Below are 270,833 nucleotides of genomic sequence, written 5' to 3'. Positions count from 1 at the left end.
GCCCAGCTGGAATGCAGAGATCGCCGCTCGGCTACGGCGCACAGGACGATCCGCCCGCCCGCCGCGACTGTGCATGGGCCCCGGGCCCCGGGGCCGCCGCTGAGCCGCGCGGCCTCCCCGCCGTCCCCGTCGTCCCCACCGCGCCCGCCGCGCCTGCCTCGCCGCCTAGTCCGCCGCGCAGCCCACCTCGCAGCCCCGAGCCGGGGCGCTATGGTCTTAGCCCGGCCGGCCGTGGGGAGCGCCAGGGGACCGACGAGTCGCGCATCCGGCGGCCCATGAATGCCTTCATGGTGTGGGCGAAGGACGAGCGCAAGCGGCTGGCGCAGCAGAACCCAGACCTGCACAACGCGGTGCTAAGCAAGATGCTGGGTGAGTGGCCGCGAGGCAGGGGCGGGAGCTGGGGATGAGGGGTGGGGGGGGGGGGGGAGGGCGGGGTCCCGGGGGACCTCACGCCGGGGCGCGCGCTGGGCTTGGCTGTCAGCTTCTCCCGACGGCACCCAGCTGACCCGCGCCCGCGGTCCGCAGGCAAGGCGTGGAAGGAGCTGAGTCCGGCAGAGAAGCGGCCCTTCGTGGAGGAGGCGGAGCGGCTGCGCGTGCAGCACCTGCGCGACCACCCCAACTACAAGTACCGGCCGCGCCGCAAAAAGCAGGCGCGCAAGGCCCGGCGGCTGGAGCCCGGCCTCCTCCTCCCAGGCTTGGCGCCACCGCCGCCGCCGCCGCCTCCCGAGCCCTTTCCCGCGGCTACGGGCCCGGCCCGGGTCTTCCGCGAGCTGCCGCCGTTGGGCGCCGAGTTCGACGGTCTGGGGCTGCCCACACCGGAGCGCTCGCCGCTGGACGGCCTGGAACCCGGAGAGGCCGCCTTCTTCCCTCCGCCCGCGGCGCCCGAGGACTGCTCTCTGCGGGCCTTCCGTGCGCCCTACGGCCCAGCCGAGCTGCCCAGGAACCCAGGTGGCTGTTTCGGGGCGCCGCCAGCCGAGGCGCTTAGGACAGCGCCCGGCCCCGCCGCGCCGCTTTGCGGCCTCTACTACAGCGCCCCGGGCGCGCCGGGCCCGGGCCCGGGCCCCTACCCCGGCCCTCTGTCGCCGCCACCCGAAGCCCCGCCCCTGGAGAGCGTCGAGCCGCTGGGACCTGCTGCCGACCTGTGGGCCGACGTGGACCTGACCGAGTTCGACCAGTACCTCAACTGCAGCCGGACTCGCCCCGACGCCGCCGGGCTCCCGTACCACGTGGCGCTGGCCAAGCTGGCCCCACGCACCATGACCTGCCCCGAGGAGAGCAGCTTGATCGCCGCGCTGTCCGATGCCAGCTCTGCTGTCTACTACAGCGCCTGCATCTCGGGATAGGTCGCCCGGGGCACTGTGCGATGGCTCTGTCTCTCGCAGGCGGAGTTGCCGCTACTTGTCACAGCCCCGCAGGAACCCGCGACGCTGGGCCTTGGCCGGGTCGAGGGCACCGCGACGGGAGGGTCCCCACGTACTGGGGCTTGGCCGGGAAGCTCAGGCCTAGGACGTGTGGGCTGACCCTGCCGGGGCTAAGCTTAATCCTTTTCTTGCAGTGTATTTTCTAGAACTAGGCTGTATTTTTACTTTGCCTTTTTTATATTCATAAAACAATATATTTAAGTTTTAATTAAACTTTTTCTCCCAAGGGGTTTCAGTGATGCAAAGCACCAATGTAGCAAGGGCTTTTAAAATAACATTTGTTTGCTGTAAAGGAGGAGCCAGGAGCTGGGTCCCCCTGGACCAGGCGAGGCCACAATAAAGCACCTCACCTTTCCTCCGAACTCTAGTGTCTGTGGTTGTTGCAGTGGGGATGGGGGGGAGCTGTTGGGGGATCCATCCTTCCAGGACACTACCCCAGGCAGCTGGTGGGAGGCAAGAGGTGTGGGCACTCCTCACCCTCCCATCCCCCATTCCCTGCCACTCTCTATTTTAACTCAAGCCTAATAAGGGTCAGACTACACCCAGAAATCCCCCCACACTCTCACCCAGGTTTAACCATCCTCATCTCATCTTTAGAACTTTCTTCAAGCCCAGTGACTGCCCAAGACAGCACCTCTTTCTGAAGGAGGCTGGTGGGGTTGACGCCTGTCTGCAGACCTGACATCCTGGGACCCCAGTCCATCATTCTCACTCAACCCGGTGTCCCAAGAGGCGGTAGCACCATGACCAATCCCTGCGGGCCCCTAGGGTGACCTGTGTAGGCTCTCCAGTGACACAGGGCCAATGACCAGAGCAGGGGGCTCAGGCTTCCCATCTCAAGCTTCCCGCATTGGAATCCATCACTCTAGCCCTGTGCCCCGTCTCTGAAGGACCTGATGCCCTTTCTGCACAGCCTCCTTGGTTCCCCCAGCGCTGGGGAGCCCATGAGTTCAGGGAAAGTTTGCAACAATCATCTTGGGAGATTCTTCCCTGGAACAGGGTCCCAACACTGGTCCTCCACACACCCACACTCTTCTCAAGGCCACACAGGTCTTCCAAGAGGTCTTCCAAGAGCAGGGATCATGTGTCCCCCTGGCCTGTCCTCCCCCAGTAGCATATGGGGCTGATCTCTGGCAACCCTGCCTGACATGGCACATGCACCCTGGGACACAGGCATCTCGCGATGATGTGGGCTGCTCCGTGGCTGCCATGAGCCTGAACCTGACTACACGTGAGCAAGTTTGCACATGCTCTGAGCATGGCAATGATGCTGTGACGGTGTGACCATGTGATTCAACGTGACCTTCCATGATGACTGTGTGTGACACCCAGTGTGTCTGAGACTCTGTGTGCACATGTGTCTCCCTGTCAGCTTGGGTGTCGGTGCACAGGGGTCCACTGCCTGAGTGTGTCTGAAGGGGTGAACAGGCGGTGGGCTGTTCTTATTGGTGTCCTGCCTCTAAGGAATCACCTCTCTAAACTGGTATGAGCCTCACACCTCAGTGGGTGGAATGGGGGAGCGGCACCTGGGCCCCCTTCACCCCCATCCCCACCGCATTGTGAGCAGGGCCCAGAGACCTCCAAAACAAAGAGACAGAGAAACACAAACTGAAGAGATGGATGTGGACGTAGAGAGAGGAGTCCTGGGCAGGTCCAGGCACAGACAGAAATGGCCTCCAGGACACCAAGGACAGCGCTGGTACACAGGAAGAAAGCAGGGAATGAGGCCCAAAGGGACACGGGTGGTCCAGTCCAGCTGCATTCGTCATGGCCGGGGGCGGGGGATGGGGGGGAGCTCTGAGACACCAATGCCAAGTCCCGGGCTCAGGCACAAAGGCCATGTCACCCATTAGTGTGCACACTCAGCTCCCATGGCCTCCGACTCCCACTTGGGGTGGGCCTGGGGGACAGATGACCCATCCACTGGAGCCCCGGGTCAGCTGGGCCAAGGTGTGCCCCCTATCATGGGGGTAATCTCTGTAGGAGGCATACCCATAGTAGCCAGAGTCTAGTAGCTTCTGCCCCCTGCCCCACCCCCAAGGCAGACCCTCCCATATCTTCACCCCACTCCCTGGCCAGGACACGGCGAAGGGAGTGCCAGCCCAGCTTCTCCTATCACTGAGAGACCCCTGCCTGGGCACAGGCATCACCTCACCTGTGCCCCCATCCCAGAGACACCCATGGACACACAGAGAGGCTGACTGTCTCTCCTGTACAGGGAGCAGTTTTCTAGCATTCTCCTCACCTCACCCTTGGGGTAGGTGTGGGGATGGGGGCCCCAGGGTGCCCAAGTGGGAGCGGCCAAGGAACTTGCCCCCCAGAAGCCCCTCCCTCACTCCAGGGTAGGAGGAGCGGGGTCTCAATTTGGGCCAAGTCCTTGGAGTCGGGGCTGGGGGAATTCAGGAGCAGAATCAGGACTGCGAACACACACACACACACACACACAGATGGCAGCTGTTTTCAGAGAGCAGTCAAGTGAGCACCACGCAAGACCCAGGGCAGACCGGCCTCCTAGGGCCTAGAGACCCAGGCCTCCTAGGCAGGACCACAGCCTCAGGGCCTGGGTGGTTCCAGCCTTGGATCAGGCTTCCCACCCCTCCCCCTCTTGGCCCCACCCACCTGCTTCCCCTAGGGTCAGGAGAAGGGAAGTCCCCACCCCCAGCTCCCGCTGAGTCAGGCTGGCCAGGAACAGACCCAGGCGACCTAGCTCCTGGCGGGAAGTTCTAGCAGCCTGGCCTGGCTAAGTCACAGCTCTCACGCCCAGGACCCAGCCTAGCACTGGGGTGACCTAAGCCGAGGTGTGGAACCCTGCCCCCAAGCTGCCCAGAGGAGGAGGGATTATGCCTGAGAGCAGGTACAATGCACCCCCTCTCCCCAGTAGACATGGTCATCACCACCTCCACAACCTCAGTAACATCCCCGACACAACCAGACACACACCATGCCAGCATTAGGGCTGCTCCCAACAAGGCTAGGCTGGGCAGGTGAAGATGGACTTAACTCTTTACTTGATGGACAAACACCCTAGACAGCCCAGTCACTCAGTTGACAGCCTACAACACCTATGTTGTTGTTTAGTTGCTAAGTCCTGTTCGACTCTTTTGTGACTTCATGGGCTGTAGCCTTCCAGGTTTCTCTGTCCATAGGATTTCCCAGGCAAGAATACTGGAGTGGGTTGCCATGTCCTCCTCCAGGGGATCTTGCCGACCCAGAGATGGAACCTTGGTGGCCTGCATTGGCAGGCAGATTCTTTACCACGAGGTGTTTTCAGTAAAGTAACATAAATGTATCTCTAATGACCAAATCTGAACAAGCAGATTAAGTATCTTAATCTGCACAGCAGGCAGACTGTTTACCGTCTGAGCCACTAGGGAAGCCCAATACGCTGGAGCAGCTATCCCCAAAGGAGGGGATCCAGAGCAGCTGACCTCCCATCCCAACAGGTCCTCAAAACCAAGACTTGGTCCTCTACTCGCCCGCCCACTGCCACTGTTGCCCCAGGTTGGGGATAGGCCCTAATGAGCAGGCTCCAGTCCAGTCCACAGAGGGTTTGGGCCAAGTATGTGGGGGTTCCTGATCCAGGACTGGGGAGGAGGAGGGATGGGAACACCGATGTTCCTCCTCTTTTGTGTTTCAGAGCACAGCCCACTCTGCTTCCTCCCACCCCCTCTACCTCTGCACAAGCACCCAGCCTCCCAGGGAAGTCCAGCAAGGCTCCCCACCCTCTGCCTTATCTCCCAAGATCCCATCACCGCCACCCACCCCCCCACGTCCAGTCCGACCAGCACAACTCCGCCCCACCCCCTAGGACCCCTCCCTTCGCTTGTCCCCTCCCCCACGACCCCGCCCTGTCCCCCCATGACTCCACCCCTTGCTCATAAACCCGCCCCTCCCCCACACAACTCCCCTAGTCCCACAACTCCGCCCATCCCCACGACCCCGCCCCGTCTCCCACGCCCCTGCCCGCCCGCGCGAGAAAACAGGAAGGGGCCCGCGGCGGCGGCGCTGGGAGGAAGCGCAGGAAGCGGCGACGGGTGCGGCGCTTATCTCGGGCCGCAGCCGGACCCCTGGCCTCACGCCCCGCGCAGGCTGGGCAGGGGGCGCGGGGGCAGCTGGAGGAGAGGCCTGCTCACCTGGTGGGGGCCCTGGCTGCCTCACCTCCCAGCCACAATTGGCACAACCGGGCCATGGAGAGATGCGACAGGACTTCACTGAACCAGGCTGTGCCTCTCCAGCCCGGTGGGTGGCCCAGGGGCCAGCGTCCAACCCCAGGGCGCCCCACCTCCCCCACAGCGCACAGTACCCTCCGCCCCCAGGCCCTGACCTCCCCATTTCCCCCCAAACAAGACTCGTTTTGCCCAGCAGGTGCGAGCTCTCTGTTGGTTCTTCCGGGCTTTAACTTGGGGATGGGGGGATGGTTGTTGTTTGTTTCTGTTTACAAAGCTAGGTCTTTTCCTGGAGAGGGGGCAGGATAGGGACTGTCCCGGGGCGCCCCCCCACCAGGGTCCCGCGGGCCACTGGCAGGGACAATGGGCGCCAACACCTGGCACTCCTCCCCCATGAGTATGTGCTTTGCTTCCTGGAGTGGGGGCCTCCTGTGCTTCCGCATCAACCATGGCTGCCACAGCCCTCGGTGCACACCTGCAGGCGAGGACCCCACACTCAGGCTCATAGGCAAGGGCCGAGGGCCCTCAGGTCTGGTGCAGGTGTTTCCTCCCTGGCTTTGGTAGCCCCCAGTGCCAGATGCAGGGTCTGACCGACTCACGTCCTGCCTTGAGTCCTGGCTCCGTGAACGTGGGAGGTGCCTGTGTTCAGAGTCTGGCATGGCAGGCACTTGTCTCTCCCACCACCTCCTGGTGCTCAGCTGGGCTGGGGTGGTGGCCAGTTGGGGAGGGGACATGGGGGAGGTGCTGCTGGGGCCCGTGAGTGGGCCTCAGGCAGGGTAAAGCACTCTGCGGTTCTCAGAAGAGCCAGTGCTTTGGGTTGGCACTGACCCCAGCCCTATGGTCTGCTGGCAGCCTGGGAAGGGGCAGAGTTGGGAGGTAGGGAGAGAGTGGGGCCCATGGGCGGGGCAGGGGAACACACAAGTGGCACAGTTGGGATTAACTTCTTGGTTTTCTGAATCCAGAGACTAGTTTGCCTGTCGTCCGTGTTCCAGATGTTCTTTCAAAGGCTCCCAGTCTGGGGAGGCTGTGGGACTCGGACTACCCTTCAAAGCCTGTCTGGGCCCTCCTTGCAGCACTGTGCATGGGGGGTCTAGCTCCCTGGCCAGTGCCCTGCAGCCCCATCTGCCACCCTGCACAGCCCCTCCCTCTGGGCCCCAGCCTCCACCCCGGGGCAAGCTACTGAGAAGGCACGCATGTAGGGCAAGGCACCACAGGGTGCAGGCCCAAACCCCACCAGGTGTGTGCTCCAGAAAAGTGCAAGAACCAGGCTCAGGCCATATGCCTGGGGCCTTGGCAGGGAAGGCAGGGCACTGGGGCCTGGCAGATGCCTTGTGTCCACGAAAGGTGGGGCCCATCCACTGCACAAACCACCTATACTCTGCCTTTGGTGGCCCTATGACCCATGGCCCTGACCTCACCATTGAGTCTCCTGTCTCTCTGCTGGTCGCTCACTACCGGGGCAACTCTGATATGAGCCCCCAGGGAGAAACCGCAGGTCCTGGCTGCAGGAACCCTGTCTGCCCCTGTGGTTGTGGCCCACGACCCAGATGGAGACTGTGGCCCTGTAACTGAGGCCTCTACCCCTCCTCCCAGCTCCCCTGAAATGGGTTTGCTGGAACCTGCCTCAGGCATGGGTGGATGGAAGGGCTGCCCATTACCCACCCACCATGGCAGCAGCCACGACTGCCCAGGAGGCCACACCAAAGTGGTGTTAGGAGGAGTGCTCTCCCCACAGGCCCTGGGGCTTGGGCAGAGAGCCAGGTGCCCTTGAGGAAGCGGGGGGCATGGGGGAGGGGGGAGCCTCTGTGGAGAGCCTGTCCCCTTCCTGTCCCTGCACCCAGACCCTCGGACTCTCTTACTGATCTTCTCCAGGCCTGACTCCCCCAAGCATTGTGCTCCAACCAAAGTGGGCCTTTCCCCTCCTACCTGGATACCTGGCCACAGCCCCAGGCTTACATAGCAGGAGCCAGCCATGTGACTGCTCCCCTCAGCTGCTGCTCCATCAGCATTCCCCAACTTCAAGATGAGGACTCACCCAGGGACTCAGGTCAGCACTCTGGGGTTGCCTAGACCTTACCCCATTCACATCCAAGTCTCTCCTTCAGCCTTACCTTAACTGCACAGGCCCCCCTCACACCCAGAGCGTGCTCTCATGGCCTGGTAGCCGTTAGGTGAATGAATGCACCCCGAAGTCCCCACACATGGGTGTCCCTCTGCTTGGGACTTGGCTCTCATCCCAGCTCTCACACTTCCTGGCTGAGATTTGGGGCAAGTCCTGAAACCTATTCCTTCAGTTTCCTAGTTATGAACCGTGGACAGTAGTTGTTGCTGCTCTGTTGAGACTGAGCGTGTTTACACCCACACACTGGGGGCGATCAGGGGCAGCTGTGCCCTACTGATGGCACCAAGACCTGTCTGTATCTCTCCTGCTTGCCTCTGTTCTGTCAGGGTGCCCCCGGACAAGGGTGCTTCAGTACCTACTGGGCCTGTCCACCTGATGACAGGTGTGCCTGCCAAGCATCCGCCTTGGCCAGGTGCTCTGCCTGCCCTGCTCCCCCCTTCTCCACAGGCTGTGATCTGGGAGGGGCCACAGACCTCCAGTCCTAGAGATCGGACCCCCACCCGTCCAGGCAAGCATAGGGTCCCAGAGCGCAAGACGGTGGGTCCCTGGCTGGTCTGTCCAGTCCCACAGAGGGGCTGCTGCCACACTTCCCAGGCTGCAGGAAATGGCCTGGTCCAGCTTGCAGCCAGGGCCACAGCTCGCTTCCCTTCAGGCCCGTTTCCTTTATCCGGTTGTTTTGCTCTGAATTCACAAAGCTCAGCCTTCCCCTCCCCTCCATTTCCACCCTTCCCCCATCCTAAGTGGAGCAGGACGGATACGCTGCTACATTTTAGGGCCAGCAGGAGTCTCCCACCCCCATCCCCTCTATTTCCCCCTCCACATTCCCGCCCCCTCCCCGCCCCCGCCGCATGCAGCGCCGAGGGGGAGTCCCATCCCATGGCGCCCCCTGCTGGTCGAGCCTGGGAACACCACCCCACGGCTCTGCCTTGCTCCACGAGTGTCGGCGGCCTCAGCGTCCCCTCCCCACCGAGGTGCGGACCGGGGCGGCCGGGCCCCACAGGTGGCAGGCGAAGAGAGGTAGAACCGGGCCGCAGCACCAGCTCAGTTTATTGGGGCCTTGCTTGGAGCAGAGGGCGGGCCCCTTCCGGGACCAGCTCGCCAGGCGGGCACTGCCTCCAATCCCAGGCCCTGGGAAGAGTGCGGGCCGCGGCGAGGGAGGGGCTCTTTCTCAGCCCCGCACGCTCGGGGTGCTAGGAACCCCAGGAGCCGTCGGTGGCCGCGGCGCGCAGCGCAAACAGCTTCTCCCAGCAGGTGGCGACGGCGTCCAGGGCGCGCAGCAGGAGCCGCCTCCGGCCGCCCGGACGCCGGGAAGGGCGCGTCTCCGGCCGCCAGCTCCGCTGTCGGGGACGCGTCGGTCAGGGCGTGGGCACGGTTCCCACCCTCCCCTCCCCGCTAGCTCGTGTTGGGTCCCTGGGAAGGGAGGCCGCGGCCGTGGGAGCGGGCGGGGACGCGCACCTGGCGCAGCTTCCGGCAGTGGCGTCGCATCACCGCCTCAGTGCGCACCGCCACAGTCCACGCCGCCTTCTCCAGAGCCCCACGGCGGCCCCCAGCCACCGCCCCACGTAGGGTCCGACCCAGGGCCACGATGGACAGTAGGATACTGTGCTCCTGGGGAGGGAGGAGACGAGGCACTGGGGGAGGAGCCCGGTGGGGCAAGGGCTGGAGGGCTTGGGTGGGAGTGTCTCCATACCTTCTGGGCACCACATGAGACTCCCACCCGGCCCCGCCGTCGGGAGACCGCGTCTCCAGTCAGGTTTTTCTGAATGAAATGGTGTCTGAAGCCTGGTCCAGCCCCTTCGACCCTTGGTCTGGTCCACCTCACCGCGGCCTGCAGGTCCTCGAAGATAACCGCGCGGTAGTGGTGAAGCACGTCGGGGACGCTGCAGGCACCGATCCCGGCCCAGCCCGGAGCAGCCCCCAACAGCACCAGCAGGAGCGCCCAGAGCGCGGGCTTGGGAGGCCCCTGGAAGGGATACCGGCTCTAGGGAGGGGCTGACCCTCCGACAGCGCTTCGGGTAATGTGCTTCCCCCCGCCGCCCCCCAAACAGGGGACTCGCTGAGCTGGTATAAAACAGAGATATTGCCATGGCCCTCAACAAATGCTCTAGGCACCACTGCTCTGGCAGTTCTGGGTCAAGATAAGCATTAGCACCCGCAGCCCTGCTCTGCATGCCCAAGTACCAAGACTGGAGGGCAGGGCTGAGCTAGGTCTGGGTACAGCAACAAGTACCCCCCATATAGCCTTGCTCCTGGCCATGCCCTGACCCATGCCCATCAGAGCTGGGCTCTCCTCTGCTGGGGACCCAACCCCTGGCACTCTGCTCACCTCCAGATGCCCCACGGGAGACGGCAGGATCTGCCCCCCTCTATCGCTGGGCAGCTCCCCCCCATCAATGGCTTGCTACCAGCTCTGAGAACCATGGGCCCCTCTGCACCCCCAGCCCAACCAGGACAGGGGTGAGGGCTCAGAGTTCAAGGCCACACCCCTTCGGAAGGGGAAGGCTTGGGGAAAGCCGGAGGTGAAGGAAGGAAGGGGACCATGTTCCACCCCACCAGGCCTCCCGTCCCCTAGAATAGGGAACTGGCTCTCCTGGATAAGAAGCCACCACCACCACCCTCCACGGCCAGAAGCCCAAACATCAGAGAGAAAGCTGCTTGTTGAAAGGCTCCCAGCCCCCAGGCTGGAGTCACACAGCGGCTGGAAATTAATCATGCGAACCCAGCGAGACTTGGGACTCAGACAGAACTTGACTGTGAGACTTGGGACTCAGACACAGAACTTGACTCTGCTTCCCAGCCCAGTAGGAGAACCTGACCACACAGGGCTGGAGCTGGAGTCCACGGGAGCTCTGCCTGAGACACCAGGCAGTGCTGGCTGGGGGAGCACATGCAATTATTAGCTGTGGCCCCTTCTCCAAAACTACCCCCTCCCCAGACAAGCTTCACATAATGGCCAACTCAGAGTCGCCCCTCTGCCTGTTGAGGGTCAGAGATCATAGTGAGAACAAGAGCCACTGGTGCTGGAGGGATGTCCAAGTAGGGTAGGTTGGTTGCCCAGGGGGTCTTGGGAAGGTCTGTTGGCCCTTGAGCAGGGCCCAAGGCTGAGGCCGTTCAGCCCCCGAGGACAGGGTGGCCCCGGCACAGGAGGGCAACTCCCCCTCCCTCTGTAGCTGCCAGGAAGGACAGGCAGGAGCACCCAGGCCAGGCGGCGGTGACGGGAACCAAGGGGGATTTCCCGGTGGGGGCACTGAGGGACAGCAGCCCAAGACAGCTCCCACCCCGGCGGCCCACAGCTGCTCACCATGGGCCTCTCAGGATCAGGCTCTCCCTCACTCCCGCCAGGGGACCTCGGACATGATCCTGGGGTCCTCAGGTGGGGAGTGCGGCTGCCACTCCAGGTCCAGTTCCGAACCCGGCCAACAGAGCTCCCCTGGACGCAGGCGGAGGCAGGCGGACAAGGCTTTTGAAGTTGGCTCCTCCGAGCAGAGGAGGGAGGGAGCAGGAGGGAGGCCCAGGATCCCAGCCTTCCCCCTCCCTCTCCCCACCCCCTATCCAATCACTTCTTCAATTAACCTGACCCTGAAGCCCAGCCCTAGAGGGCTGTCTTCCCATCCAGTGGATCTTGGATTAAGCCATCGACCGGGGAGATCTCCTCCGCCAAGGCAGGGGCAGGGTGCTAGGTGGGCACGGAGCAGGGTGGGGCCCAGCTGGCAGGGAAGGGGAGCCAGGAGAGGCAGGGGCCTGGCAGCACCCTCCTCCAGGACCTTCCTTGGTGGTCAGCAGGTGCTGTCTCTTCCAGGAACCTGAACACCAGCAGGACCAGGTGAGCAGAACTTCACCCGCCCAGCCCCCAGCTCCTCCACCCTGACGTCCGGGGGTCCTGCCCCAGCAGGTCCCAGGAAGGGGACTTCCCAGCACCTCGCTGGCCCAGCGCTCAGCCGAGATGCCTCCTGCTGCTCATCCCTCCTGGGTCAAAGGGGTCTTTCCCTGGGGAAGCTCATGGCCACTCGCCCAAACCACCTTGCAGGAAGCTGGACCATAGCACCCTGCCGGGCAGCCTGTGGACACCATCCTGCCCTGCCCCCAGGAGTGCTTCAGAACAAGGGGAGCCGAGGAACTCAGCCTTGAGCTGGAACTGAAACATGTCAGTGGAAGAAAAGCTATGTTTTCCCCAGGGAGAAAAGCAGTTTCACCACCACCCCAAGGCGTTGAGAAAACGACCCCCAGGCAAATGAGAAAGACATTTGCACATGCTATCAGATGCTCTGGAACCCTCCAGCCCAGCAGGAGGTCTCACCTGACCTGAAGTCAAAGGAAGTGTCCAGGAGAAGCCACACCCAACTGAGAGCTCCAGCTGCCTGTGGGCACAGCCTGGGCCTCAGTTTCCACATCTGTGGAGGGACAGGCTGGGTTTCAAGCTCTTAGAAGGGCAACGGGCAGGACCCCTCCCACTTCCTCCAAAAATGACCGAAGGAAACTCCAGAGGCTCAGTGAAGACACCCAGGAACCTCCCCACGGCTGTCCAGACTGGCCTCACAGAGGACAGGAAGGATTTCCAGTCTCAGACCACCCTGAGGCACCAGCACTTCCTGAGCCCACACAGGGACAGTCTGATCCTGCCCCGGGCTGGACCCAGCAAGGTCTGTCCTCTACAGGCAGACGCCCGCGCCCTAGGTGTTCACAGGGAGGGCGTGCCCCACACCCTCGGCAGCCACAGGTCAGTGACTAACTCCAACACGAGGCAGAGAAGCCCCTCTGGGATCACTTCTTACAAGAATGTGTGGGAACAACGGCCAGCCACCCTTCTTGTCCCTACAGGTGACAATCTGCCCACTGCCTCTGGACCACCCTTGACCTCCAGCTAGATGCCTCCACCCATAGCCAACACACCCCCTTCCCAGAGAGCTGGCTAATTTCCAACTGGACACAAACCCAGGGATCCAGAGCCCAAGGAAACCTCCTGTCCTCACATGGTGGAAGCATATTCAAGTCTCCAGGTAACCAGTGCATTTTCCGTCCAGAGAAAGAATGGGTCCAAAAGCTTTAGGGTAAAAATCACTAACTACAAATTAGCAAAAATTAACTCCCCTGCCAATGGGAGTGACCCTCTCACATGCCGAGGGCCTTTTCACCGTCCTGTGGTAGAACCTCAGGGGCCAGGCCCAACAGCACTCAGTAAAGTCACCCTCCTGGGGTGCACACAGCCTGCTGCTGGGGGACAGGAGGCACAGACCCCCTTGGGGCGGGAGAAGACCTGCACATGCAGGGGCACTGGGGTCACCTGGCCAGCTGGGCCCTTACTGTTCCCACACACAGCTTTTACCCAGAACACAAGTTCCTGCCTCCATCTCCAAAAAGCCTTGGAGAGTTGCCCAGCTCTGCTGGCACTTCCTCTGTGGGGCATAGGCTCTTATGAGGCCTGGAGAGCTAGCCCTATCCAGTGTGGGGGCCAGACTGGGATGGTCAAAGCACATGAGGGTAGGATTTGGAGAAAACCCGCTGCCACGAACCCCACGACTACTAGAAAACCTTTAATCAACAACCAGGACGGCCACCACCCCCACCCTAACCCCACCCCTGCGCAGGACACTCAGAAGGTGTTCTTGATGCACGCCGCCACCAGCACCAGTATCTCCCCGATCTTCCGTTGCCAGTTGGTGATGTCCTTGGACGTGGCGCACCACAGCTCCCCGTGCCGGGGCTCGGCGTTCTCGCAGCGCCTCCTCACCTCCTCCCGCTGCTCCTGGGTGGGAACCGCAGATGCTTGAACCAACCCACTCCCACTGCGCTCTACCAGGCCTCACACCAGTGCCTGCACCCGCCCCCCCAAAGAGGACCCACCTTCCACATCGGGCGGGGCGGGGTAGACCCCAAAGGCGCTGGGCTCTGGGAAGTCTCTGTCCAGCAGGACAGGACGGCTGTGACACAAAGACAACCCTCAGGCCTCCAGCTCCAGCCCTGTTTCTGCCACAGCCCTGAGTCCCCATCACAACCAACTTGTTAAAAGATGCCCCCGAGCATCTAAATTTCAGGCTGAGAGACTCCAAGGCTACAGCCAGAAAGCAGCCATGGAAGCTGTGTCAGCCGCCAGCACTTCGTTCAGGACTGGTGGGGTGGGGGTCATGGGCAGCAGGCGCCTCACCTCTGTGCCGTGCTGCAGCTCAAACTTGTAAAAGAAGGCCCAGGCATCCCCCAGATCTGAATCGATCTTCACAGTGCGGTGGAACCACTCCCGGGCCTTGGTGATCTTCCGCTCGCTCCAGAATAGCCTATTGAGAAGCAGCAGTGGGGGACCAAGTGGCCACAGATCAGTGCTGGTGGTGCTCTGGGGCCACGGGAGCCACGCTGGGGGCAACCCTGGCCTGCTCAGGTCACACAGCTCGCTCCATGGTGGGCTAGACCTCGAGCCTGGTGACCCGCTGCAGTGGCACAGAGTCAGGCACAGGGACTGCTGGTCTTGTCCTCTCCCTGGAGAGCTCAGGCTCCATTGGGGTGCCAAGGGATGAGGCCTAGCCACCCAGAAACCCCTCCAGGTCACTACCTGAAACCCTCCTTCCTTCAAATGTCCACCCAAGGCATTTCTCAGAAAACCACCCACAGAGCAAGAAATTATTATCTTCCTCTGAGTAAAACATAGGAGATGAAAGTAACCAATGGGACAAAAAATTCAATCAAGGCTGTGATTAGGGAAAGAGAAGTTTCTGCCTGCTCCTCCTTTTCACCTTCTGGAACATTCTGTCCTACCAGGCATCTCCAGAAGGAGCTGAAGCCCACACTGAAAACCTGGTCTAAAAGCAGACACAGACCCCTTGAAACTAGGCCCAGGAGAAGATCCACAGCATCAGAAACCGAGTCAGGGTCCTGGGAGCCTTCCCCACGTGCCGGAGAGGGCATGACGGGCACTCTGACAGCCAGCTCCACCAGCTCCGCAGTCAAGTTCCAGAGCAGATGTGCACTAGGCACCTCCAGGCAGCTGCCTTGGCTGGTCTCAGCTACAAAAGGGAGTAATTTCATGCCTGATAGCTTGATTGTTTTTTAAGCCTTGTGGTATTCTTAATTGCTCAGTGTCAGATAAACTGTGATTTAAAGAGCACAAACCCAGATAGCAGCACACAGAGCACCAGCCTGGGAACAGCAAGGAGGGACCTGTTTACTTTACAAAGCCTTTTACGAGGTTTTATGGCAGCCCTATCGGAGTGGAGCAGGAGGTGGAAGCACAGGCGAGAGGGAAGGAGCCCCGGGGACCCAGGTGGGGCCTCAGAAGTTCGTGGGAAGCCCCACACGCAGCGCCCTCAGCCCCACAGCAGCCAGGGAGGAGGTGCTGGTGGGCACTGAGGAAGCAGCTGGGCCAGCAAGAGCACACAGGAGCCTCTGGCCCCACATACCCCCTGCCCTAGGCAGAGCCCTGACAAGCTCTCCACCCCAAGCCCAGTCACTTCCCAGCCTGACCACACCCAACCACAACCAGGTTCCACTCCTCTCAGGCCACTGTCCTCCTTTGAGAAGGGAACAGAGAAGGTTCAGGAGGTTCTGAAGGCCCTCCACGCCTCCCCAGGGAGCCACGGGCCCAGCACCCTGCACAAGCTGACCATGGGGGGTCGCCTGCTCACCTCCTCTTGTCCTTGAGGCCAGCACCCTGAAGGACAGGTGGCCTCCACATCCCCAGGCACACCAAGAGCCTGACCAATGGGCCCTAGATTGTTCCCAGGGTTACACAGGTCAAACAGTCTGGCTTTTGGCACTAACACAATGGAAACAACTGTCTTGCTTACAGCTGTAACCTAAATTCCGTGTGACCAGTGTCAGCAGGCCTGTGTCTGTCCTGCAACCCAAGACCCATGTTGGAATAAACTGAAAAGTGCAAGAGACAGAGAGCACAGAAACCTGAGAAAGAACCAGGACAAGGGAAGGAGGGTCAGGGGCCCAGAAGAGGCCACCCACCCAGGGGTCATGACCAGGGAAGACTGCCTCGTTCTGGGGACCTGGAGACCCCAGCAAGAGGACTGGCACTGCCACCAGGACCCCTACTCACTTGGCCACAGCCAGGAGCACGTGGGGGTCATGCTCACACTTCTTCAGGGCGTCCACACTCTTGGTCTTCCGCTGGGGCCTCGCCTCCAGGAAGATGGCTTCAGACCACAGGACCCCTGAAATCCAGACATGCAGATGCCCATCTCAGCCATCACACACAGGGAGGCCTTTGAAGACTCAGGATATCCCCATGTGTGCCTCCCGCATGGCCGGGCCGCCTATGCCGCCCCATACTCCATACCCCCCAACCCCCACCCTGCGGCCTGCCCAGAGCCACAGGGCCCCACTGGCAAGGCCATGACATCATCCGGGGGGCGAGGAGGCTGGAAGTCCCAACAGCCTCCAAGGTTTCACACTCACTGACTAACTTCACAGCTGAGAATTCACTGTAACAAAGTAACAAAAAGTGCTACCAAGGATTTATGCAGAAAGATAACCTGGGATTGATACCAGCCTAGAGATCGGCCTGAGGCCATATATCTGACATAAACCCAGAAAATTCTACGATGCCACTAAAAACTGTTCATTGTTAAGGATTCAGTGATAATGAAAAATCCTCACAGAATTTTCAACTGTAAAAAAAAGGGGACAAAACAAAATACACAGTATGACTTGATTTTGTGCAATAATACAAATTATAACAATACAAAAAAGCTAAAATCAGTGATTTCCAAGTACTGGACTCACAGCAATTTTCATCTTCTCTTTTTTTACTCCAAATTTATTTATACTGCACATGCACTAATTTACAGACTTGGGGTAAAATAGTAAAAAATTAACTCCTAAAAGAAAAAGAAATGGTAACATCTCAGAACATGCAGTCCAACTGCCCACACTGAAACTTGAGTTCAATCATCTAAATGACCAAGCATAACGGAGGAATTTTTGTGGCTGAATCTGACACGGCTGCCCGCAGCCTGGGATGGGTGCTCACCAGAGTTGGGGCACTCCTGCAGGGCCTTGGCCATGAGCGTGCTGGCGATGTTCTTCAGCCCCGCACGGTACTCCAGCCGCACAGACTCCAGCCTGTGGAGAGGAACCCAGGCAGGGTAAAGCACTGTCCACTGGCAGCCTGACGAAGCAGAAGGTCCTGAGGAGCCTCAGTAGCTGGAGTTGTCTGTGCTGCCCAGCAGCTCATCCACCAGAGAAGGGAAAAGTGGGTGATCTCCACCCTCAAGCCTATGGGCGGCCATAAACCTGGACTCTGAGGTCATCCAGGTGTGAGTGAAGATGGGCAGGACAAAGACAGGCCTGTTGGGGCACCTCACGGCACTGACACCCTGAAGCCCCACACCTGGAGTCTGTGTGCACAGCCTCCTATGGACAGAATGCCATGTTTATCTGGCAAACTCCTATTCATCCCTCAAGGTCCCTCCCAGACATTACCTCTTCCGTAGAGTCCGCTCTCTTGGCACCATCCACCCCAAGGCCCCCTCGTTAGCTCTTGGTTCCCGGGCACCCTCAATCCCACCACAAGCCACACTGTGTCCAACCATCTTCAGGCTCCTGTGAACACTCTCACAGCTGGAACAGGACTCCTCACAGACTGCACCTTCCCACGGAGCCTGAGCTGAAAGTGCTGCACCGTGGACTTGGTGTGAGCGAGGTCGGCTCCTGGGGGCACGGGAACTCACCACAGGCCAGGGTTCTTTGGGTTCTTCAGGCGAGACTTCTCCAGAATGGCCCGAGCTCGGGTCAGCTGCCCAACCTTCTCCTCCAGCCGGGAAAGCAAAAGCCACAGGGGGGTGGAGTGGGGACATTTCTTCAACTGCAGCCACAGACACAAGAGAGAAGACTCAGCGGGCGTCTGTGACACTGTGTCGGCACCTCAAGCTGAGTCAGGGCTACGTGTGCCCTCAGAGACCCAGCCACTTCACACCCAGGTCTGTCACTATGCACACGGCTGTATTGTACACACGTGTATGGGGCGTTTTCGTGAGCACGCTGTGCCATACGCATATGCACAGGGGTGTGGACTCAGGAGCCTATGCCTTACATGGGCCGTAGTCCGTACTCTGCTGAGTATAGCAGTTACAGCCTGGCAGGGGCAGAAGGCTGGGTGAGGGAACAGACTGGCCCCGAGCCCAGCACAGGTCCCCTGAGCCTGGGCCCAAGCAGGTTGCAACAACTCCTATCTGAGGTGAGGTGCCCCGTGTGGGGTGGAGGCTCACCCCTTGGTTGTAGGCTTCCCGGGCTTTCTCCACGAGCTCTTCCTGCTCCTCAATCTGCCCCTTCATCATCCAGAGCTTGGGGAAGTCCTCATAGTGCTTCAGGGCCTCCTCGCACAGCTCCTGGGCAGCCACAAGGTTCCCCAGCACCCACTCCAGCTTCACGGACTTCATGAAGACCTGGGGAGCAGACAGCCTCAGCCTGGCTCGGGCATTTGCCTCACTGAGAGCTCATCACGAACGCTGCCCCGTGTCTTTGGGACAAACTGCGGCTACGTACATTGGTGCATTTTAAAGCCAAGAGTGAACAAATGAGCTCTGAGCACATGACCTTGGGGGTTGCTAACAGTGGGCAGGGGGCTCCGCTTACCCGGGCAGTGGGCGCGCTGCTCCGCGCCTTGGCCAGCAGCCGGCGTGCCCGCTCGTACTCGTTGTTCTCAGACTCCAGCTTCACGGCCGCCAGCCAGATCTCCTCACTGTTGGGGTTGGCCTGCAGAGGAACAGCAGCATCAGCCATGAGTGGGGCAAGGGCTCCCCTGGTTGGAGGCAACTAGTCCAGGCACTGGGCCGTGCCGTGCCGTGCTCTGCAGCAGGACAGTCTGATGCAGGCATGTCCTGGACTAATCGGCAACAGAGCCTCAGGACGTGGACTTCCTCACGAACAAGCTGGCCTGCCTCACTGGCACAGATGTGTGGCAGCTGCAGCGCTCAGGCCGTGCTGCCAGTCACCACCCTCTGCCTGCTGCAAAAGTTCACTCATGTCCCACCTACATGGATCCACCCACCCAATCCTGCTGGCTCCCAAACCTGGGGATGAGGAGCTGGCCGCCCAGTGTGTCAGTGTGGGAAGGACAGAAGGATGCCCAGGTTATCGCAGACTATACAGGAAGGGTTCCCAGGGTCGGGACTAGGCCACGTACAACCCAGAGTCCAGCAGACATATGGGCAGTGCCCTCTAGTCTCCTGAAAGCACAGTCACCTGCTGGCCACACTCAGCCTAACCAGGTCCCCAACCTGAGAAGCAGCCCCACGGAGACAGGTAAGGAGAGGAGAGCGCAGGACACAGGCAGCACTGCCAGGTGGTGGTGGGAAGGGCCAGAACCACTCGGAGAGCAGCGGCATCCTCCACCCAGGGCCCCCAGACAGACACGAGAGCAGAGGGAAACCCAGGCCAGCCCCCTCCACATATTCACTCAGGCAGGGACAGGCGTCACTATGCCAGCCTAGATGAAAACCACAGAGTGACATCGTCTTTCCAGTTAACAGAAAAGCATGCTGGAAACCACTGACTGAACCTTGCTGTCAAAAACTATTAGGATGTTCCATGTGACAATAAAAATCAGAGAAAAACGCCGAGTTCCCGGCACCAACCACGATGCCACCCTCCACAAACACAGCTCCACCCACTGACAGCCTGGGCGGCAACGGGCAGCCCACGTGGGACCCAGTGCAGATGCCTGTGCTCAAGTACAGGGGCAGGACTTCCTCCCGCAGCACCAGACACCCTCACACTCACATAGGAGGGGACACGTGCGGGGACACGGCTCTCCACTGGCTGTCCCATCCTTCCTGTCTCCCTGAGTCTATGTTGTGGAACCTTGAGCCCAGGGTCACACTGAATGGCAGCAAACGAGAGGTAGGTATCCATCACCCGGGCCGTTTTTCCTGCTCTCAGACCCCCTCAGGGCCTCAGCTGCCCCCAGAGCACCCAAACTCCCTGGGTCGGACCATAATCAGCGTCTCAGGTCAGCTCCTGTCAATAACGCAGGAAGGGCTCGGGGGAGGCAGGCACAGAACCCTGGAGCTTTTGGGCCACAGCCCACCCCTCACCCACCTGGAAGGCCAGAGCCAGGATACTCCTCGCCGCAGGCACGTCCCCAGCCAGCCACTTGGACTTGGCGCCCATGAGCCATAGCACCTCTGCTTTGGGGCAGTGGGCCACGGCCCGCTGCAGCAAGGCCTCCAGTGACTCCCTGCAAGACAGAGGGACGGTCACCACAAGCACACGGGCCACTCGCAGCCAGGCCACGAGCGCTGAAAAGACAGTTACTGCTTCAAAGTTCGATGCTGTGAATGATTTACCAGACTTTTACAATGGGGAGAGTGTGGGGAAATCTTTTCTCTCCATAAAGGCTCTAAAATCAACTACTGAGGAGGGTGCTACAAAGCCACGCATTGTTCAAACAGCAGAGTCTGATGGAGCTTCTCAAGGGAGCCTTTTATAGCCGGGTGTCCCAGAGGCGCGATAACTTCGCAGTCTGGGAGCCGGGGGCCTTTTCATCTCTAACCACAGATCCGCCAATAAAGATTACAACCTGTACCTACTCTTTGGCATCCAGAGAAACTGTCTTATTTCTGGAAGGAAGTTATTTTAGGTCACTATCAAGCAAGAAGCCCGGGTTTCAGGTATGAAGCCCCAACCCTGTGTGGCCCACCACCCTGGCACACCCCCGGCACAGATGTTCTCCTCAGGTCTCTGCAAGATTGAGTGAGCACGCGGAGTTGCTCTGTGTGGTAAGAAGCCTGACACCAGCACAAGAAAGCTCGGCTTCCTAAGCCCACCACAGGCACCAGACCCGGGGGATGGGAACTGCCCCTGAACCCAGGGACGAAGACATGCGGCCAAGGCCCTGCTCTGGACAGGACAGTTGGGGGAACTTGCACAGTCATTTCAAAATGTGCCCAAAGGAGTTAACTGCAAGACACAGAGCAACTACTGGGGGTGGTGTGTGGGTGGGGGCGGGGGGACAGGAACATCAGGAGGCAAGACTCCTGAGAAGCCTGAGACTGAGACAACGGCAAAGCAACAGAGGCCTCATGCTTCCAGCTGCAGCCCAGGTGGGACCAGCAAGGCCCAAACACAGAGGGTGCAGCAGAGGCTCCAGGCAGAGGCTGCCCACCTAACTGCTGACTGAATTGCAACATCTAATTCAATCAGCACTTATAGCCAATAAAGCAGACACAAAAGGTTTTTTCAATTAAAGAGAACAATTAAATAAAATTGTCACGGACCTCCTCAGAGCACAAAAACCAGCCCAAACCCAAATCCAGCACAGCTGAAATGAAAAACAGTCCTGCCTGGGCCCAGATGCCGCACCGCCCACACTGCTGAAGCCAGAGCCCCACAGACGGGGGCCTCCGGGCCCCAGCCCTGGCCCAGGAAGCCCTAGGACCCCAGTGCTCCCAGCTCACTGCAGGCAGATGGGCCCTTCAGTGCCTTGGCTCCTCAACTGTACAGCAGCAGGAATGCTATCGCAGAAGATGCCAGAAAGATAGCTTGGCTGAATGGCCCAACTGCCACAGGAGAGTCCACCCTCGTTGCAGAGGCCTGACCTCCAACGAGGCTCTCACCCACCCAAGGGGATAAGAGGCCTCAGCGCAGAGCAGGGTGGCAGGCCTGCCACATACCTGGTGCCGTGGTTCTTCTCGAAGTATGCGGCCCGCAGCCACACGCTCTTCTTGCTAGGGAAGACCTGCAGGGCGTAGGCGTAGATAGCTCGGGCACACTCCAGGGCATTGTGGGCCACACACTAGATGGAGAGAGAGGGGAGAGGAGTGAGGGGGCTGGGGACAGGAGTGAGGGGGCTGGGTGCCACCAACCCAGGAGGGGTACCCACCCCATGACTCCTGACCCAGGCCCTGGAAGCCCGTTACAAAGACTCTGTGGCTTCCGTGGTACAGTCGCTAGGACTCCAGGGGGTTGGTGGGCTGGCCTGCCCCTGGGGTAATACTGAGCACCAAGGGCTTCTGCTCCTCCTGCAGGCCACACAGCGCTGAGGACAGGCCTGCTCCAACCCGAAGACACAACAGAGAAACAGGAGAAAGTCTGAGAGGGCTTGAGGGTTCTGCTCCCCAGTCTGACATCTGCAGGGTGACACCCACTGAGGTCCCCATGTTGTCAAGAGAGATGAGGTAAGTACAGAGGGGCATGGAGTTCAAGCCCACACTTAGAATTAAAAGGGCTCAATGACCAGAAGGAGCTGGGTTCTGCTGCCCCTTTGGCGATCTACTCCCAGGGTGGAGATTGCAAGAGACTGTTAGGTCATCCTTCACAATCTTCTGTCTTAATGTCACATAACAAAAAGCCTTTAAACCACGACAGTTGACATTAGAGCATCGTTAGTGCTCACAAGGCACCCAGCTTACAAATGAGATGCCAAGTGAGCTGCAGACAGACAGCAGCCACGGCCTGTGTCCAAGGACCAGAGGACGAGGTGAGCGCCCAAGTGGACAAGGGAGAAAGGAAAGCTCTACCGGCAGGAGTCCAACTAAGCATCTCTCATCAAATGCAGGTGCCATGATATTTAGAAAACCAGCACTTGACACATCCTACAGTAGTAACTGACTCAGGCCAAAAGGAGCACTAACCAACGCGCAAACAAGAGGGCCGAGTTTGCTGAGAAATGGCACGTTTATGTAGTCTCAGGGTCTCCCCACAGAACATGAGTTACAAAGGTCCGCAGCAGCCTCCTGTGCAGGAAGCTGGCAGACACCCCTGAGCTACTCAAAGCTGAGTGTGCCCCCACCCACCCAGCAGGACAGAGTCCCGCAAAGAGGAGAACTCGCTGTGAGGACACAGTGTGGAGACCAAACCAAGGGGTCTGTGCCCTCAAGAAAGCCAGAATCATGAACAATGATGATGGATCAAAGGTCCCTCCCCCACCCAGACTCAGGGCCACGGACCCTGCACATGTGACCCTGGGCAGTTTCTCCACCAAAACCCAAAAGGCATTCAGTGAGCCCCTCGGTGAGATCTGAATAAGGCCCCAGATTACATCCTGGTCCTAATCAACGCTGATCTCCTGAGTCTGATAGCTGTGCTGTGGTTGCACAAGAGAAGGTTCCTTTTAAAGAAACACACACTGAAGTATTTAGTGGAAAAGGCTCACCACATGTGTGATGTGGTCTCAAACACTTTGGGGAAAATAAAGGCCACGTGTGAGCAAGCATGTGCACATGTGGAGAAGAAAAAGGCGTGTAGTGAAATTGGTAAATGTGGGGGCATCTAGGTGAAGGGCATAAAAGAATAAAAGAATTCTCCACACAGTTTTGCAACTTTTCTGTAAGTCTAAAATTATTTTAAAATAAAAGGCTATTAAAAAGAGAGGACCACATTTAAGGTATTAAAAGCTTTAAATATGTTTATCGATCTTGAGCCCATAATCTCATCTCTGGACACCACCACTCAAGGGAGTCTCCTCAAAGTGCATGCTTCACATGCAGGTATTTTCTGAAATGCAGGTTATAGCAGAGATGGGGGTAGGGGACATCCAGAGGTCAGGGGTGAAGAGCTGGGAAAGCATGGGAACTGGGCCAGGTCAGGGTTGTGAGCGCTCACACCCCACCTGTGCAGCAGACCCCAGTTAATAGAGAACTATGCTCCTTACAGTTGTGACTGTATTTAAAAATCAGCAGATCAGAAAGATTTCCAAACCACACCCCGTTCCCCACAACGCACACTCCCACTAGCCACACTCACGCTGTCAGCATCTTCCATCCACGTGTGCTTCCGGTCTTCCTCCTCAATGCCAATCCCGATAACAGCACGCATAACTGCCTGGCAGGTGGCCACACTCCCGGCCTTGTCACACTCCTCAGCATCCTGAAAGAGGACACAGAACTGAACTCACTGCCCAGAGCTGCAGAGGCCTGGCAGACAGACGCTAGGCCCGAGGGAGAGGGCTGCAGGAACGGGCCTTGAGGGTGCCGGAACCCTCAGGGCCCCCGACGCTGCCACTCACTGTGAAACATCATTTCCTGCCTCACAGCAGGTAAGTGCTCCATACCCCCAACCTATCCATTTAACAAATATCACAGAAGCACCTAATGTGTACCAAGTGCTAGAGCAGGCAACCTGGTGGCCACAGGAAAGTTCCAAAGCAGTGGGACTAACATTTCATACTGTCACACATGTTCGTACTGTCAGCCTGGCTTCAGATTCAAAATGGACAAAAGGAAGAGCTGCTCTAACCCAAGAGACAGACCTGCTGGGGGTATGGAGCCCAGCACAAGGAAAGCAAGACAGCCTGGGGAGAGATCAGCCACCAAGGCGCTCCGGCAGGCAGGGGGCAGGGTGTTCAGCAGAAAAGCACTGGACTTCAGAAGAACAATCCTCGGAACGAGCAGAGAGGACAGCCATGGTTCAGAGATGAGACACCAAGTGTCCTGAGCCTCCTGCGTGGCGGACAGGCAGGGCCAGCAAGGCAAAGAGCAGGGCTCGCTCACAAACATCAGACCACAACAGGGAGACACAGGCAGAGATGGGACAGATGCAGGGATGACCTCTATCGAGGGCAACTTCAAGCTCTCTGTCAAAACAAAACTCACAGAGGCTCACCCAGCAAAGTGTTTTAAGGAATATATTCCCATTCATGCCAAATGATGGGTGCACCAGGACACCATTTGCAATGGCTAACAGAGTAAGAAGCACCCTGCTACTGCCGTCACCGAGAGACCCTAGGCTGGCGGGACAGGCTGAGTCAGGCTTCCCTTTTCCTGGCTGTGAAGGGAAAAGCATCCCAGGCAGAGCAGAGCCAAGGCCAAAGGCTCAGGAGGTGGCCCAGGCCGGCCCTCCACTGGGGGCAGAGCACAGAGCACCTGGCACAAGGGAGGAGAGCTGCCCAGGGAGACGGCCCGGGCAGCCAGTCTGCACAGCGTCCCCCAGTCTCCACTGAGCATAAACCAGCACAGGAGGGAGGGAAAGAACTGTCCAAAAGGATGAGCAGGAGCATTCCTCAGAACACAGGTGTGTCCAGGACAGCACCTGTTCCCACGAGCCAAAGTGGAGACCCCCAGGAGACACAGGACCCTGAGCAGAAACCTGGAGAGGCCACCTCTACAGAGGGCTGAGTTCCAACCTGCCCCACTGACTGCGGTTGGTCCCACCCAGCAAGTGTGAGGCAAGACCCACAGCGTCAGAACACCTTCAGTAACAGAACCAAGCTCCAACACCAGAGCCCAGAACGTTCACAGAGGCACAAAAGCACCCGGCACCCAACAAGGGAAAATGCGACAAATGAAAGGTTATCAGGGAAAGACAATCCATAATGAGGGGAGAACATCTACCAAAATCAACTCCGACAGGCCCAGACAAGGACACTAGAACAACTATTATAACCATGATCCACAGCTGGCAAATTGCTGTGTGGCAACATGAAACAGGTCAAAGAAGGGTTTTAAAACAGCCAAAATTCCTGTCAGTGAAAAAGGCAAGATCTGAGATGAAAAATGTCCTCAATCACAGCAGATGAGACATTACAGAAGAAAAGATTAGTGAAACGTGAGGACAAAGCAACAGAAGTCATACAAGATGAATCAGAGCATCAGTGAGCGGATGAGCTCACATCACACCCACAGGAAAGACCAGACGTCTCTCAGAACCAGAGCGGGCTCTCACCATCGCTCTTCAGCATGTCCTGAGGCCCTAACCAGGTCAATCAAACAGGAATAAAGGCATCCAGGGACTTCTTTGGTGGTCCAATGGTTAAGAATCTGCTTTCCAATACAGGGGACACAGGTTTAATCCCTAGTGGAGGAACTAAGATCCCACATGCCATGTGGCAACTACTGAGCCCATGCACCACAATTAGACAGGAGCCCCATGCACTGCAATGGAAGATCCTGTGTGCCGCAACTAAGGCCCAACATAGCCAAAAAAAATATATATATACACACATATATATATTTTAAAATGCATCCAGATTGGAAAGATAGTAAACCTGTATCTGCACACAACATGATTCAATATACAGAAAATCCTAAAGAATCACTGAAAGTATTACAATAAATGATTTTGCAGGACATAAGATCAATATTTAAAAATCAACTGTACTCCTATATACTAACAACAACCTGAAGATGAAATTAAGAAAAATATCCATTTATGACAGCATGAAAAATAGTAAAACACTTTAGAATACATAAAGTAAGTGCAATAGTAGTATGCTAAAACATTATCGAAAAAAATTTTAGGGGCTTCCCTTGTGGTCCAGTGGTTAAGACTCCACCTTGCAATGCAGGGTACATGAGTTCGACCCCTGGTTCAGGAGGATCCCACGTGCCACAGAGCAACTAAGCCCGTGCACCACTGCTGAGCCTGTGCTCAAGAACCCAAGTTGCAACTACTGAAGCCCTGAGCCCTGGAGCCCGTGCTGTGCAATAAGAGAAGCCACCGCAGTGAGAAGCCCGCACACCATAAAGAAGAGCCCCTGCTCACCACAACTAGAGAAAGCCCACGTGCAGCAGCAAAGACCCAGAAGAGCAGCCCCCGCTCACCACAACTACAGAACGCCCATGCGCAGCAGCAAAGACCCAGCAGAGCACCCCAAACTAAAGAAATCTTTTTTTTTCAGAAAAAGTTTAAAAAGAACTAAGTGAATGGAAAGACATCCTACGGATTGGAAGAGTTACTACTATTAGGCAGGCAATAGTCCCCAAACTGATCTACAGATTCTATGCAGTGTCTGTCAACATCCCCTCTGGCTATTTTGCAGGATCTGACAAGTTGATCCTAAAGTTCATATGAAAACACAAGAACCAAGCACAGCCAAAACAATCTATAAAGAACAAAGCAGGAGGACTCACTTCCTGATTTGAAAGCTTTCTACAAAGCCACAGTATGCAGAACACAGTGGTGCTGGCACAACACAGACGCACAGCCCAGTAAGGACAGACTTGGAAGTGAGCTCCCACACACAGGACCATGGTTCTCTACAGCACTGGGCTGTGGGGGAGGCTCAGCGCGAGGAGACCCAGCGGAGCCAGATGATGGGCCTGCACTTATAAAAGCATGAAGCTCAACTTTTAATGCAAATGGATCACAGACCTAAATGTAAACACAAAAAATAAAAATCTTAGAAAAAGAGGAGCTAACCCTCATAACCTCACGTTACAGAAAGTTTGATATGACACCTAAAGCAGAAGTAACAAAATAATGAATCTGACTGTATTAAGATTAAAAACACTTGTGCTACAAGCAACACATTCAAAGTGAAAAAACAATCCACAGAATGGTTGCAAATATTTGTAAATCACGCAATCTGATAACGGATTATATACTTGTACCTAGTATGTAAAAAATTCTTGCAACTCAGTAACAGATAATAAACAATTAAAAGATAACCCAATATACAATACTAAAACTCACTGAATTGTACACTTTAAATGGGGAAATTTTACAGAATGTTAATTATAGCTTAATAAACTGTTAAAAATAAAACAAAAATGATTGTAAAAATGAATAGCTCTTCATGAGCTCCAAGACAGCTCAAGTAGCCTAATGTGCAGGTAATTATACCTGAAAGAGGTTGAGCAGAAGAAACAGGGGACACAAATTTTCCAAATTTGATACAATTTGGAAATCCACAGATCTAAGACACTGAACTCCAAACACAAGAAACATGAAGAAAACCACAAAGCAAATTACAATCAAACTGCTCAAGACCAATGATATAAAAAAATTCTTAAAAGCATTTCTAAATCTTTTAAGTTAGAAACATTTTTTTTAATTAAAATTTTTTAAAAAGAGACGTATGTACAGAAGAGCAAAGACAACAGCAGGTGTCTCACTGGAAACAAGGCCAGCAAGAACAGTGTCTTTAAAAAACACTGAGAGGAAAGACTGCCAACCTAGAGCTCCACACAGAGGGGAAACATGTGATGAAGTTTCCTTCATCAGATGAAGTAAACAAAGATGAAGTAAAGACCCTTTACAGACATTTAAAGGCTGGAAGAACTGAACACCAGCAGGCCTGCTTGTAAAAAATGGTCACAAAGTCCGTTAGGCAGAAGAAAGAAGATACCAGCTGGAAACTGGATCCACATGAAGGTATGAGAATGTCAAAATGGGAATGATACGGTTAGACGGCACTGAACAAATATAAATATTAATAAAGGGGCTGAATCCAGACGATGAGACTTCAGGGGTATACATGAGGCCTTGCACCCAAAATTTTAAAATATGCCCACCACAGGAAGGGCAGAAAACAGTACTGCTGCAGGGGCCCAGGAGCAGGACGCAGCATCCCGACACCCTCTCCTTGGGGGAGGGAGGTGCCCTCAGGCAGGGGCCCAGGAGCAGGACACAGCATCCTGACACCCTCTCCTTGGGGGAGGGAGGTGCCCTCAGGCAGGGGCCCAGGAGCAGGACGCAGCATCCCGACACCCTCTCCTTGGGGGAGGGAGGTGCCCTCAGGCAGGGGCCCAGGAGCAGGACGCAGCATCCGGACACCCTCTCCTTGGGGGGAGGGAGGTGACCTCAGCGATGACACCCGGAGCAGCAGAGGGGCCACTGGGAGGAGGGTAAGTAGAAAAGTGGCAGCAGGGGCATGAGAGGGAGGGGGCAGGGTCTGGGCCCTCTTCCGAAGCTGAGAGGCAATGGTGAAGCACAGGGGCTGGCCATAGGGCTCCTGCTAACAGAGCGAGGTGGATGCAGGTAAAGAGGCACTGTTCCTAGCTGCCCGTGCAATGGCTCATGCAGCGGGAGGAGTAGGCAGGAGAGTGCACCTGGCCTGGTGGCTGGGTTAGAACACCTTCAGAGACCTGGCTGGCCACAGTTGAGAAAAGTGACAGATGCACTAAAGCTCATTCTCTCTTAAACCATATTCTCTTCTGGAAAAGTGGGGCTAACCGCACTGTCAAAATGCTAAAGTCTCCCCTGAGCTGCTCAGGCTTTCACACCACAGAAGCCACAAGGCGATGACAAGAGAGGCCACCCAATGCCTGCTTTGCCTGCCAGCATGAGGACACATCTCTCAGGTGCCACCCCAAAGTCCTGGCCCACCAAGGGACTCCAACGAGCAGGAGGGCATCCGTGCTTAAAGCGGACACCACAGCACCTGCTGACCTCACCTGGATCCACTGCTCACGGTTAATCTCCACGCCATTGGCGCGCAGGGAGGTGATGGCGCGGTCAATGATCTTCTCCACCATCTGCGTGTTCCCGTTGGCCTCCTCCAGTTTGGCGGCCGTGATCCAGATGTGGCGGTCTGTAGGGATGTTCTCCCGGGCCTTGTTTAAGACCTTGCGGGCATTCTCGTAGGTCTCCAGCCTTGCCAGGGCGAGCCAGAGCTGCACAGAGAGACCTGCCAAGTCAGGGGCACCCTCCACGGGATGCAGCCCGAGCTCTCAAGGACCATGTAAACAGGGCCCAGGATCATGTGCAGCAGCACTTCCCGCGCATCCGAAAGCTGTTTGGTTACACTTCTGACTGACTTAGTGGCTAGGTGACAGGCCCTCAGTCCCACAATCCAATCACTGGTTAAAGGTACACAGTATTAGGACAGAAGGTGAACAGGACAGGACTGTCACCTCACAAACTGAAAGGGCTCGGGTGTTCAGCTGCCTGGAGTTCTCACACCCCAGCTTTTGATTCTCAACATTTCATCACCAAAAATGTGTATGAGCTCTATTTATTTTTATGTAAATAAATTAAGATTAATTTTGTTTGGAGAATTTCACAACACACATAAGATAATTAAAGACAGGCTGGACATCATAGACCCACGACCAAAAGTCACTTCAGAGAATGCTATGAACCAGAAATTTAAAACTCAAGAAATCCAAGTGGCTCTGAGGCAGAGCCACCCCCAGCTGGGAAAACAAGCACCCCCCTCTCCACCACTTCACCCTCAGGTCCCACTGACGAACCTGGAGCTGAACCAGAAGGACTGCTCCCTGCAGGAGAGTGCTCAGCACAGAGCTTGCCCTGGTGAGCTCAAGGCTTAGGCCCCCTCGGGGTGGGAGACTCACCTCCACGCTGGTGGGGCAGCACTCCACAGCTCGGCTGAGCATGATTCTAGCGTCTTCTGGCTCTTCCAGCTCCACAGCCGCCTTCCACAAGCGAACTGAGTTTGGAACATGCTCAAGGGCTGGGAAAGGTCGAACAAGAAACCAGGTCACAGAAAAAGGGACGTGAAAGCAGGACACTGTGTCACAGAGGATGCGGCTGCCAGCACGGCCAGATGGTCTCTGCCCGGGGGACAGGCCTGGACTTCACATGGGTCCCTTGGGTCTAGACAGACACCAGAGAGACCAGTACAGATGCCCCGAATCAGCAAGCAAGGTGGCAGAGAGGGCTGTGCATCATCTCACGCCTGTTCACACTTGAAGATCAGCATCAGAAGACGAGGCACCTGCCACCCAGGAAGGGCCAGCCTTGCAGGCCACGTGTGAGCCATGGGGAAAAAACATGCCAACAACTCTGGGGTCCACACCTGCCCAGGTCGGCAGAGTAAGGGTCCTCCCTGCACTCCAAGGGACGCGAGAGCAAAGAACCACGTGCTGCACCCCAGGGTGCAGTGGGGAAGGGGCGGTGAGCAGGAGAGGCCAAGACATCCTGCAGCCCAGAAACTTTCAAATCTCTGTTTAACAAGCACAGCCCTTCCTTCAGATGCAATTTACCAAAAAGGCCAAAACACTAGACAGCTGAACACAAAGCCCCACAGCAAGGCACTGGGGAGGATGAGGCAAGGCCTCTGGCAGCTCCTGGCAGGAGTGACGGTGACTAAGAGCCGATGAAGGCAGGAAGCCAGAACAGCACCCAAAGGAACTCTTCTTTCTAGAAAACACATGGGCCAAGCTCGTGGGAAACAAGACACTAGATTCCATGATGTAGCATCAGTGCACCCACAGTCTCTTATGTTCCTCCTCCAGTGGAAGCAGCTCCCCTTCCTTACAGGCCTATAAACGGGGCACCCCTTCTTTTCCCCGCTGCAGGCCCTGCAAACGGGTGCCCCTTCTTTCCCACAGCTAAACCAGATGGCAGTGGCTCCAGGTAGCCACACAGCCCCCTGGCTCCTGAGCAGGAAGCAGTACATGCCCAGACGCTCTAGACAACTGGGCTGGAGGAGGGGAGACACCCCAGGACCCCCAGGGCCTACCCCAAGTCAGTTTCAAAGGTTCCCAAGGTCCAGGGCTCACAGGCACCTCCCCACTATGACAAAAAGCAAGCTGCCACTCCAGAACCACCTGCCATGGAAGACAACACCCCAGGCTGGGGCCCAGGCCTCTGCAAAGATCACAGCGCCACCACAGCCTGCAAAAAAGGTGCGGCCAAGGGCTCAGTCCCTGGGCTTCCAAGGCCTGACCACACCCGTCACTCAGTCCAGCACTGGCTGGTGCCAGATGAGGGACCCTCTCAGGAGGCCACATGTGGTGACAGAGGTGCTTCTCACTCTGCCAGGACCCAGGGGCCAGGAGGGCTTCTGACAGGCAAGCAGCCCCAGGCTACATGTCACTGTGCCTGGGGGAGCCTGGTCCCTGTCCCCACGCATTGGAACTCGACCATCCAGAGGTCTTGTCCCAAGGGACAATGTCTCCACCAAGATTTGTGGCCACGGTTCTCATGCAACGGAGGCTGAGGCTGACCCAGCTCTCAGGCCTCCAGGTATTGCTGGACCAGCCTAGCTGGCAACATGAGCCCTGACCCCTATGGTGAGACCAAGCTACCACCATGTAGGGAGGGGAGACTGAAACCACAGCCCCGGGCATCCTGAGGCCTGGCAGTGCCGTCCCACTTCCCAGAGTGACAGTCACCAGGAAGCAGCCCAAGAAAGCAAGACTACCAAGGGGACAGCCCCTCAGCAGTGATGTCAGAGGAGGAGGCCTCCCACCTCGCCTGCCCCTTTTGCAAGGTCACACTGCATTCCAGTGGACCGGGGGTCATTAATTTCACCCAGTGATGGGCATAACACCCAGGGCTGTCCCCACTTCTCAGGAAAGACTGGGAACTCCTCCACTGGCACTTTATCAATAGCCCACAGGACTGGAGCTAAAGCAGACTACCACTGAGCAGTCCAGCTCTCACCCGGGTGCTGCCCAGAGACTAGCCACCATGCTGGGTCAAGGTCATCACCAGAAGCTGTGGCCTGCCAGAGAGGAAGGGCCGGCCTGGGCAGGAGTGGAGCAGTCTGAATTAGAGAGCCTGCAGGCCCAGCAAGGGAAATGTGCTGCCGCCCCTGTGCTCACTTGCAAGCTAAGAGTGCACTGTCTGGGGACAAAACCACTTCACACTCCAGGCCTGCATAACCAGCATAGAAACACGGAGCTGACACCTTCATCGTGAGTGCAGCCCACGGGAAGTAGCTGCAGCTGGGCCCACATGTGTCCTCATGTATGACAACACACAGTTTGAGGTCAAGCACCCGCCCCATGCCACTCAGTCACCTAAGGTCTCAGGCCCCAAAGCAGCACACGAAGCTCAAATTCTCCCAACACGGGACCAGGACGCCGGCTGCACTAGCTGAAACCCAGAGCTCACGCAGACACTGAGGGCCAGCACACAGTCCGCCCCAGTCACTGACGGAAGGAACTGTCCTCAGTCTCCACACATCAGATCCTTCCCACAGCAGCGTCAGGGTTCCCTGGAGCTAAAGCAGGCATCTCCAGCTGTGCCCCCGGCACCTGGAGAAAGAGCACTGTTTGTGGGAACACTCTGATGACGGGTCAAGTCAGGACCATGCCTGCAGAGCAGGGCAGAGGCCAGCTGAGGGTTCCATGCTCTCCCCACTTTGGGGAAGCCTGAGGGAAAGGAGAGCAGGGGGGCCCACTGCCCTCGAGACCCCAGACAGCCTGGAAACCAATCACTCGACACCCCCTGGCGGCCCCCTTCCAGGCCTAGTTCCCTCTCCAAATCTGAAGCCAACTGGACGTGAACCCAGGTAATCTGGGGGTGAACAGGGAGGGGTCACAAAGCCATCCTGACCATCCATCACGCTGTGGCAGGGGAAATTCAGGAGCGCATTCCTGAACAAATAGTGCTAATTACCCAGAGTTTACTGTGTTTGTCATTAGAGAACTATTTTCCTGGCTGAAAAGGGATGAGCTGATTTTTATAAACCAAGACAGGTGCTAACTTTCCACCCCAGCCTCATTTTAAGAGCAACAGGGCTGCAATCAAGAAACCAGACCCAAGAGAGGACAACACACTGGAGTATACACATACTCACGCACATTCAGGGTCACACACAAGGTGGCCACCACCTGGCCCCTATCAAACACAGAGTACAGCGTCAGAAGCTGCAGTCCACAACCCCAGTGCCTCCGACGGCTCATGCCAACACACACCTCAGACCACCCACTACAAGCCACCCTCAACTCCATAAAACACACCTATTTTACCCATGTTACAATTCAGGGGGAGCCAGCCATCAGCATAGGCTTACTCCAGGTCAGGCCTCTGACTAGCAGGTGCTGAATCTGGAATGAGCGTCACCAGCAGCACCTCCCCTCAGCTCCAGTCAAGGAGCAACACTGTTCTTTGCTCACTTCTGCAATAACAAAAGACAAACTACCCATAGAAGCTCCGTCTTGGCAGTGATTCCCGGGTGGATTCAGTTTTCCTGATGCGCAAACCGTTCAGTGACATGAGCCAATAGCACATAAACCAACATGCTGCCCTGCAGGAGCGTCACAAGATGGGAAGGAGCTAATTAACGTGCTTCTGTAGTGTGACCACCCAGGCAGTAAAGACTCAGAACCAAGTGGCACCTCCTCCCCGCTGGGGGCAAGAGACAGTACAGCCAGCACCCATGAAGCCGCTTCAAGCAGCTTCCTCACTTGGCACAGCGGGCCCACAGTGTGGCCCACCGGGGACACAGAGCAACTGCCCCCACGCAAGGTCATGTAGCAGGAAGAGGCAGGTGTGAGGTCCCAGCCCAAGCACTGGAACCAGAAGTTTCCCCGAAGACTGTCCAAGGGCAGGACCAACATAGCCCGAAATAAAGCCTGAAAAACATCCACCACTCTGGAACCCTTCCAGCACAGCCTGAGCAGAGCAGTGGCGAGGCAGCTCCCTTGGCCAGCACCAGGGCAGGGAGGCAGCACCCCTTCACCTTCGGGGATGCAGCTCGGCAGCACCACTCCTGCCAGGCCCCTAAGGGAAGCTCACCTTTACGAAGAACCCGCTTTTTGGCGCGGATGTCTGTTTCCAACTCTGCTGCTCTGATGTAAATTCTAACGGACTGTGGGAGGTGACGGACAGCTTGGGCTACCACGGCCTTGGCTGTGTCCCCAGGCTGCAACCTGGCTGCCTCCAGCCATACATCCTCACTCTGTGGGACAGAAGAGCAAGTTGGTGAGGTATGTCAGGCTGGCCGGGTGGTAGGCACCCCTGAAGGGCACACACGAGTCTCAGAAACAGGAGGGGCTGCGTTCATCAGACCCATAGGCACGCCTGCCCCAGAGACCCCCTGAAACCCCTACACGTGGGAATGTGACTACAGCACATCTGTGCATGGGAAAGACACATCACCACACTGTGAGGCGAGGACAGCCAGCCCTCTGGGTGAGATGTCACCCCACGGACAAGGTAGGGACACACAGGCAGGCGGTCATGCAACTGCTGGGGAGTTTCGGATCAACGCTCATGTCTGGGGGAAGAATTCACAGGATGCCTCTCACTGTCAGGGTGCCCCAGCCTTCACAGTCAGCCTGTAGTCCTGAGGGTCTCAGGACTTTCTAGAGCTGATCATCACGGCCCCTGTGAGGCCCACCTCCTGGTTCTGACATCAGGAAGGGGGAAGGGCTGACCAGTCTTGCTATCTATCATTAAGGTCATCTGTTGAACAAGTGGCAGTCAAGTTTTCACTCCAAGTGAAAATTACCAGGAAAAGCCCTTTCCTGCTTTTTCCCCCTCCTCCCCCATCCCCATCCCACTGCCTGGAGCTTCGACACCAAAAGGGGGCAAAGAATCCCCTCTAAGTCCAGCTCACTTCCACATCGTCTGGCACAGCCTAGATGCCAAGGCCCCTCAAGGGTGTGGTGCAACCTCAGGGAGGGTCCCTACCTTGGGGCACATCTCCGTTCCCTTCATGATGAGGTTCCGAGCCACTTGCAGCTTGCCAGTGACTTCTTCCAGGCGGGCTGATGCAATCCAGGCTGGCGGGTGGTGAGGGTTTGTCTCCCGAACAGACTTGAGGAGCAATCTTGCCTTCTTGATGTCACTGTGCAGGCAAGAAAGCACAGGGTCAGACTGCCACGTGCTGCGTATGGGCCTGGCCAGAGGAGGCACCCCCATGGACACAACATCCAACTGTCATATCAGATGTCCCTGGTGACAGAACCAAGTGAGAACTTGGTCGGCACCCTCCCAAGCCTACTGCACCTCCATGCACACAGGCACTGAGCAGCAGGACTAGGTCAGAAGCATGGGAGACAATTAGCAAACTGCTCACTAGTTTGGCATACACATAGATTTTGATTGTTACCTGTAACAAATTTAACATCCACATACTTTGAATGGAAAATCAATCAATCCCACTCTTTCTTAGAATAGCCACATTTTGGCTGCATATTTTTCAAATAAAATCCAATACGTTCCCAGGAACCTGAGCCTACCCAGCCATCAGCTCTCCAGGGTACTCACTTGATGTCCCCTCCATGGGTCGGAATCATGGAATTCAAATCCGTCAGATAGCCTTTGGGGTCGACCACAGTCTGCCCACTCACTGAGTCAGACACCTACAAGACAGGCCGAGCCCAGTTGGTTGGACAGAGCCAGGAATGCCTAGAACGAAGTCCTTGGAGGGTCCCTAAACCCCTTCCCATAATCCCAACTATCAGTGGACACAGAAACTTTTAAAGAAAGAAAACAACTTACTCAAACGATAGTTTTTAATAATAATGAGCAAATTTCACCTATACAGAACAAAAACTTACATTAAAAAAAGGAAACCATAAAGTCCCAGGGGGAAAACCCAACTGAACATGAGGCCATCCAAGAATAAGTGAAACCCAGGAGTCAAGAGTTCTTTACATTTTCACACAGCAATTCACTGTAGTATTCTCTCAAGTTGTGAGTCACAAGGGACTTTCCTGGTGGTCCAGTGGCTAAGACTCCACACTGCCAATGCAGGGGCCCAGGTTCAATCCCTGGTCAGACAACTAGATCCCACAGGCTGCAACTAAGACCTGGCACAGCCAAAAAATTAATTAATTAATTGTTTTTAAAAGCTGTGAGTCTTAAAGTTGCCATGACAACCACACACACACACACACACACACACACACACACACACACACGAGCCTGGGTAAAAAATTATCAAAATTACAGCAAGACAAGAAAAGGATGAAAGGAAAAGTGATACGAAAGAAAAAATAAAACTCCCTTTGTTTGCAGATAACTTAAGCAATGAGAAGGAAAAAATCAAACTCCCTTCATTTGCAGGTAATGGATTATCTCTGTAGAATATCCAAAAGAATCAACAAAAACCTCCCAGAATTAACAGGGAGCCACAGCAGGGCTGCAGAACACAAGGTTAATACCTATCACTATCCCACACACCAGCAGGGAACACTCGGAATCTAAAAGTAAAAATAACAATACTTAGAGGAGCACCCAAAACTGTGAAACCCAGTGCACCCTTACCACAGGTTTGAACTACATGGGTCCACTTACACTTGGATTCTCCCCCTCAGCACGTACCAGAGTGCTATGCAGTTTGTAGCTAGCTGAACCCACTGCCGCGGGACCACCCAAATGGACAGTCCTTGAGTGCACACAGGCCAATGCCCCTAAACCCCACAAAGTTCAGGGTCAATCGTACCTAGACAATTAATCTAACAAATACATACAAGATCTATAAGAAGAAAACTACAAAATCTTAATGAATGAAATCAAACACTAAATCAATGGAGAGTTTTCGTGCTCACGTCAGAAAGCTTAGTGCTGTCACGCAATGTCAGTTCTTCCCACCTTGATCTGGAGATTCAACATGTCCCCAGTCGAAATCCCCACAAGTTACCTGCGACACTGACAAGCTGATTCTAAAGTTTACATGGAGAGGAGGTAATAGATCCAGAGCAGCCAATGCAACATCAAAGCAGAAGAACAAACCTGGAGAATACAACCCAACTTAGAGACTTATTATAAAGATACAGTAATGACGACAGTGTGGAAACGGGGAAAAAAGACAAATTGGTCAACAGAACAGAGAAGCTAGAAATAGTTCCACACAAGTTCAGCCAACAATGTCCAACAAAGGAGCAAAGGCAACACAATGTAGAAAGAATCTTTGTTGACAAATGGTATGAAATAAGTGGACACCCACATGCAAAACATGAACTGAAGGGCTTTCCTTGTGGCTCAGTGGTAAACAATCAGCCCCAACGCAGAAGACCCGGGTTTGATCCCTGATCTGGGAAGATTCCACATGCTTCCACTAAGCCTGCACACCACAACTACTGAACCTATGCTCTAGAGCCCAGGAGCTGCAGCTACTGAGCCAATGTGTCACAAGTGCTGAAGCCTGAGCATCCTAAAGCTTGTGCTTGACAAGAGAAGCCACTGCAATGAAAAGCCTGTACATCACAACTAGAGAAAAGCCTGAGTAGCAACGAAGACAGAGCACAGCCAAAAATTAATTAATTAAAAAACAAAACATAAATTGAGACAGATTTTTACACTCTTTACAAAAGTTAACTCAAAAGGAATCACAGAATTTCACTGGTGGTCCTGATTCTGGTTAAGAGGTTAAGACTCTGCACTTCCAATGTAGGGGACACAGGTTTGATCCCTGGTCAGGGGACTAAGACCTGATATGCCACATGAGGCAGCCAAAAAAATTTTTTTAATTTAATTAAAAAATAAATTAAAAATTAGTATGGTATATGCAGTTTAAGTTTTTAAAAAAGGAGGGGGAATTACAGACTTAAGTAAGATGCAAAACTATAAAACTCGTAGACAATAACATAGGAGAAAATGGACATGACCTGAAGTTTAGCAATGACCTTTTTAGATACCACATAAAGGCACAATTCATGACGGGAAGAACTGATAAGCTGGACTTCATCAGAATTAAAAATTTCTGTCTGTGAAAGACTCTGTAAAGAGAATGAAGACAGGCCACAGCCAGGAGAAAACATTTAGAGGGGACATATCGGATAAAGAATTGTTATCTAAAATACAAAGAAAACTCTTAAAACTCAACAGAACAAACCACCCAGGGAACTTCCTGGCAGTCCAGTGGTCAGGTCTTAGTGCTTTCACTGTCAAAGGCCCAGGTTCAATCTCTGGAGGGGGAAACAAGATCCTGTAAGCCACACAGCACAGCCAAAAAAACAAGTTCTTGAAAAAAATGGGCCAATGACTTGAACAGACATCTCTCCAAAAAAGAGACACAAATGACCAACAAGCACATGAAAAGATGTTCAACATCATGAATCAGGGAAATGCCAGTGAAAACCACAATAAGTTACCACCTCACACCCATGAGGACAGCTACCAGGAAAATGTCAGAAAATAACCAGTGTTGTCAAGGATGCAGAGAAACTGGAGCCCTTGCACAGTGGTGGCCTGCTGGAAAACGGTATGGAGGTTCTTCAAAAAAGTAAACCGAGAATTAATACATGATCCAGAAACCCCACTTCCGAGTTTATACTGAAAGGAAGTAAAACAGGGACCTGAACGGTACCAGGGCTCACAGCAGCAGCTGTCACAGCTGCCAAAAGGCAGACGTGCCATGACAGATGAAGAGTAAACAAAATGTGGTTTATACATACATACAATGGAGTACCATTCAGCTTTTTTTTTTACTATTTATTTTTTGTTTATTTACTTGGCTGCACCAGGTCTTAGCTGTGGCACCCGGGATCCTCAGTCTTCATTATGGCAGGCAGGATCTTTAATTGCGGCATGTGGGATCTAGTTGCCTGACTACGGATGGAACCTGGGCCCCCTGCGTTGACAGCTCAGAGTCTTAGCTACTGGACCACCAAGGCAGTCCCTCACTCAGCTTTAAAAAGCAAGAAAATCCTGACACCTGCTACAACATGAATGAGCCTTGAGGACACAAATGAAGCTAAGTGAAATAAACCAATCACTAAAAGTCAATCACTATATGAACCTATTCACGAGGTTCCAGAGTAATCACCTCAGACAGAACGTAGGATGTGGGCCAGGGGATGGCGGGTGAGAGGCTCAGTTTGGGAAGACGAGAAAGTTCTGAGATGATGGTGGTGATGGGGCACAATATGGATGTACTCAATGCCCCTGAGGGCATTTAAAATTGGTTAAAACTGGAACTTCCCTGGCAGTACAGTGGATAAGAATCTGCCTGTCAATGCAGAGGAGATGGGTTAGACCCCTGGTTCAGGAAGATTCCACACGCCGTGGAGTAACTACACCTGTGCACCTGAACCTGTGCTTTGTAACAAGAGAAGCCACTGCAATGACGCCTGAGCCCCGCAATGAAGAGTAGTCCCCGCTTGCTGCAACTAGAGAAAACCCGCGCACAGCAACTAAGACCCAACACAACCAAAAAAATTTTAACGATTGCAACTATAAATTTTATCTTAAAAAAATACTTTAGCACAAAAAATTACAATAAAGGCTTCTTTAAAAAAAAAATCCCATATTTTACACACAACAATAAACAACAAACTAGATCCATGGAACATAAATGACACTCAGTTTCACCACGAACAAGTATGCAGAGTAAGTGGAGGCTCTTGAGGGGACAGGCTTTGCCCCTCAGACAGGCAAAGACAGAGGTCAGCTCCTCCATGTTGCTGAGTGTGAGATATCCTGACTTTGAGACACACTTTGGCACCTAAATGGAAATATGCCAATCTAACAATGCCACTTTAAAAATACTATTTTTAAAACGTTTAAAAAATGTTCACCTAAATCTGCAAAGACAGAAGCACGAGGACCTCATCAAAACATAGTCTGTGATCACAAAAATGTAGAAACCACCCAAAGGATCTATCAGTCAAAGACTAAACCATGATACTCATAGTGAACTACTTTCCAGTCTATAAACAGGTATTTAGCAATACAAAAATGTGCAATTTTTTGGATCAGTAAGCTGTTTTTCTCCTATAGAATATTTGCTCACTATAAAAACTCAAGTATAGCAAAAGCTCAATTTAAATTTAAAAATTTCACACTGCATCAACAGGAATGGCTGAGGAGTTCACTCTGCTGTTTTTATGTTTCTCAGTATGTGTGAGTCTTTTCTGTAAAAACGTTAAACACAAAGTGTTCCCAGTGGTGTGGGTGTGCAGACCCATCTGTGTGGGTTCACTCTCTTCAACACACACACTACTCTGGGTCTGGTTTTCATGAGCATGACAACTCCTTCCTCATTTGCAGATTGTTTTGACTTTATGGTGCTTTCTGTCGTGGACAAGTTTTTAATCTGTACATAGTTAAATGTGAAAGCACTGTCCTTCACTGTTTCTGACAATAATGTCATAAGGTGAAAGGGTCTTTATCCAGCCAAGGTTTTCTGGAGCCAGGAGCCAAGCACACACCCCATAAGGACACAACCACTCACTCAGGTGTGGGAGGGACACCCACGTTCAATTTTCACATAAAGAGGGAAGGGCATTAAGTGACATCAACACTGAGCACGTGGCTTGTCGTGAGTGCATGTCTGGGCTGCTCCTCAGGCAGCCCCGTTACCTGCCACAGACCACAGGCCCCGAGGGAACAGGAGAAGCACACCAGGTGGCCCTCTGCTGCTGGCGCCGAGTGCAACACACCTGGACCCACCCCAGACGACCAGCCTGGGGCAGAATCCTACCACTCTGTGTAACTGGACACATTACAGGTCTGTTTAACACATGACAAAGCACTTCAAAAGGTGAACTTTTCACAAATGTATGTAACTTTAATAAGCAAAAACAAAATTATTTAATATAATCTATAGGAAAATAACGCATGACACAAGCTCTTACCTGGCTCAGCCGCATGTCCATCAGAGTGTTCCTGGCTTGGCCAATCTTCCTCATGTCCAGCTCACCTGTGCCAGGTGTCATCAACCCAGGTGTCATCCCACCCGGGTATGGAGTGTTCAGTCCGCCTGGATAGGGTGTGTTTAGGCCTCCAAATTGCTGAGGGAGAAAGGACAAAAGGCTGGCCTGCATTTTCATGCATTTCATTCTCATCTCTCCAGAGTCTTTCCACTGGAGCCTGACATCTGAACTGTCAGACGGACTCCAGCCCCTGCCCCTCCCACCCACTGCTCCCACCACTGGTGTGTGTGACCACACGGAAGGAGCCCTGTCCACTGTCTCTGTGGAGGCTCACAGTTTGCCGGGGATCCACCGAAGTGTGGTTCTCTCCAGTCTGTAAATGTTTGGCGAAGAAACTGTCGGGAACTGGGGTCAGCTTCTCATAGCGGGGATTCCGCTGGCGTTTGTTTCTGGCGTCGCCAACCTCAGGGATGCTTAGCCACTCTTCTTCTGTGACTTCTGCCAGTTTCCTCTGGAAACACCAGGCCCCCCAAAACATTAATTTCATAGGCACCAGAAAAACTACTTTCTCCCTGACCCCTATCACCCAAACATGGTGCCTGAAGGAAGGGCTCTGATGCAGACATATTTCTCTACTTCACTTAGAAAAATCAATCTGTTGGATCTGCTCTGCTTCACTCAGATGTAAGTTGTTCTGTCAAAGCCCAGAGGACAGGCTCAGAAAACCTGACATCTAAATGACACCGCTACAAAGTTACAAGACAATCAGCCCCTCTGTCCCAGCTGCTCTGGTGAGGAGCTTTCTGCATGCAGGGCCCTTCTCCCACCCTCTGAACAAAACACAGAGCAGAGCTTCATCACTGAGTCCCACAGGCTCTGTTCTCTGCTGGGAAGGGCGTGAGGAACAGCAGGTCACCCGTCTCCTCACTTTGAGATCTGAGAACTGTTGCTGAATTTTGGGACGCTCCATACGATATTTCTCAATTTCTTCTTTCTCCCTTTGCTCCCTAGAAATAAAATGCGTGTACACATTAGAAATCCGGGATGTCCATTCTGAAACAAATCACTTTATTATCCTTCCTAATTAAATCACCAACAAGAGTAATTTCACACACTAAGCAGCTAAATCAAATCTATTTTAAGGCAACAATGGACACATGCACAATAACTCAATTTGCTACCTGATAAAAACTAAAGAGTTATCTTATTACAATAAACACTTGCATCTGACACAAGTATGTGCTGTGCTTAGTCGCTCAGTCATGTCCAACTCTTTGTGACCCCATGGGCTATAGCCCGCCAGCCTCCTTTGTCCGTGGGGATTCTCCAAGCAAGAATACTGGAGTGGGTTGCCATGCCCTCCTTCGTGACACAAGTATATTTACTGCTTTAAAATTCTATAAAGTCTCAAAGGTAGGGCCATCTTACAATACTTATCTCAGGAGGAAAGATGAACCACAGTCCTAGCTGCCCATCCAAATGGGTTCCTGGTGACTCAGGCCAGGCTGATGTGAACCCAGAGAGCAGTGGGCAACGACAACAAAGAGTCAACCAAGTGGGCTAAACCAGAGGGACGCCAGTCCAGTGGTAATGACTTCACAACACTGAAATTCACACTTTCCTCCATAAGGTTAGATAGGAATCTGAACGTACACTGACGAATGACGTGCTTGGAAAGACAGAAACCTCTCCGTGGACCAGAGACAGTCCATCATCACAGCTCGTGGTTTTATGGCCATCGACATTCCATGTGATTTGAACCAAACCTTGGGCTCCAACTTCTAATCCACCAGAAACACTGACAGGGCAACAAAAGGCACCCTAAGGAACTGGGCAGTCATTCAGTAAAGGGGTGGGGTGGGGTGTGTGTGCCTAGGGGACGTGCCCAAGAAGTGGTTCTGACTATCCTGATTGGGAAAGGCAGTACGATGATAACCAGCTATCAGGTTAACAAAGATGGACCCCTCAGTGCCAGGACAAACTGACCTGAAAGGACCCAGCAAAGCCCACCTGCAGAAGCAGGCCAAGCAAATGCACAAACTGAACAGTGCAGGCTATGTGGCCTAAAGTTACTTAATACAACTTTCTGAATGTATACATGTCACTCAAGTTTTCTTAAATGAACGAATTCCAGAAGACTGCAATCAAGTCTTCTTTAACACACAAAACCACTTAATTACAATACATATAAACTCAGGCACATTAAAGAATGTGCTTTTAAAAAAACTCCCTTGGTGCTCACTTCAGCAGCACATACACTAAAATTGGAACAATACAGAGAAGACTAGCATGGCCCCTGCATAAGGATGGGGCTTCCCAGGGGGCGCAGTAGTCAAGAATCTGCCTGCCAACGCAGGAGATACGAGAGACACGAGTTTCATCCTGGGGTTGAGAAGATCCCCTGGAAGAGAAATTGGCAACTCACTCTAGTATTCTTGCCTGGAAAATTCCTGGACAGAGGAGCATGGCAAGCTACAGTCCATGGGATCGCAAAGAGTCAGACACGACTGAGCACACACGTATGCATTCATGCGTGTGCTATCATGACACACAAATTCGCGAAGTGCTCCATATTTTTGTATTGTCGTATGGCAGAAACCAACACAACATTGTAAACCAATTTTCCTCCAATTAAAATATAAATAAAAAAATAATGATACTCTTGATTAAAAAAACTTCTCTGAAAAACAGAAGTTCACGCCTCTAATAAGACCTCCAAAAAATTAAAAATTCTACATATGAGAAGTAAGAGAACTCTATGTTTAATGAGCAGTAGAAATAAAAAAGTAAACAAAATGTTACCTGTCACCTTCCAGGCTTATGAATAAACATTACCCTTTTACCTAAACTTAAACCTCCCTGTCCTAATATTCCACAGTGAGAATGCATTCTTTATGTAGTAAAAAATATAAAAAATTTATAAAGCAATAAAACTTATTTTAATAAGCAATAAAACTTATTATAGTCCTGTTTACTTCGCATAAATTTCCCCAGTAAAGGACAAGGAACCAGAAAGCTGCCACTGAGGTAACATCAAGGACAGACATGCCAGCCCAAGATCAGTGTTACACACCCACCTGAGCTACCAGAGGGAAAACAGGAGGGCCCCGTGGTGGGGCAGGGAGAGGGTGGGTCTTACCTAAGCCTGCCTGAGCCTCTTGCCCTCCAGCTCACTGCAGTCTGTCCCTACCAGCCCAGTCCAACAACAACATGAGCTACAAGACTCTCCACACACAGCTGCCTGCCCACAAGGATTTCGATGGTCATTTGCTATCTTCGGTGAATCTCCAAATTACTTAATATACACTCATCAATATCACTACACCCATTTCAAAGATGGTAAACCCAATACACAGTCAGAATAATCCCCCCAATTCTGTGGATTTCCAGAAAGTCAAACAAGGAGTTCCTAAGCTCTCCACTCTAGTCCCTAGGCCCTGAGGCTACTGGGAAACAGTTACAGACCGAGCCCCAGGCAACCTCAAAGCTGAGCAGACAGACGTCCTATTCTTGCAACTTTTCTCCAAGTCTGAAATAAATCAAAGCTTTTTTCAGACTTCCGCAGCAGTTCAGTGGTTAGGACTCCACACTTCCGCTGCAGGGGTCACAGGTTCAATCCTGTTGGGGAACGAAGATCCCACATGCTACAGAGTGCACCTAAAAACAAACACATTCCCCCCCCACCCCAAGTTAGATAAACACAGAGTGAAGACTGATAATCTGTCTTACCTTCTCTCCTTCCTTCTTTCATCCATCCTTTTATCCAGGGCTGCATAGATAGCATCTGCTTCCTCATCGTCTTTTTCATAGGGCCCACTTGAGAAGAGACTCCCAGCATAGCCGTTAAACTGAGAACCAAACAAGATTCTTAGAGGAGCGGCTTCTCCTCCAATACAACCCCCACTGGCAGCAACAGAACACATCTAGCTGCAAAATGCGAGCTCAACAAGTTTTTTTCAAGCAGTTAAACTTAAATTGAAGGATAACAAAATAGCTGATGAGTACTCTTCAAAATTGTCAAGGGCATGTAACAGAGTCTATCTACACCAATCAGAGGAGACTAAGAGACACAAGATACAGAGTGGGATCCTGGATCGGGTCCCAGGCAGGAGTAGGACACAGGTGGAAAAACCAGGGGAACTGAAGTAAGATCTATAGGTTAATAGTGCTGTGCCAATGTTAATTTCCTGGTTTCAATAATAGTTCTAGGGTGCAAAGAAAACTAAATTCAATATCCTGGGATAAACCATAATGGAAAAAAATATAAAAAAGAATGTATATAAGTGTATAACTGAATCACTTTGCTGTACAGCAGAAATACAGTATTGTAAATCAGCTATACCTTAAAATAAAAATGAAAATAAAAACAAATAAATAAAAAGTTAAAAAAATAAAAATAGGGCTTTCCCTGGTGGTCCAGTGGTTTCCAATGCACCCCCAAGCAGGGGGTGCTGGTTCAGTCCCTGGTTGGGGAACTAAGATCACACACACCATGCTGCACAACCAAGAATAAATAAGTAAATTTTTTAAAAACACAGTAATAGTACTAGGGATATGTAACATGAGGAGAAACTTGTGAAGGGTATGCAGGAAGTCTCCATACTATTTTTGAAACATCTCTATAACTTTAAAATTATTTAAAAATTAAATTTGTATTTTTTTAATTCAAAATTAAAATTTTAAAAACCTTTTCCTCTGAGGAAAAATAACACCTATTGTAATATATCTATAGAAAACCTCATAGACCAAATAAGAATTAACTAAGAAGATGAGAACTAATGCAAATGAAGACAAACATTACCACCAATTCCACTTATAATTCCCCTCATTAGGGCTTTCCTGGTGGCTCAGTGGTGAAGAATCCACATGCCACTGCAGGTGACATGGGTTTAATCCCTGATCCAGAAGATCCCACATGTCTCAGAACAAGCAGCCCATGCATAACTCTTAAGCCTGTGCTGGAGAGCCCAGGAACCGCAACAGCTGAAGCCACCACAATGAGAAGCCCTCCCACTGCAACTGGAGAGTAGCCCCTGCTTGCCGCAACTAAAGAAAGTTCATGCAGCAATGAAGACCCAGTACAGCCCCCCAAAAAAGAGTAAGAAAAATTAGTTTAAGAAAAAAAAATTTTCATCTTTAAAGACCAGCCAAGATACGTCAATGTGACAGTTCTAATATCAGCAAGTGCATCTCTTCTGAAGCAACCACAAAAGGGCACATTTCGTTGTATTTGTCCTGCTCCCCCTCACACTCTGTACATGCTGTCCCCTAACCTTGAGTAGCTGAAACAGTCAATATACCCATTACTCCAAGCCCCTCATCAAATGCCCACAGCACAGTGTCCCACACAAGTCACCTCATCATAATTGGTGTCATTAAGATCCTCATCATCGTCATCGGCAGCCTGGCTCTTCTTCATCTGGTCCCCGACAGTCCTCTTGCCTGGGGGCGCATGGCGGTCATCCACAGGATCGTTGGCATCCCGAGCAGGTCCAATGTCTGAGCGAGTGGTAAAACCAGTGGCGCTGCAGGAAACCCCAAGGGGCCCATTTATCCTGTGCCAAGACGCTTCACAGCTGTCACCTAATGACACCTAACTCCTCTGGGAAATCTTCAAAGAACCCGGAGACAGTGAACTCCATACAGCTTTGCTCTCACACACCGCCTGTCTGCCCTCTTCAGGAGAGAAACCTAAGGAAGTTCCGAGATTCGCCTGGGCACCAGACCTCCCTGCTTCTAGGTCCCAGCCTCCCATTTGCAACAGCCTGCCAATCAGCCCTCTCTCCCAATCCACCAGGTCCTCAATCCAATTCGGCCCAGTCGGAGTTCCTCCTCTGTGCCCACCCTACAGCTGCTCAGGCCTGTTTCAGTCAATGGTGACAGTGCTCCCCCAGGCACCACAGCATCAACTTTGCTTCCTTCTCCCTCCCATCTCATTAGAAAATACCCTGATGCTGGGAAAGATTGAAGGCAGGAGGAGAAGGGGACGATAAGAGGATGAGATGGCATCCTGAGGTTGGATGGCATCACTGACTCAATGGACATGAGTTTGAGCAAGCTCCGGGAGATGGTGAAGGACAGGAAAGCCTGGCGTGCTGCAGTCCACGGAGTGGCAGAGTTGGACACGACTGAGCAACTGAACAACAACCCTCCCATCTGTCTCCAAATTCTACAGGCTCTACCGCCAAAATCCCTCCTCCCATTCTGGCTACCCCCACATGTAACTCTCCTGCTTCAAAGCAGCTCTGAGCACAGTATACTGAGCCATCTGCCTCACTAATGCCTACAGGGGCTCTGGTCCCTCTGCTCCTGCAGTTCCACCCACACAGATTCCTCACAATTTCCTCTTCTTCCTCCACACTTCATCTTCTTTCTCAACTGCCCAACACACAATGGGTCAGTTTCTTGTTTGACCCTGCCACAACTTACATCCTCCTTCTAAACTTGGCTCGGATGTTGGTGGCCGGAATCCCAGAGTTGTAAATCTCTTTCTCTTTATGTACTTATTTACACAAATACCTCATCTCTCCTGTTAAACTGCAAGTCCACTGAAAACGCTGTCAATTATCTTAGACTTATGTGTGCCCCGGATTCTAACGTGCATAACGCTGGACATTAATAGTCGCAACAAGAGAAACCCAATAGTCTTCTTGACCAAATGAGTAACAAACAAATAGGATGATGATTGCTCATTTATTCAACAATATACGGTAGGCACCTGACCTGGGGGACGCAGTCCCAAGGCTCACCAATGCCACCCCTACCCTGGGGGAGTAGAGAGTCTGAAGAAGCAGCAATATGACCAGCAGCACCTCAGAGGTGAATGAGGTACCACGGGGAGCGGCCAGAGGACTCCAGCCCGGCTCGTGGGGAGAAAATCTGTCACGCTCAAGACAGGGCTGGCAGGTCTGAATGGCCTAGGAGTTAAAGTAGCCATGGTGCTCCGACTACATGACGGGGACTCGCGACCTCGCCACTGCAGCTAGCAAGACAGTGCTACTATCCACCCTGGGGACTGAAACCGGGCTCAGAGCCGGCGCACCAACTCCAACTGTCCCGCCACCTCGGGGCAGACAACCTCCCTCGGGTCCGCCCTAATCCAACGCGCTGTTCTTCCCACAAGGATCGGACTGACCCCAAACCATCCCTGCTCTCGTCCTCCGTCGCCGTCGGCGAGCGCCCCGACCCAGGCCCTTTCCCTCAGCGCGCGGCCCGCTCCAGGCCTCACCCTCGGCCCAGCCCCGGCACGTAGCCGAGAGGGGCGGGCATGCCCAAGAACGGCTTCTTCTTCTTGTTCATGGCGCCGGTGACACCAAAGGCCAAGAATGTAAAAGACCCTGGCCGCAGCCAGAAACGAAACAGTACAAAACTCCTTCCGCCGCAGGAAGCAATTGCCACCTGCGTCACCCGTGCCCCGGAAGCAGAACGCCCCGTGAGACGCAGCCCCGCCCACCTTGGATTCCCCGGGCGGAAGTTCACGAAACAAGACTTCCGGCAGCTTCCAGGGGCTCCAGGCTGCGGCTAAGGGGCGGAGACGCTGAGCGCGTGCGCAAGAGCGTCGAGCCCCGCGGGCGAACGGTGTCTTGCCGGGCTAGTCCTGTGAGACTTCCGAACTGAGCAGAGGCGACCCTGCTTACAGCCTGTTCTCGATGCATTTCTGAGACCTTCCTGTACTAGCAGGACCCATGGGTCCTCTTCTTCCCTGAGCCACACACTTTGCCCTTCAGAATCGTCTTGGCCCTGGGTCAAGGCCTAACACACCTGAACGGGCTGCATACCTAGGCCGTTGTGTAGAGCTTGGTGGGTTGTATGTGTCGTGATCGCTGTGCCCCCATGTGCAGTCTACTGCCCTGGCTCTCAACACTCAGATTCCTGGGCCCAATTCGGGCCCTTCCCACACCCCCACTATACCCTGAACATCCCCGTGACTCCAGAGAGGGTCAGAACCCAGACCCTAAAGAGTTAATTGATGAAAATAAATGCAGCAGAACAAGCCAGTATGTGGGCATGGGTGGTCACAACATGTGGGTGAATTCCTTGTGTGTTGGTAGGCACAGATGCAAGTCAGACCATCCGTACTTGTTTGAAGTGGACATGCAGGACTGTCCTGCATACATGTCTGAGTGTCCATGTGCACCTTTGCTGAGATGGCTGTGGGACATCCTCTGGCCCCCACATATATCTGGGGAGAGCCATCAGGTTGTTGGCAGAGCAGGCAAAAAGCTGGTCACGAGTCGAGCCTTCTACTGGAGGAGGCAGCTGCTAGCCCAACCTAACACTTCTCACTAGAGTTCCGAAGCAAGCAGAGTACGTCTGCCTGCTGCAGCCTCCTCGGAGTCTCTCTCTCCTGTCTGTCCCCAGCCGACCCCTTTTTGACACCACGTTCTGGGCACTGAGTCAGATTCCAGAGCTACAGAAGGCAGGGAAGAGACCCTGATGTCCTCCTGAAGTTCACAGTGTGGCTCGGGCTGAGACGGTCAAACTGGCTTCTCTGGGGAAACAAGTGCCCATTCCAAGGGAGACCTCCGTAGAGGTCTGCAGAATGCATAAATAAAGGAATGGGTAAGTAAACTGACATAGGAGAATGGAGGGGAAAGGTGGATCTGGCCATTGACCTAAGCCCCAGAGGGCAGAAGGTCCCAGGAGAAAGTAGGACCCTTTCCCCTTTCGGTCCCTGCCTCAGGTGCTCCTGCGGACGCCTGGACGCCGTGCAGCTGCACAGAAGTCACTCGTTCTTGGATTCATGCCCAGGTGCGCACGGCCTCCCCTTGCCCTGGCAGCCGCCCTCCGCGCTCGCAGATCCGCGCGCCGCCGACACCCCTCGGAGCTCCCGGAGCGCGCCCGGCTCTCAGGGCTCAGCGGCAGGTGCCTCGCCGCGCAGACTCGCCGGGCGCGGGGACCGGCTCAGGCGCGGGGCCGGCTGGGGCGGGGCGGCGGCGCGCGTTCCCCGCCGGCCACACGGGCCGCCCTGCGCCCGGCGAGGGGCGTGTGCACCGGCGGGGCACTCGCGGGCCCCATGTTCACGGAGCTGAGAACCAAGCCGAGCCCCCCGCGAGGCCGTGCCGGGGCTGTGCGCGCCGGCTTCGGGGAGCGTCGGGATGTGGATGGTAAGCGGGGTTGGATCGGGGCGCGGGGCTATCGCTGTCTGCGGGCTCTGAGGACCGGAGGGACGGGGGCGGGTCCTGGCGTACTCTGAACTGCCCCCGCGGTCGGAACAGGGGGCGCGTCCGGCCGAACCGGGTCCCCAATGTCTTTGTCCCACGCTGAGTCGAGGGCGGGGGTTGCGGGGGCGGCGGTCAGGGCTTGGGGGAGGTGACCCGCCGGGGCTCCTATCCCCAGGCTAGCACCGCCCTGCGGTCACCTTTTCCTTCGCGCGGAGTAAATCTTCCTCGGCCCCTGCAGTGGGGCCCAGAGGGGGCCAAGGCCACGGACGGCTCGGGAGCCCCCGCCCCATTTCCTCCTGGAATTCTGACATTGGGGCTGGAAGGGAGGGACGGACCGACGGACAGATGGAGAGCCCTCCCCCGGCGTGGGGAGGAAATGGGCGGGGCCTGGCTGGCCCAAGACAGGTGCAGCGCGGGCAGAGACTTACTTCCAACTGGTTATACCGCCCAGAGGCCACACCAGGCGAAGACCTGCGACCTGAGTGCCCATCCCCTCAGGATGCTGGCTTAGAATGAATCTCCTTCCTCCCTACTAGAACCCACCTAGGCTAGGCAGCGGCCACACTGGCCACACCCTCTGTCTGACCCTGCTGCTGCTGCTGCTAAGTCGCTTCAGTCATGTCCACTCTGTGATTGCCATTTCCTTCTCCAATGCATGAAAGTGAAAAGTGAAAGGGAAGTCGCTCAGTCGCGTCCGACTCTTAGCAATCCCATGGACTGCAGCCCACCAGACTTCTCCATCCATGGGATTTTCCAGGCAAGAGTACTGGAGTGGGGTGCCATTGCCTTCTCCGCTGTCTGACCCTAGACCTCAAATTTAGAGTTACTGGTGGCCATCCAGTTCCAGAAAGTTGCAGGAATGGGAAGGAAAGAGTGGGAGAAGGATGTGGGTTTCCCTCAGTATTGAAACCTTCCAGGCACATCACCGAAGCCAACCATAAGTGGGGTGAGGAGCTGTGTCTGTCATAACGAGGGTTTCTTACCCCGTCCTGCTGACCGGGTGGGTGGAGAACCCCAGCCTGGGATCCCCATCCTGCCTGCTGAGTCAAGGCCTGGATGCTGGAAAATGGGACAGGCTGAGCCCTGCTTTCTGTCTGTCCCCAGAGTGCTGTTGACTTGTGGATACCATACATCCATCCACTCAGTCATTCACAATGTTTCTGGGCACTTTCTGTGTCCAAAGACCTGTGCAAGGCTTTGGGAGGGGCTCTGCCCTCCCCTGACTTGTGTCAGCAACCAGCACAGAAATGACCGTAAAACTAAAATGTGATGAGTGTAATGAAGTTGGTGTGGGAAGAGAAAGCAGAAGGTGTCAGCTAAGGTCCCTGAGCACATGGCTGCAGCCTGCATGTCTGTGCTGATCAGTGCAGGAGTACCAGGAGCTGCCCTGGGCTGGGGGCCTGCAGGGGATTGGGGGGGAGCAGGAACCTTGTTGGCTTGCCCTGAGTTGAGCTTCTTGTTCATGAGTCACAGCCAGTGAGCACAGCAGGAAAAGGCCAAGCCTGGAAGGAATGCCAGGGAGGGCTACAGGGACTGGGTGCCTTTGACGATGTGGGCAGGCAGCCCAGCCATAGGGGTCTCACCACCACACAGGGGCTTCCAGGGTGCTCGGGCCAGCGTTTCCTCGCAGGCAAGTCCTATGTGCGCATCCTGGTCGGATGTGGCTATGCCAGTCCAAGGAGGGGTCAGGGCTGACCCAGGCTAGTGCCTCACCTGGCTCTGAGTGTGAAGCTCCCTGGCAAGCATGTCTCACTCTAATTAAATAGAATCCAACAAAGGACTTCATGCTCCCAATGCAGGGGGCCCAGGTTCAATCCCTGGTCAGGGAATTAGATCCCACATGCTGCAACTAAATCCCAGCATAGCCAAATTAAAAAATAAAATAAAATCCATCTGGCTCACCAGAGCACAGACTGTGCTTCCGAAAGGTGGTGTCCTGAAGACAGCTCTTGCACACTTCCTTCTGTTTAGGGGGCTGGTGAACCCATAGCTGGGAAAGTGCTTCTCCCCTTCAGTGGAGGGAAGATGGGCTGAGCGGTGGGAAGCCAGCTTACAAGGAGATGAGCCCCTGTCCCTGACCACTGTGACCAGGTACCCCTACTCTGCAGCCACTGCCCACTTCAACTTCTGCCGGACCCTCCTGGATCACACGGTGTCGGCCGAGAACATCCCCTGCCCCCTGCCTCGGACACCAGGTACCAGCCTCACGTGGCATGACTCCCGAAGTCAGAGGGCAGCTGGCGGCCGGCCAGTCAAGCTCCTGCAGCAGCCTGGCACCGAGGCCCCCCAGGTATCCACCCACCCACTATACCCACCTCAGTACCTGCCCTGCTCACCACCTCTCTCCACCAGCCACCCCTCTCCCCACAGGGCCGGCTGTACTCTGACCACTATGGCCTATACCACACGAGTCCGTCCCTGGGTGGCCTGACGAGGCCCGTGGTCTTGTGGAGTCAGCAGGACGTCTGCAAGTGGCTCAAGAAGCACTGTCCCCACAACTACCTCGTCTATGTGGAGGCCTTCTCTCAGCACGCCATCACTGGTGCCTGGGGGATGGGGACTGGGGTGTGGCAGGGGCGTGGGGCTCCTCCCCCATCCCCTCTTTCTCGGTTTCTTCTGGGTTGTCTTCTCTCCCAGTCTCTCTGTTTCTGCTGTTACCTGGCTTTGCTCCACTCAGTCTCCATTCATCCTTACCCTCCCTTCACCTCTCTCCCTCTCTTGCCTTGTCTCTTTGAGTCTCTCTCTGAGTCTCTGTCTCTGCCCACGCCACCTATGTTTTGTTTTCCTCTGTCTCCACCTTTGCTCTTGAAGCCCCGGATGGTGACCTGGGTTCCACCCCTCTCCTCTCCCCTCCCTCCCAGGCCGGGCGCTGCTGCGGCTGAACGCAGAGAAGCTGCAGCGGATGGGGCTGGCACAGGAGGCGCAGCGGCAGGAGGTACTGCAGCAGCTGCTGCACCTGCAGGTGCGCGAGGAGGGGCGGAGCCTGCAGCTGCTCAGCCAAGGTCAGTGGGAGGAGCCAAGAGAGCCAACCTGCTCAGACAGGCCTGGGGGTGGGGGACTGGGCCTGGAGGAGCCCTGGAGTGCAGGGTGGGCACACTGACCTCAGGAGGGTGGCCCGGGACCTCAGTAAGGGCCATCCTGCACCCAGGCAGAGGGGACAATGCCAGAGGCCCCCGACTCTCTTTACCCCCATCCACCTCTTAGCTTCCTTCGGAAACATGTCCTAGCTGCTGCCTAGGCTTGAAATCCGGACCCCAGCACTGTGACCAGAGCCCCAGTGAGGAAGAAGCAGAGCTGGCCTTGCAGCCCCTCAGACCCTGTGTGGCCAAACCTAGCCCAGTGGACAGGTGGGACCAGCATCGCCTCCACCAACCATCTCTGGTTGTGCACTCCGGGCTTGCCTGGGAGTGGGGTGAGCGGGTAGGCAGGGGCCCCCTACCAGTTGGGGTCCTTCCTACCAGGACCTGAGCCCAGGCCCACCCCCTGGTGCTGCTGGCGGCATGCAGGGCAGCCACCTGGAGCCAGAGCAGATCTCGACATCCCCCTAGACTCCCAGGGAGCCTGTTTATTTATATTCCCTTCACCCGCGTTAATGTCCGCCCTCCACTGCCTGCTGAGTCATGTGTCTTCTAGGCACCCTGCCCTCTCCCAGGGCCAGAGGTCTGCCCTTTGCCCCATTCACACCCTTCCCCAGCCCTGAGAGGACTGCCCGCACAGGTGGGATGAACTGCCAAGGCTCCCTTTGGTGTGTGCCCCTCCCCTGTTCCCACCCAGAGAGTGGTCATCAGCACAGGTCCAGCCGGGCACCATGTCAAGTGCTCTCACTCATTTCTGAAACCCTTACTATGTTCCATCTAGTGATGGGGACTGGGACTCACACCCAAGACCTGACAGACACAAGGAGGATCACACCCAGCACCAATACCAGGCTCAGCTATGTCCTGGCCTTAGGTTGCGGGATGGCTCTGTCCTCCCAGGGTCATGGAGACTGCCTTCCAGGCTTAATCATGGGTGGGCATTCCAGGAAACCTGGATCCACACAAGAGCTCTCTTGACAGTAGCGCCCCTTGCCCACCCAGGGGAGACCCAGCCAGCATGCAACCATGAATGGAGACCCATGCAACCATTCAGTGGGTCAGAGGGCCCCAGATTTGGGACTGGTGCAGTCAAGCAGAGGGAGAGCTAGGGTGGTCCCGACAGCCCCCACCTCTTGTTCCTCTGCCCACCCACTCCCCAGGGGACTCTGAAAACCTCGGGTCAGTTGGTGCTGAGCCATGAGCCCCTAAGCTGTGCCCTGAGCCAGCCTCAGGATGGGAGGTTGGTTGTTGTGGGTCTCACATGAAATTTGGACAACTGGCCTGGTGCCTCTCACCCTGTGCACCCACCATAGGAAGCCCCTCGTCCTTCCAAGCTGCCCTGAATATCCCTAGCCACCTCATGCCACCATGACATGACCCTTTCCAGGGATCCTTCCTCTCTACCCTAGTGCCTCCTTGTCTTGCCCCCTCAACCTCACTGTGCTCCTGTCTTGTCTTCCTTGTTTTGCGTTTTTATATTCTGACAAAAGAATCAGAAATAAACTTGGTTCTCAAGTGCCCGGAGTGTGGTGTCTGACTGAGACCATCCAGGCATGTGGGGTGCTGCTCAGAGCCTTGGTAGGGGGCACAAGCCTGGGCCTGGGAGGAGGGGGTGCCCTGAGCACCTGCCTCCAGCTGGGGCCACTAGGGGGCAGTGGTGTCCCACCCTGGCTGAGCACCTGTTTACCCCAACCGAGACCCTGCCTGCCTTGGCTGCCAGGTGGGCTGCACCCAGACACAGACACAGGTGTGTTAGGTTCCTAGGGCTGCCTTAACAAATGACACAACGAGGAAGCTTAACAGAAATGAGCTTTCTCATTGTACTACATGCCACAAGTCTGAAATCCTTGGGCAGCACTCCTTCCAGGACTCACAAAAGAACACCTCCTTGTCTCTCTCAGCTTCTAGGGGCTGCCCCATGGGATCCCTGGGCTCATGGACACACCATTACATCCTGAATTCTGGGGTCCCATCACCTCTCTGTCAAATCTCTCTCCTACAGGGACACTTGTCTTGAGAGGTAGGGCCCACCTGGATAAGCCAGGGTGATCTTGTCATCTCAAGATCCTTAACTTAATCACGTCTGCAAAACCCTCATTCCAGATAAGGTCCCACTCATTGGTTCCAGCGACCTGAAACGGCTGTCTTTTGGGGGGGTCCCCATTTAGCCCCTCACAGAAGGTAATGCCCTGACATAAGAAACACACGGGTCACAGTACATGCCCCCATACGTACCCACACAGCAACCAGGCACACACAAATACTAACAGGCCCCTGCAGCATGGACACATAGGCACAAACACAGACATACAGACACCTGTGTCCAAATGTACAACACAGTGACACACAGGGTCCCAGCATCCTGTGACCTCCTAGCACACAGAAAACACCAGGCACAGTGTACCCCCCACACACAATACACTCAACATCACATGTTGCCCTGTGGCCTGGATACACATTCACTAAGACCTGGACAACCATTTGGGTACTAACATACAACAGGCATCTTTCCCACCTAGCATGGGACACAGACACATCCTGACACCCTGATGTCTTGACACACGTGGTCACATAGACACACCTACACAGAGGGGTTGACATGCCACACATGCAGACTTATACAGGGAAAGCTATAGCCTTGGATGCATCAGAGCATACACAGTGACACCTCCCAAAATCCTGCAGGTCATGACCCCAGGGTGGGCACAGTGAACTAAGAAGGGATCACCCAGGCTTCTCTGGCTCTGATTTCCAGGCGAAGGACTGACTGACCCCCCACAGAGGGCTCCACCCTGCCTCTGCCCTAGAGTGGACATGTCTTGAGAGAAGCAGCTCCAAAGGGTCCCTGGGAGAACAGGATGCACATCTGCCCAAGAGCTTTGTGCCCTGCCCACAAGTGCAGCCACACCTGCTCCAGTGTGGACAAGCAGAGGAGGCGGAAAGGGCCTCGGGGAAAGGGGAGCTCCTTGCGCCTCCGGTTCCAAACTACTCCCCTACTCTACTTCATTCATTCCAAGTCATGGTGAGGTGGGTGCGCTGTCACATCCAGACCTGATATCAGCAGCCCCGGGGTGGGCCCAGTTCTGGGGCACAGAGGAGCAAGGCACTGGTGGCTGGTCTAGGACCACCCCCCAAATTAGCAAGAGGATGATCAGCAACCCCAGGAAAGCCCACAGGCCTCAAACTGCTCCGGCACTGCCAGGAGCCAGGCCATTTCCCGAGGGTGGCCACAGGCAGACGTGGTTACAGGGCTGATTGGAAAAGAGGCTGGATCCTGCTTGGCAGGCTCAAGGCCCCCTGGGGCCAGGAGTTCAAGGTCCCAGAAGAGCTCGGCCTTCATGGCCACACCTTCCCCGGGCCAGGTCGTAGAGATGCCTAATCGCTTCCATCCGTGCGTGCTGGGTTTGGGACAGCACCCAGCGCCCCACCATGCCTCAGTTTACCCCAGTGCCTGAAAACCGCCTCTGGCCCGACGGAGGCGTCACTGGCCACTTTGCTCTGACGGCCCAACCCACGCAGGGGACGGACAGGCAGCGGGACTAGGGAATGGCCGAAAAGGCCCCCTCCCCCGACCCGTCTCTCCCGTCGCCGAGCAGCAGCAGGAATACCGCGAGAGTTCGCCCCCTCCCCCCAACAGTAAAACTGTCAAAGGTGGGAGGGGCGGGAGCGCGCATGTGCGCAGCGCGGCGCGCAGCCTGCGCCGCCCGGACCCTGCGCCCCTCGCCCCGCGCCCCGGCCAGGCCCGGCCCGGCCCCGGCCTGCGCCCGGCCCCGGCCTGCTGGGCGCCGCAGGTAAGCGCCCCGCCGCACCCTCGGCCGCGCCCCCGGGCGGCCCCCGCGCCGGCCGCGCCCCCGACCCTGACCTCGCGCGCAAATCGGGGGGGCCGGGCCCCGAGCCCTCGCCCGCCGCCCCCGCCGCGCCCGGACCCCCGCGCCTCGCACTGCGCCCCGCGTCGGCGCCGCGTCCCTGCCTCCTCCTTCTCCAGAAAAAGTCGCCATTTTGGTTCACTGCCTTTGGGCCCCCCCCCCTCCAGGCTCGCGGGATCGGCCCTTCCGGGGCCAGGCCGGGCCCGCACCCCCCGCAGGTGACAGGTGGGTGGCGAGGCAAGCCTCCAGGTGTGCGTCCCCTGGCCGGCCTCATTCGCGCGCCCGGGCCTAGGCCGGGGTCCCGGGCTGAGCGGCCTGGACCGCAGTCCCGCCTCCAGCGTCGCCTGCGGTCAGCGCGTGGCACTCCTTTCCATCCCAGTGAGGGTCCCACCTCTGCGACCCTGCTGGCTCCTCAGGGAGGGTAGAAGCCCGTTCTCCTCCTGGAGCGCGAGTCACAGGCCTTGGATGGAAGGAGGGTCTCTGCCTCTTAGGCCAGCTCTGGCCCCCGACCACCCAACTCTGAATTCTCCACCCAGGCTGGAGGAGGACTGGAAAGGCCGGGCTCAGCAGGTACCCACACCACTGGCTGCTGGGGTCATCGTGGGGTTGAGGTGACTGCTGTTGGGTTGTCTTCTTGGAAACATCAGTGTGAGCACTTCTAGAGAAGTTTGTTTAGAGCTCTCTGGACCCTTACCCGCCTCTCTCAGGCTCTGGATACAGGCCACCCTGTGGCCATGGGCAGTGACTGCCCTGATCTCTGACCTCATCCTGCCCAGAGGGCCTCTGAACAGCCTCCTAGGCACAGCAGATCCTTCTGTTTTCCTCTGATAGAAGTTAGCGAGGGGACTTCTCTGGTGGTCCAGTGGTTAAGACTTCACGCTTCCAACTCTGGGGGCTCAGGGTCCATCCTTGGTCGGGGAACTAAGATCTCATGTGCCATGAGGTGTGACCTGAAAAAAACAAAAAGAAGTTAGTTAGAAATCATCAGGGGAAGGATCACTTGCCCACACACCCCTACCACCTTCTGTGGCCTTGAGAGTCCCTTTGGGAGGACCCACTGGGCTGGACTCAGAGTCACTCCAGCTTTCAGAGTCTGTGGTCTCTGGAGTGGGGCTGGTGGGCCTGTAGGTTGGAGACAGCATTTCTTGAGGGTGGAGGCGAGGAGGCCAGTCAGGTGAGGAGTGATGGAGGGGTCCAGCATGAGGCGTCCATCTGATTGGAGGGGCTGCGGCTGGAAACAAGGTGGAGCAGAGGCTCCGGGAGGGCAGTTCTGCTGGCACAGGGACTGGAGAAGGTATGTGTGCAGCTAGGGAGGGTGGGGGCCCTTAGCGCCCACCTTGGCTGTTTGTCCTGGGGAGAAGAATGCAAGGGTGTCGGCTCAGGTCCCAAGCATGGCCTTGGGTCTGGGCGGGGCTGTGGGGGAAGGTGTTCCTAGGTGCCAGGCCAGCACAGCTGCGACCCGCAGCCACACTGGTGTCATAACTGGCCCCCGAGGGGTGTCCTTGACCTCCCTTCCCTGGGGCTCTCTGGGGTGGTGTGCCTGGAGACAGGGAGCCCTCTGGAGCAGGTGAGGGTCTCAGGACAGGGCTAGATTGTTCCAAGCTGATGATGTCTCCTGGCCATCCAGGGAGACTTTGGCTGGGCAGCCCCTCCCTTAAAACAGAACTAATCCCCCCAACCCCCAACCTTTCCCTTGTGACTAAAAGCACAGGCCAGCAGGCTCCCCCTCCTCAGGCCAGAGTGTGGGCCTATCTGGGGGTGGGATCAAGGGAAGCCCATTTTCAGGTCCTGAGTGGGCCCGGCGGGTCTGTCCACTTGCTCTGCAGAGATGACCGATCCCTTTTGTGTTGGAGGAGGCCGCCGGGTCCCAGGATCCAGCAGGAGTGGGCCTGGGAAGGATGGCAGCCGGAACGAGGTCCGACTTCCTGTGCTCCATGAGCCCCCAAAGCTGGGTAAGAGGAGGTGGCCAGTGGTCCTGGGTGGTCAGTGCTGGGTGTAGGCCTCCCCGGATGTCAGGCTCCTGGGTGCCCAGCCTGGCCTCCTGAGAGGCTTCCTGGGGAGGGGGCAGCCGGGGCCCAGGGTTCCTGACCAAAGCGGACCACAGCCTCCTGCCTCCCTGTCTCCATGAGTGCAGGGAACATGAGGCTCATTCCAGGCAGGAACAGCCCCCCCCGCCCGGCTGGCAGACGAGGCTATGGGGAATGCATTCTCTGAGCCTTGATGTGTCGTGTACTGCAGGGCTGCCAGTGGTCCGGGCTGGGCAGACGGTGCCCAGCCAGGCCGCACTCTGCTTTGACCTGGAAAGTCCAGCTGGCGACAGGACGGAAGGGAAGAAAAAGGGGCGTCCAAAAGCTGAGAATCAGGCACTCCGAGACATTCCCGTGAGCTCCCCGAGGGCTGGGTGGGCTCTTGAGAGGTGTGCCTGGAAGCCCACTGCCTTGCCGGGCTTGCCTGCTGTGGGTCTAGCGCTGAGCCATCTGCCCACATCTGCCTGCTGCTCTGTGCGCGAGGGCTTTGAGACGGGGCCCAGTGGACCACATGTGGGAGTCCTGCAGGCCTAGGGACAGTAATGAGTCTGGGGCTGGCTGGTAGAGGCCTGGGTGGCTGCAGGGTCAGCAGCCTGGCCTTTCCCACACCTAGCTCTCCCTGATGAACCAATGGAAAGACGAGTTCAAGGCGCACTCAAGGGTAAAGTGTCCAAATGCTGGGTGCTGGCTGGAATTCCCCAGCATCTACGGGCTCAAGTACCACTACCAGCGGTGCCAAGGGGTAAGGGACGGAAGCCTGGGGCAGGGGAAGCCTGGGGCCCACCCTGCCCTGGCTGTTGGCTTGGGAGTGTCCATGTGTGCCCTCTCCACCAGGGTGCCATCTCAGAAAGGCTGACCTTTCCCTGCCCCTTCTGTGAGGCTGCATTCACCTCCAAGACCCAGCTGGAGAAGCACCGGATTTGGAACCACATGGACCGACCCCTGCCTGCCCCCAAGCCTGGGCCAGTCAGCCGGCCAGTCACTGTCAGTCGGCCGGTTGGGGTTAGCAAGCCCATTGGAGTAAGCAAACCTGTCACCATCAGCAAGCCCATTGGCATCAGCAAGCCAGTGACAGTCAGCCGGCCCGTGCCAGTCTCCAAACCAGTGACGGTCAGCCGACCCGTGCCAGTCACCAAACCAGTGACGATCAGCAGGCCCGTGCCAGTCACTAAAGCTGTCCCGGTCACTAGGCCCATACAAGTCAACAAGTCTATACCAGTCACCAAATCTGTACCAATTGCCAAGCCAGTGACAGTCAACAAACCGGTGCCAGTCACCAAACCAGTGACTATCAACAAGTCGGTGCCGATGACAAAGCTTGTAACAGTTACAAAACCCGTGCCAGTTGCGAAGCCGGTGACGGTCAGCAGGCCCATCGTGGTCAGTAAGCCAGTGACGGTCAGCAGGCCCATTGCCATCAGCAGACACACGCCACCTTGCAAGGTGGTGCTGCTGACCAAGTCTGAGAACAAAGCTCCTCGGGCTGCAGGGAGGAGCAGCGGTAAGAAAAGGTATGGGGGCTCCTGCCAGGTTGGGACTGGGTGTCCCCAGGGCAGTCCAGGGGTAACAGGGCCCAGAGCGGGCCCTCCTGTCTTTACTCCCTGCTCCCTGCAGGACTGCAGATGGCCTGGACGCCTGCCCCATCCCGCCCAAGCATGCGAGGCCAGAGAACGGAGAGTACGGCCCGGCCACTCCGGAGCAGAGCTCGGCCTTCCAGCTGAGCACAGACCCCAGCAGCAGCCCCCTTTCTCTGGGCAGGCCCTCAGGGGGCAAGGAGGTGCCGAGGGCTCCAGGCCCCGGGTCCCCGCCTGAGGAGGGTGCAGAGCGCGTAAAGCACAGTAAGATGGGATTGGGAGGCAGCGGCCAGGGTGAGGCCAGTAGTGAGCTGGCCTGAGCTTACCAATGGTTATTTAACCAGAGCCTTGGCCTGTTTTCTCTCTCCTGAGCCAGGAAGGAAACAGAAAACACCCAAGAAGTTTACGGGTGAGCAGCCGTCCATCTCAGGGACTTTTGGACTCAAAGGTGAGGCCTAGACTAGCCAGGCACCCTCGGGGCCGGACACATGCTGTGGCCACACCCTCGGGTGATACCTAGCTTCCCTGCCTTGTGCGCACAGGACTGGCCAAGGCAGAAGACAAAGCCCGCATCCATCGGGCCAAGAAGCAGGAGGGCCCAGGCCCTGAAGACACGCGGAAAAAGGGGCCAGCCCCCACCAGCGCTGTCAGCAAGGAGGTGCCAGCTCCTATGACCCACCCAGCCCCAGGTAGGGGCTGCTGAGTGGCGAGGCACAGGCCAAGTCTTGACGATGGGGGCAGTCCTGAACCATGGGGACGGGGACAGAGTGTGGGCTTTGGGTTCTGTGCTTGGTGTTAAGGTCATCTGGGAGCTCCTGCCCCTCAACTGAGGCCCTGGCCTTGCCCTGCAGGTGGCCCCGAGGAGCAGTGGCAACGGGCCATCCACGAACGGGGGGAGGCTGTCTGCCCCACCTGCAATGTGGTCACCCGCAAGACCCTCGTGGGGCTTAAGAAGCACATGGAAGTGTGTCAGAAGGTAGGGCTGCCCCCGGCTCGGGAGGGGAGGCACCCCAGGACCGACCTCTCACCAACATGCCCGTCTGCAGCTGCAGGATGCACTGAAGTGTCAGCACTGCCGGAAGCAGTTCAAGTCCAAGGCCGGCCTCAACTACCACACCATGGCTGAGCACAGCACCAAGGTATTCTCCCGGGCCCAGCTGCCGTCCTTACTGCGCACTGGCTGCGGGTCTCCTTCCCCCCACCTGCCCGGCTCTGACCACTGGCCTCACTAGCACAGCTTAGTGGCTCCCGTGCCTGACTAGGGACATCCGTGGCCCCGGGCAGGGGCGGGCCCCGTGGTGGCAGGGGCACTGAGGCTGGCCTGCCCCTCAGCCCTCTGATGCCGAGGCCTCGGAGGGGAGTGAGCAGGAGGAGCGGGAGCGGCTGCGAAAGGTGCTGAAGCAGATGGGCCGATTGCGCTGCCCGCAAGAGGTGAGTGGGCCTGCAGGTGTGGACGCCAGGTGGATGTGGCCTGGCTGCTCACTACATTCACCTGCCCCTCGGACCCCCAGGGCTGCGGGGCCGCCTTCTCTAGTCTCATGGGCTACCAGTACCATCAGCGACGCTGTGGAAAGCCGCCCTGCGAAGTGGAGACCCCGTCCTTCCCCTGCACCCACTGTGGCAAGCCCTACCGCTCCAAAGCAGGCCATGACTACCACGTGCGCTCAGAGCACACAGCCCCGGTGAGTGGCCACAGCCTGGGCTCTCGTTCCTCAGGCACCTGCCCTGTGGGCTCCTTCTTCCCTCCTGGGGGACTAGTGTGTCGGGGGAATGAACCTGTGATGGACGTCTGTGTCTCCAGCCTGCTTTCTCCTGTGTTCTCTGTGTGGCACATGCCATGTGACTCACCAGCTCACCCAGCCTCCCCCTCCACAGCCCCCTGAGGAGCCCTCCGACAAGGCCCCTGAGGCTGAGGACCCACTGGGTGTGGAGCGGACTCCCAGCGGCCGTATCCGCCGCACGTCGGCCCAGGTCGCTGTGTTCCACCTGCAGGAGATCGCAGAGGACGAGCTGGCCCGAGACTGGACCAAGCGGCGGATGAAGGATGACCTGGTGCCTGAGACTGCACGGGTGAGCCCTCCTCCCTGTCTCTGAGCGTAAGGCCCCCGGGAGGAACCTGGGCAGTCCGCCCACCTCCTGGGTGCAGACCTCCCATCCATGGAGGGGAATGTCTGGGTCACCTCCAGCTCACCCTGTCAACTGCTGTGTCTGTAGCTCAACTACACGCGGCCAGGCCTTCCCGTGCTGAACCCCGAGCTGCTGGAGGCATGGAAGAATGAGGTCAAGGAGAAAGGCCACGTCAACTGCCCCAATGATGTGAGCTGGGCAGGCTGGGCAGGCGTGGGAGCTCTGGGACTCAGGACAGAGGGCCCAGGGCTGGCCTTGGGGGAGACTTCTGTGTGGCCCGAGTTTCCTAGGCAGAGAGGCCTTGACCTCAGCCCTAGCAGCTCAGCCTGCCACACCCTCTCACTTCTGGGATCACACCCACCCACCTGCCTCAGATGGGCCCCAGGTCCCCTGGGCTGGGCAAGGGGTGCACGGTGGTCAGTGGGCTCAGGCTGGAGAGCCCGCCCCCACAGTCACCTCCCACCCCCAGTGCTGTGAAGCCATCTACTCCAGCGTGTCCGGCCTCAAGGCCCACCTGGCCAGCTGCAGCAAGGTCAGTGCCCAGGCCCTCCCCTCAGCCGTGTGCTTGGTGCTCCCAGCTGCTCCCCAGGGTCCCATACATCCTGTGTGTCCCCCTGACCCTTTGGGGTCCAGGGCCAGCGCAGCCCAGGACACTCTCCCCCCAGCCTCAGCCCAGCCGTAAGTCAGTCAGTCGTGGTTGGTCCTGTTTATGGGCTCTTCATCTGTGCCGATACAGGTGGGTGGTCAACCCAGGGTTGGGGCTGACACCCTCGGCGATGGGGTGTGACCCTTCCCTGGAGCACCTGCCTCTTGCCACCCTCGCTGTGCTCTCCTGCAGCCAGGGCACCTTGGTGGTTCTGTCACCGCAGCCTCGTAGGCCTGTGAAGCCCGCCCAGTGGGCGCCCATCCAGACAAACCTCACAAATGTGGGGGCCCCGGCTGCATCTGGGAACTTCTGGTCCTCCAAGGGCCAGGGTGGGGGCCAACCTCTGGGGGTTGGACTGCCATGTGCCTTACAGGGGGATCACCTGGTGGGGAAGTACTGCTGTCTGCTGTGTCCCAAGGAATTCAGCTCCGAGAGCGGCGTCAAGTACCACATCCTCAAGACCCATGCGGAGGTGCGGCTGGATGGACTGGCCCTGTGGAGGGGCAGAGGAGGGGGTCGGGATGACAGCTCTTGTTGCCTTTGCTTGAGCAAGTTGCCACTGTTGAGGAAGCTTCTGGTTTCTCTTCAGAGTGGCTTCCCTGGAATCTTGGGTGCCTGAGACCCTAGGGCCCCTCTGTTCTGCCTTCCAGCATCCCAGACCCCAGGGTCTCCACTGCTGCTTCTTTCCTCAGAACTGGTTCCGCACTTCGGCAGACCCGCCTCCCAGACACAAGGGCGTGGACTCCCCTGTGCCCAGGAAAGAGAAGAGTCCAGCCAGTGGGAAGAAGCGGGGCCGCAAGCCCAAAGAGCGGCCCTCCGAGGAGCCGGCCCCCGGGACGCCTCCCCGCCAAGACGACTGGCCCCCAGCAGGCAGAGACAAGGGGGCCCGGGGCTCCACTGGCCGGAAGGTGGGAGCCGGCAAGGCACCTGAGAAGTGAGCTTGGAGCCTGGCAGGTGGGTGGGGCCCGGCCCCCACACTGGCCCGGCCCCTGTGTCTGGGGTGGGGCACCAAAGCCTCCTGCCCTCCAGGTCTCCACCCCTACCCCACCTGTTTGTCTGTCCAGCAGCGGTGGGCAGTCCTCTCCTCCCTGAAGGTAGCCCCTTCCCATGCAGGCTGCCGCAGGATGCTCTGGGCTGGGGCTCCCAGGAGGGCCAGGCAGCTGGGGAGTGCAATAGTCTGGAGGGACCATCACAGGCAGTGGGGGAAGGGCTACAGCCTGGGCTTCAGGTGTGGGTACTGCAGAGCAGGCATATGGCCTTCTGGCCCTTGGCACATGAGCTCTATGCCCCATCTGCTTTGAGTCCAAGGCTCAGGGGGTCCCTGGGTAGCCTGTTGTTCTGGGCTGATGAGGATACCTGAGCAGCCTCGCCTCTTGACCCAACACTGGAACCCCAGCACCCCCAGCTACCTCCCAGGACAGACCCCAAGTCTGACAACTACCGTGCTGACCTGATGGCCCACCCCACCCATGCCCCGCTGCCTTCTGGTTCCTGCACTTCTGCGCTCTACCTCTCTAGGCCCACCCTCCCTTGCTGTGCAACCCCTGCTGTGCTCAGGCCCCTGCCCCACTGGCCTGTGTCCATCGTGATGGGGGAAACTGTCTTGCTCCACAGTCTCCAGTAGTGCTCCCTGCTTGAGGCCAGCAGAGGCTCGTCTGCCATCGCAGAACTGCTGAGCAGGGCTGAAGGGCTGCGTGAAGTGAGCTCTGGCCTCAGCCTCCAGCTTTGCTAATGCCACTGGCCTAGATCACATAGCCCAATGGATTTAGGGAGGGCCAGTCTGGGTTCCAGGGTCACCTGGGGCCCATAGGCCTGTGGAGTGGGGACCTGGGGCCTGGCTTAAGTAGTGACCACTGTGGGAAGCAGCCTCAGTCTGCTGGCCTGGGTTGACCCATGGCCAAGCTCCCGTGGAAGCCTCCTTCCTCCTTTTTTACCTGCTCTTTCATTTCTGGTTGTGTGGCCTTTTGATGTGAGAGCCGAAGGCCAGGGTGGGAACTTGGCCGAGGTCACATAAGTTGGTGGCAGCACCAGGGCTCTGTCTTGGCTCCCTTCGGTGCCCTGAGGACAGCGAGGTCTGTAGGTTGGGTCAAGTGGAGTCCAGGGCACTGAGGATGCAGCCACATCTTCCTGCCGTGGCATTGCTGGGGCAGGGAGGGTTTCAGAGCTGTAGGTTTGGACGGAGGCTGTTTTCTACTGGGGGGTGGGGGTGGGCTGAGGGCTTGGCCTTGCCGATCCTGGATGATGTGAATTTTGATATTTGCTTGTGTGCGTGTGTCTCCTGGGTGTAGTGGATGCCAGTCTCGTTGCTGTGACAAGTAACAAACCTTTTTTTTAATTCTGTTTTTTATACAAAAACTCACCACAATCTAACATTTTGGTGCTAAGGGTTTCCTGGTGCCGACGGTGGATCTGGGGGCTGGGCTGGGGTCCCTCCCCTGCTCAGGGAGGCAGTGCTAACTGGGCATGCCTGCCCCCAGGCTCCTGTCCCTATCCCACCCCTGGAGAGGAGGGTCCAGTGTGGGCTCAGTTCTCCTCACCTTGCACCAGGGAGAAGGCTGCCAGGAGGCTTGGGGGCCGAGGCGCTATACTGCCTGTTTCTAGCTTCTTCGCTTGACCGGAGTGCTCTGACCCTGGGCGGTCCTGGCTTGTGTGCTAGGGAGGGGATGTGGAAATGTGGACTCCCCCAACTCACACACACCTGATCTGATCGTCAGGTAGAGGCCTGGGCAGGGGCAGGAAATCCAGCATCAAATATTGAGGCAGGCAGTACAGCTTCAGGCAGGAGGGCTTTCCTTCCTGTATTCCTGGGTGTCGCTGGTGTATGGCTGGTGGAGGTAGAGGTGGGTGGGCAGCCACCGGAGGGGCAGCTGTGGGAAGGTGCCGGGGAATAGGCGCTGGTGGGGCCCCACCTGCACTTTGTCCTTGTCATCGATGGTGGGAAGAGGTTGGACCTCAGCACCTCGGCAGGGGATGGCCGCCTGGCCGGCCTCTCAGGTACTTGGCCCTTGGGGAGTGGGGGCTGGTTTTGGTTGGGGGATTACTTTCACTGTCACCCCTGCCATCCACATGCGATCTCTGATGTGGGAACCTCACCGGACGTGTGGGAAGAAGTGGGGTCCTGGGTAACTTGATGTTTAGCACTTTAACCCCCTTCGTTGTCTTTAAGGTGTGGGGACTGCTGGGTGGGGGCCCCTTTCTCCTCTTCCCCTCCCTGCTCATCCATGCTCTGGCTGGTGGGTGGCAGTGATAAGCTGGTCTGTTTAGCCCTCCTCCCATGGCAGTGGAGCCCTTGGTGGCTTGGTGGAATCTGTCTACATCCCATTCTAATGGGAATGCAGCCAGGTAGTCACCTAGCCTTGATTGACACCTTCAGTGAGAGGGACCCAGTGGCAGACAACCCCCTCCGTGTGGTGGGCATGGACCCTGCCTGAGACCCCAGGCCCAGGGCACAATGCCAGGTCCCTTTCTAAAGATCTACCTCTGGCCCAGCCCACCCCCCTTGCTCTGAGAACAGGAAAGGGTTGACTCAAGGGACCGAAACTTCACACAAAATAGGATGCACTTTTTTTTGCTCATGCAAGGGCAGATGAGTGTCCCCTGGTGTGACTGATGGCCCTCCTGGCCATAGCCCCCTCCTGTCCCTCTGGTTTGGAAGGGAAAGAATGGGTGCACCCTGACCCACAGAAGGGAGGGCTGTCCCTGTATGTTGTCCTCCGTGGGCTCCAGGCAGCTGTCCTGAAGGCCTGGGGTTCTGGGGGAGCCAGCACCTCCTGCCTGTACTTTGGGTTTCTTGGTTTGGGTTTTTTAATGCCAGTTCTCCGTATTAAGTGCATTTTGAAAGAGAGGTTCCAGCTATCACTTGTAACCATATATATACATATATATTCTATCTACAAAGTGTTTATTTGCAAGATGTTTTTGACGGTGAGCTCGGGCCCTGCCCGCCTTGTGACCATCTGTCCCTGGTCCTCGTCCCCGCCCCGGTCCCGGGAGTGGCTCGGGGCGGGCCATCAACTGTATGTATTAAAAATAACTGTATCAAATAAATGTTTATTGATTTTTTTTCAGCGGTTTTGTGTAGCCGAGTTTGTGGTAAAGCGTGGGCTGGGGTCCTTAACCTGCACACCCGCCGCAAGGCCTCGTGAGGCTTGTAGTTTGCGGGGCGCGCGCGGCCTGGTGGGACTTGTAGTCCGCGGAGCGCGCTGCAGGGCGCGCGGCGCCAGGCCCTGAACCATAGCTCCCGACAGCCTGAGCGGCCGTCCCCCAAGCCCCGCCCCACCCCGCCCGCGGAGAGGCCCCCGAGCTCATGGCTGCGCCCCCGGCCTCGGCCGATGCCCCCCGACCGGCGCCGCCGCCCCTCGCGGCTGGAGACGGGCCAGACCCGCCGGAGGGGAAGAGCGAGACCACGTGCGAGGACCGGTAGGCGCGGCGCGCCCCTCGTGTTCCGTGGGAGGAGCGGCCCAGGGATCCGGGCCTGGACCAGCCAACGTTCCCCGTGGCCGGTCCCCGTGGCCTGGCGGGGGAGGGCCCTCATGGACTGCCGCGGGCAGGGCCCGTATGGGGGCTCGGTCTGTCCCGAGCCGACGCGGCGCCGGGCCTACGAGCACTGGGCTGGACTGTTAGCCTGCCGGATGCTCCCAGGTGGTCAGTTCGTTCCAGGATCCATACAGACTCGGCTTCCCAGCTGAGGCCAGAGGTCGTGATGCTGGGTGGTGCGGGGCACGGTGTCTTCCAGTTCCCGCCTAGGCACCCGGACAGTCGCGGCTCTGGGGACTTTGCAGGAGGGGACATTGTGGCGGAGAGGCGGAGTTCTGTCCCCTGGCTGGGGAGGCAACTCCCGCTCACAGCCTCTGGGGCCCGGACCCAGGAGGCAGAGCAGCGCTCAGGGGAGGGCTGGCTCTTCACTTCCGGGTCTGAACACCGCCCCACCCCCCCACCCCCCGCCTGACCCAGCGCTGGCCACAGGCTGGGTCCAAAGAAAAACTTTTCAGCCTGGCGGTGTGTCTGGAAAGTGCCAGAGTGCCATGGCTTGGACTGCTCAGGACTTGGAGCTGCCAGCAGAGCTGCTGGGCAAGCAGGGAGAGGGTCTCAGACCCCCTGCGCCTGAAGGAGCCTCTGGTGTCCCTCCAGGCTCACGGCCTCCTGGTGAGCAGTGACTGAGATCCTGGCTCGGATGACAGGGTGGGAGAGGAGGGACCTGAATCTGTGACACTTGTTAGTTCCAGAGAATCTGATGTGTCGGAGACCAGATAAACTCTTGAGAAGAGCGCCCTCTGCAGATATCGGTTGGCAGCGGCTGGCGGCCCTGCCTGGTGCACAGATGGAGTAGTGGACCTAGGTGCCCCTGGCAGGGCCAGGGTGACAGTGGTCTTCCTCCTAAAAGCGTGGTCCCCAGGGGACAGGAGGGGAGCCAGGGCCTGTGGGCAGTAAGCACAGACCAGCACATTCTCCCACAGAGCCTCATGGAGTGGCCCTGGAGCTTCTGGACATCTCAGGGAATTTCTCATTACACCCTGCCTTTTCTTCTCTGGGATATTCCTCAAGCATGTGCTCCCCTCCCCCCGCAGTTCCTGCACAGCCCTACACGCCTCTCCGCTCGGACGCAGTCCCTGCACACCCCGCTGCCCCCCAACCCCATGGTGAAGGTACCAGAGCTGCCTCCCTTCCTTGTCTGGGTGTCTGTGCAGGTGCCTCCGCACTGAGGCTCTCGCCTGACCTTTGCCTTCTGTGGTCTGCATGAAGGCTTCTTGTGCGCCTGGCCTTCCGGAAGGGACCGACTTTCCCTTTGCACTGGAGGTGCTGGTAGACTAGTGAGCACCCTTTGGGCTGTCTCTGGTGGGGTCCAGGTGGACACAGGTCTGGGGGCTGCCACTGGGCTAGTGGAAGGAAGCTGGCCTACTTGCTCAAAGCAACGGGAAGGAGGGGGTCCCGTAGGGGGATTCGCAGTGGGTGGGGTGGTGACTGCAAGTCCCTGGAGCTTACTGTACCCCTTCAGGACTGCAGCCCCCCAGCCCCAGTTCTGTCTGCCCAGATTTCTGTTCCTGAGCTTGTCTGGGCCACCTACCCCCAGACCAGGCCCTAGTGGGCCAGCTGCTCTCTCCTCCTCTGACTTCTTTTACTCACTCGCCCAGGAAACTCTCCTAAAGCAGGATGGGGCTCAGGGCCCCCTCGGCAGCCCTGAGACTGAGCAGGGCAGGTAGGGTGGGGGCGGGAGGGAGCAGCTCCTGGTGGGTGGGGGCAGACCTGTTACCCCAAGGTGGTGCCCAGAAGGGGCTTCCTCTGAGCCCTGAAGCAGAGTAGAAAAGCTGGTGTATGGACTGCATTAAATCACAGGGAGGAGGCTGGGGACCTGGGATGTGAGTGAATACTGCGGCCACACACCAGAGGGCCTGCTTTTCCTCCTACTGCTGGCCTGGGGCGTGGCTGTGACCCTAGTTAAGCACTGAGCACTGATGATGGCCTTGAGGGATGTGCTGGAGCCTTCCTGGGGGAGGGGGCAGTTATTCTTGGAGGAGGCCTCAGCGGGGTAGAGTTTCAGGTTGTTTATGCTTTCAGGAGGCACCTGGGGCAGGGGTGGGGCGCTTAGCTCGGCTCTGTGCTGATAGCTCAGCCTAAAGACACCTTTGCTTTCCCTGTCTTGGGGTTGGGGGCCCTGCGCCCTGCGGCCCCTGGGAGGTGGGGTCTGGGACTTTCTCCAGGGTGTTCCGGATGGGGTTCCTCGGCCAGCCGTGGCCGGGCAGCATGCCAGCCTGAGCGCAGGAGGGGCAGCTCACCCCGCTGCTGGCCTGAGTCTGCCTGGCTGTTCTCCTCAGCAGGGTTAGTGCTATTAATATCAGGCCAGTGCACAGCCCCAAGCTGGTGATCCTCTTATGCCTGTGGCCTCGGCCCCTGAGGCTGGCGGTGAGTGTTGTTGCTTCTCTTGGGGCCTCTCACCCATTGGCCCCCCGACTCCCAGTGGGCAGCCTCTGCCAGTCAGGGCTCGGGCCTCACTGCAGCTCCGCACTGGTTGTGTTGCCCACCCATGTAGGGGCAGCTCAGGGGACTCCTGAGCTGTCCTGAGGGACTGCTGGGAGCCTAAGAGGCAGCGCAGGGACACCCCTGCACACACCTGGGGTCATCCTGCCGTCCCGGTCTCCCTCGTGTCCTGGCCATGAGCAGCCCCCCAGCTTACCCTGGCATCCGAGTGTCAGGGTGCTGGACCCTCGGAGCAGAAGGCAGGTGAGTGGTAGGCCTGCCGTCTTCTGGTGAGGATTCCTTTCTTCACTGTGTCTCGGCTACCCCCAGCCCCGTGCACTGTCTGGTGGACACCAGGGCAAACAGGCCAGGCAGGCCTGCCACCTGCAGATGTCAGCTTTGCTTGGGGCTCTCAGTTATCGGCTGACCTGTGTCCATTATGGTTTGTAATCCCTTGGGTTGACATTGCCTTTAGTCCTTGCGGATGGCAGCACCCTGACATCTGAGAGCAGGCAGGTGAGGCCTTGCATGACTTTCCAAATCAGAGGTTGTTTTCTTGCCAAAGTGGGGAGAGGCCTGCTCTGGAGGGTGCAGTGAACGGAGAGCCTGGCACTTGGGGAGGTGGTGGGGCCTGACTTGGCTGCGGGCTGGATGCTATTCAGACCCATTGCCAGCCCTCGGTGGGCGGCTTTCTGGCAAGGTCACCCCTGCTTACCTTCAGCTCTTCCCTGAGAAGGCATCCCTCCCAGGCTGTCAGTACCGCAGGCCTCAGGAGCAGTGGTGGTGGTGATCATCGTCACCTCAGTGGGATGAGGGTCAGTCACCGAGAGGGGTGATGCTCCTGCTGGGGCCCCAGCTTGGAGGGAAAAGTGGGGGGACGGTAGTAGCACTCGCCCAGGCCTCCTGTCCCACGCCGGTCCCGCGAGGCGGCCTGTCTGTCCCAGAGCCTGCTTGGCACGATGTCTGGTCTGTTGGCAGAGCCTCTCTGCCCCTCTGCAAACCCAGGTTTCTGTGTTGGCGTTTCCTTTTCGAGTAGAAGGCACAGACTGGACTTTTTTTCCTCTGGGGGCATGTGGAGCTCCTCTCCCCAGCTACGGGCCATAGGTCACCTCCAGGGCCTGGGGGTTGCTCGCAGGTTGGGGGCAGCTATATTTGAGCCCTGAGGCCCTGTGCTCACTGCTGGGGGCCAAGCGCAGCTAGCAGAATGGCCAGCGGTGCCCTCTAACCAGGGTCTGGAGACATCCAGCTTGGAGGAGTGTGACGCCGGGCAAGCCAGCCCTGCCCCGTCACCTGGGTGTCCTGCTGTGTGCTCTGTGCTCAGCTCCACAGACGCGTCGTAATTGCTTCCTCAGAGCCGCAGAGGTGACACTGGGGGCAGAGGCCAGGGAACCTGGGCTTGCTCCCCACCCACGCCATCCAGATGACAGAGCACCAAGGCAGCCCGGGCGCTCTGTGTCCCCTGGGACAATGCTGCACCTCCTGTCACATCCAGCTGACGGTTCTCAGCTGCTTCAGTTGTGCTGACAGGGTCCTCTGTGCCCTGGAAGCCGCTGGTGTGACTTATCACGTGTTAGCCCTGAGCTAATTCCTCTCCCCGCCTCCCCCTCCATATACACGTGGGCACAGACGTTGTCCTCCTGCCTCTTGGCAACACTGGGTGCACTGGGAGCCACACAGCTGGGAATGCCAGGGGAATGCTAGGTTATCCTGAAGTGAGCCAGCCGGCCCTACACTCCTGGGGACATCTCCCCAAGGCCAGTTTCGCAGCGCCCTGTACCTGGCCACGTCCTGCCCACGATGGCAGGCCATAGCAGTGATGGTGAGCTTCAGGGACAGACCAAGGGTTGGTTTGGTTTTTGTTCATGAAGGGGCATGTGCTCATAAAACACACACACCTGAAGTCCTTGCCCCTGACCTTGGTGTCTGAGGCCAGAGCTTACTGTCTGTGCTTCCACCGGACAGGCGTGTGCTGGCCTTTACAGCTCGTGGCACTCTGCCTTCTCACCTGATGGCACGTTGAGGACGTCTTCAGTGTGTGACTCCTTCTCAGGCTTTGACCCGTATCTGAGCAACATCCATCACTGGGCTCTGGCTGCAGGTGGACATGTCCTACCCGGGTTGTCCAGAGTGCCCTGGTTCCTTGCCTGGATTGTCAGCCTGTTTTCGGCGTCTCTGGGGCAGGTCTGCAAGCTGACGCTGTGAGCAGTCCATTTGCTCTCTAAGGCAGTGACTTGAAGCGCCTTCTCCCTAAGCTGGTCCTGTGCCTAGGGCCACCTTCACACGGGCCTCTGTGTCCAAGTCTCTGTCTCCCGTCTGATCGCTCGGCCAGGCTGACAACCTGAGCCTCCCCTGTTGTCCCCTCAGGCCTTGGGGCCTTGAGCCAACCATCATGTCCATGCCCCTTTGGGGTATAAATCTGCCAAGAAGTCAGCACAGCTCTGCTCATTGGAAAAAGCCCCAGTGGGGTCTGCCTCCCTCCCCCAGGTCGGGTTTCCACCCCACCTCAAGTGCAGCCTTTCCACCCTCTTCCCTGTACTTGGCATGGTGCCCTGGGTCTCCCTCCTGCTCCATCCTCTCTCTCTGGAGTCCTTCCCTCTGTGCCCAGAAGGATGGCAGGGACTGGGTCTCACAAAAGGAGAGGGCTGCCCCGAGTGTGTCAGGGGAAGGAACACAGTCCTTGATGGATGGGCTGCAGCCGGGTGTGCTGTGCCCCTACACAAGTCTGTTCACTTTCACCATGCCTATGTGCATGCATAGGGGCACCACATGGACTAGTCACACTAGGCCTGATGTAGGGTGGCTGGGGGCTGATGGCCCTGGGCCAAGACGACCGTGTCCCCCTTCCCCACAGCAGCAATGCGGAGTCCCTAGACAGGCTGCTTCCACCTGTGGGCGCGGGGCGCTCGCCGAGGAAGCGTACCACCAGCCAGTGCAAGTCTGAGCCGCCCCTCCTGCGCACGAGCAAGCGCACCATCTACACGGCAGGGCGGCCGCCATGGTACAATGAGCATGGCACCCAGTCCAAGGAGGCCTTTGCCATTGGTGAGCATGGCTGTGGCGGGAAGGGTGGGCCAAAGCTACCGTCTGGTGGGACCCCCGAGTAGAGGGGTGGGGCCCGCCTCAATGTCCAGCGCCTGCACTGGTGTCTTGTGACTAGCACTGCTTGGGCCCCTCGGTCCAGGTCAGAAGAGGCTGTGTGGGAGTGGCGGGCACCACTGGGACTCATCTGTGAGCTGGGCTGGGCCACTGTGCTCAAGGTCTCCACCCCACCCACAGGTCTGGGAGGTGGCAGTGCCTCTGGGAAGACCACCGTGGCCAGAATGATCATTGAGGCCCTGGATGTGCCCTGGGTGGTCTTGCTGTCCATGGACTCCTTCTATAAGGTGCGGGTGCCCTGTGGTGCAGGCTGCCTCTGGGAGGCTCATGGCCCCCGCCTTGGCCTGGGGCCTGAGCCTGCAGCTGCCCCCAGCTCCTCCCTTCCCCTCCACCGCAGGTGCTCACCAGGCAGCAGCAGGAGCAGGCTGCCCACAACAACTTCAACTTTGACCACCCAGATGCCTTTGACTTCGACCTCATCATCTCCACGCTCAAGAAGCTCAAGCAGGGCAAGAGTGTCAAGGTGCCCATCTATGACTTCACCACCCACAGCCGGAAGAAGGACTGGGTAGGCCGTGGACTCGGCTGCACTGGGCTGGCGCAGGGGCCCCAGGCCGCTTTGCTTTGACACACACGGTTCCTTTGCAGAAAACTCTGTACGGTGCAAATGTCATCATCTTCGAGGGAATCATGGCCTTTGCCGACAAGACGCTGCTGGAGGTGAGAATAGGCTCCAGGTGGACGACCTGGGTCCTCCTGCAGGACTGGCCTTAAGCATGCTTCCATCCCAGTTCCCGTCCTGTGCTGAGGCCCAGGGTTGGGTGAGCTGCCTTGTCTCCTGAATCTCACACAGCCCCTTTGCGTCACGTGGCTGCCAAGGTCAGAGCCACATTTGTGTGGGGTAGGTTCACATGTGTGTGTGTGCACATGTGTGTTCTTACCTGGGAGGGAACTAGCCTCCCATGTGGGCGCTGTCCGCAAGGGCTTCCTGTTCTCTGGGCAGCTGCCCCGCATGTGACACCCTCCAGCCAGGCTGCGGATGGCTCCTTCCCTGCTCTGAGCGAGGTCTTTGCACATTTGGCTCTGCCCTAGGCCTTGCTGCTTGTGCTGGTCCCGAGTGTGAGTTTGCTCAGGCCCTGGGAACCCCACTGCCTGCTGTGCATACACACACACTCCACGCATGATGCACACCAGACACACATTCAGCCACACCACACCCTCCCCACCTCAGAGGAGCCCTGAGGGGCTTGTCCACTCCTGGGCCCACACCCAAGCCAGGGTCTCTGCCAGAGGCCATCCCCTGTGGCCTGTGCTGCCCTGCCAGTGTTGGCCCTCAGCTGCTCACTGCACCTACCCCCCATAGCTCCTGGACATGAAGATCTTTGTGGACACGGACTCCGACATACGCCTCGTGCGGCGACTGCGCCGTGACATCAGCGAGCGGGGCCGGGACATCGAGGGCGTCATCAAGCAGTACAATAAGTTTGTGAAGCCCGCCTTCGACCAGTATATCCAGCCCACCATGCGTGTGGCAGACATCGTGGTGCCCCGGGGTCAGCCTGCAGGCCCATCTGGCAGGGAGGCGGGGATGGGGGGCACAGCCAGACATTATCCTCCCTCCTGCTCCCCCGAAGAGTAGGGACCAGACCTCACCCTCCTCCTTCACCCCTAGGGAGCGGGAACACAGTGGCCATCGACCTGATTGTGCAGCACGTGCACAGCCAGCTGGAGGAGGTGAGCCACAGCTGGCCCCGCTCCCACACCCCGCAGCCCCACCAGCCGGCCCCCACTGCCACTGCCCAGGGCTACCTGTCCAAGCAGCCCCATATTTACTGGCCAGGGGCAGCTGGGCTCCTTGAGGGAGTGTGGGCCTTGCAGGGACGGGTACAGCCTATCCCGTCCAGCCCTTCTGGGTGACTGGGGTTTTGGCACTGGGTCCCTTGTCCCCAAAATCCTAGAAGGTCACACACCACAGGCTGGCCATGGGGGCCACCCATCCCTGGGGTTGGCTTCACAGTGGGGTGCTTGAGGCCTGCGAACAGAGCTCCAGGGGTCCTGGCTCTGACATCCCGCCCAGAGGTAACCATGTCGGACCACAGGAAGCTGACCCTCTCCCATGGCAGGCAGCCCCTAGGACCCTCCCCTCTGGGGCTATGGTGTGTCTGCTCTTGGGTGGGGGTGGCCCGGCTGGCTGAGGCACACGGTGGCGACAGGCCATGCCATCCCATGACTTTGAGGTGAGCGGTGCTGCCGTCTCTGACACCCACCCCATTCCCTTGTGTCTCCTTGTCGCTGCCGCAGCGTGAGCTCAGTGTCAGGTAAGAGTTTCCACACCTGTCTGCGCAGATGGAGGCATTTCCAACATCCACAGGGAGCTCGGAGTCTGGGCTGTCCCCTCCCACCATGCCCACCCTCTGTGGTGGCCCTGCCCCAGGCACAGAAGGGGTGGTGTGGTGGCCCCCACACTGCTTCTACCTGCCCTTGCCAGGTAATTCAGGCCCAGAGAGGTCAAAGGACCTGCCTAACGTCACATAGTACCCTGACCTCTCTGGAGGCTTTTAGCTGACTTGGGGCTGGTTGTATATGGTCTGACTCCAGGGCACAGCTATCCTGAGCCAGCACTCCTGGGCCCCAGGGCAGTGCCACCAGCCTGTCCTGCAGCTGAGGGCCTGGGTCTGCCCCTTCTCTGCTTGAGCCAAGAAGCCAGTCTACTCCCCTAAGCGGTGGTGAGGCACCTCCCCCCTTCTCGTTCCGCGCCCCCGCCCCGTGGGATGCTGGCCCACCCTGGGGCTGGAGGCAAGGCGCAGAGAGCCAGGTGGAGCCCTCAGGAGTTCTGGGCTGAGTGCCCTTTCCGCCCACAAGGCGGAAGGTAGTGCCCCATCCCTATGCAGCAATCTCGGAGCCCGGAAGCACCAGACCGAGCCCCGAGCTCCAGCTGCGTTGGAAATGCCTCCAGGCCGGTCGCCGGCCTCCAGCTTCCTGCCCACGCATCAGTCTCCGCTTGCCTCTCACCCAGCCCAGGGCTCCAGCGGAAGCCTTGGTTCAGAGACATAAAAGTTTCCAGGAAGCGTGGCTGCCTTGGGTGGAAAGGACCTGCAGGGCCGCCTGCTGTGGACTTGCGGGTGCTCGCAGGCCCAGGGGTGCGAGCTGCAGGGTCTTCCTGCCACCGCCCCGCCTCCCTCCTCCCCCAGCCTCCTGCTCTTCCCCAGTCCAGCTGGTGGCTGCGGGGACCACGGTGCTGCCGCTAAGTGGTCTTCTCTCTTTCTTCTTTTCCTCTTTGTAAACCCTGGGGTTTCCTGCCTTGTTCCCTCCCTGACCTACTCTTCGCCTCTTCACCTGGCGGGCAGAGGAAGCTGCGCTGGGATCTGTGAGGACAGAGTGCTCTGGCCGTGGTGCTGCCCGCGAGCTGTGTGCCGGCGCCCGCAGGCCCCGCCCCGCCCCGCAGGCCCCGCCCCTCTCCGCTCCAGGCCGGGGCAGCAGGGGCTGCGAAGCCAGCTCTGCCCCTCTCCCGAGGGGGTTGCGCATCACCTTGGGGAAACTTAGGCGGGGCTTGGCCTCAAAGCTCGGCTGTTTCCCCTGGAAGAGGGGTCCTGAGGTTGGGGACCAGGTGCCCAGCTTGGGGGCAGAGATTCGTCTGCCAGGACCTGGACCGGGAGGGCACCTGGAGCGGGGAGGGAGGCTCGCCCGAAACCCCTGCTTCCAGCCTAACGGTCAGCTGCTCTGCCTTCCACCGTGTCCTTTAACCCTTGCCTGGCTGTTTGGGGGAGGGCATCCGGGAATAGAGGCCTTCCTCCAGATCAACTACTGGGAGGATAGCCCCCACCCGGCACACTGCTGTGAGCACCACCACTGCCCCCCGACCCCCAGCCTGCAGCGGGAGGGTAGGGCTCTGGGGGAAATGCCCTCCTTGAGTTCCCAATCGGTTTGTGTCCTCAGAGCTGCTCTGGCCTCTGCGCACCAGTGCCACCCCCTGCCCAGGACGCTTAGTGTCCTCAAGAGCACGCCGCAGGTGCGGGGCATGCACACCATCATCAGGTGAGCCCTCCCCCCTCCCCTCAGGGCACAGCGGGCAGGCGAGCTGCCCTTCCCTAACCTGGCGAATAACCGCCACCCACAGAGACCGGGAAACCAGCCGCGATGAGTTCATCTTCTACTCTAAGAGGCTGATGCGGCTGCTTATCGAGCACGCCCTCTCCTTCCTGCCTTTCCAGGTCTGAGGACGGGGCTGGGGGAGGCTGGGTAGCAGGGAGGGGGAGAAGAGGCTCCTCACCCTCATGTCCCCATCCCGCCCTGCACAGGACTGCGTGGTGCAGACTCCACAGGGTCAGGACTATGCCGGCAAGTGCTATGCGGGGAAGCAGGTAACCAGGGGCCTGGCCTGCAGTGGGAGATAGGTGGAAACTGGGGAGGCAGGGTCTGACCAGCTCAACCTCATCCCCCAGATCACCGGCGTGTCCATCCTGCGGGCCGGCGAGACCATGGAGCCTGCACTGCGGGCTGTATGCAAGGACGTGCGCATTGGCACCATCCTCATCCAAACCAACCAACTCACTGGGGAGCCCGAGGTGAGGGGTCCCTGGGAGTGAGGGAGTGGAACCTCGGGGAGGGCGGGGTACGAGTGGAGCCAGAGGAGGGGGTGGCGGTGGAGTCCCCGAGAGCCCTGGTGCGGCCTTCTGGGACCTCCTGACCCTGGGGCGTCCTGCAGCTCCACTACCTGCGGCTCCCCAAGGACATCAGTGACGACCACGTGATCCTGATGGACTGCACAGTGTCCACGGGCGCGGCAGCCATGATGGCTGTGCGGGTGCTGCTGGTGAGTGGGGGGGAGGCGAGGGGTGGGTGTGTGGTGGGGCCGGGGTGGGTCCAGGGCCGCAGCTCAGCCACTCACCCCACAGGACCACGACGTGCCTGAGGACAAGATCTTCCTTCTGTCACTGCTCATGGCGGAGATGGGCGTCCACTCGGTGGCCTATGCCTTCCCCCGCGTTAGAATCATCACCACAGCAGTAGACAAACGCGTCAATGACCTCTTCCGCATCATCCCTGGCATCGGTGAAGCTGCCTGGCCTCCTCGGTGCTCGGGGGTGGGGTGGGGTGCGAGGGGGTGGGCAGGTGGGCCTGCCTGAGGCCCCACCACAAGGACCTGCTTTTTCCCCCAGGGAACTTCGGTGACCGCTACTTTGGGACTGACGCCGTCCCTGACGGGAGCGACGATGAAGAAGGGGGCTCCACTGGGTAGCCACCCACCTGCCCCAACTCCCCACGCCTCCCTGTCTCCCTTGAAGCTCAGAGTAGAGATGTTAATTTATTTTAATTAAAAAAAGTGTTACCCATGTAACTTGTCTAAACATTTTATAAAATAAAGCTTTAGGGAGAGGAAGCCGCAGCCGGTGAGCGGGGTCCAGGACTGTTGTCCCACCTGGACCTGGCTTGGGGAGCGGGCCCCAGGGCTGCCCCAGTCCTCAAGTTCTGAGGCCCCCATGCAACTGGAGGACTGAGGGAGCCTGCCCTCCACTGGGTTCTGGCCAGGGCCCTGCCTCCTCCCGCCCCCAGCCCCTGCAGGACAAGGGGTCCTGGTCTTGTACTTAACTTTACTCATGTCCAGGCTCGGCCACATTTAGGAGAGGGCAGAGCTGGACCTGCAGCTCCTGGACCTGCTAGACAGGCCCTTGGTGGCCACCTGGCCTGGACCTAGGGCTCTGGGTCTCACAAGGTGTCAGCAGCCTCTACAACCACTACCCTTGCCACCCCCGCACCCCACATGTTTGTACCACGGCAGGGCGAGCGGGTGGGGGGAGGAGACTGGTGTGCGGGTGGCTGAAGGAAGCAGTGAGGAGTTAGTGCTGGCCACAGGGGCCCCACTTGCAGGGGAGACGCCGGTGCCTCAGCAAGCCGGCCACATTGTCAGGGCCAGAAACCACGTCCGGCCCTGCCTTCACAGTTTTTGGGCAAGGGCACCCACTAGGGTGCAGACCTGCCTGGCTCACAAACCTGAGGCAGATTCCCAGCTGCAGTAGGTGGGCTGTCAGAAGCCCCCACACAGATGTCCCCTCCACCTCACGGCCTGGTCTCACTCTTTCCTGCCCTCCTGGTCTCTCTTGGTTCCCCGCCCCCCTCACAAAGGCCATGTCATGGAAAAGCTAGTTGTGGGGCGGGGACAGGAAGTCTCTGGGTGGGGGCCAGGCGAAGGGCAGCAGATAAAGGCGGGAGTTTGGTCCAGAGGTGGTCAGGCGCAGGGCAAGAGGAGCGACACAGCCCTAAGGTCGGCAGAAGGGACCTCTCCCCCACAACCTGGTAAGTGGACAGCTCCCCGCTCCAGCGCCAAATTTATCCATTCATTCATCCTGTGCTCTAGTGCCTGGAGCCTGCAGCAGGCCTGGCCCTGCTCAAGTGCTGACAGGCAAGGAAGCAGAGATGCCCTTCTGTCCGGCCAGCTCTTCCCAGATGAGAAATGAGGCAGACAGTTGATGAGCTGGGCAGGAACTAGGTCATCCCAGGAGGGGCCCCCGAGTCCAGCTAGAGGCTAACCAGCTCCCAGAGAAGATATCAAAGCCACACCTGCTCATGCGTGTACAAAGAGCACATGGCCCCATACACACACATGTGTGATGCAGCTCAGGGCTCTCACCCTACTCAGCCACCAGCCTGTGGGTGGGACAGCTTCCTCCCACTTCTCCAGAGTCAGTGGTGGCCTAGGACCAAGCCCTACCCCCTCAAGCTGAGGGTCCCTCACCAGAGACATCTCCCGGAGACAAGGTCACAGCTTAGGGGGGTTCTTGGGCCACATCCTGCCAGGACCCTGAGGGGTGGCAGAAGTGGTCACCTTCCAAACAGACCTGATGAATGGGTCTTTGGGGTGCCACTGGAGAAAGGGGCAATTCCTCCAGCCTCAGGGAGCCTCCCAGTCCCAGAAACAGCACCAGGGTTCAAGGTCCAGGACTGGAGCCACTGGGGACTTCCAGCATGAGGAGAAGCTGGGTGGTGCTGGTGGGGCCAGAGAAGCCCATCCCCAGGCAAACCGCTCAGGCTGTGTGCCAGCTGGGACTGATGAGTGGCCCCTTGTGTTGCTCTCTGGGCACCTGGGCTGCTGTGGCCCCAGCAGAGGCCAGGGGGTGGGGGACGAACCTGAGGAGTAGCTGAGGGTGGGCCTGCAGCCTGGAGAGACCCTCAGAGCCTGGGCCAGGACAGACCCCGAGCCCCTCCCTCACTTGTCCAGAGGCTCCTGGGACACGGGGTGAGGAACCCCAAAGAATAATGAGCCTGCGGAAGCCCCATCAGCCGCCTGGGCGGTGCCTTCAGGACTGTCCAACCTGAGAATGGTGAGCATCCAGGGACAATCTCAGGTTTGTCAGCCCGCAAGGTGCCGTCCCCTCCCCAGCAGCAGCGAGGGGCACATGGACTCCAGCAGAAGGGTGTGTACTGTCTGGGTAAGGATTCCACCCATCAGAGTGTCTCAGTTCTCCGCTGGGACACCAGGAGTCAAGAAGAAACCGCCAGATGCCAGTGTCCTGCGTTTGGCTTGATACAGCCTGAAGTGCTCCAGGGTGAGTCCCAGGAAGAGTCGTTTGTACATGTTTCAGGGCTGAGCCCCTGTACGAGGCAGCCAGAGACGCTGCACGACAGGCTGCATGGTGCTGGGAGACTTCCAGACCCTCCAAGGTCAAGCTGAGAGCTGGGGCGGGCGCAGGAAGGGAGGGGGCCGTGGATTCACATTTGAAGGAACAGGGCAGGGGGCAGCAGGTGGGTTTTAGCTGTGCTTAGAAGGGTGAGAAAAGGGCAACTAGCAACGGGGTTCGCGGGGACCCAGGTGTGTGACCCCGAGGAGGGCCCTGGTTGGGAGCCCTGGAGAGCAGAGCGAGGGTACATCCGCTGGGGCGGCGGACAGGTGGGTGGGCCTAGTTCCCTGGCGAGGCCCTGGGCGCGGGAGCTCACCGGCTGTCTTCTAACTGGGGGCGGAGAACCGCCCCGGCGTCACGCGTCTGGGGGTGGGACTGGCGCTGGCTTGGACCCTCCCCAACAGCCACCACGCCCCCTAGTCCCAGCGCGAGCCGAGTATCCCGGCCCGGGCCTGCTGGGGGCCGCGCTCCCGGACGGAAAGAGAGCGGACAGGACTGGAAGGAGCCGCGGTCCAGAGCGCCGCGGGTGCTGCCTCGGGGCCCCCCGAAGTTCTGGGGAGTCTGAGAAGGGGGCCTCCCTGAGGCCGAGGAAGCCCAGTTCTCAGGACTTGGAGAGGAGGGTGACCGGTCGCGCCAGGGACAGGGGTTACCGCATAGCGATGGGATCTTCCCGCTGGGACGGGCCGCGCGGGGTCCTCGGGGCCCCGAGCCCGACCGACACCGGAGACGCTACTCCAAGAGGGCAGGTGACTGCGGGCGCATCCGGCCCCCCGCGCCCACGTGGCCCGCGCTCCCCTCCGGGCCGCGTCTTGCCAAGTTGTTGCCGGGTTTCCTTGAACCAGGAGAACTCCCGGGACCGCTGGCCCGTCGCGGGGCCTTAGTCTGCAGCTGCCGCTTGGGTTCCTGGAATAAAGCTCATCACGCGGTGACGTCGAAGGCAACGTAGGCGGGGGAGGGGGCGGGCTGCCTCAGAGCCAGCGCAGGGGAGCCCACGCGATACGGCCCCGCGCTCAACCTACTTGGACGCAGATTACCTGCGCCAGGTCTGCCGGGAGGGGGTGGGGAGACGTGAGCCGCTGTCACCAACCACATCCCCATGGCGGACCCGCCCCTCCTCGTGGCCAGGCCCCACACGCCGAACACGTGCTGGGTGGGGCTGCCTCTCGGTACTTCCCGGGGGTGTGGGAGGTAGGACAGGGAAGGGAAGCGGGAGGTGTACCTAAGACCGTACCCACACGCTGCGACCACGACTTCTGCTAAGAGCCCAGGGTCCTAAGACTGGGCAGAGAAGAACAAAGGGCACTGGGGGGACTTCATCCATGCCCGGGGCCCTCAGTCCTCCTAAACAAGGGCCAGGAGGGGCGGAGGTCCCGTTGCCCACCACTCTGCATCCCCATCATTAAACATTGGTTTCGTGTTGTCACGTCCTATTTCTGTCAGTATCTCAGGTAGAAAATACTGAAAATGAGGAAAAACGTCTGAGGATGCTCAGGCTGGCAGGGAGATAAGAAGGGGCCTTCCTCTCTGAATGTGCAGGGCATTTGGGGCCACCAATCACAGGGAGGTCTCCAGAGCCTGCCCAGTGGTAGTCCCTGGCCAGGGTAGCACAGCTCTGCTTCATCAGCCAGGAAATAAAACCACCTGTGTCCTCAAGTGACAAGACCACCAACCACTTGTGGTTGATTCATATGATATATGCAGTACAGAAATTAAAATAACCAGATGTAGCCACATGGATAAAAAAAAACAACCCTACATTGAATGAACTCTCAGTGATTTAGTGCTGTACAATTTATGTAAATCTTAGAAATCAGTGGTACATTTCAGCTGATACTGGTTGTTGTTCAGTAAGTAGCTAAGTCGTGGCTGACTCTGCAACCACATGAACTGCAACATCACTTCTCTGTCCATCACTGTCTCCCTGAGTTTGCCCAAACTCATGTCTATTGAGTCAGTGATGCCATCCAACCATCTCATCCTCTGTCACTCCCTTCTCCTCTTGCCCTCAGTTGTCCCCAGCATCAGGGTCTTTTCCAGAGTCAGTTCTTTATATCAGGTGGCCAGAGTCAGTTCTTTATATCAGGTGGCCAAAGTGTTGGAACGTCAGCTACCCTGACACTGGTAGGCAGTGTTTAAAACCATAAACAGAAGTGGGCTGAAGTGCCTAGTGGCCACCTCTGATACCCGGGAGAGAGGTACAAAGGGGTCTTTATTATGTTTTCCCTTTAGTTTTTGGCTGTTCTGGATCTCCCTTGCTTTGCACAGGCTCTCTCTAGTGGTGGTGGGTGGGGGCTGCTCTTTATTGAGGTACCCGGGCTTCTCATTGCAGTGGCTTCTAGTGTGGAGCACAGGCTCTAGGCACACAGGTTTCAGTACTTGCAGCACTCAGGCTCAGTAGTTTTGGTGTGCAGGCTCCAGGGTGTGCGGGCTTCAGGAGTTGTGGCACACAGGCTTAGTAGCTCCATGGCATGTGGAATCTCCCTGGGCCAGGGATTGAACCCATGTCCTCTACATTGGCAGGTGGATTCTTATCCACTGTGCCACCAAGGAAATCCTCTTTTTGGGGGAAAAAAAAAAAAAAAAAAATCCACTGGCCCACCAGGGAAGTCCCTGTCATATCTTTTTGTGGAAAATCTAAACTAAATTACTTCATGTTTGTTATGTCCAAATAGTGCTTCCAGGTGTTTGTTATATTATTTTTATGCTTTAATTTTTTTTCAAATCATTTCTGCCTTGCTCTTCACTAAGACCAAAGACACAGAAGGAAGATCAACACCCCCACCTAAGGAGCACAGCTAAGAGGGGCCAATACCCCCTGCGACGTGCAAGGTGACACCTGCAGCCGAGACTGGTGCTTCTGGAGGCAGCTGCTCCCTACCGTCTTGTGGCGCCAGGGAGTCAGACCCAGGGGCCATGTGGGTTAGGGTGGCCTCTGCCACCTAATGCCAGGGTCCCCAGGGTCTGAGCCATCCTGATGTGAGAAGGCACACATGGTGGACATGAACGCCCAGACATGGACACCACGGGGCAGAGACGGAGCCTCCTGCAAGAGCCCAAGACTGGATGCTTGTCTTGGGGGTGAGGAGATAGGTACAAAGGCGGCTGCCTGTACTGTGTCCAGGGGTGCCCAATGGGGCACAGGATGTCACCTGCCCCTCTCTCCCTACCATCAACCTCAGGAGGGCCAAGGAGGTTAGCTGCCCCCAGAGTGTAAGACTCCCCCCAAAATAGGATTATGCAGGGATCATTAAATAAGACATACACCTGGTCTGCAGTGAAAACATTTATTTTTTACAAGTAATCTTTATTATAGGTCAACATTCAGACATAGAGACCATCACCATGGGAAACTTCCGTGACCCCCCAGCCTAGCCCCAGGTGTGTGCACGGGCTCAGGACAGAGGTCGGACCCCCAGCAGCAGGACAAACCAGCACATGGACGACCATGGTCCATGCACCCGCATTTAGCTTCTAACCACAACGTATACAGGTTTCAGTGTAAACTGCTTCCCCTGCCCACCCGAAACACCATCCCATTTCCAAGGAGATAAAACCGACCAGAAGTTGCTGAGCACAGGACCCACGCCCAGCCTCTTCCCTGAGGTGAGGTAGGAGAATAATGTCCAAGCTGGAGCCCATCTATCTCCTACCTCACAGGGACCCTCTGGGTGGGTCTGGGGTCAGGAGAGAGACCCCTTGGAATGCGGCTTTGTCACTGGTTGTATCTGATGCCTAGAAAATGGGTTTTAATGTTTCAAAGGAGGGAGGGGTTGAGACACTCACCTCAGGGGTCAGGTGAGTCCCCAGGGATAGGGAGGCAGTCCTGCCCCCCACCCCCAGAGGCTGACACCTGGCCTGCCACCCACACCTATCCCAGGACACAGCAGGGTCGGGGTTTCCTTCTGTGCGCAGCAGGCCAGCTTGCCCAGACCCCTGCTCCTGCCCACTGATCAAGAAACCAGAGGCAGTTTTGGAGCCAACGTTTATTGTACTGTCGCTTTGCCCTGGACGGCAGCAGTCACGCTGCTGGGTGATATATACATATACACATATGTACACACACTGCCCACACCTACAGCAGAGACGACGCCAACCGTGCTTGAAAGGACAGTAAAAATGTAGCTTTTGCCAATTCCACAGGAGGAGTCACAACCAAAAAAGCAGAACAGGAATCCTGTGTCACATGGGTTCACAGCTCAGAATACTGGGAAAGGAATGAGATCAGTCACTTTTCACACCCTCTCACCACACCCCACAAGCAAGCTGTGTCCCTGGTGGGGCATGCTGAGAGCCAGGGAAGGGCGGACAGGGCCCCCAGGCTCTGGGCACCCACTCACTCACTGGAGGTCTCACACCAGGTGCCAGGGAGGCTGCCCATCTGCCCTGGAACAGGTCCTCCGCCCCACCCGGAGCAGAAGCGCCATGTCCATGTTCCCTAATGGGTTCCTCGTGGTGCTGGCTGCTCGACTGATCAGAGAAGCAGGAAGGCTCACGCACGAGCGGTAACGTCTGAAGCAGTTTGAAAACAGAATAACACCCAAGGAAGACAAGAGACCACGTCACCAAGCAGAAACAGAAATCTACAGGCCACCAGCCTCTGACCACCCCTCAGCCACTCCCATGCCCCTGCAGCACCACAGGGCACCCCAGCACTAGCCACAGCACTTCTCCTTTCCCGCCACAGCAGGGAGAGGGTCGTCCCCTCTGAACACACGAACAGGGGATGCTCCAGACACAACACCCTGCTCACCAGGGAAACACGGGCCACATAAAACAGGGAAACACAGCCAGGGGCCTAGGTCTCCAGTCAGGGTGAGTGCCTGAAGGTTCCCAGACTTTTTCTGCTTCCAGATCAACAAAGTGGACACGCAGGACACACAGGGTCTGAGGCAGGGTCAGGTGAAGGGGCGTGGTCTAGACGCAGCAGGTGCTGGCCCCTTGGGGACCTGGGCCTCCTGCAATCGTTACCATCACCAGGAGAACTGTTGTCATTGTCATCATGATTTACTAGATTTTTGCAATTCTGTGGGAGAGTGGGTTCAACAAACTTGCAGACCTGCCCCTTTTCCACGGTACCCTGGTCTCCAGGGGATCGTCACGATTCTAGCAGATGAGCAGTAAGATTCTGGAACTGAGACACACCTGGCAAGGGACTCACCCTGACATGTGGGGGGGTGGGTCTTGGAGTCTTCCACCCACAAAGCAACACACCCACCCACTGTAGAAGGGGCAGCTGCCTGCCTGCTAGAGTCCAAGCTTTGAACTTGTTTTTTGGCCATTCTGGGGAAAAACAACTCATTTCCTAAGCTATTTCCAGAAACAGGATGGTTGACTAGGGCCTGCTCTCAGGCTGAATTCTTGATGTCTGCCTGGGGCTGGCACCAAAGACCAGCCTCCTCCCTGGTCCTGGACAGGTCAAATAACCAATTCCGTGTTCTTTTAAGAAGTCTGATTTTAGCAGGTTATTTCTAATTTAATACCAGTGCATTTATCTCACCTCTCACTGAATGTCTTCATGATCATTTTCACAGGCAAAAACCCCAAATAAAACAATACCATTAAGTGCCTCTGGACCTGGTGATTGCAGAGCACAGTACAGCGCGTGAGCTGGGGCCATGGGTGGGAGGTGGGGTGGCGGACAGTGGCTCTGGGAGGGTGTCCTGGTGCGTCTGACCTCCTCACGTGCAGCCCCTGCCCACAACCTCCCCCAATGGACACTGAGGAGGAGTCCAGTGGTCACTAGGTTCATTCTGCAGAAACCAGGCAGACCTGCTTGGGCCACACAGGTCTCGAGGTGCAGGTGTGGCACAGGCCCAGCACAAGCATGTCTCCAAGTTCTCACAGTGGTGGACTACCCCAGGGCTAGACGCAGACAAGACAGACTGGCTTCCGACAGTCCACAGGTGGTGGTGCTGAGACAGAGGTGAGAAAGCTTCTGTGGTCTGGCTGCAGGTGAATGAGCCAAGGGCACTGAGGCCTCCTGGGGACTGACCCTCTCCCCAGAGTGTGCCTTTGGTCCAGCTGGTCCTTCCTCCATGAGCTCGATGTCTCTAACTTCCCAAACCATCCACAATGGCCAAAGGGAGCAGGTGGAGGAAAGTGGATTGGAGGTGGGTTGGAGGTGGGGTGGGGGCGGGAAGCAAGAGGGCTATGCAGCCCACTCGCCACCGGCAGCCTGGATTCAGCCCCTCTGACCACCACTAATTGGGCCGCTGATACCATCTGTGGTTCTTGGAGGTCCAAGAAAGGATTACAAAGAGGCCAGGTGGGCCTGAAGGAATGTGGAGGGCAGTGCAGGGAAGGGGAGCATGGAGGCCGCAGGGACGTCCCAGCAGGGGAGGGAGCACACTTGAAGCACAGGGGCCTCAGGTCAGATACGGGAATACCTGCCATGAGGTGAAGCAGATGAGGTGAGCTTGAGTACCACAGGGCAACACCCCGGGACTGGGAGCCAGGCCCAGCTCCTTCCTGTCAAGTGAGTCCAGAGGCCCTGTCTGTGGCTGCAAGGTAGGCAGACAGGGCAGGGAGCAGACCCCACAGCTTCCATCAGGCAGCACCTGCCTCAGGCCCCCATGAAAACAGGAAACAGAGTGCCTATCCCGCCTGAGCCCACCTGGCGGTGAGGGACCACAAGGGCCATCCACCCGCCACGCCAACCTGCCTGAGAGTCCTGAGGCAGCCCCACGTCCGGTGAATGCAGTCTGGCTGCAACACGCCCACAACACAGACAGACATGGACATAACCCATACATGCTATTAAAAAAGGAAACAACAGAAGATGAAGAAGACCGTAGCTAAACTGCTTTAAATACTGCATGCTACGCACTTCATGTGTTGGGGGTGGATGGGCGGGCACAGAGGCGGGTCGGCGCGGCCCTCCTGGGGCCAGGGCGGCTCCCACGCCATCTCTGTGACTACAGTTCATGATTCTAAGGTTGAGTGGCCGGGTGCTGACTGATCCTGGATTTAGTTGAACCCGTCGGTGTGGTAGCTGGGGTGGGAGTCAGCCGTGAGCTGGGTGGTCTCCGTGGCAGACGCCGGCTGGATGACGATCGGCGTGTCTGCGGCCTCTGCAAGCAAGCGACGCACATGGAGTGAGGTCAGGCCAGTGAGCTTCACGGCCCCCGACACTGTGTGACACACTCAGCCGCCTGGTGGCTCGACTGGGGTCAGAGGTCGTAGGACAAGCACTCGGAAGGGTGATGCTGCCTGGACCTCTGCCCCACACGGCCTTCCTCAGCGGCCTCGGCCCTCGGCCCTCCCCGCCTACTCGGCCGCCACAGTCTGCGGCGGGGACAGCCCTCCGAGCCTGCTTTACCTCCAGCGTCCACGTTCACACCTCAACCGTCCCGCTGCCACCACAAACACTCCCGCACAGTGTCAGTGCCCTCCTGTTTGACGAGACAGGGCGACACGTTCAGGGCCCGCTTCAGGCCCGCCCCTCGCGCACCACCCGGGCGGTGGGCGCACTCACCCCTCTCGTCGGACTGCAGCTGCGCCTCCAGGTCCTCGGGGGACACATAGAACTCGGTCTCCTCCCCCTCCGGCGCCTTGGGCTTGCACTTGCCACAGCAGCAGTTGAAGCAGCAGCAGAGGCAGCAGCAGCAGTAGCAGCAGGTGAGGAGCCCACAGAAGATGAACAGGGCCTGGGGGGAGGGGGACAGGGCTGTGTGAGGAAGCTGGGGCCTGGCCCTCACCCCCGCCCACCCCAGCTACAGAGGGGTCCTCAACCAACAGTGGATTCTTTCCCAGATCAAGAAGAATAAAGAACATTAAGACAGGAAGACAGGAAAGGGAGAAGGAAAGACCAGCTGCATAAGAAGAGTAAATTCTGAAGGGCGGCAGGGGGGAAGGGGAACTGGCAGCCGCCGGACTGGCTTCCAACAGCACAGTGCCCGGCAGTGAGCCACACGCTCAGGCCTTACATGGCATATGCTTTGGATAAAATCAGGAAATCAAGTAATGTTAACATATAAAACAATACTAACTTTTCAAGTTTCTCAAGGTAGACATTTCAAACACATCTTCTCAATCACAAAAACAAATCTCTCCACACTGTGATGACAAAAGTGTGTTTCCTGTTTCTATCAGAGTGACGCATAAAAGAAAATGCTGTGGATGCCACCCCTCAGCACAGGCCCCACTCTGTGCATCCAGGTCAGTTGCAGGCAGGCCACCAGGCCAGCGAAAGCTGCTGGGACTGGACCTTTGCTGTATCCACAGGGATGAGGAGCCTGCCACATGCCCAGACCCACCCGCCAGGATGTGAGTGTGGGAGTCGCAGCCTCACCTTGGCCCACCAGCTGGAGAGCACAAAGTAGGTGTTCACGTTCTCCTCCCCGAACTGCTCGGCCACGTAGAGCCCCAGTGAGCCGTACTTGTCGTAGATGTTTCTTTTCGTGGCGTCCGTCAAGATGGCGTGGGCGTTGTTGATCTCCTTAAACTTGTCTGCAGCCTCCGGGTTATCAGGGTTCTTGTCAGGGTGGTATTTCAAGGCCAGCTTCCTGCAAACCAAAACCATCTGCTGGTCGTGCATTTTGTATTCACCCACTGGATGGAGGGCTAGCAGAGACACATTTACCCGTCACCAGCTCCCCTGCTAACTTTCCACAGAACTCAAGAACGCCAGGGTCAACAGAAATTTCTGCAATCGTCCAGAGCCATCCACAGAGGAGCAGGTGCCCTGTGAGAGCTGACCTGCAAGCAGCCTGCTCTGATCTCCCCCAGGAGCTGCCAACCCTACTGCTGCCCTCTAGTGTCCCGGACGTTCACTGAACATTTGTCGAATGGAGGCAAGGGCAGGGACTGGGCAGCAAAGGCTTTTTAAATTTGTCTGATAAGGAGATAAGGGAGACCATAAAGGAGGTGGTTGCATCAATGACAGTGTCTTAGAGACACTGCATGGGGTGGGGGTGGGGCAAGCTCAGAGGGAAGGCCGCCCCAGGGTGTGGAGACTAACCCACAGTCACAGCTCAGCACACTCAGACCTGCCCCCCAGGCCTCTGCTCCAGGGCAGGGAGTTCAAATGACGCGCAAGGAGCTGTTTAGTTTAGTTTTTTAAGATTTATTTATGTAAGGACTGTGTGTTTTTTTTTTAATTTATTTATACAAGGGACTGTTTTCTGTTGCCCAGAAAACATTAAGGTAACAATCATGAGATACAATAGAACTGCTACTGTGACCCTGCAAGTAGGCCAGGGAAACAGGGAGATATAAGACAGCCACGCAGGAGCTGCTGGGGTGGAGGCTTCTTACCGGTAGGACTTCTTAATGTCATCCGAGGTTGCGTTCTTATCCAGCCCCAGTACATGGTACAGGGACTCCCCAGAGGTAGAGAGTGAGCGCTGTCTCTGGTCTGCCATGGCACGCTAGTCTACAACGAGAACACAGAGAAAATATCAGAAAGTACAGATTAAAACTCCCAGCCCAGAGCAGACAGACTTGATTCTATTTGAGGCAAAAAATTACAGCACTTTGTGGGGGTCACAACACACACAAATACAACACATTCATCTGCAGCAGAAAGGAGTGAGGAGTGGTCCCATGTTAAGATAAGGGGCAGTTTCTGAATGCTACAATATTGTCACCCTACTGCTGCTGCTAAGTCACTTCAGTCGTGTCCGACTCTGTGCGACCCCACAGACGGCAGCCCACCAGGCTCCCCCGTCCCTGGGATTCTCCAGGCAAGAACACTGGAGTGGGTTGCCATTTCCTTCTCCAATGCATGAAAATGAAAAGTGAAAGTGAAGTCACTCAGTCGTGTCTGACCCTCAGCGACCCCATGGACTGCAGCCTTCCAGGCTCCTCCATCCATGGGATTTTCCAGGCAAGAGTACTGGAGTGGGGTGCCATTGCCTTCTCCGATTGTCACCTTAAGTAGGCTATAAAAATTTAAGTATGTTTACCACAATCCCTTGAGCAACCTCTAAGTAAAAACATAAGGGGGCCTAGCTAGAAAGCTGAAAGAAAAATGAGAAGGAAACTCTACAGATGAAAAGCTCCAGTGAAACCAAGACACTGTCAAATGGATAAAAATGCAAGAGACACACTTTAAAAACAGGGTCTCAAAGTACATAAAAAAGTTTTGACAAATAAGGGGAGAAGCAGACAATTCCACAGTCACAAAAATCTTAACACCCCTCTCTCAGAAACTGACAGAACAGAAACACACACAAAGTTAGGGAAAATGCCAACAATCTGAAGAACACTATCAACCAACATTACCCAATTACTTGTGTGACACCCACCTCCACAGAACTTACACTTTTACATGATGGGCCTTAAAACAAGCTTCCAAAAATCTAAATGGACAGAGGGCTTCCCTGGTGGCTCAGCAGTAAAGAATCTGCCTGCTCATGTAGGGGACACGGCTCAATCCCTGGTCCGGGAGGATTTCACATGCTGTAGAGCAACGAAGACCGTGCGCCACAACGGCTGAGCTGCAGCTTAGAGCTTGTGCTCTGCTACAAGAGAAGCCACTGCAATAAGCCTGTGTACCACAACCAGAGCTGCCTGTGTGCAGCGACGAGGACCCACACAGCTGAGATTAAAAAAAATTAAATGGGCTGAACTCGTATACAGTATGTCCCCAACACGAACAGATTAGAGACCCAAAAGGAAAGTATCTAGGAAAACCTCAGTGTTTACTATGAAAACAATACACTTCGAAACAGCATGCAGTTCAAAGAAGAGACATCATTTCTAAATTCATTACTAATGTAACCATCTGTGTGTGATTATAAGCTACTACTTAAAAATAAGTTGGTATATATATATATCATAGTTGCCAAAACTCAGAAGCAACCAGGATGTCCTTCAGCAGGTGATGGATAAAAAACTGTGGTACATCCAGACAGTGGAGTGTTACTTAGCACTGACTGAAATGAACTACCAAACCATGAAAAGACACAGAGCAGCCTAAATGCATTTAACTCAGTGAAGGAAGCCGATTAGAAAGAGCTACATACACACTGCAGGATTCTACCACTCTGACACTCTGGAGAAGACAAACCTATGAAAACACTAGAAAGACCGGTGTTTGCCAGGGGCTGGGGGCAGAGAGGATGAACAGGCAGAGCACAGAGGGTTTTTACCGCAGTGAAACTATTCTGATACCACAATGCTACATACACATCATCATTACATTTGTCAGAATCAGAAGAATGTGCAACACCAAGAGTGAGCCCTGATGTAAACTGTGGACTTGAGTTAATCTGTATCAATGTTAGACCATCACTCTAAACAATGTACCACTCAATGCCAAAAAACTGGGACTGGGGGCAGAGGCAGGAAGTACAAGGCAACTCGCTGAACAGTGTACTCAATTTTTGTGTAAACCCAAAACTGCCCCAAACAGTTCTACTATCCTCAGAGACTGAAATTACAGCAAGCTATGACCACAAGGAGCACAGAAAGACAATGCAGGCTCCAGAAATCACCATCTGAGCAGGGAAGCTGTCAACAAAGCAGAGGGCATAACTGCCTGTAACGGCTAGAGGCCAGAGAACAGAGGAGGCATGATTCAAGGAGCATCGGAAGGGAACCAGCATATGCAAAGTAGAAAACGAGAAGCTCCATCTAGTGGGAATTTGAAAGGCAGAGAATACGGCCAACTGAGAAAAAAACAGTCAACCAAAAACAAAATCAGTGCTGACAGAAAACACAAGTGTGCAAACTGCAGCCCCGCCGAGCAGAGCAGCAAGGTCAAACATCCATGTCCTGGGCGCTGAGAACTTCCCCAAACAAAACATGCTTCCAGCTCTAAGAAGAAAGGAGTTTCGTCCTAAGAGTCCATCAATGCAGGAGTTCGGGAAAAGCACAGCTTGCGTATCCTGAACAAACCAACGATCTGGACAGCATTTCAGCAAAATGAGGAAGGAAATCAAGAAACAGGAAAAGCAGAACATGTGGTAAGAAGAGTGGCGGCAACCGCTTCAGAGGAGGGTCACTTCTGATCACAACCAGGACACAAGCACGTGAACTCCCTCCAGACTGGGTTCCTCAGGGGCCAGGCTCCCCCAGGCACAACGACAACTGTCACAGGCACAGACAGAAGCACAGAGAGGTGCGGTCAGGATCCAAGCCAAACCAGAGGGCATAAAGAACGTTGCGACGCTGGTGTGTCACTGTCGAGCCTCACTGCCATCTCAGAGCTGATGGGCTCTGGAACCAGGGTAAGCCCAGTTCTAATAGCTTCCAGCTGTCGGCATGGCCAGGTCACTGCCCCACTCGGCGTTTATCTCCTCATCTGGATTAGAAACAAGGACATACCTCCTCACTACCAGGGCAGGGCCTGCAGGGAGCTCAGAACCCTCAATGATGTTAATGACAGCATACTCTCATTAAGTCTCCATTACTAAGAATTTACTCTACAGCAGAAGTAACATGACTGTGTCAAGTTTATTTACTACTTGCTAAGTAATTTTTTTGGTCCTGAGAACTGTTCTAGAAAATACAACTTTGACAAATTACTTTTTATTCTCAGCTACTCAGTTCCTATTGAATAACCCCTTTACAGCCCACCCACAGAAAAATACCAATAACTAATACTTTCGTATCTGCTCCACAGAAGTTAACTACATCATCAACTGTGTTGTTGTTCAGTCATTAAATCATGTCCAACTCTGTGACCCCATGGACTGCAGCACACCAGGCTTCCCTGTCCTTCACCATCTCCCGGAGTTTGCTAAAACTCATGTTCATTGTATTGGTGATGCCACCCGACCATCTCATCTTCAGTCACCCCGTTCTCCTCCTGCCCTTGATCTTTCCCAGCATCAGGGTCTTTTCCAATGAGTTGGCTGTTCACATCAGGTGGCCAAAGTATCGAAGCTTCAGTTTCAGCATCAGTCTTCCCAATGAATATTCAGGGTTGATTTTCTTTAGGATTGACTGGTTTGATCTCCCTGCTGTCCAAGGGACTCTCAAAAGTCTTCTTCAGCACCGCAATTGGAAAGCGTCAATTCTTCAGTGCTCAGCCTTCTTTATGGTCCAATTCTCATATCCATACATGACTACTAGAAAAACCGTAGCTTTGACTAGACGGACCTTTGCTGGCAAAGTGATGTCTTTGCTTTTGAATATGCCATCTAGGTTTGTCACGGGTTTTCTTCCAAGCAAGCATCTTTTAATTTCATGGTTGCAGTCACCATTCACGGTGATTTGGGAGCCCAAGAAAATAAAGTCTGTCACTGTTTTCATTTTTTGCCCATTTATTTGCCATGAAGTGATGGGACCAGATGCCATGATAGTTTTTTGAGTGTTGAGTTTTAAGAGGTGCCAGCTACTTAATGTGACTGACGAGAATGCCCTGTGAAACTTTAGCATCTAAGTCAAGACTCCCCAGCACCACTTATGCCTGAGACCTCCATGCTCCTGCACCAAGTGGCAGAATTTCCTGGTCTACGACAAAACCACCCCAAGGAAACACAACACACAAGTGGATGAGTCAGGGTGAGCCAGTCTCTGTGGTTCACACCTGCCTCTTCACGCACAGACAGACCACTGACTAGTAAAACCTTAAAGTTAGATTTCTTAACTTCAGTGAACTGCCAGCAACTATATCCAAATTTTAAGGCCAATATTTGTTTAATAATAAATATACCTCTTGCTGCTGCTACATCTAAGTCACTTCAGTCGTGTCCAACTCTGTGCGACCCCATAGACGGCAGCCCACCAGGCTCCGCCGTCCCTGGGATTCTCCAGGCAGGAACACTGGAGTGGGTTGCCATTTCCTTCTCCAATGCATGAAAGTGAACAGTGAAAGTGAAGTCGCTCAGTCGTGTCTGACCCTCAGCGACCCCATGGACGGCAGCCTACCAGGTTCTTCCGTCCATGGGATTTTCCAGGCAAGAGTACTGGAGTGGGTTGCCATATACCTCTTGAAACCCAGCCAAATAAATAAGTAAATAAAAATATTATAAAAAAAATAAACACATCTCTTCAAACCCAGGGATTAAAAACCAGGTTCCACGTTCTGAGTCCCTGGTACCCACAGCTGCCCCTCCCCAACCGGGAGCTGGAGCCCCTGTGACGCTCGGCACCAGAGTGTGGTGGGGCAGGACAGGACCTTCGGAGTAGACACTGGCACCACCAGGCAGGTTCTCCCCACAGAAGAGCAGGCTCATGCTCACACAGATCAAGACTGTTGGGAACCAAGAGCTTCCAAAAAAATGAGGTGGTGATAAAATCCAGCCAGTTAAGACGGGAAGCCAGGGTGACAGGTCTGCAGTCAAGTGACAAATGCACAGAAATGCAAGAACCCAACTGAGGAGCAGCAAGAGGCCTACTGTGAACCTCCTGGACCACATGGTGGGGGTGATGATACAGTGGGGCAAGCCCCATGGTTGCCCCTGGGTAAAGGTGAGGGAGCAGCAATTTCATTGGTATCACCTCCATCTCGTTTGCCAAATTCAAGGAAAACTGGAACAAACGCTTTTACTTAAAAGACAATGTGAATATCTTCAGATTGTGTCTGGTGATCTGGTTGTTTCTGAAAAGCACCAGGGAGTAGAGGTTAAATTTTTCTTCTTGGACTTTCCCGGGGCGTATAGTGTATGGGAATCCACCTGCCAATGCAGGGGACACAGGGTCAATCCCTGATTCCAGGAAGATTCCACATATTGTGGAGCAACTAAACTGGTGAGCCGCAACTACTGAGCCTTCGCCCTAGAGACCAAGAGCCACAACTACTGAAGCCTGTGTGTCTAGAGCCTGTGCTCTGATAAGAAGAGTAGCCCTTGCGCACCACAACTAGAGAAAGCCCATGCACAGCCATGAAGACCCAGCATAGCCAAAAATAAAAAGTAAATAAATAATTAAAAAAATAAAAGACTTCGTTGTCTACCACTATTCCCATACTATTGTTTTTTTTAAATCATGGTCTTCTGTAGGCTTTTCTGCACTGCATGAACTTGAGGCACCTGTCATGACTCACGTCCAGGACACACAACTTCCGCATGCCGGGCTGTTGCTTTCACTGAGCACTCAGCCTTCTTGGTCCTCAGGGCCTTCAGCCCTAGGGGTGTGGACCTGTCTCCATGTGCTAACAATAAGCAAGGCTCCAACAGTCCCTACAGTGCCCTTTCTTATTAGCGCTCAAGAGCAAGCTGTCCATCTGGGATGTGTTTTTGGCTGTGAGCCAATCAAAGGGCCATAAATGAAGGATCCTGACAACCAGGGTCCAGTCAACTGCAAACCCTCCTAAGAACCCAAGAACATCCTTGCATGGACTCCCCCAACCCAATTTTGTATCATTAGAGTTGGCATCACAAACACTAAGAGTAAGGGACTAAATAACCTTGTATTTGAATAAAATCACTGACAGCACAGCAATCAGTCTGGACAGCTCAAGCCTAATTTAATTGTCTCAGCAAGCTGGGTACAGTAAAAGTCAGAACAGACTTGAACGTCAAGGCTTGCTCAGTGCTATTTGTCAAAGGATTATCATCACTCTAGAGTTGGCATGCGAGCTTTTTTGTAAAGGGCAAGACAGTAAATACTTGTCTTATGGGCCTGAAATCTACAGTCTCCACCACCACGTTGCAAGTTTCTGCCTCTGAGGCATGAAAACACACTGTGTCTAAGAGAACGGGTACAAGTGTGCACCCAGATACCAGATCTAAGGACGGCAACCGGCATACCCTTGCCCCAGGGGTCAAATCATGGCTCTCTTGTGACTCATTTTAGGGAAGTTGGGTTTTGTGAATGGGCTTACGTTTGTGTGCTGTGAGCAAGTGTAGGCGTAGTCACTGTGACTCTTTTTTAGTCCTCAAAGTTAACTTGGCATAAATGTAAAACGAAGACGTGGGCAAGAAACATTATGAATATGCATTTCCAATCGAGACGGTAAAACTCAAAGAAATTCGTCACAACACGAAGCAATTAGGCCAGACAGCAGCAAGAGCATTGCATCCCCACCCCTACTACCACAAAAAAATTGCTGGAAAAGCTGTGGACTAGGTGACAGCATTTTTTACAGAAACCATCCAGAGTGCTCACTGTCATCCTGTCTGCTTACTTCCAATCATGGTTTACGCACTGTCAGCTCTGGCAACTTGCCCGGAAAGCCGCCAGCCGGCAAGTGGGAAAATTCAAACCAACAAGACAAATCCAATGCCACTGTCACCGTGCAGTCCCAGGACTCCCAGGGGGCACAGCACCCCAGCTGGGACTCCCAAGCTCCAGACACCACTCGCTCAGCATGCTCAGGGCACCAGGCATTTGGACGGGCAGAGGACGAGCATGTCAAAACAACCACAGTTCAGCACCACACACCTGCCCCCAATCACCAGCTGCAGCGTCTATCAAAGGACAGGGAAGTGAGACCCCTCCTTTGCAAGCTTCTGCCCTGAGATGAAGTACAAACTGGCCCCGAGGAAGAAGTCCCTTCCATCACCTTGGTGGGTATGGACTCTGGCACAGCAACAGTGCAGCCCTATGCCCAATCAACAAAGACCAATTCCAATGCGCTCTGCTTGGGTGCCAATGACGGGGACTCTGCTCACAGGACACACATCTGTCTCAAAGGGCAAAGGGTATTTACCCTTCTTCAGGATCACAGGGTTCAAAAGTATTCACATGCACACTGGGGGCTGGGCAGGAGACTCCACCCCAAGGTCAGGGAGCGGTGGCTGAGGCAGATGAGCTCAGATGCCTTGGAGCAGTGTGAGGGGAACAGGCAACACAAGCCCACTGTAAGATCCCCTGGCTGCAGAGCACAGATGAATATGGAGAGAACAAGCCAAGACCCACCAGCCACATTGCTGAAAACCAGAGCTCAAGAGCAAACAGACATGTTACAGAGCAGTGGGCCATGATCTCAACTCTCCTCACCGAGGTCAGTGGGCCATGATCTCAACTCTCCTCACCGAGGTCACAGGAACCAGAAAGCAGTGGCACCCAAAGTGAAGGTGCAGAGATAAAACACCTGTCAGGCCAGAATTGTTTCCAGCAAAAACATCCCTCAGAAACAAAGGCTGAAGTGAAAACATTTTCCAGCAGAGACTAAGAGAACCCATGACAAAACCCATAACAAAACCTAAAATACAAGACACCAGCAAGAGCTACCTGGATGGAGGGCAAACAACACCAGAGAGAAACCAGTATCTTTAGAAGGAACAAAGGCCACAGGCTTCCCATTATGGGAAGCATGTAGGTAATAGATGATTTTTTTTTCTTTTTGTTAAAAAAACACCACCACCACAGGATTGTTGGGAGCAGAATTCTAGGTCTTGGCTTGTGGGGTTTATGTGGCCCTTTGCACAGAGGAGCAGTGGGGTGGGGCGGAGCAGATGTCTTGTGTGAAGTGGACAACATCAGCTCTAAGAAAAGTAAACCATACACATGCTCATCAACAGGGGAACTGATCATTTCTGGTCTAATCTATACAGAACACTACTCATCAATAAAAAAGAAGGACATACTGACACAAGCAATAAAATCTCAAACACAATGTGTTACACAAACAAGCTAAATACAAAATGACTCCATTTATACAAAAATTAAGAACAGGAAAAACAATCTAGCACCTGCTGTAAGTAAGGTGACTCAACATAAATTAGACAGCAGCATAAAACCAAATGAAACATCAAAGTCTGCAATCTGCCAGAGCAGGTGCTTGTTTTCACAACTTTCATGGAGACACAGAAAAACATCCATGTGCCTGTCATTCCATTCTGTGGCTACTCTCAGCAGAGACTGTCACCAGAAAGCTAAAAATACTGTCTGGCCCTTTAAGAAAAAAACAGCTGCTATGAACATGATTTGAACAGATGTTTTCATGGAATAAATGCTGTCCAAGCATAAAAACTATTAAATGTAAATTTCTCACCATTTTCACACACGTTTCAAAAGTTAGCCTTCTGGTTAGTCCAAGCTCGTCAACCCCAAGTGCCAGGGTCTGGTAAGGATTCTGGAGGATACAGCCAGTCCTCCCAGGCTAGCACCAGGATGGTGTGTGAAGCATGGCTCTGCTCCTGTTACATCCCACTCAGGTCCTCCCCACCAGCTCAGTGGCTGCAGTGTCAGAGCCCAGCCCCTGGCCTATCCCACAAGGCCCTTCTGGACACAGGCCCAGCCTGACACCAGCCTCTTCCTGCCACTGCACCCACTGGGCCTTATGGCCTGACAACACGCTCTGCTAACCCTGAGCACCCGGAGTCCTCTAATGCCCTGCCCCCTCCTACATGGAGCCTCTCCTTAGATTCCCAACCCTGCAGTGACACCCAGGTCCCGGAAGCCTGTCCTGGCACCCGCACGATGTGCAGCGGAGCCCACTGAGTCCTCTGGAGCTGTCCTGGGTCTTGAGCAAATGTTTGTGTTGTTCGTTTGTTCAACAAATGTTTATGAAGCACCTGTTCTCAAACCTGGGGAGGTAGCAGTGAACAAAACAAATGAACAGACAAAAAGCCCATCCTCACAGCCACAACCAAGCTCAGGGAAGACATAAACATCTTCAAGGGAGAGGGGCGTGCACTCCTGATCCCCACGTGTGATCTCAGCAAGTGCTGACTGTTCATGAGGTGTCGTTATTGAATTCAACCTACTACTGGAGGAAAAAGCAATACTTCGAAAGAACAGATGTGAAAACATCTTCTGTTTTAGATGTTTTATGATACACAGAAAGGAAGATATGCCACATGGAAGTCATGATGCATTGTGAGGAAAAAAAAAAACAAAAAAATCACCACCATCCCACCCTTCAATTTAAAACCTAGAAAATTACCAGTAACTGTGAAACGTCCTGCATTCTTCCCATATACCTGAAGCAATGTCATTACAATCTCTTGCTTAAAGAAACTTACCTCATATAATTTCTCCCTAAAAACTATTTAGTTTTAATTCTTTGAGCTTTAAAAAATGGTCGATACAGTATATGCAGCCTTCCGTGATTTGTTTTTGTTAGATGTATTCCTAGTTGTATGTTAGATGTATGTTAGTTGTATGTTACATGTATTCCTTGTTAGATATATTCCTAGGAATTCATGCACTCCTAGTACTGAACAAATCCCATTTGGGGGCAAATCATAACTTATCAATCCATTCCTCTACTGGAGGATGCCTGGCCATTCCCAGGTCTTGCTACTACTGGATCCTCAACCTGCTGAAAAATTCCTGCTGGCAGGTCTCCCTAGGGCAGCACCAGGCACAGGGTGATGCCCTGCTGGCTCAGGTCACGACAGCAAGACTCCCCAACTGTCAGAACAGCACCAGGTATCTACAGGAGGAGACACCCTCTCTATCCATTCGGGAAATGCAACTTAAAACTACAATAAGGTACCATCACACACCTATCAGGGCTTCCTAGGTGGTGTTAGCGGTAAAAAATCCACCTGTCAATGCAGGAGACATAAGAGACGTGGGCTGGATCCCTGGGTCAGGAAGATCCCCTGAAGGAGGGCATGGCAGCCCACTCCAGTAATCTTGCCTGGAGAATCCCAACAGAGGAATCTGAAAGGCTACAGTCCACAGGGTTGCAAAGAGTCAGACACAACTGAAGTGACTTAGTCACTTCACACACACACATTTACACACACATGTATCAAGAGAGATTAAAAATAACCCAGCAATACCAAGTGCTGGTGAGGGTGACAGAGGCTAGACTCGAACACTCTGGCAGCACAGGAAATGGGGCAGCCACTCTAGAAGAGAGTTTGCAAGTTTCCTATAAAGATAAAAATAGGCTTTCACATGACCCAGCAATCCCACTCCTAAGCATTAATTTAAGAGAAACGGGAACTGATGTTCACACAGAAAACGTGTACATGAATATTTATAGTAACTAAACCCAGGAACAACACATACATCCCTGTGAAAGGGTAACAAACTGGAAGATGAACACCACGGACATCCCTGAAAAGGAATGCAGCGCCTGCCATACAACGAGGAGCGTTCTCGGTGACACTGTACTCTCTGCGATGCCACCAACATGATGGTCTCGAAAAGACAAGGCTACATCTACAGAGAGAACAATGGACGCCGGGGAGGCTACAGATGAGTATGGTCCACACCCTGAGTAGAGTGATGGTCACAAAAATTTCTATGGATCAAAACTCCCTCGTGGCTCAGTGATTAAGGGTCCACCTGCCACTGCAGGAGACACGGGTTTGATCCCTGATCTGGGAAGATCCCACATGGCATGGAGCAACTGGGTCTGTGCACCATGACCGGAGAAGCCACCGCAATTAGAAGCCTGCACACTGCAGCTACAGAACAGCCCTGATCACCACAACGAGAGAAAGCCTGTGCAACAACAAGGACCCCGCACAACCAAAAATAAATAAACCATCAAAAATAAAGTAAAACTCAAGACAACCGTACATCAAGAAAAGGTCCATTTTACTGTGTGTTTATTTTAAAAAATTTAAAAAAAAAATCTGGACTTGTGTTTCTTATTTGGTTTGCAACTTATTCCTCTAGCTGGTCATTTTTGTTGTAGTTCACAAAAGTATCAGCCTGTAACACACTGGAAATTACAAAAAATATAATCTGGTCCTTCACCAAAAAGAGGTAAGGAAGAACTATTGTAGGATGTGTACCTACAAGTGGGACTTTAGAGTCTGAGAGAAGGGCCGACCACACCCCACAACGGTGGGCACTCCAGGGTTCCCAATTCCCACCCCTCTCTTTTTATTTATCATGAATTCAAGTTTACACATTTATCAATTGTGGTAAAAGCTGTTAAGACTGACCACCTTACCCATTCCTACACGAACCACTCAGTAATGTTATCTATTTGCCCATTACCCTGTAGCACATCTCTCACTCTTTATTTTTCGGCCAAGGCATGCAGGATCGTGGCTCCCCGACCAAGGACCAAAACCTCACCCCCGGCAGGGAAGGTGTGGAGCCCTAACCAGAGGACCACCAGGAAATGCCCTCTTAATCTTTATGTAACTGAATATATCAAATCTTTGTAAATGTATCAATCTATTTTCCCCCATTTTTGTTCAATAAATCCTTCTCTATCCCCTAATCCACAGTGACTTCTCCCACACTGCACTCTAAAGCTCTGTTGCCTTGTCCACAGGTAACCTCTCCACCTGGAGTTAACCTGGGCGAGCGTGAGAGACAGACCAGCTCCGCTCATCCAAGTGATGCCAGCCAGTCCCAGAAGCCCTGAAGAGCGGCCCGTCTCTCCCTGGGCCCAGCAGGTGCACTAGCATTTCGCTCTGAGAGGTCTTGGGAGGAGGAGTGGGGAGGCTCTCTATTAGGTTTCATTCCAAGGATACTGTATTCAAAAACCTTCAAAATTACCTAAGGTAGTCTCAAAAATTCCTACAAGAGCTACAAACTCTTTGTTACTTCTACACATACCATTACATAATAATTAAAACAATCATGTTTTAACACAAGCACCTACTATGAAAACAAGGTAGATTTAAAAGCCTTGATAATATCTTTCCTGGTGGCTCTAAAAAAATTGTCTTTAAAAAAGAGCAGGGCCAGGCTTCCCTGGTAGCTCAGTGGTAAAGAATCCACTATCAATGCAGGAGACACAGGTTGGATTCCTGATCTGGGAAAAGCCCACATACTTCGGAGCAACTAAGCCTGTGCACCACAACTACTGAAGCCCTAGAGCCTGTGCTCCACAACAAGAAAAGCCACTACAGCAAGAAGTCCATGCATGAGAGTAGCCTTCACTAGCTATAACCAGCGAAAAGCCTGCACAGCAACAAAGACCCAGCACAGCCAAAAATTTAAAAAAAAAAAGCCCTGAGCAGGTAATCCCCAGAGTAACACCTCCCGGTGTGCAGACAGGCGTGCTCTGTGATCCTCCAGGGGCAAGCAGTGGGGCAAGGCCATAGGGGAGGCAGTAGGGCAAGGCCATAGCGGGCCACTCACTCACTGTCTCTGCTCCCCTGAGATGCAGTTTCTAGGGCTGCCGTGGGCACTGCAGCCTCCCCACCTCTGGTCATCCCAGAAGTGTGGCTGGACAGGCAGCCTGGAAAGCCACTGTGTTGCCAGGGGCAGGAGGACGGAGTGCCCAGAGGCAAGTTCCAGGCCACAAAAATAACACATCATATCATGGGCAGTCTGAACACAGAGGAGCTAAGAAACAAGCTAATAGTGTAAGAATGGCTGTTAGGAATCTGGGGAGAGAGAGGCACTACTCTGGGAGGAAACCTCATCAGGGTAGGGATCAGGCTCTGTTTAAACAATGTTTCCACAAGTGGGAATAACTTATGGATTTTCAACAGTAAACTTACAGACCAACGTAAACATATGCCTTGACAGCATAAAGGTAAAAGGACAAAGAAAAGTCAGAGGGAGGAGGAGGGAATAGAGGCCAATGCCCTTCAGGTTGTAAGATGACAGTGCAGGACAGTCTGTCACACAGGGACAGGAGCACACTACACTGGGCAGGACAAGGACGCTGCAGCTTCAGTCAGGACAGCAGGAGCAAGGGCCTGTCAGGTGACGACAGGGACCACCAGCCAGCACTTCAGGGACAGCTGCTTTGGTGCGCACCCCCCGCCCCCCCCAGGGCCCGACCCTCAGAAAAAAAACTTCACTGAAAACAAAAATACTAAAGATGAGACACAACTGGTGTCCCAAAGACAGCTGACCCCTCTTCTTTGAAGGGATCTTCCTTTACAATCCATGATGAACCTGGAAAAAAGGACCTGGGACACCTCCTCAGGCAGGGGAGGGCCAGCTTTCCCCAGAGCAGGGACAGATACACAGGAACACCCATGGTCTGCACGTGTAACCCTGAGCTCATCATCTATTCCAGCAGGAAAACGTTAGTACACTGCAGAGCAGGAGAAATGGCCACTGATGACCACAGGTGCATCTGAAGAAATGCACCTGATTATAAGCAGAATCAGCCAACATGGGAGATGTGGAAGGGATGCTGCCGAGTATCATGGTCATCTGCTACCTTTGCTCCTAACTTAAAATGAATGTCAAATGTACAGAATTTCTACATTGGCTAGGAAAACAGAGCAACTTCTAAAGATGACACCTTTCTTCCTTAATTCTAAGAATAATAAAAAGCGACAGTGATGTGAGCCTTAGAATAGAGAGAGACAATTAAGTGAGTAAAACAGGTTCCTCTTTAAGAAGGACTCACTGCCATCATCAGTGTCCAAGGGAGGACCAACCCATGAGAGAGCAGCAGCTAAGCCACGCTTGCTCACTGAGTGCGTGTGCTCCTGTACTGAAGACAGTGGACATCTGCCCCACAGAGGGAGCAACAGGCTGACCGGCACGGGCTCAGCAACACCCCCGGGGGAAACGGAAAGGCCCCAGCAGGGTCACATTCAAAGCCTTTCTGAGGAATAAACCGAGTGCTGCCTCAGTCCTGGCAGAGTGGTCAGTGTGTCTGTGGAATTAATTTTATTGGTTGTGACTTATGTCCAGAAACCAAATGATTTTCTTTCATAACCTAATGCTTTCAGTCAGAAGGAAAAAGTCAGAAGTTGATCAAAGTAACTTACATGTTTGAATACAAGGAGAGTCGAACATTCTCAAAAGCCTATGACTCCAAGAGGAGGCTGTCGACGGCCCAGCGTGGATGGCAGTGCCTCACTTCCACCCTGGCCCTTCTGGTCAGCGTCCCTGAGGCGCAAACAGCAGGGCGACACTGCCTCAGTGTAAAGGGGCCTAAAGCGAGCTAGAACCCTCACACCCAGAGCATGACCGACAGACACAGAGACATACCCGCCATCTCAGCACTGGAGCTAACAGGTGCTCACCTATGCGCAAGGCTGCAGCAAGAGATTCTGGGCGGACCATGCTATGACCAAACATTTCCAGAAAACCTTAACGTATTCCCAAAGCTGAATATGAAACTAGACAGTGGAAGGCAAAAGTGTTTCTTATAAAAGCAATGGGCAGCGGAGCTTTCTGGGTACTGGTGTTCTACACTCAGAACGCCGACAATCTCAGAGGGCTGAAGTCACAGGCCCCTTCCACCCAGGGAGCCATCCGCTGCCCCTGGCTTTCAGTGGACAGGCTGTGCGTCAGCAGGCAGACTGGAGAAGAGGAGGGACGTGTTCTATGACAGAAAAGGCAGACAGGCTCAGGGACAAGGCCACTCTCGTGAATGACCACCAGGAAGAATCCTCACAACATTCAAATCCTCAACTATGAACATCACATGAAAATGCCTGTGACCGAAATCAGTCACTCAGAAGTGTGCAGGCTGAGAGACCTACTTATGGCTTCAAGAGAGCCCGGGCGCTGAGCAGTGCAGGATATGACACTGACAACCCAATGACCCATCACCCTGGGGGCAGCGCCACCCCTAGCGAGTGGACTGGACTCTCCAACTCCAGAATGAATGGAAGCTTAAGACACACACAGTGGGTGAAAGTCCATAAAACGTGGCAGATGCAGCCATGATGCCTTCTGTGTCTCACCAGCCAGGGCCGCCCCCTGGGGCTGGCCAGCCCAGGGTTCCCACTGTGGGCTGACTGTCTCTGATGAAGCAGTGGGCCAGCTTCCTGAAGCCAGAACCAAAACCAACCATTCTGTCAAATCCAGCACGAAACCAAGTATGAGCTGCACCAACCACCCAGTGACAAGCCATCTGTAAAGAGATGTCTGATGTCAGAGGTGAGCGTCAAGACACACACATCTGCTGTTGCAGTTATACTGGTGACAGGCCTCGTGATTATCACAGAAATTTCACCAACACAGCAGTTACAGCCTAGGCATGCTCACCATGTACAGGCATTTGGGGCACACGTGCTCTAGACCAAGAGGTCTGTGGGGCAGGTACCTAGTCCAGGAGGGGTGGGAGGGCAGCTCTCAGGTCACTTGCCTGGGCTGAAGCCCGGTTCTGCCACTTATGGGCTCAGGGACCCGAGCAGTTACTCAACACCTGCACCTCCTTTTCATCCAGTAGGGCTGGAGCTGGCCTGGCATGGAGTGTCTGGGAGCAGGCTCCTGCAAATTGAGGAAAGCAATGCTGGGTACATGATAAACATGAGCGATTACTACTTTGGCCTCCAATTTACAGATGAGAAGACTACACAGACAGACAAAGTTCATAATGGTGAATTCAAGTTGGGAAGGTTATATTCAAACTCTCAACTTGAACATTATTGTTGCATACATTTTTTTGTTGTTGCTACATATATTTTTGATATAAAATCCAAAGTTCACTAATTTGCCTTCTTGTCATCTGCCTTTTAAAAATATAAGAAAACACCTGCCTTCAAGGCTTTAGGGGGCTAGCATGTGACCAGGTAAGGCTGTATCGAGCTGCTGCTCACTGAAACACACTCTGCCCCTGTGATCACCACAAAGAGGCATGCTGTTCATCAGCTGGATGGTCATTCTGGGGTAGGGACAGGACAAAGACCGCTGCCCACTCCAGAGAGCAGCACAGGGGTCTGATGAAATGACAGGTTTACCTCATGACAGTGCAATACTGTGAGCAGTTTAAGGAATGCTACAAGTAAAAGGCAGATCATAAGAACTTCACTGGTAGTCAAGTGGTTAAGACTCTGTGCTCCCAATGCAGGGGGCAAGGGTTTGACCCCTGGTCAGGGAACTAAGATCCCACAGGCTGCACAGTCCAGCCTTGAAAAAAAAAAAAAAGGAAAAAGGTAGATCACAGATGCTTATGAAGGTTTGCATAGCACCCCCAGAGGCCAGTAGGTCCAAGAGTGCCCCTAACACCTTTGTGCACTGCAATCAGCCAGCCTGAGTGAGGATGAGATGGCTGGACAGCTGGCCTACTCGGCCGCCAGGACAGCCCCCTCAGTTATCTTCAGTCATGGATCAATTTTTAATAAAAGAAAGGGCAGGGGCAGATGAAACAAGTGTGGGCGTCACACTGGTACACACACCAGGGAGTAGGATGCTGCTGGTAACAGTCAGCTAGAATCACCCAACCAGGTAGAATGATGCAAGAGAAAATGGCACCAACAGAAACAGCATTTTAAGAAGGAAATCCCGTGCTGTCATGGCAAGCTGGGTGACAACACTGACTGTGCTTAACCCCCAATACCAAGCTCGTCACTGTGCCTCCTTATCTATACAATTGGATAACAGCTACCCATGCAAGCTGTCCCAGGGATTAAGGCGGATGCACAGTAAGGAGCCTGGCTGCCTCTCAAGCGGATCGCTTCAGAGGGCTTGCAGCTGGGGGGGTGGGGTGGGGGGGAAGCCTCCTCCACATGAACTGTAGAGGAGAACAAACTGCTTCACACTGAAGACAACTACAACTAGACAGTTAAAAAACACTTCAAAGATAATCTTTAAAGTACAGACATTCTAGTTTCATCTTAAAATGAAACTGAGTCATTAAACTGCACTAAAAATTTTAACTTTACATGTGATGAGCCTTGTGATTCAAAAGTAAATACAGTCCAGTAAATGGCTTCCCTGGTGGGTTGGTGGTAAAGACTCTGCCTGCCAATGTAGGAGACACGGGTTCGATCCCTGGTCCAGGAAGATCCCACAAGACTTGGAGCAACTAAGCCCGTGTGCCATAGCTACCAAATCCTGTGCTCCTAGAGCCCATGCTCTGCAACAAGAGAAGCCACTGCAATGAGAAGCCCGTGCACTGCAACTAGAGAGTGTCTCCCGCTCACCACAACTAGAGAAAAGCCTGTGCAGCAACAAATATCCAGCAGAGCCCAAAATAAATAAATAAATAATTTGAAAAAAAAAAAAAACAGCCCAGTAAACATTGTTATCTGGAATACAATTTCTTTTTTCAGTTAAAAACAAAACAAGAAAACAGATGCGTCCTGGTTTCAGGCATCAGAAAAAGTCTATCACGAAACCTATCACTCTTTTCTATTTAAAAATCTTAATTTAAAGGACACAGCAAAATTTATTACAACTGGTCAAAAAGACCCTCACATTTTACTATCAAACCCTAGATCAGTACCTAAGTGAGCAGCAAAATGTAAAATATTAAAAGTGTTAAAATCCTTTGTACCTGCCAGAGGGTATACAAATCTGGTAATATGTGGCAAAAACAATAAAGTTTGTATTCTCTGACCCAGAATTTTCCATTTTTCTTAGAGATACCCTCTCATGATGAAAGACACTACTTAATAAAGAAAAATTCAATGGGACCGCCTAGCTAAAAATCAAACATTTGCTATGCTGCTAATCCCTTCCAATAATAGAAGGGAAACTAAAAGCCAAGCAGGTGGCACTCGCTCCCTGCGCAGAGCCCAGTCTAGCTGAGTTGAGGCTGTGTCAGGGGCCCAAGATCTTGGCCCCCAGCCCTCAATTCATTACCTCTGAGGCACCATAGGCCAGGACAGGACAGGTGAGTTCAGTCTAGCACATTTCCACTCCACCCGCCCAGAGAACAGAGGCACAGGGCCCTAGGGAGAGCTCTCTAAGAAATAAGCTGGTCATCCCAGAGATAGCCAGGGCGGGGAACAGCCCATAGGGGTAGCAAGTCAGCATTCCAATCCTCTGACTCTCAGGACTGCAACTTTGTAACCAACTGGCATAGCTCAGTCCTGTGGGACTCTTTGAGACCTAGTAGACTGTAGCCTACCAGGCTCTTCCCTCCATGGGATTCTCCAGGCAAGAATACTGGAGTGGGTTGCCATTTCCTTCTCCAACAGAATTCCTTAGAACACAGCAATGGAGACTGTGCATTCCACTTTGTAAACCACCATGTTTTCCAGTGCTCTGTGTTCAGTCTAGAAAAATTAAAAGGACAATAAAATTGTAACTAACTCATAATGAATAAGGCTTATTTATACTCATACAGTCAAGGAATATTCACTGATCACTCATAAGGTATCACCCAATTTAAAAATATTACTTGGGTAGCTGGGTTTAATGTGTCATGAATAAAGGACTATGGTTTCTGTCACAGAACCAAGTTTTAAAAACCAGTCACATGGACACACCTACAAAGGTGAAAGATTCGTGAGTAAAGTGGAGCTCTGAAGTACATAGACAACCCCTGAAAAGGAAACATGAGGGCATTTTCGTGACATCCACTGAATGCATGGTCTCACCAATGTGAATTACCAATATGTCTGCAAAGCTCTTGGAATTGCAAACAATTCTTACCTAATAAAGACAAAATCTATTAAATGTCTGCCAGTGCCAAGAACTAAGGCAGAACGTATTATTTCACCAATATAACATCCTCAAACAAAATTGATGCAAAGGTGACAAAAGACAAAATTGAAACTAAAGGCTGTTTTGGTAATTGAATCCTTAAATCTTCTGGGTTGAATTTCGACTGACCAGTAACAGACCGCTATTAATCCTCTTCAGGTGATGTCACTATCTGAGCGTGGCCCTGCCGTCAGGACAGGAGGCCTAGCAGTTCCCTCTTTTCTTTTTTGGCCACCCCTTTTGACATACAGGATCTTAGTTCTCCGACCAGGGATGGAACCCATGCCCTCTGCACTGGAAGCGTGGAGTCTTAACCACAGACTGCCAAGGAGGTCCCAACAGTTCCTTCATTCCCTCTCTTAAATAAGGGGTAGCATCTTCATAAAATATGGATATTCTCATTTTTTAGCATCTTTGTCACTTGTATTTAGGAAGCAGTTGAGGACACAGCTTCCTACTTATATCTCCTGTACTCCCCAACAGGCAGTAAGGGCAGGTTCCACAACCCTCATCTCAGTGGTCAAGCACTTGAGCCTGAGTCTTGTCCTCTTTCAGGAAGGAAATTCAAGCACAGGCCCTGCCAACACAGATAGGGAAGGACTGTGACGGAGCAAGAGGCAGTCTGCAGTTCAATAATGCTCCACTCTGCCCAGCCAACAAGAACATAAAAGGGAGCTCCATTGGGAAGCACTGCATTCTTAACTGCTGTGTGGGGAGCACCGGGAGACCCACAAGGGCGCCATCAAGAGCTAAGAGTCTCCTCCACACTGCCTGTGCAAGAGCTGGTTGTCATGTGCCACACCTGTCCCCTGAAGACACAGGAATTTGTCTCCTTCCTGGAAAACTGGTTGACCTCATTGGCTGAGATATGGTTCACCTACAGCACTCTATACTCCAAACCTTGTACAAAGTACTTTTAAAAGGAGTTAGGGAATTTTTTTCAAGGGTGATTATATCTGTGTCTATCACGATCATTTGCAGACTTCCCTAGGGGTCTAGTGGTTGCGACTCTGCTGTAGGGAATGTGGGTTCAGTACCTGTTCGGGTAACTAAGATCCCATGTACCCTGTGGTGTGCCCCCCCCAAAAAAATCATTTGTAAAATCAATTACACCCCAATAAATTTTTTGAACAAATCATGCTCATTTTAGTCCCTGAATTTAGAAGCAAACTCTCACCTTGTATAAAACTCCACCTTGTTCCCTTAACCCCCGCACAGCTGCTGTACAGCATTTTAGTCATTCATTCGACACCCACTGAGCATCGACTACAGCCCATGACCAAGGCAAGCACGTCATGCCTAGGCTCTGAGATGCGCCATCAGCAGCTTGCCAGGGATTCTGCCTGGTGGTGGCAGTGGCAGGGAAGTTAGCACAGGAACTAGCACAGAGGCCGGACTCTAAGTACAGGACTGAGACGGAACAAAACACTAGTCCTTAGGGTAGCTCAGCCTGGAGCACACAGCACCCACCCTCTGAGAGCAAGGGGGCTCAAGAACACAAAGGGCCAAGAGACGCGTGGTATCTGTGTTACCGGTACCACGGTAACACAGTGAATGAAAACCAAGAACATAAACTCACTGAGTGAAGGTTCTGGAAATGACTTGAGTCCTTCCATCACATAGGAGGATTCAGAGCACACCTGAGGGACAGCTCATTTTCATGTGGTTTTAATGGGTTACTCCACCTCACTCATTTTATCAACAAATGTCACTGAGTATCTGAGGCTAATGTGTGGGATTTACTTTTTGGGAAGTTAACTGAAGACAAGAGCTGACAAAAACCTTTTTATTTTGGACTAACTATAGACTAAAAGTTGCATAAAGGTTTACAAGGAGGTCCAAAGACCTTTCTGACCTACCGCTAACTGGTTATGCTTTCCCAAAGGGGAGGTAACTTGCCGACCTCCCTCAGCAGCCAGCACCTCAAGGACTCCACACTCACCACAGTGACTTCCTAGAGACGCGGGCTGCTGCTAAGCTCGTCACCTCCACTTTCTCTGTCAGTATTTCCCAGGCATGCAGCACGTGCCAGCCCCTGTTCTCTGCACAAATAGGCTCCCTGTGGACTTTACCTCACAGTGAAAGATTAAGTTATAATAAATATATTAAGTAGGACATTAGAAGAATGAAGTGCAGTGGGAAAACTAAGCAGGGAAGGAAAACAGGGAACAGGAGGTGGTGAGTTGCTTTTGAACTGTGGTGCTGGAGAAGACTCTTGAAGAGTCCCTTGGACTGCAAGGAGATCAAACCACTCAATCCTATAGGAAATCAGTCCTGAATATTCATTGGAAAGACTAATGCTGAAGCTCCGATACTTTGGCCACCTGATGCAAAGAACTGACTCAGTGGAAAAGACCCTGATGCTGAGAAAGACTGAAGGCAGGAGGAGAAGGGGACAACAGAGAATGATGGTTGGATGGCATCACCGACTTGATGGACATGAGTTTGAGCAAGCTCCGGGAGTTGGTGATGGACAGAGAGGCCTGGTGTGCTGCAGTTCACCAGGATGCAAAGAGTTGGACATGACTGAGCAACTGAACTGAACTGAGTTGAAACAGCAGGCAGGCAGTTGGGGAAGGGCTGCCTGCCCTGAGGCTAAAGGTAACGATGCCAGTGATCTAGGCAGAGCCAGGAAGGAGCAAGGAAGTCTGTTAAGAAACAGGCTGAGAAGCCACTGTGGCAGGAGTCAGAATGAGACAGGGGCCAGAGGGAGGAGACCGGCTACAGAGGCTGGGAGTGGACTGACAGGCATCTCTGCCCACAAGGGTCCCCATCCCAGGCCACAGTGGTTCCACAGCTGAGGCCCCCTCAGCAAAGCTGAGTCTCCTCCATGCGCCTCCCAAGTGTCTGCTCATCAGCTAACCCCCTGGATGCTCTGCCTTCACCACGTTTAAGAGGTCCAGGCAATGGGCTCCAGCAGCATGTGTGCCCCTCACAGCCCCGTGCTGCTGGAAGTAACAGCCACCCAGCCCCTGGCTTGGCCACATGCCATCGGAAGTCCCATCCGAGGCAACCCAAGTTCTGCAACCTTGACACAGGTGGAAGGAGAACTGTGCAGCTCTCAGGCAGGAAGTTTTTCAAAGCCTGTGAGTCCTGCCTCATAATTTCATCCCTCAAAGTTTGACAGGTGCCTTGATCCTGAAACTCAGCACCACGTTTAACAAGACAGAAGCAAATGAACATAAAATCTCAAGAGCTTTGGCTGAAGTTCCGCCTTGAGGCAACCAGATTACAGATGGGGCAGTAACCTAACTAACTGTTAGGTTAGCAGATAGTTTTTAAACAGACAACTAGTAAGGACAAAGGTATCCAGCAGAGCCACCTCTCAAGTTATGACCCCTATTAAGCCTAAACCTGGAAACCAAAAAAAACCCGGAAACTTTCGCTTCCTTTCCCTGCATAGCACAACCGAGCAAATAATGAGAACTCGTCTCTCAGGCACAAGAAAAGGCGAATCCTTAATCCAGCCCCTCAACGCAAACAAGTTCGAACCCGCAAGGATGAGATCCTGACCCTCTCTTGTATGACTGCAACACAGGCACCACTTCAAATGATGTCCCGCCGAGGCAGAAAAAGCGTTTTTTTCTTACAAACTGGATGATTTTCACCCGCGAGATTAATTTACACAGCGTCAAGGAATCAAGCTCAATTCCGTGAGCTATAAACATAATGACCCAGACATAGGTTACGTGGCTCCAGGACCGGTGGCGCTCCCCCTCTCGCCCGCAGGACAGGAAAGACCCTCCCTGAGGCGGGGACGCCCTGCACAGACCCCAGTCCCGGAGCGCGAGCTGCCCCGGGGGGAGGGCCCGGCGGCCGCATGTCAGGTCTTTGGCCGCCCCCAGTGAGGGCCCGGCGGCCCGACCGCGGCGCACGGCCTAGGCCTTCCCGCCGCTTCTGAGGCCGTACCGCCGACCCCGGCCCGCCCCGAGGGCTAGAAAGGGGAAGAGGGGGTCGCCGCCATTTCCGGCTGCGGGCGCGCGGCCCGACGCCCTGCGCCGCGCCACCCCGCACCCCCTCACCCGGCCCCGCGTCACCCTCACCTCGCGCCCCGCCCCCGCTCGCCTATCCCGTCCCCGTCACCCAGACCCCCGCCCGCCTGCCCGGCTGCCCGGCCTGACGAGAGGCCGCCGGCCCGCCGCGAGCTCACCTGTCCGCACGCCCGCCCGCCCGCCGACTCCGCGGCTCCGCTCTTCCCTGCGCGGCGCTCCTGGGTAGCCGGCCGACGCGCTCTTCAGCCGGGGCTGCGCTTCGGGACCCGGCGGCGGCGACGGCGGCGGGGGTAGCGGCAGAGGGCGCGGGAGCAGCACCGGCAGAAGCGGCGGGGGCGCGCACGCTCACGCACGCACCCGCACCGGCGCGCGCGCTCCCGGGAGGACGTGGGCGCCGGCGGATCGGAGTCGCGGGCTGGGCAGGCAGCGCGTGCGCCCAGAGCGCTGGACGGAGGCTCCGCCCATGGGGCGGAGCCCCGAGTGACAGGAGTGGATCGAGGCTCCCGAGCGCACAGCGGACAGCCCATGGGCGGGGCCCCAGGACCTATGGGCGGAGCTCGTTAGCCGAGTCGGAAGTTTCCACAGCCCCGCAGGGGCGGGGCCGAGCGGCGGGGGTGGGGCCTGCTCGCCGGAGCTTCAGGTGCTGTCCCGTGCGCCCGCAGGTACTGAGGCCAGATTCGCCAAAACAGGACGTGGGGGGACTTGTCCCGCAGTTGAGTTTGCCCCGTGCTTTACGTAAGACTGAGAAATCGTAATTGATCTCGTCAAAGAACTGGAGAGGGAGCTGGTGGGAGATGACCCGGAGGCCGACGGCCGCTGAGCCACTGTTAGGGACTGACGTTTGCTCATCCCTGCGGCGCAGAGATGCGACTTCCTGCCTGCCTGCCCAATCACGGAAGTGCCACCGCCATTGTCCAGCCCCTCCCAGAACCACAGGCAAACAATGACTCAAAAGGGCAGTTGAACCAACTTCCACTCACTCCCCTGCCACCCAAGGTTCGACCACTGCTCATCTCACTGACCCCTTGAGGGACGGGAGACCTGCTCTCTACCCTTCCCTATCGCTATGTCAGAAAGTTCTACCATTTATTGAGTGCCTGCTCTGTACGTGGTACACTGGTATGTGTACCAGTTTCCATCCTAGAAGCCATCCAACAGACTTCTCTGGTCAGTACTCCTCTGTCTCCTCACTCCCACACTTTCCCATTGGCCATTTTCCACTCAGAAGAGTCATATTCTTAACACAGAAATTTTGATATCCAAGGCTCCCTGTGACACATTGTGTGTTAGCTGCTCAGTCGTGTCCGACTTTTGTGACCCCATGAACTGTAGCCCACCAGGCTCCTCTGATGACACATTGAGTAAAATCCAGACTTAGAGCCAACAAGCTCCAGCCTCCTCTACCTCTGTCCTCTTACATCTCTGCCATCTTGCCGGCTTTAAACTGCCCAGTCTGTCCCAGGTTTGGGGCCTGTAAGTGGCAGAGAGCTCAGGAAGTCGCCTGGCAGTTGTTGAATTGTGCAACATCAAACAGGCAGAAAGAAGCAGCCTATGAAAACCGAGAAGCAGAAGGGCCAGATTCATATCTATGTCCTTGAATTCAAGAGGATGAAAGATTCCAAGCAGAATCAAAGGTGCAATGAGAGAATCAAATTGACCCAGTACCAATTTCAGAGTGAAGTTTCTTGGGCACTGAAAGAATGAATGAAGCAATAGACCTGGTACCAATTTCAGAGCAAAGCTGAGTTGGGCACTGCACAAATGAATGAAGCAGGCCTTAGTGAATCTTTCCTTGACCTACTAGTTCCTATTTAGGTATATTCTAAGAAAATATTCCCAAATACAGAAAAAAGTATATCACTAAGCTGTTCTTATAATAGTAAAAATGGAAACCTAAAAGACATTCAAATGAAACAATATAATTATAAAATGTATACAAAGTTACTTAATAGCATTGAAAATCCTTTTAAGAGCTCCTGAAAGTAAAATGAGCAAAATGCATATGTTAAAAGTACATTATTACAAGTATGTTTATAAAATAAGTCAACCTGTTTGGAGATAAGAAGACAGGAATACTGTCAACTGTGGACAGTGGCTGCAGTCCAGTACTGCCCTTCACAGGCCCTTTAGTGAGATCAGGTGGGCACCCTTATCCTCACCTTGAGAGGAAACTGGGACTTTATGGAAGCAACTTGCACAGCTGCCCTCCAACGCCAGCCCCACCACTTGCTACAACCCTTCAAGCTCTCAAAGCTCATCTCATGGGTCAATTACTTAGGGGAGCCACCTGAGGGCTAGGTCCATGTCAGGGTCGTCCTTGTCCCCCACAAGGCCTAGCAAACTCTTATCCACAAGACATTTAAATACTAAATAAAATGAAGACCACTTGGAACCCATTTCATCATCAGAGAGGGTAAATGCTGACCACAGGCAATGGAGGAAGGTGCTTTCTCCACTTGGCGCAGCTTCACACCTCACACCTCATGCTGTGTGGTGTGGACTGCCGGGCTGTCACATACAATTCACATACAATTTGAAGTCATTCACTTTCCCTGCCTTTGCATCTGGGGCAAGTCATGCTCTCTGACCCAAGGGAGGTCCAGTGCTCTCAGTAAAAGGATTTCCCACTGGGCACATCCAAGACAAAGGGGGCATTGCACGGTGCACTAAGGCAGTGGGACGGAGGCTCTCCCAGAAGTTTTGGGGAGGTGCAGCCAGCACTCCAGGGCACAGCATTAAGAAGGAAAAGCAGAGCACAGGAAGTGTTAAGAATGGCAAGAGAATGAGAATACACATTCACATGTGCTTGTTTCTGCATGAAGAAAGCACTAGGACGGTGAAGAGTTATTGGAAGATGGGTGGGGTCTGGGCAGGGAACGGGTTTGAGCCAGCCTGGTATCCAACCTGTCGAGGATGCATGTGCCCTTCCTGAAACACCACGGCGGTTACAGCTGCAAGTGGACAACCTCAGGAGTTCAGGCCCGAGCCCTTCAGTGTGTGAATGCTGGCTGGCCTGCCACCCTCTTGCTGCAGTGCCCACCTGCATGACTCTGGAAGCTTGGCATGGACTCACTGTAGCTTGGCTGGCTCCTCCCCATCCTCCATACCCCTTCCCCAGAGACTCCCCAGCTTTGTCAACACACTCTCTCATGGCACTGAAGATATGAAATTTGCATTTGAGACCCTCTGTCTCCTGCGTGCCTCTCCCCAAAGTGCAGGCTCCTGACAACAGGGATCTGGTTGGTTACCTGGCCACTCTTTCGCCACCTTCAAGTAAGAAACATCACATGAGCTGAAGTCCGTTTTCCCCCAAAGAAATGCTTTATTGACAAATCACCATTATTTACTTTATGGAAAAGAGAAACCCAGGATGCAATCATTATCCCTGCATCCTGCCTTCTCAACACACCCCATCTGAGACTCCAACACCAGGGAAAGAGCATGGAGCAGCATTCCTCCCAAGGCACAGCGTGGACTGCAGCTCCCCTGCCCCCCAAGTGTCTGAAGTGACCAGCACATGCAGATACCAGGCAGCACATCACAGTCCAGCAGAGAGGACACTAAGCTGATGGCTCCTCCCCCTCGAAAGCACACACAGGCGGTCGAGGTCTCTGCCCACCAAGAGCCTGTAAGGCACAGAGCTGCCCCTCCAGATGCACCAGACATGGGGCCAGGGGTGAGGCTGCTGGGCTGTGGCAGCATCAGAGGAGAAAAAGATCTTTGTAGCTCCTGAGAAAAGGCAACAGCAGAGTCCCAGCTGACCCGAAGCCCCAGCCCTGACCTACCTGCAGGGTCTGCCTGCTGCTTGCCGGCCCCAGCATGTGGTATACCCACAGGCTGCAGCCGCTGACCTGGGAGGAGCCAGCCAAGGCTGGTTTGAGCAAGGGCAACGCCGGCCCTCCACGGAGGGGCTGGTCTTTCTCCTGCCTCCATCCCCACTGGCCAGCAGATGCTGCTGTGGTCACCAAGAGGAGAGAAGACAGTTTCTACACAGGGATGGAGTGCACTCACGAAATAAAACACAGCACTGGCACAGCCGTGCTGCCCCTTGGCTGGATGCAGGGTTTTACATAATGCTCAAAACCCACTGAAGAATCCTTGTTTGTATATAAAAACATTATAAACAAAGCATAAGGCGATGTAAGGCGTGCATTTCAGCTTGAGTCCAAAGAAATACTTTCTAACTATGAGGCTAAAGCTGCTTCGCTTAGTTTTACTTTTTGAAAAACCCATTGCATTTATAGAAAATAAAGAATTTGCTTTTGTTAAAGCTAGATTGTTAGTGTAACAATTAGGCGGCAGCTGATCATCAGCTTCTTTCTAGGTCTCAGAAAATGGATAGTTTTCCTGTTTAGCATTTTGAAATTAAACTGCAGATCAGGCAGGGCTTTCTGGATGACTCGTCCTTCTGTGACTTACGGAAAGACTTTGGAAAACAGAGCATTTTACACTTACCACATCCCCCCCTTTAAACATGCTGACCAACTAAGAGATTTCCAACAGAAGCCTGGCTTTGGCTCAGTCACCCTGGTACCATCACCCTGCCCACTCCCTGCCCTAAGGCAGGATGGCGAAATGATCTGCTGATCTGACAGAGGGGGAGGCATCTGTGGACAAGGCGTGTTCTCTGACCCATGCGACCACGTCTCCATGGGGATGGCATAATTGTCCTCCACACACACCACTCGAAGTTGCAGTTGTGGCGATGAGGGTGTGCTTATTCCGTGGCCAGGCAAAGTCGCTACAGTCTTAGAAAGGTATGTGATCGGGCAACGGTCTGTCACCACTCCCTGTTGGGGAGGGAAGGTTGTCACCACCATTCTCTCTGCCACCGACAACTTTAGACTACAGATAGGGAAAGACCAAGAGAGAAAAGCATGAGACAGGGCACATACATGACAGATCCTACCTATGTCCCTCCTAAGAGTTCAAAGAGTCAATCTCTATGGGAATGTATGTAATTCATACATATGATTCCTCTGATACATGAGGAATCAGAGTAGAAAGAGCCAGGCCCCAAAGTCTGCACACTGATGCACACAGTCATGTACTGTATGACTTTCTCAAGACGACAGAAATGGAGAGCAGATTAGGGGTTGCCCAGAGTAGGGCGGGGGAAGGCAGGCTGTGGTCTCCATGGGGATGAACTGTGCTCTGTCATGACTGCAACAGCGTTCTCTCCTGGTTGTGACACTGCTGGATGTCACCACGGGAGACCGCACAGGGTACAAGGGCTCTCAGTATCAGTTCCTGTGACTGCACGTGAACCCACGTGACTAGTGACAGGCCCTGAGCCAGCATACTGGGTAGCCCAGGTCCAGGCCAGTTACCTTGATGGTCCCAACTCGGTCCTCAAACGACTTGAAGGTAGCAGAATTCCTTTAAAGAGAGAAAAAGATGTCAGTACTGTAAGGAACATGTGGTTGTGTGCCCTCCTAAATGTGAAGGGCCTTGGGGTTTGGGTCATCCTTTGGAAAGACCCTAGAGAGATCCCCAGGTCTCACTGTAAAAATATGACAAGCCAAAAGAAGGAGGGGGGCACACACGTTCCAGAGGCTCCCCTAGGACAGAACTGAGATCAGCCACACCCACCAACTGCAGGACAGAGGATCTGCATGCCAGCAGCTGGTGAGATCCAGACTTCACGTGGGCGAACCACAGAACCCTTGACCGGACAGAGGCGGATGCTGGGCACGTGATTCCACTGCACCCTAAATGCACACATCCTGGGGTTACTGAAAGTCCCATGTGTTCTTCACACAGATCTCTCACAGAAGTTGAGCAAGAGGAAAACTAAGGCCCATTCTAAGAGCAGAGAGCGATGAGGAGGCAGAGAAGAAAGCAGGCCAGGCCCAGGTTCCCCACCCTAACCCTTCCCTGTGCCCAGGCCACCAGAGGCAGCCTGTTAGTGACCCCCAGGCATGCTCAAGGAGGGGAGGTAGCAGCTGGAGCAGATTCTTCTGGGACGACGACAGCTCTGTGGGGACTCAAGCTGCACTACAGAAAGGAGAGAGCAGAGGTGGGGGCTTCAAGGAGGAACAGGCCATGGCTCTGGCTGTTCTCAAGATAAACAGTCTCTGTAAAAAGCTTGGAGACCCCTGGCAGCCTCATGGGTGCTGGTGTGTGCAAGCCTCCCTGCCCCTTCCAGCCCAACCTGAGGGCAGCCCTGGAGAATCCTAGGTAGAGCCCAGTTTGGGCTTCACCCCCACCAGCTCTGCAGCCTAGAAGGGGTGTCTCCCAAATCTGAGCCAGAGACTGATAGGGGAAGGTGGTTCCTGGTCGGGGGTGTGGGGAATGTGCAATGAACCAGCCAGAGCCACCCCCTCCCACCGGCCTCCCAGTAGGGTCCCAGCAGGCTCAGGCAGCTATGGAGCACAGGAGCACATTACCTCATGGCCGGCATACTTATGGAGTGGCGGATGGAGTGGCTGCTGCTTGGAAGCATGGGAGGAGCAGAGAAGGAAGAGTTAAGGCAACGATAGCACCAGCTCCCCATGCAGGAAGCTGAGCCCCACCCCATGTACCAGGGAAGAACAGAGAAGCCTCACAAGCGCCCCCCTCCAACCAGGAAAACTGACCCTGGTGCCCCTTGCATGGCCCCAGAAGTGTGGCACTGTAGGGGGAAGGCACCAGGACAGGGTTATTAAGATGCCCTCAGCCTAGGCATTAAAAACATTTCTGGTGCAAAGAGCCACCAAGCATCCCATTTGATTTCATAGCAAGTCCCAGAAAAACAAGCAGGACAAGTATGAATATCAAAAGTCACGACTGTTCTGGAGTTCCTGGCCTCCAAGGAGGAGGAGCGGTTTGATCAACATGAGCTAAAGGACACTCAGGAGGCTGTCTGACCAGGGCCCAGGCACCCGAGCGCGGAAAGGAGACCAGCTCCCTGTCAAAGGCAGGACCACTCCTAGGGGAAGAGAACACGGGGACACAATGGCTCAAGGGCCAGCGTAGCCTCTCCCAGGAAGAGTCAGGGTGGGCCAATGGCTACTCTGTGAGGCCAAGTTAGAGCGGGCAGCAACAGTGCCCAGCCAGCCACACAACCAGGGGAGGAGCCCTGTACCCGTCTCGCCACTGGTGACCGCCTTGCTGTGCTGCCCCCACCATCCACACAGCCCCCTAGGGCCGGCCAGAGCCTCCCAGCCCTGAAGCGTAGATAGCCCGGCCCGGTGCATCCAGTGTCAGTCTTACCTAAAGGAGTGTGAGAAGGGCCGAGCCCTGAGGGGCAGCAGCAGGAAGAGAGAAGAGAGGCAGCATTAGGAGGGGCATCCGGTCCCACCCCAGCCCTGTGTTCGAGACTACCCCGCCGGGGGAGGACATGTGTCCCTGTCCGGCCTCTGCCCCACTCTCCCTCACACAGTTACATGAGAGACCTTTGAGTCTGACTCCACCACAGGCTGGAGAGAAGGAACCCTGAGAAACAAGCAGAGCAAGGGCGTGAGGCGCTTCTCTGCCCCCAGGGTCCGTACCTGACCCAGGACCCAGGACCCCATCAGCCTACACTCCAGCTGGGCCAGTGTGCCCCCCGCACCTCGACAGGGCCTGCAACACCCCCAAGCACTTCACGCTTTGGCTCCATCACCACGGATAACAGAAGATGACCAAAAAACCAGAACATATCCAAGGGCATCTGCTGGGGTTGGGGAGGAAGGGGCCACGGCTTCCCCCCCCTCCCTTGGTGGCCACCCCAACATGAAGATCGTTTCAGAAGTGACAGTCACATGGCCTGAGGCATCCGTTGTGCTCTGCTGGGCGGCAGGACCTACTCTGCTCGGCAGGAGAACAAGCCTCATAGTGAGAAGAGGTGCGTGTCCTATCAAAGGTCACCCAGCCAGATGGAGGCCCGACCTCACTCTTAACTGGGCCTCTGACGCTAATCCATTTCCCTGCCCCTGGAGATGCAACAAGCCCCTCGACTGGGCTGCTCCTGGACGGGCCCCTCTAGACACCCGGGGGACTGCTGTCCTGAAGGACAGAGCAGCACCTGGCCCTCAACTTGCGAAGGAAACCCCCTGGGCCTGGTTCTCTGTGTCAAGAAGTGGAGAACTTTGTCAGCTTCAAGCTCCAAACCACAGAGTTTAATGGGCCTCGACCTCAAGCCACCCAAGACCACGTGGTGAGACAACAGGGACACACGGATAGGCCCCTCAGACTCAGTTTGCATCAGCACTGGGATTCAAGAGCAAAGGCAGCAGCAGGCACATGGGGCCTCAGGATGAGACGCCAGCCAACAGGAACCGTGACCAGGGGCTGGTTCCTCCACTAGCAGGGCTCACATACGGCAGGCACAGCACCAGCCACCACATGGCCACCCTGGGTCCTGAGCAGAATGGGGCACACTGAGCTCTGTCCTCCCAGAACGAAGCCACGTGTGTGAGAACTGCCCAGCTGGCTCGCCTGCACGAGCGGTTCTACCCTCTCGCCTGACTTCCACCTAGGATGCTCTGAACACGTGTGACAGTGTGAATACTGAACGCAAAGGCATGACACCGAAAGTCAGAGAACGTTCCTAGAAAAGCACGAAGCAGACCTGTCACCTGCTTCAGGTGCTCTATCATCAGCCTGGCCCCCCTGGGAACAAGGCCAGGCCATGAGGGGCATGTGACCAGCTCACTGCCAGGCATTCCTCCGCCCAGCTCAGGTGGCCACAACGGGCATCCCACCCACCACCAAGTGAGACTCGTCCAGGAGGACATGTTGAGCAGTGCAAAGCCTAGGGGAGTGATGGCCACAGGCCCTCCTGGCCGCTGTGCAGAGCCCTGCTTGGGGGTCCCCTCTTGTGTCCGAGTCACAGTCACCATGGGCCAAACTTGCATCTGAGGGCAGTCTGCAAGGACCCCTAGTGCAGGGGGAGCACCCCTGAGGCATGGACTGCCTACTGACTGTTCAGCTTCTCCAAAGGTTTAAATTTTTTCAAAATAAAGAGCTGGGGGTGAGGGAGTGAAAAGGTATGATATCAAACAATTAAGAACAAAAGGTAATCATGGCTCTGGGCACCAGCTGTCCTCTGCACAACTGGGTGGGTCCCGGGCTGGTGAGTGCCTGTGGCCCAGTGGCCAGGGCAGGGCTCCCACCTTGAGGCCCAGGAGGCAACCTCAGGCCATGAGGTGGGGAAATGCCTACTCTAAGCAGGCAGGAAGGGTGAGAAGTGAAGGGTCAGGACTGGGTGGACCCTCAACACCAAGTTCAGCAGGCCAGGCCCACAGCAACCCCAGGCCAGGCCCACAGCAACCCCATAGGATTATCAGCTATGAGGGGACAGGGCAGGGCTGGCAGCAGAACCCAGGGCCAAGTCCAGGGTTCTGGCGAGGGGGCTGACCCATGATGCCCGCTGCTCTCACTGATTCACCCCAACAACCCAGAGGAAGGCCTGAGGGGCAGCAGCAGAGCCCAGAGCAGGAAACTCAGGGTGGAGTCTGGTGTGGGAGTGTCATGGCCATCAGGCTGGGGCAGGCACTGCTGCGTGCTGGCCCCCAGTTCCCCTGGCCTGCTTCAGAGGCATTCAGGCAGCCCCCCCATGGTCTTATCCAATTCCAAGACAGACTGCTTGGTTGGGGGCCCTAGTGTGCAGCCACACGCTCTCAAGAGCAAGCCAGGCAAACACACCACACTTGTCCATGATTTGTCCAGGCTGCCACTGCCCCCAGGCCAGAATCATCTGTCCTCTATGGAACGTCAACAAGAACCACAGCCTTCACCAACCCCAAGTACAGTCACCCATGGGCACAGGGACCTCCCACACCTCACCACGAGAAAAAGGAATAGCAAAGAGGCAACCAGTAGAGGCAGGTTTGTGAACCAACCGGTCTGGGGCTGGTATGGCCACACCTGTGGGTGCTGAGAAGCACCTGAGGTAAGGGCATCTGCCCACTCTGGCAGGCTTCCTGCAGACCAGACCCTCCAATGGATCTAAACACCCTAAAACCCCACCTGCTCGGCCCAGGTCTCAGGGCAGAGGTGTCGGATCAGGGAGTCTCACCTCATGTCCCCAAGCTTCCGGCTGATGGCAGAGCCCATGGTGGACAGGGCCGCCGAGGTCTTCTGTCCCGCCTGAGACAGGGTTTCCTGGGTTTTCTTGTAGCTGGAGGGAGAAACAGTGGTTAAATGAACCAAACAGAAGGTGCAGCCACAGCCCATATGCCAGGGACAAGGCGATCAGAGAAGAGAGGGGGCGGTTGGGCCAGTAACCCGGGCCCCCAGGGAGGGGACTTGCATACAGACAGAGCAGCACTGCCAGGTCATGACTGCCCCCACCCTGCAATAACCCTGTCTTCTGTTCTTCCTATAACGCAGGCTTTCCTCCTCCCCCTGTGGAAACTCATTTCCCCACCTCCCCGACTTCCATAGCAAACAAGCCCACAGAGCCCAGGCACACAAGCCCCTAGGGGCCTCACATGGCTTCTCTTTTCTCTTCTTATCCAAGGCAGTCCTCTGAGGACATAACAGCTCGACTGCACCCACAGGGTTTGAGCCTGGCAGCTCAAACGGGCAGTGCCCAGCTGGCCTTCAGACCCCGAGCAGCCCCTCCAGCCCTCCTGTTCTATGTCTACCGTGTCCTATCTCCACTTCATGCCACTGTTCTGGCTCAAGGAGGTGGTCTTGGCACCCCGTGGAGATCTCCTGCCCCACCCACCCACAAGATGGCTTGTGACCTCAATAGCAATGGGACAGGCACCGGTGAGGTACCTGGGCCACAGGGACGGCATGGACACCCCTGGGCCAACTCTGAGCCGCCAGCCCCCACCACAAACAGAAGACACAGCAGCCTAAACCCAGAGGCTCCTGCCGAGCCAACTTGGCACCCCAAGGAAAAGAGAGCTCAACATGGCAGAGGTGCCCACCATCTCCAGCCCTCCTGGCATCCCAGGTCACAGGGGTGGGCTTGGATGGCACTGGCTGGGGGCTCTTGGCCCCCTTCCGCATCTACCCCAAACCATTGCCTGCAAGAGCCCCTGTATGAGCACCTGCTGCTCACATCCCTCAGGCCGGCCTTGTGCCTCAACCCCTGCACTCCCCATCCTGTGGGATGGCCTGGTCCAAGCACCCTGGAGGGCCTCCTCTGGGCAGTGGCCCCTCACAGCACAGCGGGGCCTGGGCCTCAAAGCATGAGCTGCTTCCCAGCAAGTCTGGAAATACCTTGAAGTCACTAAGGTGTAGAGTTTATCTTAATTTCCAGGAAGATCAGTAATTCTTGAACATACTGTTAACAGGGGGTAGAAAACAATTTCCAAAATCCTTGCTAAAGACTGTGCTTCTGGGTTTTTTTAATTCAATAATAATAAAATGTCTAATTCTCACTCTAGGCCTTAAAAAATCTGACACCCCAAAATTCCTCCCCCAGTGACAGTCTGACACAATCTCAGAATTAAAATGAACAGGAACTCAACATCCAACCAACCTGCCCAGTGACCCAAGGATCTGGACAACTGGGCCCTGGACAAGCTCCCCTCAGTGGAGGAACAGGTCTGTTCTAGGCTGCAACTGATTCACACTAAAACCCACAGTCCACACCCTCCTCTCAGAGGGTTTCCAGATGGACTGTCCTGCAGTTCCCTCCAGTGCCCCAACCCAGTGGTGCCTCCACCCAGAGCTGCCCCCTAAACCGTGGCCTGTCTTGGCGTCTCGCAAGACATGGCAACAGAAGTGGAGTGTCCAGAGGGCGACTCAGAAGGGTGCTCAGGCACTAGGGCCACTCCGGGCTACTCTGCGGGGCAGCACCCCACTGGGACGGATGTGGTGCAGAGGCCAGGATGTGTCTGCGTTCAATAACTCAGCCCAACCTATGCTTGAGAGCACCAGGCTATACCATGCTGCTTGACTGTCGGTGAGAGGGAGGTGCCAGCGGGATGCTCCTTCTCCAGGATCCTCCCTTGGTGGGGGTCTGTCCCCACCTCCCACTAGTGGGGGCACGTGATCCCAGACTGGCCGGAGGTGAGCTCCCTGACCCCAGTGAAAGCCCAATGACTCCCATACTGGGATACCTTGTTGTTGGGCTACAAGGATGGGAAGATACAGTCCTGCCTCACTAGGCCCCCTTGACCACAGAGGAGCTGCTTGAGAACAAATTCCTGTGGGGAGGGTAGAAGGGTGACACAGGCTAGGAGTGCTGGTCAGAGCCCCAGGCGGGCAGCCTAGAGTGGCGGTTTCTCACCAGATGAGGCCTACCCCTCCTAAGCTGACACTGTCTTTAGCCGTACCTTCTGTCACCTGCAACCAAATAGGTTAATATGCCAATGAGTGACTGCAATTCATTGATTTTCACTCTAAGCACGATTTTAATTTGAACTACCTAAGAAAGGATCCTGTGAGGTGATGGTTTCATGACCAATAAAGCATGGCTGCTGAATCAACAGCTGGGTTGAAACCCCAAGTGGCATCAACCTACTCACTACTGCATTGCTGTACCAAAGCCGAGCACTCAGGCTACAGACACCTCACTTCCTCCCTTCCTGGCCACGCTCCATTCACTGAAAGGGATCCACAACCACAAGAATTAGGGAAGACAGGGTGCTGGCTCCAGCCACACCATCCCCTCCAGAGGCTGTGGGCAAGGAACCCTGGTAATGGCCTCCTGCAGCCACAGGCCAGGCACCTCGAGACTGCAGAACAGCTGTCTCATGCTGTCCACCTCCTGTGCTGTCACTGCAGGGACTTTTCCAGGCCTGACAACTCTCCCAACAGATCTGGGGCTGAGGCCTCACTGCCTGATAAAGCACGTGAAAAGAGCCAATCTTGCCGGGCACACTTACAGGCCCAGAGCCATGGAGTCCCTTCAGAGGAGTCAGAACTGTGATCTGAGGAAGCAGCTCCCCAGCAGCTGGCTTTCCAGAACAGCACCAAGACCTCCCAAAACGATTCTCAGCCTCGGTCAGCACCATGAGCCTGCCTCCAGCCAGGGGCCACCCTACCAAGCCACGGCACAGGAACTCCAACTGCCAGACCCACCTGGTGTCCGGCTGCCCTCACGAGCCTAGGCTGCAAAGGCTCCATGGGGAGCCAGCCAACCTGGGCTTCTAGGCACCTCCAAGACAAGCTGGGTTGCAACTGTTTCCTTTCAGCCCAATGCAGAAGGGCTTTCTGCCCATGCCTTCTGGCAACCACAGTTCTTCCTTCTAAGCAAGACATCCCAGAAAACGATTTTAAAACACTGCACCACCCAGTTCAAAGGATATAATCAGACTAGAGTACAAATGAAGTGCCATTATCTATTTCACGAATCTCAAGTAAAATGCCAGGAGTCCTTTTGAGCCTAAGCTCTGACAGACAGAGCCACCATAAAGGTTCCATGCCCTGCTTCTTTGTGTTTCTGTGCTTGCCTCTCAGGCCAAAGGAGCTACTTAAAGATCTGACTCGCACAGCCCATGCTGTGCTGACTCCAGAGCCACCCCTCAGTGCAGGTGAAGCCCCAGAGTACCATAGCTGGAGCCAGGTCTGCAGGAGGGGAGCACCACCAGTCCGTCACCAGACTGACCCCCGCTCTGGGCTCTTATCCGAGGGACACATGTCAGGAGGGGGTTCCCAGTGCCATCTGGGAGCTGAGTGAACTTGCTTCTGCGCCTGCACTTTTCTCCAGTAGAGTTTAAAAGGGTATTTTATGTTTGAGAAGAATAAAATTATATGAAAAATAAAACAGCCAAGACACACCACAGCTAGTAAGCTGAACTGAGTGTGCTCGGCCTTCCTATCCCTGAAAGCCGTGTCAGGAGGGGAGGAGGCACTCACAGGTCTGACTGGGTCACTTTCTCATTCCACTCTCCGAGTTTCTCAGAAGTTTTCATGTAGCTAAAAACAGAAAGTCTGTGGTAAATTATTTAGAAAAACTACTTCAACGCAGGCTTCAAACTGCAGATGAAATTCCAAGGAAAACAGAAGGACCAGGGGGCAGGAAGACTGGCTCTCCAGCCTGATTCTGCTCAGGACCTGGTCAGCGGGCCAGGTGAGGCCTGGGAGGCATGGACAGGCCTGGCTAGCTCTCCTCAGGCTGAAGGCAGGCCTGCCCACTCAGCAGAAGTTGTCTCTCGGAGAACAGCTGTGAGGAGCATGAAGGGCACTGCCACGGCCCCAAACACAACTCTTGACAGCCACCTTTTGGGTTTAAAGCCTACAAGTTTCTAAGACAGAGAACTGGGTTTTTCATAAGTGAGATTTATGAAATTTGATTTGGTCTTTCAGTGGGACACCGCTTCACAGACAATGTGAAACATTTCCCACCCACCCCACCCCGCCTCCTTGGAGAATATGTTTCAGAGGAGCCACACATCTGCACTCCCCAAATCCAGAGCTGGGTCAGAGGTTCTGGGGCCGTGGTCAAGGCACGCTCACAAGAAGGACTCATGCCCACTTCAGCAGACACTGACCTATGGGGACCACTGGAAAGCCAGTCTCATTAAGCACCTAATTGGTATTCTCTCCAATTTAGACCCTGAAACATACTCTTGTCAATTTCTGCTGGGACAACTAGCATGTTCACCACCTTTTAAAACCATACGTGCAGACTCTAAACTCTTGAGTAAACCAAATTCAGATTTGTTTGCTGCCAAGGATTCAGGGCCCCGAGAGGGCAGGTTTCAGGGGGCACACCTTATCCCCAGGACTCAAGGCCCCCTCAAGCAGGCAGACACTCACGCATTGGAGACCTGCATGTCATGCCAACTCCTGGACAGGTTTTGCTTCAGGCCCTCCAAGGTGGAAAGGCCCAGCTTCCTCTTCAGCTCACCACAGTGCCTCTCCTTGGCTGCCAGCACCTGGCGCAGAGTGACAATTTCCTCTTCCACCTGCAAAAGCACGCAGTTACCAGGCTTCAACCAGCACTAGGGCAGGAAGTGACTGACATCCTTATACATACTACAAAGAGGGTTTCTCAGAATCACATGAGAATTCTCCATTTACAGAAACATAACTTGACTTAGGAATAGTCTACAGCGGCCATCGCTTCTGTTTGTATTTGGTACCAGCACCTCAACTTTCTCTGGAGAATTGTCCTGCTCCCCTCAGCTGAATGTCTACCCACAGATGGAAAGCCAGGCCTGTCAGAGTTCTGGACTGGGTGTGTAAACACAGCAGCCCCTTTCTGTCTGGGCTCCAGGTCTGGACATAGGTAACAAAAGGTGGAAAGGTGGGCAGGCAAGCCGCATCTGCACCCAGGGGGAATTCCATACACAGAGGGAAGGAAGCAGAGCTGACAGACAGATAGATGGCTAGAGACCCACATGACAAAGAAACAACCCTTAGGACATCTGTGTTCCCAAGGTCAGCTGCAAGCCTTGGCAAAAGCCACTTACACAAGTCCAAAGAAAATTCTTTTTTGCTTAGTGTAGTGTGAGTTAGACAACAAGAAAAATCTTGACAAAAAAGACAAGAACTTTCTCATGTCTTAAAGAGTGGATGACAAAAAGAAGCCTTTAGAGCCATTCTGCTTCAGATTCTCAATAGTTTCAGCTTCTACATGAACAGCTACTCTAAAAAACCATCCTTTCTTTAAAAAGTGACTGTTTGGATTAAGGCATTAACAGCCGCTTAGAGCCCTATCTGGCTAATCACTCGATTTTGCTTTAGAAAATACTGAAGAAAGAAACAATTCAAAGTCAAGGATCACCCAAGGCCAAACTATTACCAGTCACTCCAGCAGTGACACTTGGTGACATTAACTTCCCGTTTATGGTGTCATGGGCACATGGGTTTAACAGCCTGTGGACACGCAGGCTGACATTTTAACATGAGAGCGTCTCCACTTTACAATTCACCTCTGAAAAAGACATTGTGGTTTTATTCTCTAAACCAGTATGTCCTGAAATAAAGGGCAAAACACAGGCTTCCTGGGACTTCTTGCTGTTTCTCCTTTAACCTCTGCTCAATTCAGAAAGGATGGCTTCCTCTGCATTCTAAAACCTGGTCCTGGAGCCAGGTTCATTCACAAGACCAGTTCTGCTCAGACCCAAGCCTGGACCCAGGATGTTATCAGGATTGGCTTGTCTCCCAAGATGAAGCAGAGAACTGCGATAAGTGTGCTCCAGCCCCCGCCTGACTGATGCTGACAAGTGTACTTCCCCAGATTCTGGAATCTCAAGTGAATCACTATCAGGCTCTGTTATCACATCATAAAAACAAACACTCTTGGCAGTTGGTTTGAATAAAAATTATATGCAGAGACTTTTATTCTTAATTCCTATTTCTTCTTAAATAACTCTCACTTTGAAAAGATCACATGAAAAAAGAAGGAAAATGAAGATCCAGGGGCAGATACATCTGTGGGATCTTGAAAATGTCATGTTTATTCCAAAAGGGAAACCCACAGCAGATGGAGTGCTCAGAGCAGCCGCCCATGTGGATACTCCCCTCACAGAGAGCCTGCAAAGTGCCAGACACACACAAGCCAAGGCTGCAGAGGACAGATTCTGTGGGGTTCCCAGGGCAATTCCCCTGGAGCACAGTCAGCACTCCAGCGCATTTTTAGGCAGAGAGGACCGCACAGCACCCCCAGGCATACAGCCAAGACACAGCACCTTTGCAAGCTCCACCCTGAGCTCCTCGGCCTCGGTCTCCGTCAGACCCTCGACAGCAGGAGCCTGGGCAGCCACCGCTGTGTCCACAGGGACATCCGTCATAGAGTCGGAGAGCAGACCTTTGTTAGGAGAATTCAGGTTGATATCTGCCAGAGACAAAATGTGGTCAGAGTGCATCAAGTAAGAAGTCATAGACGAATAAAGTGGGCAGAGATTCCGCCTCCCCCTGGGGAGGGGGACAAGACAGGATTTGGAGAAAATGCCTTTTCTCTGAAAGGTTCTACAGTGATGGTTGTGGCCACCAAACAAAAAGCAGCCACATCTCAGGCCATGTAAGTTGCTTCTTCAGGTTCCAGAAATGCTGGCACAAGGCAGCCATTCCCTAAATCTGGCTCCTCCTGTAGAGTACTCTCTTCACGGGCAGAAAATCTTTGCTACTAACAAAGCAGCTGGAGCCAACAGATCTTCCTTTTTTTTTTTTTTAAAGGAGCAGGAACTTAATACAGCTGTAAATACAGTCAGCATCATTTTCTAATCAGCTGCTCTGCCAGGGCACAGGCTGACACACAGGAACACAGTCATCCAGGCCCTGTGGGGAGTCACCAAAACAAAACCAGTTTAATTCATCCTCAACCCGCATCCCGCAGCACAGAGGCTGCAGCAAGGCACAGGCGGAACACTACCTCACATACCTTGCTACATCCAGATCAGGTTCAATCCCTGTATCAAATGTTTTTTTTCATAGTAAATGCATTTTCCTGCATGAACTAGAGGTTTACAAGAACAATAGGTCTATATCAGTTCTCAATTCAAACACATGACCACCGTTTAGTATGTTGTACAGTCAACACTGAAAACATCTTCCTTTTTGATCAGCACGTTCTGTGAACAAACAAGCTCTGTATGGTATTTGGCACACTTAAAAGTAAACTAAAGGGAATTCTCTGGTGGTCTAGTGGTTAGGACTCCGCTTTCACTGCAGAGGGCCTGGGTTCAGTCCCTAGTTGGCGAACTAAGATACAAGTCAATTGGCTTGGCCACGTAAATATATAAATAAAAAAGCATAAAGGTTGCAAAGAAATAAAATTGTCTTAAATTGCAGATATGACTATCTACTTTAGAAATCCTAGAGTCTGCTAAAAATAAAATGCACTTAAAAGCAAAGAAGCTCTATTTAGCTGGCTGTGTCATTCCCTTCACATGTCCACACAGCTGGAGTCAGGCACTTCTATGGTGCTCTAGCGATGCTCACTAAATTAGGCGTGTTTTGTTTTCTTTTAAATCAATTGACCCAAATTTTTAACTCAGATCAACCAATATGGTTTTACTTACATCACTTGTATCTGCTATGTTGAACCTACTTAACTCTTAAATTCATTAAATAAAGTCTTTACAACTTTTCTATTTTTAAAAACCAAAGCTCACAGACAGGTAGTGTCTACCTATAAATCTAAAACTGGATCCCACGGATCACCCCCAGATGAAACTATACACTCACCAATCATGCTGGGCACTGCCCAGTCACTGGGGAAGACCCCCTGACTTACAGAAGACCAAGGCAGGAAAGTGTCCTACCAAAGGACCTACAGAGAACAAGCACTGACTGGTGCAGTAGGCAACACTGGGGGCTAGCCCCTCACCTGGGTGAGTCGCAGTTCAGCCTGTATAATCATCTGCAAAACGGGGGTAATACAAGGACCAATCTAAACAGGTTATTCTGAAATGGAAAAAGATCTCGGAAACAGACTTGGTATGGTGTCTGGCACATAGCAGGTGTTCAGTAAGTGTTTTCTGTCGTTCTTATGACCAGAACCCAGTGCATGTAACGAATTCTAACGTTTAATTAGTATGCCCATACAGGTCAAACAGTAGAAGAACATCCTGAAATTATCCAGTAAAGTTACATCAATGTAGTTTTAATCACCACACCCTCTAGAGCTCCAGGATGGAAGACTGACTTGTATCACGTCCTCAAAATCTCAAGCTTCTGGGCCCGCTCCACACCCGCCGCGTCCACCTCAAACTGGTCTGGGATGTCTGTTCCGGAAAGAGGCCTGGTATGCTGGGTGTGCCCCTGACTCACTGCACCCGTCCTCCTCGAGACAACTCAGAGGTAGGCTGGGCTCCGAGCAGTGTTGCCACCCAAGGGGCGCTGCGCCCAACGAGAGGGCGGCGTTGCCTCCCCTCCCCCTCCCCCCGCCCCGGCGCCGCTCGGCACCTCGGCCAGCGTCCAGGACCGGATGGAGTGTCCCCAAGGGCCATGCGCAGGATCTGAGGGCGGCCCGCCGGGCAAGCGTTGGGCGGGGGTGTAGTGACGAAACCCAAGACTTAGGGGCGACGCAAGGGCGCCGGGTAACCAGTGCTCGGAGCAGTCCCAGCCGGGGGCGGAACGCCTGCCTGCAGCAGCTTCTAGGCCAGGCGCCTGGGAGCTGAAGAGGGACAGCGGGGTACGAAGGCGCAGGCGGAGAGGCCCAGAGCCCACCAGGCGAGGCGAGGCCCACACGTACCTTGGCCGGCGGAGTCCATGTTTAGATGGCTACCCGGCTGCAGCTGGCGTTGAGACCCGGTTCGCGGGCGCAGTGGGAGCCAAATGGGCCGCACCAGGTGTAACTCGCCGCGTACACAGCAGCCAGCGGAACCTCCTCAGCAGCCGCGGGTTACGAAATCAACAGCGCGACGACCCACTTCCGCTTTGACGTGCGCTCCGCCCTCGCCCCGCCCCCTACGAGCAGTGTCCAACGAGAGAGTGTTTTGGCCCCGTCCCGCTTCAACCTGATTGGCCGAGGCTGCGGATGATGTCGGAAACAGAGGTCGATCCACCAGCGAGACATACAGGTAGAACGGTCTTGAGGAGCTCGAGGAAGGTGGGAAGTGGGAGGACCGTGCTTCATCGGGCTATGAGAGTCTGGAGCTGGGCATGTTGGAGGTCCCCAGCCTGTTTGCCACTGCCAGCTCACTTACTTTGGCGGGTCAGACTGAGGCCGCTCTGAGACCTGACCCCCTGACTTTGGGATTCTTTTTCGAGTCCTTCCTTTCTGTAGAGATTTTTAAGCATATGGGGATTGCGCGTGGAAAAAGGCATGACCACCTGTTCCCTCTCCGGGCTGGAAGCGCCCACCCTCGGCACTGTGTTCTCTTACTTCCTTTTGACAGCGACCCGGTGAGCCAGGTGGGGCCCTCACCCTTACAGATGAGGAAACTGAGGCCAGAGTTACTTGCCATCACTCAGCTAGTTGAGTTGCTTCCAGATGACTCTGGAGAAGAGTTTCCTAGATTTGTCAAAGGAGAGGTATATAGCCATTAGGCAACCCGGTCCCACTAAAACAAGTCCCACAACTACCCTTCTTTAGCTACCTAGTTGCCTCTGCAAGCAACCATTTAGTGGTATTCAAACCCTCAAGGATCTGACCTTTCTGGACAGCATTCCACCTAACAGCCAAGTCACTCTGCATGTACTGATCCCTAGGAAGGAAGCCCCTTCCTTTACCTGGGTAACTCTGATTGTCTCAGTTCAAAGCTCACCTCCCCACAGGTCTTCCTGGTACTTTAGGTCACCCTAGTTACCTGCCTCTGCCTGCACTGGCCCAGGTGCATCCAGGCCAGGTCCTGCTCTGCTGCTGTCAATTATATGCCTGCCCCACTTACCTTCTTTCAGTTTTTCCAGTTTCTAGCTGAACCCACCCTGGCCAGCTCCTATCCCCAGTGGTTGGGAACAGCTGGTAGTCCCTGCTTCATGCAATTTAGGGGAGGTGGTAAGGAAACAACTGTATTACAGATGGTGGTGGGCAGAGGGCCTGTCTTTCATTTTGTATGGCATCCCTGAGCCAGGAACAAAGCAATGAGTGGTCAGTCAGGTATGTCTGTAGTCCCACTAGGACATGCTACTTACTCTGAATCAGTGGTTCCAAGGTGAACCCCATCCTGTAGAAGCCAGGAGTGGGGTAGAGGAACCCTATGAAGCAGCAGCATTGTACTTGCACTCCTGAGGAGGAGTGCCTTCCAAAGCCAATGTCCTTTCATAGTTACGAGCGACTTTCACAGACCCTTCAACATACATCTTTCCCAATCATCCTGTAACCCAGGCCAGGTGAAGGACGCCTCCTGGCATCCCACAGCCTGTGTTCCCACCATCCTCTCCAGGTGTCAAAGCATCCATCACACAGGGTTGCCATAAATTGGGTCAGGTTAATCTTTGCATTCCCTTTACCAGCTGGGAGCAGATTGGAACGGTTCACAAGTGTTGGAGAGAAAAAGAGACAGGAGAGAGGGAACACCCCAGTGAGCGAGAGAGTGCAAGATCCCTTTGCACTCCCCCACCCTCCGCCAGACACCAGGTCGGGATCCAGGGCAGGGCCAGCTTTACTGGTTTGGGGTGGGGGTTGGGAAGGGACCTGCAGAATCATCTTCTACAACCTCCAGGGCAACTGAAAGTCCTCGGGTTCCAGCGGACTGCAGTGGGTCGCCTCCACGTTTTTGAGGTGCTTGCGCGCCAGGAATAGCGCGAGCTGCCGCCGCCGCCGCGGGCTCAGGCCCTGGCCCACTAGCCAGGGGAAGGCTAGCCCATGCGACCCCCAGGTCTCCTCGTCCTCCTGCTGGTCCTCGCAGCGCGTGAGGTAGGAGCGCAGCAGGGATAGGCACCATTCGTCGTCCACGCGGTAGCGCGCATAGAAGGCGGCCTCTTGCGCCAGGCTGCCGGCGCGCAGCCAGCGGGTCACGATAGCTAGGCCCTCGCGCGCCATCACAGCGGGGTAGCGGTGCTGCAGCAGGCGCAGGAGCAGCTCGTTGCCGCGGTTGCCCTCCACGACGCCCGACGGCAGGGGGCGCAGGTGGCCCGCGGTGCTAACCACGTCGTCCTGTGTGCGCCGGAGCAGCAGCACCGGCCCAGGGTAGCGACACAGCTGCTCGGCCACGTTGAGATTGAAGTGCTCACGCACCGTGCGCACCACCAGCCCTTTCCAGCTGTGGGGCATGACCTTCAGTGCCAGCGGCACGAGATCGTCGAAGGTGGCATCAAGCACAAGCGCGCCCAGCTCCGGGTACGTCATGGTGGCCCACGTGGCCGTGAAGCCACCAATAGACCAGCCATAGACCACCACGTGTGCGGGCGGGAAGTGCAGGCGGTGCAGCGCGTACTTGACCACCACGTCCATGGCATTGGCATCATGCTGAGGGAACGGCGCGCCCGTGCTGCCCCCGAAGCCCGGGTGGTTCCAGCCCAGCACCGAGTAGCCGGCCTCCAGTGGCGCCGATAGACAGCCCATCTCGTAGAAGCCGGCGTTGCCCTCGCAGCAGATGACCAAGCGCAGGCCGCGGCCGTGGCTTCCCGGGTGCTGGCGGCGGTCCATGAACATGGTGTCGATCTCGTTGCCGTCACAGGCCACCAGCTTGGCGCGCCGGCCGCGGTAGCGCTCCACTAGGCGCTCCTGGCCTTGCTGCAGCAGCGGCAGCAGCGCACGCGTCATCAGGAACATGGAGCCGGGGTACACAAGCCAACGGCCCAGCGAGTGGGCCAGCGCGTAGCTGGCGAGCTGGCTGGGCAGCTCGCGGATCTGCTGCAGGAGGCACTGCGCCTGGCTGCGCGCCGCGCGCGGCAGCCGAACCGGCGAGTCCTCGCCCAGCGCTGCGCCCCGCAGTAGCCACACTCCCGCAGCGGCCGCCGCGCACGTCAGCGCGCGGTGACTGCTGCCGCTCCCGGCGGCGGCGCGCACGTCATCCCAGCGGAAGTCCACCGGCCAGCCTCGGAAGTTGTAGGTGTAGTTGGCTGTCAGGTAGATCTTGAACACGTGCACCAGCGCTTTCACGAAGCAGACCACGCACATGGACACGAGGCCTTGAGTGCTGACCGAGCCCTAAGACCCAGTCGCCGGCCCGGGGTCGCGGTGGCGGTGGGAGGCCCAGGCCCGGCCCAGCGGGCGGCGGCAGGGGTGGGCGCGCCCTAGGCCGCCTCAGGCCGTCTCTTTGGGGCTTGGGCCCCGTGGCTTTTGTGACCTGGGCCCGTCGGGGCCCAGGGAAGTCGGCCTCTGCCTGGCTCGGACCAGCTTTGTGAGTCACCGTTGCCTGGGGAGAGACCCGTGATGGGTGCACAAAGGGTTCGAAGGCGTGGTGGACCGAGTTCTGCCCCGCCCCCCGGGACACAGCCTCAGAACCTCGGCGCAGCCACACCCTCAACAGGCCTTTTCTGACCCGAATCTCGAGATTTCATTAGCCTCTCACCTAAGGGCAAGCCCACCTCCACCCAAGCCTGAGCAGCGCCCCGCCTCCTCCTCCCTGAACTATAGGTGGACACACAGGTCGGAAATCGATAGTGCTGACCTCTTCCTGGGTCTCACTGAGAAAAATGCAGGGCCGCCCACCACCTTGAACCAGCTTGCGGTGGGAACCACCCGCCCTCCTTCCCCCAAGTACCCACCCTGGTGGGAGAGGGACCAGAGGCAGGAGGAAGCAGCCCTGGGGATCAGGCTGTGAGTCTGAAAAGGCTGCATGGGCCCCGGCTCCCCCACAAGCAGGGTGAGGGAGAGGGGAGTGGGTTGGGGGAGCAGTTCTCTGCCCAGCACTCCAGGGGCAGGGGCAAAGCTCATGAAGTCCCTGGGGCAACAGTGGAGGCTGGCTGCTGGGGCTCTTTGCTCACTGCCTGTACCCCGGCCCTCCGCACCTTCTTTCCCAGGAAGGGGTGAGTCCAGGCTGGAAACCCCCGCCTGTTCTGCATCCTCTTTCCACTGGTGCCTGCAGAGGCAATGACCTTCTCCAGGTGGGTCCTTCCTGGCCAGTGTTCCTCATTTTGAGCCCCCGGTTGAGCCCTCCTCCCCCAGAAACCACCCCACAAGCTGTCCCTTCCTCTTTTCTGGAGGGCTTTATTGGGTTCTCCTTTCTGTCCTGCACCAGTGAGAGCTGGCCCACCTGATGAGGGTGAGACAGAGTCCCGGTGGGCAGGGAGGCAGGGAAGAGCCAGGCTCCAGGGGTGCCTTCAACAGTTGCATGGATCTAAAACCCAGCCCACTCCTTGGAACCCAGGAGGCCCAGAGCCCAGCCCTCTGGGGAGGGGCTCCAGGCCCAAGTTCGCTCTGCTTTAATGCTCTGTGCAGCTGAGTTGGAGGCATTGCTGGCCCAGTCAGCCCCCACCTGGCTTGGGAAGCAGAGCTGAGGATTACTGCTGTCCTTTGGGGTTTGTGGGCAGGAGGGGTCGATGGGCAGTGAGTGAGCTGAGAGGGTTGAATGTCCATCCTCCACCCCCATTGCCAGGTAAAATACAGAAAACCCAGTTAAAGTTCAATTTCAAGCAAACAACCGAAGCTTTCTGAGTATAAGTATGTCCCAAACATTGCATGGAACATACTCATATGAAAATGTTGCTTATCTGAAGTTCAACTCTAACTGGATATCCTGGTTTTTTGCTAAATCTGGAAACCCTACCCCCAGGACACCGCCCCCCAGGCTCTGAGGTCCAGATCTTCCTGATCATCCAGCTCCTATCCCACTCTGGGCTATTTCACTCATCAGTTAGGTCCTGAGACCCAAGAGCGTGGCCCAGGGTCTACTGTCCCCCTTGGCAAGGGCTCTGCTCCTATTCCTTCTGCCCTGTAACCACCTCGCCTCTCTCCTGCATCTTGGGTGGCAGCAGGGACAGTGGGGGAACCTGGGTCAGGTGATGGGCAGAGCGTCTGGGGGATGGGTGGTCCTGGCCGTCCTGAGCTGTCCACCCGGCCCTGAGGTCAGAGGTAGAGATGGGACCTTGAGGAGGATGTGGCATTTCCTCTCCTAAGAACCTCTTTCATAAACATATATCCTAGCATAGTGGGTGGGGGGAAAGTGCAGACTCAGAGGCTCCAGATTCATCTTGTGAGCCCTCAGGAGTGACCCCAGCAGCAGAGCAGAGGCCCTGTGTCGTCCTCAGTCCGAGTCCCAGCAGACACAGAGGATGCAGTGGGGTGTACTGCAGGATGGTCCTGCAAAGACAGGTTGGGTGCGGAGGAGCAGCAGCCTTCTGGGGGCAGCCTCCCATCTTGGTTGGAAATAGAGGCTTTCCTTTGGCCAGGCCCACCTGCCTGCCCTTGGCTCCCCCGGAGGAGCAGGAGGCTCAGAGTAGAGGGAGCAGCCAGAGACTAGATTCTAGGGGGCAGAGGTCAGTAGGCTGGAGCTGCTGACCCCGCCCCCAGAGCCCTTAACCTGTGTCTGGCCTGAGCCCTGACCCCCAGCCCAGCCCCCAGCCCACGGGAGCCCAAATGCCCCAGAACCACCAGCTCTGTTGAGACAGGAAGGCACATGACAAGAAAGAAGCCCTCCTCCAGCTGTCTCCTCTCCAGGAGACCCCACTAGACTGGACCAGCTGTAGCCGCAGTGACCTCTTGTGTCCCGATTGCTCAGGGAAGGTGGAGTTGTGAACCCAGAAGTGTCCACCCAGCAGTGGCCCAGAGGCCACCCAGCAGTGTCCACCAGGCGACATCTGAGCATGCACTCTCCCCCACCCCCTCAGCCTAGGTCGGCTGGGCTCTGTGACCTCTGGCCTCCGCCCTGCAGGGCTCCCGCCCTCCCGCTGAGCAGGGCTCCCTCCTGGCCAGTTCTGCTCAGCTTCCCCAGAGGCCCTGATATAGGCTGCCAACCTCAGGGAAGGAAGGAAGGAGAGATAGAAAACCAGTCCCAGAGGCTGGAGTGGCGGGGGTGGAATCAGAACCCTCACAGGGGCGTCCAGGCTCTGAGGCAGCACTGTCCTTGGGAAAGCTGCCGCTGCCCCGCGGGAGGGGAGCTGAGTCTGCACAAACGCCTCTGCTCAGGAAATGGGGTGCAGGGAAGGTGGGGGGTGGCTGGGAGCCTGAGGCCAGGAGGGGACGCTTCCTGGCGGATGCGGGGTCAGAGGAGGGCGGAAATGGCCAAGACAGCTGCTGAACATCTGGAGTCACAGAGTTACCGGCGCCCTCACGGATGGCGGTGTTTGTGGGGAGCCATGCACGCCCACACCCTCTCCTGCCTTCCTGCAGGTCAGTCTCAGCCTCCCCTCCCACTGCCCCCCTGTCAGGGTAAAGAAGCCACCCCTGGGGGCTGCATTGTGCACAGGCCACACATAGCCCGGCTCCCGAGATGGTCCCCAGGGTCCCCTGCACAACTGGGAACATCACCTCACACTCCAGGTACAGTGTCACTGCTGGCTGGGAGCCCCTGGAGGTGGGCTCATCCTCCCCAATGCTGCAGCCCCCGCACAGGCTTTGATGTAAGGTGTCAGCTACATGATATTATTCACAGTGTCACATGGGCTCCCTGCCATGAGTCATGCAGGGCACAGGAAAGGTAACAGTCCTTACCAGTCTCCTCTCTGGTACCCAGAGACCATAACCTTCTCTTCTTGCCCACATCATGTCCACCCACAGGCCCGGCTAGTGGGGTATTTTATCATGTGCACGTTGCTGGGCAGTGGCCTTTCTCATGAGCATCACTGCATGCCTGCAGATGCCAGCCGCCACTCCTCCCCCCGTGAGACACTAATGCCCCAGTGCCCCCTCTGCTGGTAGGGACCCAGGTTTCCAGATCTTTCCCTTCAGCCATGGCTGCCAGCAGCACCCTTGCCCAAGGACCCTGCCTCTCAGGGCTTCTTCACCACACCAGAGTCCTAAGAGTGTGCCTCGGGGCCGGGGGGTGGGGGGGTTGCCAGATTGCTTTTCCAAAAGCTTGTGCTGGCCTGAGTCATGTAGGGAGCTCCCCAGCATGGCCAGGAGTGTGGTGGTTCAGTATTTGCTGGTCTGTGTATCTATAAGTTTAATGAATGCTGACCGATACTGACCAGCTGACCAGGCACCAGGAGCCATTCCATCAGTCAGGCAATCCAGCCCTGCTTTTTGCCTGCTGCCCCTGGGAGGCCCCTCACCTGTGGGACCCCCAGACTGGCCAGCCTCTCTCATGGTGGCCAGATGGAAACCATGGCCTGGATCTCAGCCAGCCGTGGCTCTGGAAAGGGGAGATTATGCAGGTTGGGGGTGATGGAAAGGATGGGGTACACTTGGCCTGGGAGGCAGGTTTTGGGGGTTGGGGTGGTACGTTTTCAGCATGGGTCCCTGAAAACCAGTGGTGGTGGCGGGAAAGGGGACCAGAGTGGAGGGCCTGAGATGGCTCCTCATCCACCTGCCCCAGCCGCCTCCTCAGCTGGAGCCCTGGTCCCCATGCATAGAGTCTCTCCTGGGGACTCAGACTCTGTGGCAGGGCGGGCCCAGGTCCCCAGAGGGCACGGAAGTTGCTTCTGCTTCCTGGTTCCTCCACACAGAACTATCAACATTTTTCTCCTGGTGGTGAGACAGAATGGGGGCGGTGTCTCCAAAGGGGTGGCCCAGGCAGAGGTCCTTGAGAACTGGAGGGAGCTGGAGTCCCCACCCCAGCACTGGTCACCTCTTCCAGCTGCCCCAGGGGTGTGGCAGTTCCTCTTTGGAAACTGTTACTGGGAAGCCCCCATTCCACCCCCAGCAGCATCCTGGGTCTCGGCAGTCACCCCAAGAGTAAAGAAGCTGGAAGGGTGGTAGGAGGGGTGGGGTCTCAGGAGCTGAGCCCTCAGCTCTCCTCTGGAGAGCAGGAGGCAGCCTGGGCGTGGAGAGGGTAGGGGAAGCCGTCCTTAGGCCTAAGGGTGGCCTTAGGCCATCCTTCCTGGGGTGTGGGTCTCCCACCTGCCTGAGTGGGTGGGCTGAAGCCGATTTCTGCTTAGGCCAGGTTGTCAGGGTTCGGGGCTCACTAGTGGAGCTCTTTCATGAGCGCTCCACTACACCCCAGATGGAGGAGGAGGGGAAGAGTCTGGAGACTGGGGGTGGGGCACAAATCCAGTCCAGAGTAGGCAGGACCCTGCAAGGCCCCCGAGGACCCTGGATGGGGTCTCCACAAGGGTCTGCTCAGCCTGTCGGCACAGGGCAGGGGGAGGGGGCTGTTCTTGGGCTGCACTGCTGGGAGCGGCTGGAGCGGATCTAGGTTACAGCCCTCGCGGCTCCTTCTAAGTCTCTTGTGCAGATTAAAAATGGCAACTGTCCTGGAGCTGACCCCAGGGGACCCTGGAAGTTTCCTCCCCCACTTGCGCACAGGCACTCTCTGTTCTCAAAGTCTGCTGCTCCCGGCTCTGGCTCCCCCACCCTTCTCACTTCTCGGGTCCCTGGGGAGCTGGCTCGAGGTCAAGCCCACCGCAGCCCAGCCAGCCCACCTCCGTGGAGGGTGGGGGCAGGGCTGCTCCAGGGCCTAGACAGGCAGGCCCTTCTTCCCTCTGTCCCCTCCCCTCCCAGCTGCCCCCGCTTCAGACAGGAAAGTGGGGCGAGAAGGGAGGGGTGACGGGGGAGAAAGGAAAGGCTGTCCGCAGCATCCCCTCAGCTCAGCCAGGGCCCTGAGGAGTCCAGGAGGGGTGCCCCCCACTTTGGTTCCTGAGGTTTCTCTAGGGGGGCTGCACTCCAGGGTGAGCCCACTTGGGCCCCACACACAACATACACCACCAGGGCATCTCCACCCCAGGCATCCAGGCCCCAGGACAGGATCCGGGGCCAGGAGAGTGTCTGGGCCTTTACCCGGAGCCCACCCAGGAAGGCAGTGGAGTGGGGAGTACACAGAAGCAGAGGGGCCCCTTATTCCCCCTTCCTGTCCCCCCCTCACACCGCCTGTCCTGGGGATATAACCGCAGGGCTGCCCACCCAGGGCTTTGAAGCTGCCCGAGAAGGACTCGGCTGCCGGGGCTCCTGCGCCCGGCCCGCCCCTCTGGCTGGGCTGCGTGGGAGCCGGGAGTGACCACAGGGCCGCCAGCGGCCTTTGAAGTGCTGGGGCGAGGCTGCAGGAAGTGGGCGTTAGCCCACCCAGGCCCTGGACCCACCCCACCCGAGGGGACTGGAGCCCCTGCCTATGGGGCCCATGCACTAGCCACCTGGGCTGCCAAGATGTACGCTGGTGACTTGGGGAGTTGGGGGCCAAGGAAGGGAGGGGCTGCCAGGCTGCCACCTCCCCAGCCTCTGGCGCCCAGCCCCCATTTTGCCCAGGCTCCCTGGGGGAAGTGATGGGGCCAGGATTGGTCCTGCTCCCTGAGCTAAAAATAGCGGGGCTCAGGCTGGGTGGAAACCCCCCTGGCGGGGGAGGAAGGAGCAGGGCCACAGGGCTGGGGCCTCAGGGAGTGAGACTGGGCAGGAAATGCCCGGGCACCCTCCATGGCAAAGCCCCCTGGAAAGTCCGAGGCAGTGCCTGGGACCCGTTGGAGCTGGAGTCTCTCAAATCCCTTGGGCTGTGATGACCACTGCCTGGGCCTGGCCTGGTGTCCTGCCTTGGATTCCAGGAGGCCCAGAGGAAGCTAGTTCTTCCTCCTCAGTCACCTCCTGTGCGCCTGGCGATGAACTGAATCACTGGCCTCCAATCCCCCCTCACTTTCTCAACAGGGACTATTCCCCAAGGGTCTGCTGCGAAGTGGCTGGGGACAGGGCCGTCTACCTCTGCCCCCAGGGTGCTGGCTGGGGAGAAGTAAGGGCTTAGCGTGAAGAAGGGCTTTTCAGCAGGGAACACCCAGTGGTCGCCCACCTGGAGTGGGAAGGGCAGGAGAGTGGGCAGGCGCTGAGACCAGGAAAGTGGTGAGTTCACTGTGAGTTAGACTGTGGTGCGGGGGCCTGGCCTTGGGAGGGGCTTAGGGCCGAAGGGAACTTGGCATCTTGGAGGAATAAAAGTGAGACCAGTGTGGCAGGAACCCAGGAGCAGGGGCAGAAAAGAGGAGAGGAAAGAGGAGGGGGCGGAGCTCATGGAGATCATGTAGGGTGTGGTTGACTGGGGAGAGGGGTTTGAGAGGAAGCCACTACTCAGAAGCCAGTGAGATTCAGCAGGAATGTTCCAGACTCAGGTTTGCATTTCTGAGCGGTCACTGCTTTGTGGAGGAGGCCTGGAGGCAGGCTTGGGGCTCGAGCTGGAGGAAGGTTCCAGAAGGCAGGGAGGCCAGCAAGGAGGGTGGGGAGTAGGCAGGGCACAGTGGCCTGGGAGGAATGCAGGCGGACCAGGTGTGTCCAGGGTCTGCTGGTGGATTCTCTGGTAGAGAGCAGCCGCTTAGGTGAAAGCAAGGATAGAGAGAAGCCAGGAGAGGATGGGGATGCTAACACTTGCGGTATTTTTGAGAGAAAATATGAAATCTAAATAGGATAAGACAGAAGCCAAAGAGGGGGGAGGCTGAGTATTTGGGAGAAAGGAGGATTGCTTCTGGTGAGATGTCACAGCTGTGGGCAGTGTGGGTGTGGCCATATTGGGAGCCAGTAGGAAGGGTCGCTTCAGGATGGGTGTGCATTTGCCTGACAGCCGGTTCCAAGGTGTGACTCTGGCATGGGGGACTGGAGGTCTTGGAGGTGAGGAGGAGGAGACATTCAAAGAGGGACACTGCATCTCCAAGGAGGGTGAAGGAAGCTATTCTAAGCATCACCATTAGAAACACCACCTCCATCAGCACCAGCAGTCTGTCACTCTCCCCAACTGGTCACCTCCATCCCCATCATCCCCTTCACCACCTTCAATGCCATCATCACTTCCCATCAGCATCACCAAACCCACCATCCCAGGCACCACCATTACTGCTTCATTCACTCACATGGTGGACAAATACCCGTGGCAAATACAGCCTTGGCACAGAGTTGCCCTGGGCTCTGGTCATGGCAGTGAGCAACACAGGTGACATCTCTCCCCCTAGGGAGCTCACAGCCTGGTGGGGTAGAGCTAACACAGACACATACAAAGAGTTAGAAAACCAGCATCAGAAGGATCCCACAGTCCCACTCCTGGGCACTTACCCTAAAGCAATGCAACGTGCTCACACTTAGGGCTGTCTTTAGATTCATAGCAGCATCAGTCACATGCCCCACACTGGAAAACCCCAAATGTCTGTCGGCTGGTGAATGGAAAGAAGAGTGGATGGCTGATGCAGAGAACGAGAAAGGAGCCGGGTCTGGAAGACCCCTTCCTGCGTGGCTTTGTTTATGTGAAATCCCAGGAAAGACAAAACTACAGTGACAGCAGATCAGTGGCGGGCAGGGCCGGCGGGGGCAGAGTGAGCACCAAGGGGCTGAGGTGTTGCGGGTGATGCGAATGTTCTATATTGTAATAGTGCGGGCGGTTGCATGAGGATAGGTTTGTCAAAACTCATCAAACTGTACATTTCATATGGGGGAATATCACTGTATGTAAATTATACTCCAATAAAGCCTAATTTTTTACGAAGAGGTAAAGACTGTGAGTTGAATCAGAATCAAGGGAACCTAAGGCAGGTGATAAGGAAGGCGCCAAGGACGGGGACTGAGCTTGGCGTAAGAGGTAAGAGCTGCTTTTGGCCTTGGCTCCTTAGAGGGGTCATTCCTCTTGGGTCCTGAGCAAAGTCCCGTTGGTGATTTTAATTCAGTGGAGCAGAAGCAGGTCCAAACTCAAACTGTGTGTTGAGGAGACTCCTTTTCATAGACTGTTTTACCTGCTTCCCACCCAAGGAACCGGCTGGCAGCTGTGTCAGGGAATGGCCAGCCGGCACTTATGTTGGACTCACCCTAGCCAGCCTGGATGTGGTGACTTCCTAGGACCCTCAGCTCCCAGACCAGTGGACTGCCAGCCACAGGCCGATGGTGCCAGTTTGGGGGCCATGCTCTGCTGCTTTGCTGTAGGAGGGGGAGGGGTGCAGGAGCAAGGGGTCTCTGCAGCCTTCACCCCAGCTCAACTGTCTATGAGCTTCTTGTCCTGGAATGGGAGGGCTGGGCCAGCGTGAAATCTGGCCTCTAGGGCAGTGGGCCCCAGATTCATCTGGAGGAGTCGGTTCCTCCATGGGGGTGGGCTCCCCACGGTGCAAGTAACAGTGCCCCCCAGGCCTGCTCCTCTCTCCTGTGCTCTGTGGGGCTCCCTGAGAAGGGGCCCTGGGCCTGGAGCCACCGGGGATGGGGGTGGGGGCAGGTCCACATCCTGCCTGGCCCAGAGGGCCCCGGGCGGGGGATCAGAGACAAGGGTGTTTCATTGCTACTGGGTCTGCTGTCTTCACTTATGAAGCAACTTGGACTTGCCATCAGGGCGCTGGCCCATCTTGGAACTGGTGAGACCCAGGCCCCAGTGACCTTTTCCCCCCGTGGCCTTGACTGGGGCTGGGAACCTCCGGCCTGGCGTCCTGTGTCCTGCCAAGAGGATGTCCTGTCCTCCAGGCCGGCTCTCCGCCCTCCTCCATCCCTCCGGGGCCTCCAGGGGCAGCAGTGGGGGTGTGGGGGTGGAGGGGACTTGGAAGCCAGCCGGCTGCGCCCCCACTGGTGGGTCCTGAGCCCCGTCTGTCCTCCTGGCTCCCTCCTCCCCTGGACCCGGATGCAGGGGACAGAGGCCCCCAGTCCAGCACCTGGGGTTTTCCAGGACACACTCCAGTTCCCCCCGCGGGGTGGGGGGATGGCTGCTCCAGGGAACAAAGGCCTGGGGAGGAGAGGGGAAGTGGGGAGCAGGGCTAGGAAGAGGAGGCTCTGAGACCACAGCTCCGTGGGCTGCCGCCCCCTTCCCGCTCTCGGGTTTCCTGTCCTGAGCAGCACGAGGGCCAGAGTGTGGGGGAAGAGGGTGCAAGTCTGCTCATGGCTCCAGTCACAGGCCCGCTCCCCATCCTGGGGGAGGATGAGGTGGAGTGGGGCCTCTTGGGTGGGAAGGTGCCAAGAGGCCCCTGGAGCTCAGGCCCAGCCAGCTTCAGGGAAAGTGGCTGGTACATGAGGGCTGAGCACCCCTCCTGCAGGGCCCACCCCCATCAGTCTAGAATGTGGCTTGCAGGTCCTCCTGCACCCCAGCATCTGTTCCGTGTCTGCCCGTGTTGTGCCCATGTGTGTGTGTGTCTGCCTGTGTGTGTATCTGCACATGTGTATATCTGCATGTGTGTGTGCCCATGTGTATGTCTGTGTGTGTGTCTACCTGTGTGTGTATCTGCACGTGTGTCTCTTTTATGTGTGTCTGCATTTGTGTGTCTGCCTGTGTGCCCATGTGTGTGTGTCTGCCTATGTGTGTATCTGCACGTGTGTGTCTGCCCGTGTGTGTGTGCCTGTGTGTGTGTGCCCATTTGTGTGTGTGCCCGTGTGTGCTTCTGTACATGTGTGTCTGCCTGTGTGCCATGTGTGTGTGCGACCATGTGTGTGTGTCTGCCTGTGTGTGTCTGCCTGTGTGTGTGTGTCTGCCTGTGTGTTTGCCTGTGTGTGAGTCTGTCTGTGTCTGCCTGTGTGTGTGTCTGCCTGTGTGTAAAGTGTGCCTATGTGTGTGTATGTCTGCCTGTGTCTCTGCACTTGTATGTATCTGCCTGTGTGTCTACACATGTGTGTGTCTGCCTGTGCGTGTGTCGATCTGTGTGTGTTTCCAGGTGTCTGGGGAGGCTGAGATACCGTCTATTTGTCCCTCGAGTCTCTGTGCATCTGGTGTGTTTCTAAGGATGTCCCTGGGCTGTGGCATGTGTTTGCACTTGCACGTGTACGTGTGTGTTTGACTGTACCCCAGGCATATGTGTGAACCTTGGGATAGCCATGTGGCCTTCCTGTATGTCTATATTTCTGGGGCAGAGTGCTGTTTCTCCTCTAAGGTCAAGAATGACCAGGTCCCCCAGGAAGCCTGGATCCCAGAAAGGGTGGGGGCAGGAAGGTAGCTGTTGGGTCTTCTCTCCCACCCCCCAGGTTCTGTCCACCTTCAGCAGCTTAGGCGAGTTAAAAATAGCCCTGGGGCCTCTGGAAGCGGAAGGGGTAGAGGCACCCGCAGGGGGAGGGTGCAGGGAGGGAGGTACCCCAGGCCCCTGCCAGCACTCCAAGGCCAGCCAGCCTGGCTCCAGCAGGGTGGGCCCCACATCCGCCCTCCCCACCTGCGAGGCTTCGGGACCCCCAACCTGGGGCTTCTCGGGCCCTGCCCTTGAGAAAGGCTGAGGAGGCCTGGGACAGTCAGCCTGGCCAGCCTCAGTCCCCACAGGCAGGAAGGGCCCCCGGGACCTGTCCAGCACCTGCCAGGGCTGCTTTCTCTGCCCTCGTACCCTCTCCTGGCCCCCAGTTCCTTGGAGGCCCAGGTGGGAGGCCGGGGCAGGGAGGAATGAAGACCAACAGCCCCAGGGAAACATCTTCCACTCAGAGAGAGGTCAGTGAGGATTTGGGGGGTTTCATATAACTTTTTATTGATGTACCATATACATAACAAAAAGAGCACATACCTTGAGTAAATATTTAATGCATGTTGTCACCAGCACCTGGAGCAAGACAGGACTCGGCCAGCCCAGGAGGTACCCTTGGACCCACTTTGCAGAAACCATCTCTCTTTAATACTGTTGGCTCCACCTGTTCTGCCCATTTCTGAAGGTGTCTTGTTTCGGAAGTGAGGCTACAGTGGCTCTGGGAGTCACAGGTGGCCGGCCAGGGTCCCCTGTGTGACACCCTACATTTCGCTTATATACTCTGCCACTGGTGGGCAGTGGGTTGTCCAGTTTGGGGCTATTGAAAGAGGACGGCTTTGAACACTCTGGTAAATCTTTTTTGTGAACCTGAGCACGTATTTCCTTGGGCCCCCAGGACTAGAGTTGTGGTTTTGATGGCTGTGGTTCTGTCTGAGGGTCTGACAGGAGCCCTGTGGACACTCCCAGAAATGCTAGAATTTGCCCCTGATTTCAGGGGGTGTGCCCCCAGGGCTCCTGAGACTTGAGCCCTGGCTTAGGACCTCTCCATCTTAGGGTCTCTTGTCCTTGACTGGGCTGGACCTTAGGCTGGGGTCTCCTGGGCTGAAGTTGTCCTCCCCCCAGGAGGGCAGCGCCCGCGCACCCTCCACTTGGCCGGGCACGCCCAGAGGAGGCGCCCCATCCCGGAGGCCCACACCCACCCTTCCTTCCTCAGGAAAGCCTGTGGTCTGATAAGGCCTCCAGGCTCTGGTTTTCAAACCACCCCGGCACCAGGACCCCCAGGGGAGGAGAGAGCAGAGCTCCACACAGCCCACGATGGCTGGGGGCCGGGGAACCGGGCTGTCACATTCCAAGACAGCTCCTGAAACACAGACACCTGCGCAGCCACAGGGACAGACTCTGAGGGTCCTGGCCAGGTGTGGGGGCTGTGAGGCAGGGGTGGTCAGACTAGGTGGGATGCAAGCTCGTCCCGTTTCCTCCAGCAGCTCCAACCAGGCAGGGGCAGCCCCTTTTTCCAAAGCCCCAGGCCCCCTCCAGGCCACTCCTTGGGCTTTCCCCTACCCTTCCCCTATCCTGGGTGTGTGGGGCTGAAGGCCCAGAGGAGGAAAACCACCCCGCAGTTCTCACATCCCAACCCAGGCAAACCCAGCCACTTCCAGGGGCCTGTCCGCTCTGCCTGGGGTCCCAGTGGCATCCCTGGGTGATATTAGCCCAAATCTTGTCAGGAAGAAGATGCCCACAAGACACTCAAGACTGGAAACCGCGACAGAAAGCCAGGAGCCCACTCTCAGCGCCTAGCTGGCACTGGTGACAGTCAAACTCCTGTGATAACAGCGCCGACAAGGGAGGCCCCACCCGGGCGGCTCTGTGTCCCGCCATCTTGCTCAGTCCACTTAGCAATGTCAGGTGGGTTCCTGAGGTATGGACTGATTGCCCAGAGAATTAAGAGATTTACCCCAAATCACTCTGCGGGTACAGATTCTGGCCAGGCTGGCCCCTTAGGACCGAGGACATACAAGGGAATCAGACATGGCCATACCCTCAACAAGCACAGGGAGGGGGCGAAGGACAATCAGAAAGTGCAGGTGTTAGGGCCAAAGTGGGGCCCCGTCATGTGGATCCTCTTCCTGAGCAAGAGTGGGCAGTGGGGGGCAGGGCTGGAAGTGGGTCCTCAGGACAGCCGAGGGCCATCAGGTGGGTAGGAACAGAAGGGGCATTCCAGGCTGAGGGAACAGCAGGTGCAAAGGTGCAGCAGCCTGGGGGAGAAAAGCTGTCATGTCTGGGTACTGGTGAGTGCAGCTGGCGCTGGGCAAGACCAGAGAATGGACCCTGGTGTCCCATCCCTCAGCTGAGATGGGGAGAGAGTCCTGGGTGGGCTCTCAGAGTCTGAGATTGAGGCTGGTAGGAGAAGGGGGTCCCAGCCAGGGTGGTTCTCCAGGCACAGATGTGGGAACCCCACCACCACCAGGTGTCCTGAGGGTGCGGCTCTGCCCAGGCCCCTGCCCAAGTGACCTCTGAAACTCCAGTGAGCAGGAAAGAGGAGTGCCCTGCAGTCACCCTTCTGCCACTCGGCCTCCCCTGACGCCAGTGCAGATGTGTCAGGCACCCAAGCCAGCTTCTATCCTTCAAGGCCTCCCTGCCTCCATGGGGCACCTGCAGCCCTGGCCTCACTCCACAAACCCGCACGTCTGCCGTGTCCACCTCTGCTCTCGGCCTCCTGTCCAAAACAGGGACCCAACACTCGGCTGTCAGTCGGAGAAGCAGCAACCCCCGCACCCCACCCCACCCCCGCACATCTACCATGTCTGTTCCACCCAGGGCTCATCAGCTCTCATCCTAACCTCTCTGGATTCAGTCTGTATCCTCTTCAAAAGTCTGTGACAGCACCTGATAGCCCGTGGAAAACACCAGAAGCCCTCACCTGGTGGTTACCACGTGGCCCCAGGTGGCCTTGGAGGTTATCTCCCCAAAGGAGCACCTGGGCTCGGTCCAGCAAAGATTTCCCCTGCCTGACTCAATCCGCACTCTGTCCATCTCTGCAACTGCCTCTTCCACCCTCCCCACCCAGAGTGTGTTTCTATTCCATTTTTCTGTATTTATTTGTTTGTTTGGCTGTGTTAGGTCTTAGTTGTGGCACATGGGCTTAGCTGCCCTGCAGCATGCGGGATCTTAATTCCTCGACCAGGGATTGAACCCTCATCCCCTGCATTGGAAGGTGGACTCTCAACCACTGGACTGCCAGGGAAGTCCCCAAGACTTGGCAGGATCAGCTCTTGCCCAGTGTCCAGAGTTGGGCCTGGTTCCCTCTGCAGAGAGCAAAGCAGGACACACACTCCCAGACACTCCTGTACAAGCCTGAGCAGCCACCTGGGAATGAGCAAACACACAACCCAGACACACACAGACACTCGTGCACCAACACACACACGGAGGAACCCACAGACATGTGCAAGCACACAGATGTGGCAAAGGCTCATGGCAGCTGTCCAGAGAACAGCACTGGACAGGCCTCAAGGCAGCGAGATGGATTTCACGTAACTACTGCGGAGGGGGGGCTCCCCTCCAGCTGAAACAAGATGCAGAAGGCTGGGTCTTGGGAGAACAGGGGAAGGAGGGAAGTCACAGAGGGCTGAATGGAACAGCAAAACACTCGCTGGGACACAGCATGCTCAGCGGTTTGGCAGCACTGGGATTTTCTGGGGGGGGGGGGGGGGTCACACTACACTGTATCCAGACATCTTTGTTCCATGATGAGGGATCAGACCTGGGCCCCCTGCAGTGGAAGCAGTGTGTTGACCACTGGACAGCCAGGGAGTTCCCTACATTGGGACTTTTTCAGCAAAGACAGTGTAGGGGTTGGGGTCACCTTTGGGTACATGGGGGATGCAGGCAGAGGCTGGGATGAGGTGGGTTGAGGCTCTCAGTGGGGCGGCAGGGCCAGTCCTTCATGAATCCAGGGTTTAAACCCCTCGGTCCCTGTGCCCTGAGGGTGGGCCAAGCTGGGAATCTGTGGAGCTTTCAGATCCAAAAATGAAAACGAGCCCCAGACCCGAAGGAGGAAGTTTTGTCCGATGATTGGTCAGGTCTTTATATTTTGGAACGATTTCAGGTCTATGGAAGAGCAGGGGCATTCAGAAGTCCCGGAGCTCCTGTGTGCACCACCCCCCTGACTCAGCTTTCCCCAAAGTTACCACCAAATGTCACTGAGGCTGCTTCTCTCAGCACAGCTCAGACCCTACCTGGATTTCATCCACACGTTTTTCCATCACACTCCTCTTCTGATCCAGGACCCCATCCAGGGCACACGTGCAGGGTCCGCACGACTCCCGGGCTCCTCTGGGCTGGGACCACTTCTCCGTAGCCCTTGACAACCAGCACCATCCTGAGGTGGCCACCCCGTGTTTTGTAGCACATCCCTCAATTAGGGTTGATCTGATGTGTCTTCTCATGAAGACACCAAGGTTATTGAGTCGGACACGAAGGAGTACCAGGGAGGCTGATGAGCTGGGGGAGATGGCAACAGAGGTGAGGTACCCTTCCTGTCACCTCAGGTCAGAAGCCTGATGTCCCTGATCACCTGGTCGGGGGGCTGCCTGCTGGGTCTCCCCGGTAAAGCCCCTCACGTTCCCTTTTGTACCTTCTTCTTCAGAGGGCAACCGCACTCAAGGTATGTGGGAGTTAAGACTCCTGGCTCAGAAAATGCACCCCATCTCAGCCTCTGCCCTCTCATCCTGCCCTGTCGCTATCTGCAGCCATCACCAGCTTTTGCAACGCGAGCCTCAGTGGCTGTGGCCCCCAGGGAGCAGCTGCGTTCCTCCAGCGGGGACTGAGGCCCCCAGCCCCCTCGCCCTGCTCCAGCGCTGACTGGCTGCTCCCCCGGGCCTCCCAGTTTCCCGAGCCCGCCTGAGATGGAATTACAGCCCCAGGTCTGCACCTGCGGCACAGCGGTTCCTCCCAGCTCCCAGGGCCCTGTCTTCCCCTCTCCTCCTTCCAGGGGCCGAGTGAGGTCCCAGTCGGGTAGGGTGCCTGCTGTGTGCCCAGAGGAAGCAGGGGCTGTGGAGATCCCTGTTGGGTGGGGCCACGGAAGCACCCTCATGGAACAATGCCACCACAGGGACCACAGGATGAATGGGGAGAGTGGGGCTCGGGGTGGGGGTGGGCAGCAAGGAGAAGGATGATGGGCTCAGACTGTAAAGGGATCAGGGCCGGTCCAGGGAGCAGGGGGAGTGACACAGGAGGGAGCCCAGTGCCACCCTCCACACTTAAGCTGGCCTCAGGGCCCTCCTGGGACTGGGGAGGGCTGGTGGGGCAGGAGGCGAAGTGGCCTCCTAACCAGGAGAGGCCAAGGTCGATGGTCAGACCCTCAGGGACAGACCCCTGCTCGTCCATAGCCCACAGCTTGCACGGGAGTGGCCCTGGCTGCCTCCCACCCTGTGCCAGCCTGGCTGTGCAGCTGACACTGGGACAGTGCTCTGCCCTTGCCTCCCCCCCAACTGTGCTGCCCCGTTCTCACTCCAGCCCTGTTAGCCCCCACCTCCACCCCAGCTCTCTGCCCCTGTCCTCTGACACCAGCCCCTCCTGGGCACATAGCAGGTGTGGCCCAGCTTCTGTCTGGAGGGAAGGTCTGGAATGCAGGGCCCTGGTGCCCGGCCTGGGGGTGAGGGGGTGGGGGCTCAGGAAGGAAGGGGCTGGCATTTGGCAGTGGCGTTTTGGAAGGACGGTTGGGGGTGAGTGCTTGGAATGGAACGGGGCGACAGTTGGCGGTGGCAGCTGGAGCAGCAGTGGGGCTTGGCAGGGGCGCGGGCCTGGAGGACAGTTGGGGTGGGGCAGCCATGGGGTTGGCAGGTAGCCTCTGGCTCTGGAGGGAGGTCTCGGGGAGGCCCAGCAGGAGGGCAGGGCCAGCTGGCAGCAGACTTGGCTGAGCCAGGCCTGGGAGCAAGCTGCAGCCTCAGCCAGGCGGCCCCCAGCCCAGGGTGGGGCTGCTGCAGTCCAAGGCCGGCCTCCGGTCCACCCGCAGGGCCCAGGATGACGCGCACAGGGCGGTTCCTGCTGCGAAGCCCAGCACCCTCAGGCCCACTAGCTGCACATCTCCCACCCTGTTCTCGGCCTCCCCCTTTCCCCATCCGGCCATCCGCATCCAGCAGGGGCTTGGAGAGGGCAGGGACAGGTTCTGGGCAGTTTCCCGAGAGGGGCAGGACTCCCGGGGCTGTTGCCATAGGGACGGCCGAGCAACACCACTGGCTGGAGGATAAACAGGCAGGTTTCCTGACCAGTGACTGCCGTGAAGACAGCCTAGAAGACCCGGCTGGGGTGGATGGGGAGGCGCTACCTGGGGGTTGCAAGCCCTGGCGAGGGGACTGGTCCAGGGGGGTGCTGGGAAGGCAGACAAGAACGGATATTCATTGTCCCTCTGTCTTCTTCCCAAAGCACCTCTGAGGCTCTGCTTCACAGGAGCAGACCTGGAGTGAGGCTGGATCCCCTCCCAACCACCTTGCCCCCTGAAGCCACATGGTGGGGGTGGGAGCAGGTGGAGGGAGGGCTGAGCACGTGGTGCAGGGGTCCTGCCAGCCAGGCAGCTTTCGAAACTGAACTGCCCTTCAGGGTCCCAAGGTCTGCCAGTGGGAGTGGGGGCAGTGTGCTCTGAGGGGCGGCCATCGGCAAGTATACCTGTGGGCCTGGCCAGCTTCCGTACTTTGGACCCTGGGTCCCCAGCCCTGGCCTCAGGGCTGTTCATTCTCTCCCAGTCCTCAGATCCTTATTGCCTCAAGGTGTCTCTTGGGTGGGCTTCAAACGCACTCACATGTGTGGCTGGTGGTGAACTTCCAGAAGGACCAGCGTGTGGCCAGGACCAGTGCAGAGTGCTCTCCACCCATTTGTTTATCTGTCTTGTCCTCCAGCCAAGTGAGAGCAGGAACCATGTCTAGGTCATGATGGCATCTCAGACCCCTTATTCCCAGGGCCCTCCCACCTGCTGGCCTCCCTGCCTCTGGACACCGGGTTCCAAGGCTGAAGAGTGCCACTGAGGCCAACCCCACACCCTCGGCCGTCACCTGTTCCCAGCGCCATCCCTGGGTAGAGCTGCCTCACAGAGGCCGCCCTTCTACCAACGTTGAAGGACCCACTGGTGGTCAAAGCAGATCCCTCTAGGGTCAGTGCCAGCGTCAGGGGTGAGATGCAGTGCATGGCATCTGCTCCAGGGCTCAGGGAACCCCAGCAAGAGTAGAGGCTTTCTGACCGAGCCTGGCATCTGCCTGCGGTGAGTTGGAGCCTGGGCATTGATTAACGTGGGGCCCCTGGGGGTGCTGCCACCTCTCCCCATCAGAGCAGATGCACCAAGGTGGCCCCGGGGAGTCCAGCCACACAACCCTTGTCCTCCCGGCTCGGCTGAGAGGCCACCACTGCTGCTATTGGCTCTTCCTCTTTCTTTTATTTTCCCTTTGTTTCTTCTTTATTTCTTTCCTTTTTTCCTTCCTATGATAGGGGTTTATTAACTCTCAGAAGCATCGCTGTCTCCGATCTTAGGCATGGCTTGATCAGAGCTCTCTGGGACACTCCTTGGTGCTGCCTTTTTGGTCTACCAGCTTCATTCAGGCTGCTCAACCTTCTGTTGGTTCTTGGAACAGAAAGGATGGGCGTCTTAGTCCCCAGTCACTGGCAGGGACACTGGGGAGGGGGCATTGATTCATCATCATGCAGGGGAGGGGAGTGTGGAGAGAGAGTTCCAGGGCCCCAGGGACGCATTCCAGGACTCAGTGAGACTTTCTACCAAGACCAGAAGACCTGGGCTAGTAGGTGGGGTGCACCCTGGTGCTGATGAGAGAGGCTCGGTTCTCCTGGGCAGGCCTCCTGAGCAGCGGCTGAGCACCACTGTGTGCCCCAGCCAGGCAGCCTCCGCAGCATTCCAGCAATGCTGCTCTCCTCGGAGAGTGTCTGGGGAGGGGCAGCCATCAGGCAAAAGTGGTCCTCCCCAGTCTGGCAGACGCACTTCTCCATCTCCCCCGCATCATTTGCTCCATGGGCTACAACTGCACTCCAGGCAGACAGGCAGGTGAGAGGGGAGGACCCCGAGACAGTGCCCTCCGTCCCCTCAAAGGGAGGACAGAATGACCAGCCAAAACCTCCTGGAGGCCTAGAAGAGACACTTCTAAGGTTGACTGTGCCCAGTTCCCACCTGAGAGGGCCCAGGAAACTTGGGCCTGCCGTTCCAGGCCTGGGTCCTCCAGGAATAAGTTTTGCGGGGAAGGGGGTTGCTCCTGCGCAGGCAGCGGGAAGGGAGTGGGGTGCGGGTGTCTGCGGCCATTTTCAGGCGCCGGCTGCAGCGAGGGAGTGTCCCAGCCTTTTCATCGCTGGCTGCCAGACCGCGGCCGCCCTTGTTCACTCAAGGAGAATTCCCGCCTCCCCGCACCCAACCCCAGCCTGCCCTCCCCCAGCAGCCCAGTGAATGCCTCCTTACACATCCTGAGAAAGCATCCATAATGGCCCGCCGCCTCCCACCTCCCGAGGAATTCCGCGGCGCTGGGCCCGCAGGGAGGTAGGGCGCAGACGGTCCGCGGCGCCTTCCCATTGGATGGCCAGGTCGTGCTCAACTCCTCTGCGCGGCTGGCCAGCCACAGGCTCACCTCCCTTCCCACCGTCGCGGCCGGGAGAGGAAGCGAGGTGGCCTTTGCCCCCGCACAGGCCAGCCAGGAATGCGGGGCCACGCTTCCCATTCCGTCTGCCCGAGGACTCAAGGACAGCGGGGGCGAGAAGGGACGCACGGGGCTGCTCTCGGGCAGCAGGATTGGAGATCGCTTGCGGGGGAAGCGCGGCAAAGCCGTGGGCATACCACGCGGCTGGAAGGACCGACGCGCGCGCGGCCGCCGATGCCTCCATTGGCCAAATCCAAGCCCTGTGGCACGCACTGTCCCGTGGCCCCTGCCCTGAGGTGCGCCTCTCCCCGGGGACGCCGAGGTCCCCGACGGCGCGGCCCCGAGGCCCTGGGCGCTGTGGGACCGCTGTTTCGCTTCACCGCGCGCGGCCGCACAAACCGCCGGGAAGGCGCGAAGTTTGCGAGACCCGTGCGGCGCGACTGCGCGTCGGGGGACGCGGACAGCCTGTGGCCCGGGGGATAGGCGCGTGGGCAGCGCCAGGTGCGCGGTCGGGCAAGAGTTGGGGTGCTCTCGTCTCGACCCACGTGTCCGACCGGATGGTCTGCCGGGTGCTGGGTCCCCGTGGGAAGGGGCGCGGGCACCCGGAGACCCCACGCCGCGCCACCCCCGCCCCCCGCCAGCCCCGCGGAGGGGGCTTCCCACAATGCCCAGCGAGCTCCAGCCCGCACTTCCGCTGTCCAGCCGCCCACGGGGGGGCGGAGGCGCACCGACCCTCGCCGCGGCCCCCTCCGCCCGGCTAGCGGAGCCGGCCGACCGAGGGGCGGGGCGGCGGCCCGGCCGGCGGGGCGGGGCCCGGGGCGGTGGCCGGGGCCGGGGCCGGGGCGCGGGCCAATCAGCAGCGGCCGGGCGCGCGCCGGGGGGCGGGGGTCAGGGTCCGCAGGCGGGGCGCGCGCGCGGGCGGCGGGGGCCGCGGGGTTGGAGCGGCGCGGGGGCGCGCGCCGGCCTGACGGACAGACGGACGGACAGACGGACACAGCGGCCAAGGCGAGCGCGCAGCTCGGACCCGCCCGGACGCAGCGCTCGCCCGGCGGCCGCGGCGATCACCGGCGCTGGTCCGGCGGCCGCGGCGCCCGCCCTCGCCTGCGCCCCATGGGGTCACAGGTAAGCGGCGCCGGCTCATTGTCCGCGGCCGGGCCGGCGCATCGCGGCGGGGCCGGGGCTCAGGCCGGCCGGACCGCTCCGGGCCAGAGCCGCTCCGAGTCGGGGCGCGCCCCCGCCGCCTGCCCCTCGCGCCCCGCCGCGCCCCGCCCCGCGGGGGCGCCCTCCCGGCGGCGATCGGTGCGCCCGGCTACAGCTCTGGGGGCGGCGGTAGAGACCCCCGCCCGGTCCCCGCTGGTCCCTGAGCTCCGGTGGCGCGGGCGGGGCGGGGCGGGCGAGGGCTACGCGGGGTCCCCGCGGGGCTGCGCGCTGAGGCGGAGGCGGCGACGGGGTTGCCCCGCGCCCCTAGTCCTCGGCGCCTCCTGCCGCCGCCGCCGCGGTCCCTCCCCCGTTACCTCCGAAAGGGGAATTTTCCAGCTGGTAATTTCTGCTGCGTCAACGCCCGGCCCCAGGAGGCAGCCTGGGGGCGTCCTGGCGCCCCCCGCCCGCGCCGCCCCGCGCGCCCCCCGCCCGCGCCTCCGAGCCGCACCCGGACCCGCCCGCGCCGAGTTTGCCAAGAGTCGGAACTGCGGGAGGTGGGCGCGGCGGGTCCCCGCTCTCCGCCGGGCCTTGGGGGTCATTGTCTCCCCCTGAAGCCCAGCACTGGCTTCGTCTCCATTTTAATTACTGGCTGAACCAGGGCGCAGGGGCCTCGAGGCCGGGCAACTAGAGGAGCGCGGAGGGGACGGGGCGCGCAGAGCGACGAGGGGCGCGCGGAGCAGACGGGGCGCGCGGAGGGAGCGGGGTCCGCCGCGAGCCGCGTCTTTGTTTCTCTGTAAATAGACATGTCAGTTTCGCAGGGTAGCACGAGTCAATGTCTGACAACTCAATCTGGATGGCAAATGGGCGATTTTCTGCACCAGGAGGAGGGCTCAGGCTAGTTGGGGTTCCTCTCGCCCTGCTGACAAATTCATTATTTGTAGGTTTAACGGACCACGCACAATAGGGCTAGACCGAGGAACCTGGGTACAACCCAAAGGGGCGAAGAACTGGTATTTTCTGACACCGAAGAAATACAAACAAAAGAAAGTTTGACTGAGATTCTCAGGGAATTTCCTTACGCTTTCCTTGCTCCAATCTCAGCGAAGCGTTTGTCTTGGATTGCGGAGGCAAGATTGTTATCAGCATTGTTTAAAGAAATGCTAATTAGGCAACACATTGGCGAGCCGCTGGGCTCAGACACCTGTGCGGAGTCCTTGAGTGCGTTTTAATTGTGTCAGTTGTAGAATCTTTCATACTGGATTTATCATCAAAGCTAACTTCCCTTTGGATAGCAGACTGTAGATTCGGTCTATCGCTGGCCTGCGTGTAGCCTGTGAAGGCAGTGTTTTCATTCATCGGGAGGGGGAAATAGTTTGTTCCCCAAAGGGAAACTTATGGAAGGGTTTTTCACATGAATGATGAAGTAAACAATAGAATTTTATTATAGTGCACTCCTTCTAGTTGGTGTGTTTCATGATAAATACTCTGAACTGAAAACTTTGAGACTCCTTGCTGTTTCGGGAAGGACTAAGTGAGAGGTTGTTGAGGCGGAAGTTACTAGGTGTAAGTCTGACTTAGACACTGTTTCCCTAGAAAACTAGTAATTATTTTTATATCCTTTACTGAAGGGAAGGAGGTGTATGTGGGTGTTTATGGGGAGAGTTCTGTTTAGGGGGTATAGAATCGATACCTCTAGGCTAAACCCCAAGATCAACCTTTCTGGGAGGCCAGCCTCACCTCTAGGCTAAACCCCAAGGTCAGCCTTTCTTGGAGGCCAGCCTCAGGACGGGATCTCATTAGGTCTCATTGACATTACCCTGGATGAAAGAATTTTGTTTGGATGAGATGAGTTTTGTTCAGCTCTAGCTGTTTAAGATTTGAAAATGAGCTCTTTTTCCACGTCCAGTTTCTGGTATTCAGAACTGGTGGAGTGTTGGCTGCAGGGGCTCCAACCCTCTTGGGTGCTCTGTGTCCCCACTCGATCATCCAGGAGGAGGGGGCTGCCCCCCTCCTTGGTCACACATAAGCACTTGGAAGGTGAGGTCGACACTGAGGATGGGTGAGACTCCACTGGGGGCCTGGAAGGACTTTACAGTCAATGTGTTATTTGCAAACATGTTAAACCAAATATTACAAACTTTTCAACATTGTCCTTTTGTGGGGTTTTTCAAATTAAGCGAAATTGGGCCACTGCGTCCCTGTGGTCTGTGTTTTCTGGGGCAGCTGTGCGCCTGCTCTGCTCTACCAGAGGTCCCGGACCAGCGGCGAAGGCCCTGCAAAACATCTTCCGAGAGCCTGGAGCTGTAAACTTGAACTTGAACTCGTGCCTCACTTTGCTGGTGCTTCCTGTGCCCAGGTGCCCTGTTGACTGCTGTGTTAATATGGGCAGAGGGTTCTTGTGCCCTGTTCTGGGGGTTTCGTGTCCTCGTAAAAACAGAGGCTTTTCCTTCTCTCTGATAGAACATATTCTGCTTAAAATCTGTTGAGTGTTGGTAGGCTATCAAGAATTCCCTTGTGAACATGCCCGCTCCCCTGAACAAAAAAAATTCTTCTTTTTGCTACAAGTGTGCTTGAATGGCCCAACTCTTGAGAATAAACAATGCTTGAAAATCTTTGTTGAGACCACAAGACTCATTTCAGTCTTTGCAACGCAGTTGTCTTGTCCTACCCCGGCCCCTGTGTCCTCTGCCATTGGCTCTGACTTTGGAATGGCCAGTACAGCTGGGGTCTTCAGCCCCGGGTTCACCGGCATTTTCCCTCTTTTCTGCCTTTCGAGCTTCAGTATGGTATGTGCCTGACACATGTGTACTTGGGCTCTGGGTTCTGGTTTTCTGGTGATGACAGATGCTTGTAGATGGAGAAGTCATGGAAAAGAAAAACAACTTTTTCTAACAAGCTGAAAAGTTGTTCTAGTGAAGGATAAGGACAAACTCAACCAGTCAGGTCTGACCTTAGGGTGATTGATGCAAAGTTTTCCATTCAGTGTCTCTCAACACTGCCGTTTAACTCTTATTTAGATTTTGAAATGACTAAACCTTTTTAAATGTCATTATTTGGATATAAAAAATTATCAACTTAGGCACTTTGGAAAGTTGAGGAACAGTGTTAGCGTGTTTTTCAACAGCATTCATAGATGTTCTGTGTTTTGACAGGTGTGTTTTTTGAGTCACATTAGAGAGACATTCCCAGAGTTTCTTATTCATGATGATTTTTGGCTGTATTGAGAGCTTGCTGTGGGCCAGATTGGAGACAGAATTCCTGCAGTGGGGCTGTTGACCTGTTGGGATGGGTCAGAGTGGGGGCCCTACAGGAACCACTGATGTGAGTGACAGATGCTAGTGAGAGCTCAGAGAAGGATGGGTGTGGCCCACCTGGTGGCCTTTCTGAAGACTATTGGAGGAAAGGGTGTCCATGCAGACCCCTCCCCTGGCCCAGGTTGGGCCTATGGTGCCAGCCCCTGGTTCCAGTACCTATGTGGCAAATTATTTTCTAACTTCCGCTTCATGGAGAGTGGGTAGCCAAGGACAGAGCAGAAACCTTGGGGCCAGGCAGCTTTAGGGGCTGATTGGCTGTGGGGTTGGGGGTGAGAGGCGATGTAGTTTCAAATGATGCCTTCCAAAGCCCGCGTTTCAGCACACGAATCCCTTCCTAAATGTCACGCTCACGGGGAAAGTCTCAGGGAAGCTGTCCTTTTCCTGGCTCCCAAGTAGCAGCCCAGCCCTGCTTGTCTGAGTGGACCTGGGGTGGAACCCCTTCTTTGTGGAGCAGAAAGAAGATGCCTCTGTCTTCGAGAGAGGATTTGAAAACCTGAAGCAACCAGAGCTGCCGTGAAGATGGACTCATGTCAGGTGGGGCCTAGGCGGCTTTGGGTAGATTGCCCTCTTGGTGTGTCACTGGCAGGCAGAGGGTCTGACCCAGGTTTTTTTGGCCACTCTGAACACTGTCCCTCAGCTGGACCTGGGGCTGGAGAGCCCAGCAGGGACTCGGCTTGGGGAGCAAGGACCCTCAGGCTGGCCACTCACCCCGCACCCGTCTAAAGGTTGGGTTTGCTGTTCTCCAGACTGACATCTGGGTGCTGATTTGCCCTCAGTTCGAGGTGGCTGTGCCAAGGTGCAAGGGCACTGTGTCAGGATGCACAGAGATGGGCTTCGTGAAACCCACTCAGGGACTCCCGGCTGGGCCTGCTGGTCAGAGGGGCAGCACCAGTGCACTGGGTTGTTGATTTCAGTGATGGGTGATGGAAAACACCATCAGGAGGCTGGCCCAGAAGCCCAGGGTGGGGCGGGCAGGGTGACATCGGGTGTCGGTTCAGGTGTGTTGTAGACCCAGGGGAGGGGCCAGGTCACTGGAGGAGCTCAGGGCTGTGGGCAAATGGGCTGCCCCTGTGAGCAAGTCAGGCAGGCGCCTCAAATGGGCCTTCATGTCCGGAACAGGTGTGTTTTCTCATCCCATCCCATTCTAAGCAGCGCAGCTTCAGGACCGGAGTTTCCTCTTCTTTAGGAAGTTTGAAGATGGCTCAGACACTACTGTTTCCTTCGGGGCAGGAGAGGGCCGGCTCTGGGGGGGAACAGTCTCAGAACTGCAGAGCCGGCTGACTGCTCAGGCCGGGTCCTCTACATTCAGTTCCTGGACCAGTGACATCCCCTGTACTTCAGGAGAGGTTGAGTCAGAGACGCCCGATACTCAGAGTCTCGCACACAGGTGGCCATCGCCTTTCCCAGGGAATCGGGCCCCTTGGCCTAGGCCCCACCCTGACCTCTGGTCTCTGAAGAAGCTGTCCATCTGCACTTGAAGGCCAGTCCTTCCTGCCAGCCCTGTGGCAGCCAGCTCCGTGGCCCACATCCTCTCTCACACGAAAAGTGGAGCAGGCTGGCAGGCCACACGTCCCAGTTCCCCAGGGGAAAGGTCATGTGGGGAAGCGGGGCTCAGAGTGAAATGCTTGTTCTGGGGTGAGCGTGGAGTGGCTTCAGGTGGCAGAGCTTTGGGGCCGTGACCTGGAGTCTGTAACCCACCCCCAGCTGTCCCCCCCACCATCTCACTCTTCTCAGCAGGGGGCCACACCCGGCTTGTGTGCACCCTGAGGTCCCTGACACTCTGGCTGTTCCTAAACAGCGGCCTTTGACTTTCCAGTGGGTCTTCACATCCAGACCAGGGTTGGGGGGCTGCCGGTCCGGTGGGACGGGGCCCCATGTCTGTGGCTGGCCTAGGAACTCCTGTGATCAAAGCGCGGGAAGCCTTCAGCGTTCTCCTCTCCAAGGCCAAGAACCCTGGAACCCCAGGACACTGGGGAAAGCTTGTCAGCCCTGGAGGGTTGGGTCCCAGAGCTTCCAACATGGTCTCATTTGGGGCCTGTCAATCAGACAAGGTGAGGCCCCACTGGCAGGGCCCGGGGGTTGTTTAAGAAGAGTGGACAGAGCTATTCTTTTTGTTCCTGTCCTGTCCCATGAAAACTGCCTTAGCATGACTTCTGTGGCTAGTGGTCTGAGTGCAGCCTCCACTGCCCGTCTCAGACCCCTCTCCACTGACCAGCGTTCTCCATATACCTCTAAAGTGTTAATAGTAAGAACTGGCAATGAGGGGAAAGTTAAAAGTGGCAATTTCCCTTACAAAGCTCCTCAGGTAAGAGAAAGCTGAGGACCTGAGTCCCTGCTGTTGAGGAAGAGACCCGAGCTTCCGGCTATGGTCGCCTACCTTCCGAATATTCTCAGCAATGTCTCACAGGGGCTCCTTCCTCTGATGAGAGGCAATTGCTGCTGATGCTGTGTCCATGTGTAATGTTTAATTTCCAAATGGAGACTAAAGGAGGCAGGACATTGAACACCACTTGGACGCTAACTGGCCAAGAGCTGAGCATCTCGTCTGTGGTGAGTGGAACCTCTCCGGTCAGCTCCCTCCTGGCACTTTTAGAGTTCTGTTCAGGATTATATTATTAAAGTGTGTGTGTTACCATGTATTGTCACTTTTGCTTTCGTTTTTGGTTATACATGGAAAACTCCATAAGCAGGAAGTTTCCAGGTTTTTTCCATGAGGACATGGTGTTTTTTTCATTGCCTCTGGTGATATACAGACATTGTTATTTCATTGCTATTATTTCATATGAAGACTTACTCCCTCAACTTCAGCGTGTTTTGAAGAACTTTTCATAAGTTAGCAGCAGACACACCCTTCACGGGGGCAGTGACCATGTATCATGACAGGCCTGCTGCACACCTGAGAAAAGTGGTCTTTAATATTGGGTACATTGACTTTTCCTATTTTTCTTTTTTTTCTGGCTGCACCATGTGGCTTGCAGGATCTTAGTTCCCCAACCAGGATTGAATGTGCGTCCTCAACAGTGAAAGCAGAGTCCTAACTACTGGACGACTGGGGAAGTCCTCCTATTCTTTCTTACATTGTTGGCAGAATGAGATCAGAACAGGGAGTGATAAGGTGACACTGTCCTTGGACCACCTTACCATTAAGTCACTGAGCTCCACTGGACGATGTGAAAAACACTGGGGTGTGTGTGGGGGTCTTTTAAACCTCTTCCCTTCTGGCTTTTCTGTCATCTGCTGCTTTTGATTCTGCTATTGGGTGGAAGCCCAGCGCCCGGACTTAGGAGCAGAGAGAAGGCAGAAGTTTCAGTCAGCAGGTGTACTGCGTGGCCGCAGTGACCATGGTTCCTCTGTGATGAGCAGGGCACTCAGGAGGCCAGGGAGCCGGAAGCACTTCCAGGTGTACATATGCCCTTGAGAGCCTGAGAAGAGGATCGGAAGGGTCAGTGCCAAGGGACCTACCTGCACTGTGTCCAGCAGATCCGCTTCACTGAGGCTCAGGTGGTCCCTCAAAGATAGAGTGTCTTCCTCTGAGCTCAGGAGATGCACCGAGCCTTGGAGGAGCACGCAGGGCAAACACAACTCGATGCTGCCCATGCTACTGCCTGAGGGTCACACCAACCTCACATCTACTTACCTTTGTTTTGCCTCATCTTAAGGAGCAAGAATATCCATGAAGTCATGAGTCAGGCATCTCAGTTATGTTTTTCTTGATACACACTGAAGCGGACATGTGACTATTAGGGCAGACAACGATTCTCCCTTTGTCTCGAGGGAACTCCCCACATACCCCTCTGCCACCTGCTGGGAGGGGGCCAGCACCAGGCCCAGGATGCAGGGGTGAGGCTGAGCTGCTGTGAAACCTGTCCGTGTTCCAGACTCTGGACATGAGCGGCCTTGCCATATGGCTTCCTTGAAGGAAGTGGTGGGCTGTGTTTCTGGCTTGATGGGGTGAGCTTCATCTGGATACAACCTCCAGCCCTGCCACAAGCTGCTGACTCAGGTACGGGGGAGGCTGGTGGACTGGACTGTGTGGATCCTGGTTGGGAACCCTTCATGGCCCATCTCAGAGAGCTTTCCTACCATCTGACCAGGGAGCAATCTGTGTAAGTTAGTCTGCTGTTTGTATGAGTTCTCTGGAGCTGTCAGAGCAAAGGACCACTAATCTGGGAGCTTAAAACAACAGAGGTTTATTCTCTCCCAACCTGGAGGCCAGAAGTCCTAAGTCAAGGTGTGGTCAGGGCCACCCTCTCTCCAGAGGCTCCAGGGAAGGACACGCTTCCTGCCTCTTTGAGTCTCTGGTGGCCGCTGGCAGTCCTGGGTGCTCACAGCCAAGATGTGTTCCTCATGCCTCCCGTCCTGCCCTTATGGTTGTCACCCTGGTGTCAGATCTGCCTCTACTTATTAGGATGCCAGTCACCTTGAATTAGTGTCCACCATGATGATCTAATCTTAACTTGATTACACCTGCAGAGGCCCTGTTTCTAAGTGAGGCTATATTCTCCTGTGGTTAAGATGTGAGGAGATCATTTTGGGGGAAAGGATTCGGCCCTCTCCACCGTTACAGCTTGTGTTCTCCTGACATGTTGCCACATTTATTTCTCAATGCCAGGGTTTCATGAGGGCTCCCCATTCATCTCCAGCAATCACCGCTCATACCTGTCCTTCCCTTGATGGTTGAGCGAATGAGGCCAGTGACCACAGTGTTAGTGAGTTTGCCCCACAGATCTGCACTCAGCCCCGCGCTCTCAGCAAGGAGGGGCTCTCGGTCCAAGGACGCAGGCACCAACAAGGTCCTGGCTGTGTTGGGTCGCATGTCCCTAGAGGGGAGGTGACAGAGCAGACAGACATCGATACCTGCAGAGGAGAGGAGATGCAGCTGGGCCTGGAGGGAGGATGTGGTGGGGGCAGAGGCAGAGCCCAGGGTGTCCGGTGGGGCCATTGGGGTGGGTGTTTAGTGCCGTTGCGCTATAGCAGGACACGGCCCCTCCTTTGACCCCCCTGCAGGACTGGGTACCCATGTGCCCATCTGCCCCCCAGGTGGACCCAGGCCTTTCTTGCCCCTGGGAAGCTGGAGGGGCCCCTTTTCTAGACAGCATTTTTATTGCTTCTTGTAGGAGATGCAGGAAAACAAAATGTAGTCTTCAAAATTTAGAAAACCTTTCATGCAAGAGTAACATGAGGAGCCTCACATAACATCAAATGGATTCATTGAGTAACTGGTCTGAAAGTCATAATTCTTACAGTGACCAGCATAGGAGTGTCCCATGGTGGTCGTAAAGGCTGTGGGTATAGACAGGGCTGTTGTATGCCTGGCATGTCATCCACGTTCACAGGTGAAGTTCCCCTTCTTGTTGATCCGTGGGACCCGAACCCTCTGGAGGCCCTCTGAAGGCCAAGGTCACGGCTGTCACTTTGATCCCCTCCCAGGGTCACCTCCTGGTTAAGGACCCTCCCCTGCTGGGGTGGGAGGGGCCAGGTCCCTATGCACACCCTTGTGACTCTTGTAGCAGACAGGCTGTGCCACACACACCACCCCCCACCACTGTGTTGGCATGCATAGTCCTGGACTCAGGTCTGCAGGCCAGGCACCAGCCTTGTCTCTCAGCACATACGTGTGTGTGTGTGCTAAGTTGCTTCAGTCATGTCTGACTCTTTGTGACCCCATGGACTGTAGCCTGCCAGGCTCCTCTGTCCTTGGCATTCTCCAGACAAGAGTCCTGGAGTGGGTTGCCATGCCCTCCTTCAGGAGATCTCCCCAACCCAGAAATCGAAACTCCCATCTCCTGCACTGGCAGGTGGGTTCTTTACCACCAGCGCCACCTGGGAAGCATCGTCTCTTAGCACCGGCCTTCCTTAGTCACAAACTCCCTTGATTCTGTAAAAGTGATCTTGTTCTTTTGTAACCTCATTGTATTTTCAGATCCCTACTTTGGAAGTTTTCAAACACACACAGAATTAGCGAGTGTGTTTCCTTCAGTAATTCCCTTTTCTTCTCACATTTGAGTTCCTCTGTTTTTTTGCTCTGAACTACTTTAAAGCAAATCACAGACATTTTGTCTCACTGTCCCATGCTTTCCTTCATGTGGGTGGTTCCGTGAGTACCTCCTGGGGCCCCCAATTGGGGCTCAGGCTTAGGGATGGCATCCTCCAAGTTTTTACTACTGGTTGATTTGAGCTGCAGTCGGGACAGACCCAGGAGTTGCAGTTGGAGAAGTTTCACTTGGGGTGGTGGCTCTGGAATCTGCTTTATTCTGTTTTGGGCTGTTTGTTGAAAAGTCAGACCTGTTGGTCCCACACGGTGGTCTGGCTGGTGGCATCCTCTGACCGTTAGGAGCCCCACCCTGTTTCAAGGACCAGGCAACCGGGACCGCGTGTCTGGTACTCAGTGTCCGAAGTGTGACAGTGATGTCTGCATTGGAATTTCTGACTTAAAAAATGAATAGTTTTTATATTTTGTGCCTGCTTTTAAAGATACTTGTACCTTCTGTTAAGGATCTGTACATAAACTGTTCAAAATGATTATCACCTATGTAAGTTTTATTTGAAAAATTCTAGATTTAATAAAGTGTAGTATCATCTTGGAATTTTGTAAGCATAATTTTTTGGCAAGATCATTTCTTTCGAATATTTTAGTGATTGTTTGGAGCCATGAGCTATTTTTGCCTTAGTTCTTTACTAGGCAAGTTGTTTTCATCCACAGCCAACCCTGGGTCTGGAGCGTGTGCCCCTCTGTTTGAATGGCAGCTGATGAAGTAGCTTCATGGCCGAGGGGCAGGGGGCTTGATTCTCGTGAGGAGAATGCTGGCCGAGCTGGTGAGGGAAGTGGGGTTCACGCCTCACTGTCACCTGGTTTCTGCGTCCTGAGAAGGTGAGAGTCTCTCTCAGGTGTGTGCCTGTCTGCTACTGCAGACACACACTCTTCATTCACTCGGCAGCCGTCCACCCAGCCTTCATTTATTCGGCATCTAATGAGTGTTTACCATCTGCAAGGCCTATGCAGAATGACAGTGGGGACTTGGAAACGTCCGATTAGCAGCTAAAATTGTGTCAGATGCCAGAACAAACGTTTGTTCTGGTCCAAGCCTGCATGGGGACTCTCCCGCCACCAGCCGGGAAGTCAGGCATTGCATTTCTCTGCCCCAGTCCAAACCCAGTGACCTGTATGATGGGGTTTCCTAGGTAGCACCTTAGAGGGTTGGCTGGATCCTCTTGTTTTTAAGAAATGCAACTTTGAATAGAAAAGACAGCTTGAAGATTCCAGCATTTGCTTGGTGTAAACAAATGTTGCAAAATATTAAAGAACTGGTGTATTTGGTTAAGGGTTAGGAGGGAGTTCTCTCAAGAATCATTCTTGCAACTTTTCCTTCTGTTGGAAAGTGTTTCAAAGACAAAAGTTGAAAGACTACAGAGGATTCCATCCTGTTGCTTGAGAACTAGGTGCTGGTTTTTTTCCCTTTCCTGTTTAGATTTGATGTTTTTCTTTGGCAGAGGGAGTACAAGTGTTAGAGTTAACATTTCAAGTCAGTATAGCTCAGATTTAAAACCTTTGGATATAATTTTTCTGCCTTCTTAGGCCGATCAGTTTTCTTTTTAAGAAAAACTTAAAAATTTTAAGTGGATGTGTGGCTTTTTCCTATGGCTTTTGTAACAAAGTGCCACAGACTGGTGGCAAACACAGCAGAAACACAACAGAAACATGTTCCCCCAACAGGGGTCGTGGGGCTGTGCTCCCTCCGGGGGCTCTGGGAGAGGGTCCTGCCCGCCTCTTCAGCTCTTGTGGCCCAGGCACCTCTGGGCTGTGGCCACGTCCCCCACCCACCCCACCCCCGCCCCACCCCACCTCTACCTCCATCCCCCTCTGCATGTCTGTGTTCAGAGTTCCCCTTTTTGTGACACACCCGTCCCACTGGGTTATGACCTCATTGTAAGTTGGTTAAATCTACCAGGATCCTGTTTCCAAATAAGGTTGCATTCACAGGTACTGTCTTCTGGGGACACGATTCACCCCACAAAAGCAAGTAACTCTGTATCCATCTTCCACCTTTGCTGTGAGCTGTGACTGATGCAGAACATCAGAGCCCACCTCTCAGCCACACCTGTGGTGTCAGCTCTGAATTGTGGTCCTGGGATGTCATGGGGCTGGTCAGAGGCCCTTTGTCCATGGTCTCACTGTCTGTCATGTCCTTCAGTGAGGTGAAAGTAGGACCTTCAGGCCCACCAAGGATCAGAAAAGTGCTGTCCGCTGCTACTTCTACCAAGAGCTAAGCTGGGACGTTTAAACAGTAACTCTTGATTGACAGAGGCACCACATGTGCTGTCCTAGGAGGAGCCCCTGGAGGCTTCCAGGAGGAGACAGCTTGTCAGCAGCTGGGGGGGATTGCATCCACGGCAGGATATGCCTTTCGATCCACCTGTTAAAAAGAGCACATTTGTATTGTCCAATGACTCATCACAGCCTAAGGGAGCTGGTCATGGAACAACAGACTGGTTCCAAATAGGAAAAGGAGTACTTCAGGCTGTATATTGTCACCTTGCTTATTTAACTTATATGCAGAGTACATCATGAGAAACGCTGGGGTGGAAGAAGCACAAGCTGGAATCAAGATTGCCGGGAGAAATATCAATAACCTCAGATATGCAGATGACACCACCCTTATGGCAGAAAGTGAAGAGGAACTAAAAAGCCTCTTGATGAAAGTGAAAGAGGAGAGTGAAACAGTTGGCTTAAAACTCAACATTCAGAAAACTAAGATCATGGCATCTGGTCTCATCACTTCATAGGAAATAGACGGGGAAACAGTGGAAACAGTGTCAGACTTTATTTTGGGGGGCTCCAAAATCACTGCAGATGGTGATTGCAGCCATGAAATTAAAAGACGCTTACTCTTTGGAAGGAAAGTTATGACCAACCTAGATAGCATATTCAAAAGCAGAGACATTACTTTGCCAACAAAGGTCCGTCTAGTCAAGGCTGTGGTTTTTCCAGTGGTCATGCATGGATGTGAGAGTTGGACTGTGAAGAAGGATGAGCACCGAAGAATTGATGCTTTTGAACTGTGGTGTTGGAGAAGAGTCTTGAGAGTCCCTTGGACTGCAAGGAGATCCAACCAGTCCATCCTAAAGGAGATCAGTCCTGGGTGTTCTTTGGAAGGACTGATGCTAAAGCTGAAACTCCAATACTTTGGCCACCTCATGCGAAGAGTTGACTCATTGGAAAAGACTCTGATGCGGGGAGGGATTGGGGGCAGGAGGAGAAGGGGACGACAGAGGATGAGATGGCTGGATGGCATCACCAACTCGATGGACATGAGTTTGAGTGAACTCCAGGAGTTGGTGATGGACAGGGAGGCCTGGTGTGCTGCAGTTCAAGAGTCGGACACGACTGAGCGACTGAACTGAACTGAACTGAAGGGAGCTGGTAGCTGCCCATTACAGCTTTGTGTGGTTTAGAGAGGAAAGGGCCACAGTGAGGGTCAAGTGTAGCAGGAGGTGCCTGGGGGCACAGGTAAAGCCGTAACCTCTTCCCCTTGCTCTCCCCAACCCCACTAAGCAAATCTGTGGACCGGCTTCCCACCAGCAGAAGCGACAGAGCTCTTGGGTCGATGCCTGGCTGGGGCCATGATTCTGCTTCGGCTTCGTAGGAGGTCTCCCTGCCTGGTCTCTTCTGTTCTCTCCCTGCCCCTGCAATTGTTTCTGGGGCCCCAGGCACTCTGCCAATCAGGACATCTAGGACCCCTGGGGGGCTGCTCTCCCCTGGGAGCCCGTGTCTCCCCTTGACGTACTAGCCCCTGGCTTCCCCATCTTGGTGGTTGGTGCCCCAACCACACCCTGAGGTCCGGGCCGGCACCACCCCGGCTCCTTGTGGTTCTCTCACTTGCCCCGTCCCGTCTGTGTCCCACAAGCTCTCCCGTCAGACGCTGAGGTGCTGTGTCTTCCCTGGGCTGCCTGTGTGTTGGCCATAGCCCTATGCCCTCAACCGTCCTGAAACACAGGCCTCTTGTGTCCCAAGGTGCTGGGCTGACTTCTGTGGTTCTTCTGTCCATGTGATGCTGGTTGGGCCGCAGTCCTCCAGGCTGGGCTGGGCCGCCAGCATGGGTGGCTCCGTGCCTTGGAACCTTGAGGGTGAGCCTCGGCCAGGTCTCTGGGGTGGCCATACTCAGGCCCCACTCACTTAGTCTCGCTGCTTGTGCCCCTTCCTCAAGCCCTCCCTGAGAGCCCTCATAGCACCTCTGTGCTGCTCTGGCTCTGGCCTGGCGGGGGGCCGGTTCTCAGCCTGAGCTCAGTGCCCAGCACAGCTCCAGGCTCCTGGACACCCTCAGGGGCTGATATGGAATCGCACTGGGACTAAGTCTGGGCCACAGCAAAGACCTTGGAATTCTGTGGGTCATTCCACACTGAGAGCCAGAGCCAGGCAGGCGGGGACAGGGCGCATCTGGCCCTCTGTGGTCAGGGTGTGTGCATCCTGAGAGGAAGTGACATCTAGACAGGTAGGAGAGTCCAGGGAGGGGGGCGGAGGAGACTCTTGGTCCCATGGAGGTGAGGGAACCGAAAGAGGCCGTGACAGGGAAGAGGGTGGTGGTGGCGTGGGGCTGGGCAGGGGCTGGGGGCGGGGACCTACCCTGGACCACAAGGGTTTGCATTATGAGATCACCCTGGTCTGCAGCACCCAAGGGTCAGGCTGTGAGTCACTGGAGAAACTTCAGGCAGAGCTGACCCCCCCGGGCACCTAAAGATGATTTCTGTTACTGAATGTGGAATATTTCTTCCTAGTCAGGAGCTTAGTTTTAAATTTTAAAAGGCAACAAGGAACCCTGAGAAAACAATGTGTATAAAGTGTGGGTTATAAAATGGTTCCCTGCTCTCAGTGTCTTGGATCTTGGGTTTTTCAGAACCTTGGGATGTGGGACATGGGGTCCATACAGGGAGGGCCTGGGGCGGGCTGGGTTCTGCCCATGGGCAGAGGCCTTGGTGGGAAGAGCCGAGCACTTACCATATGGACTGTATCACCCACTGGTGTTGGTGGGTTCTTTGGTAGATAAGAGACATGTGTGTCCCGGGCTTCTAGCAGAACCCTGGGCTGAGTGTCTTAAATGACAGAGATGTATCCCATTGAAGCCCTGGAGGGCAGAGGTCAGAGAACAAGGGCCACACCTCCTCTGAAGGTGCTGGGCGGGATGGAGGACCTGTCCCAGGCATCCCTCCAGCTTCTGGTGCTTCCTTGGCCATGGCCTCATCTCTTCTGTCACACAGCTGTCTCCCCATGAAGGTCTGTGTCCCAGGGTCCCCTTCCCTAAGGACACCAGTCACATTGGAGCAGGGCTCACCCTAGTGACCTTGTCTTAACCAGTTCCATCTACAAGGACCCCATTTCCAAATAAGGTCATGTGCAACAAGTGAGTCTGGGACATGGTTCAACCCACAGCAAATGGTGATGGGTACGCACTGGTTTGTAGTCGAGCAAGGATATTTCCATAAAAGTAGTTTTGTAGTCGACATTGTCATAATTTGCGTACAATAAGCTACTCATTGGAAGAGGGTAAATGGGTGGGTTTGCACACAGCGGTATCTCTGTCTCTCGCTGTCCCCAGGCCAGGCAGCCCCTGTCCCTGCCTGTGTAGGTCTCTTTGCAGGTTCCAGTTTCATGGAAGGCATTACTGCACTGTCTCCTTTGTCCGGTTGCTTTCACGCAGTGTAATTATCTAGAGACTCACCCGTGTCCACCTGGAAGGGCCTTTTAGACATGCTCAGCCGGCCAGGCAAGGGCGGAGATGGGGCTTCATGGGGCCTGCAGGCAGCAGCTTGGCTTCTGCAGACCAGGAGTGGGTGGTCTGGTTCTAGCACTAAAAGTACGTTGCTTCCACCTTAAAACAATGTTCACCTGTTAGGTCATGTTTCCAGGAAAATTTCAAGAAAGTGTAAATGGAGCACAGTGGAAACAGAGAGTGAGAAGAGGTGAAGTCGGGTTGGCGAGGAGGTTCCATGGGTGTTTGAGGCGCTCACCTCTTAGCATTGGGCTTTTCTGTACTGGGACTCGGTGACCGACCCTGGGGAGGGACCAGTCAGCCAGGGCTCCCGATCCTTGCCCACACCTGGAATTTCTTTGAGTGCAGCTGGGTACAACGTCCAAATGCATTCACTATTTTGCATCCTTATTATTAGAACCAATTGTCTTCAAGGTGGAGCTCTTTAGGGACCAGAGAAAAAACATAATACCCCCTTCTCCCAGAATTGCTAATCTGAACCTACAGTGCAGCAAATGAAATAAACTCAGAGCAGTCTGCACGTTTCGTGTTTCTTGTGATTTTCGAGACTTGGCAGTTTATTTGGCTTTTACCAGCGGAGCATCCATGGTCTCATGGACAAGCTGGATGAATAAGAGACGGGCCTCCTGCTGGTAGTTTTTGAAGATGGTTCTTTGTTGCAACCTCCTTATCCTCAGATGCTGTGGGTCGAAGGTTCATGAGGTGCCCTGGGGTTGGAGTGCTGCGGGCTCTGTACCCTGGAAGTGACAGATGGGAGTGCCCCTGACATCACATCTGCCCCTGATGCTCACAGAGGAGGTTGGCACAGCAGGTCCGTGCTCATGTCTGAGTGCAGCTTGTTTAGGGGAGACCTCAACACCCCCCTTGACCCCAGGTCACCATACTGAAGAGTCGAGACTTGGGTCTCTTAAATCGTGGGAGCTGGCTCGGGACTGTGAGACTTGGGGCAGGGCAGGTCTGTGGCACCCAACATGAGCTCGGTGGCTCCGGATGGCTAGACTCAGGTTCCCTGCCAGGCAGCTTGGAGACCACCTCCACCTTTCCCAGAGGCGTCGGTATTAGAAATGGCTCTGGCAGCATCAGGCAAGATTCCCACCAGGCAGGATGGGGCCTCGGCTGCCCCCTCCATCACTCGCCGTGCCATCAGCTGCATGGTCCCCGTTTCCTGGGTTATGTCTTTGGGGGTGGCTCCGAAATCTGCATGGTGCAGATCGGCACACTTTTGGAGTCTAGTCTGGAACTTGGATTCAACTTGTATTTGCACCAAGGTGGTCATAAGTGATTCTGTCTGAGGCTGAAGTGTCTTGAGATCAGCGAGCTATAAATAAAACAGAGAATAGGGACCCCAGGAGACATGAAACCTGTGTAGAGATGGAGTGGCTTCCAGGTGGCACATGGGTCACTTTAACAAAGTTGCAGGTGCTGGTATGGCAGCAGGTAACCCGTCTGCCCCCTTGTTCTCACTAGCCTGAGCTTCTCTTGACAGAGTGGCGTCTGGGACCCTTCAGGGCCACAGGCTCCTCTTTGAGGGTCCCTTCCTCACAGGACTGCCCATGTGGACTTTGAAATGCACAACAGTGCCCTGTGGTCCATGCGGCGGCACAGGTGATTCAGAATGACAGGTTATCTGTCCACAGGCGTGTGTGCTATGGGGCTTCCTAGGTGACACTGTGGTAAAGAACATGCCTGCCAATGCAGGGGACGTAAGACACACAGTTTCAGTCCCGGGTCAGGAAGATCACCTGGAGGAGGGCATGGCAACACTCTCCCGTATTCTCGCTTGGAGAATCTGGACAGAGGAGCCTGGTGGGCTACAGTCCATAGGGGCGCAAAGAGTCGGACAGGGCGGAAGCAACTTAGCATGTGTGTCCTATGAACAAGTGTGGGTCCACTGGTGTGCGCTCCCTGAGCAGGTGTGTGTCCCACGGCCAGGTGCGTCTCCACTAGGCAGGACCCTCCTTTGGGACAGAGCAGATGCTCTGCTGTCCTAGCTCTCAGAGGAAAACCTCTGTGAGCATGCTTTAGTGTGAAGCCTGCGTCTTTCTGGTCAGACTGCTGTGTGATGTGACTACTAGGAAGCTTCTGTTTTTAGGGTCACGGCCACTGGGCAGCAGCTCTTCTGCTGCGGTCAGGTGGGCAGGACCCCATGAATGTCTCACTGATGTTCTCACTTTGTAATGCAAATTCAGTCATTCCCCTAAAGTTTCAGTAGGCTTGGATAAATTATTTGTATGCTTAGTGTTTCCATAGCAGACTAATCTGTTGTTTGTTTGTTTTCGTCTGTACCACATGGCCCACGGGATTTTAATTCCCTGACCAGGGATTGAACCCGTGCTCCCTGCAGTGGGAGGGTGGAGTCCTAACCACTGGCCCCCCCAGGGAAGACCCTGACTAATCTATTTTTGATTATCATTCCTTTAGATTCCTCTTCTTTTTAGCATACAGGTAGCTTTTTTCCCTAATGAAAATTGTATTTTCTTACAACAGATTCTCTGTAAAATACATAACTGATTTTTAAGCTGCTCTGATTGAATAATAATTTATTTTAGAACTTCCCATATGAGTTGAAATTATTTTAGAAATGCAAACCCTGTGAGGTAGTTGCTGCTTCTGTAAACGGCTCTGGCGTTTCCCCCTTTTCGGTTTTCTTCCTGATTCTTAGAGGATATGCTTCACTGGTGAATAAAGAGATTTATTATTCATACAGGAAGTCAGGTAATGAAACCTGCATCTTCCTAATTTGAATACAGGGTCCTTAGGTGCCTGAGTACCTCCCTCCACCCCACCACCATCCCCTGCACATGCCCAGGAGCTCCTCGTGGACTCAGGCATGAAGCCGATGTTTTGCACTCAGATGATTGATTTCCTGACTTGACATGTGTTCCAGTTCCTCCCTCAGTGTCTGGTTAACCTGAGTGTGATGCCAGCTGTGGGGTGAAGCCAACCTGGATGGTCTGTCTGTTCTCCTCCCCTCCTCGCATGCCCTGGAGGAAGAGCAGACTGGGTGATGACTGCCCTTGGGGGGCCCCCATGCACCCAGGGTCAAACACCCCAGTATCAGCTGTGAGTGTGGGGACCCCCCCCACATGGCCAGTTCTGGCCACTCCCCCTCCTCCTCAGGGTCCATCCTTGGGGTCAGGTCCCACTGGTCTCACGATTGAAGTAGCCTGTTTACTTTTGGTCTTGAGGTGGGGTGGGGGCTGGCGGGAACAGTGGCCAGTGGACTGTCGAGAGATATGAGGGAGCAAAAGACTTGGACTCTCCCTGGCCTTGTTCTCCTGGCGTGAGGACTGCAGCCATCTGCAGGTGAGCCCAGGTGACGTTGGGAAATGTGTTGGAAGTCCAGGGAAAGCTGTTCCACCACGAAGTGTCCCGCACCCTCCCCTCCCTCGCCTGCCCTCTGTCTGCTCCCCGTGGGAAAGGTGGACGATGTCCCCACCTCTGACCAGCTGTGAAAGGGTGAGTTTAAAAGGAAGATCTATCTTCCTTGGGGGGTTTCACGCAGTGATGACGGCCCCAGAATTCGTGTATTGAGGTCCTCGCCCCCAGCACCTCAGAACCTGACCTGGTTGGGCTGGGACTTGTACTGAAGTGGGAGGGGCCTTGTCCAATATGACCATGTCCTCATGGGGGATGTTGGGACCGACACGCGCAGTGACACTGTACAGGTTGGGGGATGACGCCGCACAGGCCAAGGACACTGAGGGTTGCTGGTCAGCAGCAAAGGCCAGGACATCCCCTGCGTGGTTTTCAGAGGGAGCCCTGCCCACGCCACGGCCTCGGGCTGTGGCCTCCTGACAGGGCAGCACTGAAGTGCTTTTATCTTGGCCACACATTCCGGTGGCCTCAGAAACTTTGGGGGCAGCAGAGAGCTGGGAAACAGAACCAGGGGGAGCAGCACGGTGGAGTCCAACTTGAGAAATGATTCGGGTGCTCGGGATAACAGAGGGGGTTCTTGTCACCTTGGGTCCCTTCTCCACTGGACACCTTCCTGGGGAGCTGAGGTAGTCAGGGGCCTCCTCCCTCTGCAGCTGGGTTGGACTGGCCTGTGGGCATCCAGCCTTGGCCCTTCCTGCCCCGCGGGCTGGACCATGTAGGATGTTAAAGATGCTTCTTCTTCAAGGGTGGGGGTGAAGGTGCACCTGGTTCTCTTCACCTAGACTTTCTGTTTGGGTAAAAAAGTCTCTTTGACTTCGGATGGGCCTTCTCTTCCTTTCTGGAATATTTGCTTGGTTGGAGGGTCAGCTGCAGCGTGTACAGCGCTGTGTGCAGGAGGACGGAGCTGGCTCAGGTGCCGCCCTCAGGTGCCCTGTGCCCAGCGGCCTCCCTCTGCACACTCTTTAGCCCTTGGTGCGTGTGTGACTATGCGGGTAACCCTTCCGTTCTCACCCCACAGAGTCCATAGAGGAGGCCACCCCAGAATCCCAGATGAACAACCGGAAGGAAGATATGGAAATCGCGTCCCACTACCGACACCTGCTGCGCGAGCTGAATGAGCAGAGGCAGCACGGAGTGCTGTGTGACGTGTGTGTGGTGGTGGAGGGCAAGGTTTTCAAAGCCCACAAGAACGTCCTGCTCGGCAGCAGCCGCTACTTCAAGACGCTCTACTGCCAGGTGCAGAAGACCTCTGAGCAGGCCACGGTCACGCACCTGGACATCGTCACAGCCCAGGGCTTCAAGGCCATCATCGACTTCATGTACTCTGCCCACCTGGCTCTCACCAGCAGGAACGTCATCGAGGTGATGTCCGCGGCCAGCTTCCTGCAGATGACGGACATCGTGCAGGCCTGCCATGACTTCATCAAGGCCGCGCTGGACATCAGCATCAAGCCAGACGCCTCGGATGAGCTCGAGGCGTTTGAGGTGGGCGCCCCGCCCGGTGGTGGTGCGGACGCCCTCATCTCTGCTGTAATGGCTGGGAGGAGCATCTCCCCTTGGCTGGCCCGGCGCACGAGCCCCGCCAACTCCTCCGGGGACTCAGCCATTGCCAGCTGCCATGAGGGCGGGAGCAGCTACGGGAAGGAGGATCAGGAGCCCAAGGCCGAAGGCCCTGACGACCTTGCCTCACAGCCACTGTGGCCTGGCGACGTGGGCTGTGGGCCCCTGCACGTCAAGGAGGAGCCGCTCTCACCAGCCCACTATGGGGGCAGCGAGCCGCCTTCTGCCATGGATGGCACCATCCAGAACTCCTTCTCGGAGCAGACTGCCGGGGATGGCTGGCAGCCCACGGGCCGGAGGAAGAATCGGAAAAACAAAGACACAGTCCGACACATCACACAGCAGGTAGAGGAGGACAGCCAGGCCGGCTCCCCACTGCCATCTTTCCTCCCGACATCCGGGTGGCCATTCAGCAGCCGTGACTCAAGTAAGCCTTTCCTTTGTTACAGGCGGGGCTCAGGCACCCTGGGGCCACGGCAGCACAAAGACATGGCTTGTCGGTGACCCTGGGGCCTCTTGTTTTGTCCACAAAGTGTTACCTTTCCAGGCTCACATGAGCGGCTTCCCTGATCATTGCAGTAAATAGGTGTGAGAGCAAGAATGCGGCCATGGGACCTCCTGGTGTCGTCATCAGTGCTGCGCCCGGGCCACCTACACACGGAGGGAACTGGTGTGGCGCTTCTCTGAAGCAGGGGGTCTGGAGCTGGAGAAGTGGGGTGACGCCTAGGAGCCCAATGTAGGGTATGGGGCCACTTCCCACACACTGGGAGCCTCATAAGCAATGGCTGGGATACCTTAATTTTTAAAGATGGAAACACTACAGCATTAAAGAGATGAAAAAGTCCTTGAACTGAAGTGGCATAGGTGGAAGGAAAGGCCAGGCCAGGCTTGTGGGCTGTAACCCACGTGCTTGAGTTTTGTGCTGGAGGATGTGACAGTTTGAGGCCACCAGCTCCCATCCCAACAAGGGGTATTTCCTCTTTGCTAACAAGTGTGGGCTTGGTTGTCCACACTCAGAGCAGTAGGGGCGGGGCTCTCCTGGACCCCAGTCCATCAGTGGTGAGGGCTCATAGCTTAGCTCCCTTCACACTGTCCTTGCCCTCTGGAGGGCAGTTTTATCTGTCTTCCAGGCTAGGTGTCTCCCACCTGCTTCCCAGGTGGTGCTAGTAGTAAAGAGCCCTCCTGCCAATGCAGGAGGTTTAAGAGATGTGGGTTCAATTCCTGGGTCATGAAGATCCGCTGGAGGAGAGCATGGCAACCCACTCCAGTATTCTTGCCTGGAGAATCCCATGGATAAAGGAGCCTGGCAGGATGGAGTCCATGGGGTCACAAAGAATCAGACACGATTGAAGTGACTTAGCATGGACAGGCTAGTAAACAAATTAAATGTTCACTAGATGCCGGGTGCTCTTCCTGGTGTGGAGCTCGTGATAACTGCGGCTGCACCGGGCTTTCCCGAGTGGCACATTGGGCCACGAGGGCTGTGTTCAGGGTGCGGAGAGGCCCTGGTGGGGCAGGGCAGGATGGAGGCTTCTCAACTGGGAGGCCTCTCCAGGAAGGGGCCTCATGACTGGACAGAGGTGGACTGAAGGCAGCAAAATGTGGACATAAGCCCTGAAAGATGTCACCGATGCTAGGCCTATGCTGGGTGGGGTGGGCGTCCTGGGGGAACCAGCTGCTGCCACCCCAGCAGAAGGACAACCCTTGGAGCTCCTGATACACTGGCTTTGTTATTGTGGTAAAACATATGTATCATAGATGTTACCCCTTTAACACTTTTAAGTATATTGGCATTAAATACATCACTAGTATTGTGTCCAGAACTTTCTCATCGCCCCTGGACACAGTGGCCTGTCTCCCTGGTTCTCATTCTCTTACAGCCCTGAGTGCTGGGCCAGGCATCTGCAGGTTCAGTCTGTTGCCGCCTCGGAGGGATGGCTCTGTGCGAGGTGGGGTCCTGGGGTCTGTAGGATGCCAGCAGTGCCCACCCCCTGGTTGTGTCCAAGATGGGCAGCCCTCCAGAACCAGTGGAGTTTAACTGAACTAAATCAGAAGAAGGTTAAGTTTCTGAGCTGCTGGAAAGGCCACCTATCGCCCTGCTGGTGGTTGTGTCGGCTCCCTTGGTAACGAGTAAACGTCCCTTAGCTCTGACTGAAGCCTTGAGAGGAGCGTCCGCGGGGACTGACTTAAGGAATCTTGTTGGGGTCACAGCTGAAGAGCCTTCCCCTCCTGTCCTACACCGGTGGGCAGCAGGGATGGAGGCCTCTAGATCAAAGAGTTCCTCAACAAGTTAAGAATGAGGGCGCTCTATGAGCTCGTGGGTTTGATGTTTTAAAAGCAGTTGTCGAGCAGAAGGTGTTTTTGGAATCCAACAAGTGATTTCGGCTCATGTACTCTTGCTGCTGTCTGAAATCCCTCGGGTTACCAAGGCAACTGCCAGTATTTCCCCCGAGTTGCTAAGACGAGGACCTGAGGTGTGGGCTGCGTGGGACGGCTCTGCCCATCACGGTGGCCATTTATTCCTCCGCCCGCCCTGGGCTGGGGCTTGGAAGTATAAATCACGATCCCTGATGGAGGAGGGTTTGCTGTCATTAAAGATATTACATCTTAGAAGAGAGTATTTTTGTTTATTCTCACCCCGTTTATAGGAGAACAGGCCTTTTCCAAGGAACGTGTCAGGAGGTTCCTGCTGATCATTCAGGGCTGTTGGTGAAGATGCTTGGATGCCCAGCCCTGCAGCAGGGCCGCCGCCTTGTCCTCTGTGTGTCCTCCTCGGCTTTGGGGACCCTGGGGCCTGTTAGTGTTTAAGAGTGATTTTTCTAAGCAGGCTTTGTAATCCAGCAGCTTCCAAGAAAACATCCATTGAAATGTGCCTTTGGGTCACAGCCTATCTGTGTGATGGCTTGTGGGGAACAGCGTTTAAACAAGCCAGTACAATGTGTACAGGCCAGGCTCCTGCCTCACCCCTTTGTCTGCGATCCCCAGGCTGTAAGCCTTCAGCGTGGTGGGTTTATAGCTGCTAGTTCAAAGGTTGTGCCAGGAGAGCCCAGCCAGCCCATCCCAACATCCCACACTGGTTCCCAAGAGGATCTGCAGATGCAAAGTTCTGAGCTGAAGTAAAGTGTGTGGGTCTTGTGAGGGACTCCTTCGTGTCTGGACCTCGGTAAGGGTGGACCTGGCATCCCGGGATTGTGAAGGGCGCGTCAGAACTGAAGAGCAGGTTCAGGGGTGCAGGTGGCCTCCCAAGGTTGTTGCGGCTACTCTGAGCCCAGGGCTGCTATCCAGCTCAGGGTGGGAGCAGACGCTTGGGACCAGGGCCCGGCCTGCCCTGACCAGGTCAGAGGGGTCGCTTCTTAGCCCCTCGGAACTCCAAGCCAGTGGCCTCTCCCTTGACTGGGCCCCCAGACGTTTTCCCTGCGGGAATGAGCAGAATTGCTTGGAATCCATGTGCTCGACCTCAGAGCCGTGGTCGGGGGCTGCCAGTGCCTGGACACCTCAGCAGTGGGCTTCATCAGGTCATTCGGTTGGAAACGTGGAGGAAGATGTGCTGCTGAGAAGGGAGGTGGGGGACCCAGTGCTGACCCAGCAGAGCGGGGCACCATGAAGGGGGCCTGAGTGGGGCAGGGCTCGGCCATGAGACCCCTGGCCTGTGCCCCACTGGCTGGCTCACCCTGGCCCAAGGCCACACTTCTGAGTTACCACCTGGACTTAAGCCTTCATCACCGTGGGCATGGCTTTATTGAGAGGCCAACAGAGCTTTGTTTCTGCCAAAACAGCAGTTCTTGGACTTTCTAGAAGATTCAGTTCATGAAGACGGAGGCCCTGAGGCTTCTCATCTTTCCAAATGTGGAAGTGGAGGCTGGTCACCCTGCAGCTGCTGCCCCCTTGAAGAGCTGAGCTGCAGGGTCTGGATCTGGGTGGTCAGGACATGGCAGGGCCCCTGGGGGTGACAGGTGAGCAAGGCCAGTGGTCCCTCTCGGGACCCACAAGGTTCCACTCGGGACAGGCGTGCGGGGGTTGGGCTGGGGACGCTCCACAGCCGGCGCTGGCTGGGAGCTTCCAAGGGTGCGTTTCTGCTCTCCCTGCTCTCAGGTCACCTCACCCTCGGGCAGCACCACTGCTGACCTGGCAGGAAGGCCACCTGCCTTTTCTGCCACCTCGATGAGTCCTGTTTTGATTTGAACTTGAGGTGTTTTGTCCTCTTAACCATGTGTGTGTTTTCTTCTGGTATTTGGACACTGTGATGGGGATGCCCCTAGGTGCCAACAAGGGTGGGGTCTGAGCCCACTGCCCTCGCCCCCCCGACCCCAGAGACAAAGGGGCTCTGGTTGTGTGGAAATGCCCAGTGGTGTATATGTGTGTTTATATATATGCACTTAAAGGCACAGCTTGGAAGCTTACATTTAAATGAAGATTTTAAAAGGAGTTGTGAGTGTTATTTTTTTAACTGTTCATTTGAAAACTTTTATGCTACTGCTTTTTTTCAAATTTTTTAAAAACAGAAGCAGAACATACACATCAGAAAGGCCATATCACAGCTGTTCAGCTAGCAGAGGCCTGACCGCCCCCCAGACACCCCCATACCCACCCCTAGAGACCCCCACACCTCTTCAGACACCCCATACCACCCCCAGACACCCCTACACCACCCTGCAGACACCCCCCACAGCCCTAGACACATCCACACCCAGCCCGCAGACACCTCCACACTCACAACCAGACACTTCCACACCCCCTTAGACACCCTTATACCACCCCCCAGACACCCCCCACAGTCCCAGACATCCCCACGCCCAGCCCTCTAGACCCCCCCACACTCACACCCAGATACCCCCACACCCCCTTAGACACCCTTACACCACCCCCAGCCACCTCTACACCACCCCGCCATACACCCCCCACAGCCTCAGACATCCCCACACCCACGCCCAGACACCCACATGCCCACCCCCATACCTGTCCTGGGGACCCCTCCCCAGATCTCTGGGTGCTGGTTTCTCCCGATCAGTCTGCTGTTGGTGGAGCCCGTGGTGGGGGCCCTTCCTGAGCCGTGGGCCCTGTCCTGACCAGAGGGACATGAGGGACCCTCTGCTGCCACCCTCGGTGCTGGTGCCTGTGTGTTTGAAGTCGACCTCGAGGTGTTTCTGAGGGGCTGCTCCCTGCTGCCGCTGTGACAACTGGCCATGGGCTTAGTGGTGGCAACGGCCCCACCATAGCCTCTCTTGCCCTCACACGGCAACCGTGGGTCCCCAGGGCTGGCTTCTGGGCTCAGGGGAGAATCCCAGCCTTTGCCAGCTTCCAAAGGCTCCTCTTCCAAAGGCTTCCAAAGGCTCGGGGCCCCACATCCCTCAGATCTCAGCTCTGGTGCCATGTCCCCTTCACTAGCTCTGGCCCTTCTGCCTCCCTCTTCCTCTGAGATGGACGCTTGTGTGGACAGGGAGGGTCAGGGTGATCTCCCATCTCAAGGACCTGAAAAGTCCCTTTTGCCATATGAGGCGACATAGTCACGGTCTCGGAGGTGAGGCCCCAGTCACCTGGGGACAGTTGGGGGACAAACAATAACAAGGTGTTTGAAGAAAACCACCACCCCTTTCCTATTGTTTCAGTGATGGTATACATTCAGTGAGCTGCACAGATTCTAACTGTAAGGTTTGAATAATTTATTGTCTCTCTCCTGGCCATTTCACTGGGGAGACGTTTACACTAAGAGAAAAGTTGAAAAAACGGACCATGAGCCCACCTGCCACCTGAGATTCTCTACCTGCTAATGTTTTGCTGTGTTTACATGTTTATCTGTCTGATCATCCAACTCACCTTGTTTGCGCATTTCAGAGGGAGCAGCAGACAGCAGGGCCTCAGCTCAGCGCTCTCAGCCAGCTTCTCACCAGAGCCCGCATTTCTGAGGCTGGGACCCACACCTTTCATGTGCCTTTTGATGACAAAACATCCCCTCAGCCTCTGGACCCTTCCACCCATCTCATGCCAGCCTGGGGGCTACAAGCGAGCGTGTCACACAGTGACCTGTTCACTGACCTGGTCCTGCTCAGTCACCGCCAGAGGACCCTGGGCTGCTTCCCTCCATAGCCTAGGGAACCTCTGGTCTGCCCAGGTGGTTGCCAACCTGTTCTCAGAGTTTGCTCCAGCCTCCATGAGAGTCCTCAGATCATTCTCTCACTGCCAAGCGGTGTTCTGTTCTCAGCTGTAACACAACTGCCGATGGACATGTAGTTGTTTGTGTGGTTTCCGGCTATGATGCTCAAGCTGCCTCGAACGTCCCAGGACGAGTCTTGGTGTGATCTGCCTTGAAGCCTCCCGGACTGGGCTGTCAGATGGTGTGTGTGCGAGGAACCAGGTGGTGGTGTGAGGCACACTTGTGCCAGTGTCACGCAGGCAGTGGTTTGGGTTCGTGTTTAAACCTTAGCCATTCTGGAGGGTGTGGGGGTGACTCCTCATGGTTTCATCTTCTCAGGGTGAGAAGTCTTCTCAGGGTTTACTAGCCTCCCCGTCTGCCTTTGAGTGGTATCTGCTCAGGGCTGTGCCTGGTGGCAGGTCTGAGCCCTGGGCCATCCAGCACCCTGCACTCCGGGGATCCCGCTGGCCGCATTCCCACCCCGAAGATGAGCATCCGAGTTGACATCAACCCTCCTCCTGGGGAAGTATTTTGGCTGAGCGGACTGTTCTCCAGGTGTCTGTTTGCTTGTTAGGCATGTGTTCTGAAAACATTCTCTTAGTCTCTGACTCGAGTTTTCCGGTAACAGTGTCTTTTGAAAAGCGTACATATTTGAAAAGGGGCTTCCCAGGTGGCGCTAGTGGTAAAGAACCTGCCTGCAATGCAGGAGAACATAAGACTTGGGTTCGACCCCTGGGTCAGGAAGATCCCCTGGAGAAAGGAATGGCTACCCATTCTAGTATTCTTGCCTGGAGAATCCCATGGACAGAGGAGCCTGGAAGGCCACAGGGTTTCAAGGTACAACGTGACTTAGCGACTGAGCACACACACACACATTTTAAATTTTGATGAAGTCTGGTGTATGAATTTTTTTTGTTGTTTTTCTGTGGTTCATGCTATTTGGGTCTAATCCAAGGAACCTCTGCCTCAGGTCACAAAGATTTCTCCTGTGGTTTTCCCGGAGGATTGAGTGTGACCACTGGCCTGGGGCGTGATGGGTTAGCCTTCACGGTCACCTTCTGCATGTGGTGTCCAGCTGTTCTAATATCATCTGCCTGTGGAACTACCTTGCTGACTATATAGGGTTTTGTTGTTTTTTTTTTTTAATTAAAGAGAGTTTCTTTTATGAAGTGAAAACTTTTGGATAGTGATAGAAAATGAAGTAACTTGATTTTAACATGGATAAAAAGCATGACACTTAAGAAATAATACACCTTAGACACATAAAGTAAGAATGTAAATTTTGGACAAGGTTTTTTAAACTTTATTTTTATATTGTTCATGAGATCTAGCGAGTGTTAGGACTGAGGTCTGGTTTGAACTGTAAGTCGGGGGTGGAGTCTCCCAGGGCCTGGTCTCCGCTCCGCGGTTTTCACTTGTCCTGAAGGTTCTGCTGCGTTGCTGTGTGCACAGCCGCGGATGCAGGCGCCTGTTCCCTGGACAAGAGGTGGCAGGTTGGGCTGGGTGGGGCTGGGCATCTACAGAGGGGCTGTGACAGGCAGCTGGGGAGCAGCTCTGAGAATCGTGAAGCATGAGATTTGGGGAAATCTTAGCAACCGAATGCCGGCTGTGCGCCCAGGCCCCAGTGGCAGGGCGGCCCTGCCCCCACCCCAGGCCCTGGACATGTGCCCTCTGCTTCATCATTTTTTTTTTTTTTTAGCGGTATCTTTATTGGTACTATGTCCATATATTTTCAGCACTGTCTTTCAAAAGATGTTTCTTATTTTCTAATTTAATGGAGTGATTCAAAAACCAAAAAGTATAAAAATGTATATCATGAGTATCTTCCAGCTGTCCTTGACATTCATCTGCCTGGATGCCAACCTATCAGATCAGAAATCACTGTTAGTTATTCTTGGGTTTTTCAAGAATTTGTGAATGAAAAAGAAACGAATATATTATTTTTTCCTGTTTACATTGGAAGTAGCATATTGTACACACATTGTACTTATTTTATTATTGCTAGACTTGCAGCATCAGTGCACAAAGACCTTCCTTATCTTTTTTTAAACAGGATACAGTATTCCATTATGTGGGAAGTTAAACCACACACCAATGAGAGGTAGTTGGTAGTGACAACACTTTACACACATGTACGTGTATGTTTATATGTGTCTATGTGTATAGATACATACGTAGAGGTCCTTTGCAGTTCATACTGCATCATCTAGTTTAATTGTCTAGAAATTCTGCTAGTTTTAATTATGATCTCTTTTCGGTTTCAGCTAAAGGTTGAGTGAAAATTTCCAACTCTTACAGTGTATCACTTATAGGAACAAGGAACAACCCTGCCCCTGTCTTCTGCTCTTACATCCATCTTTACTTTTAACACTTGGCCTTTATAGTTAAATGCTGATATTTTCTGTCCTGGTTGCCTTGTTTATCGGAGAGAGCTTGGCTGGGGAAGAAGCCCTGAGTGGCTTTCTGCTGGCCCGGGGGTTGGCATGGGGACATTTCCTGCCGTCACAGGTGTGTGAAAAGGCTGGACACTCTCTATCCCCCGTCTTGGCGGCTGGTCTCCCTGTCCAGCTCCGGGCAGTGCCGATGTGGGCTGCTGTGTCCAAGAACGGTGCTGCAGTGTCGCCAGGCGGCCCGGACAGGGTCCACCGCCCACGACTAACAGCCAAGCCCAGGCGGCCATCACATGCCTGGCTCCTGGCTTGTCAGTTTTTTAACATCACCATTTAAGGCTTTTTTCTGAGTCACCAAGTCTAAGTTTGCCACAAAAGGCTCTTCAGAGGAGAAATGTGAGGTGAGGAGTTTCCAGGGTCGTCACTTGGTGGATGAGCTCCAGCAGCTGAAGGAAGGACTCCCAGGGTCCTCAGATCCTCGCTCAGGAGATGTCCCTGCCTCAGATCCTCGCTCAGGAGATGTCCCTGCCCGGAGGGCACTTGGGGACAGTCCTGTCATGCATGGTGGCTGGTGGCTTGGGCTGAAGGCCTTCCCTGAAGCTCGGGTCCAAGCCTGGCACCCCAGCTCTCCCGGCTCCAGCTGGGATCCTCCTCAGAGCAGCATGAAATGTGTTCTGAGTCTAACCGGTGAATATCAAGTTACCACAGAAGCCATGCTCCTCACAGGTCCCCACCCTCCACCCCCAGGGCACTGGGGATGATTTTAGCTTTTTGATAACAGTAAGAGCCTGCTTCAAGGGTTTAAGTGACATCAGACTCTTTATCTACGAAAGGATTTGTTGCAATGTAAACAATGCTTTCAACTTCCTGTTCTGTTTGTAGAATTTCATTTTGACCTCATCTTAAATCCTTTTTTTTGAAATCCAGCTATGGTCTAGAAGAGCCTGGAAGGGGCAGATCTGCTCTCCCTCCTGGTGTCTGGCTCAGCCCTGCAGGCATAAGCACGTTTCTTGGGCCTGAGCCTCCACCTCCAGCCCCCTGTCCCCTTGCCAGGCTCCTGGCCCATCTGCCCAGCAGGAGGCTCAGGACCTGGACCCAGGGTAGGCTTCACGTGCTGCCTTCTGGGCACTTTGCTCTGCTTTCTCCATTTAACAATACATCCTAGGCCGTGCTGTCCATGAGCTGACCGTTGAGGTGATGTTGGACAGTCAGGGACCCTTCGTCCTCCCCGGTCTCCTTCATGACTCCTGTCTTCAGAATAGACCCATTCCTTCCATGTTTCACTGAATGGTGCTTGCATGCACGCTAAGTTGCTCAGTCTTGTCCAATTCTTTATGACCCCATGGACTGTAGCCCACCGGGCTCCTCTGTCCATGGGATTCTCCAGGCAAGAATACTGGAGTGGGTTGCCATGCCCTCCTCCAGGGGATCTTCCCAAACCAGGGATCAAACCCATGTCTCTTATGTCTAACCTGCATTGACAGGAGGGTTCTTTACCACTAGCGCCACCTGGTCCTTATATTAGGAGATGTCCCGGGTAGGTGCCCGGCAGAAAGACTGGAGGACTTGGAAAGGAGGCATTTCTGCTCAACCTGTCACACTGCTAGGGGCTGTGGGCTCTTCAGTGTTCCTGCGAGGACTCTAGGTGAGGTCATCAAGCCGCCACAGGTGGGCTGACTGCATTCCTGGGCCGGTGGTGGTGCCTTTTCTCAGTCTTTAGCATTCATGAGAGAAATCCTCCATCGATGACTTTAATCTCCTTGTCTGTCACCCTACACCCTGTGGACCCTCACCGCTCACCACAAGCATCCTAGGGTGGTCACCCCGGGGATGTGTCTGGCTAGAGCTCGCCAGCCCCTCCCGCCCTGCGGCCGCCACCACCCCCCCAACCACTGCATTGCAGCTGGAAGCCGGTTCACTGTTTCATTGCAGGTCTCACTTGCCAGACATCCTTCCCCAAAACCCAGCCTTTAGCTTTTCACATGTGGCAGGAATCTCTCAGCTTATCTTGATTTCTTTTGCAAGCTTTTGAACTTAAATTGTTAATATAATTTCAATAAATTTTGTTTTTGAAATCTGATGTTTTTTTAGTTTTCAGCTTGTTGTGGGCTGAATGTTTCTGTCCCCAGAATCCATATCTTGAATCCTTATGTTTGGAGGTGGGGCCAGCAAGCAAGTCCTTGGGGTAATCAGAGGCCCTCCACATACCAGCCAGGGCAAGGAGAGTGGGGAGGTAGCTGTCTGCAAGCTGGAAGCAGGCTCCCACCACCCTGTCAGTCCTGGATCCTGGCCCTTCCAGCCCCAGGAACAAGAACCACCTAAGTCTCTTCCAGGAGCCAGGCTAAGGGAGATAGAGCCTTCATTTCAATTTATTTAATCCCTACAGTTAGTGGCTAGCAGTGCAAAGTCAGTGCTGATATAAAATTGAAGAACTGGCAAAAAAAATATAAAAAAGATTTATAGTTTGAAAAAAACAAAATATCCTTCAGAAACCTCTGTTGGCAGTAGCTGGAAGGGTCCCTGGACAGTGGCTCTGAGTGTCTGGATCCCTGGGCTAGACCCATCCAGGTGGAGGTCCCCCGTGGTGCGGCCTGGTGCCTGCTGCCCCCACTTCCCAGGTGCGTGAGGCCATGTCCATATCAGGGGCGTGATGCTCAAGTTGGTCCAAGTCTCTGATTTCCACTTGGCCCATGCTTCCCGGGTCTGAGGAGGGACCTGTCATTTCAAGGACCAGCTTGTGTGTCTATCCCACAGCTTCACATTTGAGGTGACCCAGTCTCCCTCCAGCGTCACCCCCCAGGACAGTGCAGGGGTGGGAGAAGCTGGCCCATCCCTCCTCCCCTACTTGCCTCTGTCTCGGGAAGGAGCTTGCTTTCCTGTTTCTATTTTGATTTCTTGAGTAGCCACTTGTTCCTGGGGAGCCCTGGCCAGGCAGCAGCTCTCCCTGGGATCCATCTGGCACCGGCCCGTCTTCAGGCACCTGCAGTCACCCCAAGATCCCCTCATCTCTCCCAGCCCCTGGCAACTCCCAGTCTCCTTCATTCTCCATGGGTTTGCCTCTTTTCACGTGAGCAGAATTAGAGTACAGTGTTTGTTTCGCTTTCACCCTATGTAACGTGTTGAGATTCATCTGCCTTGTAGCCTGTGCCAGAGCGTCACTCCTGTTTATGCTCAATCACGTTCCACTGTGTGGATGGACCGCGCCCTGTTTGTCCCTCCCCTGTAGGCAGGCACTCGGGCTGCTCTACCTCTGACCCTGATGGGTGCTGTCACTCTGAGCATGGACGTCCTCCTGCCAATGGGAATGCTGGCCATGAGGCCGCTCTTTTTTGAGGACCTGAGCTCCTGCACTGAGGCTACATCACTTTATATTCTTACAGCGGCCCGGGGGGCTCCAGGACCCTGCGCCCCGTGGGCACTGGTAGGAGTGAGGGGCCTCCAGGTGCCGAGCTGTATTTCCCTGATGACAAATGACATTGAGCACCCCCATTGGCCGTTTATGCATTTTCTCTGGACAAGTATCTGTTCAAATATCTTTGAAACTGGGGTGTCTGTCTTCTTACTGAGCTCTGAGGTTCTTGTGCAGAGTCTGGGTGGAATCTCATGTCGGGGCACAGTTTGCAGGGATTTGCTCCTGATCTGTCCTCACGCTTTGCTGACGGTGTCCTTGGAGGCCTCCGAAGGTTTGATTTTGACAAAGCCCAGTTTAATCTGTTTCAGTGCTCACCTTGGTGTCACCACTGAGACTGTGGCCCAGCCTGAGGCTGGAGCTTTCCTAAGGGTTGTGTCTTTTGGGCTCTTTGATCCATTTTGACGGTCGCCCCTTATCTGAGAGATGAAATTACACGGATACTCAGAGCACACCCCTTATCCTGGGTGGGCTTCCCCCTCCCCCACCCGCCGTGTTCTGGGTTGAACCCCATCCGAAGTCTTGGCTGTGACATCACCGCTGTCCTGAGACCTCATGGCAGGACGGGATCAGACTTGATTACAAGCAGGTGGGGGCCGGGAAGCTCCTGGCTCCAGCTTTTCCTACTTTTGCGTGCTGGCTGTTCCGAAGGTCCTCGAGTCGCCTGCAAGGTCTCTAACGTGTGTTTTCCTCCCCAGACTCGGACTTGACCATCGCTGAAGCCAGCAGCTCGGACAGCCGAGGGGAGAGGCCAGAGTTCCTCGCGCATGTGGACGAGGGGCTCCTGGGAGGAGAAGGCAGCTACCTAGGCGCGCCCCTCACCCCCGAGAAGGACGACGCGTTACATCAGGCTACCGCCGTGGCCAACCTGCGGGCGGCGCTCATGAGTAAGAACAGCCTGCTGGCCCTGAAGGCGGACGTGCTCGGGGAAGACAGCTCCCTGCTGCTGGAGTACCTGCCCAAGGGCGCCCATTCCCTGTCCCGTAAGTGCCGCGGCGCCCAGAGTCGGCGGTAGTGACAAGCCTCAGCCTATGATACGGTGCTGAGGGTACCTTGCGAACGTGCGGGTCGCGATGGGTCGCGGGGCCTGCGATGGGGGGCTGTCGGGGGCACTGGGAGGGAAGCAGCCGTGTGCTTATCCGAATGTTTCATGCTTGAAATCGAGGCGTGCGTGCGTGGTTGCTAAGTTGCTTCAGTCGTGTCCGACTCTTTGCGACCCGGTGGACCGTAGCCCGCCAGACTCCTCTGTCCATTGGATTCTCCAGGCAAGGATACCGGAGTGAGTTGCCATGCCAGGGATTGAACCCGCATCTCTTATGTCTCCTGAATTGGCAAGCGGGTTCTTTACCACTTGCGCCGCCTGGGAAGCCCTGAAATCAGGCATCTAACCCTAAACCCTGATCAGCTGACAAGTGCACCGCTGTGCCTGGCCGAGGACGGGTGCCAGGGCGGCCTCCGGACTGCCGAACTCGGGCTCCCTCTGCTGGCCACGCCCCGCCGGCACCGCCTCGTCCTGCCTGGGGCGTGGCCAGCGTGCGGATCCCCTTTCTCTGGGCAGTGGCTGCTGCCCCCGCCTCAGATGTGGAAAGGATTTGGGTGTTGTGCTTACACCTTAAATGTCTCCTGCTGAATTCCAGTTGCTCGGAAGCAAATGACGGAGTGACCCAAGAAGCCCATAAGGTACAGCGGTGCTGGCTGAGCCCCCGAGGGGGGTACCAGCATGGGCGGGAGCTGCTCCCCCTAGGCTCAGGTGCTGTGAACATCCCCTGTCCTGGGTGCGCAGGGGACCGTGACTATGTCTCCAGCCACCCTGGCAGGTTGATGTCTGTGAGGAAGAGCCAGGTGTGGCCCTGTTTCCCTTTTCGGGGCAGGATGACACACCCCAGAAAGAGCAGTGCTGAATGCAGGGGGTGTGGGCAAGGGGCCGGTCCAGGGTCCTACAGTCCAAGTGTGTGTGGCTGGCGGGGCCATGCGTGGTCCCTGAGCACCACTGAAAGAAGCAAAGGAAAAGCTGCAGCTGGTTTTGGGCATCAGTGGAGTGTCTTTAATTTTCACTCTAATTTTGAAAACAATATCTTCACAACTTTGCTTTCACGGGCACTAAAATATCCTGAGTATCTGTGATGGAAATTGCTTGTGGCTAATAAAGACTGACGTGGAGAGCAGCGTGCCCGTTCTCATTGCTTCTCCTGCCAGAGTCCAAGGAAGGTGGTCGTTGGGGCTGTCGAAGAACCTGGCTGTGAAGTCAGACCCAGGGCTGAATCCCCCAAGGCTGATGAACACACTTTTGAAAACATGTTTAGGTCTCACTTCTTTGCATCTGAGAAATGGGAATAGTGTCACTTATACAGCTGTTGTGAATATAAAACACGGACGCATAAACCAAGTCAGTCTGACAAACACTCACCAACGTCAGTCCATTTCCCCGCTCAGGTCAAACCCTGAATGTGTTGGCAAAAACCGGTAGTTGAGGAAGTGGTCCCAGGGTGTCTGCAGCATCTGGGGTTTAGAGTTGGCAAGTCCACAGGAGCTGAAAGGATAGCTGGCAGCTTTGTGGGTGCCATGGCAGGAGCAGCTTGGGGTAGGGTGTGGGGAGGTGGGGGCATCCCCTGCAGGGCAGTACGGTTGTTCTGGCTTTTTTGGGGTTCTCCTAGTTGGTGTGTGAACCTCGTGTGTCAGAGGCCCCAGGAGGTGGGGGCAGCCCCTCTGTGCTGAACCATGTGGTCACAGGAGGGATGGGCCTGTCCCCTGTCCAGATGGAGAGTCCCTCCAGGGTGCCACCCAGCATGGGCCTGAGCCCCCGGAGACCACCACCCTGGGCAGCATGGGATAGCGTGTGCGCTGTGGACCTAAAAACACATTGGAAGGGAAGCATGGCTTCACACTGGGCACCACTGGTAGCAATGCAGAGACACACAGAGGCTGCCACGCTTCCTCCAGGGAGGCCCAGAAGGAAGATGGGGCCCTGTGCCTCGGTGCTGGGAGTCTCATTCCTGGTCTGGTATGAGGGGGCTATAGGGGCTCTTTCCCGACTCTAACCCCCAGGCTCCTCGAGGTGCTTGTTAATGAGATTTTTCTGGGCCTAAGCCTTTTGTGATGTTGGGGGATTTGTTGGGCTGACATCCCAGCAGCCGTAGCTCATGGCTGGAGCAGCCGGGGGAGGGCACGTCTTCATCATGGTGTCTGACGAGGGTGGCTCCATGGTATGCGGTGTGCTCAGTGGGACTCCTGGGCCCTGTCAGGTCGTCCCAGTCTCCAGAGGGGAGCCCTGTGGTCAGTGTGGCCTGCTGGACACGCAGTGTTGCAGAAGGAAGGGGTGGTATCAGCACATGTTTAATTAAGAGAACCATCAGATCTGCAGGCAGTGCCTAGCAGTGACTGAAGGTCCTTTCTGGACAGTTCTGGAGCCTTCAAGAAAACCGAGTTCAGTTGTTCTCCCAGATCTGATCACATCTGGCTTGGCAGTTAAGCTCCACAGATGGTTTCGTTGGTGGATCTCCACTGTTTAACTGATTTCTCTGCAAGAGGACTTGTGTACTTTTCACTTTGCTTCAGTTTAAGTTGATTATTTTTTTTTGTTTTTTTTGCTTTTATTACGTTTGCAGTAGGAGGCTGACATCCCATTGGTTAAAAGTCTCTGTTGACTGAATAGAAACCATGGCAAGCACCCCTGTGGTGCCAAACGTGCTGTTTCCTGAGCCGTGTTTGTGGGTGTGTGTTGATCCGGGAGGGACTTTGAAAAATGCCATGAGAACACAAGTAACCTTTATTTCTCGGGAACGAACTGGAGATGAAGCAGCTGCTCTGGTCACTGGAGGTCGAGGCCCGAGCGCGATGCGTCCCCAACCTCCTAGAAACCCCGACGTCCTGTGCATGTCGCCGTCGTGGCTCCTGGGAACACACGAGCGTCTATCTCCTCATAGCAGTGGCGGTGCTGTCCTGTCTCTATGGAAGGATGTGCTCCTACAGGAGAGAATGCAGACCTGGGTTGGCAGCAGGCGGGGTCTACCCTGGACGGCCAGCCACAGGTGCCCTGCCCACATTTCTCTGTGCACTGCCCCTGGTGTCTGTCAGGGAAGCAGCTGGGTTTTGTTCTGACTGTGGTTTAAAGAATATTTCCTTCTGGTATTTACATGAATTAAGGACCTTCACTTGAGTCTGGCTTAATATGGGACCTTAAACACTCTCCTATGTATGAAAGGGCATTTGACTTAGGTATTACCACCCTTATAGGTAAATAGCTAGGTTCACACACCTAGAAGGACTTTCTAGAAGAGCCTCGCTCCAGGCAATGTTGGGCATGTGGTGTATCCTTGCTGCGGGTTCTGACTTTCTGGATAGAATACCCCATCGTAGCCAGACCACCCCCCAGACAAGGCACGTGCGGAGACCCAGATGCTTGGGAGTGGTGAGCAGATAGAAACCTCGTCCAGCGAGACCCAGGCCTCATGATCATGACATGGCAGCGTGCGGCTCACTGCAGGATGGCCAAGGACAACGCTCCCCGAACTCTCCACGGCCTGCCAGCTGGTGTCCGTTCACGTGGGTGAGACTCCTTTCCTGTGTCCCCAGGACCTGGCACCAGCCCAAGTCACCTCCCTCCGGCCCCTTCGCCCTCCTGCACTCAGAGCCCCGGATGCCCGCTCTGGTGACCGGCCAGACGGAGCCCAGGGAGCCGGCTGCCTCCCCAGCCCAGGTAAGACGCGAGGGCTGCCGGCCAGATGCCTGTCCACTGGGCACATCCCCATGGGCCCAGTGCCCAGAACCCACATGCAGCATGTCCTGGGTGAGCCTGTGTGGTCATGGCTGCTTTCCATCCACCCTCTGCCCCACAATCCCCTCGGCCCCGTGTCACTCAGGGTGATGCAGATGTCAGCTTTGCAGTAATAGTTGCAACATCTGGGACATTGAATCAGCTTTGATATTTAAATTACAATGCTTCTAAGGGGCAATTTTCCCCAGTGTACAGACTCCTGCAGCAGTGGGTTAAAAGCCCTGAGCGGTGCTGGTTGGTCTCAAGCGGGTTTTGCTGTGGTGCTGGCTGCTGTGTGTTTGTTACCAGGCATCTGAGACCCACTTCCTATGTCTCAGGTAGTTATTTAAAGACAGGTCTGTTAGGTTCCATTATTTCCCTGAAGAAAAAATCTTCAAGGAGGGAGAGTTTAAGCACATGTTTTGTAATTTGAAATAAATCAAATGCTATTTCTGTGCATTTGAAACCAGGATGTTGTAGTGGGAGGAGCTGGTGTTGTGCTGATGTGGATTTTTCGCATGTCCGCTCAGGCTTCCTTTCTGGAAGTGTGACGGTCATCCTGTGGCGGCTGGTCAGGGACCCGGTAAGCAGGTACACACCTCTGTGCTACCGTCTCCCTGAGTCGGCCATGTCCTCACGGCCCATAACTCATCTGTCTCTCCTAGGTCAACACCCCCAGACCTAGAGGCCTGGGCTGAGGGACTGGCCCCTCCAGAGGTGACTCCAGCTGGGGCCTGAGGTTTCCACAGGCTCTACCGGCCTAACCAGGATGATCGGGGTGTCCTTTTGGCTCATTGTATGGCCAGGAGCACTTTCACGGCCTGGGTGGACTTGCCTAGGGCTCCACCCTTAAGTCAGATAAGGAGCCCCAAGAAATGGACACCTGTGGACGATGGGTTTTGAGGCTGCCAGACTGGAACGGGCATTTGGTACATGGGGGTGGACCTGGGTATTGGCCTCTCTGATGCAGGCAGCCTGGCATTGGGTCCAGGTGGCCAGTGGTGATGGCAGAGCCACACATAGACACACATTCACACACATACACACACACACACACACACATCCTGGGGAGTCATCAGGGCAGGTGGGACTTGAAGGCTGCAGTCCTTGAGGGACAGAAAAATCTGTAGAAAAGAATCCAGTGAATCTGCTGGAACTGAAAATACAAAGTATAAGGTTGAGGATGCGTGAGTAGCGTAGAGCAGTCAGTACCATCCGAGACAGGGCACGGGGCTGGAAGATAGTGATGGAGAGGATCCAGCTGAAACTTGGGGAAAAAGCATGGGGACAAGCAAAGACACACTGAGGAACAGTGAGAATGTCCAGTGCATGTGCACTGGGGTCCAGAGGAGAGAAAACAGAGTGGAGCAGTGTCAGGAGAGACAACAACAGAGAATGCTCCCAAACTGATGGAAGACATCCTTCCACAGATTCAGGAAGCTCAGGGAACCAAAGCAGAATGACCCCAAAACAAAACCACCACCAAACACCCAAACTGGGCACACTGCTGTCATACTACTGAAAACCAAAGACAAAAATAGGAACCTTGGAAGCAGCCTGAGAAGAGAGACATTAAAAGGAACAACATCAAGATTGATGTCTGACTTTGCAACAGAAACAATGCCGCTAGTCTCTAGGGTGCTGCAGAAACTCCGAGACCAGAATCCTATAGCCAGCAGATGTACCCCTCACAGACCAGGGCCACATGAAGACCACGTCTGCCAGAGAAACAGAAAGCAGGGGCTGCACTGTCACCCAACAGGAAAGACTGGAGAACAGCCTCTGTAGAAAGACTGTGAGCATTTAAAGCAAAGTTTATGGCTCTTTGTAGGGTTTTTGACTCAAGTAGCAGAGTAACACGTGGCACGAACAGCTCAAACGGTGGGAGGGTGGGCAACTGTGGGGTCTGAATGAGTCTCGCCTTCTCTACGAAGTCACAACAAACAGTGACAAAAATCATCGTGTACAGCTCAAAGACTTATGAAGAGAAAAGTGGAATGGTACTTGATTGATTTCAAAAAAAGGTAAGCAGGGAAGGTTAAAGCAACAAAAAGCATAAAAGGACAAATCGAACATACATAGCAAGATGCAAACAGCACCCAGATACACCAATAGTCCTGTTATTACCAACATATTGAACACTACGGGAAAAAGAAAGGATTATCAGCCTGCTTTTCAAAGAAAATCTGTTGTTTGTAGATAACATGTATTACAGATAAGAACACAGAAAGGTTTAAAGCAAAGAATTTAAAGAAGGCTGAGCACCGAAGAATTGATGCTTTTGAATTGTGGTGCTGGATGAGACTCCTGAGAGTCCCTTGGACTGCAAGATCAGACCAGTCAATCCTAAAGGAAATTAGCCCTGAATATTCATTGGAAGGACTGATACTGAAGCTGAAGCGCCAATACTTTGGCCATCTGATGTGAAGAGCCGATTCATTGGAAAAGACCCTGATGCTGGAAAAGATTGAGGGCAGGAGGAGAAGGGGGAGACAGGATGAGATGGTTGAATGGCATCACCAACTCAATGGACATGAGTTTGAGCAAACTCCAGGAGATAGAGAGGACAGAGGAGCCTGGCTTGCTGCAGTCCCTGGCATTGCAAAGAGTTGAACACAACTGAGTGACTGAACAACAAAAAGATAAAAAAGAGAAACCAAGGAAACACCAGCCTAAAAAGGCTTATCGGTATCAGACAAAGTGAAATGCGGAAGGGTGTTGCTCCAGAGGCTGCTACACAGGACAAGAGAGTCAGTTCAGAGGGAAATGCGAATACTGGATGCACAGGTTGGGGTTTTAGATATATGGAGTGAAAGCTGACAGCATTGAAAGGAGAAAGAAAGAAGTCCACAGTTAGAGTTGGGGATTTTAAACAGATTTCCTCAGTAATTGATAGATCAGCAGACAGAATATCAGCAAGGATGGAGAAGATTTGAACACAATTTTCAAATATTAACCTGGAATAAACCCACTGAGTCACAAGATGCTGCTCTTTTCCTATATGTTGGACTCAGCTTGCTATTTTGTTCAGGAGTTTTGCATCTTTGTTCAGAGAAGTATTGGCTTGTAACAACATGGTCAACCAAGTCATACATCACACCAAACAAGTGCATAAACTTTCCAAGTGCACAGGAAACATTTACAAATAGACAAAGCAGGAATGTAATGGAGATCTAAGCAAATGTTAAACAGTGAACTCATACAGAGTGCGTGCTCTAATCTCAGTGAAGTTAAATTTTAAAAATCAGCAGCAGAAAGATACTAGAGTAAGTCACAATAGAAATTACAAAATATTTTGAACTGAACGATAATGATATGACACATCAAAACTTGTAGGTTACATCTAAAGTCCTATTTAAGGGAAATTTATAGCTCTTGCACTTATTAGAAAATAAAGAAGTTTAATTTGAGAAGTCAAGAAGGGAGAAAAGAATAGCAAATTAAACCCACAGAAAGCAGAGGGAGTGAAACAGAGAGCAGATGTCAATGAAATAAAAAGCAGGTGGACAACAGAAAAATGAACCAAGCCAAACACCAATACATTGAAAGATTAGTAAAACAAACTCCTATCACGGTGATCAGTAAGAAGAGAGGAAAGCTGATTGTCAATAATAGGTATAAAAAAATCATTACTAAGATACTATAGATGTTAGAATGATAATAAGGGAACATCGTGAACAATTTTGTGCTAATACATTTGACAAGTTGGAGGAAATAGGCAAATTTCCTGTAAAAACACAGTATATCAAACGGAGCATTTGGGGATGCCCCAGGGCCGTCGGTGGGTGGAGGAAGCAGGCTTAGACTGGCTGCTCTGAACCGAGTCGGCAATGCTGGGACATAGAGCCATCCCTGGTCTGGCCATGGGGTGATCATGGAGGGGACCATGACCCAAATGTGAGAGCTGGTAGAGGAGAACGGGGGTGGCTCTGGGGTGGTCGGTATGAAAGCTGTGCTCACGGGCAGGTTATTTACCTTCTCTTGAAATCCCTCCCTCACGAGGAGGGCATGCCGGCCAAGTCACAGGCCCCAGATGCTGCAGAATACAGAAACTGGGGGAGGGATTAACACAGTCAGTGGCGATCAGAAGAGGAGAGAGCAGATGCCCAGCCTGGCAGCAGCCAAGAGAGATGGGCAAGGAGGCCGTGGACGAGGGTCTGAGCAGACTGTGATGGGGAAGCTGAGGTGGGTGGAGTTCTCAATATGTAGATCTGGGCACTTCCCTGGTGGTCCAGTGGTTAAGACTCTGCACTTCCAATGCAGGGGGCGCGAGTTCGATATCTGAAATGGTTCTGGAATGTTCCCTGGTCAGTGAGTTTACCGCAAGTCTGATTCTCTGAGTGGAGACGTGGCTTCCTCTAACACTGCTTCACTGAGTGGTACTTTTGTAGATACATTTCTGCAAAACTGTAGCCCCGTGTTATTGAACTTCATACTTTAGATAATCTGGTGCCAAGTTCTGACCTCGCTTCCTCATTTTCAAGCTTGCCATTCACCTTGTCCACTTAATTCCAGGCAAAAGGGCTCTGTTTTCAGGGTGGATTGGTAGAGAGTGTCTGTTTCAATTTGATGCTATCTGTGTTTTTTCATTTATTTCAATTACTTTTTCACTGTTTGCATTTTTAAGACTTTATTGGTATTTATGAGAATCAAACTCCATGATGTATAAAGGTGTTCTAAGATATATAGGCTGTAAACTACAAGTTATGGAAGTGTTAGCTTCTTTCCTGTACAGTTATTTTAATTACAGCAGTCAATGAACATTTTTCTCAGCAGTGTTCATGAAAGTAGTGGGTTTCATGGTGCCCCCCACAAAGACACGTGCATGTCCTAACTCCTGGGATCTGTGAATGTGACCCTATTTGGGAAAAGGTCTTCCAGACTTAATTAAGGATTTTAAGATAAGCTCTCCGTGGAATATCCAGTTGGTCCTAAATCCAGTGACCAGTGTCCTTATAAGAGACAGATGAGGAGACAGACACAGAGGAGCTGCTACAAGAAGATGGAATCAGAGACGGGAGGGAGGTGCTGCAAGCCCAGGGAACTCCTGGGGCCCCAGAAGCTGGAAGAGGCAGGAAGGACCCTCCCCTGGAGCCTTGGGAGGAAGTGCAGCCCAGCGACACCTTGACCTCAGGCATCTGTCCTCCAAGATAGAGACAACAGGTGTCTTATGCTTTAAGATGCCCAGATTGTTGACATTTATATTAGCAGGCAACTAATAGGTTAAGAAACCACAAAATGCATCATCGTGGGTAGGTTCAGTGTGCCTGGGGATGGGGGTCACATGTTTGTGCAACTAAATTGTTTTTCTAGGGGAAAAATACAGCACTTGTGTACAGAGATAAGTACTTTTTCTAACATGTAAGTCTGGATTGTTAAATGCAAGCTAGAATAAATAACTCAAATTTTAATTTTTATGTTTATAGAAGCAGAATAGAAAGTCTAAAATAACTCAGAAAGGTTATTTGAAATAAAGCAACCTAAAAGCTGTCTCTTCGCGCTCCTTTTCCATCTCAGAGCAGGTAGCCCACTTGCTGTGTTCCATGCAATGTGAAAACTGGGTTGGTGCTGGGGGAATAGCCCGGAGGCCCATGTGGGTGGCTGTGTTGCTACTGCCTCATCGAGGGGTGGGTTAGGCTGGGCCTGGTGCTCAGATGGGAAGAGAGACATGGAGCGGGAGGTTTTCCTCCTTGGGAGCTGCCAGGTGTGGCCTGTCCAGCTGTGCCAGGCTGGGTGCCCTCCCCTCTGTCCTATCTTGGACCCTCACCTGGACCCACCTGTCCAATGGCCCTCTGTGTGGGGCTGGAGCCCTGCTCAGGAAGGGCTGCTTCCTCTAGGGTCCAAGAGCTGCCGAATGCTCTGGTTGTGCCTGCGTCTGAGACCCGGGCCTACAGCTTTGCCGGGAGCAGTACTGCTAACAGTGGTAACCACGGTCTGTGTCCCATGTACAGAGAGTAGCCTTGGCCCTCTGAGCCAGTATGGACCATGGCCTTGGCCCCTGGTGCACACAGGGCCTGAGAGCAGGCCCAGCCGCTTCTCAGGATTTCTCTCCAGGGGCAAAGGTTCTCTAGTAGGCATCTTATTGAGGCACTGTTTGCGAGGGTAAAAAAAATAGAAACAACTTCCATTTTTGTTGAATAAGTAGTGATGTAGCCACACACTTAAGAACCTACAGTTAAGAATCATACCGTGAAAATGTAGTTCACAGATGTTATTGTGGCCCCCTGTGTGAAGGGACAGTGAATGGTGACTGTTCACGCCTCTCACCGCCTGGTCTCACCCACTTCCCTCCCGGCGCCTTCCCGCCCACCCTGGCTCCCAGCCACACACATGTCGGAAGTTTCTAGATGTGAGAAAATGCCTTACTTCTTAGCACGGGCTTGGATGATGAGAGAGGCCTGGTGGCCATGCCCAGGTTTGGTGGACATTGGAGCCCCTCTATGTGTACAGACATGGGCAGGTGGCGAGCCCGGGGGTGGCATGGATTCTGAGCTGTGATGACGTCCACACAGCCCGTCTTGGGGCTGTGATGGCCTCCCCTGGTGAAGCTGTCGGCCTGTGTGTGGACAGGGGTCATCCTGGGCAGTGTGTCCCTGGTGTCTGACTCCCTGGGGTGCGAGAGATGACAGAGGGAGAGTGCAGGTCCATGAGGTCAGCCAGGCTCCCAGCAGGCCCTGCGGACAGTCTCACTGACCGTGTTCTGGGAAATAAAGGCATCTGGCTGCTTGATTATTTAGATGCCCTTTAAGATGTCTCAGGAGAAAATCTATGGCTTGATTTTTGTTGTTGTTCAGTCGCTCAGTCGTGTCTGACTCTGCAACCCCATGGACTGCAGCACGCCAGGCTTCCCCGTCCTTCTCCATCTCCCGGAGCTTGTTCAAACTCATGTCCATTGAATCGGCAATGCCATCCAACCATCTCGTTCTCTGTCATCCCCTTTTCCTCCTGCCTTCAATCTTTCCCAGCATCAGGGTCTTTTCCAATGAGTTGGCTCTTCGCATCAGGTGGCCAAAGTGTTGGAGCTTCAGCTTCAGCATCAGTCCTTCTAATGAGTATTGAGGATTGATTTCCTTTAGGATTGACTGGTTTGGTCTCCTTGAAGTCCAAGGAACTCTCAAGAGTCTTCTCCAACACTACAGTTTGAAAGCATCAGTTCTTCTATGCTCGGCCTTCTTTATGGTCCATCTCTCACATCCATACATGACTACTGGAAAAACCATAGCTTTGACTATACGGACCTTTGTCAGAAAAGTAACAGCTTGTTTAAGAAGCAAAATAAAATGTCCTGCTCCCTGTTGCCTGGTGTGTTTCAGGGCCAGAGGTGCAGAGTGAACACCCACTTCCCTATGCTCGTGGAGACATAGGCGTGTCCAGGGCCTCTGGACTCGGTGTTGCAGTCCTGCACCATCCCCTGGGCGTCATTTCTGTAGCGACCCACCTGGGGCCAGGGCCTGAGAAGCAGAATGGATGGGTGGCTTGGGGCACCCCTCATGGAGATGGCGGCAAGGGCTCTGATTCGTGTGATATGCTAGGTGGCCTGGGATTGGGGAAACTGGGCTGGATGGAGCCGTCCTGTCACATGTCCAGCAGCCTGGCCGGCTCTCTTGGGCGAGAGAGGCCAGCTTCAGTCACCGTAGTTTCCCCAGCTTCTCCTCGCCCTGCTAGCTGTGTCATGCTGTGGCCACTGGCTTCTCGTCTGCTTCCCTCTGGTGCCTCCAGGGGCAGCGGTGATCATGGCTGGGCCCTGCAGGGTGCGGGTATTTGGCAGGGTCTGACAAGGGGTCCTGCTGCTGCTGGTATTCATTCCACCTGCCTGCCTTTGGCCTGATGGTCAGGACCCTTGGTCTGTCCCTTGGGTGCTGGTGCTGGGGTGCAGTGGATGAGTGTTGTGAGTGGCTTGAGGGCCAGGGGGCTTATTCCAGACATCTGAGACTGATGTCCATCCTGGGCTCCCCTCCTGGGAGGAAGTGCCACCAAAGACTTGGGAGGGCCTCCAAGCAACCCTGGTGAGCTCGGGTGACCGACCCAGGAGCCATGGGTCTGGGTACGGGGTGCCCCTTGGCTCAGGGAGGTGACTGTGGTGTCTGTGACTGCCCAGCACAGGGGGTGTCACTCAGGATGAGCTTCCCTAGTGCCTGGTGGGCCTCACACAGTGGGACTATCCCCCATGAGCCGCCCAGAATGTGGCCCCAGCCTAGGGCCCACAGTGTCACTCCCTGAAGCATGGGGAGGGGAAGTGGGGCTGGCAGCCTCTCACTAGGCTGCATCCACCAGGCAGCACCCATATACCCTGTTGTGGCCATGTGGAGGTGTGGACCATGTGGAGATGGGTCTGTTGATGCCGCGCGTGTGGACTCGTGTGTTTCAGGGCTGATGTGGGAGGTACCGGCTGATCTAAGAAGCACACTTTCTCAGAGCATGGGCACAGCCCCCTCTGGCCCGGGCCCAGGCCTGGCGGGCGGACTGGGCGGGGCTTGGGGCTGACCTGCAGCCGTCTGTCTTGTCTGTCTTGCAGTGAACGAGTTCACGGTCATCAGGAAGAAGTTCCGCTGCCCCTACTGCAGCTTCTCGGCCATGCACCAGTGCATCCTCAAGCGGCACATGCGCTCGCACACTGGCGAGCGGCCCTACCCCTGTGAGATCTGCGGGAAGAAGTTCACTAGGCGCGAGCACATGAAGCGGCACACGCTGGTGAGCGGCGCTGGGGGCGGGGCCACGCCAGGGAGGCGTGGGGTCATCACGGGGTCAGTGTGGGGTCAGCAGGGGTCGGTCCAGGGCCTGCTTTGTCCAGGCAGGATGGGGATGTGGGGTGTCAGGGTGCCCAGGGAAGCCCTGAAGTGGGGTCCACTCTGCGGTGGGAAAGACCGGGACAGCAGGGACCCCCACATCCCTCCTGACCGGCTCTGCCCCCAGCCCCAGATGCAGAAAGCAGATGGACACAGCACCCCGGCCCCACCCGTCAAGTTTCCCTTGAGACTGCCTCTGCTCTAGCTGCACTTCTGCAGGCGCCTCCTTCTCTGCCAGGACCCTGCCCCCGGCCTGGGGCTCCTGCCACACAGCCACTTCCTCCGTGCCCCTCTCACTCCCGCCCTGCAGTCACCATGGGACCCTACGGCCCCTGGAAGGTCTGACAGCCTGGCTCGTAGCTCAGGAGCAGGTGCTGTGTGGATGTATTTGCTTGGCCAGGAAGTGATAGAGAAGGTCATGCTTGAAACCGCGAGGCAGAGTCACCAAAAAGCAGGCGAGGAACCCTTGGGTGGGTGAGAAAACAGGGAGGTCAGGCGGCTGGGGGCAGGAGAGAACGTTGGGTGGTGTGAGTGAAGGCACCTCAGGGCTGCATGGGCTGGCCAGCAGAGCAAGCCACCAGGAGGCATAAAGGGGCCACATCTCTGCGGTGAGGGGCCCAGGTGCATCCTGGCACAGGGCTGACCATCCAGGGAGGCCAAGGTGAGATCTCAGGCATGACCCTGACGGAGTAAGCCAAGTGAGGGAGTGAGTCCAAGCCCACCGCCATAGCACCCGCATCCTTCCTTGCCCATCCATGCATCCATTCAGACAAGTGTCTGGCCATCTGGTGCCGGTGGACAGGCTCCCACAACTCCCCAGGAGCTGCCCCCACCGCCCAACCCTGTTGTGACCAGACTGAAGTCTTAGCTCTCTGGTTGGGAGAGGGTTGCATAAGTCCTAGATTTAAAATGTAGCAAATGATAAGAAGCAGGAAGAGCCCCTGACCTAATGATCTGAGGCTCTGTGCTGAAATCAGATTCTGTGAGGAGGCCCAGTTCCTCCTGACATCCATTTCAGGCTGCTTCCGGCCTCCCGCCTGCCCAGGCTGGCTGGCAGCAGTCCTCGGTCCTCGTGGTTGAGGTTTAGTGTAAGGGCACAGTAGGGCAGATCTTCAAGGTGGTCTGCGGGACCCCTGAACTGAGCAGTCCAGGGCACTCGGCCAGGCACTCAAGGGAAACCTCCGTAGGCCTGTCGGTCGGAGAATTCAGAAAGGCTTCCCTGTTCCCCTCGGAGCCCCTAGCCCTGCCTGCCCTGTGGGTCAGCACTCAGCCCAGCTCTGGGCTGTCCTGACGACGTCCCAGAAGTCAGGTGGTCGAGTCACCCCTGGTCACTGCTGTCCGAGACTGCCATCAACCATACCCCCATGCCCCAGCCACTGGGGGCCACCAGAGTCCCATCTGTCCCCTTGTGGGGCAAAAGCTGGGGTGTGGCGGAGGTGACTCCTCTGCCATTTTTGCTGGAAGGTGTCGGGAACAGCACGACCTCCAGTGAGATCTGAGCCTGGGGCCAGTCCTGCTGGGGGACACGACCAGCCTGGTGCCCAGCACACCTCTGAATGGGAACAAGTTTTGGTGGCACCTGCAACTCTGTACGTCCTGGCTTTGTGCCTCAACCCCTGCCCAGGGTTAGGGGTGTGAGCAGCCTAGTGGATCGAGTCTCCGCCCCTCACTCAGACCTCACCCTCTGGGCCCCCCAGTCATCCCGTCTCCCCCTGCACTGACTGCCAGCCCCCGCCACTGACCACCATCCCCCCTCACTGACCTTTGTCCTCCCACACTGACTGTCATCCCCCGGCACTGACCGCCCCCACACTGACAGCCGTGCCCCCGCAGGTGCACAGCAAGGACAAGAAGTACGTGTGCAAGCTGTGCAGCCGTGTGTTCATGTCGGCCGCCAGCGTGGGCATCAAGCATGGCTCGCGGCGCCATGGCGTGTGTGCCGACTGCGCAGGTGGCGGCGGGGCCGGGTCCCTGGATGGTGGCGGCGCAGAGGGCTCCCCCGAGCTGTTCGCAGGCGACGGGCCATACCTGGAGGACCCTGAGGACCCACGCGGTGAGGGCGAGGAGGAGCTGGGCGAGGACGAGGATGACGTGGGCCTAGCCCCCGAGGACACGCTGCTGGGGGACAAGGAGGACGACGACTCGCCACGGGGGCCCCACAGCCCCACGGGGGGCGCGGACAAGGACTTCGCCTGGATCTCCTAGGCCAGGCGAACAATGGGCTGCGGCCACCCTCACCTGTGTGTGCCCCGGGCCCCTTCTCCTGCTGCCCCCAAGCCCTCGTGGAGAGCAACCTGGGGCTCTGAGGCGGCCGCTGCCCCAGCTAGCAGGGCTGGGGTCACACACAGGGTGGAGGCGCAGAGTGGGTTTGAGCCTTGAGAGAGCCCTTAGCATCTCCTCCAGCTGGGGCGCGTGGCGGGCCTCAGGGGAGCCCAGGAGGCTGGCGGCCAGGAAGGGGCCAGTGCTGGCCAGGGCCTCCTCTGTGGCCCTGAGGCCCGGGTCCGGGGGCTGTTAGGAGAGTTCCACTGACCCCGGCCATCCAGGGCTGAGTCCCCCCAACCCCTTGTCAGCTGCAGAGGGACTGCTGGCGGCTCGAGGGCTGTGCCTGCGGTAGCAGCCTGTGGGATCCAGGTCGGGCGTCCACAAAGGCCTGCAGCCCTCCCCCTTCTGGGCTTTGGTGCTCAACATACAGCAGCTGCCGACCTCGGCCAGGGCGCCCAGGTGCTATCTCCCCACGGAGGCAGCCGGGCGGGCAGGCCCAGGTGCTCCCACTGCAGGCGCCTCCTCTTTCTCCGTGTGCACTTCTCTGAGGGCCGGGCCGGCCTGCCCCTCAGCCCCGCCGTCCTGCTGCGCCTAGGCCACTCCTGCTGACCCTCCCGGGCGGCTTGCCTTCCTTGCTGCTAACGCCGGAGGGTGTCCCTGACGCCCGTGCTGCTCATGCCGCCCGTGGGGGCCACCCCACTCCCCAGGTGCTCTGGGCTCCAGTTCCGTGAGTCGCTAAGGGAACTGAGGCCGGCACGTGAAATGGTTTTGTTCGGCATTATCTTCAGAGTTGTCTTTCCTTTGGCTTCTTCCTGAGCCTTGCCATCTTGTAAACGAACTCATCCACCCTCCTCTCTCTTTTCTAAGGGGCTGGGGTCCCACCTTGTGCCGTGAGGACGCTGCCCGCTGCCCGTCCCCATCAGGCTGCCAGTCCAGCACCAGCCTGTCTTCCTTAAGGCTCGTGACACATGCATTCCGTCCCCTGCACCCACCTCTCTCGGGAGCCCCTGTGGGACCCCAAGTCAGGGCCCTGAGGTGCTGAGCTGGGGCTGGAGGAAAGCTGGACTGGGTTTTCTCTCTTCCCTTAGCCTGCACCGCATGGCTTCCCTGTGTTCCTGCCAGGTTCCCGCTCCTCTTTCTAGATGGAGAAAGGCAAATTCCACCAACCCCTCCCAGGTGGCTGCTGTAGGGGTGGCGGGGGGCAGTCAGGGCTGGCTGCAGGCACCTGGATGGTGCTGTCCTTGAATTCCTGCCCAGGGGAGAAGTCACAGCTTCATGTTTTGTTTTGTTTTAAACACCATCAGCCACGTTTTTCTCAGAAGAGGACTGCTCCCATCCTCAGCTGTCGGCATCCTTGAGGGAAGGGCCGGCCGGTGGGGGCAGGAGCCCAGGGTGAGGGGGCTCTGGGGCCCGCGCCCCCTTCTGCCTTTCATAGTGGGGCCTGTCTGAGCCACTCAGCGGGGCTCCCCATTGTGTACCTTTCCCCCACTTTCTAACCCCTTTTATAAACAAGACTTACTTTCTATCAGATGCATTTGGAAACCAGACCTTTGCTACCAAGCATCTCTGGGTTTTGTACAGGGCCACCTCTGCGCCACTCTCAGGGCCTGCCCACTCCCACTCTGGACCACCCTGGCTGACCCCTCTGGGGCCCTCGGTGCCACAGGGGTGTTTTCTCCCTCAAAACGATACTTCATTGGGAAATTCACCTCCTGCCCCTGAGCCCCCTTGTTAATTCTCGCGTAAGCTGGATTTCAGAGATGGAGGCAAACATGAAGGGAAAGACATGTAATGAAGATTTTTTTCTTTTAATCGTGGTCTTTTTTTTTTCCAAAGCAATGTTTAATAAATATTTTTTTATGAAGCGGAAAGCGTGTAGATCACATCTCACATTTTTGTACCTTCCCGTGTATGCGTCTGTGTTCGGCATCTGCATCACCAACGTGGAAGGTGGGCCATCAGGCGGCTCGTTCTTTGGGGTAGGGGAGGGGCGGGGAACCAAGATTTTGTATCAAGCTCTGGATCCTGACGGGGTTGTATGTTTGGACTCTGGGTTTGGGAATAGTCACAACACTGCCAGGACTGGATAGGGACCTCGATTGAAAGGACACAGCTACTGCTTCCAACTTTGCACATCTTCCTTTTTAGAAGAGAACTCTTGAGAAAATGCAAAAACTGGAACTTTTTGCAATATTATATGAAAGATAATCTTATTTTCGCTCATTCTGTGACATGTGCAACTCTTAAGAAAGCCATACTTAATGGTGTTTTTATTTTTAGATCCTATATTGTGTTTTGTACCCGGCCCTTTTTAGAACTCCTTGTAGTGAGGGCGCTGTGTGTGTGCTTTTCTTAAATATTTATTTTTTCAACACGCTTTCAACCTGTCAACAAAAACAAAACAGACAAAAAAAGGGCAGTGTTTGAAGATTGTTGATTTTTTTTCTGGGGATAATCTATATTATATCGACTTTATATTAATGACTATAAACCTGTGTTTGTATTGGAAACGTGTTTCACATTTGTGGGGGGTCTTTTGTAATCGGTCGGTGGAACATCAGGGCTGTTGCCTGTTTCCCTGGAGCCATCGATGCCAACAGCACCTCCTCCCTAGTGGTCTTGAGATTTCTTATCTGCTGGGTGCGCTCTGGGACCCCTGTGGGTCTCATCTCTGTGACGGGATTAGTTAGATATTCTTGCAAAGCGATCACTTTCAATAAATCGGGAAATTGCTGCTTGAGCCATCGCCTTGTGTGTTACAGACAGCGTCCCCTCCTCCGGCCTTGCCCTGGGTAGAGGTGGCCAGAGGGCGCCCCACCCAACAGCCCTTTGTGGCCTGGCTACTGGCCTCCTCTCTGCCCATCTGCTACCCCTGCCTGTGGCAGGGTCCCAGTTCCATGTCCCTTCCCACCCAGGAGACAGACACAGCTTTTGGAAAAGTCCCGAATCTTTAATTTTACTCTTCGCCTGGTTCAGCCCAGACATGAGACACCTGAGCAAACACGGCACAGACATGCGCCTGGGCCCTCAGTCAGGTGAAGTGCGGGCAGGGGCGCCCCTCCCTGACACCCCTCAAAGTGCATCGAGGACGCCCTGCATGGCCCCGTCACACTCCTGACAAGTCCAGGGCCGACTGGGGGGCGGCCACCCCGGGCCGAGGGGACAGCGGTGAGGTTTGGCTTTAGTGCAAAAGGCCAAAGGCTGGTTTCTTCAGAGGCACTTCTGAGTGGTGGGGACCTCCCCTCTTAAAAAGAAGAGCCTGCAGCTCGGAGAGGCCCTGGGCGGCTCAGTCCAGGAAACGCTGGCAGGCCTTCTTCCAGCGGCAGGCCGTGCACCACAGGTCCCGGTGGTCCATGCCGTACACTTTCCGGCACTTCTTAGCATCACCCCGGGGCTTCCTGAGGGAACACACAGATACATGGGGTGCTATCAGGGCTGGGCCCCTCCCTGCCTGGCGCCCTCCCTGGCCCCTCTACACACACGCACCTTGGGTTGGCACTGGGTTTGGCTGGCAGGGCTGGCGCACAGGCCCTGACAGGGGTAGGCTGTGGCTCCAGGCGGACGGGTGCCAGGCAGCCCTGAGAGGAGGCACTGCTATGGCCTCGTGCTCCTTGGGAGCTGCCCGTGGCCTTACCCACCTGGTGGGCATGGTCACTGGGGCACACCTGGGAGGGGGATGTGGTGCTCAGCACCGGGGGTGGGGGCAGGGCAGGCAGGCGCAGAAGGCTGGGCAGGGCCAGGGGCTCCAGCGGCTCCAGGCGGGGAAAGGCGGGTGGCACCGAGGCCGTGGGGGACCCTGGGGTCAGGCCGGACAGCCCATCGGTCAGCGAGTCCATGCCGCTATCCAGCTCTGTGTAGTAGAAGTCCTCCTCGCCATCACTCTGCTCCAGTTCAGCCTGCCTCCTGCAGGGTTGGGGGAGCAACGGGAGATGAAGGTGGGGTTGAAGCAGAAGCCTGCCTGGCACTCCTGCCCCTCCCCCCTTCCGGCCCCGCCGCACCCCAGGTGCACCAGGCGGATGTGTCTCTGCATCCCCGACGCGGAGCTCAGCACCTTCCCGCAGCGCTTCCACAGGCACTGGAACAGCCCCTGCAGCGAGCTCTGGGCAACAGGGGGCGGTCAGGCTGGGCGCCCCCCACGTCTACCCCGCCCCAAGGGCCACCCCGGCTCACCTTCCTCTTCCTCAGCGCGGACTCCCCAAATAGGAAGTGGGCTGCCTCAGGGGGCAGCGGTGGTGACGGTGTAGACGGAGAGGACTGGTCACTGGCAGGGTCCCAGCCCCCGCCGCTGCCCGGTGGCTGCACCGGGGCCTCCCTCCAGGGCTCCAGGCACGGTTCTGTGGACACACACGGGCTCCCGTGTCAGGACTCTGGGGCCCAGGCTATGCTGCCTACAAGTCCCTGAATGCAGAGCTTCTGCCTGTTCACCTGGCCCCAGGTGAGCTTGAGGACGAAGAACCTCTTGAGGCGGCAGTGGCAGGGAGAAGGTGGCCACTACCGCCTGGCAACAAGACTTTCCAGCACAGAGAAGGAAACGTGGAAGAGTCGGGTGGGGAGATGCCTAGCCTGCCAGGTGGAGGCAGACAGGTCCCGGGCTGCAGAGGGGGCAATGGGTGTCTTGATGTCCATTTCAGGACTCAGGAGATGTACTTGGAAGATGGTATTGCAGGTGGAGTCTGCCTGCCCCACCGGGCTTGACAGCTCGTACGATCCTGAGCCCCGCGACCACTCCCAGCCCAAGACAGGTCTCTCAGCTCACCTGTGCTGAAGGTCACACCTGGGGCCCCCAGCAGGAGGGGGCTGGTGGACAGGCTTGTGAGGGCTGTGGCAGCCATGACCTCGTCCAGTCGGGCTTTTCCTGGGGGGGTTCTGGAGGAGATGGGGGTAGGGGACAGGTGGGGCCCAAGAAGTACTCCAGGCCTGCCCCCTGGCCTGACACACGTGCAGGCCTGGGCACGTGTGTGCACCCGGCTCCCTCACTCCAGGAGCCGGCTAGGCAAGATGCCCAGCCCCACCCCCAGCTCGAGTTGCTAAGTCCCAAATCCCCAGGAACCACCAGGAACAGGCTTGGGCTGGGGTCTTCCTCCCAAAGCCTGATTTCTCTGCAGCCTGGCCTTTGTTCCACCGTGGCTTCTTCAGACCCTGGCGCTGGACAGGGGTCTGAGGCCCCAGACTGGTGCCGCCAGGCCTGGTGAGGCCTGGCCAGGCCCAGCCCTCCCCCCAATCACACATTAACCAGGGTTGTGCAACAGCAGCTGTGGGCCTAGAGCCAGGCCTGGGAGGGCGGGAGCAGCCAGCAGCAGCCAAGGGAGACTGGGCTGTAAGAACAAGCGGGTCCTGGGGCCCCAGGGGGCCAGGCCAGAGCAGGCCCTTGCCTCCATGGCCAGCCCAGGGGATCAGGCACCGGGGAGGGCTTCTCTGCAGACAGGGATGGGGAGATGGTCATTTGGGCCCAGGATTCCTGGACAGTCAATTCCACGCTGGCCTCACTGTCTCTTCTGCACAGGCAGGGACATGCACCCCTCCAAAATCTGCGTTTTGAATCCCAGGGGTTTGGGGAGGGGGTGAACAACATGCTAATACATTGGTCATTTCTACTCAACTCTTCCAGGGCAGGGGAGCCAGGAGGCAGTGACAGAAACCCAGTTCAGGACGCTGACCTGCCCTCCATTGAGGCCCCCCTGCTGGGGTGAGGTCGAGAAGGCTCCTACCTGCGCCCATCCACTATCCCTGCACACAGGCGCACGTGTGCACACGCCCCCACTGGCCTGGCACTCGGGCCCTGTCTCACCTATGCGCTGGCACTGGGATGTGCGCTGACGGTGTCGGGGGCCCGGCCGCCCCCGCCCCTGGGGCTCCGAGGTCCGCGGCTCGCGGCTCCGGCTCCTGGGGCAGCGCGAACTCAACAGCAGGGCCCTGTGGACGCGGCCGGCTCAGCGCGGGGAGCGGCCAGGTCCCCACCCCCACCGCCACCGCCACCGCCGCCACCACCGCCACCCAGACCCACTGGTGCCCGCCCCCAAACCGGCTGCGGCCGGTGTGGCCCCGCCCCGGCCCCGCCCCCGGCCGTCGCGGCGGGAAGCACTCGGGGCGCCAGCCCAGCCCCGCCGGACCCACGGACACGCGCGGCGACGCGCCGCCCCCGCCCGCCCCGCCCCGGGGCCCAAAGTTCGTGCAGCCCGACGCCATCTTCGCAGCGGGAACTTTGTCGGCGCCCCACGCCCGGTACCTGCGGCGGCGCGGGTACCGACACGGGCGCGGTCGCGGGGTCCCGGCCGGCGGTGCGGAGTGGGGGACGCCCGCAGCCCGGGCCGGACGCCGGAGAGCGCTCGGCCTCCATGGCCGGCCGGCCGGACACCGAGGCTGCAGCGGCTAGGGCGGACGCTCGGGACGCGGCCCCGGGCCGGGCCGGGCCGGGCTGGCCGGGGCGCCGACCCCCGCCCTGGATCGGCCGCCGCCCGCGCCGCGCCGCCTGGAGGCTGCCGACCGGCCCCGCCCCCTCCCCGCGGCCCGAGGTCCCGCCCCCGCCCCGCGCCCATTGGCCCGCCCTGCAGCCACGCCCCGTCCCAGGCCGGCTGCTCCCGCGCTGGCCGCCTCCCGCGCCGGTCTAGGAGGGGTCCCGGCTAGCACCGCCCGCCCGCCCGCCGGGCTCCCACCCCCGCGTCCGTGCGCCCGGGTCCCAGGGCTGGCCGGATTCCTCGAGGGGAGCCTCTGCTCCTCTTTGGCGGGCCTCCCTGGAGCAGGTTATTCTTTAACGTACGACTGCCCACCTCTCCCGTCCCTTATGTAACTCCAGGGACTGTGGCGGAGCCTTCCCTGGCGATCAGCGGCCACCATGCGGCCCAGCTCACCTCTCCGAGGAAGCCTTCGGCCTGAGGACCGCCCCCCCAGGGCTTGCTTCCCTTCCCACTAGCCCGACCAGAGGCAGTCTCAGCTGACCTGGCCCAAGTACCTGGCACGCCCAGCGGAACCAAACCCCACCCCCAAGGCTCTCAGGGTGAGAAGAGCAGGCTGAGGTATAGGGATCTGGGGCTTTATTGAGAGCCTGCCCTGCAGAGGACATGGCAGCCAGGATCCAGGGGACCCCACATGCTGGCAGCGCTGCTGTCTGGAATTTGTGTTGTCAGTTGCGTGTGAGGGAGAGGCTGTGGGGGAAAGAAGGGTTCGCAGCCCACTCTGGAGGAAGGATCATCTGTAATTGGGTGTTCAGGGCAGGGAAGCGATGAAGACCCCTCCCCAGGCTTAGACAGGAAGCAAAGTGTCTCTGTGCCCTGCACACGTCCTTTCCTGATAGGAGCTGGAGCTCGGGGGCTCCAGAGGTGCTCCCATCTCCTGAATGCTCTCATACACGTTTTCCAGGAGGCTCTTGTCCATACCCAGGCCCCCAAGAGGGAGGACCTCGTAGGCTGGGTCACTCCCCAGAGCCAAAATTGCTCCCCCACCTTTGGGGTCTGGCTGGTCTGTGGCAGGTCCTGGGTCCCTCCTTTTAGGTTTGTTGACCCTGGAATACAGGATGTCCACCTGGAGAAAGGAAGCCAGCCCAGGGAGGAGTCAGTGCCATCCACTCAGTGAAGGATCTGCCCAGTCCCACCCACCCTATCTCACATCCTTTGGGTTACCTGAGTGGGTGGGGTTGCCTCGACCTTCCCCTGCCCCAGGCCTTGGGGGCCCCGATCTGTTCCCCTGAACTTCTGGACACAAGCATACTCAGCTACCACAGGTCTGGCCTCAGGCCCAGGCCTCGCATAGCTGCTGGTCAGCCGTGCCCCTGCCCACACCCCAGAGCTAACTGCCAGCCTGGCCCTGGGGATTGTTGCCAGCCCCACGTTGGAATAGGTGGCCTCTGGGCCAGTGGAGGGTGCAGCCAGGGGCAGCTCCTGGTGTGAGAAGGGTGTTGGGGGCCTGGTCATGCCTCTGGATGCCTCCAGCCACTGTGGACGTAGGAGATACATGCTGGCAGGCCGTGGGGCTGTGGGTGGAGAGAGGGCAGAGGTTACTGGGGGGGTCTGGGGATGCCTGCCCACCTCCAGGCCCTGGCCCTCCCACCAGCTCACCTCTGCTACAGGGCCGGCTGCGGTGCAGTTCATGCAGCCTGGTGTCCGACTTGCTGAGGGAGCAGTGGGGTCGTCTTAGCAGTGACTGGGGGCAAGGAAGGCTGGTCGGCCTCCAGATGGCCCCACCCTGGCCCCAGCAACAGTCTGGCCCCAGGGACACTCTGGCACTCACCACTTCTGCTGGCATCGCACTGCCCTGCAGCCTGGATGGCTGCCTCCGTGCCTGCTTCCTGGGTGGCAGAGGGTCATCAGCCCAGGGAGGCAGAGACACGGGTCAGAGATGTCAGCCTCCGGTCCAAGGCCCGTCAGGAAGTATGTGTACAGAGCCTTGCTGGGCCTGCCTGAGTCCCGCCCCCTCTGGCTGTAGAGCTGAGCCAGGCCCCACCCAGGGCAGGCAGGGATGGACATACCTGTTGCAGGTTGTGCACAACACCCACAGCCAGAGGAGCAGTGTGAGGCACCCTAGGACCCAGAGAGCAGGAGGGACTGAGGACCCCTGTAGCCTCATCCTGTGAAGATGTGGACGAGCCTGCAAGCTGAAGACTGGTGCTGGAGGCTGAGGGACTGGGAACCCACCTGACAGCCCCACTTCTGTATCTCATGCCGCCAGGAGGTCCCCTCCCCGCTGTGCGCTGTGACTCAGCACACAGGAAAACCCAAGTCTCGGTAGCCCCTCCCTCCTACGGAGGCCGAGGGGGCACACCTTGGCGCCCACCTTCCCATCTCTGCCTGGGGGTGCTGGTGTGAGGTGTGCTCTGCCTGGCCCGCACAAGGACCTGAGTTGGCAAGGATGACCCAACTGATGGCTAAGCATGGGGCCTGATCAAGGCCCTGCTGTGGTCACAGGCTGAACTTGAGACCCAGGTCACACCCCAGGAAGGCAAGCCACAGGCCACAGACTCACCTACAGCCACGTCCTGCCCAGGAATGGCTCCTGTCCAGGTGGTGCCTCCTGGCCATCTACTAAAGACTGGCCCCCCAGGGGCTGGGAAGCTGGGGAGTCAAGCAGGCTGGAGGAGCTACTCTAAACATGGACTCCCTTCTCCCCCTGGCCCGCCACCCCTCCCCTCCCACTGCCCCTGCCATTGGATGTCCAATTCCTGGAGTCTTGGCAGAGCTGCTCGGGGGCAGGGGGGAGCAGGTGTCCAGTCACACAGAGCTATGGGGTGGGGAGTCTCTGGAGGTGGGGGCCAGTCTGCCCAGGCCCAGCAAGTGGGCTTTCCTCACCAGAGGGCCCAGGTCCCAATGCCCCGACTTGGTAGGGCCCAGTCCTCCCAGACTCCAGCCCTCAGCTGTCCTAGGAAGGCACTAAGGAGCTTGGGGCCCTGGCCAGGCCGGAAGCGAGTGGGCACTCACCGAGGCCAGGACGTGGTGTGGCTCCTCCACCGTCTGGAGGCCAGAGTAGCCCTCACCGAGACTGGGGTGTAGTGCGGCTCCACCGTCTGGGGTGGCGGGCAGCTTGGGCACCTTGAGGCACAGTGCCTTTGTCTCTCACAGCCCAGCTCCCCACTTCACTTCCTGTGCGCCTCATCTCATCTCCCCACCACGGCAGCCACCCCCACCTGCTGTGGCCCCGCCTGGGGTCTAGACAGTACTTGGTGGGGCGAGTTGGCACTGCCTCCACCCATGATGTGGCAGGTGCGCGGGTGAGGAGACATGCACAACACCCCCAGCTCGCTGGGTCCTCCTGACCCATTAACAGCACTACCCGGGCCCAGCACGGCCAAGGTCTCCTCCCACTGCAGCACCAACTCCACCCATTTGTGGCTGTCAGGCACTGTGGGGGGCATCCTAGGCTGTGACCCACATCTGGGAGAGCAGCAGGGAGGCTCCTGGCTCTGGGTTTGGGCAGGGGCAGCAGGCTCACTCAGGACCCCTCCAGCCCAGCCCTGTGACCTGGCGCAAAGACCCCTACTCCCCAAAGACCCCACAGCCAGTTGAGCCTCCGATGAAATTAGACACTGCGACAAAGTCACTTTAATGTCTTTGCTCACGAGACACCCCAGGACACTGGCAGGTGGACTCAGTGGGCAGGGAAGCATCAGGAAGGGGCCCCTGCAGCCTGTTTCTGCTCAGCAGTGTCCACATGCCAGAGGCCAGCAAGAAGGCCCTTTGTGAGGTGTAGCCACAGAGCAGGCTGGCCCTTCTGGTGGCATCCCCACTGTCTGCCCAAGGGCAGCAGGAGCCGAGGCCCCTCAGTTCTGTCCACAACACGTGCAGGGCTCTAGAACTCAGTCATCTTCTTGTGGGTGTCAGCCTTCCTCTGTTCCCGCTGCAGGCCTGCCTCCTGGGCCCGGAGCTGCCCCAGCTGCCGCTGGGCTCCTGCCAGCTTCTCCTGCAGCTGGGCCGTTGTCACACTGTGCCTGGGGAGGGCCCCACATTCAGCACTGCATCCCACTCCAGCCCCTCCTCAGACCCGGCCCACCACCCCCGAACTCTCTCAGGGGAAGCTGGGCAGGGGTGAGGCACCTGGGGCAGGGCCACACGTACCGGCCAGCATTGCGGGCAAGGGCCTCCTGGATGCCCCGGATGGCTCGCTGGGTCTGCTCAATCTTCTCCTCGGTCTGGAGGAGCCGCAGGCTCAGGGCCCGTTTGGTACTTCTGCTGGCATGGTATACCTCCTTGCCGCTCCTCCCAGGGGGCACCGCCCCCACCTCTGGGGCCCCCGGAGCCCCGCCTTTCAGCTTCTCATTCAGGAAGTCGAACACACTGCGAGGAGGTGGGCGGCCCCCAGGTCCACTCCCTCTGCTCCGGCACTTTGGGGGCTTGCTGACACCAGCCTGGCCAGCCCGGGTTCTCTTCTGCAGGATCTCTGCACACTGGTCCAGTGACTTCCCGCGTGGCAGCACCACAGCATGGATGGGCTCCACCCGGCCCTCTGCACGCCGGCCCAGACCTAGGGGAACGCCAGGCTGGCACTGCCACTGGACCTCTGGGCCATGATGGGGAGTCCCTCCTGTCCCCATGTAGCATACGTGCACTCACCCTTGCCAAACTCGTAGCCCATCTTGGCAAGAAGTCTGGAGCCAATGCCCCGCGTGTGCACCTCCCAGCCGGCAAAAGCAGAGCTGCAGGTCCCGGGGTTGGCAGCACCAGGTTCCACCACTGCAGGCATGAGAGGGCAGTGGCTTAACCCAGCTGGATGCAGGGCATCCTGGGCTCCAGCCAAGGCTAAGCCAAGAGCTCAGCTCTGCACAGCTCTGCACGGCCGGCCCCCAGCATCCCCAGCACCCTGCCCAGAGCGTGTGGCTCAAGCAGAAGGCAGAGCCTGGCCGTCTCCACGACCTGGTCACAGGATGGCCCTCTTCCACACTCCCTGTTCCTTTATGGAGAGCAGTGCTCCCCTCCATCAGTATGGACAATGCGGCTAACGGACCCCACGTGGGCACCCCCACCCCTGGGGGGAGGCCAGACACTGACAGCCGATCCTTCATCCAGCCAACAGGTCCCCGTGCCCTGCAGGAAGCTGTCCCTTCCTGTGCATCCCATCCCCTCCCGTGGCTTGCGTGGGACTATGGTTTCTGCGTCTGTGGGTCTCTGGACATGCCCCAGGTCCAACACACACCCTTGTCTCCCCGGGAGCGCATCCTTGTACTGACCACAGTGTGGGCCCTGCCAGCTGGGAGCCTCTTGGGGGTGGCAGCAGCCATACCTCGAGCATAGCTGGGGTCATCCGCATCGCTGCCGTCCGAGTCAGAGGACCCTGCAGGCTCTGTGCGCAGCGGGGGCAGGATGCTGTCCCCTTCTACCACAGCCTCTTTCAACAGCAGAGAGTCAAACTTGACTGTGTAGTAGCCGCTGTCTACATCTGGAGGGGCACAGAGGCAGCAGGGCAGCACACGGAAGTAACCTCTCTGGAAGGTGGGAGCAGGGTGGGGCCAAAACCAAGGGGGCCTTGCTCTTCTCATGTGTGGGGTGGGACCCCAACACCCACCCAGAGGAGGAGTCACACAGGACTAACACATGTGACACGTGGAGAGGGCTTCCTGGCGAGGGCCCATCAGGGAGGCCCCGGGGCAGCCTCACCAGTGATCCGTGCTGGGTACCACAGACCATCCTGCCGCTTGGCCAGACACGCAGAGCCGGCCTGCAGGGAGCTCAGGTCCGGGTCCTGGAAGGGGCGCAGCTCATCCACTGAGACTACCTGCCCGTGCGAGAACCTGCAGAGAGGGCCGCATAACTCAGGTATGGCCACCAGGGTCCCACAAGCCCGGAGAATCCAGTCTACCTGCCTGGACATAGCCCCATGGAGAGATGAATGGAGAGAGGGACACACACGTCCAGACAGACATCCACAGACAGGCATATAATACACAATTATGCGCATCTACACTGAACACAACATGTATACACACGCAACACCCACACCCACATGTACACACACCCACACATATACACTCAACATGTTTACACACACATCACACCCCCCCCACATGGACACGCACCTATACACATAGACACTGAACACATGTATTCACATGCAATACACCCACGCACATATGTACACACACCCAGATACATAAACTGAACACGTGTATAAATATGAATGCACACCCATACCTATACATGCATACATACATACATATATACCCAGGCACACATAAGTGCACTCATGCACACATGTATGTACACACATGCATGGACACAAAGAGGCACATGCATTCACATATGCACCATACACAGGCACACACACACTTACTATACACAAGCACACAAATACGTGTATGCACATGTGTGTACACATGCACATGTATGGACACACACACTGTGCTTGTGCTCTAACTCTCAGAGGGACCTGGGTGCCCTGAGGACTAGAGGCTTCTGGTTACTCTCCAGCCTCCTGGGCTAGAGTCACACACACACAGGCACACAACGTGGCTGGGAGACACACTTGTGACAACAGTGCCCCGGGACCTCTCCACTGGACACAACAGGTCATCAAGACAGGGGGTCTGCTTGCGTCACTCACAGGACTGAGTCCTCCCCAGCCAACTAGGAGGACCTGGCTGTAATGGTGCTGCCTTGTCTTTGTCACTGAAACAGTGACACCAAAACGAAAACCAGGAGAGAGGAGGTGGGACAGGAAGTGTGGGAACAGAGGGCTGCAACTTTGAACTTGGCCAAATAAAGACATGAAGCCACCAGGCACACATCTCCTGCAGTGCCCCCATTTCAGGGAGGAAGTGTTCTAACCCACAAGAGCAAGCAAAGACAGGCCCTGGCTCCGACACACAGCCAGCCTTGCGTGGGGAGACTGTGGGGAGAAAGGAGAGGAGAGAAGGCATTTCAGTCACCTTCCTGGGTGGGGTTCTGGGAGGTTCCTTCTCACCCCTGCCCGTCCTTGGGCACCCAGGGTACTGCCAGTGACCAGTGGCACCAGCAGATGCAAGACCAGTCCATGTGTCTTTTGGCAGGCATGGTGGTTGAAAAGTCCTGTTCAACCGAGGAAAGAGACCCAGACCCGGGGGGAATTTGGCCAAACTCCTCCTCAGCACACCCAGACACCGCCAATAAACCTCGCTGCAAGAATCTTCAGTACTCTTAGAAGCCCTAAATTTTGTTGTCCTTCTTAAGCCAGCAAGTGCGTCTATGAAATGACCCTAAGAGTATGGTGGACTTTGCATATGGTGGACATATGCAAAGATTGAGCCAGAAGGGTATGAACCAAACATGGAAGACTCAGAAATAACCGAAGTTCCCAACCGTGGGAGCAGTTAACGGCATGTGCATGAAATCAACGTCAACTAAGAGCACAGGCAGCCTGACCAATGGAATGAAGGGCACCCAGGAAAAGATCCTAACATGACAAAATCCACGCAGGACAGAGGAGGTGTTACTAAAGAGGCAGGAAAAGACAGACTACAGATTTCATAAGGAAAAAATTTTTAATGTTTCCCAAACTCAAACCCCCAGCAACACCCCTACTTAATCATCTACCTCACAACATTTATGAATAGTGCTTATGATTTATGAGTAATTATAATTATTTGTGATTAATTGTAATTATTTATCAATAACACCGTCTAGAATAATAAGTAAACACATGAATGAGAAAACAAGCATTTAGAATAAGTACACATCATAACTGTGGTTTATCCCAGGAATGCAAGGGTGGTTCAAAAGGTGAAAGCCATTCAATGAAACACAGCACATCAACAGAACACCAGCATATCAACTGATACAGAAAAGACACCTGGAAAAAACCAACGACCTCGCTTGTTAAAAACACTCAACCTGATAAACAGCATCTACGGAAAACCCACAGTTCACAGCACACTCAAGGAGGAGAGGATGGGCACTTTCCCCTAAGATCAGGAACCAGACAGGAAGTGCTCCTGCCACTAGCATTCAGTACAGTACTGGGAGTTCTAGCCCAGGCAGTTAAACAAGAAAAAGAAATAAAAGCCAGCGGAATTGGAAGAGAATAGGCAAAAGTATCTCTGTTTGTCAATGACATAATTGTATACGTCTGATTCTTTGTGCCCCCAAGGACTGTAGCCTGCCATGCTCCTCTGTCTATGGCATTTCCCAGGCAAGAATACTGGAGTGGGTTACCATTTCCTCCTCAAGGGGATCTTCCCAATGCAGAGATAGAACTCGCATCTCCTGTGGCTCCTGCATTGGCAGGTAGATTCTATACCACTGAGCCACCTGGGAAGCCCCAGGAAATTGGATACCCACATGCAAATGAATGAAGTTGGATACTTACATCATACCATTAGAGCATGTAATTTACAAGGGAAAAAAAACCTTTTTAAGGATATTTTATGTCAAAATTGAGTAAGTTGTATCAAATATTCAAGGAAAGCAACATGAACCAAGAATCGTATACATGTTCATCAAAACTGCTGAATTATGTCTTCATGAAAGACACAACCAGAGCCTAACAGACAAGCTGCTGCTAAGCCGTTTCAGTCATGTCCAACTGTGTGACCCCATAGACTGGCAGCCCACCAGGCTCCCCCGTCCCTGGGATTCTCCAGGCAAGAACACTGGAGTGGGTTGCCATTTCCTTCTCCAATGCAAGAAAGTGAAAAGTGAAAGTGAAGTCGCTCAGTCGTGTCCGACTCTCAGCGACCGCATGGACTGCAGCGCACCAGGCTCCTCCATCCATGGGATTTTCCAGGCAAGAGTACTGGAGTGGGGTGCCATTGCCTTCTCCAAACAGACATGCTAGGTCTCTACAAATGTTATTCCTGTGAGCCCTTCCTAAAGAACCTACCAGAAAATGAGTCTCAGACAACCAACACGACTAAGAAGACCCTGACAGACGGGTAGATGGGAGCAGGAGACGCTAAGTTCCTTCCAGAACTAATGCTGAGAGTGAAGGGAGACAATGGGCTGTGACAGCCATGAGAGCCACCTGTGCAGGTCTAGTGCAGTCAGATGGCAGGGAGAATGGGAGGTGCGCGTCAAAATGCTTTAAACAGTTTTCAGTCGTCATAACTAAAGAATGAATGCTGTTCTGAGAGCGTCCTGTGTATGCAGAATGGGATAAAACAAGTTAGTTATGGGATGTTGGTCCTTGAAGACCAGAGTCCTGAGGGAGAGAAGGATATACAGATGCAATCCAGAAAAGATTAAGAAATCAGTATGAGCTCACTAGGCACTTGTCCTTGAACATACTGATGCACTAACACAGACATTAGCGTGTGTCCACCTGCACTTCTAGCTCTGTCTGCTGAAGAGACCTAGCACTGAGCCCCCTGCAGCGACGTGCGTCCCAGGGCCTCCACTGTGAGTCTTGAAACAGCATTTGCCATTAAAAGAAACAAGGACTTCTCAGAGACTTGGCTGCTTTCAGGTCTGTGGCAGGAAGAGCACAGGTGAGGGTGGGGAATCCTGATTTCCAGGACCATGTCAAGAGGGCGAGGTGCCAACATGAAAAGGCTCCACCTGGCAAGGGTGGGACAGCTTGAGTTTCAATAAAAATCAGCATTTCAGTGGACTGAAATTCATCAAATGCATTTAAATCCATCAGTCCACAAGGATATTAAATATTTTTTAAAGTGAATTTATCACCTCAGGATGAAAGAGAACCAATTTGTTATCTTGGAAACTAAGCAAACGAAAGAGAAACATCAGGCATTATCCTGCCCTTTCTATACAATCTGTCCCACTACCTAGCCAGCTTCTACAGGAGGAGAGGTGTCTCTGAAACACCCTAGCTGGTAAATGAGCTGATGGAGCTGAAAGCTCCTTGTTGCAATCCACACCATACCAGCAGATCCAGGCACTGAGCATCACGTGCTGCGAGAAGCAGCAGAGCACTGAGTTGTGCCCAGGTGGGGCCCCGAGAGTGAGCAGGTCCCAGGATCCAGCTGCCAGCCTTCCGGTCACTGCAAGAATGTGCTGGGCTGCACCAGGGCAGTGGGTGATGGTCAGAATTAGAGGGTCTGGCCCTTCAAAAGTGAAACTGGGAAGCCAAGAAAGGCAGGGGTCGGGGTACACAGTCAGATTCAGACAGCAGCCTTTAGACGTGAGCAAGATTAAACTGCAACATTTATACCCTAGCTGTTATCTGAGTGATACGCCACAAGGAACACAAGGAGGCGATTATCATAAAAAGGTTGGGGTGGTGGTTCTTTTTGGAAGAGGAAGAAGGCTGTGTTTGGGCTGAGGCACAGAGGACCCCAGGGTAACTGGCAGCTTTGTAGTTTTCAGCTGAGTACTCAAGTGTTACAATGATCCCTTGTGCTGTCTTTACTTCCTGGATTTGACCTTTAAAACAACAAGATAAAAATTTTAAGTCCACTGTGTCCTTATTTGATGTTAGGTACTCTTTTTTTTATGCATATTAATGCATTCCACCCTCTTAACAACTGCAAAACACATGCTCCTCTCTGTTTTATGGATAAGGATACTGAAACACAGAGCGATAAAGTTAGAACAACGTATGAAAAAATGTTCAATCTTCCTAATACTCGAGGAAATACAAGTTCAGTCAAGACCACCTCTTCACTTCAGTGGGTACGAATCTACAAGTCAGAGAACGTGACCAAGAGTGACTAGGGTGACTACGACAGAGCAGACCAGGGACTTAGAAGCAGACAGCGCACAAGGAAAGACAATGCTCGCGCCATCCACACTGGGGACATTCTCAACAGAGACAAAAGATGTGTACTAGGATTTCCAGTGTGTTCTTTATAGTAAATAAAAACTGGGAAACACCAGGAGACAGAATAAAATATGGCATGTTAATGAGGAAAAATAATAGCAGTTAAAATGCACAAAACAGTCCTATAAGTATCAATGTAAACTTCTCTCCCAGACACGCTCAGTGAGAAGAGCAAGTTGCAAAACAAAGCAGGCTGTACAACACAGTTTAATTAGAAAATAAAGCACAAGAATATTCTGTTCACAGACACACGTGCCTGTAAAGGATTCACACGCTAGAGAGATGCTCATCATAGTTGTGACAAGCCTCCCGGGAGGGGAGGATAGAAAGGCAGGTCCCAGGGCGCTTCAACACTACTTTATCTTTACAATAAATTTTAAATAAGTAAATTTTAAAATAAAAATCCAAAGTAAAAGCAACAAAGTAACTGTCACCCCTGGGTGGTGGTGGCGTTGGTGGGCTGCATGGGTCAGGCCTGAAGCTGACAGCAGGCAGCAGCATTTCAGAGCCGGACCGCCCCCCGGGGGTCCAGCAACCACAGCAGCTGTAGGGCCTACCTGGCGGGCTTGCTGCCAGATGAGTGAATGCCTGCGAAACCCCTGGAACAGTGCTGCCCAGGGGAAGCAGCACATGGATACGTCAGTTCTCATCCCCACATGGGACGTGGCACAGGGACGGGGAGGAACCCTCCAGAGGGACCATGGCAGGAAGGACGGAGGGCTCCCTGCTCTGCTCCTTAACTCTCTGTTGGGGGACAAGGCAGCACCCACCCTGTGGAAGCTCAAGGAGGCTTATGACTGATTCACGCACTTTCCTGTGTGTACACTACACTTTTCACAAAACTCATGGGGAAAAAGGAAAAAAAGGGGAACTGCACCAAATAAGACTCTGGGCCCAGCAAAAATCTATAAAGAAATAAGATAATCAAACAACTGAAGATATTGAATAGTTACCCTGGACTACTGACTAAAGAAGAAAATCATCTACTAGAAATCTCAGGAAATATTCCTTGGAAAGGAAAAAGAAGCAAAATTAAACGTAATATACATAAGGAAAACACAACATCATTACAACATTCATGATTAAATATGAACAAGGTCTTGCTGTTAAGTTGGTGAAGTGTGAGAGTGACACGGAGGTTAATTTTTAACATAACATCCTTGTCACTTAGGTTAAGCGGGCATCCTGAAGTACTTACAGGCAAAATGCCCAGTAAGTCCTACAATCTGCTTTAAAATACTCCAGGGGCAGGAACAGAGGATACAAGAGTAGCAAAACATTGACCTACCACGACAGTGTGAGCAGTCTCTATGCTACTCTCCCTAGTTACCTGGGTGTTTGACCACTTCTCTAACAAAATATCTAAAATATAAGTAAATTTAAGAAGTTTCACTTTGAAGCATAAGACAGGTCACGGTGGGGGGGGGGGGGGCAGCGCTCCATTCTTTTCAACATAAACCCTTCTGTACTTCTGACATACCTGGGGGAAAGCCAAGAAGACCTCTAAACAAGGATACTGCTAGAAGAACCCCATGCCCCTATAAAGTTCTCTTCTTCTCAGCATTTTGCTCGGCCAAGAAAAACAAAACTGCAAAGAACTGCAAAGGTTCTGTCCGCAAGTCCCCACGCCCCGTGCCCCCCGCCCCCCACTGCAAGGGGCCTAGAGAACTCAGGCCTTACCTGCAGTTTTCCTGGAAGCGGCACTTCCCCTCCAGGAAGAACGAGCAGGGCTTCAGGGACTTGTGAGTGGGGTAGAGATAGAGCACGCGCACGCCCGGGGAGCCGTCGTCCGCCTCCTCGGTGCCCACGATCATGGCGTTGTGATACTCCAGGGTGCCCCAGGCACTGTAGTAGGGGGCGTTCACCTTTCTCCCACTCAGTGCTGCCCCGCCCTCCTCGTCCTCCCCGTCGTCCTCCTCCTGCCCAGGCTCCGTGGGTCCTGGCCCAGTCTCCCTCGAAGGAACAGTCTCCAGTTCTGCCCCGGGGGCTACCGGCACCTCCGCCGTCTCCGCGATGGCATTTTGGAGAGCCAAAGGCTCAGCATCCTCCTGGGCTGGCCGCTCTCCATCCAGCGCCGCCAGCAGCTTGCTTTTCCTGACCGACACCAGGCTGGCCTCAGTGAGCTCGATCAGCTCCTTCAGGTCCCCCTGCAGCTGGCGCAGGTCGGCCAGCTCCGAGGGATCCAGGCCAGCGCCCAGGGCCAGCTCCACCTGCTGCAGCTGCGCATCGTAGGTCCGGAGGGCGGTCTGCAGGCTCTCCTCGTCCATCCTGCCGGGAGGGGCCGATTTCCCGGGCCTGCGGGGCTGGGTCCCTGGGTCCTCAGAGGGGAGGCGTGGGAGCCAGAGCTGCGGAGAAGAGAAGACAGATGAGTCTGGGACCGACAGCCCCCGCAACGCCGGCACTGAACGCTGGCCGACCGCAACCCTCGGTGGACAGCCAGCGGAACCAGTCTCTTCGTTTGGACCTGGAGAGATTTCAAGCTCCGAGAGGAGGAGCCAAAACTGGCCCTTGGCCGCTGGCCCCACGGCCTCGATTCCCTTCCCGGGAGCTGCCTTCAAGCTCTTCCGGGGTCTATGCGTCCAAGTCTAGTGTCTCCGGCCGGGCCCACCCCTGCGGCCTCGCGCCGCCCGTCTCCGCTAGGCCAGCAACCTCGGGCCAAGGCCCCGTTGCCCAGATCCCCTCCCCCCCGGCCAGGCCCTCCTCCGCGCGGTCTCCCGGCCGCCGCCACAGATGGCCAGCCGGCCTCACCGGCCAAAGCCGCCCGGCGCCCCACTTCCGCCCTTGCAGCCCACTGGCGCTTCCGCCCGAGCGCCACCGCCGGCGGAAGTGTCTGGCGCGAGGGCTGCCGGGAAGGCTCCGCCCCTCCCCGGCCTACCAGCGCGCGTCCCGTCAGGCGCCGCGCGGGGTTAGCGCGGGGTCGGTGGGTCAGGCGCGAGGCGGTTCCCCGGCTCCGCGGCTCGGCGGTCCGGCCGGGCGGTCGCAGGTACATCGAGGCGGGTGGGCGGAGCTGGGCCCAGGCTCGGCGACCGGTCCGCAGTCTGTCCGCGCCGCCCGCCCGCCTCACGACTGCTCTGGGCAGTCACCAGCCCTCAGACGCCCCTTCTCTGAGAGGCGCTCGCGGCGGGCGGGGACCGAAGCGGGGGTTGGTTAGGGAGACCCAAGGGGAGCAAAGCCTGAAGGGAGCCCGGGCGGGGGAGCAGCGAGAAGCGGGGCGGGACGGGCTGCCCTTTGCCTGCGAGCAGAGCGCCCTGGCCGGGCCGGAGTGGACGTGTGAGCACCTGGAGCGCCTAGCCGATTCTGTAGCATTTGCGGAGGCGTAGGCGGGCGGAGAGGAGGGGAGGGGAGGCGGAGCCAGGAGGGCCTGGGCTTCAGCTGTGAGCGGCCGTGCGGGCAGCTGGACCCTCTGTCCCCGGTGCGGGCCGTCTCGTCCGTGACCGATCTCGGGTGCCCAGGGCAGGATGTACACGCTGCTGTCGGGCCTGTACAAGTACATGTTCCAGAAGGACGAGTACTGCGTCCTGATCCTGGGTCTGGACAACGCCGGGAAGACGGTGAGTGCCTCTCCGTGTCAGCGCCATCCCCAACCCCCACAGTCCTTTTGGTGTTTTTTTAGCTGCGTGTTCTCCACCCAGGCAGGCTCTGAACCCTGCTTAAGGTCATAGGTTACCACCAGCCGATTTAAAAGGCAAACGTTGTTCTCTTTTGCTTTGTTGTAAAGGAATAAGCCCCAGGAGGGGTGTTTGAAAACTATTGCAATTCTATCTCACGCCTCTTTCTCTCTGCCCTTAGACCTTCTTGGAGCAGTCAAAGACCCGATTCAACAAGAACTACAAGGGGATGAGTCTGTCCAAAATCACTACCACCGTGGGCCTGAACAGTAAGGGTCCTTTGCGGGTGTGGGTTGGGGGCAGAACGCTGAGGATGCTGCAGTGTGCTAAGGCCACGGGTGAGGCCTCTGCTCCATTCAGCCTGCTTCTCCCAGGAGAGCTGGCAGCTGGTGGGTCAGGGATCAGAACTGCAGCCTCACCTGTCTCTTCTCTGCAGTTGGCACTGTGGACGTGGGAAAGGCCCGCCTGATGTTCTGGGACTTGGGGGGGCAGGAGGAGCTGCAGTCTCTGTGGGACAAGGTAAGATGGATGGGTGCCACGTCGGCTCCCTGGCACCATCTCTGTCTGGGTGGTACCTTAGTCTCATCCTTCCTTTTCTCAGAAGGCCTAGGATTCTTCTTCTTTCCTTACTCTTGGCAGCTTTTGTGACCCACTTGGTTCCTGAGGCTCACCCCCATCCCAGTTCCTCAGTCACACCCCCAAGAGCAGGAACGCACTGGTTCCTTTAGGTTTAGAGATTTTGTTGCTAATCAGCATAAGACAAGAGAAAGGATGCCTGAGGAGCAGGGAAGACACATGCCTCTTTGGCTCTCAGCTTCAGCCCTGGGGCCCGAGTCTCCCTGATGGGGTCCCTCCTACTGAGGGGAGGATGTCCTCTAAGGCTCACAGCAGCTGTCTCTTTTTTCAACCTTTTGAAGCATTTCTGAGACCTCAGAATCGGAATTAGTCTTTCACTCAGCCTCTGCCAGGCACAGGGTCCAGCAGAGAGCAGGGTGGAACGAGCCTCTTCCCCTCCCCCACCCAGTGGACTGCCAGGGGCACAGACAGGCTCGCTCAGCTCTAGGGGTACTGACCACCCTGGCACTTGCCTATGTCTAATGCCCTAGTCTTGGTTTCTGGCTTGACCCCAGCAGGGGGTCCATGGTCATTTTCCCCTCTTTCTCCCCATAGTGTCCTCCCTGTCCTGACCTCCAGCCAAGAAGACCCTGTCCATTTCATGGCCAGAAGGTCATTGACAGGCTCTCTGTGACCATTTAAGTTGGACCAAGCCAGGGGCTGTTTGTTCAAACCTCAGATCCACACGGGGACCTGACATTCTTTACAGGCCAGGGTCTCAGAGTAGCAGGGGCAGGGCGTGTCAGAGTTTAGCAGCTGGCAAGTGTTGTGGGGGATGAAGATCTGGTCAGGGGCAGGGGCATCTTGGGCGCTGCCCCATGTCAGGCCAAGCTGGCTGGGATCCCATCCCCTTGGCAGGTCACCATGGCGGGCAGCTATGACATACTCAGGTAGCTCTGGTGGGTCCTGCAGGAGCTGGCGCACTGCCCACCATGGCAGCCAGGACACGGCCAGTGAAGGTGCTCTGCTGCCCTTGCGCCTCTGGCTGGGGTCTGGCTCCTCCCGAGGGGAAGCCAGCTTGGTGGTTGGTGGTAGCCCCCAGCTTCCACTTCTGCTCACGCCATGGCCTTGCCATTGCCTCCTCACGAGGACTGAGCCTGCCATCTCGGCAGGATGGGCCCTGGGTTTCTCACATGCTCCCCGACTCTTGAGATGGAGTGGGTGCCCTGCCTCCTGCTAATGGCATCAGGTGCCCCTGCTAGGCCAGGGCTTTGCTGGCCTCTGGTGACTGGGTTGCACAGGGGTGCCGTGTCCCCAGCTGTGTGAGTCACCAGGAGGAGTGTAAAGTGGGTCTCCTGCTCTCCCCTTGTTCTGAGACTATGTCCTGGGGCCTGTCCCTGCCCCCTTGCAGTCCGACAGCATGTGGTGGACCTTCACTCCCACCTCTACAGCCTTACCTCCACCCAGTACCTCTGCTCGTGCTACGAGCTGGTACCTATAGGTTTGTGCACGTGCCGGCTGCAGGCCATGTCTGTGGACCCAGTGGACCCTCTGGCACCCTGCCACAGGGAGGACTTGTGGCCTCTGTCTCTCCAGGCCGCACATGAGAGCCTCCAGAGTGTGGGCATTGGTGACAACTGTCCTCAGGGTCTGGGTTTGGTGGGCACCATAGGTTCACAGCTGCCACTGCTTCCTGGTCATACCCTGCTGGTGGACCCAGCCCCCATCTGCCAGGGCCCAGTCACACACCAGTTGAAGTTCTCTGCCACCACAGGGGTCCGGGACCCAAGTAGTGATTCCCTCACTGACTTGCTGAAAACCCCACAGTGCCCCTGTCTGCCTAGGAGGCCTGCACTGTTGGGTTGCAGCTCCTGGGTCCCGTATCACCCAAGCAGGCCAGCCAGAGAGGCCTCAGGTTTAGGGTTCATGGTTGGTCTGTGGACCAGGAGGCCACCCATGTTGAGGGATGTGCAGGTGTTCCCAGTTCCTGAGTTCTTGCCGGGCAGGAGCTGGGGTGGAGACAAGGGGCAAGGATGCAGTCACCTGCTCCTGCGACATGGGTGTTTCTGTCCTCTTAACATCAGGACAGAAGGTGGACTCACCAGGCCTTGCTTCATGTGTCTGTTTCCCAGGGATGCTGCTGTTCACTCCCCATAGCTCTCCCTGTACCCTGGGCTCTGGTTGTGTGTGTGTGTGTGTGTGTGTGTGTGTGTGTGTGTGTGTGTGTGTGTGTGTGTGTGTGTTGTGGTGTCTCTTGTGTGGCTGCTGCTGCAGGTGTGTGTGTGTGTGTGTGTGTGTGTGTGTGTGTGTGTTGTGGTGTCTCTTGTGTGGCTGCTGCTGCAGGAACCCAGGGCTGGCTGGCCTGCTGGTGCCAGCCTACAGAGCTCCAAACTCCCTGGCATGGCTCTGTCATTGGCCCTGTTGTCCCATGCAGGGGTCAGAGCTGCCTTGAACATGTAAGAGGCCTTCCCTGGCTCCCTATTGGTATTCCTACTACCTTGCTGTCTGCATTGGGTCCCCCTACCCAGGTGTACAGAGACCTGGAGCCCCATCCTTTCTCCTCTGGCCACTCTCCTCAGGCCAGGGGGTGTGGGTAGGTCTCAGCAGTGGATCCTGAAGTGGGGTTCAGAGCACAGCACCTGGGAAGTGGGTGAGGAAGGTGGCCACCCTGTCCCAGCAGGTCTGGGGTGTATCTGCACTCTGCCCCACCTCCAGGAAGCACCCTAGCAGGGTCTCCCAGCTAGGGGCTGCCCTGAGGTGGCTGAGTGCCCGAGGCTCAGCACCTGGTTTTCCTCCTGCCCAGTACTATGCAGAGTGTCATGGTGTCATCTATGTCATCGACTCCACAGACGAAGAGCGACTGTCTGAGTCCAAACAGGCGTTTGGTGGGTACAGCCAGCCAGGCTGGGGATGCGGGGAGTGGGAGGGTTCTGTCTGCACAGTCCCCATTCCAGAGCTGGGCTGGGGGGAGGTTGGGCCACGCCAGGACAGGAGGGCACCAGCCAAGTGCGTCCATGTGGGGTCGGCAGGGATGTGGGGACCTGTGTGGAGGTGGATGAAGGGTGCTCACTGCTGCCTCTCTGCCCGCCCCAGAGAAGATGGTCACAAGCGAGGCGCTGGACGGTGTCCCCATCCTGGTGCTGGCCAATAAGCAGGATGTTGAGGTGAGCCCCTAGGCCAAGTGGGCTCCTGCTCCTGTCAGATGGGGACCTCTCCCAGGGGAGGGCCACTGCTTTCTTCAGTTACCCTGAGTGTGGCTGCCCCAGGCGAACAGAGCACCCCCACCCCCTGGGTTCTTCTGCTGTGCTGGCATCTCTGCACCAGAGGCGGCAGTGCCCTATTCCTCTGCAGCCAGGGGCCTCCTGCTGGGCAGACCCAGGTGAAGGTCTGGAAAGAGTGCAGAAGCACCTCAGGGTGGCAGTCAGTGCGGACACCAACCTGTCTGCTGCCCTTGAGCACAGTAGCTGTGCCGGCCCCACTCCATGAACCACTGGTGAGAGGCGGCATCATGGCAGCCGTTCGCACGGAGGGGGCCCTGAACAGGCGGGAGGCATGTTCCTGTAGCATCTGGGTCGTGCTGCCAGGGTGTGTCTCCCTGAGGCTGCTAACCAGGCAGGTACCCTCCTGGATAGTAGCCAGGAGGCACCTCCTGGAAGGTGCCATGAAGCTTCCCACCTGCCCTCTACCCCCACAGCTCTGGGAACTGTTCCGGGGGTAGAGGGTGGGCAGGGTGGCAGGCCTACCCCTCATGGCCTCACCTCCCCCAGACTTGCCTCTCCATCCCTGACATCAAGACTGCGTTCAGCGACTGTGCCTCCAAGATTGGCAGGCGGGACTGCCTGACCCAGGCCTGCTCGGCCCTCACAGGGTGAGTGGGGTTCACCCTGGGCACTGGGGGCCACAGCCAGCCCCGCCTCATGCCCATTGTCTCCACAGGAAGGGGGTGCGCGAGGGCATCGAGTGGATGGTGAAGTGCGTCGTGCGGAATGTGCACCGGCCGCCGCGGCAACGGGACATCACATAGGCACACCTGCCTGTGCGCCCACCGCTTGTCCTGAAGAGCTCCTGCCCGCTCCACACCACCAATCCTGGGGGCTGGGTCGGCTTTGCCTTTTGGTTCTCCCATTTGCTTTGTTTCTTCTCTTAAGACAAATTTTTCTGTGTGCAGAAAAGCGGAGGCTTCTGCTAGGGGTGCTGGGGCCTTAGGGATGCCAGCCGACCGCCAGCAGAACTTATGGCCATAGCAGGCCTAGACCTGCCCCAGGCCCAGTTTGGGGCCCCCGCGGGCCACCTCTGCTTTTGGAGCTGCTGCCCCAGCAGGCCTGCCGGTTTGGCCCTGCATGAGGCCTTGGTGGGGAGCTGCTTGGAAATAGGTGTTTCAGAGCTGTGGGGCCCTCCATAGTGCTCAAGGCTGCTCTGTGCCTCATGCCCATGGAGGCAGCTATGACTGTCCTTGGCCTCTGTTTCCTCTGATCTTGGGGACAACCCCAAGGTGGGGGGGTTGGTGTCACCTGAGGGAGACCTGGGCTTGTTTCTATCCCTGTCCTGATGCAGCTTCAGGAGGAGGCAGGGAGACCTGCCTGGAAGGCTATGAGCCCCACCCACTGGCCCAGCCACCTTGTTTTGATCTTCATTGAAAATGGGAAAGCTAAGTGGTTGTGCTGGGAATGGGCATCTGCTCACCCCCACCCCCAGCCTGCCTGCAACCCACCCAGAATAACCTAGAGACGAGCTCGGGGTGTGAGGAAGGCCGGCAGGGTCCCAGGGAGCCCAGTCTAGTAGTGTGCTGGGCCTGTGCTCCCCACTGGGGGTAAAGGCCGGGGTTGCTCTCAGGTCTGGGCCCTTTCCAGTCCTGTGTCCAGGAGCAGAGGCCCTCCAGGCAAGGCTGGTCCTCAGGACCCTCCCACGTGGCCCTTGTGGAAGCTGGTGACGCCCCGTGAGCCTGGCCATGGGCAAAATAAAGAGTCGGAGTGGCTCCCATCCATCATTCTCCAGAGGCCCGGTGGCTTTGTCTGAGGGTCAGGTTCCCCAGGCAGCTGGGGAGGAGATGCTGGGAAAAGGATGAGTCAGGGCTGGGGGTGGGTGCCAGCTGCAGGTGAGGTGACTCATTGAGGGGGTGCTTTGATCCTGCCTCTCCCTGGGGCCCTTCCTGGAGGTCAGGCAGGAGCCTCCAGGGCTGGTGGGGGCTGCTGGAACTGGGAGTCCTAGGTTGATGAGTCAAGGCCTCATCTGAACCTGCCCCAGAAGGGAAAAGCGTCGTTTCCCAGAAAGTGAGTGGGACACAGTCCTACCCAGAGGTCTTGGCTAGTCCCTTGCTAGGAAATCCCCTGCCGCTTCGAGGAGGGTGGAGCCTCAAAGAGGGGCAGCTTGAAGGTGACACTTCCTGGCACCTCAGGGCACAGACGGGCGCTGACCACGCTGACTTGGCCTATTCCACAACGGAGCCCTTGAACTCAGTGACTTGCCCGCCCTCCCTCCACACCTCCCTAACTGCTCAGTGAAACTTTGAGAGAGGGGTGTCACCCGCTGTTCTCTCCCGCGACCTACCACCTGAGAGGGTCAGTCCCAGTAGGAGGGAAGGCAGTGGACAGGGTACTGCTGCTAGGCAGCGCACCCAGGTGTGTCCCTCCCCGGGTGCAGAGCACGGACTGGCAGACTGGACACTCGTTTACCAATTGGCTTTATGAAAAAGAACGTTAGCGCCGCAGGGGCCGGTTCCAAAGCCTCCTTTCGTGTAGCACGAGGAGCTCGGACTGGAGTGAATAAATACCAGGAAGGGTGCTCACCGTGCCCGATGGAAGTGTTCGCGGATGCTGCGCTCCAGCCCAGGGAGTCTGGCCGCGCGCAGCGCCCGCAGCAGCTGTACCCCCAGCGCCCCAGGCCGCGCTTCGCGGAGCTCCATGAGCTGCTGCCATAGCCTCCGCTGCAGCGCCGCGCGGCCCTCCCTCAGCGGCGGCGGAGGTCTCTGCGTCCCGGGATCCGCGAGCGCCTGCTGCAGCCGCTGCAGTCTCTTGAGGGAGATGTCCTGGAAAGCCACGAAGTCGACCACGGCGTGCTCACACTCCTCGGTCCCTGCGAGAAGGTGGTGTAAGGGGGTACCCAGTCAGGTGCCAGCGCCCCAGGAGGACAGGACCGTGGAGGGGTCTCCGCACGCTCATGAAGGCCGAGGCGAGAGCTGTGCCGGAGGGTCCGGGGCGACCGCGGGAAACGTGGTAGGCAAGGAGTGCGGCTCGTGGGCTGACGCTGAGAATGGGATGCGATGCGATGCGAAGGGGGCCCGCCACACACGCTGCCGTGCCCTCCCGCGAACCGTTTAAGCCCTCGAAGCCTGTTTCCCAATGCCGGCGGGAAATGGCATCACCCACCAGTGCTGAAACCCTCAGCCAAATAAGTCTCCTGGCCCGCCCCCACCGCGCTTCCGGAAGCCTTTCCCAGGAACCAGCTAATAATCCCTGAGCACCCCCACCCCGCCCCCTGCTCACCCGGGGCCCCTGGCTCCAGCAGGCCGAGCTGGAAGCTCGTGCAGTTGGTGCACAGGGCGTCGTGTAACGGGGAGCCAGGCACATTGACGGCCAGGCCCAGGGCCGTGCAGTTGCGGTGGGGCTGGCACCGCTCTGAGCTCGAGCTGCTGGCGGAGAAGGTGCCCGGGGGGCACGGCTGGCACTGCGTGTTCTGGCTGGAGGTGCCTAGAGACAAGACGGGGAGGCCGCGGTCAGGAGAGTCGAGTGGTCCCAGTTTAGCGGAGGGTCCGCCCCGCCCCTCCCCTCACCCACCGGGAACAGCCACGCCGGCGCCGGGCGGGCAGGGCGCGTGCTCCAGGCAGAAGCCGGCGTGCTCGAAGAAACCGGACCGACAGCGGCAGGCGCGGTTGTGGGTGGCCCCGCACGGCCGCGCCTCCTCCTCGCGCTCCCCGCAGATGACGTTGCAGTAGCGGCAGCGCTCCAGGTAGTTCCAAAATTGTGTGTAGTGGCGCGGCGGGCACGCACCACACGTCGTGGGGCTGTTCCGGCCGCAAGGCCGCTGCACAAAGGTGCCCGGAGGGCACTGGTCACACACCAGCCACTCCCCCGTCTCTGCGTCCCTCCACGGGTAGGTGGGCGCGCTTACCGCCGCCCCGCGCGCCGCGAGCGCCAGCAGCAGGGCAGTCACCGGCCACGGCGGAGCTCTCATGGTCTCTGTGGAGCTGCAAAGGCCTCTGGCCGCGTCCTATAAGGGTCGGTCTGGCCCCGCCCCGCGAAGCCCCGCCCACCGAGGAGGAGGGGTCGGCGACCTAGGGACCTAGGCTTTGACTCCTCCCTCCAGAGCCAGTACCAGGGTGGTCCTGTGACGGCCCCCAGCACAAATGGCAAAGGGCAGGGCCTGACGCCGTTACCAGGCCTAACAACTGTGGGGTGGAAGAGGCAGCGGCTTCCCCTTTGGACAAAACATGTGGAAGGGAGACTGCCCAGATGCCTCCATCCTCCCTGGCACCCTCACCCCTCCAACCAGCCCAGGACATGCAGACACGTCCAGCAGTACCAGCAGCTTTATTACATCTTTGTCCCTTAGTGAACAGCGGGTCCGCCGAGGGTAACCCCCAGGAGGGGCAGGGCTCTCTTCCTTCCTATGGGGGCTCTGCCTAGAGGCTGGCAGCCATTCAAGTTCTGGGCAAGCACCTTCCAGTGGACCCACCCCAGACCCCAAGGTGACCTTAAGGCCTCTCACAGGGACCCAGATCCCACTGCCATCTCAGGGGCATCACCACAGACACTGGACTGGCCTCCCTATCAGGCAGGCTCTTTGGCCCACCCCCAGCCAACAGGCAAGTGTCCAGGCAGTGCCCCAGGAAGGGCAGCCTCAGTGTCTGCAGAGTGCCCAGAGGGGCTCCATGTTCACTGGGGCTCTGGCCAGAAGACCTGTGCAAGTGTCTGCTTTCTGGTGGCAGCACAGCAGCTAGGGCACTTCCTAGAGACCTGTGGAGACGAAGGGCTGGACACACTGCCAGGAACTTCCTACCCCCCACCCTTCAGCCCCACTATGGTGGGCAACCCCTGCTGGCCGTGTCCACAGGGCCACCACCATGTCCACAGGGCCTGGCTACCAACCTGGAGGTGCTGTCGCCAGCAGGCCTGGCAGCGGAGGAAGTCACAGGAGGGGCACTTGAAGAAGACCACATCCTCTGCCCTGCAGCCTGCACACGCCACGCCCGCTGCAAGGGGTCTGATGTGAGTGCCATGGGCCTGCTGCATCCCAGCCCCCACTCCCAACAGTCCCTGTAGCTCCTCCCAGGAGACCTACCCCACTCCAACTGAGCCTGCCCACGGGGGAAGCTGAGGGGCGAGCCAGGAGCCCCCGTGTCTTCAGCTGTCCTCTGCATAAGGAAGGACGAGATCTTGCTCTGGGTCTTCCTGGGGCCTAGAGACAGGATGGAGCAGGTCTGAGGGTGCCTGGCGGTTCCCTGCTGCCCACCTGCCCACCCTGCGAGGGTTGAGGGGGACTGGATGACAGGGCAGCAGGAGCACCAAACAGGCGACCCTACCTGGACTGGGAGCCTCGCAGACAGGGTCAGAAGGCATGGCAGGGCCCCCCTCCTGGGGTCCTGGAGCCCGGGTGCCTGGGCCACTTAGGTCCACACACATCTGTCGGAAGCGCTGCTTGTGGTGTGGCCGCACGAACATGCCGAACCCTGCAGAGAGCATGGCTCAGGCTGGTTCCGCTGCCAGCCCTGCTGCCTGCCCCTTCCCACCCCTACTCCAGGCACTTGCTCTGTAGCAGGGGCAGGTCCTCAGGCTTCTCGGTGGTGAGTGCAGCCACCACAGCCACCACCTTCTCAAAGTCATCATCCTGCTTATACGTGGTCAGTGCTGTCAGAAGCTGGCTGTAACCAGCAGCCCCCAAGGTGCGGCGGACATCGGCAAGGTAGGCACTCCCAGTAGATGGGTGCTGCTTCTCGGCTCCAGGGGCTCTAGATCCCTTGTGCAGTGAGCAGTTGAGGTCTCCTGATGGGACAGTGACGTGTCTCAGTCCAGCAGTTTCCTAGGAACTCACACCAACCTGCCCTGTTCTGGAGATCAGAGCCACAGTGGCCCCCGGAGACTCCTCCCCAGGGTCTTCCTGCTGCTCCTGACTCTAACCTGAGACCTCTTCAGATCAGTACCTGCGGGGAATGGCCCAGAGGCCAGATGGGGCCGGCCCTGGTTTAGCTGCTCGCAAGGGTCCAGTTGCCTGGTTGCACCCTGGGACACAGTCAGCTTGGGGTCAGACTCCTTCCTTCCTGAAGAAACAAAAGAGACAAGCAGTCATCCCATTGGTCCCTGAGGGTCCAGGGGTGCCCAGGATGGACAAGGTCTTTCCAAGGGGAGACTTGGCCTCAAACTCTACTCAGGTCACCACAACAGCTGGGAAGGGTGGGGCTTCTTTCCTGGGGGGCAGGTACAGGGTGGGGTGTGCAGAGGGTGACTCAGGCTGGAATCTTCAATCCCAGGGCCCCGTGATGACTATCCCGGGGGAAATCTCATCCAGAGGTGGACACTTGGAAAGCAGCTCCCAGGCTCTGGATATGCAGGACCCCTCCAGGTAGAGATGAGGCAGGCAGGTCTCCAGGGCTCCCCAGACCCAGGCTCCATGAGGCCCGTGCCATGTGTGCTCATAGGGCCCATGGCCTTCGAAGTGGGGTCACCTATCTGGACCTCAGGAACCGGGAGGCTGGGCCACGTGAGAACCCAGCTCAAGAGCTAGGCACCAACCCTCCTCTAGGACCTGAGTCTGAGGGTCCCACCCAGGCAGAGGACAGCTCACCACTGGAGTCCAGGGCCAGTTGTGCCCCCTGCCTCTGGGGATGGCCGTGCTTGTGTGGGGAGCTGCAGCCTTGGCCCGTCAATTGGAGGCAGACCTCCTCAAACTGCTGCTTGTGGTGGGGCCGCACGAACTGATAGAAGCCTGTGGGGAGGGGAGGGGTGGGGCTCTGGGCCTATGGGTCCCCGGGGCTGCAGCCACCACTGGGGGGCCACCTGCATCTCTTCCAGGGAGCAGGTCAACCGTGGACCCTGGTGGCCCCCACCCCACAGCTGCAGCACAACCTCCAGGGCAGGACCCTCAGTGGGCAGCCTGTGCAGGCCAAGGCACCTTGGAGCAGGCTGTGCTTCTTGGGGTCCTCGGCAAAGAGGGGGCTGAGGCGAGCAATCAGGGCCTCAAGGTCATCGGAGCTCTTGTAGTCCCGCAGAGCCTGGGTGAAGGTGTCAAAGCTGGCCTGGCTCAGTGCCTGCTTCACGGCCACCATGAACAGCTTGGCCCTGCCCGTGTCTGTGCTGGCTGCCGGGACCTCCTGTGCACACATGCCCAGCACCTGTCAGGTGTGGCGGACCCTTCCCATCCGCAGGGACAGCAAGCTGCTGTTGGGGCTGCCGGAGAGGATGCCTGGCTGGCCTGGCCCGGCTGGGGTCACCAAAAGCAGCCAGGAGGGGCTAGCAAGTAAGGTTGGCTTCAGCCGAGGTGGTCAGGCCTGCCAAGCACAGCGGAGGAACAGCACAGGCTCGCCCTCTTGGCTGGCAGTTCCTGCTCCTCTGCCGAGCTCCCAGCACCCACAGCAGGGGCCGCTGCAGTCGGCACTCTTGGCTTGGACTATCCGCTCACAGCAAGGGATACTTCTCGGTGTGCCAGACGTCAAACATTCCTGTGCCCCACTTCTGCCACATACCCCAGTACTAACCCCAGACCCTTGACCAGGACCATCTAGGCTCCCAGGTTGTCCCCTAGCTCCACCTGCAGAGTCCCAGGCTCCTGGCACCCAGGCCACCCCCTCAGTGTCAGTCCCCTGGGCACCGCCCGGCTCTTCCCAGAATCAAGGAAAATGGACAGAGGCAGTGGCATCTGGGGCTTTCCGGAGCTTCTGGGACTTAACTCAGCTGCTCTTAACTGCTTTTATCCGAGGCTGGGAACACCACACTCCTCACACGCAGGCACGTCAGCCTGCACGCTCGTGCCGAGCCCAGCCCAGCCCAGCCCAAGGGAGACAGCCCAATTATAGGTGCCACCTCAAACCTGCCAAAGGACCAGGCCTGGCTCCTGCCCAGCGGGGAAGACGGAACCTTCTGGGAAGGAGCCCATGGGCCTGTGTGGACTTCACCACACTACCCAAAACAAATGCAAAATGAAAAGCCTGAATCTGACAAGTCTGTAGGACTCCAAAGTGTGGTGGGAGTGCCCTGAGTGGGGGGGGTGCCCAGGGACCCTGGGAGGAGACATGAAACTGGCAGTGAAGGGCACACTGGCCTCCGAGCTGCTTCAGAGAGCTGAGTGGAGATCGAGATGTTCTCACAGTAGAATTGGGATGGGGTCAGAGCAGGCCGAGGTGGGATGGGGGTGAGTGCAGTGCATGCCACGAGTCTGTCGCCCCCATCCACCCCTGCACCCACCCTCAGGCTTGCCCAGCTTCCTTCCCTGGGCCCCAGCCACTCCAGACCCCACCCCCCAGCAAGGACAGACAAATCAGGCCAGTGCACCATTTGCACCATTCGGAGCCACACAGCCAGAGGCCCCCTCCAGAACCCCGCGTCTGCCAAAGGGTAACATACCGAGCTGCCAACCAGCCTGACTTTCCTCCTCCTGCCACGCTGCTCCTCCGTTGGCCTCTTCTCACGAGGGCCCAACAGGGTAGGGCAGCCAAAGGCCTGAGGGCGACACAGCTGTGTCCGACCCAGGTCTCAGAGCCCCAGAGCACTGACACTGCTCTGAACAGCAGGGCACCCTCAGCCCCCTTGCACGGAACCAGGGGCCAAGCCATCCACGTCCTCTCCAGAGAGCCCAGCCCCTTACCTCCTCCACAGGGAGGGCCTCATCACCAGGCCCCTCGGCCAGCTGCTCATTGTGTTCCAGGGCAGCCAGCAGCCCCGCAGGCCTCCGCTGGGCACGGATGGGCTCCTGCTCGTACTCCACACACAGGCTGCCCTCAGTATCCTTGGTGACTGGCGAGCCTGCAGGAACGCACGTGGGCAGCCAAGTCCACCAATGCTCACCAGGCACTCGGGTTATCAGTCCCAGCATGTCACCCGCTTGCTGGAGGTGGCCCGCCCTCCACCCTGTGGGCCCCACCCGGCTGTGCCACCCCATCACACACACCCGTGTGTCGCTGCCTCAGGCTGGGGACATGCACGTCCAGACTCATGGCCTTCCTGGTGGGGAGGGGGCCCGGTGACACGGACACTGAGACAATGCCTTCTCCTTCGCCCAGACTTGGGGCAGCAGCCCGGGGGGCTGGCTCAGGCATCTAGACAGTCATAGGTGGTCAGGGGTCACACCCGGCTCCTCCCCCAGGGTGGGCATGAGGGCACATCCAACTCGTGCTGGGGACTCACAGTCTTCTGGGCCACACGGAAGAACTGGGCCACGTCTCGGATGACATGGCCAAAGCTATCGTACACCTTGACGTGGGGGCGCACCCAGGAGGGCAGCTGGGCTCTGGTGTCTGCGTGGGCAAACCTGTAGGGTGGTGGGGCCTCAGTCTAGGAACCCCACACCCTCACCGCCCACTCCTCCGGCAGACCCGCCAGAGGGAAGAGCCTGTGTCGGGGGTGGGGGCTCTGGCCCCAGAGCTTGGTGGGAGGGGCTGCACCTGTGATCACAAAGAAAGACGGCCCCATAGTCGTGGCGATGCCGGATCACCCGCCCGATGGCCTGGTTCACAGCCCTGGATGCCTGCTGCCGGTACCAGTCGTGCCCAGAGAGGAACTGAAGGGGGGCGGGGAGGAGCTGTCATGTCAGCTGGAGCACTCCCAGCCCACTCCCAGCCCCGCCCCTCACATGGTCCCCAGCCCCACCCAGCCCCGCCTCTCACCTGGCCCCCAGCCCCACTCTGGGCCTTCATCTCATCCAGGAACTGCATCTTAAGGAGAACCCTGGGGTCCATGCGGGGTGGGTATGGGAGGCCTGTGACGATCACTCCACGGCCATTCATGTCTGAGAAGTCCAGTCCCTCACTAGCCTGGAGGGCAGCAGGTACTTTTTGCCCGTTTGTCTCCATCAAGCCCGGGACCTTCCCTAAGGGTCTCCCTGTGCCTGAACCCTCATGGCCACACGCATCCAGGATGAGCAGGGTGAAGAACCCTCCAACCTTGAACCAGGCTGGATTTGGAGTCCACCGCTCCCAGGACCTCACAACCACGTCCTCATTCCCAGAACCTCCTCTGTCCTTCCTGCCCACTCCAGGACCCCAGGGCCCACCCCCTAGGACCAAAAGGACCACAGCTTCGCATATCTGCTGGACCTGGGGCTTGAGGGAAGTGACCAGCCTTTCCTGCCCATGGTGCAGCCCCAGGTCAAGAGCCCTCAGTCTCCTTGGGCACAGGGTTAAGGTGGGGAGGAAGGGCAGGCGTGTGGGACCCAATCTTTTGAGGCTCACCTTCCCCCGGCACACAGCCAGGAAGATGGCCCCACTGGACTCGGGGGCAGCAACTCTGGCGTAGAAAGCCTCCATCACCTGGAAGGGGAGGCCGGTCAGCCCAGCCCAGCCCCTGACCCCTCCATCTCCTTGAGCAAGCCCCAGGAATCACCCTCCGAGACAAAGTACCCCAGCCTGGAGGCAGGCCAGCAGGCCCAAGCAGCTTCTTCACGGCATAGCTTCCAGGCCAACCTGGACTGGCACCCAGCATCTGCCCACCATTCCCAGAAAACACAGGGTCTGGTGCTAGGGCAGGAGGGGTGGGGTGGTGTCTGCTGCTGTCATCCCTGAGCCCAAACTTCCTAAAAGGCCAGCAGGACCTCAGCCACTCAGGGCTAAGGGTGGCCTGAGCCCAGGGCAGCCGGGGGTGGGGGGCCTGGGACCCGGACCTCCGAGAAGCCTCCTTTGCTCCTTGGTTCCACGAACAGGGGCTTCCGGACCTCCAGCTTCCTGGTGAAGTCACGGGCCTATGGGAGGAGACTTCTCAGATAAGGTGTGCGCCTGGCCCTCCTACAGACTCTTGGCCATTTGGGGCTTCCCCTCCACACCCGTCCCAGAGAACACTGGAGGGGGGACGCACCCTCCAGAACTCCAGGCTTTTCTCCATGACCGGGTAGGAAGGGAAGAAGACCAGGAGTCCGTGAGGGACCACGCGGGAGATGTTGCCTGCAAGTGCCATGGCCTGGGTCAGCGGGACAGGTGTCCAGAGAGCCCCTCCACCCACCCCCCTCCCTAGAAGACCAGGCAGGACAAGGAGTTGGGGGGGCACCCGTGCACTCACTCAGCACCTTCCCCAGGGAGGACAGGCACTCATCAGAAAACCTGCAGAGAACCAGGGGGCTGCTGCCATGAGGGGCCAGTACTCACTGCCCGCCTTGCCCGGCTGGCCCACCAGGCCCCCTACCGTCTGTCAAAGGCAGAGCTCAGCTGGGCTCCATCGGGGCCTTTGGGGATGACCCCCACCCAGATCTGGTGCTGGTTGATGACGTGGGGGTTCTCCAGGCAGACTGGGAAAGGGCTGGAGGGAGGCAGGGGGTGGCCCCTGTGAAATCCTGAACCCCAGCACCCTGCGGCCCAGGGCAGGGGACTGGCTTCAGGATGGCCGCCCCACCCCCGGGTGGCACAAGGACCTGCTCTTACATCTGCATCTCCAGGCTGAAGGAGGCCATGGGGGCCAGCGTGCCACTGGTGAGGATGAGGGTGCGGACGCCCTGGCGGACCAGCTCACGCATGCTGTGCCCAGGGCTGAAGCACCAGTAGCTCAGCACCTTCCCTGCAGGGGACGCACATGAGGCCCAGCTGCCAGCCATACAGCGATCAGCCTTCCCAACGTGTGGCGCTGGGCCCTGAGGCCTGGGTGTGCAAGTCTGCCCAGGGGCCTGCCTGAGTCAGGAGCTGGGCCTGGGGCTGAGTGCTTCCTCGGGAGCCCAGGAACAGCAAGCACACGGGAGAAGCCCCTCAGCACCCAGGGTCAGAGGAGGGCTCTGAGGTCACTTCCAGAGAGATCAGCCCACTCCAACCCCAGAGGTCCCTGTGGCTCAGGGCATGAAGAGCCAGTCCCCTCCCTACCCACCAGGTGGGACTGCAGAAGAGGGAGGGGCCTGGGCCCACAGCCCCAGGAGGCAGGAAGCCACTACAGACGCCTGCAGGACAGACATGCCTCTCTGCCCTCCGTGCTCCACAGACCGAGATGGGAACAGCAAACGCGGATGCTGGCACTGTGACTCTGGGATCACAGCCACATCACAGGCCAGCAGTGACACTTCCAGAAGTGAACCAGAGAAGCTCTTCCAACCTTTAGGATGGGACCTGCCCTCAGTGGGGAGGATGGAGGCGGACCCGGGTCCATACTGTCCCAGGCCAGCCTGCCCCAGCAATGACAGGAGTGACCACAGAGGATGCTGGGGACCAGGAGCCCAGCCTCGGGGCACTCTGGCTTCTCTGTTCGGACTCTCAGAAGACAGATGGGTGGCACCTAGATAAGGCTGGACAGACAGGCGGCCGGGAGCCCACAGCTGGACAAGGCGCCACCCCAGTTCAGGGGGAGCGTGTCCCTGCCCACGAGGAGCCATACCTGGCTTTCTGGCCGCCGTGGTGTTCCAGACATCTGATCGCTGAGCTGTCCTCCGGTGACCCGCATCCAGGTGGATGTGCACCTGGAGGGGCGGAGTGGACAGGTGTCCCAGGAGTGCACATGTGTCCCAGGCCCCACTCAGGAGCCCATCCTGGAGGCAGCCCCACCTGGTAGGACTGAGATCCCACCCAGGAGCCCCATCCTGGAGGCAGCCCCACCTGGTAGGACTGAGATCCCACCCAGGAGCCCCATCCTGGAGGCAGCCCCACCTTGTAGGACTGAGATGCCAGCCCCACCATGGGACCAGGGTCACCTTCGGCAGAGTCCACGCTGAACACAATCTGGAAGGCAGAGATGAGGGATGAAGTAAGCAGGACACACCTGAGACTGCCTCTCCTGACATGCTGCTCCCACGCAGGAGAGACAGGCACTCAGGGCATGGTCGTCACCCACCACTGCCTCCAAGCCAAGAGGCTGAGGGGAGAGAGCTGCCCCGTGCGATACAGCAGTCCTGCTGGCCCCTCCTCGGCCGCCAGTCTGCACCTCTCATGGGCCCCGGGCCCAGGTCAGCAGCTTGCCTCCCCTTCCCCCCCAGGGCTGGCTCAGGGCCAGGGCAAAGGACCTCAGTTTACTTGAGAACTAAAAGGATGAAATTAATCCCTAAGTAAAACAAGTGGAATTATACTCTTGGTGAATGCAACAAGCCAAGAAAAAACAACAGCAGGGATAAATATTGGGGCAGAAAGTACAGCACACTAAACATTACAAACAACATGACTGTCCACTTAGAAAACCCAGGAAACAGAATGACAAACATTTTGAATGAAAAGAAAACTGAGTGAGCCAGCTTGACACAAGACCAACAGATACAAGTCAATGGGTTTCTCATACACAAGCACGGGTGCATTAAAAAGATCCCTTTCTCAATAGCAACAAAAGTATTTAACACTGGAAATATATAAGACACAGATGTAACTTTCTCCAGAACAGACGGTACAGCCACCCTGGAGAGCAGAGACTGAGCCTCAGGCAGTCTGGACATCACAGAGCCCCGGCTTGCCCCAAAACAGCCCGAAGGTCCAGGAGTCCTGGCCGAGGCTCAGGAGGCTCTCACAGAAAAGGAAGAAGCTGACACTCGGCTGGTAGAGACAAGGCCAAGACACATGTAGAAGGGACAGTGTGTCCACAGCCTCGCACTCCCAGGGGCCTCATGCTGGGCTGGACACTGACCACAGAACCTCGACTTCTACCCGGTTCCTATGAGAACAGGAGACCAGCACCACCAGCGGCTGGAGGCAGAAGCTTTACCCACCACACCTTCCTACAAATGGATCAGCACCCTGTTTGCGGCAAACTCCAGCAGGGCCCAGGGGACGTGGGTGCGGGGCCAGGAGGAGCAGCAGGCACCCTGCGGCCCTGAGACCCCAGAAGCACAGCCCGTGGGTACCGTGCAGCCTGTGAGGAGTAAGCGCCAAGGGCAAGAAGAGCTTTAAGAAGCTTTTCCATCATCCAGAGGGCAAAACGCCCGGCCTAGTAATTCACCCAAGTATCTCCCTGCAAGGACAGGTCCACACACATGACTCCATCCCAGAGCGGAGGCCACACTGGCAGGTAAGGCCATTTTGGGGCCATGGCTTCCTTTGCAAACCCATGCCGTGGCCCCAGAGCAGCTCCCACACTTCAGGGGACGGGAGAAGTTTCAGACCCCAGTGTGGTCGCCCTGTGCTGAGTGACGTAGACACGGATGCGGGGGAGGGCCAGGTGTGGCTCCCTCCTGGCTGGGCTCTGGCGCCAGCCTGCCGGCAGCTCGGCACTCCACCCTGGGGGCTCTGTCCTGTCTGTGAGGCAGGAATGGGGCTGGAAAGACAGCCAGGCTCACAGAGGAGGACACTAGTGGTGGTCCTTCAGGCCTGGGCTCTGCCTGCTTCCTCGTGGCACTTCCGTGCCAGAGTAGCGGGCGTCCAAGGCCTCCACCATCCGTGCGGTGACCCATCACACCTGCTGGGTCTCTAGGAGTCCCAAGTCCTGACTGCAGGGCCCTGGCCTTGCCCTTCCAAGCAGACCCTCCCTCGTGGCACTCTCTGCCCACCCCTCCTGCCCCTCCTCACAGGGCCCTGGGTTCCAGGCCTGTGCAGCCCCACCCCTCCCCGGATACCCTTTTATGGAGTGGGTTGCTCCCTGCCCCAGACTCTCTGGAGCCCAAACACCACTAAGCCCGTGGCTTTGGAATCTCCTTTGGCAGCTGCTCTAAGTGGCCCCCGCGGGTGACTCAGCGTCTTCTGCTGCCTGAACTGCCTGCAGGCCATTCTCTTTCACTGGCACGTTCTGTCCCCTCCAGCTGGAGGAAGTGTGACCCAGCAGTTACTCATCTCACATTCCAATATGACGAGCACCTGAGGGTGCGGCCAGGGGCCCCATGGATGCCACCCATGCAGTGGAGTGGAAGAGGGCATGCGGCCTTGGAACACAGCAAGGGCTGGCAAGAGGGACAAGGTGGGGTGACAGTGACAGGCCCTGCTGGGCAGGTGACCCAGGGCCGCAAGCCCACTGAGCATACGCAGCTAGGGACCCTCCAAATGTGACTCCTTGTGGCAGGGGCAGCCACACACATGCCACATAGGGCCTCTGGTGCCCATGTCCCAAGGACCAATGGCCATGGAGGGGCCTCTGTTGAAAGGTCCAGCGAGGAGGAACAAAGGCCCTGAGCTACCCAGCTAACAGAAGACAGGCCCCAGCTTGTCCACTTGAGTGGAGGAAGTGCCTCAGCCGAGCCTGAGGAGGATGGCACGTCAGGGGCAGGAGGTGGGGACACCAGTGGCCCTGAGGCACGTGACAGCCCCTGGTCCCCTGGCTTAGGGAAGGTGGGGTCTCCACGGGTCCAAGAGGGCCTCGGCTGCCCCACCTCCAAGAAGATCCCAAAGCCCAGAGTGAGACTGGCCTGGCCCAGGGATGTGCAACCCACCACTGATCCCAACACCGGCCCTAGGCCCCACCAATGCTCACAGGCGTCACCTGGACACACTCACCCCATCCATGCTGGACACCCTCTGGGTGAGGCTGGCCCAGCAATAACAGGGCACAGTCTCTGTGGCCCCCCTCCCCCCTACTCTGGGATCCACTTATCATTAACTTTCCCTTGAAGAGCTGTGTCACTAAGAAACGAGAAGAGCCGACAGCTGGCCAGGCCTGTCCGAAAATCTGGGGGACCCGCTGCCCGCCTGGTCCCATCCTCAAGGCCTGAAGCAGGTACGCAGAGTGAGAGGAACCCCACACTGTGGGGCTGACCTGAAGCATGTGCTGGGGCAGCTGGCCCTGCTGCCAGTCTAGCACCACCAGCAGCCCACAGAAGGAAGCCCTGACCTTCCATCGGGGAGAAGAGGCGCCACCTGCTGGCAGCAGTCAGTCCCTACCTGGATGATGTCCGCCAGCTTCTGCAGGCCTGCCGTGTTTGTGAACAGCCCGGCACCTGTGGGAGCAGCGGTGTTGGTGAGGGGTGTACCCTCAGAAGACAGTTCTCCCCTCTTCCCAGGGGGTCTCCTTTGGGTCAGTAGGACAAGCACAGAGGCTTCTGGGGTTGCCTAGGAGCCAAGAGCACAGCAAGGCTGGGTGCCCCCAGGGAGACCAATGGGGAGTGGTCCCGGGGAACCCTCTGGGTGGAAACAGCACGGAGGTTTGGAGGAGACAGTGGTGGGGCCCACAGTTCATTGGCCACCCAGCCCCTCAATCCTCTTTCCTGAAAGGGGCTGACCAGGAAGACTGCTCATTATGGGACACATGCCATCAGACACTCTAAGGACTCAGCCTCCCAATCAGAAAGCAGTCAGTGGCCCAGAGGAAGGGGCGGCCCCAGTGCATGGCTGGGACTCACGTCCTGCCAGGTGTTGGATGAGCTGGTCCAGGGAGTCAAGGATGCAGCCCTTGGTCTGAAACGTGATCTGGGCCTCAGCAAACAGCTCGAAGATGTAGCTACGAGAAAGAGGTGGCTCTGCACTTTGGGAACATAACAGCCATTAAGGCATTTTAAGTTTCCTTCACCTGCAAACAAGCTTTGAGCCTCCAGAGAGGCCCAAAGCTGGAGGGGAGTGGCCTCTCCCCTCAAAAGCCCCCACGGGGAGGAAAGCAGTCTGCCTGAGACCTGCATACCCAGAGAAAGACCTGTGCTTGGGGCTCAGGCCTCAGATGGAGGCCTCTGTGGAGTAGAGGCTCTGGGCAGGGGATCCAGGGAGCAGTTCTGGAAAAAGAGTCGGGAGGAGGTGGGTAGTGGAAACTGCTGAGGAAACCTGCGAAATGTGCGAGCCTAGGAGACAGCTGGGCCATGTGGGGAGCAACCGGCCCTTAGAGGGTCTGAGCACAGCAGAGCAGGCAGGGCTCAGGGCCGCATCCTGAGCTGGCACAGCTGGCAGCATGCAAGGAGTTACACCTGCTCTTCCCCCCAACAGAGGGTGGCGCTTCATTCTAAAAGGCAACTGCAGACAGAGGGCTGGACCAGAGCAGCGAGTGGTCCCAACTTTCTCAAGGACCAAACGAGATGCTGGCAGCCACTCCAGGGCCTCCAGGATGGGGAGACTCCCTACATTGTGACCCAAGACATTCCCCGCACACCTGCCCACTCCGGCCCTCACCTCCCAGGCTTGGTGACACCGCTGTTGTCTCCAGGCAGCTCCACAGCATCGATGGCCCCCTCCAGGCGAAGCAGAATCACTGTGGCGGGAGGGGGCTATCAGGTTGGGGCTGTGGGGGTTCAGGGCACAGGCAGGAAAAGAGAGGCACTTACTCTTCAGCTTAGCGAGGTCTTCCAGCTCCAAGTTCAGCCCTGGGGAGGGAAAAGTGCACATGCACAAACCTACCTACTTCCAGCTCCACTGGCTGTCCTAAGGAGCCAGGATGCTGGCGTGGAAGGCAGGACGCCACAGAAGAGAGCTGGCCCTGAAACCCACGCTGTCCCAATTGGACAGGAAGCAGCAGCCTGAGCTGGGTGGGGGCAGGGGGTCATCTTCGGAGGGACCCAGGGACACACACCAATCATGGTTCTAATCTGCATTTCCCTGACGACCAATGGGCTCCATTTTTTGTGAGCATATTAACCATCTGTGTCTGTTTATATCTTCTGCCCATTTTAAAACTGGGTTGGGTGGTCTTTTTGTTAAGAGTTTTCTCTATGCTTTAGATACAAATCCCTCATCAGATATATTATTTGCAAAAACTTCCTCCTGTTCTGTGAAATATCTTTGGTTTCTTTTTTATTTATTTTTGTGCTGCGCTGTGTCTTTGTTGCTTGCGGGTTTTTTCTAGTTGTGGTGAGCAGGGGCTACTATACTTCATTGACTATGTCAGCTCTGTGGCAAAGGGACTTGGAGGTGCCATAGTGCTGAGACCTGGAGATGGGGAGATCACTCTGGATTGTCTGGGGACCCTAAACAAGACGGAAGGTCGTCAAAGGGTCAGAGAAGATGCCCTAAGAAGCTGGGAAAGGCCAGGAGATGGAGCCTCCTCCACAGCCCCCAGTGGAGCCGGTGCTGAAGATCCTCCCGGGCTTCTGGGGGCCGTGAAAGAACACATGTGCTGCTTCAAGCCACATCTGGGTATTTCCTTTAGCAGCACTGGGAAATGAACACAGCTGTGACGTGTGCTATCACGTTACAAGATTCAGTTACCTTATATTAAGGCTATTTAAGTTAACATGTTCTGGATTGCATTGTACCCTCCAGAAAGTTATGTTCAAATCCTAACCCCTGATCCCTGTGAACGTGACCTTATCTGCAGACACAGTCAGTTAAGATGAGGTCCTAGTGGACTGGGCTGGGCCTTCATCTGGTGACTGATGTCCCAAGGATGGAGGACATGGTGTGAAGATGGAGCCAGACAGTAGTGACGCATCTGCCAGCAGCTACCAGAGCTGGGGCGCACGCCCCAGGAATCGCAGAAGGGGCCGCCCGCTGACACCTGACCCAGCACTGCCCGGGTACAGTACTTAGTTAGGGCAGGCCTGGGAAACTGACACACAACACCGAGTAACACAAAACAGTTTGTTATTTAGTTTCTTAGTTTCCACCTCTAACAGGATAACTATCTGTAGATGTAACTCACAAAAACAAAGCTTAGTAAATTTCCAGAACTGAAAGTTTAACAACCTAAAGGGTCCTGAAGCTGACATGTCTGAGAACTTCTGTGTTAAACACACAAAGCCGTTTACAAACCCACTCTCCCCCCAACACAGCCTGTGAGCACGACAAGAGAGGACCCAAGACCCTCACAGGCAGAAGCAGGCAGCCTGTTGGGAGAAGGGGCTTCTGCTCCCTCCGGAGTCTGTCTACGTGTCCCAGTCCCTGCAAGGGACTGGGAGGCAAGGGCTATTCACACGCTGCTGCAGCTTGTGTGAGGACACAGTGGGATGTGGAAGATGCCCACAGGGCAGGTGTGAATGCAACAAACCCACCACAACTCAACAGCGAAACCCTTGCTACCAAGTGGTCTGGGTGAGCAAAACGTGGATTACTAACTACCAAAGGTCGTGCAGAATCCATGCACACACTAACCACACACACACACTAACCGCGTGCACACACTAACCGTGTCCACCAAGACCTCTACGCATACCCTGATCAGACAGAAAAAGGGGGTGAGGACTCCAAGAAGAGAACATTTCATGTGCACGATGCTCGCAGGTTGTTACTGAACATCCCTACAGCTAACACCCCTGGTTTTCACGTCTACCCAGAAGTAGATCCATGCCCCAGGAAGATGGTAGAAAGGACTTGAGAAAGTGCTGACTCGTTGGGCTACCCAGCCCCCTAGTCTGTGAGGCTGAGAAGCCTGACAAACTGATGTTTCCAGAAGCCAAACAGAAACTGATGTTTCCAAAAGCCAAATGGAAAGAAGGGTGCTGGGCAGACTGGCCCCCGTCCTGCTTGTGGGCCCCACCGTGAGCTCACCTGACCCGGCGGAGTCTGCACTAAACTCTGGGTGGAGCTCAGCCTGCTGTGCCACCTTGGTCCGCTCCTCCAACACCTGGTCAATCACGTCCAACCCCGAGGCCACGTCGTGGGGTGTCAAGTCGAAGGACGCAGCCTCCTCGCACATCTTCTCCTGTGAGCCCAAATCCACCTTTCATGGGGCTCCGGGAGGCAGACGTGGGGCAGGGGGCAGAGGAAAGAGGAAGTGAGAGCCCCCCAAGCCCCACCCTGTGATCTCAAGGCCAGCTCTCAAACTGGCCCAGAGGTGGACGTCTGGTCCAGACAGTGTTGAAAAACTATTTTGTTTGAGTTGCCATTATTAATAAATTTCCCATTAAACTCTGGCTTCTAGCTACTCTCAAGTCAAAACCGGCCCACTGGGCCCACTGCCCCCATGGCAACAACTGCCTGGAATCAAGTGGGGCTGAGGGTGACCACCTCTGGCCCAGGATGCCAGGCTCCCCAAGTGGTCTTCCTCCAGCACCCCAGTCAAGGCCCACCACTCCTGGAGACACGGTCCCTGGGCCCTGGCAGAGGCTGCAGAACAGGTGGGGCGGAGCAAGCAGGTGACAGAGGCAGCCAACAGGGACAAAGGGAAGAGAAGGATAAGATGGCAGGAGGAGTCTGGGGTCTTGTGTGGAAATGGCGGGCACAGGCTGGAAGCCTGCCTTGCCCAAGTTCGCTTGGTCCTGACAGTGGGGCACGGGGGTCTGGACAGGACGGCCCAGTTGTTCTGTGTTAGGAAGGGGATGTTGGGAGGCCCCCAAACACTTACCACATTGTGAGCTTCATCAAAGATCACGACCGTCCCCTTCAGGTCAATGCCGTGTGCACGACGACTCTACAGCAAGAGGTGGGACGTTGGGCTGGGGCTGATGTGCCCGGGCTGCCCTGTGGTGTCCAGTGGGAGGACACCGACCCCGGGCAGTTCCTCACTCCCACCACCCACCCAGCTGTGCTGATGAGGGAGGCTGGTCCTCCGGCACCAGCCTGCAGCTCCCAGCAACAATCTAATACTGGAACCAGAACCAGTAAGGGCTCCTTTGCTGGCACCTCTGAGCCTGGGACCTTCTTGCCATCAGGCACTGTCAGCTGCGCAGGCTGAGGCCTCACCTTGGCATCCAACAGGTAGTTGTAGGGCATGAAGATTATGTCCGCCTGCTGCTTCAGGTTCCGAGACAGGTAGTAGGGGCACAGCCTGGAGAGGAGGAGGTGCTGGGGCACTGCATGGGCAGCGAGGCTTGCCACCCCTTACACATCTGTCCTCAACCATGTGAGTGGACCACTCACTCGTGTAAAATCTACAAAAGCCCCAGGCCCACTCCTGGGCAGGTGGATGAGACGGAGGAAAGGGGACAGCCAGGCCTGTGCCCCCATGACCAGAGCCCTGAATCCATGAAGTCACAGCGGATGCCGGGGGTGGGGGGCACGTCAGGTGGAAGACAAGCTCAATGCCTGGGGAGTAGAGGTGGGCTGGGGGCCAGGAAGAAGGGTCTCACTTCTTACTTCACAGTCCTCACAACTGCTATGTACTTTCATACCGAACAACGTTAGTTTCATGATTTCAAAAAGAAAGAAATGAATGTGCCTCTGCACGTGGAGGGAGCCCAGCCTGGGGCGGCCGAGAGGGGAGCTTACTTGTGCTTGGTCCCGCTCCTGACCAAGTCCTCGATGTCCAGGATGGGGGTGGCCAGCTCCTGCTCCAGGCTCTTCTCTGGGGACACGGTGGGAGTGAACACAGGCTCTCAGGTCCACTGAGTCCCCCTGGACCACAGGGGTCACCAGGGATGGAATGATTCCAGGCAGCCCCTGGGGAGGGCACCAAGCCTCAACCAAGTCCTGAGGGAGCCCTGCTCTGTGCTTTAGAAGGCAGCCACAGGCTGAGGCTGAACACCAACGGGAGACCCAGGGGACGAGGCTGAGGGCAGTGGAAGGGGGCCTGCAGCCCAGGGACCAGCAGGCACCAGCTCCGAGGGTACCTCCTCTGTAGGCCAAAAGCTCCCCCCAGCTCCCCACCCCACCCTGGCCTCCTGGCCCCTCCCTCCTCAAGGTCCCTCCAGGTGAGGTGAGGGACCCTGCAGGTGAAGGCTGGTCCACCAGAGGGAGCAAGCTGACCCACAAGCTGCTGTGGAACGTGGCTGAGACCCCAAGAGAAATGCTCTCCAGAGACCCAGTACCTAGCCTGTCCTGGGGGCTGCTCACACTGGCATTCCTACGTGACAGGCACCTCAATTCCAGACTCCTAGAAGGGACAGTTTAGGCCCAGGGAACTCCCTTACTGGGCATGGTGGGGACCCTCCAGAAAAGCCCAGTCCCTCAACCCGTATGAGCTCCTCTGCCAATGTCACGAAACAGAGCCCAGGTGCCCCCGCACATAGGAGGCCGCCGAGCTCGACCCTCAGAGGCGCCCACATTCCACGCCCTGCAGCATTTTCACTGAGGGGAGGAGGGGCCGCCATGAGCCTTCTCACCTTCCACGTTGTTGTAGAAGTGACAGGAACGACTTGCCACCTTCCTGCGGCACAAGTGGACCTGGGGGAACACGAGGTCTGGGCTTGTGTGACAACTGCACCCTGCCCTCCCCTTGCCACCATTCAGGCGCCCACCAGCTCTTCACCCTGCTCCCCTTCCCCATATCCCAGGGGCACAGCTGAGGCCCTAAAGCCTGGGCAACCCCTACAAACAGCAGCAGCAGAACCCCAGGAGACAGGCAGGGACAGGAACGCACCTGCATGTGGTTACTCTCCTGCTTCTTCACCTCAGGGTGGATACACAGCTGTTCCCGGGAGCCCAGCACACACACTCGGGGCCTGGCAGAAGACAGGGCAGGGGCCCCAGTGCCATCCAGTGACAAGAGCCATGAGTTATACTGGGAAGCTTGGCTCACTTGCCCAGGCAACCAGAGCAGGCAGGCAGGGCAGAAATCTGCCCCAGGACTGAGAGGGGCTTTCCCTGCGGCTTAGCCCAGCCTGAGTCAGGGTCCAGGGCAAGAGAGGAGGCAAGGCTGAGAAATGAGGGCAGGCCTCTGGAAGGCCCCTCCACCTCCACACTCCTCTCATGGGAGACTGGAAGAAGGGGACACAGCCCTCTTGTAGAAGTGCCGGGAACTCCGACATAGGGCAGAGCCCCACCTCTGCTGCCCCACCCACACCTACAGCTGACATCCTGATGGCCACAAGGAGCTCAGGGTTCTAGCCCAGTAAGGGTGTCCCAGGGTGGAGTCCTGGCAGACCCCCCGACCCACCGGTAGGAAGTGTTTCGGAGCTCACTGATGACCTGTGTGAGCTGCGAGTGAGTCCTGGAAGCATAGATGATCTTCGGGATGTCCGTGTAGCAGGCTGCCCAGCACAAAGAAGGACAGGTCACGGCTACAGGCACTAAGCTAAGTCCACCCACAGACAGCTAAGCATCAAGTGCCTGAAATCGTGACCAGGAAGCAGAGCAGTGGGTCTCTGCAGAGTCCTCATTTGTCTGTAAGGCTATGACCCTAGGTTTACAGCTAGGACGATGAGAAATGGCGTGGCAGCTACAAACCCCCTTTCCTTTCCCACCTCCCTGCCAGGAGGCCAGGAGTGGGGCAGAGGGAGCATCACCTGGGACATCTCCTTCCGGGATGGCGTTCCCCCAGGACGCCAAGGTGCGGTCGGGGAAGAGCTCCCCTGACGCCCTCTCAGCGATCCTGCGGGCAGAGACCGCGTCTCGGAGGTGCTCTCGCCAGGCCAGTGTGCTGCAGAGAAGGCACAGTGTCTTCCCTGTGCCTGTGGGGCTCTCCAGAATGCCGTTCACTTTCTGAATGGGGTGGGGAAAAAGGGTCAGGGGGGAGCAGGGGGCAGGCACCGCAAGCCACACAGCCCACCTGAGACCAGCCCAGCAGCCAGCAGAGAGCATAAAATTCCACAGGATCTTTCCACTCCCAAACCAAAAGCTGGAGGTTAGGTCAATACATGTCAGCAAACAATTTGCAGAGCATTACCCAAAACACCACCACAGTATCTTCTAACATGCTATAAATAGGAAAATGATTAATTAGGTGTCAAGCCTCAAAATAGGAGTTCCATTCTACAATTCTGGATCCAAGCATTTACACGATCTTGATGAGATCTGATGGCCTACATAGCTCTCAGCTGGGAGCCTGAGTGGGGAGCCTGGGCAGACACGACGTGCCCAGCTGCAGATGCAGCCCTTGAGGGCTGGGGGCTTGGGCAGAGACAAGAGGGCATGCCCAGAAACCCAGCAGGACACTAGCTGCACCCCATGAGGTTTAATGACCTCCCCAGCTGAGGGCTGGATACCAGCTGCCCCTCTGTGTGGAAATACATCCTCCAGATCCTCAGATGGCTGGCTGCTTCTCATCGCTGGGCCTCAGCTCACACACCACCTTCTCAGTGAGGTTCCCCCAGGTGCTCTTAAGCCTACCACCTTATGCCTTTCTTTATAGAACTCATCACCATCTAGAATTACCTTTTTTTAATTTATTTGTTCAGCATCTCTCCTACTCCACCTAAAACATGAGCCCTATTTATGGCTAAGGCCCACATCCATAAGGGCAGCATTACCAGTAGGACCTGGCCAGTACATACACAGGAAGGTGTATGTACTGATGCGTTAGGTCTTTGCAGAGGCTCTACCCACGCTGACCCATCCCCAGGTACAAGCCCCTCAGTCTGCAGCCTCACCTTCTGCAGGCACTCCAAAACCTTGCTCATGTACTCCTCTTGGCATTTGTACGGCTGGAAAGGGAAGTCCACTGTCACACCTTTCAGGGTTATCTTGGGCATACTGGTCTACTCTTGGGGGGTCACAGAGGTTGGCTGAAGTGCAGGCTGTGTGGGTCTGCGAGACAAAACCTCCTCTGAACATCTCCGAGTCTCAGCGGTTTCAGGCAAGTGATGCCAGCCTGCACTGCGGGGACAAGGAGCCTCTCTCCACGCGAGATCCTACAGCAGAGACGGAAATGACAACAAGCCTGTGTCTAGCGAGCTTTTCCCGAGTGCCAGGCCACTTCATCAGTTCCCGCAGGCAGTGCCTCCCGCGGACAGATCCGAAGGTGAGCCTGTGACATCCCATCACAAGGGGCTCGGAGAGGTGCCGTCCCTGCCCTGTTCTCCCGCCCCACACAGCTCCACCGAACTCCTGGAGAGGCAACAGAAGAGACGGAGGTGCAGTTCCACGTGCTCCACCCGCAACGACACTGCACTGACCTCCGCCACAGCAGAGGAGCCCGTTCCCAGCAGCGGGCCCCACCGTCCACCCCCTCCCCAGCCTGGGCGGCTCGGAACCTCCCACTAGTTGGGCTCCCACCCTCGGTTCTCTGGGCCATCTCCATCCCTCCCAGGCGGGCAGCGAAAGAACACGTGTGCTGCTCTGACCTGGGACGCGAATCCGTGCGGCGTCCCGCAAACCAACCCGCCTCCCGAGGCCTGGTTTCGCCTAGACACGGGAACTAACTGCCCGCGCTCCAAAACCCCGCCCGACCGCCCTTCTCGCGGGCCCGGCCCACTCCGCCAGCGTAGAGCTGGGCACTACGCGCCCCACAATGCAGCGCGGCAGAATCACCAACGCGCGACTTGAGGGTGGCGCGGGGCCTGCCGGGAGTTGCAGTGACGGAAGCCGCTGCTGGAGCACAGGTTCCAGTGCCCGGGTCTCCGAGGGGAGCCGTACACGATAGGGGTCCCCAGGACTTCGCCCCAGTCCGGCCCACACACCACCACCGTGTCTGCAGCCGGCAGCCAGTCTGAGTATGCGGGCTTAGGCGCGCTGTCTTCCCTGAACTCTCTGCACTTCCGCCGCCATTCCCAGTCCCTTGCGCAGTGCTCCGGCCGGAAACTGCTCCCCTGAGGGTGCGCGCGCTAGTCGCGCGCTGCGGTCCAGGTCCCACCAGCCCCTTCCGTTGACCCTGAGCCCAGGGCCCGCCCCTTCTCGCCCGGGGGCACGAACCTAGGATCCCGCCCGGCTCCCTCCTCAAAGTCATCCCCACGGGGGCCTCCGTTCCACTTCCCGCCTAGCCTGGGCCAAGTCCCTCTCAGACAACTGCCCAGACAATTGTACAAACCTTCTGACAGGTTTCCTGTGGTTTGCACCTTTTCTTGAAACGCCCGGAAGTCTTTTTAAGACTTGACTGAGCTGATCACTCTCAGATGTCGCAAATGGCTGCCCCTTGCCCGTGACTTGGCTCCTGAGAGCCTCATCCGTTCCTCTGCTTACTGTCCTCTGGGTCCAGCCGCTTTTTCGGTCAATGTCCCCAAATGGTCAGGGCAGATCCTCTGAATCCCCAGCTCCCAGCACCAGCTGGCAGTCAACAAGGAAGTTCCAGGAGTCTACGCAGCTCTCCGTAGTTAGAAATGTTTGTCTAGGTGACCCCAGTATGCCCCGGAAAGCGCCAGGAAGAAACTGACGGTGCAGTGGCAGCCGCAGTCCTCTGGCCAGGCTGATTTTAGAGGGTCCCGTGGGCCGCTTAATGTCTAGAGGTTTTCCTGCTGGTAGCACGTTAATGCCGCATGTGTGTTTAGGCTCTTGGTCTGAAATCATGCTTGGGAAGCCCCTGGCACATGCTGGCATCCACCCATGCCCACCTGTTCCAGTAAGGGAATGGCAAAGTGTCTATCTCAGCAGGGAGTTTGGAGAAGATGAGGAGACCTGGCACACACTTGCTGGATGTTTACCTGGCACACTTTCCAGTGCCATCTATGCAGGCGTTAACATGTTTGTCCATCCAGCAAACCATCCCTGAGATAAGTGTGTCTATGACCCACTCCTTACAGGTGAGAAAAAGAAGCACACTGTTGGCAGTAGTTAGTAGATTTCCCAAAGTGAAAGTGTTAGTCGCTCAGTTGTGTCCAACTCTTTGTGACCCCATGGACTGTAGCCTGCCAGGCTCCTCTGTCCATGGGATTTTCCAGGCAAGAATACTGGAGTGGGTAGCCATTCCCTTCTCCAGGAGATCTTCCCAACCCAGGAATCAAACCCAGGTCTCCTGCGTTGCTGGCAGATTCTTTACTGTCTGAGCCACCAGGTGAAAAGATGGTAGCAAGTCCCAGAGCTGGGAGTCCTACCCTTACCCTCCACACCCCCCACCCTCAAGAGTAGTGGCATTTTCTCCCACAGAAGTCCAAGGAAGGGAAGTCCAGGACCCAGAGATTCAGCAAACCCTGGGCCAGAACTGGAACTGAGGACCCTGGTCACACATTGTGCATCAGGACCACCTTCCCAGCCTTCTAAAATTATAACATGTAAGTGCTGTGGTCCTACACCCTGAGAGATGAGCAGAAAGGGACATGGAGGCCACATAGCAAGCCCCAGAAGGCCGGCACAGAGATTTCAATCAAGTCAGTGAACTTGCACTGAGTGTCTGTTCTGGTAGGCTTTGTGGGACTCCCATGGTAGACCAGCCCCCATGTGGACCACAGGACAGATGGTTACCCATTATGCTCACTGAGTGTGCACATCAAGGTTCTTGGCTCTCCTCGTCTCTGCTTGTTCCGGGTTTCCCCAGAGTTCTACTGCTGGCTCCAGGACTCCGTTGCTTGTGGGGTCAGCCCTTCTCTTGGCCTAGTGGTTCTGTCCCTAAAATAGGAACAACACTCCATCTGCCTGACTTCCCATTCCCAAAGAGGTGATGCTTACTCCGGGAAAGGCCCTCCCTTTGACGGTATCAACCAGAACTCTGAGTCTGGGGAGGAAGCAGGCAGGACACCACTCACCAAGTGTGCACACTTCTCCTACACCACTGGGGATTACACCATTATCTCATCTCACATCTGAGAAATGGAGGCCCAGAGAGGTCAGAAACTTGCCTTCAATCACACAGCAAGTAGATGTCAGAGCGGGTATTGGATCCTGTCTCTGTCTTCCTCCAAAGCTTTGTTCTAGGCCTTTGCACGTTGATTTACCCTCTTCTCTGCCTCGAGTTGCTCATCTTCTGGGAGGCCCCTGGAGGCCTTCCAGACCAGCCCCCACCCACACCATCCATGATTTGCTTTCCCTCAGCACAAGCCTGGGCACAGAAAAGGCACCTCCCAGCCTTCACTGGCCTCAGAAGAGCTCTGCAACCCCACCCTGACGTTGAGGCCTGCCCCCTCCTCCTGCACAGCCCCTGGGGAATTGGGTGCTGTCTCCACCAGCCGCCTGAAAGTGTACAAAGCCAAGTTGGGGCAGCGGGTCCTAACAGTGAGCGGTGGGAGGATGGGCCTCTGGCTGCAGCGCAGGGCTCTGCATCCCAGGCAGATCTCAGCCCCTCCCATTGTCCCCTCCCATCACCCCCTCCCTCCGACGGCTGCAGCCCAAGCCACAGCCAGGCGCTTTCTCTCTCTCTCTCCCCCTCTCTCTTTCTTTCTCTCTCGCTCCCTCTCCCCTGCGCTCCCGCCTCCCGCCCTCCCTAGCTCCCTCCCCTCCTCGACACTGCAGCATTCGCCGACTGCAGCTCCAGCCGCCGCCCGCGCCTCTCCCGCCTCCCGCAACCCCGCCGCCGCCAGCACCATGGCCAGCACCATCTCCGGTAGGCACCCGGGATTCCGGCGTCCTGGGGCAGCAGGTCTGAGCACAGACTATTGTCTGGCCTCGCCTACTGCTGGGCGGGATGTGGAGTGTTTTCCCATCTCGGACCCTGCGCCCTAAAAGGGCGCGGGCAAGCTCCGGGTGGAACCCGCAGGAGACAGGGTTGGGGGCCAGGGGATGGGGATACCCGATGCCCATAGGGCAGGAATTGCGGTGCCAGCCTAGCAGGCTTGGGCCGCGGGGTAGGGACCACGCTCGGGGTGGGGGCGTCGGCCTGGGGGTGCCGTTGCCCCTTGGTGCGGCGCTGTGCCAGGCCGGGCGCGACTGCCGTACCACAGGGTGGCTCCGAGAATCTGGGTGGGCGCGCTCGAGGGGTGCAGGCATGGTCTTGGGAGGCGTCCGGCGACCGCAGACCCTAGTGGAACTACGCCTTCACGGGGGTCGGAGGGAGGAGCACAGGACCCTTTGCGGGAGTCCCAGCCCGGGGCCGGCGCGGCCTAGACCCTCCCTGCGCCAATGGAGCGGCCGGGGAACTGGAGGGGGCGCTGCGAGAAGACGGGGGAAGGAAACCTGAGCAAAGCCGCGCCCGCATTTCGCCTCGCTGCCCCCTCCCCTCGCCGCTGCGGGTTCGAGACCACGCTCTGTGACAAGGTGCCACCCGCCCCGGTCGAAAAAGCCACCGCCCTTTATACTGCGGGTTCCGTGAGGACGGGCGTCTGCCCCTCCTTCCCTCCCCTGCCGCCCCGCCCCCCCAGCTGCAGACCCACCGCCCTCAAGGGCAACGACCCACCTCCTCCCCCGCCCGCAGCAGGCCCGAGGATCTCGCGGAGGAGCGGGCACTGGACAAGGCGGGAAACGCGTGGCAAATACTGGACGCGAGGGTGCTGCCCGGCAACCTCCGGCGCAAGGACGCGAGGGTCACGTTCCCTAGAAACGCTCTGCCCAGTCTAGTCTCCCCAAAACCAGTTTCATCTTTGCACTCGGTGCCGGAGATGGCTGGGTGGGCGGCCTCCCACTTCCACCCGGTCACCATGCCTATTCTTCCCTCTCCCCTGGGCACCAGTCTCTTCAATCCCCCCTCCCCAGCTAACTAGACTCTAGGGAGCACCCGCTTAGGCCGGAAGCGCCAGAGCTCCGCCCACCCACGTGTGCACCGCGCTGACCCCGCCCCTGAGGGCGGGTGGTTCTGGCCCCTGGTGACTTCTGCAGGAGCGTGGGAAGAGACCACGGGCATCATTGACTACAGCCCTCGGCAACCTCCTTCGGGGGGTCTTGTCCATCTGGACTTCATCCACCCCCTGCCCTCTCCCTGTCATCCCCAGAGACATTGGGCAAATGGAGGTGGCCAGTGCTGCCCCAGTCCCACCCTGGGGTAGAGTTGAGTGGCCTCATTCACCGCCTGTGCTGAGCTGGGGGACATGGGCAACCACTCCTGGGGAGCATTTATCAGCTTTTCACCCTGTTGGTAAAAACACTGCTCAACAGGCCTCCTTCTCATCCTTCGGACTTGAGCAGAGTTAGGTTAGGTGGGGGAGGGACGAAGAGGAAACCTTACCCTCGATGGCCATCAGGGCTGGGTCCAGACCCTCCAACCTCAGACCCTATGGCACCACACCCTCTTCTTGGCCAGTCTTTGGGGCACTGCTCACTCACACTCGTTCCCAGGATTTTTCTGGGTGTCCGAGTTACCACTGGTGTCCAGAAGGAGACCGTGGGTACAATTGGTCAGTTTTGTCCAGCTTGGCCATCACTTCAAAGATGTGGTGCAGTGCCCACTTGAGAAGTGCCCCTGGCTAACGTCACATGGGGCCGGGCCTTTCCTGTTCTGTCATCAGTGCTGCCCTCTGTAGAGTGTGGGCACATGTACAGGTGCCTGTGCTCACCACAGCTTCTCCCAGCAAAATTTGGTAGGAGGGAGGTCTGGCTCAGAAGTGGCTACGTGACACTACCAATAACTGTGGCCAAAGTGAACCAGCTATGGAGTCCTTTTGAAAACATATCTCTGACTGGAGCAGGCTTCCATGCCTCAGTGGCCTTCCAGGGTCACCTCCACCCTGGCCTGCGCTTCCTGGGGGCTGCACTCTGAGGACACCACCTCTTGGTGTCCTTCCCTAGTGCTCAGCTCTTCAGGCACATTTGCAGACTTGTTCAAATTCATCCCCTTATGCAACTCTGGCAAGCTATGAGGCTTTGCACCTGCTACCTAGCCTTTCAGAGGCTCAATTTCCCCATCTGGCTGGCAGTAATAGTGCCAGCACCTCCCCTAGGCTTGTTCTGAGGGTTGAATGAGCTATTTTGGGAAACAGTGCTTGGGCTTGGGCCTGCCAGGAGGTGAGTGCCCAGTCCATGCCAGGCAATGTGACAACTGTAGCCACATTTCCCAGAAAAAGGTGAATGCTGCTGGCAATTCCTGCCATGTTGGACTCCTGACTCTGACTAGTGAGAGAGGGACAGACTGGGTACAACCTGCCATGTTGGGCTCCCGACTCTGACTAGTAAGAGAGGGACAGTTTGAGTGGCAACAAGCTCCATCTGTCAAGAGGCAGCAAGCAGCAGCCTCCAAGGCCCTTCTAGGGGTGAGTGAGAATCTATGATGGGCTCACTTCCCTCCTAGTTCTGGAAGACCTTCCCACCCTCCATGAGGCTCCCAACAAGAAAGTTCAGAGGCCTGGGCTCCTGACAAGCTCCCATCTTGGCATGCTGTGTGACTCTGGGAGGGCCACTTGCCCTCTCTGAGCCTTCTTCACCTCTGTAGAAATGAGGTTGATGAGGGTGTCTGCCTGTGGTGGCTGGTCTTGAGAGTCAGTTGGGAGGAAGGGTGTGGCATGCCCACCCCAGGCCCCTTGGACGACTATTACTGTGATCACACTGCTGCTATACGCTGACCCAGTGCCTTCTAACTCTTGCTTGTCTGGGATATCATCATCCAAAAGGCTAATATGCATTTTTGCATGTTTAACATTTAATATGGGTCAGGGGGTGGCTGAAAGCAATCCAGTTCATAGTAGAGACTTTTTAAATGACCTTCTGAAGTCAATGATAGGGAAGGAAGAGAGGGTCTTATGAAGAGAGAAAAGGAAGAGTGTTCCTGCTGCAGGGGTTTCCTGGTTGGAGCTACATCTGTGGAGAGGCCTGGCCCTCCATCCACTCTCCCCTCTGTAATGAGAGGAACTTGAAGCCTCTCTCCCATCTTGCACATGACTAGGCTCAGTCCTGATCTCCAGCCTGGGTGCAAGCTTCCCCCACTGGTGTTCTCTCCAAATTTACCCGTTCCCCAACTGCCATGCAGTCCCTCCCACCACCAGCAGCCAGACACACAAGTCCTCTCTTGGGGAGCATCCCTCCCACTGGGCTGTTACTTTTCAACTTTTTATTTATTTATGGCTTTCTGGGTCTCTGTTGCTGCATGCAGGCTTTCTCTAGTTGCAGCGGGTGGGGGCTATTCTCTAGCTGCAGTGCACAGACTTCTCACTGTGGTGGCTTCTCTTGTTGCAGAGCATAGGCTCAAGACACACAGGCTTAGTTGCTCTGAGGCATGTGGACTCATCCCAGACCAGGGATCAAACCAGCATCCCCCACACTGGCAGGCAGATTCTTATTCACTGTACCACCAGGGAAGTCCTAAAGTTAACTTTTAATGACATAAGTAATAGACAACTAGATTCTGTTTCTGAAAAAGCAAAATTGATAAGTTAGGCCAAAATCCCCTTTGAGAGCTGCCTCTACCTGGCCCTCCTTCTCAGCCTCCTGAGCCAATGACCAAGTCACGTGTCTCTGCCCTGTTTCCCCTCTGAGACCTCAAAGGCCCTCCTTGCTGCTTGCCCAGGATTCCTTTGTGCTCCTTTCAAGGCTCCTTGGGCTCTCTCCAGAAGGGTCTGGGTCATCAGGATGTTTCAATCCATTACCATCATTCTGTGCACTGGCTGGTGAAAGACCCTGCTCACAGCATACTGTTCCCTGAGACAGGGGCTGGTCACTCCTGTCCTGAGTCCTATTTCTATTCCAATGCTTTCCCCAATTTTATGTTAATTCAATTTTAAAACACTATCGTATGAAATTTGATCAGAAAGTTTTCTGTCCAAACTGTTTGCCGCATGGAAGGCTGCTGTGGGTAACAATGCATGCTCTTTCTCTCTTGAGAGCCAGAGTCCTTCTCCTTGAAATGTCTCTTTGGAGACCCCTAATAGCTTCTCCAGCCAGGGAGGAAGGTCTGGGGGTCTGAGGCCCCTAGTCTTTGGGACCTAGTGTGGGGTTGGAAAGAACACACACTACCTGGGTTGACATGGAGGAGATCTGAACAAATCACCCCAGCTACCTGGGCCCACTTTTGATTGAGTAGGGGCGGGGTGACAGTATGGCTTACAGGATTGTTGAGAACCAGTGGGTGAGGCATCAAACCCATGTGTCTACTTTGGAGCCTGGTTTGTGTGAAGAGACCACGAACAGCCCAGTTATTTTCACTCTGAGTGCGGGCATCTCCCCTTCTCTGACAGGGCCCAGGGCCTGAGCAGGCTTACCTTCTTTTCTGGTTGGGTACTGTGGATATTGGCTGGGGGCACTCACCCTGCAAGGGTAGAGGGAGGGGCGTGGTGCTGAACGGACAGCTCCCTTCACTCTGGCTTTGAGAGGCACCGGTGTGTGTCTAGTGAGAACCAGGTTTCATCCCAGGGTGGCGGCACTACAGGGCAGGTGTGGGGACAAGAGGGTCTAAGGGCCTCACCTAAGTGCATAGCCCAAGAAAATGCTGCCTGCAGAAGCTCTACATCTGTGCTGGCCCAGTCATGAGTGTGGTGGTCAACCTCTCTACCGACTGGGCAAGTATTCATGAGAGGGAAAGGTGAGGAAGGAGGAAGTCCAGGGAGGGGCAGAGGGAGGTGAGAGTCAGGAAGATACACAGTGACAAAGAATCAGCGAGATGCAAAGATACAGCGAGAGGTGGGGACAGATGGAGAGCCAAAAAGACAGAAGGAAGCAGAGACACAGACAGATAGAGGCAGGGGAGACAGAAATGCCAAAAAAGAGAAAAGGAGGGAGAAGGAGACAAAGACATGGGGGTTGAGGTGCAGGGACTCAGAGACAGAACAATGCAGGGCACCCACAAAGAGGCGTGCCCAGGGGAAGACAACTAACATCCAGGAGGGAGGAAGGGATGCACAGTCAGAGATGTGGGACACAAAAGAGCATGATCCATGTGTTCCCAGAGAGGCACCTTAAGGGAGTGATGGGGGCAGAGCGGGGGGAGGCCTGGGCTGCCAGGAAGGTGGGGCCAGAGGAGCAATGGGCTGGCACCCGCTCAGCCTGGCCTCATGCCCACAGCATACAAGGAGAAGATGAAGGAGCTGTCGGTGCTGTCGCTCATCTGCTCCTGCTTCTACTCACAGCCACACCCCAACACCGTCTACCAGTATGGGGGTGAGTGCCTGGCCCTTGACCTCCCACTGCCTGCTGCCACCTGACCTCACTGCCCCCCTCCCATGGCATCTGTGAACCCTGCTGGTTGATTGGCTTCTGGAGAAGGGTCCCTGGGGGAGGGGCCGGTCCTGGGGGCCCAGTCCTGGAGTCCCACATGAGAAGCCTCACCCCTTCTCTCAGCTCTTGACTTGGATGTGTGCTCAGCCTCCCCCCTCCTTGCCCAGCCCTCCTGAAGCCCCCACCTGCTCTTGCCTTGCAGACATGGAGGTGAAACAGCTGGACAAGAGGGCCTCTGGCCAGAGCTTTGAGGTCATCCTCAAGTCCCCTTCCGACCTGTCCCCGGAGAGTCCCGTGCTCTCCTCCCCCCCCAAGAGGAAGGACACCTCCCTGGAAGAGCTGCAGAAGCGGCTGGAGGCAGCTGAGGAGCGGAGGAAGGTCAGGAGCCGCCCCTCTGGGTCCTGATGAAGATGGTCAGGGGGACTTGTAGCCACAGACAGAGTCCCCAAGGAGCAGGGTTCTCCAAGCATCTGCTGGAGATGGGCCTGTAGGGCTTTGGGCCTGTAGCAGAGAGAGTCTCATATCCCTGGACTACCCTCTGAGCCATCAGAATGAAACGGGGGAAGGAGGAAGGATTCCTGGGTGGCAGCCACTGGAAGAGGGGTGTAATTGTTGGGAGGGGTGCCCTCGGCCATACTGGCCAGATGGGAAGATCAGGAGGTAGCCCCAGGCGGGGTGCTGGGAGAGGAGGCTGGGTAGGCAGACTCCTGAGCAGGGGAGCTCAGGGTGCCCCTGGTAGAAGCAGGCCCCTCCTCCCCTTCTCACACCAGACTCTCTCAGACTGAAACACACAGAAAACCCTATGCTGTCAGGAGTGCTGTCCTGATGCTCAAGCCCGCTGGGCAGGGGCAGCAGCTCTATCCACCCCCTTACAGCAGGGCTGGTGAGACCTGGGGGCCCAGGCTTCTCAGGGTTACCCAATAGTGACCAGCTCCTGGGTGGCGCCCGGCAGCCTTCTGAAGGAGGCTGAGGGAGGCTGTTACCTCTGGGGCTCTTGGGTCTCCCCCTGGGACCAGCAGCAGCGCCACTCTTCTCATTCTGACTCTTCCCTTCCCCAGCGGCCCTGAGGGGCCCTCCACCGCCCCCAGCCCCTCAGGGAGCTCAGAACCTAGTGTGTATTAAGCACCTACTTTGTGCTCAGCGGGCAGACCTTTGAAGAAGAGACAAGGGAAAGCTCAGTAACAGCCCACAAACTTAGCTTCTTCCGCTCCTCCAATATTCTTTAGGGCAGCCCGGACTCTGGAGTGGGATGGAGAGGGGGCGCCCGGAATCCAGCGGGGAAGGGGCAGCTCTGCGGCCGAGGGTAGACAGGAAGGGCTTGTCTGGGGATGAGATGGTCACCCTAGCCGACGGCAGGACAGTGTAGGCCTGAGCTCTCACCGAGGACGAGTCCGGTGGGGTCGGGCTGAGCGGCGGGTCCCTGACAGCAGCGCGGAGGGCTGGGGAGGGTATGCCTGGAGGGGTGGGCCCGGCCGCCCCTCACGCTCGCCCGCCGGGCACCACCCCCTCCTTGCCGCGCAGACGCAGGAGGCGCAGGTGCTGAAGCAGCTGGCGGAGCGGCGCGAGCACGAACGCGAGGTGTTGCACAAGGCGCTGGAGGAGAACAACAACTTCAGCCGTCTGGCCGAGGAGAAGCTCAACTACAAGATGGAGCTCAGCAAGGAGATCCGCGAGGCGCACCTGGCGGCGCTGCGTGAGCGGCTGCGCGAGAAGGTGCGCGTGCGGGCCAGGCCCGAGCAGGGGGCGGGGCGAAAGGCGGGTGGATCCGAGCAGGGGGCGGGGCCCGAAGCAGGGGTCCCCAGATGCTTCTTTTGGCGGTGCCTGCCCACTGCACCACTAGCACTCCCACAGTCCGGCCTCCCCATGACTCCCTGTCCTGCTGGAGCCGGCTAGGGTGAGGGGAACCCCTGCCCAGGCCAGAGCCCCTTCCCTGCGAGTGGGACTGGGTTAGTGCCAGGGAGCCCCGCAGCCTGCACACCCGGGAAATCCCTTGAGCCACAACGCTCTGGTCTGGACACAACCCCAGACTCACTGAGAGCCAGCCACACTTGCAGTCGGTTTCTCAGGCCTCTCCCTGCCCTCTGTTGCTCCTGGTCGCTAAGCGTGTCCTCATTGGTCGCATCTGCAGCACCTCGGACCGAACCAATCTAGGGAGGAAAGGACCCTAGGGTCCCCAAGCCGGGAGCGGGGGGGGGGGGGGGGGGCAGGACACGCAGAGCACAGGAGGACTGGGAGGGGCAGGACCCAGTCCCTCCCGGCTGCAGGGCCCCGCCCACTCCGCCTGTCCTGGCAGGAGCTGCACGCGGCCGAGGTGCGCAGGAACAAGGAGCAGCGCGAGGAGATGTCCGGCTAAGGGGCCTTCTGGACTCCGCGACGCCTGGATCCCGAGATGAGACAGGAACACATCTGGGTTTCGGTTTTGTTTTGTTCGACTTTGTCTAGATGCAACTTTTGCTCCCGCTCCTCCCTCCCCTCCTGCCCTCCCAGCTTCAGCTTCTCTTTCCGCACTCCGAGCTGTCTGGTCCTTGTGGCAAGGCTTTGACCACAGGCTCTCTCTGGAGGAGCCCCCAGGGAGTGGCACACGGTCCCTCAGTTCAGGCCCAAGCTGGGCGGTGGCTGGGTCCCCTCTTGGCAAACCTCTTAGCAGACGTGGTGGCGACCTCAATAAAGCCAGCAATGGTGACAGGAACACTCGGGTCCTTATGAGCACCTTGTCACTTAGGGCACGTCCTCTGAGCCAGCTCTGCCTGCACGTAGAGGCACCACCACCTGCACGTCCTCCCCTGGAAGAGGGGCTTGGCACACAGGAGGGGGCAGAGGAAGAAAAACTTGAACGGAGAAGGACTCTGGGCAGTGAGGGCCAGGTATCCAGTCGCTGGCCAGCCTTGGGAGCTCGTGTGCGGCGGTGCTTTCTGGAACTGGTGGGTAGGAGCTGCAGGGTGCTGTAATGTGGTGGCACAGGGGTCCCCAGGGACCCCTTGGCCTGAGGTTGGCACCCTCGGCTGTCCTGGGAGCCTTCAGTCATTGTGCTTGGCTGGAGAGGTCACGGGGTGTGGTTTGGCCAGAGTCTTTAGGAGAGTGGGCCATCTCCACCAGGACCGTGAGCAAACTGCTGTGGTCTAGAGGGCTGTGAGCAGCATGGCCACCCCTGCCAGCCCCTCCTCCCAGAAGGGCCTTCTTCTCTCTGGCACAGCATCTCTGTGGGGACAGCCGGCCTCCCACTGTCCCTCCTCTCCTTCTCCAGGCTTTGTAGGCAGCCTTGGAAGATCTGTCTCTAGAGCCCTTTGGAGTCCTGGCTCCCTCCTGTGTGCCCTCTTCTTTGTTTAAAAGATGCCCCTATCTGTTTCCAGCCGCAGAGCTTTCAGGTGGCCAGGTGTGGGAGGGTGGCAGCCCCAATTGCCCCTCTGGGAGCCCTAAGTAGATATTAGGGGATAGAGGACCAGTGCCTGAAAGTTCAGATGCTGGAGGGCAAGGGTCAGGGTTCCTCAAGTTGCCTCCCCACCTGCCCCATCCTTCCATTTCTGGCTGGTGGCACCCTCTGGCTAGCCTGCAGATTGGAGGCCTGACTCTAGGCCTTTCCTGCCATGACCCTCCTTGGCTAGGTTCATCCCCCTCCCTCAGCCTGGGGGGAACTCCAGACCTGCCAGTGCTGGCCTTTGACGACATGGCAGCAGCCTCCCCTTCTCCACACAGCCCCAGCCACATGGTTGGATGCTTGGGGGCCATGTCCCTGCTGGCCAACCACTTGGTGGAAAGTGTGAGGGGTTTCTCACAGGAAGGGTCCAGAGCCAGTGCCACAGAGACCAGATGGCAGCCCTCAGTGCCCCTGGCTTTCATTCCACAGAAACGAACAGTGTCACCGCTGGTGGCCTCCCAGAGCCAAGCCAGAGAGCACAGGCAGGTAGTGACCCCTGCAGTGGGCTTTAGGAAAGTTGGGACCTGTGCTCACCCCTCTGTCCCCACCAAGACAGCCCTGGAGGGAGTGACAAGCAGGATTGGAACCCACCAGGTTGGGACCCACCAGTGCCCACAGGCGGCTTCCGTGGACTCAGAAAGGGGAGTGGAAAGAGGACCGAGGGTGGGATTTCTCTGAGCCACGGCAGCTCTCTCGTAGCAGAAGCCCTAGTGTCATACACACCCATCTCATCCACGTAGTGAAAGTGAACTTAAAAACGAACAATTAAAAAAAAACCTGTGTGTTTAAGAAATGGTTGCGCTGTCCCAGTGTGTCCTGCAGCTGTGGGGTTGCTCGCTGCCTGTGCATCAGTGAGAAAGCCAGCTCTCCTCTTGGAAACCCCAACCTTGAGTATTATCACAACTGTGAGTCGTTCTTGTGACAATGGCAATTTTAAGAAAGCAGCACAGAAACAGCACACAAGCCCACTTTCACCTCTGGAGACCCAGGAGTTGGTGGAGGCAGAGGGAGGAGGCTGCCCTGGCTCCCCCAGGGCTGAGTCTTCCTGTGGGCCAGGCTCTCAGGTTGCTGGTGTGGGGTCTGAGTTGCCTTCTCACCATGGCTGTGGGTCTTGCTCGGGCAGGGAGGGTGATCCTGGAATCCCAGGGTGTGCCCCGTGGCTCTGTGGGCCCTGCTGGGCAACTTATGGTTCACAGACACATATCTGGCCCTCACGTGGGGACTTGGGAGTGGCACAAAGGGACCAAGTAGACATCCTAACTCACACTGGCTGACATGACTGTCCTCTGGGACCTGAACTGCCACATGGGGTGCCTGACAGGGACCCCTCAGAATTCTGAGGAGATGGCATGTTTGGTAGATGTCCACACTGGACCAAAGACAGACTCTGGAGAGATGCCTGCTCCCCGGGACCCAGAGAAACCCATTCACCTCTCCCCACACCCACAGCCCTCTGCTGGGGCAGTCCTGGCTACTTCCCCAGGCTCCAAGGAACTTGCACCATTTCCCCTCCATCCCCTGCCCAGGGAGAGGTGCAGAAGTCGGAATCCAGGGCACACAGCCTCCAGTAAAGTGGAGACATCCGAAATCTGCAGGAATGGAAAGAAATACATTGAAAATACTTTTAGAAGGCGTGAGTTGTACGTGCCTGTCATCTGGCTTCCCAGGCACGTGCTTGCCACATGGAAGCACACAGCCCTGGAATTCTCAGAGAAGCAGCTGATCGCAGGTCAGGGCTTCTTACCCCTTTGGGGGCTCTGGTAAGGCATTGAGGGGCAGCCACCACATGGAACCTCTGACATGAGGACATGATGGGGAAGCCTTCCCAGAAGAGCAATCACACTTTTTAAATTTTTAATTGGAGGATAATCGCTTTACAGTTTATTATGTTGGTTTCTGCCACACATCAACATGAATCAGCTATAGGTATGCATATATCCCCTCCCTCTTGAACCTCCCTCCCACATCCCACCCTTCTAGATTGTCACAGAGCTCAAGTTTGAGTTCCCTGAACGATCACACTTCTTAACAGAGAAGCATAGGTAGGACTTATTCTGGGGAGGAGTTAGAGCTGTACTTAGTACCTATTGCTGTGAAACAAATGAGTTCACGCAGTGGCAGAGGACAAGAAACATCACCTCAGTTTCTGTCAAGTCAGGAATTCAGGAGCTGGGTCATTCTGGTGTGGGGCCTCTCAGGAGGCTGCAGTCAGGACAGTGGTTGAGGCCCTGGCTGTCTGGAGGCTGCCTGTGGCAGGAAGCCACCCACTTCCAGGTTAGCTGGCTCACATGGGTGCTGGCAGGAGGCCGCCTCACCTCACCAAGACTGTCTACTGGCCTGCCTGAGCATCCTCACGACTTGGCAGCAGGTCCCTGGGGCAGCAGCACGAACTAGCTGTGGAAGCGGAAGTGAGTCACTAACAGCCCACCCTGGGGTGGGGGTTGGGGTTAGGCTCCCCTTTGGGAAGTGGGACAGGTTCTAAACCACCGGACACTCTGCCTCCAGGACCTTGTGTGTTCTGGACACAGCGGGGGCTGTCTGGTGCCTGGGGGTGGCAGTGGAACAGGGTGTGCAGCAGGCCACATGGGCTGCAAGTGCAGAGGCCGTCCCCAGTGGGCCTCCCTCCAGCCCCTCACACATCCTGCCAGCCCAGCAAGCTGCGTGGGACAGAGGGCGGGGTCGGCACCTACACGCTGCTTCTCTTCCTGCTGAAGAAACGTGACTGTGCTCTTCAGCAGTTGCATTAGTTTTCTAGGATGCTGTTCAGTGTGCCACAACCAGGGGCTTGAAGCCTCAGAAGTGTCTTTCAGTTGGCAGTCAGGTGTTGCCCAGCAGGGAGGGGAGGGAAAGCGAGGACAGGGCCAGCCTACGGCTCCCAGACTTGGCTGTTGGGAAAGGCAGTTTCTCCAACCCCCGCAGGGCTACTGAAGAACATGCGTGGGCCTGGACCACTTGTCATCAGACAGGGTCCCACAGAGCCTATGTGGGGGCCCCTCCTGCTGTGAAATGGTTGTGTCCCCAGCACTCAGCATGTTGGGAAGGGGACAGGTCCAAGAGGGGTGCATGCAGGCCAGCTTGCGGATGACCCCCCCCAACACAGCTGGTCTGGTCTCTTCTTTGCTAAGTGAAGCCCAGCTGCCTTTAGCTCTCCTTGGTGACTTGGACTCTGGGAAGGAAGTGTTTGGATTTCCACCCCCAGCGAGTGGCTGGCACTCTGATGAGCCGGGGACTCCCTAGGGATAGGGAACTTGAGCTGGGGCTCTGCTGGACACCAGCTGTCCTTGGCTTGTGGATACATTACTCAGGTCTTTGCCTCTCCCTGGGTGTCTTACAGGACATCACTGTCTGAATTAGGGGCCCCCACTCCAAGATGGGGGCTTGCCTGGTGGCTCAGATGGTACAGAATCTGCCTGCTAATGCAGGAGACCTGGGCTTGATCCCTGGGTCATGAAGATCCCCTGGAGAAGGGCATGGCAACCCACTCCAGTATTCTTGCCTACAGAATCCCATGGATGGAGGAGCCTGGCAGGCTACAGTCCATGGAGTCGCAGTCAAACACAACTAAGATACGAACACACACACAAACTTCAACATGACCTCATTATTTAACTACACTTGCAACAACCCTAGTTTCAAATGAGGTCACATTCTGAGGGCCTGAGACCTGGGATGTCAACACATCTGTGGAGGACACAATTCAACTGGACAGCAGTTGTAATTATGTAACTGGTAACTGTAAAACACCGCACTTATTTGTATATTCAACACGAGTTAAGTGCGTGTTTATTACATGTATCTGACTCCAGAAGTGATGGATTTGAAGACCCAGCCCCTGCCCTGTGAGAACCTACATGTTATTCAATAAAACCTTACATACAGGTGGTAATTTATGATTTTGCAAAGCATGTTTTTAATCTTCACAAAGTCCACTTTGGGGAAAGTAAGAGTAGACATTATCTTATGACAATGTTTTTTTCTGGTTACAAACATAATGTGCCTTGTATCACTGCAAAGTATAAAGACAAAAATCTTGATCCCCTAAACTCCTTACCATGGAGAGGACGCCCCCCCAAGTGGTGTTGAAGAGAGCCCCAGCTCAGACCTCTGAGACGTTCCCACAGTGATGTGTTTGCACTTTTCCTGTCCTCATACACATCACCTCAAGTGCCAGACAATCATCTATTTCATGGATGTACTAGGAATTTTGAGAAAACTTCAACTTTTTGGCTTCAGGGAACTCTTATAAACTTACAAATTTAGAGGACCCCACCCACCCACAACAAAGAGCTGTTTATGTGGGCTTTATGAGTCAATGGGGGCCACACTGAGAATTAAAACTGAGAAATTTAAAAAACAGTAATTAATTTAGAAACTATACGGATGAGATGGTTGGATGGCATCACTGACTCAATGGACATCGGTTTGGGTAGACTCTGGCAGTTGGCAATAGATAGGGAGGCCTGGTGTGCTGTGGTTCATAGGATCACAGAGTCGGACATGACTGAGCAACTGAATTGAACTGATACACCTGTCACACATTAATATCTTAAATTGAAAAACAAAAAAAATAAAATGAAAAACAATGACAGTTTCCTTAAACAAGAATCAGTGAGAATGGTTGAAGCATATGAGAAAATCTAGCCTCACATAGACACACGGTTGGAAAAAGAAAGTATATTTTAATATCTTGGTCTTTAATACTAAATGAAGGATAGTTTCTTAAAAGTTGGCTGCAGAGTGAATCTGAAACTGTATCAATAAACTTCATACTCTTACATTGGATAGAGTGGTGTGCACTGAGCTTGAATACAACTTTCACCCATGCACAGCTCTGTAACAGCCAGTGCATGTGCTCCCTACCCTAGGCAGGAGGTGTTGGACCCTGGGGCTGGCAGAGTGGAGGAGGGAGGGGACAGGACTTGTTGGGTTAGCCGGCCTGTCATGGTCCTGCTTTCCATTTGGTCAAGGGCTGTGTGTGGTGGAGCTGAAGTAAATCACGGGGTTTGGCAACCCCACAGCATTCTTGGGCCTGTTGATCACTCTTTAATAGGTTTATTCTCCTCTGCAGGCAACCAAGAGTGGAAGCTCCCATCCCCATGGGAGCCCAGGGGAGAAAGCACCACCTCAGCCCCTAGCCAGGAGGAACTAGTCCATCCCGCCAGCCAAGCAGAGCCCAGCACTTCCGTTCAAATGTCAGGCTTCAGGTTCTGTAACAGACATACACTGAGGCCCTGAAAACTCAGACTGGAGAGTTTAGGGTGCCCACAGACTCCAGGGCTGGAAGCCACAGCTCACCTGGCCATGCAGCAGCAGGACCTGGCCTGGCCCCTGCCCTCTGCATCTTCTGAATCCCTCCTTCTGATTTAATTAGCACCCACTTCAGAAACGTGAGAACAGGGAAACTCAAATTATGAACACAGGTTCAGAGCTCAGTCCTAAAGAAGGCATTTGTTTTCAGACTTCTAGGCCTTCTGAGAGGGAGCACCCAGGGACCCAGCAGGCTTCCATCTAGGGTCTGAGTCATGGGCAGCTATCAGCAAGCAGAGCAGGGACACTACACGGGAGGAGAATTGGGACCTGCCTGCACTTGTCTGAGAACAGCCAGCCTCGCCCACCCTCTGGGTCCCCCAACTGCCTGGTACACAGGCAGGTGTGGGAATGGCCAATCCCACCGCTGCCTTGCTTACTCCAGGAGTCCTGCGGCAGGAGCTGATCGGGATACCTCACACGTGCCTCGGCCCTGGGCAGGGCAGGTGAACCCCACTTGCCATCCCCTGGGCCCCCACTGCACCTTTCAAGCAAACATTAAGGCCTGGTTGTGCTGGCTCCCAAGTCAAAGGAACCCCATGAAAGCTGAGTGTTGAGTGCTGCTAACCGTCTCATGTTCTGGAAAATCTAGGGTCTTTATACTCCAGCCAGTTACTGTAATTTTAAGAGTTTTCACAGCGATCCTAACCCTACTTCAGGGTGTCTTTCGTGGCTCTGTGATAGCGGAGGAACTGGATTTTAACTTCAGTTAACGCAAATTAAGATGAGCAAACGCGGTCAGTGACTACAGCATAGGACAGCGCGGTTGGGGGTCGACACAGGAACACTGGGTGGCGCCTCGTCGAACCAGAAGTCTTTATGGCTTACTACAATACAAAAATAAAACATGATAATCGCAGGATTCGGACTGTACGACCCCCAGGGCAGCCCTCTCACCTGCCTGCCTCTGAAGAGACCCTTTCACACACGGGCAGGTCACTCACATTTCTCGCCAACCCTAA

At 56.2% G+C, this 270,833-nt stretch overlaps 17 protein-coding genes, 1 long non-coding RNA gene and 1 other non-coding gene across 62 annotated transcripts in view; 8 read left to right on the top strand and 11 right to left on the bottom strand.

Moving 5' to 3' along the window:
- SOX18 (SRY-box transcription factor 18) overlaps nt 1–1,783 on the top strand; it is a 1,893-nt gene extending 110 nt beyond the window's left edge. Inside the window, exons 1-2 of the mRNA XM_025263910.2 lie at nt 1–369; nt 526–1,783. The exon at nt 1–369 is cut by the window's left edge and continues 110 nt beyond it. Coding sequence (XP_025119695.1) covers nt 12–369; nt 526–1,343 — 1,176 coding nt within the window. The 5' untranslated portion in view covers nt 1–11 and the 3' untranslated portion in view covers nt 1,344–1,783. The remainder of the gene's footprint in view (nt 370–525) is intronic.
- Nucleotides 1,784–8,738: 6,955 nt separating this feature from the next.
- C14H20orf204 (chromosome 14 C20orf204 homolog) lies at nt 8,739–13,080 on the bottom strand. 3 transcript variants are annotated; one of them, XM_025263898.2, is made up of 5 exons: nt 11,283–13,080; nt 11,011–11,139; nt 9,400–9,672; nt 9,165–9,317; nt 8,739–9,046 (listed from the first exon to the last, which is right to left on the bottom strand). In XM_025263898.2, the coding sequence occupies exons 1-5, from the start codon at nt 11,319–11,321 to the stop codon at nt 8,900–8,902; spliced, it is 741 nt and encodes a 246-aa protein (XP_025119683.1). In that variant the 5' UTR covers nt 11,322–13,080; the 3' UTR covers nt 8,739–8,899. The 3 variants fall into 3 exon arrangements, with proteins under 3 accessions (XP_025119683.1, XP_025119684.1, XP_025119685.1); XM_025263899.2 differs by having other exon boundaries at nt 9,400–9,546; XM_025263900.2 differs by having other exon boundaries at nt 9,400–9,537.
- A 146-nt stretch (nt 13,081–13,226) lies between these two features.
- PRPF6 (pre-mRNA processing factor 6) lies at nt 13,227–48,021 on the bottom strand. Its single transcript, XM_025263881.2, has 21 exons — nt 47,832–48,021; nt 45,960–46,128; nt 44,333–44,451; nt 41,532–41,610; nt 40,938–41,114; nt 40,586–40,741; nt 35,271–35,365; nt 34,692–34,848; nt 33,795–33,957; nt 29,657–29,775; nt 28,757–28,975; nt 23,388–23,510; nt 21,317–21,438; nt 19,743–19,881; nt 18,279–18,398; nt 17,912–18,088; nt 17,375–17,508; nt 16,675–16,766; nt 15,742–15,856; nt 13,852–13,978; nt 13,227–13,452 (listed from the first exon to the last, which is right to left on the bottom strand). The coding sequence occupies exons 1-21, from the start codon at nt 47,900–47,902 to the stop codon at nt 13,300–13,302; spliced, it is 2,826 nt and encodes a 941-aa protein (XP_025119666.1). The 5' UTR covers nt 47,903–48,021; the 3' UTR covers nt 13,227–13,299.
- Nucleotides 42,838–42,944, top strand: LOC112578993. The gene has a single exon (XR_003103429.1). It is a non-coding gene; the product is annotated as a U6 spliceosomal RNA (small nuclear RNA).
- Nucleotides 48,022–49,026: 1,005 nt separating the features above from the next.
- SAMD10 (sterile alpha motif domain containing 10) lies at nt 49,027–54,362 on the top strand. 3 transcript variants are annotated; one of them, XM_044927441.1, is made up of 6 exons: nt 49,027–49,165; nt 49,287–49,710; nt 51,859–52,057; nt 52,138–52,309; nt 52,629–52,769; nt 52,995–54,362. In XM_044927441.1, exons 1-6 carry the CDS (start codon nt 49,162–49,164, stop codon nt 53,003–53,005), a joined length of 951 nt encoding a protein of 316 aa, XP_044783376.1. In that variant the 5' UTR covers nt 49,027–49,161; the 3' UTR covers nt 53,006–54,362. The 3 variants fall into 3 exon arrangements, with proteins under 3 accessions (XP_044783376.1, XP_044783375.1, XP_044783377.1); XM_044927440.1 differs by having other exon boundaries at nt 52,972–54,362; XM_044927442.1 differs by having other exon boundaries at nt 49,037–49,165; nt 51,876–52,057; nt 52,972–54,362.
- Nucleotides 54,363–56,520: 2,158 nt separating this feature from the next.
- Nucleotides 56,521–67,151, top strand: ZNF512B (zinc finger protein 512B). Of its 3 annotated transcripts, XM_044927405.1 has the most exons (18): nt 56,521–56,635; nt 57,247–57,280; nt 58,537–58,662; nt 58,949–59,091; nt 59,351–59,479; nt 59,572–60,248; nt 60,352–60,575; nt 60,688–60,759; nt 60,854–61,000; nt 61,163–61,287; nt 61,358–61,450; nt 61,644–61,742; nt 61,823–61,993; nt 62,187–62,381; nt 62,526–62,627; nt 62,908–62,970; nt 63,458–63,556; nt 63,735–67,151. In XM_044927405.1, the coding sequence occupies exons 3-18, from the start codon at nt 58,539–58,541 to the stop codon at nt 64,020–64,022; spliced, it is 2,751 nt and encodes a 916-aa protein (XP_044783340.1). In that variant the 5' UTR covers nt 56,521–56,635; nt 57,247–57,280; nt 58,537–58,538; the 3' UTR covers nt 64,023–67,151. The 3 variants fall into 3 exon arrangements, with proteins under 3 accessions (XP_044783340.1, XP_044783341.1, XP_025119667.1); XM_044927406.1 differs by lacking the exon at nt 57,247–57,280 and having other exon boundaries at nt 56,584–56,635; XM_025263882.2 differs by lacking the exon at nt 56,521–56,635 and having other exon boundaries at nt 57,142–57,280; nt 63,777–67,151.
- A 207-nt stretch (nt 67,152–67,358) lies between these two features.
- Nucleotides 67,359–78,472, top strand: UCKL1 (uridine-cytidine kinase 1 like 1). 8 transcript variants are annotated; one of them, XM_025263888.2, is made up of 15 exons: nt 67,359–67,503; nt 72,893–73,080; nt 73,315–73,421; nt 73,532–73,702; nt 73,783–73,854; nt 74,498–74,687; nt 74,807–74,868; nt 76,482–76,501; nt 77,071–77,169; nt 77,252–77,345; nt 77,433–77,495; nt 77,577–77,699; nt 77,840–77,947; nt 78,030–78,186; nt 78,294–78,472. In XM_025263888.2, exons 1-15 carry the CDS (start codon nt 67,391–67,393, stop codon nt 78,371–78,373), a joined length of 1,647 nt encoding a protein of 548 aa, XP_025119673.1. In that variant the 5' UTR covers nt 67,359–67,390; the 3' UTR covers nt 78,374–78,472. The 8 variants fall into 8 exon arrangements, with proteins under 8 accessions (XP_025119673.1, XP_025119674.1, XP_025119671.1 ...); XM_025263889.2 differs by lacking the exon at nt 76,482–76,501 and adding an exon at nt 75,436–75,452; XM_025263886.2 differs by having other exon boundaries at nt 72,890–73,080.
- Nucleotides 78,473–84,020: 5,548 nt separating this feature from the next.
- On the bottom strand, nt 84,021–113,182 carry DNAJC5 (DnaJ heat shock protein family (Hsp40) member C5). 3 transcript variants are annotated; one of them, XR_003103111.2, is made up of 6 exons: nt 112,957–113,182; nt 90,006–90,123; nt 89,041–89,254; nt 88,225–88,396; nt 88,069–88,141; nt 84,021–87,820 (listed from the first exon to the last, which is right to left on the bottom strand). XR_003103111.2 is itself a non-coding variant. In XM_025263878.2 (5 exons), the coding sequence occupies exons 2-5, from the start codon at nt 90,110–90,112 to the stop codon at nt 87,717–87,719; spliced, it is 597 nt and encodes a 198-aa protein (XP_025119663.1). In that variant the 5' UTR covers nt 90,113–90,123; nt 112,957–113,179; the 3' UTR covers nt 84,021–87,716. The 3 variants fall into 3 exon arrangements, 2 of the variants coding, with proteins under 2 accessions (XP_025119663.1, XP_025119665.1); XM_025263878.2 differs by lacking the exon at nt 88,069–88,141 and having other exon boundaries at nt 112,957–113,179; XM_025263880.2 differs by lacking the exons at nt 88,069–88,141; nt 112,957–113,182 and adding an exon at nt 104,192–104,295.
- A 2,914-nt stretch (nt 113,183–116,096) lies between these two features.
- TPD52L2 (TPD52 like 2) lies at nt 116,097–131,981 on the bottom strand. Of its 13 annotated transcripts, none has more exons than XM_044927428.2 (10): nt 131,811–131,981; nt 129,304–129,449; nt 127,427–127,575; nt 126,524–126,583; nt 122,781–122,882; nt 119,993–120,019; nt 119,188–119,232; nt 118,391–118,509; nt 118,129–118,177; nt 116,097–117,643 (listed from the first exon to the last, which is right to left on the bottom strand). In XM_044927428.2, exons 1-10 carry the CDS (start codon nt 131,827–131,829, stop codon nt 117,250–117,252), a joined length of 1,110 nt encoding a protein of 369 aa, XP_044783363.1. In that variant the 5' UTR covers nt 131,830–131,981; the 3' UTR covers nt 116,097–117,249. The 13 variants fall into 13 exon arrangements, with proteins under 13 accessions (XP_044783363.1, XP_044783364.1, XP_044783366.1 ...); XM_044927429.2 differs by having other exon boundaries at nt 119,188–119,229; XM_044927431.2 differs by lacking the exon at nt 126,524–126,583.
- LOC123329051 lies at nt 129,765–131,804 on the bottom strand. The gene is made up of 2 exons (XR_006544190.2): nt 131,522–131,804; nt 129,765–131,340 (listed from the first exon to the last, which is right to left on the bottom strand). It is a non-coding gene; the product is annotated as an uncharacterized LOC123329051 (long non-coding RNA).
- Nucleotides 131,982–133,468: 1,487 nt separating the features above from the next.
- ABHD16B (abhydrolase domain containing 16B) lies at nt 133,469–135,209 on the bottom strand. Its single transcript, XM_025263876.3, has one exon. It carries the CDS (start codon nt 135,120–135,122, stop codon nt 133,710–133,712), a length of 1,413 nt encoding a protein of 470 aa, XP_025119661.3. The 5' UTR covers nt 135,123–135,209; the 3' UTR covers nt 133,469–133,709.
- Nucleotides 135,210–154,420: 19,211 nt separating this feature from the next.
- ZBTB46 (zinc finger and BTB domain containing 46) lies at nt 154,421–206,154 on the top strand. 3 transcript variants are annotated; one of them, XM_025263870.3, is made up of 5 exons: nt 154,421–154,823; nt 175,143–176,111; nt 188,312–188,596; nt 200,882–201,057; nt 202,986–206,154. In XM_025263870.3, the coding sequence occupies exons 2-5, from the start codon at nt 175,175–175,177 to the stop codon at nt 203,355–203,357; spliced, it is 1,770 nt and encodes a 589-aa protein (XP_025119655.1). In that variant the 5' UTR covers nt 154,421–154,823; nt 175,143–175,174; the 3' UTR covers nt 203,358–206,154. The 3 variants fall into 3 exon arrangements, with proteins under 3 accessions (XP_025119655.1, XP_025119654.1, XP_044783346.1); XM_025263869.3 differs by lacking the exon at nt 154,421–154,823 and adding an exon at nt 155,472–155,649; XM_044927411.2 differs by lacking the exon at nt 154,421–154,823 and having other exon boundaries at nt 172,544–176,111.
- A 189-nt stretch (nt 206,155–206,343) lies between these two features.
- SLC2A4RG (SLC2A4 regulator) lies at nt 206,344–210,474 on the bottom strand. The gene is made up of 8 exons (XM_025264615.1): nt 210,364–210,474; nt 209,641–210,018; nt 209,203–209,327; nt 208,171–208,280; nt 207,585–207,748; nt 207,413–207,513; nt 206,901–207,317; nt 206,344–206,812 (listed from the first exon to the last, which is right to left on the bottom strand). Exons 1-8 carry the CDS (start codon nt 210,472–210,474, stop codon nt 206,701–206,703), a joined length of 1,518 nt encoding a protein of 505 aa, XP_025120400.1. The 3' UTR covers nt 206,344–206,700.
- Nucleotides 210,429–212,975, bottom strand: LIME1 (Lck interacting transmembrane adaptor 1). Its single transcript, XM_025263874.3, has 6 exons — nt 212,822–212,975; nt 212,370–212,458; nt 211,876–211,927; nt 211,466–211,695; nt 211,031–211,380; nt 210,429–210,932 (listed from the first exon to the last, which is right to left on the bottom strand). Exons 4-6 carry the CDS (start codon nt 211,650–211,652, stop codon nt 210,654–210,656), a joined length of 816 nt encoding a protein of 271 aa, XP_025119659.1. The 5' UTR covers nt 211,653–211,695; nt 211,876–211,927; nt 212,370–212,458; nt 212,822–212,975; the 3' UTR covers nt 210,429–210,653.
- A 439-nt stretch (nt 212,976–213,414) lies between these two features.
- Nucleotides 213,415–223,589, bottom strand: ZGPAT (zinc finger CCCH-type and G-patch domain containing). Of its 3 annotated transcripts, none has more exons than XM_044927419.1 (7): nt 223,459–223,589; nt 222,264–222,928; nt 215,492–215,625; nt 215,118–215,273; nt 214,451–214,570; nt 213,956–214,361; nt 213,415–213,828 (listed from the first exon to the last, which is right to left on the bottom strand). In XM_044927419.1, the coding sequence occupies exons 1-7, from the start codon at nt 223,570–223,572 to the stop codon at nt 213,690–213,692; spliced, it is 1,734 nt and encodes a 577-aa protein (XP_044783354.1). In that variant the 5' UTR covers nt 223,573–223,589; the 3' UTR covers nt 213,415–213,689. The 3 variants fall into 3 exon arrangements, with proteins under 3 accessions (XP_044783354.1, XP_025119656.1, XP_025119657.1); XM_025263871.2 differs by lacking the exon at nt 223,459–223,589 and adding an exon at nt 223,332–223,437; XM_025263872.2 differs by lacking the exon at nt 223,459–223,589 and adding an exon at nt 223,048–223,199.
- ARFRP1 (ADP ribosylation factor related protein 1) lies at nt 223,436–229,735 on the top strand. 5 transcript variants are annotated; one of them, XM_044927444.1, is made up of 7 exons: nt 223,436–223,566; nt 224,041–224,134; nt 224,373–224,460; nt 224,628–224,710; nt 227,550–227,631; nt 227,840–227,910; nt 228,683–229,735. In XM_044927444.1, exons 2-7 carry the CDS (start codon nt 224,042–224,044, stop codon nt 228,950–228,952), a joined length of 687 nt encoding a protein of 228 aa, XP_044783379.1. In that variant the 5' UTR covers nt 223,436–223,566; nt 224,041; the 3' UTR covers nt 228,953–229,735. The 5 variants fall into 5 exon arrangements, 4 of the variants coding, with proteins under 4 accessions (XP_044783379.1, XP_044783378.1, XP_044783380.1 ...); XM_044927443.1 differs by having other exon boundaries at nt 223,437–223,566; nt 224,036–224,134; XM_044927445.1 differs by lacking the exon at nt 223,436–223,566 and adding an exon at nt 228,514–228,614 and having other exon boundaries at nt 223,891–224,134; nt 228,683–228,918.
- A 674-nt stretch (nt 229,736–230,409) lies between these two features.
- TNFRSF6B (TNF receptor superfamily member 6b) lies at nt 230,410–232,104 on the bottom strand. The gene is made up of 3 exons (XM_006040713.4): nt 231,520–232,104; nt 231,229–231,432; nt 230,410–230,818 (listed from the first exon to the last, which is right to left on the bottom strand). The coding sequence occupies exons 1-3, from the start codon at nt 231,914–231,916 to the stop codon at nt 230,529–230,531; spliced, it is 891 nt and encodes a 296-aa protein (XP_006040775.3). The 5' UTR covers nt 231,917–232,104; the 3' UTR covers nt 230,410–230,528.
- A 149-nt stretch (nt 232,105–232,253) lies between these two features.
- RTEL1 (regulator of telomere elongation helicase 1) lies at nt 232,254–253,478 on the bottom strand. Of its 9 annotated transcripts, none has more exons than XM_025263863.3 (36): nt 253,240–253,478; nt 251,864–252,124; nt 250,781–250,976; nt 250,432–250,525; nt 249,916–249,997; nt 249,659–249,719; nt 248,826–248,901; nt 248,301–248,385; nt 247,963–248,028; nt 247,167–247,320; nt 245,009–245,047; nt 244,857–244,935; nt 244,103–244,200; nt 243,645–243,700; nt 240,504–240,575; nt 240,235–240,316; nt 239,301–239,433; nt 239,065–239,178; nt 238,942–238,982; nt 238,741–238,826; nt 238,550–238,627; nt 238,122–238,199; nt 237,558–237,704; nt 237,336–237,451; nt 237,079–237,202; nt 236,843–236,990; nt 236,540–236,697; nt 236,299–236,394; nt 234,851–235,049; nt 234,524–234,664; nt 233,883–233,999; nt 233,491–233,724; nt 233,265–233,411; nt 233,024–233,140; nt 232,831–232,934; nt 232,254–232,737 (listed from the first exon to the last, which is right to left on the bottom strand). In XM_025263863.3, exons 2-36 carry the CDS (start codon nt 251,963–251,965, stop codon nt 232,618–232,620), a joined length of 3,840 nt encoding a protein of 1,279 aa, XP_025119648.1. In that variant the 5' UTR covers nt 251,966–252,124; nt 253,240–253,478; the 3' UTR covers nt 232,254–232,617. The 9 variants fall into 9 exon arrangements, with proteins under 9 accessions (XP_025119648.1, XP_025119647.1, XP_025119649.1 ...); XM_025263862.3 differs by lacking the exon at nt 253,240–253,478 and adding an exon at nt 252,893–253,048; XM_025263864.3 differs by lacking the exon at nt 253,240–253,478 and adding an exon at nt 252,893–253,037 and having other exon boundaries at nt 251,864–252,020.
- A 2,051-nt stretch (nt 253,479–255,529) lies between these two features.
- On the top strand, nt 255,530–263,838 carry STMN3 (stathmin 3). Its single transcript, XM_006040712.3, has 5 exons — nt 255,530–255,681; nt 260,997–261,092; nt 261,352–261,527; nt 262,671–262,862; nt 263,443–263,838. Exons 1-5 carry the CDS (start codon nt 255,663–255,665, stop codon nt 263,500–263,502), a joined length of 543 nt encoding a protein of 180 aa, XP_006040774.2. The 5' UTR covers nt 255,530–255,662; the 3' UTR covers nt 263,503–263,838.
- The last annotated feature ends 6,995 nt before the right edge of the window (nt 263,839–270,833 follow it).

Source organism: Bubalus bubalis, chromosome 14 (genome assembly GCF_019923935.1).
Source record: "Bubalus bubalis isolate 160015118507 breed Murrah chromosome 14, NDDB_SH_1, whole genome shotgun sequence".
Taxonomy (NCBI): Eukaryota; Metazoa; Chordata; class Mammalia; order Artiodactyla; family Bovidae; genus Bubalus; species Bubalus bubalis.
Note: the sequence above shows the minus strand (reverse complement) of the source record. Positions and strands in the feature narration are given on the sequence as shown.

What these genes read in the sequence shown, in the direction of transcription:
- SLC2A4RG (XM_025264615.1), bottom strand. Translation starts at nt 210,474, where the DNA reads ATGTCCTCTGCAGGGCAGGCTCTCAATAAAGCCCCAGATCCCTATACC. An exon ending in CGGTACCCGCGCCGCCGCAG is followed by an intron (nt 209,328 to 209,640) that starts GTACCGGGCGTG and finishes CCGCGTCCACAG; the next exon opens with GGCCCTGCTGTTGAGTTCGC. An exon ending in AAACCCAGTGCCAACCCAAG is followed by an intron (nt 206,813 to 206,900) that starts GTGCGTGTGTGT and finishes GTGTTCCCTCAG; the next exon opens with GAAGCCCCGGGGTGATGCTA.
- C14H20orf204 (XM_025263898.2), bottom strand. Translation starts at nt 11,321, where the DNA reads ATGGGAAGACAGCCCTCTAGGGCTGGGCTTCAGGGTCAG. An exon ending in GGGCTGGGCTTCAGGGTCAG is followed by an intron (nt 11,140 to 11,282) that starts GTTAATTGAAGA and finishes GCCTGCGTCCAG; the next exon opens with GGGAGCTCTGTTGGCCGGGT. An exon ending in CTGATCCTGAGAGGCCCATG is followed by an intron (nt 9,673 to 11,010) that starts GTGAGCAGCTGT and finishes TATCCCTTCCAG; the next exon opens with GGGCCTCCCAAGCCCGCGCT.
- RTEL1 (XM_025263863.3), bottom strand. Translation starts at nt 251,965, where the DNA reads ATGCCCAAGATAACCCTGAAAGGTGTGACAGTGGACTTCCCTTTCCAG. An exon ending in TCCGTGTGGCCCAGAAGACT is followed by an intron (nt 236,991 to 237,078) that starts GTGAGTCCCCAG and finishes ATGACTGTCTAG; the next exon opens with ATGCCTGAGCCAGCCCCCCG. An exon ending in GGACCTGCCCCTGCTACAGA is followed by an intron (nt 233,412 to 233,490) that starts GCAAGTGCCTGG and finishes TGCTCTCTGCAG; the next exon opens with GGTTCGGCATGTTCGTGCGG.
- DNAJC5 (XM_025263878.2), bottom strand. Translation starts at nt 90,112, where the DNA reads ATGGCAGACCAGAGACAGCGCTCACTCTCTACCTCTGGGGAGTCCCTG. An exon ending in GACATTAAGAAGTCCTACCG is followed by an intron (nt 89,255 to 90,005) that starts GTAAGAAGCCTC and finishes TTTGGTTTGCAG; the next exon opens with GAAGCTGGCCTTGAAATACC. An exon ending in TCTCCAGCTGGTGGGCCAAG is followed by an intron (nt 88,397 to 89,040) that starts GTGAGGCTGCGA and finishes CCCTCCCCCCAG; the next exon opens with GCCCTGTTCATCTTCTGTGG.
- TNFRSF6B (XM_006040713.4), bottom strand. Translation starts at nt 231,916, where the DNA reads ATGAGAGCTCCGCCGTGGCCGGTGACTGCCCTGCTGCTGGCGCTCGCG. An exon ending in CGCCGGCGTGGCTGTTCCCG is followed by an intron (nt 231,433 to 231,519) that starts GTGGGTGAGGGG and finishes TCTTGTCTCTAG; the next exon opens with GCACCTCCAGCCAGAACACG. An exon ending in GCTGGAGCCAGGGGCCCCGG is followed by an intron (nt 230,819 to 231,228) that starts GTGAGCAGGGGG and finishes ACCTTCTCGCAG; the next exon opens with GGACCGAGGAGTGTGAGCAC.
- ZGPAT (XM_044927419.1), bottom strand. Translation starts at nt 223,572, where the DNA reads ATGTACCTGCGACCGCCCGGCCGGACCGCCGAGCCGCGGAGCCGGGGA. An exon ending in GTACCCAGCACGGATCACTG is followed by an intron (nt 215,274 to 215,491) that starts GTGAGGCTGCCC and finishes GTGCCCCTCCAG; the next exon opens with ATGTAGACAGCGGCTACTAC. An exon ending in TGACCCCAGCTATGCTCGAG is followed by an intron (nt 214,571 to 215,117) that starts GTATGGCTGCTG and finishes TCATGCCTGCAG; the next exon opens with TGGTGGAACCTGGTGCTGCC.
- TPD52L2 (XM_044927428.2), bottom strand. An exon ending in CGGAAGCTTGGGGACATGAG is followed by an intron (nt 120,020 to 122,780) that starts GTGAGACTCCCT and finishes GCTGCCCCTCAG; the next exon opens with GGCTCGGCCCTTCTCACACT. An exon ending in GATCCTCTGTCCTGCAGTTG is followed by an intron (nt 118,178 to 118,390) that starts GTGGGTGTGGCT and finishes CTCTCTTTAAAG; the next exon opens with GAATTCTGCTACCTTCAAGT.
- UCKL1 (XM_025263886.2), top strand. Translation starts at nt 67,391, where the DNA reads ATGGCTGCGCCCCCGGCCTCGGCCGATGCCCCCCGACCGGCGCCGCCG. An exon ending in GAGACCACGTGCGAGGACCG is followed by an intron (nt 67,504 to 72,889) that starts GTAGGCGCGGCG and finishes CCTTCCCCACAG; the next exon opens with CAGCAATGCGGAGTCCCTAG. An exon ending in CCATGGACTCCTTCTATAAG is followed by an intron (nt 73,422 to 73,531) that starts GTGCGGGTGCCC and finishes CCTCCACCGCAG; the next exon opens with GTGCTCACCAGGCAGCAGCA.
- ARFRP1 (XM_044927444.1), top strand. Translation starts at nt 224,042, where the DNA reads ATGTACACGCTGCTGTCGGGCCTGTACAAGTACATGTTCCAGAAGGAC. An exon ending in TGGACAACGCCGGGAAGACG is followed by an intron (nt 224,135 to 224,372) that starts GTGAGTGCCTCT and finishes CTCTGCCCTTAG; the next exon opens with ACCTTCTTGGAGCAGTCAAA. An exon ending in TACCACCGTGGGCCTGAACA is followed by an intron (nt 224,461 to 224,627) that starts GTAAGGGTCCTT and finishes TCTTCTCTGCAG; the next exon opens with TTGGCACTGTGGACGTGGGA.
- ABHD16B (XM_025263876.3), bottom strand. Translation starts at nt 135,122, where the DNA reads ATGTGCGTGGTCTGCTTCGTGAAAGCGCTGGTGCACGTGTTCAAGATC.
- STMN3 (XM_006040712.3), top strand. An exon ending in CAGCTGAGGAGCGGAGGAAG is followed by an intron (nt 261,528 to 262,670) that starts GTCAGGAGCCGC and finishes CTTGCCGCGCAG; the next exon opens with ACGCAGGAGGCGCAGGTGCT. An exon ending in GTGAGCGGCTGCGCGAGAAG is followed by an intron (nt 262,863 to 263,442) that starts GTGCGCGTGCGG and finishes CTGTCCTGGCAG; the next exon opens with GAGCTGCACGCGGCCGAGGT.
- SAMD10 (XM_044927440.1), top strand. An exon ending in GGAGCGTCGGGATGTGGATG is followed by an intron (nt 49,711 to 51,858) that starts GTAAGCGGGGTT and finishes CACTGTGACCAG; the next exon opens with GTACCCCTACTCTGCAGCCA. An exon ending in CTCTCAGCACGCCATCACTG is followed by an intron (nt 52,310 to 52,628) that starts GTGCCTGGGGGA and finishes CCTCCCTCCCAG; the next exon opens with GCCGGGCGCTGCTGCGGCTG.
- PRPF6 (XM_025263881.2), bottom strand. Translation starts at nt 47,902, where the DNA reads ATGAACAAGAAGAAGAAGCCGTTCTTGGGCATGCCCGCCCCTCTCGGC. An exon ending in AACAGTTCTCAGATCTCAAA is followed by an intron (nt 41,115 to 41,531) that starts GTGAGGAGACGG and finishes TGGTGTTTCCAG; the next exon opens with AGGAAACTGGCAGAAGTCAC. An exon ending in ACCCATGGAGGGGACATCAA is followed by an intron (nt 34,849 to 35,270) that starts GTGAGTACCCTG and finishes TTGCCTGCACAG; the next exon opens with TGACATCAAGAAGGCAAGAT.
- ZNF512B (XM_044927405.1), top strand. Translation starts at nt 58,539, where the DNA reads ATGACCGATCCCTTTTGTGTTGGAGGAGGCCGCCGGGTCCCAGGATCC. An exon ending in AGGCACTCCGAGACATTCCC is followed by an intron (nt 59,092 to 59,350) that starts GTGAGCTCCCCG and finishes TCCCACACCTAG; the next exon opens with CTCTCCCTGATGAACCAATG. An exon ending in ACCTGGCCAGCTGCAGCAAG is followed by an intron (nt 62,971 to 63,457) that starts GTCAGTGCCCAG and finishes TGTGCCTTACAG; the next exon opens with GGGGATCACCTGGTGGGGAA.
- LIME1 (XM_025263874.3), bottom strand. Translation starts at nt 211,652, where the DNA reads ATGCCAGCAGAAGTGGTGAGTGCCAGAGTGTCCCTGGGGCCAGACTGT. An exon ending in CAGCCGGCCCTGTAGCAGAG is followed by an intron (nt 211,381 to 211,465) that starts GTGAGCTGGTGG and finishes CTCCACCCACAG; the next exon opens with CCCCACGGCCTGCCAGCATG. An exon ending in AGGCAACCCCACCCACTCAG is followed by an intron (nt 210,933 to 211,030) that starts GTAACCCAAAGG and finishes TCCTTTCTCCAG; the next exon opens with GTGGACATCCTGTATTCCAG.
- ZBTB46 (XM_025263870.3), top strand. Translation starts at nt 175,175, where the DNA reads ATGAACAACCGGAAGGAAGATATGGAAATCGCGTCCCACTACCGACAC. An exon ending in ATTCAGCAGCCGTGACTCAA is followed by an intron (nt 176,112 to 188,311) that starts GTAAGCCTTTCC and finishes TTTCCTCCCCAG; the next exon opens with ACTCGGACTTGACCATCGCT. An exon ending in ACATGAAGCGGCACACGCTG is followed by an intron (nt 201,058 to 202,985) that starts GTGAGCGGCGCT and finishes GTGCCCCCGCAG; the next exon opens with GTGCACAGCAAGGACAAGAA.